General features: G+C 32.4%; 16 protein-coding genes and 2 long non-coding RNA genes across 24 annotated transcripts; 11 read left to right on the top strand and 7 right to left on the bottom strand.

Annotated features, from left to right (window-relative positions):
- Positions 1–10,859: 10,859 nt before the first annotated feature.
- On the bottom strand, positions 10,860–12,702 carry LOC141532978 (uncharacterized). The gene is made up of 2 exons (XM_074251610.1): positions 11,644–12,702; positions 10,860–11,467 (listed from the first exon to the last, which is right to left on the bottom strand). The coding sequence occupies exons 1-2, from the start codon at positions 11,825–11,827 to the stop codon at positions 10,860–10,862; spliced, it is 792 nt and encodes a 263-aa protein (XP_074107711.1). The 5' UTR covers positions 11,828–12,702.
- A 28,947-nt stretch (positions 12,703–41,649) lies between these two features.
- LOC141532976 (uncharacterized) lies at positions 41,650–42,800 on the top strand. The gene is made up of 2 exons (XM_074251609.1): positions 41,650–42,682; positions 42,796–42,800. The coding sequence occupies exons 1-2, from the start codon at positions 41,650–41,652 to the stop codon at positions 42,798–42,800; spliced, it is 1,038 nt and encodes a 345-aa protein (XP_074107710.1).
- A 1,361-nt stretch (positions 42,801–44,161) lies between these two features.
- LOC141532979 (uncharacterized) lies at positions 44,162–47,436 on the bottom strand. Its single transcript, XM_074251612.1, has 4 exons — positions 46,704–47,436; positions 45,943–46,527; positions 45,473–45,755; positions 44,162–45,401 (listed from the first exon to the last, which is right to left on the bottom strand). Exons 1-3 carry the CDS (start codon positions 46,885–46,887, stop codon positions 45,490–45,492), a joined length of 1,035 nt encoding a protein of 344 aa, XP_074107713.1. The 5' UTR covers positions 46,888–47,436; the 3' UTR covers positions 44,162–45,401; positions 45,473–45,489.
- A 14,089-nt stretch (positions 47,437–61,525) lies between these two features.
- Positions 61,526–190,415, top strand: LOC141532992 (uncharacterized). Of its 3 annotated transcripts, XM_074251633.1 has the most exons (4): positions 61,833–61,899; positions 61,986–63,092; positions 63,159–63,273; positions 63,335–63,669. In XM_074251633.1, the coding sequence occupies exon 2, from the start codon at positions 61,990–61,992 to the stop codon at positions 63,070–63,072; it is 1,083 nt and encodes a 360-aa protein (XP_074107734.1). In that variant the 5' UTR covers positions 61,833–61,899; positions 61,986–61,989; the 3' UTR covers positions 63,073–63,092; positions 63,159–63,273; positions 63,335–63,669. The 3 variants fall into 3 exon arrangements, with proteins under 3 accessions (XP_074107733.1, XP_074107732.1, XP_074107734.1); XM_074251632.1 differs by lacking the exon at positions 63,335–63,669 and adding an exon at positions 188,386–190,415 and having other exon boundaries at positions 61,526–63,092; XM_074251631.1 differs by having other exon boundaries at positions 61,526–63,092.
- Positions 93,671–94,087, bottom strand: LOC141532975 (ATP-dependent DNA helicase pif1-like). The gene has a single exon (XM_074251608.1). It carries the CDS (start codon positions 94,085–94,087, stop codon positions 93,671–93,673), a length of 417 nt encoding a protein of 138 aa, XP_074107709.1.
- LOC141532974 (uncharacterized) lies at positions 100,000–101,158 on the bottom strand. Its single transcript, XM_074251607.1, has 2 exons — positions 100,576–101,158; positions 100,000–100,150 (listed from the first exon to the last, which is right to left on the bottom strand). The coding sequence occupies exons 1-2, from the start codon at positions 101,156–101,158 to the stop codon at positions 100,140–100,142; spliced, it is 594 nt and encodes a 197-aa protein (XP_074107708.1). The 3' UTR covers positions 100,000–100,139.
- LOC141532973 (uncharacterized) lies at positions 114,391–115,002 on the top strand. The gene has a single exon (XM_074251606.1). It carries the CDS (start codon positions 114,391–114,393, stop codon positions 115,000–115,002), a length of 612 nt encoding a protein of 203 aa, XP_074107707.1.
- LOC141532972 (uncharacterized) lies at positions 115,978–118,299 on the top strand. Its single transcript, XM_074251605.1, has one exon. The coding sequence runs from the start codon at positions 115,978–115,980 to the stop codon at positions 118,297–118,299; it is 2,322 nt and encodes a 773-aa protein (XP_074107706.1).
- Positions 118,474–119,832, top strand: LOC141532971 (uncharacterized). The gene has a single exon (XM_074251604.1). It carries the CDS (start codon positions 118,474–118,476, stop codon positions 119,830–119,832), a length of 1,359 nt encoding a protein of 452 aa, XP_074107705.1.
- On the top strand, positions 124,388–124,843 carry LOC141532970 (uncharacterized). Its single transcript, XM_074251603.1, has one exon. It carries the CDS (start codon positions 124,388–124,390, stop codon positions 124,841–124,843), a length of 456 nt encoding a protein of 151 aa, XP_074107704.1.
- On the top strand, positions 159,263–160,576 carry LOC141532987 (uncharacterized). Its single transcript, XM_074251622.1, has 2 exons — positions 159,263–159,346; positions 159,429–160,576. Exons 1-2 carry the CDS (start codon positions 159,340–159,342, stop codon positions 160,520–160,522), a joined length of 1,101 nt encoding a protein of 366 aa, XP_074107723.1. The 5' UTR covers positions 159,263–159,339; the 3' UTR covers positions 160,523–160,576.
- Positions 166,612–168,465, bottom strand: LOC141532980 (uncharacterized). Its single transcript, XR_012480158.1, has 2 exons — positions 166,844–168,465; positions 166,612–166,796 (listed from the first exon to the last, which is right to left on the bottom strand). It is a non-coding gene; the product is annotated as an uncharacterized LOC141532980 (long non-coding RNA).
- Positions 178,321–179,495, bottom strand: LOC141532990 (uncharacterized). The gene is made up of 3 exons (XR_012480159.1): positions 179,425–179,495; positions 178,981–179,204; positions 178,321–178,659 (listed from the first exon to the last, which is right to left on the bottom strand). It is a non-coding gene; the product is annotated as an uncharacterized LOC141532990 (long non-coding RNA).
- Positions 190,416–203,272: 12,857 nt separating the features above from the next.
- On the top strand, positions 203,273–240,709 carry LOC141532996 (uncharacterized). Of its 4 annotated transcripts, XM_074251638.1 has the most exons (5): positions 203,273–203,410; positions 214,659–214,897; positions 215,033–215,227; positions 215,304–215,545; positions 239,762–240,709. In XM_074251638.1, exon 5 carries the CDS (start codon positions 239,770–239,772, stop codon positions 240,685–240,687), a length of 918 nt encoding a protein of 305 aa, XP_074107739.1. In that variant the 5' UTR covers positions 203,273–203,410; positions 214,659–214,897; positions 215,033–215,227; positions 215,304–215,545; positions 239,762–239,769; the 3' UTR covers positions 240,688–240,709. The 4 variants fall into 4 exon arrangements, with proteins under 4 accessions (XP_074107739.1, XP_074107740.1, XP_074107741.1 ...); XM_074251639.1 differs by lacking the exon at positions 214,659–214,897 and having other exon boundaries at positions 203,277–203,410; XM_074251640.1 differs by lacking the exons at positions 214,659–214,897; positions 215,033–215,227; positions 215,304–215,545 and having other exon boundaries at positions 203,280–203,410.
- On the top strand, positions 232,882–235,162 carry LOC141532957 (uncharacterized). Its single transcript, XM_074251591.1, has 2 exons — positions 232,882–233,798; positions 233,952–235,162. Exon 2 carries the CDS (start codon positions 234,464–234,466, stop codon positions 235,160–235,162), a length of 699 nt encoding a protein of 232 aa, XP_074107692.1. The 5' UTR covers positions 232,882–233,798; positions 233,952–234,463.
- A 3,562-nt stretch (positions 240,710–244,271) lies between the features above and the next one.
- LOC141532995 (uncharacterized) lies at positions 244,272–250,791 on the bottom strand. The gene is made up of 6 exons (XM_074251636.1): positions 250,400–250,791; positions 250,160–250,308; positions 249,261–249,329; positions 246,794–247,696; positions 245,210–245,408; positions 244,272–244,599 (listed from the first exon to the last, which is right to left on the bottom strand). Exons 2-6 carry the CDS (start codon positions 250,247–250,249, stop codon positions 244,373–244,375), a joined length of 1,488 nt encoding a protein of 495 aa, XP_074107737.1. The 5' UTR covers positions 250,250–250,308; positions 250,400–250,791; the 3' UTR covers positions 244,272–244,372.
- A 9,527-nt stretch (positions 250,792–260,318) lies between these two features.
- Positions 260,319–262,722, top strand: LOC141532969 (uncharacterized). Its single transcript, XM_074251602.1, has 7 exons — positions 260,319–260,410; positions 260,446–260,558; positions 260,755–261,594; positions 261,660–261,763; positions 262,001–262,036; positions 262,329–262,548; positions 262,619–262,722. Exons 1-7 carry the CDS (start codon positions 260,319–260,321, stop codon positions 262,720–262,722), a joined length of 1,509 nt encoding a protein of 502 aa, XP_074107703.1.
- A 3,611-nt stretch (positions 262,723–266,333) lies between these two features.
- Positions 266,334–273,915, top strand: LOC141532993 (uncharacterized). 2 transcript variants are annotated; one of them, XM_074251634.1, is made up of 5 exons: positions 266,334–266,609; positions 268,124–268,243; positions 268,880–269,119; positions 269,219–269,278; positions 271,092–273,915. In XM_074251634.1, the coding sequence occupies exons 2-5, from the start codon at positions 268,145–268,147 to the stop codon at positions 272,949–272,951; spliced, it is 2,259 nt and encodes a 752-aa protein (XP_074107735.1). In that variant the 5' UTR covers positions 266,334–266,609; positions 268,124–268,144; the 3' UTR covers positions 272,952–273,915. The 2 variants fall into 2 exon arrangements, with proteins under 2 accessions (XP_074107735.1, XP_074107736.1); XM_074251635.1 differs by lacking the exon at positions 266,334–266,609 and adding an exon at positions 268,001–268,044.
- The last annotated feature ends 203 nt before the right edge of the window (positions 273,916–274,118 follow it).

The following is a 274,118-nucleotide window of genomic DNA, read 5'->3' as shown; positions in this document are numbered from 1 at the left end:
CAATAATTCGATAAATTTTAATTTAAACTATGAGTTTCAGGAAAATTTACATAAATTTGAGTTTCGATCGATAAAGAAATGTTATAAACAATTTTTTTAATATTGTTTTCAGTCTTGAGCTTGTTTGATTGCATTAAAACAAGAAATTAGAGCATTTTTTTCGACATATAGCCAATGATTAGTTTAATTTGAAGTGAATGACATATTTCTTTGTCAAATTTAATATGAAAAGTATTGAATCAAGTGAGAAACAACCAGTATTTAACTTTTTTATAGATAAATTTTTTATTGAATTATCAATTGCAATATAATTGTCTATATTTTTAACATAACAGTACGCTATTACTATAAATAATTTCTTTTATTACAATTTGGGAATGTTTTTGATGTTCTTTGACAACTTGTAATAAGTACTGGAATTGTTCTGCATTTTTGTCAAGCATTGATTATATTCACTGACTAATGCAACAGCTCGCTCTGCTGAATCATTGACAACTTTTAGTTGTTGAAAGTATTCTTTATTTTCGAGATAACTCTCATTAGTAGGCCATAATTCAACATCGACATCAAGAAAGTCATACGGTAGATCGAAGATTTTGAAAAGATTTAATGACTTTTTAGACACAAAGTCACTCAGAGTTCTCTGCGCCAATGAATTCAAATCTTTTTTAGCAATTACAAATCTTTTAGCTTTAGAATCTGTACCTTCACGAGTATTAACAGCTTCAACAATACTTTTTTTTACTTCTAATGGAACGCCATCGTCAAACAGTGATAAAATGGCAAGTTCATCGCTCAAATACCATAAGTGCGAAATCATTTTTTCACACGTAGCTGAAGAAATCAAAGGATTGATATGTTTGTACTCCAATAAATTTTTCATAAACTGCAAGTCATGATAAGCAGCAGTTGTTGCAGAAGTTGATGAAAACCAAGCTTTTAAATACAATGTGACTATAAAAATACAGAAATGACGAAGACCATGCAATTCTTTCTGAGAGAGTTTGAATTCATCTCTGAATAGATACATTTTCAAACTATAAATGGCCTTAGCCATCCATCTAGCATGATGAACAGCACCAGGACGTTTGAAAGAAATCTTTTCTTGAGGCATTTCTCCAAGGAAAATCAATGATAATTCCAATAATTCTTTATCTAACTTATTATAACATTTCTTTATCGATCGAAACTCAAATTTATGTAAATTTTCCTGAAACTCATAGTTTAAATTAAAATTTATCGAATTATTGATCAAAAACTGGAAATATTGATATTCGTTAATGTTTGACGATGAATATCTCGTAACGGCTTCACTTAATCAAAAAATCATAAGAGACCATTTTTGTAGAGCAGTAAATTTCCTACAAAATCATGAGTTCCGCAATCCGAAATAATTTTTTTCATCGACTTATAAAATTCATAATAAAAACGAATATTTTCCTTAAAATAGCCAAACTTCAACTATGAATATCTTTTAATCGGTTGAGTTTTTGAAAAAGTCATAAGAGACCTTTTTGTAAAGCATTCAATTTCTCACAAAATCTATGCCACGGAATATTTTTCCAAGCAGTTGGAAGCGAGATATAAATTTTTTTATCTGATTATTCGAAAAAAATAGAAACCCGCAAAGCGGAGGACCTTCCCGTTATAATTAAGAGCTTATACTTGGAGAGAATTCTTTTTAGGTGTCTACGAACCTATTTTTCAGAGTATAAAATCAAAAATAAATTATTCGATTTTTTTGACCCACCCTAATACTGGCGGTGCTGAGATTGCAGAAGTCCATGCTAGTCAACCAGCAGTCGCTTAGCTTATATTTTATTGTGGCTTTCGCGCATGGAGAAGTCTTCCATCTGCGCGGGTGATTTAAATTTAAAAGAAAAATTTTGGGGTGGACATAACACCTAGGTGCGTAAAACTGCACTTATGATGTTTTTGAGATCTTCGAGCTCAAAAATACAACTTATGTGTTATTTTGAGCTCTTCGAGCTTAAAAGTCTGATAGAAGTATTGTAGAACAATATTCTTTAAATTTTCAAACCGCACTAACTTTTCAATAAATCAACCGATTTTCACGCGGTTGGCAGAATTTGACCCAATTTTTTTAGTTTCATGATGAATCTTCAAGTTTGAATTGATAAAACTAGGAAATTTGGAGTAATTCCGAAAAAAACACTTTTTTTGGTTTTTTTTTGTTCATGATATTTCTTGAACGAATTGACCAATTTTGACCGGCTTGACAGCGATCAACGTAATTTTTTCATGCTGATAGCTAATTAGTTTTTGAAATCGATCAGTGCAGCCATTTAAAAGTTATTCCAAAAAATGTCGGAGTTATGTTAAAAAAACACTTGTTTCCAAATATTTTATCGAGGATATCTCTCGAACCAATCAACCGATTTCCCTGTTTTTGGCGGCGACGCGATTTTTTAAGTTCTAAAACTATTCTACATCATTAAAAACGATCCGACAAGAAATGACGATGTTATGTCAAAAAAACACTTTTTTCGAATTTCTTTCGTTCACGATATCTCTCGAACGAATGAACCGATTTTGACCGGATTGGTGACGATCGGCGTGGTTTTTCAAGCTTAAAGGCGGAGTAGTTTTTGAAGTTGATCGATAGAACTGTGTAATAGATATTCCAAAAAAACCACTTTCAAAAATGATTTTTTTCTTATTTTGTTGGAGATTTTTCGAGATTTCTTAAAATCTATCGGTCCGAATCGATTCAAATTCTTAGGAAATCTAAGTTTGAGAGAAGTCTTTAGAACGCCGTTCAGTTCATTCCGATCGGTTCAGTCGTTCAAAAGTTATAAGCGAGTCACATATGCACACACACACACACACACACACACACACACACACACACGCGCGCGCGCGCGCGCGCGCGCGCGCGCAGTGACAACATCGTGGGAGTAGTCAGGGAAGCTTCCTAGGACCTCAAAACGTCGAGATCTGATGAAACCTCGATTTTTTCAAAACGGGGTAAAACCAATAACTTCCCGATTTTTGAAAATCGTCGATTTTCTTAGCGCGAAGTTAAAAATCACAATGACAGATAACATTCAAATATTCTTTATTTCCCGCTTTTTTTTAAGCATTGTAATATTTTAAAATTATAACATTTGAATATTTTAAAATTCCTAATTTTTCTTCAAACATTATCATTTCATGATAATTTTTTCATGTCTTTAAATTTTATGATAACTATTTCTTAAAATAAACAGTGAGAAAATAATCACGCGTACTTTATTGTTTTTTGGATATATTTTCTTTTGTAACTTTAAAAAATTGTACAGTTGAGATTTACGCCGATACTACTACAGAAAGTTTTTTTTTACATTTTTAAACTACGAATATGTTCCTTTGTAAACCGGACCGAAAAAAAATTATACGCCCTTTCACTATTAGATCACAAACATTTTGAATTCTCAAAGGTAAAACAATGATTATTTCGTATGTTGAGTTGGATCACCGACTATGGGACGAACATGTCCATGAACTCCGACATGCGTACAATACTGCCATTCACAGTTCAATACACGTTTCTCCAGCCATGCTGAACTATGGTTGGCAACCCAGACCACCGAAATATTACCGAAAACTGATCGAAGGTGACGTAAATATTCCCTGCCCCGACACTACCGCTTGGGAAACTCGGATGACCCGATTGACCCAACTTCACGACCTGGTAACCGACAATTTAGGGCGTAGTTTCGAACGCCAAGCCCGATATTATAATCGTCATCACCGAGACGAGCGTTTTGCCGTCGGGGATGTCGTTCGAGTCAGACAACACGTATTATCCCGAGGAGCCGACCGATTCTCGTCAAAACTCGCGCGTAAATATTCCGAAGAAACCTATATCGTCTCGAATGTCATTTCACCTGTCGTTTACGAACTTGTTGATCAAAAGGGGCGACCATTAGGTCGCCAACATGTTAAAGCACTGCGACTCGTACGCCCACAGTCTAATAATACCGATCTCGACGATTAGGGACAAAGCTCGAGCAAAAATCGTACTTTTAAAAATTATCTGTTTGGTTTAGGTATTATTGTTGCCTGTTATATGTGTGGAATTGTAATCTTTACAGGATGTCGAACTACGAAGCCGTGCAGTATGCCCAGCTCATGGGCTGGGCTGAGTACTTCCCACCAGAGTGGGTGGAGCCGCTGAAGGAAGCTGAGGAAGTCCACCGCCGAAGCCTGTGCATTGCGCAGCTTCATTCGTCACAAGCCCGGTTTTGGGCCCAGGTCCGGGCATGGTGGTATCGGGAACCACAACCGAACCACACAACGGCGATTCCGCTGATGTGGCGTTGCTCTCGCTGTAAAGCCACCATAGCGAGTCCAGGCCAGTGTGTAGTGAGAGCTAAGCAGGTTCTGGAAAGCCATTTAAGGCCTATACAGCAGGTGGAGTATGCTATGACGATTCTGCACGGAAACACACCACCGACGCTAGTGCCAAAGGTGTCACGCGACCTCGCAAGGCTGCGAGCGATGGCACTCGCCGAAAAGCTCCGACAGGGAGCCGAGTTTCCGCCGATCCGCCATGCCGGATGTTGGAATTGTGGCCTGGGCCACAACATGACCGACTGCCCATTTCCGCGGGGAACCTTCTGTGCTCACTGCGGGCAACAGGGATTCTACTTCGAGGAGTGCCCGCGATGTAAGCCGACCCTTTTTTGGTCTGCCGCCTCGAGACGCGGACCCCCGCCAAGGACGACATTAACCCTTGCCGAAAGGCGTGGGTCGCCGATACGTCGGCCAACGAGGTGGTTCGTCGTCTGCCGTGGTTTAACTTTTGTTTTATTAGAATTTTTTTTTGTTTTGTTGCTTGTTTGTATGTCTTGTATGCGCCGTTGCGCTTGTGGGTTCGCTAAGCGAAGCCTGATCTCTGCCGCCCAATAAGGGAAGCAAGTACTGGGTGATTAATCAAGGATATTTTTCTTTGTTTTGGTTAGTTTGGTAATTTTTGACATTTTCTTTTTTTTGTTCCTTCGATACGCCGTTGCGTATAAGTTTTATGTCACCGCCGCGTGACGTCATAAAGTGAACGTGCCGCCGAGCGGAGTAAAATTAATGTATTTTTTCTAATAAATGTTCGTTCTTGTACAATGGCTTGTTTGTGTTGCATCCTACCCCTAATTTCAGGTGAAGGGACCTATGGCACCGATTCTGCGACCCATGGGGCTCCCAGTCGACGTCTGGGGGGAGGTGTTGTGACGTGGGAATTTTCCCCATCGATATTTAATAATAGAGATTATTTTTTTTACGTATTAATTAGTCTATAAAGTTGGCTATGCTGATGGACTGCTGAGATTCTACGCGCCTGTGTCGCCCCAAGTGGTTTCCGGTCAGAATGAGAAGCTCGAGGTAATTAAAAATTAAGCCGAACCGCGCCAAATTATCAAAATGAGTATGGAGGGATGCGTTAGAAACGAATTTACTTGTAATTAAGAATGTGTGTGATAGAGAGAGCGAATGACAAAAGCGACCGGGCGAACCCGCAGTTCAGTTCGCAATCAACGACCGAGGAGACATCTGGAAGCGATCTGACAACGATCAACGAGGGAAACCCGAAACCGGAATCGAATCGGAATTGACGAATAATAGTATGAGGAAGCAACGGGAGCACACCAGAGCTCCATCTGAACGCCGACTGGCACACTGAATTGGGAATCGACCAACCATCGACTATGGAAACTTATCCCACAACGGCTGATTGGATGCACAGCTTTGTTGCTGCGCTAGCGAAACCACCACATGTTGCTGGAAAAAACGGAGAAGCCAGCAATTCTGATTCGGACCCCGAAAAAGCCACTGTCGAACCGCTGTCAATTTGTTATCACGATCCGAAATAATATTAAACGATTAAGTATTTTTTTTGTACAAAATTCAGCCGCTCCTTGGTGAATTGATTGAATTGACGATTTTGTTAATTGTGTGAGTTGATCGAGTCGAAGCTAGAAATTGTCTCGGGAATTATTGTAATTGTCAACCGACAAAAGTCGAGAATTCGACACACGTTTTGGTCATTTCAACAACGGAAATTCCGGGAGGCCATCGCCGAGAACCTCTGCCGCCGTCAGCAACGCCGTGACCTTCTGCCTGGATTCACACCTTCACCGAGAAGTCGATTGGACTGGGGAAAGTGCGGTCACAGTTATTATACACCTGGGTGACTTCACCGCGGTCCACGATTAAGTAGAGAGTTATGATTTGTAATTAATTAATTTTTTTTTTATTGTTATCGAAAAATCACATAATTACGAATTTTGTAATTAAGTCAAAAGGTAGAATTTTACCGAAATTCAGCAATTGCGTTGTTGAATTCCGGCTTCGGGGTGACGTCAGCCAGGTATTCGGTGCCAAAAATATTTAATCCGTTGTAAGGAATGTTGTGTACAGTGTCAATTTAATTGACCAAAGTTTGAGATTGCATGCCGAATAAAATTGGCGCGAACCCAGGGCTATCTACGAGCGTAACTAGGAACCATACCTCGAGCTTTGTCCCGCGTATTGCCCGGCGGGTAACAATAGATACCGACAGTTCACTTACCCGCCGCAAATGATAAATGATCGATCGATTGTGACATCAATAATCAATATCCGACAAATCGATGCTATTGATAAATTCAAAATTGGTTGTTAAGATAGAAATACACCAGTTATAATTTTTTTTGTTGAAATGGTATTATTGGTATTACGAAGAAAGCGAAACAGTTAATTTTATTTTTTTAAATTCATTATTATGTCACGAAAGAACGTAAAGGCAAGTAACTTATTTTGGTCGACATTCAAAATTTGGTGATTTACGAAAGAAAAGCTAAGACGATTATTCTTTTTTTTGCTATTTTATTTATTTATTACATTTGAGAAAATCAAAATTCGGTTGTTACGAAGAGCAGTGGCGATAATTCGATATTTTTTTTTAAAACTCGAAATTTGTTGCTAGGAAAGAAATACGAACCGTATAATTTTTTTTGTTGTTAAGTTTATTTAAAAATGTAAAAATTTGTTATTACAAAAGGAAGGCTACGACAGTTATATTTTGTTTTCTTGGAAATTCACATTTGTTTGTTCCGAAGAAAAGCGACGATAATTGATTGCTTATAGCTAAATTCGAGGTGTTGTTGTTACGAGACGATAAGCGAAACAATTGTTTTTTTTTTGTCTGTTATTTTTGTTTGAATTTATAATTTGTAGTGACGATAATAAAGGGAATGCAATTATTTTCCTTAATTCGAACTTTTGTTTGTTAAACGAATAAAGAAGAACTCATTATTTGTAATTTCGATCATATTCAGAATTTTTTTTTTAAATTGAACAGTCCCTGCGCATTACTTGTTTCTTTGAGCTGTCTATTTTTCTATTCTCTGGTGGCAAAAATATTCCGCATCGATTTCTACACTCGCTCTACAAAATTTAGGATCTCTTCGACGTTGACCTGCCGCCCGACGACGATCAATTGCTGAATTCGAACCGCGGAACGTAAAGTTCCTGGCGCCCAACAAGCTACGAACCAGGTAAGCTAACATTTAGGTGGAACGCCCCGGGCACTGTCGACGCCAGCACCGTGAAGAAAAACCCATCATAATATATATATATATATATATATATATATATATATATATATATATATATATATATATATATATATATATGTGTGTGTGTGTGTGTGTGTGTGTGTGTGTGTGTGTGTGTGTGTGTGTGTGTGTGTGTGTGTTTGATTTTCTAAACATGCGAAAAAATAATTTCTCAAAGATACCACTAGTATTGAACGATAATGGTCGGCAGTGTTAGATTCTTACCTACTAAAAATAACTCTTATCTCTTCTCTCGTGGATGGTACGGAGATGACTGAATTGGAACCACGTGAGCTTTAATTCAATCTAGTCCATGTTGCATCTCAAGACGCCTACGTCTGGTTACCCGTCCATTTATGCGGTTTTCTCTTTTAAAAGTCACTGCGTGTGGTCCACCACAGCCAACGAGTTATCTTTTTTTTTAAGCATGCAGGTTACCAAGCTCTCAAGAGAGAGTATGGTGCCAATAGTTTTTTCGGTGCTGCTTCTGTAGTTCTTTTACTTTACGCACTCGAAGAACATGTGCCTGGCGGCGTCTATTTGATCCGGGCAGTACTTACACGTTTTCGTTGGGTGCAGTCTCATCATGAAAAGGTAGTCGTTGAACTGGCCGTGTCCTGTTAATAATTTGGTTAGAAAGAAGTCTGTGTCCCGGTGTTTCATTTATTTATTCATTAAATAATCCCAAGGCTGTTGCCAAATGGCAAGGTACACAAAGTAATTTCTGCAATAGTGGATACATCAATATAAGAATTACGATAAAATGGAGATAACAATAAAGATACTTATTAGGGTGATTAAAAAAAAAAGAATATTTTTTTTTTCGTTTGGTACTCTGAAAAATAGGTTCCTAGACACCTCTAAGAAAGCCTCTCCAAGCATGAGTTCTTAATTGTAACGGGAAGGTCCTCCTTCTTACAGTTTTCTATTTTTTCTTATTATCAGATAGAAAAATTTATATCTCGCTTCCAACTACTTGAAAAAATATCTTGTTCCTGAGATTTTGTAGGAAATTGAATGCTCTACAAAAAAGGTCTCTTACGATTTTTTCGTAAACCCAACCGTTTAAAAGATATTAACGGTTAAAGTTTGATTATTTTTGGGAAAATTTTTTATTTCTTATGAATTTTATAACTCAATGAAAAAAATCATTATGAATGATGAAACTCATAGTTTTGTAGGAAATTTACTGCTCTATAAAAATGGTCTCTTATGATTTTTCGATCAAGTTGAGCGTTTACGAGATATTCATCGTCAAACATCAATGCATATCAATTTTTCTAGTTTTTGATCAATAATTCGAAAAATTTCAATTTATTCTGTGAGTTTCAAGGAAATTTAGACAAATTTGAGTTTTTATTATAAAAGCAACTCCTATAGATGTTTTCTGTTCAAAAATTCATTTGAAAGTTTTTATTCTAATAATATTTTTTTAATTTTATCTTTAATAATTTAAAATCTTAATCGCGTTGTCATTTATTATTATGAAATTTGTTCAGTGCGTATTTTTAAAATTGTTTTTCACAAAATATACATAAAATTTTCGTTCGAGGGGATTTTTGTTTTGAATTCCATTTCTTCTTCTGTTTGTCTTCTGAAACTAACGCCATCTATGTTTTTTACTCTCAACTATCTTCAGTATCTACCCATTTAATACCGTATTTTCAGTGTTCCTAAAACTGATCATCTTGAATACGTAATAAAATAATTCATTTTAAATAAGTCTTATAATCATCACATAAATTTATTTATCATCAATTAACCTACAATGAATAAAGAAATACGTTTTATCGGAATACCTCTACAAAGAATTTCGGAACGTAAGTTACCAAAAGTGAAAGAGGTTATGCGTGTGTTTTTCTACCAACTTAAAATTTTAAAGTATTCAATCAAACAAAGTGCTAAAAATTCAGTTGACCAAGTTATTGAACTGTGGAGAAAAATCAGATTCCAACTAGTGGAGCTCCTAATGCAGTCAAAAAATTTTCTTCGCTATCACAGTCAATGGTTAAAATTACAAAAAAATTTCGATAAAAAGAATTCAGCGCAAAACCAAAAGGAAATGAAATTTCAGACTGATCTTGAACAATTATTCGACATTGTGAGCGAAAAATCCTTAAAAGTGCTTGATGATAATATTAGAAAGTTGTATTTGGATCAAAAATTCGGTACCCATAAAGAGATTCTTTCTAATAATGTACCTGTATCAAACTTAACCACAACTATGATGGGAATAGATGAGAGTAGTAAGTATCTGAGATATTTAATTATTATAAAGTCAGGTAGTAGTGTAACTTTTCATAGATGACTAGATGACATTTGACTAGACAATTTTTGGAGTCCTTTCTTAATTATTTGTCATCAAAATGAATAAATTCTATACATTTTCTTCGTTTAATTTATAAAACAGATCTTATTCCAGACTTAGATCAACCGTCTACCAGTCATGCGATTGTTCCAAGTGAAAAATCAGAGTCGTTCTCTACGTATACATTAAGTGGAGTTACAAATTTTGGATCTGATTCAGAGTATGAACCTCCAATTCCGACAAAACGAGCAAAACTTGATGTCTTAACTCCTGAAGTCATTTTTGGACTCGACCGAGCTAATGTCAGCAGTAGAAATGCGATGTTTATTATTGCTCCGGTTTTACTAGCAGTAGGTATTAAAATTGAAGATACAACGCTCAGTTATAGTTCAATTCAACGAGCTCGTATGCTTCAAAGAGAAGACATTGCTAAAGGACTTAATGACAACTTTAAGACACACGATAAATACGTTGTGCATTGGGACGGAAAAATGCTGAATGACCTTGTTGGATCAAAATCTGTGGAACGGCTACCAGTTATTTTAACTGCATTTGGTACCGAACAATTACTTGGGGTTCCAAAAATGAATTCTGGGACGGCAGACAATCAAACATCAGCCATTTTATCGACATTGAGTGAATGGGGTATTACTAATTATGTTAAGGCGATGTGTTTTGACACGACGGCAGTTAATACAGGTAACTTATCAATGATAATTTAATCTAAAAAATATTTAATTATTAACGTTCTAGTTTAATTTTTATTGCTTACTGAATTTCACTTTTGAAATTATTGAGAATTATTTACTCATTTGGATTTTAAATATAATCTACAATTTGTTGAAAATATTAAATTTAACGATAGTTATCTATTTTCTTTATACAGGAATTCATAACGGTACATGTAAGGCAATTGAAAAGACTTTGGGAAGAGAGTTAATAATTAAATATTTTTTAGATTAAATTATCATTGATAAGTTACCTGTATTAACTGCCGTCGTGTCAAAACACATCGCCTTAACATAATTAGTAATACCCCATTCACTCAATGTCGATAAAATGGCTGATGTTTGATTGTCTGCCGTCCCAGAATTCATTTTTGGAACCCCAAGTAATTGTTCGGTACCAAATGCAGTTAAAATAACTGGTAGCCGTTCCACAGATTTTGATCCAACAAGGTCATTCAGCATTTTTCCGTCCCAATGCACAACGTATTTATCGTGTGTCTTAAAGTTGTCATTAAGTCCTTTAGCAATGTCTTCTCTTTGAAGCATACGAGCTCGTTGAATTGAACTATAACTGAGCGTTGTATCTTCAATTTTAATACCTACTGCTAGTAAAACCGGAGCAATAATAAACATCGCATTTCTACTGCTGACATTAGCTCGGTCGAGTCCAAAAATGACTTCAGGAGTTAAGACATCAAGTTTTGCTCGTTTTGTCGGAATTGGAGGTTCATACTCTGAATCAGATCCAAAATTTGTAACTCCACTTAATGTATACGTAGAGAACGACTCTGATTTTTCACTTGGAACAATCGCATGACTGGTAGACGGTTGATCTAAGTCTGGAATAAGATCTGTTTTATAAATTAAACGAAGAAAATGTATAGAATTTATTCATTTTGATGACAAATAATTAAGAAAGGACTCCAAAAATTGTCTAGTCAAATGTCATCTAGTCATCTATGAAAAGTTACACTACTACCTGACTTTATAATAATTAAATATCTCAGATACTTACTACTCTCATCTATTCCCATCATAGTTGTGGTTAAGTTTGATACAGGTACATTATTAGAAAGAATCTCTTTATGGGTACCGAATTTTTGATCCAAATACAACTTTCTAATATTATCATCAAGCACTTTTAAGGATTTTTCGCTCACAATGTCGAATAATTGTTCAAGATCAGTCTGAAATTTCATTTCCTTTTGGTTTTGCGCTGAATTCTTTTTATCGAAATTTTTTTGTAATTTTAACCATTGACTGTGATAGCGAAGAAATTTTTGACTGCATTAGGAGCTCCACTAGTTGGAATCTGATTTTTTCTCCACAGTTCAATAACTTGGTCAACTGAATTTTTAGCACTTTGTTTGATTGAATACTTTAAAATTTTAAGTTGGTAGAAAAACACACGCATAACCTCTTTCACTTTTGGTAACTTACGTTCCGAAATTCTTTGTAGAGGTATTCCGATAAAACGTATTTCTTTATTCATTGTAGGTTAATTGATGATAAATAAATTTATGTGATGATTATAAGACTTATTTAAAATGAATTATTTTATTACGTATTCAAGATGATCAGTTTTAGGAACACTGAAAATACGGTATTAAATGGGTAGATACTGAAGATAGTTGAGAGTAAAAAACATAGATGGCGTTAGTTTCAGAAGACAAACAGAAGAAGAAATGGAATTCAAAACAAAAATCCCCTCGAACGAAAATTTTATGTATATTTTGTGAAAAACAATTTAAAAATACGCACTGAACAAATTTCATAATAATAAATGACAACGCGATTAAGATTTTAAATTATTAAAGATAAAATTAAAAAAATATTATTAGAATAAAAACTTTCAAATGAATTTTTGAACAGAAAACATCTATAGGAGTTGCTTTTATAATAAAAACTCAAATTTGTCTAAATTTCCTTGAAACTCACAGAATAAATTGAAATTTTTCGAATTATTGATCAAAAACTAGAAAAATTGATATGCATTGATGTTTGACGATGAATATCTCGTAAACGCTCAACTTGATCGAAAAATCATAAGAGACCATTTTTATAGAGCAGTAAATTTCCTACAAAACTATGAGTTTCATCATTCATAATGATTTTTTTCATTGAGTTATAAAATTCATAAGAAATAAAAAAATTTTCCCAAAAATAATCAAACTTTAACCGTTAATATCTTTTAAACGGTTGGGTTTACGAAAAAATCGTAAGAGACCTTTTTGTAGAGCATTCAATTTCCTACAAAATCTAAGGAACAAGATATTTTTTCAAGTAGTTAGAAGCGAGATATAAATTTTTCTATATCTGATAATAAGAAAAAATAGAAAACTGTAAGAAGGAGGACCTTCCCGTTACAATTAAGAACTCATGCTTGGAGAGGCTTTCTTAGAGGTGTCTAGGAACCTATTTTTCAGAGTACCAAACGAAAAAAAAAATATTCTTTTTTTTTGAATCACCCTAATACTTATGATTAATTATAATATGATTCAAATTTACTTTTAATATGTTTCAACTAGGATAGATGATTAGATATGATAACTGTAGTTATACAGCCAAAAAGTATAACAATGTTATTTACAATAACACAGAAAGTGACAATAAGTAACTTAGTTGAAGTCTTGCTCTATTAAATAATTGAACACTTTGGTTTTAAAGACCTCTATACTGGAAGTACTAATAATATCAGGGGAAAGTGTTTGTTAGAGACGAATAACAGTAATGACAAATAAATTTTCATATTAATTTGATGCAAAATGCAGAATTTCCAAGTTATTATTATTCAATAATTAAGCTAATTTCTGTGACCGTCGAGAATCAATATCGATAAATTGTTTACTCAAATAAGTCGGCTTATCTATGGGTAATGATTTAAAGAAATATGTTGCTACAAAGTAAGTTCGTCTTGATTTTATGGAGCGCCATTTTAATAGTCGACGATAGGGAATTACGTGGTCATCACGTTGAAGACCAAAAATTTCTGGCGTGCAGTCTACAAGTATAGCACTACAGTAATCAATCAATGGGAGTATTGTAGTTGAAATTTATAATTTTCTTATTTTCTAAGTAAGAATATTTTTCCGTACTTTGATACTATAAAGCTCTGAGTTTATTTTTTTTTATGGTATAAGACACATGTAGCTTCCAAGAGAGATTGTTACTGGTGTGTAAGCCCAAGCATTTGGTAGAATTTACATATGACAATGCAATGCCATCAATAATAATAGGAGGTATTGAGTTTATATCTAAATTTCTAAATGCACTATTCCACCTAATAATCATTGCTACCGTTTTATTAAGATTTAATTTTAATCTATGTCATGCAGTCCAATCTGCAATAGCTTGAGCCTTTACTATAACATCTACTGTAACCTTTTGCATTGTTTGTAGTAAATAAAGTAGATGGATATGGTGATAGATGTATATATTGTCTGCGAACAACCCGTATTTACAATTAGTAATTCTTTTTGCAACTAGATTTATTACTAAAAGAAAAAGAATAGGCCCAAGAACAAAGCCTTGAGGTACTTCAGAAGTCATTGTTAAGAAGCTCACTGGGGAGTCATTTTTATCTATGATTGATTGTGATCGATCTGAAGTATAAGAGAAAAATCAACTCACAACTTTAATAGAAAACCATAATTCGACTATAGCTTTAAAAATTACTTTTTGATCTATATAATCAAACGCTTTACTTAGGTCAAACAATACTAGTACTGTTAATTTTCCTGCATCTAAAGCATGTCTCAAGTCATCGGTAAGTTTTAAAAGAGCAGTTAGAGTACTAGGATATTTTCTAAAACCAGATTGGTATTTGTCTAACAATTCATTTTGCTCTAAATAATCAAGAACCTAATTCGCAATGATTTTTCCAAAGACCTTACTTAAATGAAAGAGATTCGTTATTGGTCTAGTCTCAGATGATGACACTTGTGTGGAATAATTTTATTAAGCAGAATAATAAAGACCATCTTCCAAAGATCAAGAAAGATACCTATCACAAAAGTCTGATGAAATAACGATATAAGAAATAGTGATATTTATTAAATATGGTCTCCCTCATTAGAAAAAAAGATTTGTGTCGTCTTTTAGAGTTAAGTGTAACCGAAATAATATGGTTTAATCAATATTATCATAAGTGTAATAGTGTTCGAATCATCTAATGACTCATTCCATTTGTAATCTTAACAAATTTACCAATTTCTTTTTTTTGTATATTTTTACTTTCTGTCAAAACTCGAGCACCCAATCAGAACTTTCAAATACTCAGGAATGTTTCCATGATCACGACAAATGTGTACTCTGACATTCGCACTCAATGTCACAACAAAACAGCATCTACCCGCTGTGGGTGAGGTACCCGCTTCAGGCTACCTTCCCCTACGCATATTTACCGATGTTATCCATATGAAAGTAAATTTTGTTTACGTTGTTGAGTAGAGATAAAAATTTCAGTCCTCTTAGAAATTATGGTATAAGAAAATAAACGCATTTTTATCATTTAATACCAAATAATACCAAATTCTGAGAAATTTTTAGAAATCTCAAAAGATATAAGAAAAAAATCTTTTCAAATGTGGTTTTTTGGGAATAACTTTTAAACTGCTAAATCGATCAATTCCAAAAACTAATTTGCTCTTAAGCTTGAAAAACCACGTCGATTGTCACTAATCCGGTCGAAATCAGTTGATTCGTTCGTTAGATATCATGGACGAAAGAAAACTGACAAAAGTGGTTTTTTCACATAACTTCGACATTCCTTTTTGGATTGTTTTTGATGGAATGAAATAATTATTAGAACTGAAAAAACTGCGTTAAATGCCGCCTACCGCGTGCAAATCAGTCAATTCATTCAAAAGTTATTCTGGTTTGAAAATTCAAAAAATAATGTTCTATGGAACTTTTATCAGATTTTTGAGCTCGTATAGCTCAAAAGCATAAAAAAGCTATCTCTTGAGCTCAGAGAGCTCAAAAACATTATTAGTGAAGTTTTAAGCGCTTAGGTATGAAATTATTGGGAAGTTACAGGGATGGCCTTCAGGGTCAACCGTTTTCCTAATTTTTTTCATAAAAATTGCTGTCGTCTTATTCTATTCGAGACAGAGAAAAAAAGTATAATACCGTGTAACAGTTTTACCTGCTCAGATTAGCTCTTAATCAATTTTATAAATAAACAAATAATTTAACAACAAACGACAATGATTATTAGGGCGCCACCAGGATTTTTAATCACGGTTCCTGGAACCGGTCCAGAGCTGAGAATTCCTTATCTTAGGGTAGAGAGAGTGGAGGAAGGTGCTGTTGAATAATGAATAATTAATTAACAATCTGATCAGTTTTATTAACAATGAAAATTAACAAAAGAAGCGCTTATAAAAGATTAACTAAATTTCACACATACACTCACACTATAATTAATTAAAATTTATTAACTATAACCTAACTATCGGCTATCCAGAACCAACAACACTATTAACACTCTTTATCACACATGATCCATACAAATCTTTAGACACATATCCCACACTTGTAAAAATTGAATTATAAATTTTATTTTAAAAAATTGATTTTAATTAAATTGATTTAGAATTCCTTAATTAAATTATTCAATCATTATTATTGACCAGAACGCTAATTTTCAATTAACAATCAAATTCCAAATAACTTGAACTAACATTCAACTTCCAAATTCCGACTGATAATCTTAATTTTAGATTCAAATATTAAATAGATTAAATTTATAAGATCAGATTAAAATTCCTGAGTACTTTACTACAATGGTCTTACCATGACAACAATAATTGATTAAAAGAAATGGTCTTAATGTCTTAAAGTAATAACCGAGAATTAATTTAATAACTAATTTCTTGGACTTAATGTCCACACTATTAATTTTTTATTTTCAATAAAATTTAACTTATTTAATTCGCGGACTTAATCCCAAAATAAATTTCCACTTGATAAAATAATTTTACATTATAAAAATGATTTCAATAAATGTTTTTTAATGAAATATTCGATAATTTCAAAATAATTTTATAAATTATAAAAATCGACAAAAGTCGAAACCTTTCATTTTGTTAGCTAGAACATTCGCTAGTTTACTTGTCTTCGACCTTGTGTGTCTGGAATTTACTACGACACAAAAATATATCGACGCTCGATCAGAAAATTCCACGAGTAAAATTGCTTGTTGATTATTTTCAAGCACAAAATTAATCACTTTTTCTTGACTTAATTGTTATAAAATTATAACAATTAATTAATGAATTTTCTAGATGTTAATTCATTTAATTGATTAATTTTAGTTTCTTAAAAATTCTCCCGAGGAATTTAGAAAGAATTTATCCCTCAAGGTCGATTGAGTGACTCTCGAGTATGAGCCCCCAGGAAAATCACTCAATCCAACCTAGCGAATATCAAATTCTGATTAATTAAATAATCGTCGATTAAACGATCAAATTAATAAATAAAAAGGAGAAGTAACTTGGTATTGGGTAAACCGCGGTCCACTTCTTTCCCTCAGAGTAATAATTGATACCTTGATGAACAAAACGATGATCTAACTTTTTCTCAATTAAGCAAACTATTTTAGTTTATGTTCTATTGAAAGAAAAAAAAAATATTTCGGATGAAAGTTGTAGGAAATTTACTTTGACAGAAGAAATGATTTTAACGATTTTTCGATAACCCTAACGTGTAACCAGGGTGTTAAGCCCGGTCCAATTGGTCACCACTTTCTTTTTTGAAAAAGCCGTCATTGAGATTTCAGACACGGTGTCCCAGAAAGCAGGTAAGCATGAGAGGGGAAAGACAAAGTCGTGAGAAGTTCGAGAGGGATGTAAATAAGACTGAGAAATTTTATTAATAACAATAATATTATTTATTCAATTTCAATCATAAAATTAACAAATCTTCAAAAATTAACTTACAAATTAACTTAATCGTGGGAACCTCTCACCTACGCAGGCACTTGCCAGATAAACGTACAACTAAATATCATGTTACTTTTTATTTTCCTAAGCCTCGTCAATCAGATGGAATATCACATAACATCATAAATTTACCTCGTTAATCTGACGGACTACCATACAATATCTCAACTACAATTAAAACCTTATTTCCGACTGCGCCCCCAACTCGAGCGTCTACGCAGCGGTTTCCTAATTTACTTCGTTGTACCCCCGATTCAGGTGTCTATACAACGTTTCCTAAGTAACTGTACTCACACGCACTCACTAAATTCCAAATAAAAATCGTCCACCGAACGCTAACTTAATTTACAATTTTCTCTAATTATTAAATTTCCCCGAATTACTAATCAACTAAATTCCCGGATTTTTAAAATCTCTTAAGGGAAGTACGGGTTAGCTAGTGAGCGAATAGAAATATTTTTAGTTTAATAAAATTTATTTAAATAAATCTAACTAGAAATACACGCGTGTAACTTAAAAACGAGATGAAGCTAATGGGTTTTCGGGACTAACTGATTTTCTCTAAGTGTCCTTCTCGGCCTCTGACCTCTCAAGAAGTAGGGGGTACTCGATGAAAGTATAGAGGAAGTATATTAAAGGTAGGAGTACTTAGTTGTACGAAAGTATGGGTCTAGGTACAAGTAGGTATAAGTATAGATATAGATTCTTAAGGTATGGAAAATTACAGAAGTAGAAGTATAGTTGAGGAAGATCTGTAGAAGCATATGTAAAAGCAATCAGTGAACTCAAGGACCCGGTCGCTGGCCATGCGACACAAGTTTCTAATCCTTTAATTGCTCTTTAGAAAACGGAAGGTTATTGGGATTTTTATGGGAATATTTGGGAAAAACCCTTAAACTTCTCACAAATAAACTTATACATATTTTTAATCCTAATACAATATATTTTATTAAGGTCTCACCAGCTGCGAATGTGAATTTTATTACTTGCAATACAATTACAAGAAAACAAAATTTCCCAAAATGCTCTTGCAGTAGACGAGACTCTATAAGTTGCTTGGCATCACCAAGTAAATTATAAACTGGTATAATTTATGGTGATGCGATACAACTCACGCTTTTCCAACTTAATAGCGTTGTAGAAAAACTTCAACTTAAATAATAAAATAATAACTAACTATTGCTAATAAATAATGTTAATAATTAGAATTGTTCATAAACATAAATGATACTCATAATAATTAAATATTATAATAATCATAATTAAATAATTTAATAATTATGACTAACGATAATTAAATAATTATATATAATTAAATAATATTTTGTATTTGTATTTGTGATTTGTCCGGGCACTCAGCAGTGCAGCTATTGTACCCGAGCCCTTTGATGGGCTGTCACATTTTTTCCTTAAGGAGACAGTTGGATTAAGCCCGCTTCTCTAGCAAAGTAAAGCAGTCTTCCTATCCCCGTCTCCAGGAGTTCACTAATGCTATCTGTGTCCTCCTTCAGGACTTCTTTGCGAAGTCTCTCCAGCGTCTCACAGTCTGTCATCACGTGAAGAGGTGTTTCATCCTCCTTGCCACATCTGGGGCATTGGGTGTCTTGTGTCAGTCCCAATTTGCCCATATGCTTTGCTGTTATCCAGTGTCCCGTGATAAGCCCTACAACTAGTTTTAATCGTGATCTATTCAGGCTGATCAGGCTGGATCCTATGTTACTATTAGGTCCTTGTACGAAGGCCCTCGTGTGGTGCATGCCTTCGGCTTTCAGCCATAGATTGGTAAACCTATTACTGGTGTACTCCTCTAAATAACCGTTAATGTAGCTCGGAGGCTCCGGGGTTGGGCAAGTAGGGAGCCCACTGCTTGGGTTAGCACCCTGCTTGACCAGTTGATCTGTCATCTAGTTACCATGGATTCCACAGTGACTTGGGACCTGTACGAGCTTGACGTAGTTTGTTGCCGCCAGCTGTTCTAGAACCTCAATGCATTCGTAAATCAGCTTAGAGTTGACTATGATGGATGTCATCGAGTTTATTGCAGCTCGGCTGTCACTGCAGATATATATGTGTCTGTTCCTGTAATTATGTTGAATGATATGTTCAACACAGGATTTTATAGCATATATCTCTGCCTGTAGTATGGAGGCCGTGTGCCCTAGTCTCATTGAGAGTTCTGTTCTAGGTCCATTGCTCCATACGCCTATTTCTGTACCTGCTTTTGAGCTGGATCCGTCTGTATACCAGACTAATCCTTTAGGTACCAGTAGTTCTTCCGCATTATCTAGCTATTCCTGCCTTGTCGGCGATATTGCCTGATAGAGTTTCCTGAAGTGGTATCTGACCGGGCATCGGTCTCCTCCAAGAGTTAGAGTCTCCTTGAAGTCCTTCACCTCCAGGATCCCTGCATGCCCATATGAAAGGGGATGCTTTTCTCCATAGTCCTCTAAATTGCAGTCTGAGCGCCGTTTTGATCACCGCTGATTCTGCGTGTAGATTCGGGGGCCTTACATTTAGTAATGCTCCCATTGCTCCCTTGGATCTCGATCGTGGTTGACACCATCGCAAGGTCTCTAGTGCATAATTTGTTGATTCTGATTGCCTCGAGTCTTCTGTTTATGAAGATACAGGCTCTCGGATTCAACTTGGATTGACACTGGATAAGCTGTCCGTGCCTTGTGTCTATCCCCATGATCTGCCTCCTGTTGACCCAGGGTTCTTGTACTAGGAATACATCTATTTGCAGCAATGCTTGGTCTCTGCTTAGTAACGCAGAGGCCGCTTTGCAGTGCTGCAAGTTGATTTGCGCGAAGCAGGTTCGCATCTCAGTTATTTTCACTGAGCTGCTTCCTCCTGTTTCATGCGCGTATGCAGGGAGGGTCTGGATGGGATGGGATTGGGGATTGGGATTTGGGGTTAGGAAGCAGATCTTGACGGGATCAGGCCTCTGAGCCATAATCCGTCTCGACCCGGGTAGAGTCCTCTGCCTTTTGGGTTGAGGACTCCTTGGGTGGAGGGTTGACCCTGAATTGAGGAATGGTCGTTTGCAGCCCTTTCCTCTTCAGGTTCATCCCCTCCTTTTGGACCCTATCAAAGTCCGTTGGTCTCCCGGCCCTATCTCGGGGAGTATCTCCGAAGGAGGAGCTCCTCATGATATTGAGCCTGGGAGGCTTAATGATGGGGCTTTGCAATGGAGTGGGATGAGGAGCACTTATCGTTTCCTCAGTCTTCTCCTTGGAGAGTCCTTCGGTCTCGACTTTCGTCTCCACCTCATCGATCTCCATTGGTCTGTCTCCAGTCCCAACTTCTTTCTGTGGTGTCCTCTCTTTAGGGGAGGTCCCACCGTCTGGTGCCTTGTCCTGGGGTGTAGGAGAGGTTTTCGCTTTCGGTTGAGTGTCGTAGAAACGAACTCTACCCAGCCCGAAATGAGGCGCAAGCCCCATTTTGGTCAGGTCTTCCAGCGACCTCTCGCCCACCCCGAGAACACGAGGTTTTTGTCCACGACCCTTCTGTCCCAAATCCTCCACATCTCTGTGGAGAGTCCGGGGTTTTGGTGGGACAGTCGCCTCAAGATGATTTCGTTGCTCTCCCCTGCTGAGTTGGGGAAAACAGCCGTCATCTTTTTGAGCCTGGGCAGCTTGTCTCTCTCGGCAACGATGAGAGACGCGCCGTCCCAAGGCTTAAGAGTAGGAACCGTAGTCCCTACACTCCTAGGCCTTTTCTGACTTTTGGAGCAAGATTTCACACTCCTGCCGGGTGGTTTGTTCCCGTTCGAGGAGGTTCCAGGGTTAGGTTGCTTGTTGGTTAGCTCTCGGGGATTATCCTTTTGAGCTTTCCTCCTTGCCGCCTCACTCTTCCTCCTCGACCTCACGGTTGTGAAGGGTTCAGAGTCCCTGTCTTTCGACTGATTCTCTGTCCCCAACGTAGGATTCCCGATAGGAGTATCGGTGGTACTAGGTACCGTTTGGGACGGAGTCACGGTCCCTTTCGGTCCCGTTTCCTCCGCGTTTATGTTTTATAAGTTGGTCACATTCATTTTGTTCCCACGAGTTAGTAGGCAATGGGTTGGTCTGCCTCGCCAGATTCCTGCCTGACGAGGTAAGGCACTTATACAGTGGGATGTGCCAGGTGTCCCACTGGCATCGTTAGCGACACATCTCCCATGTGTCATGCAGCCACTCGGCACGATGGCTCACACCTTTGGCTTGAGGAGTTGGTCCACGGCAGGGCCTTGGTTCGCCTGGGCTAGGTTTTACTCCAGCCGGCTCCCTTATAGCTCCTGCAAACTGGTTTCCGAATCGGGTCGCTTGTTATCCCTCTTTAGACAGAGGTCGCTACCCTGTTCTTCCACCGGTCCCCCGCTATCCGCTACCCGCGAACGTGCCCGGTTGGTTCTCAACCACATCGCCCGCACTCGTCTATAGAGTTAGGCAATTCCGGGAATAAATAATAATAATTATAAATAATAATAACAATAATTACAAATAATAATAACTATTATTATTATAAATAATTATAACTAACTCACTAAGAAGTGGGTGGAAGATCCGACCCCTACACACCAATTTAATTCATTGCTAAATTTATCAACCAAAATTTCTTAACTAAATTCACTAATCACTTTCTTTACTAAATTCCTTGACCAAATTTATTCATTAAATTCATTAACCGAATTCATTAATTGAATTCCTTAAATAAACTCATTAATTAAATGTCTTAAATAAACTCTTCCAATTAAATTCAGCCCACCGGCCTAAATTTAATTTTAGAAAATTCTCAATTTCAACTACTGCATACGTTTCATTATATTTTCAAACTACAGAAATTTCCAGAAAGACTTTTGCATTCAATTTGGTAAATTGAGAGGCTAGAATAATTGTAATGAATTTTCGTAAGTTAATGATCGCTACTGTCTCAGGTATTACTTTTAGATTGGTTAGTACTTTTACATGTAAATCATTTGTCAAGGTTAGTTATTGTTAAGTTGCAGGTCTTTAGGCATAATTAAATTATTTTAATTAAAATTATCGGGTAGAACTCTATAGCCATGAAAGTGATGACAAACAACCGATAACATAGGTTCCGATGACTTGAATTCCTATAGCCCAGATTCCTATTACCAAGATTCCGATAGCCAAGATTTTCGATTGGATATAATTCCGATAGCCAAGATTTTCGATAGGGTATAATCCCATTAACCCAGGATCCCGATGGAGTAAAATTCCCAATGCATCTGCGAAAAAATTTTTATTCAGATAGGTGGCGCTATTTGATTGCAGCTCATATTTTCCATATTACTTTAAGACTGTTTACATCAAACGACAGCATATTATAAGGAGTAATTTAAAAAATTTTTAAAGTTTTAAAATTTTTATTCTAATTCCGTATAGAACTAATTATATTTGTAATTAATTAATTAATTAATTTTAAGTAATTAAATTGAAAGGTATAACACCAAATTAATAATTAATTTTTTTTCATTTTAAGATTTTTTAATTATTTTAATATAAAAACTAATCACTCAAAATTTATAAAATTTTATTTTTCAAATATACCATAGCTACTATTAACATTTTTAATTTTTTTAATTAGTTCATAAAATAACTAATAATAAAATATTATTTTTTTAATTTCGTCCAAAAGCACTTTGACCGATGACGGAAATGTAGATTTAACAAGTTGAGTCCGGCAGGCTGGAGATCGAGTTAGCTGATGAAGAAGACGAAGAGGAAGCTTCCGATTCCCCAGAGAATATTGATGAAGAATGGAAGAAGCTATTGTTTTTTTTATTGACATGACCGTGCTCGAAGAATTTGGCTCTGTCATGCGGGCTGAAAAATGCGTGCCTCAGGGAGAATTTAACATTCTTTGAGCTACTATTTTCAAAATAAGGAAACTAGAAAAAAATATTTATTATCGACATTTGAATTTATCTATATTTTTACAAATTGCACTGTAAATCCAAGAGGGGAGGCCCTCGACGAATCGTTGGTCGTAAATGGCCTGTTTAGAATAGTTTGTATTAATTATTTTTATTTTTATTATATTTTAATAATGAATTCTAGTGACCTCCAGTTTAATTATTAAGATAAAATTTTAGATTGATATTTTTTTATTATCAGGTGTTTTTGGATGAAATTAAAAAAATAATATTTTATTATTAGTTATTTTATGAACTAATCGAAAAAATTAAAATGTTAATAGTAGCTATAGTATATTTGAAAAATAAAATTTTATAAATTTTGAGTGATTAGTTTTTATATTAAAATAATTAAAAAATCTTAAAATGAAAAAAAATTCATTATTAATTTGGTGTTATACCATTCAATTTAATTATTTAAAATTAATTAATTAATTAATTACAAACATAATTAGTTCTACACGGAATTAGAATCAAAATTTTAAAACTTTAAAAATTTTTTTAATTATTCCTTATAATATGCTGTCGTTTGATGTAAACAGTCTTAAAGTATTATGGAAAATATGAGCTGCAATCAAATAGCGCCACCTATCTGAATAAAAATTTTTTCGCAGATGCATTGGGAATTTTACTCCATCGGGATCCTGGGTTAATGGGATTATACCCTATCGAAAATCTTGGCTATCGGAATCTTGGTAATCGGAATTTAGGCTAACGGTTTCTATTTCATCGGGATTCTTGGTTATCGGAATTATATCCAATCAAAAATCTTGGCTATCGGAATCTGGGCTATAGGAATTCAAGTCATCGGAACCTATGTTATCGGTTTTTTAAGTCATCACTTAAAAGTGAGAGAGTCCACTCTCTCAAAAGTGTTACTGACTCAAAAGCTTCGATCTCTTTACTGTTTTCTATTTTATAACTCCCGAGATCCAGGTTCTCGAACTTTCTTATTGTTATCCTCCGCTTTATTTTCCGGGGACAGTAGCGGGGACTTTCGACTTGCACGCCCGGTAACAAGTCGAAACTACTTGTCAAAATCGAAAAGTAAGGGAAAGTCTTTACTTACCGTGGCGTCAATTACGTGGTCAATAATGACCCTAGGAAGTTCGATTTTCCCTGTTACAAACTGTATCATACGAAATCTTGAATTAACTTCGGAATGAATTGTGTTATGTTCCCAAATTTTGGAGTAATTAATTTTAAATAATTTAAGTCCAGATTTTGACCTCATTAGGATGTCAATAGACTCCAGGTGGGTCGTGACACTGATTTATCCGCGAAGTACTTTTTAAAATTTTATTTATAAAATGATTTAATATTTCTTTTAATTTACCTGCCTTCAGGTAGGTGATGGATAAAGTGCCTGAACGCTGGCTAACACTCTTGGCGATTTCACCAGGGTGGAACAGCTAATAAACGCTCATACCCTGAGGGTAATAATTAGGATATTTAGAGGATAAGATACCTGAACGCTGGCTAGCGCTCTAGGTGATGGAACCAGGGTGAAACGCTGATAAGCACTCTCAACTCTGGGTTGAGGTTTTAATAAATATCCATTGTAATTGATCAACAATTAAAAAAAATTTATTAATAAGGAATTAGCAGGCTCAGCCTCGGACCAGTAGAGATTGCTCTTCTGCTAAGTCCTCGGACTCACTGTTTCAGATGAAGCCTGGAGACAGAAAGTATCTCAATAATTATTACAATGAGTTTTTTTTAATGCTTTTTAGCAGCGTTGCATTTGAGGTTACCCTATGTGAACATCAACGCAGTCCAAATCCTACAACGTAGACTGTTCAGTCTACTGGGCTGCGATGACTTTCCAGAAATCTCTTATCTCGAGATATTTCCGTTACGAAATACCTCGGATAATAATTAATTAACTAAAATAATTATATATTAAGGTTAAAATTTCCGAGAACGTAATAATTGATAAACCAACCTACAATTTTTCCTGTTCTAAACAACGGTATGTTTTATCCAATTACCGATAGAAGAAAGTGTTTCAATCAAAAATTGTTAATAATTGTCTATTCTAAATAAAATGATCTTTTCAATATTACCATATAATCGACAGTTCTAATAGAACACTCGAAATTAATTCAATATAAATTGATACTCGACCGTCTGCGAAAGCTCCATATGTCGTACGCTAATGTAAATTATGAAGTTTTTGCAGACATTCCAGCACGATTAAGGAGGGATACTCCGGTCTTTCTTAAAAATTTTCATTCTGTATTATTAATGTCATAATAGAGAATGGAAATTTTGTAGGCCCTCACGGTATCCTGGAACCATGAGGTAGCATAGAGAGAATTCAGACATAAACGGTGACATTAAATGACATAATTTTTGTAGAATATAAAGTTCTCCACAGTTTTCGTGCCAACCACTTTCTTCTATCGGTATTAGGAGAAAATTTACAGGAGTTTAGAAAAGGAAAAAATATGACTTGGTGGATCAATCAATTCCAAACTTAATTCAAGGTTTTCCTATGATATAGTTAAAGCTATTGGAAAATTGTAGAAGTGATTATATCTCGCGAAGTAAATTTCCTACAACTTCATTTGGAAATAGTTTCTTTTTCCTCCAATAGCATGCGAACTAGAATAGTTTGTATTGGGAAAAAAATTTTTCCGCTTTTCAATTTATCTGATAGAAATTTCTAGTTTTTCTATTAAACTGTTAGAGTACAGAAGAATGAATGAATAAGTAATTTGTAGAAAAGACAATTTTCTGCAATTTCATACTCATCAAGGTTGAATTCAAGAAAAATGGAAAGCATAAGATTCCGAAAAATTCATCAAAAAATGCATAACTTTGAAGGTCAAACTTATACCCCACGCGACAAGTATGGGTAATATATACTCCGCGCGCGCGTGTGTGTGTGTGTGTGTGTGTGTGTGTGTGTGTGTGTGTGTGTGAATCGCTCATAACTTTTGAATGATTGAACCGATTGGAATCTACCAGACAGCGTTCTAAAGAGTTCCTTCAAAAACTAATCCGCTCTTAAGCTTGAAAAACCACGTCAATCACTGCTAATCCGGTCAAAATCGGTTGAATCGTTCGATTGATAGCGTGAACGAAAGAAAACCGAAAAGTGTTTTTTTCTCATAGCTTCAATATTTCTTTTCGAATCGTTTTGGTGAAATGGAATAATTATTAGAGCTCAAAAAACTGCGTTAATCACCGCCAAGAACGTAAAAATCAATTAATTGGTTCGAGAGATATCCTCGACGAAATATTTGGATACAAAGATTTTTTCAACATAACTCCGGCATTTTTTGAAATAACTTTCAAACAACTCTACCAATCGATTCGAAAAACTAATCAACTTTTAACATCAAAACACCACGTCGATCGCCGTCGGTCCGGTCAAAATCGGTTCATTCGTTCGTGAGTTATTGTTGACGAAAGACAACCGAAAAAAGTGTTTTTCCAGAATTACTCGAAAATTCTTGGTTCGATCAAACTAAACTTACAAATTCATTATGTAGTCTAGTCAAAAAGTACTTTTTAGATCAAAATTTTTTCGAAGGCTCGGAAAAATATGAATGAGGTGTCATTCGATTTGTTATCACATCAAGAAAGTGGGGCTTAAAAAATTGCGCCGGATGCTGTCAACCGCGTAAAAATCAATTCAATTATTCAAAAGTTACTGCAGTTTGAAGATTTGAAAAATTGTGTTTTATCGAAGTTTTATCAGACTTTTGAGCTTGAAGAGCTCAAAAGCATAGAAAAGTTGTCCCTCTTAGCTCAGGGAGCTTGAAATAATACATAAATTCTATTTTTGAGCTCGGAGATCTCAAAAACATCATTAGTGCAGTTTTAAGCAGTTAATATGAAATTAGCGGAAAGTTTCACGGATGGCCTTCCGAGTTTACCGTTTTTCTAATTTTTTTTTTTCGGGGCTATTGTAAAATTTTGATACAAGAATCCAAAAAAAAATCTGGAAAACGGTTGACCCTAAAGGCCATCCCTGCAACTTCTCGTTAATTCCATACCTGAGAGCTCAAAATTGCACTTATTGCGCTTTCTTATCTTTGAGCTTAATAGTCTAATGAAAGTTTAACAATGCACTATTTTTTGAAATTGTAAATTACCATAACTTTTAAATAAATCAACCGATTTTTATGCGATTGACAGCAATCGATGCAGTTTTATAAGACCAATCAAAGAATAAACAAGAAAAATTTTTCAGATGACAAATTTCGGAGAAATTGAGAAAAAACACTTTTTTGATTTTCATTTGTTCCTGATATCTCCTAAACGAATCAACCGATTTTCACCGGATTAGTGGCGATCGACGTGGTTTCTTAATGTATAGAGCTGATTAGATTTTGGAATTGATCGGTATAGCCGTTTGAAAGTTATTGCAAAAAAACTAGTTTTGAAAACATTTTTTTTCTTAGTATTTTCGAACTCTACCAGTCCGAATCGGTTGAAATGGTTAGGAAATCTAAGTTTGATGAATCTCTTTGGAACCCCGTTTAGTTCATTCAAATCGGTTGAACCGTGAAAAAGTTATAAGAAGCTTACACACACACACACACACACGCGCGCGCGCGCGCACGCATAGTGACACCCTCGCGGGGGTAGTCAGGGAAGTTCCTGTGACCTCAGAATGTTGAGATCGGATGAGAATTCGATTTTTGCAAAACGGGTTAAATCAATAACTTCCCGATTTTTGAAAATCTTCGATTTTCTTATGGGGAAGTTAAAAAATAAGTTAATTATTGTTAAGTTATGTTGTGGCTCCATCTCACGTCAGAATAATACAGTACGATAAATTTAAATCGAAAAAAAAAGTAACGCAATTTCGAAGTAAAAAATTTGTAGCGTTTAAAGTAGGAAGAAAAATATTTATATTTTATAAATTCAATTGATTTTAATATTTAAACAAAAAATATTTAATTATCTTAGCAGGAAGTTAAAAAAAAACGATTATTTTGATACAGCTGGTCCCTACGATTGCAGCTTTGTATTTCTCTTCTAGACAAAGATGAATTTTGAAAAAAACGCTCTTATACGTAATAGATTTTTCAATTATCTATTTTATAGCAGATTGTTTTTTTCAAAATTCTCATTTGTTTAAAAGAAAAACATAAAACTGTAATAGCGTTATAATCATGAGTGCATCAAGGATAGTACCGATTCTTGCAGTCAGTGCGACGCGAGAAAAAGAGAGGATCGGCAGTTAAGTAAAAAGTGAGAGTTTAGTTCCTTAAAAATATAATTAATATGTAAGTTTAAGCTCTTCGAGCTCAAAGAAAGAGCTGTTCCAAGCTTTCAAGCTCTTCAAGCTCAAATAAGTTTAATAAAACAATATTTTTTGAATTTTCAATTCGTAATAACTTTTGAATGAATGAAACGATTTTCACGCGGTTAGCAGCATTCTACCCAGTTTTTAAAATTCTATAATATACTTTTAAACACAAACTGATCAAACCAAAAATCTTAGAGAAATTTGAAAACTTCACTTTTTCCTAATTTTTTCGACAACGATTACTCACGAACCAATCAACCAATTTTTACGTTCTTGGCAGCGATCGACGTAAACTTCATAAACTTCTAGTAGACTTTTGAACTCAGAGAGCTAAAAATGACACGCAAATTATATTTTTGAGCTTGAAGAGCTCAGCAACGTAATAAATGCAATTTTGAGCGCTCAAGTATTAAATTAGCGGGAAGTTGCAGGGATTGCCTTTAGCGCCAACCGTGTTCTTAACTTTTTTACATAACTTCAACATTTCTTTTTGGATTGTTTTTGATGCCAAGTACGTGGAAATCACTTAATTGATCGTTCGTGAGTTATCGATGTCGAAAACATTCGGAAAAAGTTAATGTTCTAAATCTGAGTCCAACAAATTTGATGCTATTATCGACTGTTTCTGAAATCCTAAACAGTAGTCAGTGCACAAATAGGAAGAGTAATTAATTTTGTTTTACAAACAAAAACAAGTTTTTGTCTTATATCCAAAGTCGCTTTTAAAATGAGATCAATCAGCTATTATATCAATTACAATATGTATTTGTATGAAAAACCAGATGAAGAGATGTCAACTCAAATTAGAATGTAGTCAATACAACAGGAACACAGCGTTGAAGGAAAAACGCTCAATGTCGGTGCGTCATCACTTAATTATGAACAGTTAGTAAAGATATTTCAACTTATTTTACTATGAGATTATTAAAAATTAAATATAAACATAATACGATTAAATGCAAAAATTCTCGAGTCAATTTTTCATGACACGATCTTGTGCAAAGCACATGCGTAGATGAAGATGCTAGCAATTAAAGCTTCTGCACAAATCCCTGATGTAGGAATCTTGTTCAAACATGCGTTCCTTGGGATAGAAACTAAGTATAAACGAGTACTGAAATCGACTATTACTTTTATTTTTTTTCATTATTCAATACAAGGGTTATTGCACTATTGATATACCCTTTGTAAACTCATCGTGGGAGACAACACCTGTTTTTAGAACAGCTACAGCATAGAAGTCCTTGTTTAATCTGGTCTTCAGTGTTTGTACAAAATATCAATGGCTTAGCTTAAAAGGATTTCAATTTTGTATTTCATTAAATAAATATATTACTATTGGCATTATTTTAATTTTCTTAATACTTTCTATATATTTACCGAAAAATGGAAAAATAATAAAAATTTATTTATTCACTTTCTGCATAGAAAATCAATCATTTTCAAAAATATTAACTTATTTATATTGGTCCGGTATAGTGTGGATGTGTGTGAGCGTGTGTGTGAATGCATTTAAGTAAATGAAAATTTGTCATACGATATATTTAGAACAAGTCAATTGACTGAGATAAGCGGTACATTTATTGAGACTTAAACTTGATTGAATTTGAAGGTCAGGAATTTTTAAATATCTGTTGTAACAAGAAAAATCGAATTTCCCACGAGATCATTATTGATCGTAATTGTCGCCGCGGTAGATAAGGACTTTCTCTTACGTTTCGATCTCTTTCTAAGTAGTTATTTGACTAGTCACCAGGTCGCATAGACTAAAAGTCGTCCACCGCCATTCCCCAGGAAATGAAACATAATGAATAGTAGGAAACTGGGTTCAAACAACGATAACTTTTAGATAAATGAACCGATTTTCAAGCGTTTAGTGGCACTCAACGCAGTTTTTTAAGCCCTATAAATAGTCTTTGAGTCAGACATCTGAAAAAATGGAAATTGTATTTTTTGTGTAAATGCTCACTGCATTATTTAATCTATATAGAATGTTCAACTTCTTAGCAATTTATTTAGCTGTCTCAACTAAGTGCTTATTGAATGTCAAATTACAATCAATATATATCCCTAAGTATTTTGTTTTGTTAACTTCAGCAATTCCTTCCTCTTTAATTTTTAATTTACAATCTCCTAAACAGTACTTTTTTCTTATATCATGCAATACCATATAGACCGTTTTCTTAGTATTAATTTTCAATTGATTTTCTTGTAACCAGTCAGCCAATATAACGAAACAATAGTTTATTTTATTACTCATTTGATATAAATTTTTACCAGCAATATAAAGTTTTTTTATCGTCTGCAAGTAATTTGCATGAAACTCCTTATTTTTTCATTAAATTAATAACATCATTAATGTATATTATAAATAATATTGGTCCTAGTTTGGAGCTTCGTGGAACTCCGTTTTCAACAAGGACTTCATCAGATATTAAACCATTAAATTTTACTACTTGTCTGCTGTTATTTAAATATGACTTAAACCACACCAATACAGTACCAGTAATTCCTAATTTATGCAATATATTTATCAATTTCTTCCTATTAATAGTTTCGAAAGTCCTAGCAAAATCTTTTCTCCTTTCATTATCAATCAAAAATTTGTGAGTCGTTGGGTCTACTTCCATTATAATCGTTCTTTTTCATGTTTTCATCAATTAGTTTCTTTTTTATTACTATTTTTGTCGATTCATTGATGTTGATTTGATTTTGTCTTTTGATCATCTTAATAATGTCATTTTCTTCATATTCAACCAGGTTATCAGTACCCACATTTATAATTTTGATTTTCGGCGATTTTTTATCATTTACTTCAATATTGTATGTAAAAATGTGGGGTGCATGGTGTCAATAGTCATAAATATTTTATTGTCAGATATGAATAGAATTATTATCGTTTTGACAATACCTTAAAAAGCACCCCACGCTTTTTTTAAAATGAAACTTTTTAACTTCCCGCTAAGAAAATCAATGATTTTCAAAAAATCGGTAAGTTCTTGTTTTTACCCCGCTTTTCAAAAATCAAAGTTTCGACAGATCTCGACGTTCGGAAGTCTTAAGAAGCTTTCCTGATTATTTTTACGATGATGTCTCTCTCTCTCTCTCTCTGCACGCGCACGCGCGCGCGCGCGCGCGCGTGTGTGTGTGTGTGTGTGTGTGTGTAAACCTCTCGTAACTTTTGAACGACTTGACTGATTTCATCGCGGTTGGTGGCATTCGAAAGGCTTCGCCAAACTTACATTTCCTGTGAGTTGGAACCAACTTAAACTTGCAGATTTCGAGAAAATGCAAAGAAAGTGAAAAAAAAAAGTTGTTTTATTTTTCATTTTTTTAAATATCTCCGAATTGGCTGAACCGATCGGTCTCAAAAACTAATCAACTCTTAACCTTGAAAACTCCCGTCAATCGCTACCAAAAACATCAGAATTGGTTGTTGCGTTCGTGAGATATCGTTGTCGAAAAAAATCGAAAAAAGTGTTTTTTTGTAATAACTTCAAAATTTTTCATCAGATCAATTTTTTTGTTCATAATTATTTATAAAGCTCAAAAAACTACATCGATCGCTACCAACTGCGAGAAAATCGGTTGATTTATTCAAAAGTTATAGCAGTTTGAAAATTAAAAAAATCGTGTTTTATTAAATTTTGATAAGACTTTTGAGTTCCGCTTTCAACAGGGGATGTGTTTGGGCATTTCCTGAGATATTTTGAGGTGAGACGATAAATTTGATTTTTATAGAATTTTTTAACAGGAGCTTAGTTTGGACACGTCACTGAAAATTCAAAATTTGGTCGGAAGTGTCCAATTGAATCTCCTGTTGAAAATTCTATGAAAATCAAATAAATCCTCGCACCCCGAAATATCTCAGAAAATGCCTAAACACAGCTGCTGTTAAAAGCGGAACTCAAAATTTTAATTTTAAAAGGTTTCACACGGAAGTTACATTTTGGTACACCTTAATATATATATATATATATATATATATATATATATATATATATATATATATATATATGTAGGAGACTTTCAATAGATATAGATAGTCACTCATCACGATATCTCTGGAACTATAAGACCTAGAGACTTGAAATTTGGCAGGAATATTCCTTATGCCAAGTAGAGGTCAGCTAAGAACGGATTTCACGAAATTCCACCCACAAGGGGGGTAGCGAGGGCGTTAACAATGAAAAATTTCCGTTTTAAAACTATAACTTCTATCGACTATAAATTTGGTAGGAATCTTCTGTAAGAGATGTAGAAAAAGTCTATGGGCAAATTTTACGATAGCTCATGTCACAGGGGTTTGCGTAGGTGGGTGTTAACATTAAAAATTTTTGATTTCCAAGTAATACCTCCTATAGACTCCAAATTCTCATTTCAAATTTTTTTCTTCGAGTAAATTATTATTCATTTTTGAAATAAGCCACGCAAACATTATAATGATTGCACATTGAAAGTTACAATGAATATTAGCTGGAATAATTACATGGATAAAAGGTATATGCTAATTCGAGGAAATTTAGAATTTGTGAAAGTCAAAACAATACTCTAATTAAATTTCAAGTTTAAATCTAAAAATACAATTTTATAAAATGCCCAGCGAAGCGGGCGGGTAACAGCTAGTGTATATATATATATATATATATATATATATATATATATATATATATATATATATATATATATATATATATATATATTAGGTGTGCCAAAAAAAGACGATATTTTTTTTTTCACTCTTAGCCCAAAATATGATAGGATATGTCTAAACAAAAATTCTGTCAAAAGGCCAGCTCTTAATTTCAATTTTAAGAGCTCCTTCATCGAACTTTAAGTTTTCCCATATAAATAACATGGAAAGTACGGGTTTAAACAGTATTTTACCCTGCAAGCTGTGAAGAAAATTTTTTTTGGTAAAATGAATGATTGGACCTTTTTAAGCATTAAATTTCTGAGAAAAAATTTCATTGAGTCAAAAATCAATCGTCATTATTTAAGTTTTTACGGATCTTTGAAATTTAAATTTTTTGAAAATTTTACGTTTTTTGCATTTAACAGTCAAACTATTGGATACAGAAAAAAAAATTAAATGGCAATTTTGTAGTTCGTTTGTTGCTCTATAACAAAGTTCTTAACCATTTTTTTGTATAATCAATAACAAAAAAGCTACACACATACAAAGTTTTGTTTTTATTATTTTTCACTTTTTTCAATTGAACTATCGATGATAGAACAAAAAATTTAGTATAAATTTTTTATTATATCGAATTTTCAACAAAATTGTATAGGTGAGATTTTTCGTATTATTGATGGTTAAAAGTTACAGGCTCAACAAATTCTATTTTGATGATTTTTCATCTATATCTGATTTTTCATCTATATTTCTTTGAATAGGTAGCAACAATTTTATTTTTGGTAACGTAAGGAAATTTTTTTCTGTGTTCTTCGACAACTTGCAATAAATATTGTTTTTGTTTTTCATTTCTCGTTAAGCAGTTGTAGTCCTGGATTAATGCAACACCTCTTTCAGCGAGATCGTTGACAACTTTTAAGTCGGACAACACAGATTTGCAATGTAGATAATCTTGATCAAATGCCCAGAGCTCTGGATCCTTGTCCATAAATTGATACGGTAATTGATACTGCTCAAACAAAAATAGAGATTGCTTGCTAGCAAAATCTTCGATGTTTTTCGATAATAATAAGCTTACGTCTTTGACGATAAATTTTTTTGAATTCGAAGCATTACTTTCTCGCGTTTTTATTGCAGTTACGGTTTGTCTCTTAGCATGTAAGGAAACTCTGTCATCAAACAAAGCTAACCCGACCAACTCTTCTGACAAGTACCATAAGTGTCTTGAAAATGTCACCGTTGCTGCTTCAGACATTTTTTTATGAACAGAACAGAATTCATAAAGATTTTTGATCAGATTCAAATCTTGATAAGATGACTTTATCGCAGAAGGTGCATTAAACCATGAAACCGTGTAGAAATTAACTAGAAATAAGCAGACATATCACAGTCCATTTACTTCAGTTGCATTGACTTTAAACTGTTTTTTAAAAATGAAGATTTTTAAAGCATATAGAGACTTAGCCATCCATCTTGCATGATGATTTGGTCCTGGAGCTCTAAATTTGATCCCGTTTTTCGGAGTACCATCTAAGAATATTAACACTAGGGTGGGTCAAAAAAAATCAACTATTTTTTTTTTTTACAATTAATACGGAAAAATGGGTTACTAGGCACCTTAAAAAAATTCTCACCAAATATGAACTCTTAATTTTAATAGGAAGATCCTCCGCGTCGCAGTTTTTCATTTTTTTCTTAGTCCAATAGAAAAAAATTCATTCCTCATCATTAATTGGTCGTACAGAAAAAATTTTTTTAGAAATTTTGTAGGAAATTTAATGCTCTACAAAAAGGTATCTTATGTTTTTTCCGTAAACCTCACCATTTCACTAATATTGAAGATTTAAGATTGATTATTTTAAGTCCAATGTCACTTTTGTTTATGAATTTTATAACTCGGCAAGAAATGGCTATTATTGAATGGGCAATAGAAATTTTTGTAGCAAATTAACTGCTCTATAAAAATGGTATCTTATGTTTTGGCGATTAAATTAATCGTTCAAAAGATATTCATCATCAAACTTTCATGTATATCGATTTTAAGAGTTTTTGATTAAATAATCGACAAATTTCAATTTAATCTATCAGTTTTGAGAAAATTTTATTTTTTGTCTTTAATGTAAGTATTATTTGAATTTTGTTTTCAAAATTTTTATTCAATAATTCCAAACTTTTTATTTTTCATCATTAGAAATCACGATCATGTTGTTTTTTTATAACGTCTTCAAAACGTCTTGAAAAATTTTTCCACTACAGCTGTATATTGTCCTTGGGAAAATTTCTTCTGTAGAGAATTTTTGTTTTGTATTCTATTTACTCTGTTTCCCTTGTGAACTAGCGCCACCTACATTTTTCTTTATAGTTATATTGTTTTTATTTGTTTACATTTTCTACAGCATTTCTAGTGTTTCCACAAGTTATGATCTTGTATATGTGATAAAACGAATTAAATATTTACAAATTTTGCGGTCACTACATAAATTTATATATTTATCGAAAATATGGATAAGGAAATTCATTTGATCGGAAAACCCATGCAAAAATTTTCAGAACGTAAGTTGCCAACAGTGAAAGAGGTTATGAGTGTTTTTTTATCAGCTCAAAGTGTTAAAATGTTCTATCAAACAAAGTGCTAAAAATGCAACTGATCAAGTTATTGAACTATGGAAAAACAACCAGATTCCGACTAGTGGATCAACTAATGTAATACAAAAAATTCTTCGCTATCATAACCGATGGTTGAAATTGCAAAAATCTTTTGTGCGAAAAAAATCATCAGCCCAAAACAAAAATGTAATAATATTTCAGAATGAAATCAAAGCATTATTTAATATTGTAGATCATAAATCAATAAAACTGCTTGATAATAATATTCGTGAACTATATTCAAATCAAAAAAGTGATACCCGGAAAGAAATTCTTTCAAATAACCCAAATAAATTAAACAGTACTATGAATACGATGGAAATAGATGAAAGTCGTGAGTATTTACAACATTTAATTATTATAAATGTCAATCAGAATTGAAAATAAATTAATTTGATTATAAATTATGAATAATATAGTATATTATTGTTTTTCTAATTAATTATATCATAAATGTCAATATGTTCGTAGATGATAAATAAAAAACTCTTTGTGTTCCTTATTTGATGTCAAAATGAATGAGTTCCATATTTTTGCTTCCATTAATTAAATAACAACGCTTATTTTAGATTTGAATCAACCCTCAACCAGCCATGAGATTGTTCGAAGTGAGGAATCAGAGTCATCTTCAACCCTTACATTAAGTCAAGCTACAAATTTCGGTTCAGATTTAGAGTATGTGCCTCAAATACCGACAGCACGAGCAAAAATAAATATTCTAACTCTAGAGCTTATCTCAGCACTCGACAGAGCTAATGTTAGTAGTAGAAATGCGATGTTCATTATTGCTCCAGTTCTATCAAGTGTTGGTGTTAATGTAGAAGATACAACTCGAAGTTTAAATCTGATGTTGAAGATAGTATTGTTGCTAACATTATTACGAATGAAAAAAATAATCTATCTTCATTTATTAAGCGATACTTACACGTATTATTTAAATACAATTTTAAGTGTAGAGGATAATTTTTGATTTTTTACGAATAATTGATTACTTTTGGTAGTTATCGCAACCCCGAGATGACTATAAAGAAATATTGGAATTGTCATTAATTTTTCTGGGAGAAATGCCACGAGAGCAAGTTTTCTTCAAGCGTCCTGGTGCAGTTCATCATGCAAGATGGATGGCAAAGGCAATTTATTGCCTAAAAATGTTTATTTTTAGAGATGAATTTGACCTTTCTAAGAAAGAATTGGATGGTCTTCGACAATTTTGTATTTTCATAGTTATGGTGTATGTAAAAGCTTGGTTTTCATCAACTTCTGCGACTTCTGCTGCTAATCACGACTTATGAAAAATTTAATTGAGTACAGTAAAATTAATTCTTTAATTTCCTTGGCTACATGTGAAAAAATGACTTCACATTTATGGTACTTAAGTGATGAATTTGCTATTTTATCACTTTTTGATGATACCGTTCCATTAAACATAAAGAAGAATATTGTCGAAGCTGTTAAGACTCGCGAAGGTACAGATTCTAAAGCAAGAAGATTTATTATTGATAGAAAAAATTTACATTTAATTCTGCAAAAAAATATAAGTGACTTTGTTTCTAAGAAGTCATTAAAACTTTTTGAGATCTTTGATCTGCCGTATGATTTTCTTGACAAAAATATTGATTTATGGTCTACTGATAAGAGTTATAATGAAAATAAAGAATTTTTCGCACAATTGAAAGTTGTTAATGATGTGGCAGAGCGAGGTGTCGCATTAGTAAGTGAATATAACCAATGCTTAACGAAAGACGAAGAGCAATTTCAATTTTTATTGCAAGTTGTGAAAGAGCATCGAAAAAACTACCCTACTTGCAACAAAAAATTGTTTGAAAATAAATAGCTCAGTTGAAAATTGAAATAAAAAACTTTCTTATAACTAATTGGACATTTTTTTCTCTAAAACTGAAATCATAATATATTTATAATGAAAACTTTGCTTTTTTTATTGATAAATGATTAACTAAGCGATAAATAATGTACAATTTATTTTTTTAAATGTAGATAAAAATACTTACACATAAAAAAAAGCTTGAAAAACATTTTGAAGTTTCTCAGTTGATGAAAAAAAATTTTTTTCGTGTAAATTTTCTCAAAACTGATAGATTAAATTGAAATTTTTCGATTATTTAATCAAAAACTCTTAAAATCGATATACATGAAAGTTTGATGATGAATATCTTTTGAACGATTAATTTAATCGCCAAAACATAAGATACCATTTTTATAGAGCAGTTAATTTGCTACAAAAATTTCTATTGCCCATTCAATAATAGCCATTTCTTGTCGAGTTATAAAATTCATAAACAAAAGTGACATTTGACTTAGAATAATCAATCTTAAATCTTCAATATTAGTGAAATGGTGAGGTTTACGGAAAAAACATAAGATACCTTTTTTGTAGAGCATTAAATTTCCTATAAAATTCTTAAAAAAATTTTTTCTGTATGACCAATTAATGATGAGGAATGAATTTTTTTCTATTGGACTGAGAAAAAAATGAAAAACTGCGACGCGGAGGATCTTCCTATTAAAATTAAGAGTTCATATTTGGTGAGAATTTTTTTAAGGTGCCTAGTAACCCATTTTTCCGTATTAATTGTAAAAAAAAAAATAGTTGATTTTTTTTACCCACCCTAATTAACACTAATTCCAAAAGCTCTTTATAATCATCTCTGTCATGCTTTTTCTGGAATATAAAAATTTTCATTAAGTTTTAGAAAATTATTTCAAAAATTACGATCAAATTATACATTACAACGAATAGTTATTTGTTATCTGAAAAAACCACTATGATCTAGTATTAAATCTTATGTCAGTTTTCAATATTAGTTAAATTCGACTACTAGTCAAAAGTCTAAACGAGCAAATGAATTTTAAAAATTTTTTAGTGATATCTGAAAGGCGGTACTTTCATCAATAACTGCTTAAACGAGAGACAAAAAATAGTATTTTAAAATGTTGAGTTTTTAAACGGAGATTCTAAAATTTTTTAGGAGGAAAAACGATCGGGAAATTCATTAATAATGGTCTGAGCTGCATTCTGACCGAAAAAATATCATTTTTTTTAGTTTTATTTCGATCCGCACGACGTTTGGTGGTCAAATCGTTGATAATTAAATTAAAATCAATACACTGCTAAGAAAATTGAATTGAATCGAGAATAAAATCTTGAACTATTAAAACTATTCTGAAGAAAATGATTTTTTTTGATTCAAGAGAAAAAGTTATTGACCAAAGAAAATTTCTTGGCTTAAGAATTTTTTCTCTAGACTCAAGAAAATCAGTTTTTTCAAAATAGTTTTCATGGTTCAAGATTTTTTCTATTGAGTGAAAAGTTCACTTTTTTATCAGTATAGTTTTGTATTCTATTACAAGTATCTTAACAATAAATTATTGAGAAACAAAAATTAAAAGTTAAAAATATCCGTATGAGGAACTGGAAACTTGAAAATACCTTATTGATTCTTATAGGTACAACTATTTTTTATTTAAATAAGGTAAAGGGCCCTATTATGAGACAGTGTCCATATTTATGATACAGGACTGAATTATGCGATAAATAAAAAAAAAAGATCGAGTTAAATTGAATATAAAAATTATAATAAATCGGTATTTAACTAAGTTTCTAAGATGATCCTTTAATTTTATGATTAATTTAATAGATATAATTAAAAAAATATTTGAAATTGCTTGGGTTAAAATTTGCGCTCTTACAGACCTTTAAAAGGAGTGAAACAGCTACGAGTATCCAATTTTGTAGCCTGGTAAAAAACATTGTTTTTGTGACTTTTATTCACGTGTTACCTATTAATTGAAAGCTAAAGAGTTGTAAATTGAGTGAGTATAAGTATTTTCAAGTTATTTTTAACAAAAGTATTTAATTTTTGGGTGTCTCATAATACGTACAGTTATTTGCTTGCATATGCGGTTTTATGAGACACTTTATTAGGTGTCTCGCGCAACATGGACTTATGATTTTGTTTATAGTTCCAGTTAGTGAGACAGTGAGTTTTAACAGTCATAATTATGAGTAGTAATTAATAATTTATAAAAAAAAACGGTGTGTATGTATAACTGAGAACCTAATTATTGTATAAAAACTCAATTTAATATTTCTTAGTAAGTATGTCACATTTATTAGTGAAAAATTATGAATCTAACCTAACACTCTGACAGCATGCCCTTGTGGAAATAATTCTCTGAAAAAACTCTTGACAAGTCTTTATAACTCTGAATAAGACTTTTCGAAATTCTTCACATCCCTAACTAAGTGAAGGAAAGACTTAATAAGTCTTCAAAACTCTGCAATACTCTTCAAAAGTCAAATTTTCCCTGCAATTTCGGAATTTCTCAAAGAGTTATTAAGACTTGATAAGACTTGTTCAGTTTTACAGGAAAAGAAGAAAATATTTCTTTTCAAAAAAATTACTTATCAGAATTAAATAAAACTATAAAAAAGAATTAATGCATGTTTTAAAAAAATTTTTTTTAAATAATATTTTCATCACGAAAATACTTTGATGGGCATCGAATCACTCATAGTTGAGCAAGTCAAAACGTCAACAGCAAATGAAGTGCACTTGCTGTTGGAAACAGATATTACTCAAAGAGTAAATCCAATCGGTATTTAATTTGGACTATCAAATATTAAAGTCAACTTTCTAGGTAGGAAAGAATTTTCTATCCACACGCTATCTGCTGGAATTAATTGATACCTAACATATTTTAGTTTACGAATTTACAGTTAGAATCTGTGAGTGTTCTTAGTTTCTAATAGGTGGCATGTGGTTAGAAAATTCTTTCCTACCTAGAAAGTTGACTTTAATATTTGATAGTCCAAATTAAATACCGATTGGATTTACTCTTTGAGTAGTATCTGTTTCCAACATCAAGTGCACTTCATTTGCTGTTGATGTTTTGACTTGCTCAACTATGAGTGATTCGATGCCCATCAAAGTATTTTCGTGATGAAAATATTATTTAAAAAAATTTTTTTAAAACATGCATTAATTCTTTTTATAGTTTTATTTAATTCTGATAAGTAATTTTTTTGAAAAGAAATATTTTCTTCTTTTCCTGTAAAACTGAACAAGTCTTATCAAGTCTTAATAACTCTTTGAGAAATTCCGAAATTGCAGGGAAAATTTGACTTTTGAAGAGTATTGCAGAGTTTTGAAGACTTATTAAGTCTTTCCTTTACTTAGTTAGGGATGTGAAGACTTTCGAAAAGTCTTATTCAGAGTTATAAAGACTTTTCAAGAGTTTTTTCAGAGAATTATTTCCACAAGGGTGCTAATGTACAAAATTCATTTTTTAATTATTTTAAGTACTTAAATTTTATAATTAACTTCTATAATATTCGAAACATTACTATAAATATTAATTTTTCTTATATTTCAGATTATATAACAACAAATACTTATAAAAAATTTTTTAAAAATATGGCTAAAAAATCAACACAATCGAAGTTGAAAAAGAAAACAAATCCTGCAAAAAATTATGTAGTAACGTCTGAGAATGTAATTAAAAATTCAAAAAAAAGAAAATGTCAACGATTGAATTACAGTACAGAAAATGTTGAAAAAGCTTTAAAAGCTATAAAAGATACCGGAATGTCTTTAAGAAAGGCTGCTGTTGCCTTTGGTGTACCGGTTGCAACTTTGGGGAGAAAGAAAAATTTAGATCCAGGAGAAACCAAAAGTAAAACTGGCCCAGGCACAGTTTTGAGTGATGATAAAGAAAAACAGATTGTTACATGGATATTACATCGAGCAGAGATTGGAGCGCCTGTTACCAAAAGTGAGTTATTGGACAATATCCAAAAGTATGTCAAAAAAACGCTATTCAAAGACGATCGTCCTAGTCGACACTGGTACGAAAACTTTAGAAGAACGCACCCCGAATTGTCAATTCGAAAACCCCAAAAATTGAGTATGACTCGAGCAGCAGTAACGCAAGAAGATCTTCAAGATTGGTTTGCAAACAATAAAATATATTTAGAGAGAAAAGATTTATTGAGTATTCTTCCGAGTCGAATATTTAATTGTGACGAAAGTAGCATTCAGTTGTGTCCTGATGCTGAGAGTGTGTTGGCAGCAAAGGGGACTCGTGCGGTTTACAAAATTGTTGACGGTGGTAAGAAAGCTTCAACAGTATTATTTATGTACAGAGCTGATGGTATTCGTGGTCCTCCGATGCTCTTGTACTCTTATAAGAGAGCTGTACCAAAAAAAATAATTGAGAATACTCCAAATGGTTGGGGGATTGGAATTTCGGACAACGGCTGGATGACAACCAAAACCTTTTATGAATATATAACAAACGTATTCTATCCTTGGCTAGTCAAAGAAAATACGGAGTTTCCAGTAATAGTTTACATGGATAACGATTCATCCCATCTTAACTTGCCATTAGTAAATTTTTGTCGAGAAAAAAAGATCGAATTGATTATGTTGCCGCCAAATTCCACCCATATTATGCAACCACTGGATATATCGTTTTTCCATCCATTTAAGGAATCGTGGAGAAAATGTGTACCTAAGTGGAAAAATGAGCAGAGTGAGACATCAGTAACCAAAGAAAATTTTCCTCTTGTTCTTCAGTATACTCTGGATAATATGCCTAATGCTGAGAACGTGGTTCAGAGTGGTTTTCGAGGATCAGGGCTCTATCCGTTTGACTCTAAAGCGGTAGATTACAATGTTTTAAATAAGGGGAAGAAATCAAAACAAAAATTTGAAAATAATGACATTTTTAAGGCTAATGAAGTTACAGAAGAGCAAAGATTTTTACAAGAGTTTGAAAAAAATTTACAAGAGGAACTACTTTTGGATTTTTATGCGGCAGCGAGTAGTGGATCATGGACGGGTGATGTGGAGAAGAAAGCTTTGTTTGATTATTGGTTACAAATTTACAAAAATTCAACGGGTATTTAAAACAAATAATTACATTAATTTATTTTACAATTATCAACTTTAAGTATAATTGAACTATTTTTTACTTCATTTACAATTAATATTTACAATTAATTTATTTTTACTATTGATTTTTTGAAATTTTATACGTACAACTTTTTTTAGAATTTTATATATTCGAAATCAATTTTTCAGCTAACATAAATTTAATCTATTTTAAGTTTGTATTAATATTAACACCTTTTTTTTGTAGAATATCTGTTTGAATAATTTGACATAAATTCTCTTTAGTATATACATATAATCATTTTAATAATAGGTGAAACTCCAATAAAGAAACCAATTATCTTGAGCAATGAGGTTTTACATGAACCCAAAATCCTTGATAGTCTTAAATATAGGTCGCGTTCTAGTCAAGAAAACAATGTTGAAGATGTTGATCCAGGAATCAATCCCTTAATAAATAATAGAGCAACTTATAATGAAGAATATGAAACAAATTTCAAAGCAGAGAGTTGCGATATAAGATGGCAATCTGTCATTATTTTCGATAATCATACGAGTATAAATAGCGACGAAAATGGTGTTGGGGCAATCAATGATACTTATGACATTGTATGCGATCTGTCAGTTCAGATAATTGATCAAGAATCATTAGTTAGCACTAATCCCATGCCAGACATATTTAACAAACATTCTCCTATCGCTGCAAATTCAGGAGTTGCTTCTGATAACAATTTACTATTACAAAATCAAAGTGATCCTATTAACGTACAATCACTCCTTATAGACAAATGTTTATATAACCAGGATTATCAGCAAGGTATATACTAGGGTGATTAAAAAAAAAAGAATATTTTTTTTTTCGTTTGGTACTCTGAAAAATAGGTTCCTAGACACCTCTAAGAAAGCCTCTCCAAGCATGAGTTCTTAATTGTAACGGGAAGGTCCTCCTTCTTACAGTTTTCTATTTTTTCTTATTATCAGATAGAAAAATTTATATCTCGCTTCCAACTACTTGAAAAAATATCTTGTTCCTTAGATTTTGTAGGAAATTGAATGCTCTACAAAAAAGGTCTCTTACGATTTTTTTCGTAAACCCAACCGTTTAAAAGATATTAACGGTTAAAGTTTGATTATTTTTGGGAAAATTTTTTATTTCTTATGAATTTTATAACTCAATGAAAAAAATCATTATGTATGATGAAACTCATAGTTTTGTAGGAAATTTACTGCTCTATAAAAATGGTCTCTTATGATTTTTCGATCAAGTTGAGCGTTTACGAGATATTCATCGTCAAACATCAATGCATATCAATTTTTCTAGTTTTTGATCAATAATTCGAAAAATTTCAATTTATTCTGTGAGTTTCAAGGAAATTTAGACAAATTTGAGTTTCTATGAATAGAAATATGTTATGAACTATTTTTTTAATTAGTTTTTTTAGTCTTGGACATGTTTGATTACATTAAAACAAAAAATTAGTGCATTTTTTTAAATATATAATTCAATTTAGTGTGTTTCACATGTGTTTCACTTTTTTATCGAAGAATTTATTTATTTAATTATCAACTGCCATATAATTTTCAATATTTTCAACATAACGGTACACTTTTACTGTAAATAATTTCCTCTATTGCAGTTTGGGTAGTTTTTTCGATGTTCTTTGATAATTTGCAATAAGTATTGGAATTGCTCTTCATTTTTGTCAAGCATTGATTATACTCACTAACTAATGCAACAGCTCGTTCTGCTGAATCATTAACAACTTTCAATTGGTTAAAGTATTCTTTATTTTCAATGTAACTGTCATTAGTAGGCCACGATTCAATATCTTTATCAAGGAAGTCATATGGTAAATCAAAGATTTTAAAGAGATTTAAAGACTTTTTAGAAACAAAGTCACTCAGACTTTTTTGCGTTAATGAATTCAAATCGTTTTTATCAATTATAAATTTTTAGCTTTAGAATCTGTACCGTTACGAGTATTAACAGCTCCAACAATATTTTTTTTTACTTCCAATGAAACGGTATCGTCAAATAATGATAAAATGGCAAGTTCATCACTTAAATACCATAAATGCAAAATCATTTTTTCACAAGTTGCTGAAGAAATCAATGAATTGATATTTTTGTACTCGAATAAATTTTTCAAAAACTGCAAGTCATGATTAGCAGCAGTTGTTGCAGAAGTTGATGAAAACCAAGCTTTTAAATACAGTGTAACTATAAATATACAAATTTGCCGAAGACCGTCCAATTCTTTATTAGAAAGTTTAAATTCATTTCTGAATAGAAACATTTTTAAACTGTAAATTGCCTTCGCCATCCACCTAGCATGATGAATTGCACCAGGACGTTTGAAAAAAATTTCTTCTTGAGGCATTTCTCCAAGGAAAATCAACGACAATTCCAACAATTCTTTATAGTCATCTCGGGGTTGTAGTAACTATCAAAAACAATTAAAAATTTGTCAGAAACAAGAAAATTTTTTTTCTTAAAATCGCAGTTAAATCATACCTGTAAGGATTGTGCAATTAAACTAGATATTTCATTTTTTTATCCAAAATGATATCAGCAACAACAGTATCTTCAATTCCAGATTTATAATTAGTTTTATTTATTTCATCCCATGATTTTTTAAATCTTCCGAACATTGGTACGTTTGGCCCAGATGACACAGGCCAATATACTTCAAATGCACTTCTCAATATGATCTCAAAAATGTGGTGACGACATGGTAACCAGATTAACTCTCTTCCCAAAGTCTTTTCAATTGCCTTACATGTACCGTTATGAATTCCTGTATAAAGAAAATAGATAACTATCGTTAAATTTAATATTTTCAACAAATTGTAGATTATATTTAAAATCCAAATGAGTAAATAATTCTCAATAATTTCAAAAGTGAAATTCAGTAAGCAATAAAAATTAAACTAGAACGTTAATAATTAAATATTTTTTAGATTAAATTATCATTGATAAGTTACCTGTATTAACTGCCGTCGTGTCAAAACACATCGCCTTAACATAATTAGTAATACCCCATTCACTCAATGTCGATAAAATGGCTGATGTTTGATTGTCTGCCGTCCCAGAATTCATTTTTGGAACCCCAAGTAATTGTTCGGTACGAAATGCAGTTAAAATAACTGATAGCCGTTCCACAGATTTTGATCCAACAAGGTCATTCAGCATTTTTCCGTCCCAATGCACAACGTATTTATCGTGTGTCTTAAAGTTGTCATTAAGTCCTTTAGCAATGTCTTCTCTTTGAAGCATACGAGCTCGTTGAATTGAACTATAACTGAGCGTTGTATCTTCAATTTTAATACCTACTGCTAGTAAAACCGGAGCAATAATAAACATCGCATTTCTACTGCTGACATTAGCTCGGTCGAGTCCAAAAATGACTTCAGGAGTTAAGACATCAAGTTTTGCTCGTTTTGTCGGAATTGGAGGTTCATACTCTGAATCAGATCCAAAATTTGTAACTCCACTTAATGTATACGTAGAGAACGACTCTGATTTTTCACTTGGAACAATCGCATGACTGGTAGACGGTTGATCTAAGTCTGGAATAAGATCTGTTTTATAAATTAAACGAAGAAAATGTATAGAATTTATTCATTTTGATGACAAATAATTAAGAAAGGACTCCAAAAATTGTCTAGTCAAATGTCATCTAGTCATCTATGAAAAGTTACACTACTACCTGACTTTATAATAATTAAATATCTCAGATACTTACTACTCTCATCTATTCCCATCATAGTTGTGGTTAAGTTTGATACAGGTACATTATTAGAAAGAATCTCTTTATGGGTACCGAATTTTTGATCCAAATACAACTTTCTAATATTATCATCAAGCACTTTTAAGGATTTTTCGCTCACAATGTCGAATAATTGTTCAAGATCAGTCTGAAATTTCATTTCCTTTTGGTTTTGCGCTGAATTCTTTTTATCGAAATTTTTTTGTAATTTTAACCATTGACTGTGATAGCGAAGAAATTTTTTGACTGCATTAGGAGCTCCACTAGTTGGAATCTAATTTTTCTCCACAGTTCAATAACTTGGTCAACTGAATTTTTAGCACTTTGTTTGATTGAATACTTTAAAATTTTAAGTTGGTAGAAAAACACACGCATAACCTCTTTCACTTTTGGTAACTTACGTTCCGAAATTCTTTGTAGAGGTATTCCGATAAAACGTATTTCTTTATTCATTGTAGGTTAATTGATGATAAATAAATTTATGTGATGATTATAAGACTTATTTAAAATGAATTATTTTATTACGTATTCAAGATGATCAGTTTTAGGAACACTGAAAATACGGTATTAAATGGGTAGATACTGAAGATAGTTGAGAGTAAAAAACATAGATGGCGTTAGTTTCAGAAGACAAACAGAAGAAGAAATGGAATTCAAAACAAAAATCCCCTCGAACGAAAATTTTATGTATATTTTGTGAAAAACAATTTAAAAATACGCACTGAACAAATTTCATAATACACTAGTCACAAAAATTAAGGGATATAAAAAAAATTCCAAATTTTTTGGTGATATTCAGCGAGCTGTAACTCCGAGGAAAATGATCGCACAGAAAAAAAAAAAAAAAAGCAAATTGTAGCTCCAAGTGTCTAGTTTTTAGATATGACCATGAAAATTTTTTGTCATCGTCAGGTCTGGAGAAATCGTAAGAAAACTACTGAAAAAAAATTTTTCGAAATTTTATTTCGTCTTAAAAAAGGTCTACGGGCTTCAAAAAAATTTTTTCGATTGTTTCGTTTAAAAGCACTTTTAGTAAATTTAATACCCTTTAATTTGACGTAATCAAAAAGCCTGTACGATAATTTGCCGCGCAGTTATCGTCAATCAAAGCAAAAAGTTTTTTTGACTTTGGAAATCAATAACTCTGGAAATAATGACCGTATAGGAAATCGAAGGAGGGTTTTGAAAACTACACAATATATTCTATAAGAAAACGTAAACCGCTTTTGAAGAAAAAATTTTTTTGAATTGAAAACTCGGACTGAAAAAAGACAAAAATTCGCATAATTAAGGATATTTGGATAACTTGGTATAACTTTGGATAAAATGGATGAACGAAGGATATCGTTGGTAATTTTTAACTTCAACGTGTCCCCTAAAATCCCTAAGAAATTCAAAGCGCTGCGATTTTTTGTTCATAGTGCCCAGAAGCTTCAAATTCTGTGTTTTCGCAAAAATCACCATTATGAGCAATTTTGTGATTTTTATTCATTTTTCCATTGAAAAAAATTTTTTTTCAAAATTCTTTATTTTTTCGATCAAAGAGATTGATTTTTCAAGAAATTTGAAAAAAAAAAAAAAATTTTCAATTTTTTCGAAAATTTTTTCGAAATTTTTTTATCAAAAATTTTTTTTTTTATCGTCTTCAGAATGCTTCACTATTGTCAAAAAAAATTAACTCAATTTTTTCTGTCCGCTACAACTGCCTTAGTTTTAAATCTCATTTTAAAAATTCAATAAAAACAAATTGATATACCCCCCGCGGAGTTCGGCTTTTCCTCACACAAAACTTGAATTTTACGTTTTCTTTTTAGCCTAAATTCCTTACGTGAATTTTATGTAAGCTTTTCTTTGATAAGCACCTTTTGATATGCCTCGTCGACATTTAGCTGCCACAGATGTGGCTCGCATTGTTACCCTCCTTCAAGAGGGCTACAGTCAGGTGGAAGTAGCAGCTTCTATGGGAGTGAGCCAGTCCGTTATCAGTCGGGCCTATGCCCGATTTAACGCGACTCAAAGTTACGATCGTCGTCCGGGTCAAGGTAGACTACGAATCACTACCGAGCGTGATGATCGAGCTATCATTCGAGAAGCTCGTCGAAACCCTACTGCGCATGCCCACACGATCGCTCATCAATTTCGCAATCGTCGACAACGTCCTCCCCAACAACACATATCGGCATCGACGGTTCGAAATCGCTTTCGAGAGCAAGGACTACGCGCTAGACGCGCAAATCGCGTGCCTATGCTCACTCCACGACATCGCCGAGCCCGATTGGCCTATGCTCATGATCATCACCATTGGGGTCGTAGACAGTGGACCAGTGTATTATGGACTGACGAATCTCGATTTTGTCTTCATGGCAGCGATAGACGATCTCTCGTTTGGCGCCGTCGTGGAGAACGAGATCGGGATGGTTTTACGAGACCAGTTACAGCTTTCAATGGTGGATCAGTCATGGTGTGGGCAGGCGTGTCCTTCAATACCAGAACCCCGTTGGTCATCGTTCGTGGGACGTTGACTGCCGATAGGTACGTCGACGAAATTCTGGAGCCACACGTCCTGCCTATGCGCACACGCATGGGGGCAAGACGGTTCATTTTGATGCAGGATAATGCTCGTCCTCACACTGCAGTTCGTACGCGAACTTTTCTCCGCGCCAACAACGTAACAACGCTTAATCATCCAGCGATGAGTCCTGATTTGAACCCAATTGAGCATGTTTGGGACATGCTTGGGCGTCGATTGCGGCGAGACTATCCGCAACTGCACAATCTTCATCAGTTGACTCAAGCGTTGTTACGTTGTTGGCAAGGAATTTCGCAACGTGATATTCGACGATGCATCAACATGCAAGAGCGTTTACGAGCTGTGATTCGGAACAGAGGTGGCAATACACGGTACTGAGCAGTTACTGCCGTGCGTACAGAGGTCATTCGGCAGCTGCAAACAGACAAACACGCAGACAAAGACACACACACACACACACACACGTGTGTGTGAGAAGCGTAAATCCGACCGAGCAACCTCCACGTGGTACGCTTTGGGTAACGCTAATGCCGGCGGTAAAACAACAGTCGAAAAAAATTGAGAAAATTTCGAAAAAAATTGAAATTTTTTTTTTTTCAAATTTCTTGAAAAATCAATCTCTTTGATCGAAAAATAAAGAATTTTGAAAAAAATTTTTTTTTCAATGGAAAAATGAATAAAAATCACAAAATTGCTCATAATGGTGATTTTTGCGAAAACACAGAATTTGAAGCTTCTGGGCACTATGAACAAAAAATCGCAGCGCTTTGAATTTCTTAGGGATTTTAGGGGACACTTTGAAGTTAGAAAATTACCAACGATATCCTTCGTTCATCCATTTTATCCAAAGTTATACCAAGTTATCCAAGTATCCTTAATTATGCGAATTTTTGTCTTTTTTTCAGTCCGAGTTTTCAATTCAAAAAAAATTTTTTCTTCAAAAGCGGTTTACGTTCTCTTATAGAGAATATTGTGTAGTTTTCAAAACCCTCCTTCGATTTCCTATACGGTCATTATTTCCAGAGTTATTGATTTCCAAAGTCAAAAAAAACTTTTTTGCCTTGATTGACGATAACTCCGCGGCAAATTATTGTACAGTCTTTTTGATTACGTCAAATTAAAGGGTATTAAATTTACTAAAAGTGCTTTTAAACGAAACAATCGAAAAAATTTTTTTGAAGCCCGTAGACCTTTTTTAAGACGAAAAAAAATTTCGAAAAATTTTTTTTCAGTAGTTTTCTTACGATTTCTCCAGACCTGACGATGACAAAAAATTTTTATGGTCATATCTAAAAACTAGACACTTGGAGCTACAATTTGCTTTTTTTTTTTTTTCTGTGCGATCATTTTCCTCGGAGTTACAGCTCGCTGAATATCACCAAAAAATTTGGAATTTTTTTTATATCCCTTAATTTTTGTGACTAGTGTATAACAAAAAATTAGGATGATGGTTGACCTGCAACTTTCCGCTCATTTTGTAAAGTGCTCAAAATTACACATTCCGGTTTCAGTTCCGAAGCTCTTCAAGCTAAAAATATGATTTTTGTGTCATTTTGAGCTCTTCGAGCTCAAAACTCTGATGGAAGTTTAATAAAACACATTTTTTCGAATTTTCAAACTGCAACAACTTTTCAACGAATGAATCGATTTTCATGCGGTTGGCAGCATTAAAGGTAGTTTTTGAAGCATCATAAAGTATTTTTGAGTATGAATTAATTGGACTAGGAATTTCAGAGTAATTTTGAAAAAACATTGTTTTCGATTTTCTTTCGACAACGATGACTCACGGAAAAATTAACCGATTTCGACCGGACTGGTAGCGATCGACGTGTTTTTTTTTCATGTTAAAAGTTATTTAGATCTTGGAATCAATCGGTCAAGCCTTTTAAAAGCTTTTCCAAAAGAACCTCATTTAAATAAATGTTTTTTGTAGTTTTCTAGAGATTTCTAAAAATCGACGGGTTCGAATCGGTCCCAATTGTATTCAAAATCTAAGTTTGGTCAAGCTCTTTCAAATGGCACCAACCGTGATTAAATCGGTCGAGTCGTTCAAAAGTTACGAGAGACTACACACACACACACACACACACACACACACACACACACACACACACACACACACACACACACACAGAGAGAGAGATATGCAGAAATACGGACATAATCGCGGAACATTCAAGAATGCTTTCTAGAATTTCAAAACGCCAACATCCGTTGAAAATTTGATTTTCGAAAAACGGGATGAAACCACTAACTTTTGAAAATTTACCTAGTAAAAATGAAAATTGATTTTAAATAAATCAAATTTTTATCCACTGTCGCAACACCGTTGCACCACAGCCATTTAGAAGACAAAATCGCCGCAACACGAAATCTTTATTTTCGACTCGCATAGCTGAAACATCGCCGCAACACAGCTGCACGCTGCTTGATTTTATTCAAATGGTCGCCGCAATAAAGCTGCACGCTGCTTAATTTTGATAGTGCTTATAGATATAAGCCTTGGTCGCTATACGCACATCGAGATATTATTAATGAACGATTGATGAAAATTCAACCACCTAGCTTGATTAAACGAATGCCTCGAGATTTTTATAGCACACAGTAACTATTGGAGAGCAAGTGAATGGAATAGTTTTTTTCTTTTTTATTCACTTTCACTCTTAGAAGATTTTATGGACAAAGTTTATTTGGAGCACTACATTGAGTAAGCCCTAGGAATTTACATTCTCAACCAACAATCAATATCGCTAGAGTCCCTTGCTTTGAGTGAAAATCTTTTAAATGCATTTGCTGCTAAGTTTTAGACATTATATGATATTCAATCTACAACATTTAATATTCACTGCTTACGGTATTTACCTCAGGTAGTCAAAGACTTAGGTCAATTGTGGATAACCTCATGTTTTTTTTTTGGAAGATTTGCTTGGCAAAATGGTAGGTTACATGCACGGTTCTCGTTATGTTGGATTGCAAATTTACACTAAAGTTTCTAATCACCTGAAAATATTGAATAAAATAAAAGATTTACCTGAAGAAAAACGAGTTACAATTACATTTCTTAAAAGAACTTTTTGTGAAGACTCATTTAAAACTACAGCATCTTTGAGCTTAATTGAAGCACCAAACGTATGACCCAGATATCGGAAAAAAGGTCTAGAGTAGGGGAGTGGGACTGAGTCGGAGAGAGAGGGCCGATGGCTAGTACAGGACAGCTGAGGAGTAGGGCGCGGAAGAAGGGACAAGGAGGGAAACGACGGCAGTTACCTACTCTTCGTTATTCATGTTCGCCTGATACTTCGACGGGCGTATTTTCTCGAGAAATTATTATTTAACGTTGTAAATAATCCGGTTTCTTTATTTAAGTTATTGTTTATGAGTGCAGTATTATTATTCTAATTATTAATAATGATAATTTACGATATTGAGAGTATTATTCACTAAAAACTTGTGAAAATATTATTTATCTAATTTAGATTTGATTATAAATATCTAAAACTATTTTTTTGTTTAGTTAATATCGTTTGTTTAAAACAATTAAGGTTTAATAGTTTAGTTACCAATGTTGAATATCTAGACGGGTTAATAATTCGTTAGTTATAAAAGTATTATTTTGTTTACGACGATTATTTATTGTGATTATATTTCTTTAGTTTATTGAAAGAAAAATAATGTAATTAATTTTGGAAACAAATTATTGTAAATTTCCAAATTATTCTAAGCCTCAAGCCGATTTAGTATGGGAAAGCGGCGAATGGATATAAAATGAAAGAAATAACGATTATTATTTAAAAGAAAAATATTTTATAAAAGGAATTTTCTAAGTCCCGAGCAAATTTTAGTATGGGAATGTATTCTGTTGATATTTGATTGTCGATGTGAAAAGTAAAACTCAGAATTTGACGAACCGAATGGTTATAGAATGAAGGAATGCCAATTAATTTGATAGTTTGTAAATAACGTGTAGAGGGCAAAAACGATTATTCTGGTTCGCTGTAAGTGACTTTTGGAAAAACTGATAAAAGCGAAAATTGGCGATCGGAAAAGCGAGTCTTGTGAAAGAGTGTTATTGAGGGAATACTCTTCTACCAATAACAGCTGGAGGGACATTACCTTGGTTCGTGTAGAACACTGGTAAGTACCTTTTGAACTCTCAACAAGATTTTGACTTCCCCGGATTTTTGACCCTCTGTCAAAAATCCGGTAGGTAATCACAAGCCGTGTAGGTTGGAGCGGAGAGGACACTCTCCATCCGCTCTCGGGGTAGAGATTTAGGCCCAGGGGTGACGGCTAGTCTCCTGGGAAGTGGGTAACCAGCTTTTGGAATATTAGTTCGCGATTTTGACGCTCACGAGAGTGAGAATGCGTGAGAGTTTGTTTGTACGGACCAGTTTTGATCGGGCCTTGATACGCGTGCGTTGACCGACGTCATGAAGTCATTTTTTTTGTATTATTGTCGTTAGATTTAGTCGTTGAGGTTTGATAACCAAAAATTGTACTACGAGAGTTTTGTATTTTTTTATTGTAACCTTTTTCGTTAACCTATTGAATTGATTTTGGTAATTAAATGATTATTTTGTTTCTATATCATAACCTGTTTGATATTTTGAGTTATTTATTTAGACGTAGTTATGTATTTGGGGTATTCCATGCTAAATCGACCACTTTTGACCCCGACCCTTTTCGATTTGGCCGAAAGTTTTCCATCCTTTTCTACCCTATAAAAAACGGTTCTCAGAATTTTTTTGAATTTTTTTACCTAACTCCAAAAAAGTTATGAATTTTTCAAAAAAATGGCTTTTTTATTTTCAAATAGCCATAACTTTTTCAAAACTAAACATTTAGGTACCTTTTTTTTTTTTAAATTTTTGTTTTTAGATGTACTTTCCGATAAAAATATTAAAAAATTTTTGTAAGTCAATACATATGGAATTTTTCAGTTTTTGACAAAAATCAATGATTTTTCGAAATTCGACATTTTTTTTTAATTTTTTTTTCTAAAATAAACTTTAATCAATTCCACAGTTATCCCTGTCGAACCCAGATTGGGCCGATTGCTCTTTCTATTTTTTTTATTCAATTGAAAAAATATTGTTAAATTTTCAAAAATGGAAAAAAAATTTTTTTTCATAAATTTTATTTATATAATGAGATAAATACAATTCAACGATTTTACGGCATTACATTCACAATTTAGAGGCTTCATCGATGACTGTAATTAGTAAGATCAATAATTGATGCAGCTAAAATTAATTACTTTTCTCTCTGTCGTTTAAATATTTTACAAATTCTGTGTTCATTCGAATTCGAAAAGTTTTTAACTAGTAAACAACCATTTTTGTCCGGAATTATACAATGTAGTTGTTGAGTTCCTGTAATCGGTTTCGTTTTCAAAAATCGATCATTTAAATCATTTACTGCTGTGTCATAATCTTCTTCTGGGGAAAACTTCACTATAATATTCGGCAAGTTATCCGGTGCAGAAGCCCATTCAAAAGTTCTTCTGGTGTCGTTATTTGTTTGTCTACCGCGAGTTGGAGACTTGCTCTCGCTGCAAGTCGTTTGAGAATACCACCGATTCCATCACACGGACCTTTCCCATGGGCAGTCGCAAAAAAATGCCATTCAGCAGGAATATCAAAATCATCTTCGTGGTAATATAAATTTACAAAGTTTTTAAAGTTTTTAAATTGTTGAGGAGCTCCATCAGAAAAATAATAAATCTTGTTACAACGTTCAGGAAGACTTTTCACGTAATCAGTTATTATTTCGATGAAAACATGAACAGCAACGGCATCATGTTTGTTAGAATCTGAGATAATTACTAAACTTTTGTGTTCAAGTTTGTTATTTACTGTATAATAAATAACGACTGGAAAAACTGTTGCCTGATTATTATTCCAGTGAAAACCAGCTGCCGCATTTTGTACTACGAAGGCATAATTTTCTGCAAAATCACAAATAATAACGTATTCGTTTGGTTTCAATGTTTCTTTCAATGTCTTCAAGAATTGGGCTTGCTCCTTAGCAATGAACGAATGAGGTAGAAGAATTTCTAACTCACTACAAAATTTTTCCACAAATTCTTCTGTAGGCTTAATAATAGTTTCTAAACTACTTCTCGGTTTTGATATCCAATATTTATATGTAATATTCTCGATTTCCCGGTCCTCAAAACATTTTAGTAAAATTTTACTCAACTCATCGACCCCAGGACAGTTTTTACATCCACCTAAATAACACTGAAAAGATGGATTTTCACATATAATCATGCTCAAGTAATCGCTGTAGTGTTTAATGGGCTTTTCTGTGTTCCTTGTCAAAGAATAAATATTTGCACCTAAAATAACAGTAATTTAGTAAACTTAAAATTCACGCATTTATAATTATTAATTAATTTGATAATTACCAAGCATCATTAACTTCACGTTTTGATGAATCGTACACACGCAGATGGTGTGTGTTCCACTTGCCCCTGCTAACACACAATGTTTTGGTCGCAAAGAAGCGAATTTTGAAAATCCAATTCTCTCAGTAGGATTTATTTCACAGAAACATTGGTATAATTCTTTTAAGTTAGACAGGATAAGTCTTTTTGGACGTGTATCTGATTACCATCATCACTTCGAATTGATACAAAGTCTTTCATACCGGGCATTTGAGCACTATACTCATCATCGTTGTAAAAATTTTCAACTTTAATTTTACCTGATCAGTAATTGTCCTCCTATACAAAAATGTTGAGTAATTTAGTTTTTAAGTGTATTTAAAACATCGATTTTACGCTACCCATACCTAATTTCGAGTCAGGTGTAGAAAGTAAACCCGTTTCTTCAACCAAATTTTTTGCTACTCTTGACAAATGTCTTGATGTATTCATAGTTTCACAAATACGTCTCTCACTCCATTTTACAGGTAATAATGTTAAAATTTGTATTTTCAAAGACTTATCAGTTTCTTTATCGTTGAATTTATCATACAACATTTTAATTAGAGAGCGAAAATTTTCACCATCGTCATCAATCGATTCTTCATCTGAAGAATCGGTAATTGAGTTGCAGCGCTAACTTGGGATCCTGAGCTTGATTGTGATGCTTTGGGTTCGCTATCAAATGACATGGAACCTTAAAAAATAATAGTGAAACATATAGCTACTAGAAATGTATTCAAGTAACGTATAAATAATTAAAAAAACTTACGGAATGATAAGGATAATGGGAGATCCATGGCAGTTGTATTACTATCATTATCAGCCTGATCATTGTTGTCATTATTGTCACTATAGTTGTCTTCACGGTCACTTACATCAGCACTAGGATCATTACGAGCATTTGTTTGTTGCTTCATTAACTCTGAAGCTTTTTTCGACATGAACTGCATAATAAATAATTATCATCTAATCCTAACGTTACTTTCATAATATCAGTCGCCGGACGTAAACCAATTTTTTAAAATGAGATTCCAACTCAAAAGGATTACAACACCGATCAAATACCTTTTTTGACGCCATAAAGACAAATTAAAAAAGCGCTTATAAACTAGAGAAATTATTTATTTATACAACAAATGTAATGACAATCTTTTATAAAACACTAGATTGCACAAAAGATTTATAGGTTATGTTTTAGATCTCAAAATGAAAAAGCCGCACTTTTAATCAAAACATACTAGCTTATAGCATCTAGTTTACTGGCTATAGGTAAGTCGATAATTGTTATCCCTAGTTTATCGATCTAATTGATATATTAAAATTTGAATCTTACTAAATACAGTCATCGATGAAGCCTCTAAATTGTGAATACAATGCCGTGAAATCGTTGAATTGTATTTATCTCATTATATAAATAAAATTTATGAAAAAAAATTTTTTTCCATTTTTGAAAATTTAACAATATTTTTTCAATTGAATAAAAAAAATAGAAAGAGCAATCGGCCCAATCTGGGTTCTACAGGGATAACTGTGGAATTGATTAAAGTTTATTTTAGAAAAAAAAATTTTTAAAAAATGTCGAACTTCGAAAAATCATTGATTTTTGTCAAAAACTGAAAAATTCCATATGTATTGACTTACAAAAATTTTTTAATATTTTTTATCGGAAAGTACATCTAAAAACAAAAATTTAAAAAAAAAAAAGGTACCTAAATGTTTAGTTTTGAAAAAGGTATGGCTATTTGAAAATAAAAAAGCCATTTTTTTGAAAAATTCATAACTTTTTTGGAGTTAGGTAAAAAAATTCAAAAAAATTCTGAGAACCGTTTTTTATAGGGTAGAAAAGGATGGAAAACTTTCGGCCAAATCGTAAAGGGTCGGGGTCAAAAGTGGTCGATTTGGCATGGAATACCCCATTTATAAGTAATTGAGTTCTGTTGGTTTTATTTTGGATTGTATTTTGTTGTTTAACCCCCCTTTTACCCTGGACTCCGGCGAGCTTCAGATTCGAGCAAGGGGGCGTTTTGTGTCGCAGTATCGTTTATATTCGTTCGGCGTTTATTCTTCAAAAGAATAAACACTCAAAAATTACCCGTTACAAACGAAACTCGAATTACCGTTCCTTATTTTATAACTTATTAATAGATTATGCAACTTGTTGAAATTCATGTTAATTGTAATAAAAATATTTTATAGTTAAAAGTGCTCGTTTGTAGGTCATTTCTATTGTAGTATTTTGATAGGTCAAATATTTTGGAAACATGGTTCTACTAGTTGTATAAAATGTTTTCATCTCTTCTACGATGCTATTATCATTTTTAAACTAATTATTCTACAAACTTCTGTACTAAATAATCTTAGAGTTGTTTATAACAAATATACTAGTTATTGCAAAAATTACCATAAAGTAATGAGTTATTGCCCAAGTGCATGCGACTGTAATACATGCGATTATAATGCAGTGGTCTACATGGTATATGATATAATAAATTACATTGAAATTTATGAAAAATATATGATTGATTTGTTGAGTGTTGCACATTTGTTGCAGCCGTGTTGCGGTGGTATTGCGGCAATTATAAATTTTTTATTTTATCACAGATTTCTTGCGGCTGTGGTGCGGCTCTGTTGCGAGCATTTAGAGTCAGTACGGAGTTGTTGCAGCGCTATTGCGGCTATTTTATGTTTTTACTCGGGTCTACATGACAAACAAAAGATCCTTACCGAATTTGTAGCTTTTTGTTAACACCCACCCCCGCAATCTTTATTAGAGGTGATTCGGTGTAAAATCCGTTCTTAGATAATTTTTGTATCTTTTACAGAAAATTCCTACGAAATTTGGAATCTGTAGGAGTTATAGCTTGAAAATTCAAAATTTTGATTGTTTATACCCACCTCCGCAACCCTCTGTGGGGTAAGATATCGTAAAATTTATTGATAGATTATTTCTACGTCTCTTACAGAAGATTCCTACCAAATTTGAAGTTGATAGTGAACCAGCTTACAAAAATTATATAACGACCTTTGATATTTATATTTCATGTCATAACTTCATAAAAATAATTCGAAGTAGATATTTAATAACTTACTCAATTACACAAGTTATGAGTAAATAACTAGAATTGTCTTCTCAAAGTAATACAATTATACCATGACAGATTATTTTGTAGATATTCCATGACTGTATAGAATTCAAAATGAATAAATAAATCATTGGAAACGAATAATTAAAAAAGATGTACGTATACCTATTTTTGTTTTTTACACAGAAAGAAAGGAAGCGTAAATTTTCTTATATCAAGAAAATCTTAAGGAAGATTTAAAATTTCTGGAATGAAGTTAAAATTTCTTGAACGAAATTAAACTTTTTTAAGCCAAGAAAATTTCTTCTTGTTCTAAAATAACTTCGGTCTTCCTTACAATTTTCTTGGTTCAAGAAATTTTTTTTTCAGTGTAATTGTTTTTTGTTTTATTTTTAAGTTACTATGTAATTTGTTATTTTAAATGCTTTTATTAGTATATTACAATCCTTGGGAAGGAAAATAAGAAAAGCCTCAGATCACATGTAACCTCAGACAAACATGTGATCTGAGGTTTTCTTTTTTTACTTTTCGAGGGCTGTATACTATTTTTCTCCTCGACGGAGGCGGAAAGCGCCATTTTTGTTTAGCACAACGGGGGAGGAAAATTGACGCTTTTCTGCCGGAGAAGAGAAGAATTAATAATGTCTACTAGATTTATTCTTTACGTAATTAAGAGTTATAATAAAATGTAATAATAATTGTTCGTCAGTTAAATTTAAAATTATCAGAAAATTGTATGAAGTCACCGAAAAACATTTTGTGAATAAGTTAAGACATTGAATTAAGTTATCTTCTCAGTTAAATAAAGAACACAAATTTGAAATAACAAATTAAAATTTAATTTAATTAATTTTAAGTTAATAATGTATATCGTTACTTGTACTGTATATTTTCATATACTATTAAATATGTAATTTTGTATTTGCCATCTGGTCATTGTCGCCGTGGCATAAATAATAAATATCTAATCTAGTCTAATCTATACTAATCTTTGATAAAAAAAAGAAAAAAAAAAAAAAAGAAACAACAACATAGCGCGTAACCGAAAATCGTGACGATTTTTTTTACATTGTTATAAAATTTCTCTCATACGTCGATAAAGAAATTTCACTTCAAAAATTACAGTATCAAATAGTAAAAATTACCGTTTCCATATATAGTCCATACTATGAGGGGAAAGGGGTTTCACTCTAGGAGAATTTAACATTTGAAACAGTAAAAATTCTTCTCTAAAAATATATATTTCACCAGTCCAAGTAAATCAATAATTATAGTTTTATTTTGAACGTTGTATTTAAAATTTACCATTTTACTTTGTAAGTATTGATGTTGCTTGTATTAGAAATTTAGTAACTGTATTTTATACTTTTTATGTATCATGCGATCATTTCTTAGGTACGAAATGATAAATATTAAAGTCAAAATTCTTAATTATTATACTTTAACATTTTAGATATTCACTTAGCGAATATTACTGTTTGAAATAGTATTTTTTTCATGTAAAAAATAAATTGTAACATTTCAATGATAAATATAACATAGTGATTATTAAAATCACGATTTTACTGTTTGAAATGGTAATTTTGAGCAATTGATCATTAATTATTACAAATCGACTGTTATTTATTGCAGCTTACTTTTTTCCGTGATCTGTTAATATACAGTTTTCCTAACCTCACTCTCTTCTAGATAGTAACGTATAAATGGTGACAGTAGCGATTTCGTGTAGTGCAGAGTAGAAAACTTTTTTTTCAGTGTCGTATAATCGTCGAACGATGCTTACCTCTCGTTAAAATTTCATAAAGTAGGTAAATAAAAATCATAAAACAGCTGAAGTAATATCTAGGGTACATGAACCGAGTAAACTCTTCCATATTATTGGCCAAGAAACTACTAATGATTGTACGTCATTACCATTATGAGCATATTACATCGATCTATGGTAAGGCAACCATATATCAAGAAGTAAAACAAGCGTCGATGCTCGCCAGAGCACTAGAAACCTAGCCTTGACCAGTAGTTGGTTTTTCACGAGCATCAACGATTTTACATGGATATAAATTTACTTTCTGTTGAAATGAAAATCATTCACACATTTGATGAAATTTAACGATTAATTTGATTTTTAACGATAAATTATTTATAAATCATAGCAACGCTGAAAAATTTTCTTTTATTTCAGATGTTGAACAGTTTTTTAAATCTTTAATCTTTATGTATATTTTGTTAGTATTATTTTTTGTAGTCCAGTCGGTGCGTATCAACCATTGTCGAAAAATCTTTTGTATTCAAATAGGGGAGGTTGTTCATCGTGACAACTGGCTTATAGTAGTGGGGAACCTTTGCAATGCCCGCCCCTTTGTAGCCGCCCCTCAGTGACGAAATCTAAATCAATTCGCTGAGTATCAGCTTTTGTACTGCTCATTCTTACAACTAACATGATCATATAAACTCAGATTTGTTTTTTCATCTGCTATTTCTGATTCACACGTAATTTATTTTTATATTTGGGCATCATTTCGTTTTGAAAATAACAAAGTGAAAGTGTATGAAAAATATTGTGAATATGTTAATAGTGTTATGAAAATATGTAAAAACAAAGGATTTTAAGAATTATCAGTTGTTTTTAAATTATGCATGATAACTATGTCTTATTTATGTTATCAATTGGACTTTTTATACTTGAAATCAAAGCTTTAACAATTCATTATAATGTGGTGATAACAAACGAGTAATAAATAATGTTATTGTTTAAAACAAATAAACATTCAGCATTGTTTGCAATATGAGGTCAGTGTTAGTAAATCTTTAAGAAATATATACATTGCACATAGATTTAGATCGTATTAACATTCTTTAAAATCCTTGACAACTGGCAAGATTCTTTAAATAAATAACAGTGCTATGAAGAAAAAAATCTAATCCAAATGAGGAAAAACGTGTTATCATTGAAAAACTAACTAATAACTGAATGATAAATCACTGAGATAGCATGTAGAGATAACTTAAATGATGTTTAAATTAAGTTTATTGTGGAGGATAATTTAGGTGTAACTGAATGATATCATGTGAAATAATAGCATGGTTTCGCGAATTTTTCTAAATATTTTAAGCTTTAATAAATAAAATGTATAACTTTTTTTTTTTTTAATATTCACAAATTTTATTTTAAGATAAGAAAGTGAGCATAGTATAACTATAAATATGGATTCTAGTGTGATGTCAAACACCTCTTGTGATGGCGGCATAGACAGTGATCGGAATTCTGATAGTAGTAGTATGATTGTAGATCCTGTAAGTCTTGATCAAAAAGATTTGTCATCTCGTCTAAGTAAAGGATTTGATGTATCATCTCATTTTGTAGAAATAGCTACAACTACTGTAAAATCTCGTAATAGAAATATTAAAAAAACCTTGACGATGATATCTGAAACACAAAAAACTGAACAATCTCCGACGTATACGGCAGAAAAAATGACTTCAACACAAATCAAGCCACCGTATTCATACATTGCTCTTATAACAATGGCAATTCTTCAATCACCTCAAAAAAAACTTACATTAAGTGGTATCTGTGAGTTTATAATGGCTAGGTTTCCGTATTATCATGAAAAATTTCCTGCTTGGCAAAACTCAATACGGCATAATTTATCTTTAAATGATTGTTTTATAAAAATACCGCGAGAGCCTGGAAATCCAGGTAAAGGAAATTACTGGACATTAGATCCTTTAGCTGAAGATATGTTTGATAACGGTAGCTTCTTGCGACGAAGAAAACGATATAAGAGACCACCACCACATTATGTCCTTCGAGATCGTGCTATAATGGCTACATTTGCAATATGTGGAGATCGTAATGGTTACCCTGTAGGTGATCATTCTGGAGGATTTGCTTATCCTGGTGTTTCTTCTAATGCTTATCTTACTCCTCCACATCGACTTCCAATCCTCGATTTTCCACCATCGACGCTAGAAGCTCTTAAACTAAGTGCTTTTATAGAAGCGCCACCACCACTGTATAAGCCTGTACCAATTATTGCACCTCATCAACATATTCGTCAATTAGCTAATAACACAACATCCACACTTCCAATGACAATGACGACAATGACGAGTATTCCTGGCAGACTTGCTATTTCTGTAACTTCTGGTGCTGTTGATAAAAAAACAAGTTTCAGCATAGAAGCCCTTATCGGCAAAACAACTCAGTCAGATCAAAACATTAATGATCTCCTTGATCTTAGTCCCTCTGAGCAACGAGAAATAGGAAGTCAAGCATCTGCTTTTTCACCACTTGTTTAATCATCATTGACTTTAGAATGGTAAGATGTTCCCCGTTCTTTTCTACTTTACTTTACACCAAAATTACTGAGGAATTTATCTTTTAGAAAGATGATTAGAAGACCATCAATTAGTGTGAGTGTTTATTGAATATAACTTCGTCAATTTAAAGACATTTCAAAGATTATATTCTACCGAAGATATAATATTAAAATAAACTAGGTAAGATGTATATTTAGAAAAAGATAGTTAGTTTAAGTATACTAAAAAAAGTTTATTGTAGGTGAATTTTTTACATCATTAATAATACATTCCTCACGTATGATACATGTAAACACATTATTATTATGAAAGACACTACTTTGATGCAAACAAGATATAATAATTTTTGTAAGTGTATGAAAACTTAACCAATTGAATCAATAATTTTTTCAAGCCATTTTTGAAATGGCATTAACTGGAAATTATTAAATAATAGTTAAAATCTGTATTTAAGTTTCAAATATGTTGTTGTTGTATTTCTTTATAAAATCGCGATCATATTTATATAATAAAGTTCATCCTTATGTTTCTGGAATAAATGTCAATAAACATTTTGTATGTTGAAATCGAGTTTTCTATTCGAATGTGTATTTTATTCTCATTCTTTTTCTCAGCTTGCTGATTGCTAAAGGTATGTATTTGAAAGGATATTGGTAGTCGTAATTTTTTGTTTTGATAGATTTATTCTATTAAATTTTCTATGTTATTTATATAGCTGTTTATATTAAACAAGTTTGATTTAATTGATTATTCTTTCTTCTGATGTATAAAAACTTATAATGCGAATGATTATTACACTTATGACAATGGTTTCGCCCAGTATACACCATGGATGCATATCATTGGTACGTCGTATATTTAGCCCCTTTATACACAGCATAAGCTTCAGTTATATTAACCGTGTATCAAGGATGTGTCTACTGTGTTTACACGAAGTACTTTTTTTCCCCATGAAATTTTTGTACAGTAAGATTGGAAATAACTTTTGTCTTCTTTTAAACATTTTGAAAAATTAAAAAAAATATTGTTCCTCTCCATTTCTGATAATCGCAGATACACCCTGATTATATTCTATTTTCACTACGAACATTTCGTGAATATACCGCGCATACATAGTGTGTACAAAGTGTCCAAATGACACTGATAAAAGGTGTGTACACGTTGTATACATAGTGTACACAGAAACAAATAAATTATAAAATATTCTCAGATTCTGGTTACCTTGTATTTTTTTAAGTAACCTGTTGGACGCCGGGGTGGTATTATAATTTTGTTCATTTTTTTGATATTTACATAGCAGTTATTGTTGTTTGAAAATGTATCTTTTGCTTTACAATTTTTGAATTGTCTACCCGAGTCAAAAAACAAATCCTAGTTTTAACCTCAGAAGCTTCAACTCCTTTGATGTTTTATTTGCCGCACAGAAATTAAGTCTACTTTAATACTCAAAATCTTCATTGAGGATTTTAAGGTCTTAATGTGAACCACTCGTTGATTCAGAATCCTCACTACAACCTCAAAAGTCTCATTCAGTGGAAAGTTATATTTTGGACTTAAAAAATTTTTGCTTCACCGAAAAAAATTTAAGTTATATTTACAAATTAACATATAACATGAAAAATATCTCACCACTTTACGTAAAAATAGTTATTAGAAAAAAATCAAAAAAAAAAAAAAATTGTTAAATGATCTATTAATATTTTTTCATCTGACAGTTTGTTTGCATATTACATCTGTAGGGTAGAAATTAATGAGACAAAACCCGGGATCTTGATTTTTAGACGAGAATAGAGCAATACCTACGCTCACGCTTAAGTCATGCAAATGTAACTGAGTCATATTACCAAGTACCTAATAGATAATGAATAATATCAATAAAAATCTAAATACATATTTGTTATTTTATTAAGTAACGAATAATCAATTCTCAGTGACCAATGGACAAAATATTCCTTCAAGTTCGAAAAATTGAATTAGGTCCGTAAACGTGCTGATATGATCGTAGATACTCAATAATTAAATGATTTTTTGAAGCAACTTAAATACCCACACAAAAAATAAAGATCGACCCAATACTGGGCCAAGACTGGCACCCGATCTTTAAGTATCGGCCGAGTATCGTGAAATATCGTTAGGCCAAGACTGGGTGAGCATCGGATGTTAACATCAAGCCGATATAGGCGACTGAGCGTCGGCCGAACAGAGTAATCAAGCATTGGCCGAGCATAGGCCAAGCATCGGCAAAGAATCCAATTTAAGCTAAAATAATCCAAAAAAGTTTATTTTTGTTGTTTATTTTTGAATTATTATCATTTTGAGGTAATGGGTTACTGGTTGATAGAAATTTATTCTGAAAAAACTCGAATGCGAAGGGATTTAAACCAGGTCCATCTGCGTGGAAGTCTCGAGCGGCGTCACGGGTGCTGCTAACTGATCTGAGTGTAACGTTCTTAGATTAACTATTAACTATTTCAATGTTCAACAATCAATTTTTCTCAGTATAATTGAGTTAACTTGATTGTTGTTATGAATTTTTCAAATTTATTTCATAATTGAACAATTTCTGAATTTTTATAATAAAAAATAACTTCTCAGTTTTTAAAACTTTTCATTTCTTAAGCAAAAAGTTACAAATTAATTAGAAACAAATGATTTATTAGTAAATAAATATATTTATTAAAAATCATTGGTTTTTTGCTGAAATATATATATTTTTTTTGAATACAAATGACTAAAAGAAACAGGTTTAACTCATTAGTTAATGTAAAAATTTATCCTAAAAGTCCGCCAAAAAAATATTTATTAACTTATTAAATCTATTTTAATGGAAACAATTGTTGATTTAATGTTACTAAGCTTATTAAATAATAAAAATATTGAAAAAAATTATCAATCTAATACTTATAAAAAGAAAATATTGTTATAATAATTTAAATTGTTGTTTTTTTCTAAAAAAATGTCTTAAGATATTTTTTAAAAATCGATTTACTAATTTTTAGTAAATATTAGTTTATAATTTGGTCCAACGTTAAATTTAAAAAAATTGAAAACAATGATACAAGATACTAATACTAGTACGTATTGATTGTTTTCAAGTGTATAAATAATTAGCCAAAGCATCGGCCAAGCAATGGCTGATAATCAAATCACATACCATTATATTATAATAAATATCGTGCGGTAACCGATAGTTTACCTAGACTCAGCCAGTACAAAACGCCAATGCTTGGCCGAACATTAAAGCCGATGGTTTACCGAAGCTAGGCCGATACAAAACGCCGATACGTGGCCGAGCATTAGCTGCCGTGCCTTGTCCAATACTTGGCCAATGAACAGAAATTGTTGAGCATCGGCAACTTTGTAGGGGTAGTTAATCAGCTATTATAATTAATTTTTTCAAATGCTGTAAAAAATTTGAAACGTTTATTGAAACCAAATCCATTGAATGATTTTTGATGAATCCATTTGATTCATCAATACAAATGCTTATTTACATTTTACATTTTTCAATCTGTTTTTTTTTCTCAATCACAATTAAGTTTTTCATAATTAGCGTTAATTTAAGAATTTTCGAATTCAGTCACACTTCAGTATTTTAAGAGTCCATCATGTCTTAAAGTCGACTAGATTTTTAAAAGTCTTATACTCTCAAAAGAAGATAGAAATGGAAACAATTAAATGATTTTAGATAAAAAGGTTAAAGGTGCAATCAGAACAAAAGTCGATTTTTTTTGCATTTCTTAAGAGTACATTTCCTCTAAATTAAAATACATAAAAGTCTTCAAGTTAGTCAAAGGTCGAAACTCGCAAAAATCGGGCCACGATTCTTTATTGGTTAAAGTTTAGGCGCGCGCGTAGCGCACTATTTAAATTTCTAGTAGTAATAATTTTGCATTGATTTGTAAAAACTGAGATTGCTGCATCGCTCAGTTTTGGAAATATTTAATTTTAACGTTAGAATTAGAAAAAAAAAGGTTATTAATTGCACTATAGAAGAAAAGAAAAATATTTTCATGTATACTTAATTGTAACTCAAAAACTTTTCGTAAGATTTCCATAAAAAACTAAACTAATATTAAACAAAAACTATTAATTTGTTTGAACAAAGGTTTCATTTATGGTGACCACATAAATTTTAAAATATTATTGAAAAATGAGTACAATATTCGAAAAAAGTCATGAGTAAAAGTATGTAAGGAGTAGCAATGTAATTAATATTTTCTTGATCTATCTTCTTGTCACAAAAATTTGTTAACTTAATAGACATAATTTTTAGTTAATTTGAGTGAAGCTATTTTTTGTTTACGGATAGTAAAAGCAGTAATAATTGACAATCCTCTCAAAAAATTTATTATTAACAATAGTGAAACAAATCATGTGAAAAGACTCCTCGAGATAAAAAATTCGTAATTGGGAAACAGCATGATTTATTTAGTAGGTTTCAAGTCCGAACGAAAACCTCAGAATTCTCATCGAGGAGTATGAGGATTAAATGAGAATTTTCATATATTTAAAGAATGTACAGTTGTCGTGAAAACAACTATATGCGTAGTATAAAGTAGTCAGTTAGGTTTAGGCTTAGAGAGTGTTACGCTCCGTGTTTAAGTCCGAGCGGAGGACAATTTTAGATTAATTTTTAGATTAATTACACAGAAAGAAAAAAAGTCTTGAGTCGAGCGTAAATTTTCTTAAATCAAAGAAAATCTGAAGGAAGATTGAAAATTTTTTGAATAAAGTTAAAATTTCTTGAACGAAAATAAATTTTTTTAACCCAAGAAAATTTCTTCCTGCTCCAAAATAACTTCGATCTTCCTTACAATTTTCTTGGTTTAAGAAATTTTTAACTTCCCGCTAAGAAAATCGAAGATTTTTAAAAATCGGGAAGTTATTGTTTCCATCCCGTTTTGCTAAAATCGAGTTTTCTGTATGTGTGTGTGTGTGTGGGGGGGGTGTAGATAAACCTCTCATAACTTTTAAGCGACTTCACCGATTCTATCGCGGTTGACGTCAATCGAAAGGGCTTGACTGAACTTAGATTTTCAATATGGTTTAGACCGATTCGGACCGGTCGATTTTCCGAAATCTCAAAAAAACTATGAAAAAAAATTTTTGTAAATGTGTTTTTTTTTAATAACTTTCAAACGGCTTGACCGATCAATTCCAAAAACTAATCAGCTCTTAACATCGAAAAACCACGTTGATTGCCACCAAGCCGGTCAAAATCGGTTGATTCGTTCGTGAGTTATCGTTGACGAAAAAAATTGACAAAAAGTGTTTTTTTCGGATTACACCGAAATTTCTGGTGTAATCAATTTTTGTTTCAAAGTATATCATAGAATTTAAAAAACTGCGTCAAATGCCGCTAACCGCGTAAAAATCGATTCATTCATTCAAAAGTTATTGCGGTTTGAAAATTTAAAAAATGGTGATTTATTAAACTCCTATCAAACTTTTAAGCTCGGAGAGCTCATAACTACACGAAAATTAGATTTTTAAGTTCGAAGAGCTCAAAAACATATTAAGTGCAATTTCGAGTGCTTAATTACGAAAGTAACGGGAAGTTGCAGGGATGGCCTTCAGGATCAACCGTTTTCCTAATTTTTTTATCTATGTACATGTGATCTGAGACATTTCTTACTTTACTTCCCTCGGTGTGTAATATGCTATTTTTGTAATTTTTGGATATTTTTTAGTATTCATCAAAAATCTCTTTCACGTAAATTGTGAAGTTTTTTTATCATTGGTTCAGTAGGTATTCCATTTTGAAAAAAAATCTAGAAAGCGGTTGAAGAGTAGGTAATTTCTGGAACTTCTCGCTTTTTTTGTAACTTTGAAGCACTCAAAAATCTTCTAATTTATCGATTTTGAGCTATGTGAGCTAAAAAATTCAAGAGTTACATAAAAAAAAAATTTGGAAAACGGTTGACCCTAAAGATCATCCCTGCAACTTCCCGCTAAGTTCAGTTATTCCAGAAGCATTTCGGTGGTGAATCCAGCGTGGATAGGCTAGCGTAGCCTGCGGGTCAATTTGAGGTCAAATGGCGGTAAAGAAGATAGTGACGGTAAAGTAGAAGATTTATAAATTGCTGAGTGAATATAAGTTTGATTTGTAATTATAAAAAAATTCCATACAATAATATATGAGACAAATAAAATTCAAATAAATAGTTAATAAAAAATAATTTGAAAAAAGATTCAGTCACTACAATTTTTGACATTATTAAAAAAAAAAAACTTTTTATAAATTTTTGTAAAATTTTAAGATTTTTTTTTTCATGAAATCTTAAATTTAACATGGACTCATGATTTTAAATTAAGATTTCTTTATAGTTAATAAAATTGAATGCATTCATGTTAGGTGACAAATTCAGAGAATGAGTTATTATTTAGAATTTGTGAAATAGAATTAATTATCAAAACAACATCAAATATCTACAAAATAGATGGTGATCCAAAGACATTTTTCAATCACGTCTAGGATAGTATAACACGAAAATCTCTTGACTTTCAATCAGATGATCCGAATTCAATTCCCGGTCAGGGCGATGTGATTTTACACTGATTTTTTTTCTACACCTATTTTGTTACATCGGATTCCTATAATGAGACGGTGAATCGACCGTAATGAGCTAGTTTTATGTTTGTTTCTTGTTAGTTCTATAAGGGTGAATTAATAGTCAATTGTCGGTAAAATTACTGTGAGTTCACCCGCAGAAAAAGGTATTTCTCGGATCTTGTCGATAAATCAACAGTCAAAATTATTCACAATGACACCTGATAAAGACCGTCAAATCACTTCATATAGACTAATGTTTCACTGATGTTTGACCGTGAATTGGCCTTATTATAACTGTGGCGGTGAAACCGCTAGGATTCTTCCTTAAACTTTTTTAAATGACGTTAAATAAATCAAACATTATAAAGGTTTTCTAAGAAAAATAAAAGAAAATCGTATTAAAAACAAATGACTGAAAAATGAGAGTCTTTTGTTTTTATTAGAGGAGAAAATTGTTTATAATACTAAATCGTAAGAAAAATGAGATAGGGTTGATAGCATCCAACAAATTAGTAACCTATAACCATCTACGAAAAATTTTGCGTCTAATAGTAGCAGTCATATCTCGATAGCTTCAGCCGTTCTTGAGTTATAAATCGTGTAACTAATCCAACTTTTATATATATATATATATATATATATATATATATATATATAAGCGAAATACCACTCACTCACTCATCACGAGATCTCCGAAACTATTCGCCCGATTGACTTGAAATTTAGCATACTTACTCCATTCGTGATGTAGACGCTCACTAAGAACGGATTTTACGCAATTCCTAGCTATAATGAATTTTTCGTCTACCATCACGTATGCTACTCCCTCCCCTCCCTCTCATTATTCCCCTCCCCTCCTTCTCATTATTCCCCTCCCCTCCCGTGACTTCTTCCCCCTTCCCTATATCTCTCTCTTTTTTTTTTAGAAAATGTCATTTTGATTCGCCAATCTAAGAAACCCATCAAGTGGCACCCATCAATTATAGAACTCACCCCCCCACACCCCAGCGCAACCACCCACGCTAATCAACCGTTGCCATGGTTACCATTGATATGGATACCGTTGCCATAGCGACCGTTTCCATGGTTACCGTTACCATGGATACCGTTGCCATGGTTACCGTTGCCACGGTTACCGTTGCCATGGTTACCGTTGCCATGGTCACAGTTGCAATGGTTACCATTGCTAAAACAACTGTTAAAATGAATAAATTGTAATAATAAATTCGGTTGTAAACTAAATTCAGAGGAATGATTAGAATAAAAGTAGAAAGTTACTAAATATTAATATTCTATACAATTATTATTCAACAGTATTATTCTATACAATGTTAGGCAAATACATCGATTTTTATCGATTGATTGTTGGGACAGTAGGAATTCATAATCATACTTTTTTAAAGAAAGAATAGCTAAATCATTAATAACTGAAATAGTTAATATGTATTGGAATGATCATGAAGGATGAACTCCATTATATCATAAAATAGATAAATATAACATAAATATTAATGTTGATATTGTTAAATGATTATACTGATTTAAATGATTAAAAATAAGATGGTAAATTCTGTGTGATATATATAGGAGCTGTTCTATAGATAGATTGACTCATCACGATATCTCGGGAACCATCGGACCTAGAAACTTGAAATTTAGTAGGAATTATACTTTTGCCCTGTAGAGGTCAGCTAAGAACAAATTTTAAAAAATTCCACCCCCAAAGGGGTTCGCGGGGGCGTTAACAATGAAAAACTCCAGTTTTTAAACTGTAGCTCCTATCAACTCCAATTTTGGTAGGAATCTTTTGTAAGAGATGTAGAAATAATCTATAAACAAATTTCACGATATCTCACCTCACAGAGGGTTGCAGGGGTGGGTATTAACAATCAAAATTTTTAATTTCCAAGCTATAGCTCCTATAGACTCCAAATTCTCATTTCAAATTTTTTTCTTCGTGTCAATTATTATTCATTTTTGAAAAAAAGGCCACGCAAACATTATAGTGATTGCACATTAAAAGTTACAATGAATATTAGCTGGAATAATTTCATAGATAAAAGGTATATGCTTATTCGATGAAATTTGGAATTTGTGAGAGTCAAAACAATACTCTAATCAAATTTTAAGTTTAGATCGAAAAATACAATTCTATAATTGCCCAGAGAAGTGGGCGGGTAACAGCTAGTATATATATATTTTTGTTACTGAAGATAGCACGTGACTCAAGCCGATTTAAGTTAATTTTTTGGTAATTTCCTGATTTTTAATGAAACTTCTTGTTAAGAGTAATGTAAAAATTATTTGAAGATTGGAAATGTTTTAACAATGAAACACTTTTAGTATTATTATTCCCAGTGATGAATTTCAAATTATAGTTTTACAAAAAGTTCTAAATTCTTCGTGATTTAAGTTTATTTTTTAATTTTTATTATATTTTTATCGTTTTTTCAACGTCTGTAAGCATTTATATATGAGTTATTTTTGAGAAAATGCTTCTAAAAATTGCGGATGCACACATGCTGGGTAACTTAGATAAAAGCGTCAAATCCTTCTCTGTCGATAAGTTACTAGCAGTGGCATATACGTCGGTAGTTTTTGTATAGTTTACATTGCAAAATTTGTATCCGATGCTTTATATAAATCATTAACTCAATATTGTTATAACTAAAACATCTTATCTTTTCCATGTAATATCGTTTATTACTTATTGAGTTTACTTAGGAACTGAATGGTACGTTTTGTTAGAAGTTACTGAGTTATTTATTATTACTTGTAAAAGTCTTGCATGTGGTGCGAATGTAAGGTTAAACATTGAACATTTTAAACGATACTATTTTTTTAATGGAAAACTAAGTAGAAAACATATTTTTAATCGGAGAGACACATCACGAAATTGCGGGTAATCAACTTCCATCTAATTTACAAGTATTAAAATTTTTGTTTTACAACACCCGAATATTGAAACATAGTTTGAAAGTCAGTGAAAGTTTAGTGTATGATGAATTAGTTACTTTTTGGCAAAAAGTAAAATTTCCAATACAACAAAAATCTCGGTGTATGAAAAAAATTGATGATTTATACAACGATTGGAAAAGTTTATAGAAAAACTCATCAAGACGAAATGATATTCAGGAAAACAATGAAACAGTATTTTCATCGCACTTAAATAATTTGTTTGATATAGCACACAGCGATTTTTTAACAGTGGTTGATGACAGTACAAAAAGATTTTTATTAAATCAACGTCAACCAAATCGTGTTGGATTTATTGACGACGTTGAAGATATATCTGGTAAGTGTTAATATAAGTCGGATATTTTTGATATCTATTCTTTAATTAAAAAAATTTTTTTTTCTATTAATATAGAAGAATCTGAACCAACTTCACAGTACGAATCAACCCCGTCATCATTCAGTCAAGAAAGTCTTCACAGAGATCCTAGTTTCGTTATGAACTAAGATGAAGAACCGCCACCACCGAAAAGATCTCGTGGAATAATAGACATTGTGACTCCAAAATTATATACCATGTTAGATAAGTGCAAAATTAGTGATCGCGATGCAACAGGCTTATTAATTGCATTTCTTGAAGCTGTGGAACTTGATGCAACCCACTACATCGTTAATCGACCATCGATAAAACAAAAACGTGAAAATTTCAGAAAAAAAGAGCGACTGAAATCCAAACAAGATTTGGAAATAAAGATCTTCGTAGATTGATTGTTCATTGGGACGGTAAACACTTACCTGATATAACTGGCAGAAATTTCGTAGGCCGTCTTCCAATAATAGTTTTATTTGAAAATGAAACCAAAATTCTATCGATACCACCGTTAGAAAATGCTACAGGCCGAGCAATGGCAAGTGCAGTTTTGATTGAGTATTTTTTAGAGAAAGATCTTCTTATTTTGCCAAGCAGACATCATATATTTGAGGTTGTATTGAGAGCTGTATTTGACAGTAAGTTAACTAATGTTTCTGGACCAAATATGCTGATATTTGCTCGATTCAAGAAAGAGTGGGATGAATTAGACCCAACTCAATTTAAAAGTGGAATAGCGGATCCCTTGATTGGTAAATTATTAGAAAATGATATTCAAGACATTCATGAATTCATTAAGCAACAACTTTTTTTGAACTATGTTAGAAAAGATTATTTAAAACTGCTAGAATTAAGCTTGCTATTTATTGGAATAATACCTGTTAACATCAGGTTTCATACTCCTGGAGCTATGCATCAGGCCAGATGGATGGCTAAGGCAATATATTCGTTGAAAATATTTCTGTTACGATTTACTTTTAAACTAAAGTCTACGGAAGAAAAAAGCCTGGGCATGATTTGCGTGTTTGTTGTGAAAATTTATTTACGAATATGCTTCGCCGCCACATCATCGATTAAGGCACCAAACTGTGATTTTCAGTTGATTAAATCTATTTACAACTTTCAACCTATTGATAAAAAAATGTACGAGAGTGCTTTAGGTAAAATTTTAAACCATTTATGGTATCTAAATCATGAAAATTGTTTATTGGCTTTATTCGATGATGATGTAGATACGGAAAGGAAACAGAAAATGGTTAAAAAAGTCATTGAATTCTCATAACATGCAGATGAACCTGATTTATTAGACAATAATGAACAAGTTCTTAGGAGAACTGTAGTATCTCGTGCGGATATCCCAAAATTATTTGACCAAGGATTAGAACAGGTTATTAATGCAACTTCTATTAATTTTTTCCATAAACTTGGACTAAATACGAGCTGGTTGACTGAAAATTGTGAAAATTGGTTAGAAGACTCTAATTATCGAGATTGTTCGACGGCTGTAACAAATTTATCAGTCGTTAACGATGTTGCAGAACGAGGTGTTAAACTAATGCAAGAGTACAACCATTTATTCACAAAAAATGAAAAACAAAAGCCATTCCTCATTCAAATTTGAGATGATTACAGAAGCAAAGGAATCAAGACAATGAAAGAAAGTTTACTTAAAGAATGGAATGATAAAAACTGTGGATTAAAATTAAATTTGTATCAATTTTGTCATAAAATAAAAATATAAATTAAAATATCATCAATTTTTTTGATAAACAGACCTTACAGTTCGGAATATTTATGGTAATTTTCATTAACTATCGTATTTTCATGAATTTGGGTTCTCTGTTTGTTCGTATTTTGTATGAAATTATATTTATTATTATAAATCCTCAAAAAACATTATTATACCCAAAAATTAGCTTAAATCGGCTTGAGGCACGTGTTGTCTTGGATTAAAAAAATTATAAAAAATTTTCTCACTCTTTTTTCATCGAAAGGAAGCTTTTTAGGGGGCGTCTCAAGAAATTTAATTTTTAACGACCACCCTAATATATATATATATATATATTAGGGTGAGCCAAAAAACTAACCTATCGATTTTATGGGTTCAAATGAACCTATATATCGAAAAAAAAATTCCCCTGCAAGGAGAGATTTTTAGCTTAATTTTGAAAGGTGTCGGTAAGCATTCAAAGTTTCCAATTGAAATAACACACAAAAAAATCTTTTTTCATTAAAAATAATGTAACTTTTGAACCACTGGAGATCAAAATTTTTTGATGGCAGATTCTTGAAGGGCATAAAATTTTTTACAAAATCATACGTGGTTTCATTTTTTAAAGTCAAAAATTCATATATTTACTGGTCATGAAAATTAAACAAAAAATCAAAATATGCAATTTTAGGCATTTATTGTCAGAAATCTTTACATTTAAGGAAAAAAATTAGTTTGAAATGAGATCAGGCATGTTAAAAACATTTATTTAGTTATTAATAAAATTTAACTTATTATAATTAGGATATTGCTGACGATATAATTGTACTATTTGCAGAATAAATTGTTTTTGCTCTTCGTTTTTCGTCAGAGTTCGATTATATTTTTGTATTAATGCGATATCTCGTTCAGCAATATCATTAACATACTTGATGCTCTTAATAGTATCAAAGCACAGTTTATAAGAATCATTTTCTATCCAGTGCTCGGGCTCAATGTCTAAACAGTCTGGCGATAACTGAAGTTAGTCGAAAAATTCTAAGGTTCTTTTTGTGATAAAATCACTGATGTTTTTGGAACAAATCGCGTTGAGTTGATTTGCAGAAAATATTATTCTTTTTTCATCAATTTTGTTCTCTTTTTTTTTGATCGCGTTTACCATTTTCTTTTTAACTTCTAAATTAATACTAGAATCGAAAAATGACATAGCAGCTAGTTCTTCTGTCAGATACCATAAATGTCGTGAAAATGTCCGTACAGTAGCATCTGAAATTTTTGTATTAATATTTTTATAATTAATTAATTTTTTCAAGAATTCTAACTCTTGAGCTGGAGCGCTTATCGAACAAGGAGCTTTAAACCACGCTTTTACATAAATGATACTTATGAAAATACAAACATCATCCAAGCCAAGTAATTCTTTTTTGCTACCAACATTGAATTGTTTTTGGAAAATATACATTTTGAGGCAATAGATGGCCTCCCTTGTGGAAATAATTCTCTGAAAAAACTCTTGAAAAGTCTTTATAACTCTGAATAAGACTTTTCGAAAGTCTTCACATCCCTAACTAAGTAAAAGAAAGACTTAATAAGTCTTCAAAACTCTGCAATACTCTTCAAAAGTCAAATTTTCCCTGCAATTTCGGAATTTCTCAAAGAGTTATTAAGACTTGATAAGACTTGTTCAGTTTTCCACCTATTAGAAACTAAGAACACTCAAAGATTCTAACTGTAAATTCGTAAACTAAAATATGTTAGGTATCAATTAATTCCAGCAGATGGCGTGTGGATAGAAAATTCTCTCCTATCTAGAAAGTTGACTTTAATATTTGATAGTCCAAATTAAATACCGATTGGATTTACTCTTTGAGTAATATCTGTTTCCAACAGCAAGTGCACTTCATTTGCTGTTGACGTTTTGACTTGCTCAACTATGAGTGATTCGATGCCCATCAAAGTATTTTCGTGATGAAAATATTATTTAAAAAAATTTTTTAAAACATGCATTAATTCTTTTTATAGTTTTATTTAATTCTGATAAGCAATTTTTTTGAAAAGAAATATTTTCTTCTTTTCCTGTAAAACTGAACAAGTCTTATAAAGTCTTAATAACTCTTTGAGAAATTCCGAAATTGCAGGGAAAATTTGACTTTTGAAGAGTATTGCAGAGTTTTGAAGACTTATTAAGTCTTTCCTTTACTTAGTTAGGGATGTGAAGACTTTCGAAAAGTCTTATTCAGAGTTATAAAGACTTTTCAAGAGTTTTTTCAGAGAATTATTTCCACAAGGGTGGTAACTCGTGATACCTGAACCTCCTGAAAATGTTTTTCAAATATGAGCATCTTAAAGTTTAAATGAGAATATCGATGATATATTGTCAAAAATATTATGTAGAATTAACACAATTTATGTTAAATACGGTCGACAGAAAATTTATATTGAAATTCAAGTAACACACTGTATGTTATTTTATCAAAAGTTTCTACAGACAGTATTCAACACTCATTCACAACATTTTTTAATTTGTAAAGAATGTCTATGGTCACAGGATTTCTCAAGCTTACAGGCTTGTTGCGAGAAGTATGGAAACAATATGAAAGAATACTGAGAAGAACAGAGATAATGTTTAGATGATAGTTTGCTTCATTTCGTTTAGTTACTAAAAATTTTATTCTTTATAATATTCATAATATTATTCATACATTCTTCAGAAGATAAGTTAGATGACAGTCGATCTATTTGCTAAGGATAGTTGTGAGAATTTCAATTAAAATTTTTTCGGCTTATTGCATCATCATATGTTTCTAAATGAAGAGCAATGGAAAAATTATATGTTTGGATATTAGGGTGTCATCGGTATATGACATGGCGTGTACATAAATGTTGAATTAAACAAAATGCTACCTTGTATAATACAAATAACTCTAGCTTAATCACCCTATAATCTCTTCGTTGAGAAGGGTACATAGAAAAATTTTCGGCAGCAAGCCGACATTATTACATTCCATGATCACGAAGAGATCCCAGCTGCTATCTTTACTGTCAATATCAATATTATTTCTTATCATTGTTTCTTGATCCTTATTGATATTCAATAGACACCAACACCCAAGTGTATAGATATGGGGTATTCCATACTAAATTGACCACTTTTGACCCCGACCCTTTTCGATTTAGTTGAAAGTCTTACATCTTTCTTACCTTATGAAAAACGGTTCTTAAAATTTATTCAAATTGCACGCCTCATAAGCGAAGCGTTGAGGTTGTGCTCTACTCTCGCCATTTCAAAAAAAGCAATTTTCTGGAAACTGAAATTGATTTTATGTTATTTATATTGCACTTACAGGTTAATTTGAGTGCACTAATATTAAGTCAAATAATTTGTCAGGCACATAAAATATATTTCAATAACAATTTTTTTGTTTAACATACCCTTGTGGAAATAATTCTCTGAAAAAACTCTTGAAAAGTCTTTATAACTCTGAATAAGACTTTTCGAAAGTCTTCACATCCCTAACTAAGTAAAGGAAAGACTTAATAAGTCTTCAAAACTCTGCGATACTCTTCAAAAATCAAATTTTCCCTGCAATTTCGGAATTTCTCAAAGAGTTATTAAGACTTGATAAGACTTGTTCAGTTTTCCACCTATTAGAAACTAAGAACACTCAAAGATTCTAACTGTAAATTCGTAAACTAAAATATGTTAGGTATCAATTAATTCCAGCAGATGGTGTGTGGATAGAAAATTCTCTCCTATCTAGAAAGTTGACTTTAATATTTGATAGTCCAAATTAAATACCGATTGGATTTACTCTTTGAGTAATATCTGTTTCCAACAGCAAGTGCACTTCATTTGCTGTTGACGTTTTGACTTGCTCAACTATGAGTGATTCGATGCCCATCAAAGTATTTTCGTGATGAAAATATTATTTAAAAAAAATTTTTTTAAAACATGCATTAATTCTTTTTTATAGTTTTATTTAATTCTGATAAGCAATTTTTTTGAAAAGAAATATTTTCTTCTTTTCCTGTAAAACTGAACAAGTCTTATAAAGTCTTAATAACTCTTTGAGAAATTCCGAAATTGCAGGGAAAATTTGACTTTTGAAGAGTATTGCAGAGTTTTGAAGACTTATTAAGTCTTTCCTTTACTTAGTTAGGGATGTGAAGACTTTCGAAAAGTCTTATTCAGAGTTATAAAGACTTTTCAAGAGTTTTTTCAGAGAATTATTTCCACAAGGGTAGTAAATAATAACATTAGACATAATTTTTTCTGGACGTCCGTGTATGGATGGGTGGATGTGGCATCAAAATTGGTCGAAAAAATTATCGTACTGGAATAATTTTTTTTTAATTATCTAAAGTAATACATGAAAGAATTTCTTAGTTAAAATGAGCGTTCAATTCACTGTTGTTAAATTGTTATTTATAAAAAACTAATATATGACTGTTGATTTTTTTATATATTTATCTATACATTTTTATTATAGTATTTTTTTTCCTCACCTGAGAGTTATGGCATTACTAAACCAAAGCAGTTTTCTGTTTTTTTTTTTTTTTTTTTTTATTATTTTATTTTAATTTGATTAATTATTTGATTGTTAGCAGTAATGAAGATAAAAAAAACCATAAAAAAAGTAGCTAAACTTCTTTAAAAGCATTTTGTTTGTTCATTGAATAAAAATTAAAAAAAAAAAAATTCAAATGTAAAATCTTAAATTTAACCTCGTGAATATAACTCCATCTGATATCTATAAATGGTACTTACTTACAAGTCACGGTAAAGTTATAATTGACTATTGAGGTGTTTTTCTACATTTTAATATTTCCAATAGTACGTTGTGAAGATATTTTTCATTTCATTTATATTGGTTTATGGTTTATTGGCTTATTATATGTTTTTATTTATTTATATAAACATGTTAACAAGGACGAGAAAAGGAAAGAAATGAGTTTATGAGGCGTTCACTTTTGGATTTTCCAAATTTTTTTTTTACTCAACCCAAAGAAAGTTATAAATTTTTCAAAATGATGTGGGATATCAAAAAATTGTATGTATCAGCTCTGACGCACGACTGAAGTTTACTCTTCACGAAAGATTATATCGTATATATTGATTAGTAAAAATGAAGCGGAACTTAATGTTTTTCAAAAATCATCTAGAAGCCAATGCGAATCGAATGACACATCAGTTATTAAATAATTTTCGGAGACTGTTGAAAAAAGTTTTTCTTGATCCCCGACCCGAAAGTATGGTCCTTCTGGCAGCCTTTCACGTCAGGAAAAACAACTTTTGTGGCATACACGAATTACAGCGCGCTCTGGTGGACTGTGAATTTTTTCTGGTTCGGTCGTGTGACTTTATTACAAACGTGCTTGTGTGAATATACTTACACACTGACCGTAGAGTGTATAGTATTCAGCGCCGGCGCTCTGACAGCTGTAAATAACCACGATTTCTTTTTATTTGCGTACCCGAGAAAAAATGATCAGACCTGACCATGCCTGTTCTTGTATGATCAGGCCTGAAATTAGACCTGATCAGGTCTGCTAATGTCTGCTCATGTCTGATTTTTTTTTAGTTCTATTTTTAAAATTAATTTGTTCTGTATGACGCATAAATTTCTATCCCCTTATTATTTTAAATGTACAACTTTCATTGAAAACATCGGCTTAAGCATGAAGTTTTTGATTTTCCATGCCAAAACAATGATTTTTAAATATGATTTTTGACGCAATGACACAAAATTTCTTACTGTGTTCCAAAGAATACGCGAAAAACAAGATTTTGAATAAAAGTTTGAGTTTGATTGCATGTAAATACCAAAAAAAGATTGGAAAATCCAAAAGTGCACGCCTCATAATCTCATTTTTCACAATAAAATTGATTAAAATAAAATATAAAAAGCAAAATAATAAGAAACAAAAAACTCTACTAGGCATGATTTAGCGGCGCCATAATTCCAAAGTAAGAAAAAAAATACTACAATAAAAAATATATAGTGGCGCCATAACTCTAAGGTGAGGAAAAAATATTGAAAAAAATAAATGTATACATAGATATACAAATACACAGTCGTATTTTAGTTTTTTACAAATTATGATTAAACGACAGTACTTAGAACGCTAATATTAACTAGGAATCAGCCCAAGGTATAACTTTATATAATAAGAAAAAAAGTATTCTGGTACGATACCTTTTTCGACCAATTTCTCTGCCACATATATGGATTCATAAACACAGACTGACGGACGTCCAAGAATGATTGATTTTAATGTTATTATTTACTATGTTAAACAAAATAATTGTTTATAAAGAATACCATATGTGCTTGATAGATTATTTAACCCGATTTTAGTGCACTCATATTATCCTGTAAGTGTTATATTAGTGAGAAAAAAAGTCATTCAAGTTTCGAAAGTTTGGGTTTTTTGACATGTCGAGACTAGAGCACTGCCTGCGCTCCGCTAAAGAGGCGTGCAATAGATCAGTTTATATCGATAGGTGATAAATCCTTTCAAGGTGTCTGTTATTATCTTAAGCTACGCCTTGGTTCATTGCTGTAGTATGAAAGATTGTTGAATTGTAGAACACACAGATAATTCGTAGTTACCTATACGTTTTGAATAAAAAAAAAAAAACTTTAAAATTATAAGAAAACAACAAAATCATAATTCTGGAATAAACCTTAAAGAAATTTTTTTTTATTACTATGCATCGAACCACATGTTAATGGAGCAAAAAAAATACATAGCCGTTTTAAACAAATAACTCTGATATATAATAAATTATTAATAATTAATAAACTAGGCATAGTTAACTTTCTTAACTGTAAAGATAAGTCATGTATGAAATTTAAATTACTTGAAGTAGTTTGAAAGATACCTCTAAAGTAAAGATAAGTTACATGGTCAAGAGGTAAAGTAACAGTCTGGAGAGCGCGGCGTCTACGATTCGAATCCTCACAGGTACAACTTTTTTTTTTTGGACCTGATCGAGTCAGACATGAACAGATCTGATCAGACCTGACCATGCCTGACCAGGTCTGGTCAGGCAGGGTCATTTTTCATGCCTAATCAGGCCTGAAGACTTATGCCTGTTCATGTCTGATCAGGTCAGATCATTTTTTCCCGACTAAACAACATATGCAATTAATTAATATTATTAATAATATAAAAATTAATCATATATATATATATATATATATATATATATATATATATATATATATATATATATATATTAATAAAATAAATATTAATAATATAATCATTTATTATTATAATTGAAAAAATTTCTCAATAAAGTTCAGTGTTAATAAAAGTGTAGTTAGCATGGACGATTCATCATCGAATGGTTCTCTAAATGAGGAGGAAGTATTTAAAAATTTTGATAATGAAGCACAAGTCATTGTACGTAATGGTACATTCGAAAAAAAATCTGCTAATCGGTATCTATTGGTTTATAACACATACCAGGCATGGAGAGAAGATAATAATAAATCATTATCAAAAAATGAAGAGAATAATTTGATTGTTTATTTCGAGGAATTAAAATCAAAACTCTCACCACCGACTTTGTAGAGTATATGGAGTATGTTGAAATAAACTCTCAGTGTTAATAATGACGTCGATATCACTAATTTTTTAAAATTGAAAAGTTTGATAAAAACGAATGCTAAAGGTTACAGATCTCGAAAAGCTTTCGTGCTCAAATGGGAACAAATTTTACAATTTATAAATACAGCTCCAGATTATGATTATTTAGAGAAGGTAATAATAACTGATACTTTACTTAACTAAGAGAAGATTTCTGTCAATGAAATATTAATTATGTTAACATATAAATAAATAAATGTGTGCGTGTGCGTGTGTGTATATGTGTATGTGTGTGTGACTTGCATAGTGAATTGTGATCAAACTTTTTTGGTTTGATTACTGGTCAAAATCGGTTTATTCTTTCGAGAGACATCGTGAACGAAAGAAAACCGAAAAAAGTGTTCTTTCGGACTTACTCCGAAATTTTTAGTTTGACCAATTGAAACTTAGAAATTCCTAATGAGACTTGAAGAAACTGCGTAGAATGCCGCCAACCACGTAGAAATCGGTTCATTTATTCAAAAGTTATTGCGGTTTAAAAATCTAAAAAATAGTGTTCTATGAAACTTCTATCAGACTTTTAAGCTCAAAGAGCGCAAAAGCACTGAAAAGGTATCTTTTTGAGCTCGAAGAGCTCAAAATAACATACAAATTGTAATTTTGAGCTCGAAGAGCTAAAAAAAACGGCCATGTATTAACGGAATTAGCGGGAAGTTGCAGAGATGGCCTTTAGGGTCTTAATTTTTTTTTTCTTTTTTTTTTTAGTACAAAAAGTTCTCGGTAATGGAGCATGTTCATTTTCTTCTCTGTCACAACTGGTGTATGGAAACAATTCGATGACTAATATAATGAGAAATATTATTGTTTCTCGCGTGACGATAAAATGGGATCGGTTTTAATGCTTCAGTTAAATGCAATTTGGCGCCCCATACGATAATGTAGGTTTATATTATTCTGAAATGTCTAGATTATACACATATGATTCTTTTTTTGAAATTATGGCGGCTGCTGAGTTTTTTCCATGTCAGTTTCAAGTGTATATGGTTGTCTATTAGTTTCCATTGGTGAAGCATTACCGGGAATGACGAGATTACGTTTTACGGGGGACTGTAATTGTGGTAACTTTGATGTTTATTTATACTCGAGTTAAATGAACCAAAAAGAAGAAAATATGCTATTGTTAATCCGTCGAACTCAAGAAAATATGTCACTGGAGGTTTCACAAACTCATATACTTTCTGATATTAGCTTGTCAGGAATAAATTTAAAAAGTAATGATAATGTTGACATAGGATGTCGTTTGCTCGTTGGTCACCCCTTTTATTTTTTAAGGGAGCCACTGGATTTTTGGACTCAGTATTCAGAACTGGACCAGATCACGGAGTTATAGGTCAGGGTCGTGAGAGATTGCTGAAAAGAATCAAAATTTAAACACAGAAAATTCGTTTTACAAAATTATATATTTATCCATTCCTACTTACAATTGATTTAAAGGCCAATATAACAATATATAAAATGTAACAGGGTAAAATTACCCTAAATCGATAAGTCGCCGGATATCGATAATTATTCGACATAGCACTGGCGCGTCTCGATCTTCGGGTCTAAAGGGAGAATAGGAGGGGGTAGCTTTGGGTTATTATAGGTGAGCTGTGCAGTGAAAAAGGGAGAAGTAGTGTGACCGCCAGACAGAGTGCCACGGAAATCAAGAAGGACCGATCCCCGGAGTCGTGACGAGACGAAGGAAGCCAACTACAACTAGGACTTCATCCTCAATGAGTGAGCTAGATCATCGTTTGGTTCGTCAAGGTATCAATAATTACTCTGTGGGAAAGAAGTGGACCGCGGTTTACCCATTACTTGGTTACTACTCCTTTTTATTTATTAATTTGATAGTTTAATCGACGATTATTTAATTAATCAGAATTTGATATTTGCTAGTTTGAATTGAGTGATTTTCCTGGGGGCTTATACCTGAGAGTCACTCAATCGACCTTGAGGGCTAAATTCTTTCTACATTCTTCAGGAGAATTCGTAACTAACAAAAATTAATCAATTAAATTAATTAACATCTGAAAAATTCGTTTATTCAATCGTTATAATTTTATAAACAATTAATTCAAGAACGGGTGATTAATTTTATGCTTAAAAAATAATCGACAAGCATTTTCTCGTGGAATTTTGGTCGAGCGTCGATATATTTTGCGTCGCAGTAATTCCAAATACGCAAGGTCAATAACTATGAAACTAGCGAATATTTTAGAATCAAAATTGAGTGTGTCGACTTTTGATGATTTTGTGAACGAAAATTTGTACATGAAATTTTATCGAAAATGGTATTAAGAATTATTAATTGATATTATTTTATATTGCGAAATATGTTATCACGTATAAATTCATTAATTTGGGTTTAAGTCTGTGGATTTTAGATTAATTAAAATTTACTGGAAATTAATAATTAACAGCGCGGGCATTAAGTCCAGGAATTGAGTTATTTTATGTTGAGAATTTTCACAGAAAAATTCGGTTATAATTAATTAATTCTCATCGTTAATTTTATATTAATAATTTTGAACTTGATTATTAAAATTATTTGGATTAATATAATTATCAAAATAATTCTCGATTAGAATATTTTTATGTCGGCAGATTATTAAGACCTCTGTCCACATATTTTAGTTGATTAATTCAAGACATCAAGACCTTTTGGTTTAACATTTATGGTTGTAACATTAAGACCACGGCATTAAAGTAGTCAGGAATTTTAATCTAATCTTATAATTTTAATCTATTTAATATTTTAATTCAAAAATAAAATAAGCAATCGGAATTTGGAAGTTGAAAAATATTAGTTCAAAGTTAGTTGGAATTTGATTGTTGATTTGAAATAGCGTTAATTAGAAACTAATGATTGAATAATTTAATTAAAAATTTTAATTCAATTTAATTAAAATCAATTTTTCAAATAAAACTTATAAATCAATTTTTAAAAACGTGGGAAATGTGTGTGAAGATTTGTATGGGTAATGTGTGATAGAGAGTGTTAATAGTGTTAAGTTGGACCTGGTTAGCCGTTAGTTAGGCTAGACGATCTCTGTCGCACTGCAGTCTTTGCGCAGAGTAATTCGTTGGTTCTGGTTAGCCATTAGTTAGGCTATAGATGATAAGTTTTAAATAATTATAGTGTGAGTGAGTGAGTGAAATTTAGTTAATTTTTTACAAGCGCTTAAATTGTTACATTTGTTGTTAGTGAATATCGATTTATTGTTAATTAATTATTTATTATTTAACAGCACCTTCCTCCACTCTCTCTACCTTTAGATAAGAATCCTCAGCTCTGGACCGGTTACAGGAACCGTGATTAAAAACCCTGGTGGCGCTCTAATAATTATTGTCGTTTATTATTAAATTGTTAGTTTATTTATAAATTGATTAGGGGCCAATCTGAGCAGGTAAAACTGTTACAGAAAATTCGCAGGATAAACTCATTAACACACAACTCTCATACAGTTATACTTCGCGCTGTCTAGCTGACCCTCACGTCGCTGTAGTGCCCGCTGTCGACTGAACCCTCACGCTACTCTCTTCTTCGCGTTGTCCACCGGACCCTCACGCTACTCTATTTTAGTTCATGCTATCTCACGGACCCTCACGTTACTCTAAGAGACCTACCTCGAAGCCAGAGGAGTATACCATGAAACCGAGGTAGACTCTGTACTCACACACAACCACACTATTTATAAATTCCAATAACAATAATACAATAAATTATTTTCCATTACTAAAATAATTCCATTCTCATTTCCTGATTGCCATATCTTATTTCCTAATTATAATTTTCCTAATTCCTAAATTAATGCTGTGTTCTTAATATTACAACAATAATTATTTAATACAAGAGTTCTTCGTATCTTGAATTAATCCTATTTTTTTCAAATCCGAGAATTTTATTAAATAAATTAGAATCCATCTATTTTCACTCCAAGTTAATTAATTCCGATATTTGAGTAACCTTAATTATCCTCTAAATTATTTTTATTTAATTCAAACTATTTTATTTAATCCATTTTATAACGTTAAAATTTTAATAAATTTTATTTCCCTTGTAAACGTGAAATTTTGACAAAAGTTATTTCGTTGTAAGCCGAGATTTTATTTTTGACCTTGAGAAGGTTTTATTTTAAGTTTTAGCGTGTGTTCAAATGGCCGAATCTTTCTCTCGGTCTTGCGTCTCTGTCGTACAACTTTTGACAATTTTCCCTATGAACAAAACTTTACCAATACTTTACTCCTCACTTCTAACTAATTAATTTGAGCAAACATTTTAACAATTATTATCCGATCCCAATTCCTATTTCTATTTTATTTTCACAATTCAAATTTATTCCAAATCAACCACCGAACTACTTCCTGATTTTAAGTAAATTTTAATTCTGATGATTTTACTGAAACTTTTTACTGAGAGATTTTAATGAATTAATTTTAGTGTTGATTAAATTTTGTCTTAAATAATTTTAATTTCGGTTAACTCAATTTCAATTGTTCCTGACTTAAGCCAAATCTTTAATTTTACGATTGCTAATTGTGACGTTTTAGCTAATTTTAGAATTATTAAAAATTAACAATTAAATTCAAAATCTAATGTTAACATTTCTTCTAATATTATTGCTGCGATGTAATTCATAGTCAGCAAAGTTCCAGGAATCTTTTGAAAAGAGAGTCGCCGGACTCGGGTCTAAACTTGTGAGATCGGAGCTCCGACGATTTCTCTGTCTAGGGTAACCCGAGATGCAACGTTCGCACTTTTAATTATTGTAATTTTATTGTACTGGATCAGAAGAATCAATTCAGCAGTCAGCCAACAACCATCATAGGCCCCGGACGTATGTCCGGAGACTGACTGACTCTTTTAAATTGAAATATTTTAATATACCACCTATGAATATAATTAACTTCTTGTTATTCAAACAAAACCTTATTCAAAATCCTTCTAAAATAAGAGAGAGTTCAGCAATAGGCCCACCTGAGGTCGATCGATCATCTAACAAAGCCAGCCTGGAGTTTTACAATTATTAAATTATATAAAAAATATTTAACTGGAAAAATCCCAATAATCTAGAACGTTACACTAATAATTATTATTTTACACACGACATGGAAATCTGAAATTAATAACCCGAAATGTGTTCCTAGTATTATTAACCCAGATAGGCCTATGTGTCAAATAATTAACCTAACTAGGACGAATCATTTTTCCTAAACAAATTAATTAATAACCCGAAATAGGTCCTGGTATTATTCATTAACAGTTTTATAAATTTTCTAATCTTAATTCTAAATTTGATTTTAATTCGTAATAACTCGCGATTGTGACCGAACGCGAAATGGCGATGACCATAAGCCGACATAAGGCCTGGCTGCCGCCACGAACCCGAGAAATTGATCAGATATGATTTTTGTACCTGGAGTTATTTTGCTTTTCCTTAATTTTTATTAGCAATCCCTCGTCGATGCACCTCCTCGTTGAAATTTCTGCGTACAAATCTCCTCGGTGAGGTTCTCCAATTAGCGGCATAGTTCCAGATCACCACGTCGCGTTTCGTTCTCCTCAGATATTACTTTTCTGTAACAGCAAGTTGGCATTAGAATTTGTTACGATATAAATCAAATCTAAGCGAGCTGACATGTTGGCCTAGCAAACATTAAATTTGTCAAGTTTTCATCGCCTCGTTCCACTTAGAGCGAGCGAATTAAAAATAATTACCTGATTCGAACTTTTCACGAGGTGTTGGTTTCGACAGTTCAGTCACAATGATTTTTCCAAATTTTGTTGGTTCGTTTCTTTCTTCACTCTGTCTTCCCCACTCTCTCTCTCTCTCTCTCGGCGCCGGCACTTCCACCTTAGGGACTTACTTACTAACTTATACCTACTGGCGCAAGTACTTCAGAGTACAGCGCTCTGGGGAAACGGTAGATAACTAACTAGCACGGATCAGAGAGCTTCTTCGGATACGGAAGGCCCCGTGTACTCCGTTACAATGTGCAACAAACAGAAGCAAATGGATCATTGTTAGTACATCAGATTCAAGAAAATATGTCAATGGAGGTTTTACAACCTCAATAAAACATTAATCTTGATTAATTGAGTACAGTTGAATCCGAATGTCACGATGTAATTTACCTTCAATCAAAAAGAGGAAAAAAAAAATTTGGAAAATCCAAAAGTGCACGACCCATGATGCTCACTTAATAGTAAAATAACATAATAATAAAAATAAATAGAAAATAATAACAGCTGTACTAGGAAGGTAATGCACATGCGCCCCCTGTTGAAGTAAAGGTACATAATATTTATGGATATATCACAATTCAAAAGACACTGAATTACTTAGCCATTCGCATTTGGTGAACTTCAGTTCTTTCAAAGACTTAAAAAAAAAAAGTTTAACTCAATTAATGGATTTTTTTCGCAAGCTACAGCAGTGCCCTGATTAAAAATATTGCTTAAAAAAAATTGAAAATATTAGCTACATTTGAATCGTATATCTATATATATCCAACTATTCATTGAAATGATTGAAAAAAATTCAAATCTCATAACTTTAATTGTTTTCAATGAATATTTTTCAACAGGGTGTTTCCAGAGTTTCTTACATGACGGACAGAAAAATTTTTCCACCTATATTGGTGTTTTTTTCCAATTTTGTTGCACTAAATCTATATTTCAAAAGTATTAAATTATTTTGTTAATAGTATGCGAAATATTTTGATTCCGAGAACTAACAGACTATAATAATAAAAATAATTGCTGAAATAAGACAAAAAAAATTTTCAATCGTAAACCTCTCTTTGATGCATAACATCATGAATCATACAATTAATATGATTCTTTTCCTAACCGATTACGTTTCAGGTTCTTTTCATTGTATTGAATCCGCTCATAAACCAAAAATTCCTCTGGTAGAAAAGTAAATGTTAGGTAGAACCCATATGTTTAAGTTTTTATGAAATCCTGTGACAGCTTTCATTTTAAAACTCTTTAATCTTACGCTCCTCCGACTTCAAAACCAACATTTTTACCATGTACGTCATAAGTTTATGGTAACATCGCACGCAACTGGAATAACGGCACATTCTTCCATAATCCGTTTTCAATACTTAATATAATGTTATCATCTTTAGCATGAGCAGCTAGAAAATGCACACGGTCCACATGGAATATCGTCAATGTTCTTGAAGAGGTTAGTTTCTCAGGTTTCGATTCGGAAATCATGGTTAATGAGGCGGTAAAACCAATAACAGAGAAAATAAGTAATCTTATTCCTAAAGCATTACTTATTGCAAGTATAGAACCTTCATTTCCCCAAAGTCCGTCAGTTGCTATCATTTTAAGAAAATCTGTACTTGTTGGATTCAATATTACATCTTCATCATTATTACTTGACCTAACTTCTATGATTCCTTCTCTACATAATATTGCATAATGATCACAATTTAAAAATACATAATTGATTATAAAAAGTTTAATAATAGGATATTTATCTTCGTCTTCAAGTAAGAGTTCAGCAATTACTCGAAAGAAACAATTACCATCATCATTAACATTGGTAATATTGAAGTTATCTAAAAGTTCTTCAGGGAATCGTTGTTTGATTACACGTTTTCTATCTGCTTTCTGTACTAAATGTTTTTTTATGAGAACACTTTTAGTGTTCAAATCATTTATGTTATTTTTGATACAAAAACATATACAAGAAATGATTTTATCATTTTCTTTTAATATTTTTTCTATTTCAATTAAGTCTGTACTGTCATGGATTTCATTTAAAATTTTTCTAATATCTAATATATTAATATCACAAAAGTTTTTTATCTCTTTAAGATTATTTCTAGTAGGAGCATTAACAAATTTTTCCAAAGGAATAACAACGTTTTTTCGAGATTCTCTGCGTACTTGATTGTCACGATTAAAAAGGAATTCTATTTTAGTTACAATTATAGGTATACCTTGCCAAGTATCACCATCAAATTTCGGAGAGTTTGAGTTTCTACGAGCCACAAAGAAATGATAATTAACTTCATTTATTACTGTGAACGGTAGCAACGATTGAGGATTACTTGGTACTAATTTGAAAATATGGTTTATCTCATGTGTTTCTGGGACTACACCTATGACAACAATAATTATTTTTAATGCATCACTTATTGCATATAACGAACCTTCATTTCCCCAAACATGATCCTGAGCTATCATACGCAAAAAATCCTCAATTTTCGGAGCAGGTATATTAAATCCATCTACGTCTTGGACAGAAATTGCCCCATGAGAAAGAAGCGTATTATATTTGGTTTTGTTACAGTATATATATTTTATGATAAATAACTTGATATTCATATATTCATTCTCGTTGAGACTTATAGATTTAGCTAATGCCCGAAATAAACAATTACCATCTCTATTGACATCACTAAAGATGAATGTTTCATTCAGTAATTTATTGATTTCAGCATTTTGATTTGACAATTCGCTTGTATTCAACTTGATTTCATAATGATGAGGATGATTTGAATGGTTGCTATGGAAATTATTGATACTACTGCTTGTAGCGTTGTATATTTCATGTACCACTTCAGATATGGTATTGCCATTATGATCCAAAATAAGTCCAATTTCATCTAAAGAATTACAGCGTAAAATTTTGAGTAATATTTCTGTAGCAGATAGAAAAGTTGATTTTTGAACTCCACCCGTCTTCTTTTTACACGGAACACTTGTAGTATTTTTACGTGGAATATTTTTAGAACCCCTACTAATATTAACTTTTTTAGGTTCGTCTTCTGTTTCAAAATTTGATTGAATTGGTTTCGAAATACAAGTTTTTGACGATATTAAATGGTCAACTAAAGTTTTGTCAACTACTTTATTCGCTTCACTACAAAAAAATATTGGTTTATGATCAGAAGTAATACTATCATAAGATCCTGACGTATATTCGGTTAAATTAGAGAATATCATATCAATTAGAGTATTATGATTAGTGGTTGAAATCGCTGGAGATAAGGACCTTTTTAAATTACGATTTTCATTCATGTATTTTTCTAACCATGATACTTCATGACTATAGCAATCTTCATTGAAGTCACCAATAATCACTATGCGACTATTTATATCACATGAGTTAATCATTTCATTCATGCACTTCTTGAATAAATCTCGAGTAGCATCAGGCGATTTATAACCGCCAATGACAAACAGATCATTTATTTTTAAAGTTACTAAATCAATATGTTCTACTTTGTTCTGTGATTGGGAATCTTGAGTCACATTATTGATAGTAGAAACAATACAGTTTTGTCTCTTATAGACCACTAGTCCTCGTAAAAATTTCCCATTGACATTTTTCTCATCAGATCTGAACTCAATATCGTATCCATTAATTGAAATATCATCATTGGGTAATGTGCGTGTTTCAGCGAATATCATAACATCAGCTCCATGAAACCATTTATCATTTTGAATGCAGCCTATATATTTATATAATGATAAAGCGTTATGAAAAATAATTTTAATCCCATGTAAATCATCTAACGGTTGTTCGAAAGTTATCAAACGTTTTTCTTTTTTTAACCTGTCTATTTCAACCTTAAGGTCACTAGTATTCTAACGGAGCTGGTGGTTTAAAGTCCCCATCGATATACAAATTTTTAACATCTGTAACTCGACTATATGCAACATACTGCATTGTACGTGTCATTCCTTTATTATGCACACAAACATATGGATACGTTTGGCCTTCCCTTGTGGAAATAATTCTCTGAAAAAACTCTTGACAAGTCTTTATAACTCTGAATAAGACTTTTCGAAATTCTTCACATCCCTAACTAAGTGAAGGAAAGACTTAATAAGTCTTCAAAACTCTGCAATACTCTTCAAAAGTCAAATTTTCCCTGCAATTTCGGAATTTCTCAAAGAGTTATTAAGACTAGATAAGACTTGTTCAGTTTTACAGGAAAAGAAGAAAATATTTCTTTTCAAAAAAATTACTTATCAGAATTAAATAAAACTATAAAAAAGAATTAATGCATGTTTTAAAAAAATTTTTTTTAAATAATATTTTCATCACGAAAATACTTTGATGGGCATCGAATCACTCATAGTTGAGCAAGTCAAAACATCAACAGCAAATGAAGTGCACTTGCTGTTGGAAACAGATACTACTCAAAGAGTAAATCCAATCGGTATTTAATTTGGACTATCAAATATTAAAGTCAACTTTCTAGGTAGGAAAGAATTTTCTAACCACATGCCACCTATTAGAAACTAAGAACACTCAAAGATTCTAACTGTAAATTCGTAAACTAAAATATGTTAGGTATCAATTAATTCCAGCAGATAGCGTATGGATAGAAAATTCTTTTTCAACCCACAAGGGTTGACTTTTGTGGGTTGTAATACTTTCGGCACAAATTAAAGGAAATTGTTTTCATGCAACCATTTTTTTACCGACTGCAATGTCTGTAACTACGATTGGAAAAATAGGAACAAAATTTATATTTTTTTGTTTAAATTTAAGATCATTCTTCATATGATGTAAATTATTGTTTCGAGTAGTTCGTCCAATGTTATTGTTATCAAACTCTAACCACAAAATCGTAATTTCGTCTGAATTTTCTTTTTGAGTGATATGTCTGAGAATGCCAGTAGCTCCATTCACTAATCCTTCCTTCGTGTTTATGTTACGAGTTATCATCAATTTAATACCAATTTTTATACATAGAGTTTTAGACAAACAGCCAGTTTTATTGGTTGGAAGTTTATGAAGAGCATTGAAAGTCTTTTCAATGATTTTTTCACTCATTTTTCTTTTACCTTGAATTTCATCTTTAGCCTCGTATACAAATAACTCACCTTTCATATTTGTAATTTTTTTTTTTCATTAAAAGCGTCAACTTCTTTATTTGTGTAAAAAAGATGAATTGCTTCATGAGGTACATTTTTTAAGTTACATCGTGATCTAAACAGTTGTATGTCAGTATCGGTCATTGTACCCATAGAAAGATTATTTAAAGCATTGACAAAATGAATGTTGTCTTGCCGCATTACTTTGGTCAGTTCATAATATTCGAAGTCAAGCCAATTATCTGTTGCAAATAAAGCACTATACGTGGGATCTGCAACATTCGGTTTGAAAGGTTTATTAGGATTCTGTTTATTCCACAGCAATTTTTTATCTCTTAAGTAATGGAATGCTGTATAATAAATAGGTTTATCCATAATAGGTCGAAGCTGTCTTAAGTCTCCAACAAAAATTATTGACAGTCCGCCAAAGGGAGAGTTGTTTCCTGTTATTTGTTGAAGACGAGTGTCAATTTGGTTCAATCGATTTCAACCTATCATTGAAACCTCATCTATTATGACAACTTTTACGTTTCGCATTTCAAATCTTAAAGATGTAACAACGCTAGAACTCAACGCTGAAATGTTTCTGTTCATATTGTCTCTAGGTAAACAAAAACAACTGTGTACAGTGACACCATGAATTACAAATGCAGCTTTTCCAGATGGAGCTGCTAGAATAACATGAGCTGATTCAATATCTGTACAACTAATTTTTTTCGTATAGTAATCCGATATCACTTGATATATTAGAATAATTAAAAATGACTTTCCAGTTCCTGCTTGACCGGAAATCATTAAACGAATTGGATTGCCAATTTTTTGAGAATGCAAACAGTGCATGGTTATTTGAAGCTGCTGTTCGTTAGCTTTCAATAGTAATTCTAAAATGTCGTCGTGTTTCATAACTTTTGGAACGCTAATTTTATAATCATTTTCCTTTGAACTCGAAGAGTTGACATTTTTATTTTCAGTGAAAATATCAACAAAGTCATCTGGCTGATTTTCTTTAGGGATAAAATCATTATTTTCATCGATCTCATCGTCGCCTTCCACTTCTTTTTCTTTGAAAATATCTGCGAGATAACTCTCTTCCATTTTGTATATTAATGATCGATTTGTTTCTATAAGATCTAAATTTTTTTCGTATATAATTTTTCTATTTCCATCGCAACTTTCAATTTCGGTTTTTTCATCACGAAACGGTAAAAAAAGTAGTAACTGTTCTCTATGATAATTAGATTCATCTTGATGTTTATTGTAGTGACGTGAACGTAAAATCTGCCGTTTTTTGCGTTTTTTTGCATCATCTTTTTGATTAACGCTAGCATTGTCTTCATCACAATCAGAACCATCATCCTAATTATAACCCCTTTTTTTTCAGTTTATTAGGATTGCTATATCCAGTAGCGAAATCAGCTAAGCACATAGACTCATATTTTGCATCACGTTTACAATATTTATCAATAATGTTATATTGGTAAATATCAGTCGAATCAGGTGCAAGATTCATCAAGTCTTTCATACGTTTAAGAACTCGGTGTCTTTCGTCTATTGGAAAAGTAGGAACAAAAACTCCTTTACGGCTTGCTTTAAACATTGGTATATGGAGAATGATTGCAGCAGCTTCCTGTGCTGATAAGACTCTTGAATTAATAAATGCATTTGCAATCTTTTTAACTTTTTCAAGGTTGGCAAAATCTTTATTAGAAAATTGCTCAATTAAAGTTCTAAATAACTTAGCCATATCTTTTTCAACTTTCACTATGTAATCAGTAAGATAGCTTACGCAAGCATAAGGGTCACAAATAAATTGGATATCCATATTTGATTTTAGAAGATTTAAGATATCAAGAATGTACGCATTCATGAATATCTCATTGCTTTGGCGTTTTAAAAACACTCGTGTTGTTTTTAGAGGATATCTTGCAGCTTTAATATATCCAGTTTCGGTCATTTCAAGCTCTTTTCAAACTTGAGCAAACGGTATTTCTCGGGGTAGCTTCCCCAATTCATTAAGATAATTTTTTACTTTTTCAACATGTAATTTAACTATTTCATTTCGTTCCTCAGGAGGTAATTTAGTTAATATTCTCGTTACTGGCATCGGCCACAAGGGGTAATGAAAACGACATGTTTTTATATTTTTCGTTCCTTTATAACAGGTAAATGTATGCTTATGCATCTGAGAATCTTTTACATACGGGTTATTTTCGTCTAATTTACATCTTATAAATTGATCTATAAAATCAACACATTCTTTTTCAGACTTATCATTTTCTGGATTATAACGAGGTGCATCTCGTAACCACGCTACCATATGACGATGTAAGACTCCTTTTTGTTGGACTTCATCTTTATGACACTAATCTTCCATATAATGAACATTAAACGGACCATTTTCTTTAGCCATACACTGGATAATAGATGTAAAATAACGATCTACAAAACGTGCACAATCCACTGGATTATTACAAATTAACAGTCTTTTCAGAATTAAGTCTTTTTCGTTACGATCTAGATTAAGTACATCATAACTACTTATCTCTTTGTCATATTGCTCTTTATAAAGTTGCTTAAGAATTGGAATATTATTATGTAAGTTACAAGAGAAAGTAAAAAACCCATTTGGAGTTCCAATTTGAGCCATTGCAGCTATCAAAAATTTTTTTTATCTTCCATATAAGCAGGAGATCCAACTATTGGAGTGAGAAATTTGTAAGCTTCATTTTTTTTAACCAGTTCATCTTTTAAATCACCTTTAATAACATCGTTGACCTTTAAAGATTCATTTTTGCAACCTCTTCGCGTCATGAAATTCATAGAATCTCTCGTTCGCTTCTGTACAGTCATTTGACCGAGTAAAAGGACAAAAGTTGGATTATGCCGACAACGGGGATCTTTATGAGTAATCCAAAGTTTATGTTTCTCATTGGTGGTTAAAACTTTTTCTTCATCGAACGGTTCACCCCCAAAAATGTGTGGGTGACATAAAATTTCATAATCTGGAATGCTATATATTGGTTTTGGAATTTTATTTTCACCCGGTGCAATGATTCTAGTGACTTCTGCCATTTCACGATTCTAATCGATGACTAAAACGTTATCACTATCAAAATTTCCATCACCTTCATTATTTTCATCATCATTTTCTTCATCGCCATTTTCATAAAATCGTTCAAATAATTTTTTGTTATTAGGATCACAAAGAAATTCTCTATCTTTTTCATCTACAATAAACGGAAATTTTTCCTGTGTTAATTGTGATATGAACTCTTCATCTTCTTTAATGTCATATCGCATATACAATGTAGATTTTTGGAGGAATTTCATCGAATCTTTGATATCTTTAACAACAATATTTTCAGCCATATAACTACTTTTGTACTCTTTTTTACGTTTAATTTGAATTTGAACTACTTGAGCTTCTTCGGGACGACGAGGCAAATATTTCATCATTTCATCTACGTCTACTTCAACATTTACTATATTTCCTTTAAGAGATAGTTGTGGATAAACTGTATATTGTTGAAGGGGTATGATTTGCAAAAACGGTAACCATGGTGAAACTAATCTAGCCCCAAGTGGACTAGACGTTTTAAGCAGTCTGGAATTTTCGTGAATGAGAGATTTTTTGTAGCAGCTTTTTTTGGTTTATTGCCTATTCTTAAACTGTTCCAGCATGAATCACATAGAAACTCCGATTGTTTAAAATTATATGCACAATCAACCATATTCTTTTCCAGTATTAGTAATCTTTTGTAATCAGTTATTTTATTGATAGAATTATAAAGTTTACGCAAACAACAGGTGCAAATCTCAGGGTTTTGAGATTGCTTTGCTAAAACAGTTTGATATAATTTTGCTGTTTTTTTTTCTTTTTTATTTTTAGCTTGATATGAAAGTTTAGCTGAAAAATTTTCATTGTATTTCAAAAATTAATTCATTCTTTCTTTTTGTTTTTTTTCTTTTTCAATTTGACGTAGCTTAGGTCCAGAAACTGGATCAAGTTGAGCTTTTTTGTGAAAAATATTCGATTCATCGTTATATAATTTACGTTTTCCTGAACTTTGAGATATTTCATTACAAGTCTCATCAGAACGCAGCTTAGCTATTCTGATTCGATTTTGTTCTCTCTCATTAATGACATAATCTTCATTGTTACGATGAATGTAATTATATTTTCTAGTTTTCTTGTTTTTTTTTGTTTTTTTCTAATCGACAACACTCATCTTTCTTGATTCGCTGAGTTGCCTTAAGATTTTTAGAAAGGCGGTATTTATTACTAGCTCGCAATGATTGGTATAAAGTCTTTTGTATTTGGCGCCGTTTTTGAAGAGATTGCTTTTTAAGTTTTGGCATCGTTATTTGTACAGTTTGAAGAAATATAAATAGTATACAGAATACAGAATATCTCGATTCCGTGCACTAATAAGACTATAATACTATAAGAGTATTATATTAGAAAGCTATAATACAAAATAAATAAAAATAAAATAATAGTTGCCGAAATGAGGCTAAAAAAAATCGTTATTGCAAGTCACCAAAGGTAGACTACAGTCGCAAAAGGCAGACTACAGTCGCAAAAGGCTGACTAAAAGTTGCTGAAAGAAAAAGAAAATTAATTAATTAATAAATACAAAGTAAAATCAGTTAAATTTTAGCGGACTCTATTTTTATTTTTTTTATTCACAATATTTATACAAGATTAATAAATTTCAGCGATTGAATCAACAACAAAAAAAATATTAGACAAATATTTTGTAACCAAGAAGTTATGAATGAATAAGTTAACTTTAATTAATTTCAGCAAAAACTAATTAGTGATTGACTCATATTAATAGCATAAAAATCTTTAATAATTATGATAATAAACTTAACACTCGAATTTAAGATCGATTTTATCATACTCAGACAACTGTAACCAACAAAACTAGAATATATTTCCGCTAGGTTACAATCACTTTGCAACCAGAAAGCAACAAAATAAGAACATAATAACCAAAAAGAAAAGTTCACTGAATAAAAATGAAACTAACTAACTATTAAGATAATTACTGAGAATTATCATGAATTAAATAATGTAAAATCATTAACAATAAAAAATTAGAAGCAGAGATCACCTTAATGAAGTGGATAGAAATTTCACTAATAAAAAAAAAAAAATAAGTAAACATGGCAAGAGACAGAATGTCGAAGAAAAGACCTATTACGCATGTCTCTGGGACCCAGTAATTCACTACGCATTGAACTTTCAGTGAACTGCGCACTTTTATGATTGGTCGCCCGTGCAAGGCTGGACTCAGCCAAATCGAACTTAAATTGAAAATAAAAAATTAAGTAAATAAAAAAAAACTAAAAATACGAAATGAGGAAGAATGAAATTTACAAATTTACTAAGGAGATCTATTTTTATTTTTTTATTTTTTATTAAAATTATGAAAACTGGACAGTTTTTATTTGAACAATCTTAAAAATTGGTAACTTTGTTTTAAATAATACACTTTTCATAGAATTTTTTTTAAATAAAAATAAATTGAATTAGGGTAGAAGTACCGTTTGTGGACACTGTATCATTTTTGGACTTTTGATGTCCAAATTATTAAATAAATAAATTATAAATGTAATATAATTATAGATTTTATTTGTGTGAATAATAAAATTTGAGAATTTTAAAAAAATATTAATTTAATATTGTAATTTTTTACACAATCATTGAAATTTAAATAGTCCAAAACTGGCTCTAAAGTGTCCAAAACCGATGCGCTTACCCTAGTTATTAATTATATAACTTAATATTTTTATTAAAATATTAAAATAAACTTTGGCAAGTTTAGAGACTTTTAGTAAATATTTATTTTAAAATAAACATACAGTTTTTCGAGAAATAATAATTATTATTATAATAACAATTATAATAATAATAATAATAATTATTATTATTATAATTATTATAATAATAAAAAAAATAAAATAATAATAATTGAAACAAATTTTTTTTAACCTATTCAGACATTTAAAAATTTTTTTTAAATCTTTTCAATAAAGTAATGACTTTCTTTTAAATAGAGAACTTAATATTAAATTATTTTTAGTTACAACTTAGATAACTTTAATTTTATATTACTCATGTTAAAATAATCTCTGTTAACACGTTCCAATATTTGTAATACATGTTTTCTTGAAATGAAAAAACTTTTTAGAACAATAACGAAAAAAAAAATTACTTTAACTAATTCTTACATGTCTAGTAATTTTATTACATGAAAAGCAAGATCGCTGCGGTTAAAAAAAAAAAGTATTATTCGATAGATAATCTAAAACTTATTTTGGCTCAACTTCTTATAGGTCAATACCGGAACATTTGCAAAGGAAACCTTATTATTATTAATATTTACCGAATTTTTTTAACTATAAATTGAATTAGTTATTTTAATTATATAACTTAATATTTATATTAAAATAAACTTTGGCAAGTTTAGAGACTTTTGGTAAATAGTTCTTTTAAACTTACAGTTTTTAGAGAAATAATAATAATAAAAACAAGAAAAAAAAATATTTTTAACCTATTCAGTCATTATTAAGTTTTTTTTTAATTTTCTCAATAAAATAGTAACTTCGTTAAAAAAAAAAAAAAAACACTTAATATTAAACTATTTTTAGTTATAACTTCTTTGATTAATACCACAACATTTATAAAGAAAACCCTATTGTTATTAATAACAATATTTTTTACTCCAAATAAAATAAGTTTTTTCACTTAACATGAATTAACTTTGCTTAAATCTCGGTACTTAGACACTATCAGTATTATTACCGACTAATTGTAATAATTAAAATATAAATTTCCACTACCACGTTTAAAATTAGTAGACTTATTCTTTTGCCAATTTCTACGCTGCTGTCCTCCATTCATACGCCTTTTGGACTTATATTTTTCCTTCTTGACACCATTTTGTTAACCAAAATCTTCTCAAAAAAATAATGAAAAAAGAAAGAAAAAAAATCATTAATATAGTTAACAATTAATTATAACACAAATGAGTGCAATACTGCCTCTCTAAAATATAACAGATTATTCCAACTAATCTCGTCAGCAATTTATGAATTTAATGAGACATAACTGAGATCTCTTAGAAAAAAAGTATTGTATGTGCAGGTATGCACAACAGGTAATAAAGAAAACACAAAGAAATATTAATCAATAATTAATCATAAATAAATAAGAATTATAATCGTCGAAAAACTAATAGAAATTAATAAAAAAATGAAAACTCGACCAATAATTATTTACGATGAGACAAAAAAAAATTATTATATGTACAAAAAAAGTTGTATTTGGTCAGTAATTACTCAAATCAGATAAAAAATGATATGTACAAATATGTTCTTACCATTATCTAGATTTTCTCGTTTACGAATAGTTGTTGATTCATGATCTGAACCTAACGTGAACGAATTAACATCAGAGACTGTACCTTCTTGAACATCCGATTGAGCTGGTCGTGTAATAAAAGAATCCTGCAGAGGTGGACGACCAGCAACTTCTGGTGGAGTAATAGCAACTGATTGTGATTCAGCGCTTTGAATAACTGGGTTCATTTGTGCATAACCTCCTACTTCTGGCAGAGCATTTGTGACTACTTGTGATCGAGCTTTCGGGGTAGCTGGGTTCAGTTGTGAACGACCAGCTACTTCTGACGTAGCAATTGCAACTACACATGATCCAGCGCCCTGGATAACTGGGTTCACCTGTGAACGTCCAATTATTTCTGGAGGAGCAATTTTAGCCACTTGTGATCCAAGTCTCTGAAGATGCGGGCTTATTTGTGAACGATTAGCTGCTTCTGGCAGAGTAGTTACAATCGCTTTTGATCCAGCTCCTTGGGTAGCTGGGTTCACTTGTGGACGATCAACTACTCCTGGTGGAACGATTGTAGCCACTTGTGATCCAGCACCCAGGATAACTGGGTTCATTTATAGACAATCAGTTACTCTTGGTGAAGCATTTGCGACTACTGGTGATCCAGCCCCCTGAGTAACAGGGTTCACTTGTGAACGACTAATTATTTCTGGCGGTGCAATTTTAACCGCTTGAGATCCAGCTCCTTGGGTAACTGGGTTCACTTGTGGACGATCAGCTGCATCTGGCAAAGTAGTTAGAACCGCTTGTAATCCAGCACCCTGGATAACTGGGTTCACTTGTGAACGACCAGTTATTGCTGGTGGTGTAATTTCAACTGCTTGTGATTCAGATCTCTGGATTATTGGGCTTTCTTGTGGACGATCAGTTACTCTTGACGAAGCACTTGCGACTACTTGTGGTCCAGCACTCTTGGTAACTGGGTTCACTTTGGAACGACCAGCTACTCCTGACAGCAAAGTCTCAACTGCTTGAGCTTCAGTATTATGTTTAAGCTGATTCACCGGTGACTGAGAAACAATATTTTGAGCCTGTGTATCACGCATCCTTTCCAACATGTTGTTGTACCGTGAAATGAGTTCATGTTCTCGTTGTGTCCAACTGTCCTCGCGACGAGCAAGCTCAGTTTCCAATCGAGCGACATAACGACGCAAATCTTCTACGTCTTTAGCACGACCTGCATTTTTTTGATCAAATAAAAAAAAAGAAATCAAAAAATTAAAATGAAAAATGAATAAAATAAAAATGAACAAAGTAAAACGAAAATTAATAAATAAAAAAAAAATATTTTTCGATTGTGAAGCACTCAGATGTTTCACATCATGCTTCATCCGAAAAAAATATCTCACCTTGATTAGCCATAATTCTTGCAAAATGATTATAAATAATAAAAATAAATTATAGTGATAAGTATCAAAATAAAATAATGACAAACCAAAAAAAAAAAAAAATAATAAAATCCGGGCAGAAATCCAACTAAAAAAAAAAAAAGATCATTGTTAAAATCAATAAGAAAAAAAAATTGATAATAATCATAAAAAAAAAAAAAAAAGAAATGGTAGAAAAATATTTATAAATAATTTATAAAAAAAAGAAAATGGTAGAAAATAGAAAATATTTATAAAAAAAAACAAAAAATAATAAAATAAAAAAAAAAAAAGAAAAAAAAAAGAAACGGTAGAAAGTATTTATATAAAAAAAAACAAAATAATAATAAAAAAAAAAATGAGTCGTGCAATAAAGATCACAGTTAATAAAAATTGAAGAAAAAATGATATAAAAAAAAAGTTAATAATAATATATAACCTTACTTTGATTTCACTATCACGTGCAGCCTCAATTTGTTTTATTATTATATTCTACAATATATACTAGGGTGTTTCAAAAAAAGACGAATTTTTTTTTTTCTTTTGGTGTCTAAAAATTGATAGTATCCCTGATTAAAAATATTGATTGAAAAGTATTGGGAATCAGTCACCCTATGTGAACTGTATATCTATATATACATGAAAAAGAATTGAAATTATTCAAAAGTATTCTAATTTCATCATTTTCAATCCTTTTCAATCAATATTTTTAACCAGGAATACCTAAAAACAAAAATTTTGGCGCCCAAGTGAGCTCTTAATATCAATAGTAAGATTTGCCTGTATCCATTTCTTTATTTTCCATTTAAATAACACGGGAAAAATTTTTTTTAATTTTTTAATGTTTATTACTTTGGAACGGTTCATCGTAACAACAATCTGAAAAATGATATTAGTAGGAAATTTTACGCTCTACAAAAAACGTCTGAAGACCAAAGTTTCTCAGATTAACGGCTTCAAAGATATCCGCGGTCAAAGATAACACTAATAAAAAATTTCAAATATTTTCCAATAAAATTACAAAAAAATATCACATGCTATATTTTTATTATTTTTATGTTAAATTACTTTAATTCCGTTAACCTGAGACTGTAAACTTTTTTTTTTTTTACTAATTAATTCAATACTTAACTCACGAAATGCACTAATATATAAATATAAACGTTAAAAATGTCATATAAATGATTTTTTGGTCTTTCTTATAACAAATTTATTTTATATTTTATAAAATTTATAAATTTTTGTAAGAGGAAAATGTAAAGTTCCTTATTACACAAACTCACCAAACACTCATCATTGCATATTATTCAAAATAATATGAAAATTCTGTAAATACGTTAAATCAATTAAATCTACTATAAAACTTGATCAAATGTTTTTTATTTGAAAAATATCAACAGAGCTTTATTTAGCTCTGTCGGTACAGAGTATTATACTCATTTACTTTGAGTGTTGTAGCTAATAAGCTCTGTGTTGGTAAGCCTGATTGTTCGGTACTAACTTCATTTAGTTGCTTTGCTCTCAACGCTTTACTATATCTTCTCGTCATTGTCTTTGTTCATTGATACTGACTGTTTTTTCAATCCGTTATATTATTAATTTAATTAGTAGAAATGTATTAGTTATAAATTTTGTGACCATAATGGTGAAAACAGTGTACTTGATTGGTGATGTGTTAAGTGAATTAGTTGGAAAAAAATTACCCTCTCTGAAAGAGGTTATGTCGCTTTTATTTTATTATCTTGATACGAAAAATTTTTCAGTTAAAGAAAGTATATCAATCACTATCAACAAAGTTTTTGAAATTTGGTGTGCGGCACAAATCCTGACAAGAGAGAAAAGATCTGCTTTTTTGAAACTAATCTCAAATCACAATCGATGGAAGAATTTACAAAAAAACCGTAAAATGAAAAAGTCAAAGTCTCAAAAAAAAAGGAATCCGTTTTTCAGGATGAATTAAATAAACTATTTGATGTAGCTCATGCGGATGTTTTAAATATACTGGACAAAGAAAAAAGATTATTTTATTTGGGACAAAAATCTTCCAGTCGACGTGGTTTTATTTCATATAATTCTCAACCAATTTTAGAAGATGTCGAAGACATGGATGTTGATATCAGCAATTATGATAATAATAACAATAATAGTGATAATATTAGTGAAGAGAACATTGATAGCAATGATAAAAACTATAATAATAATGGTAATGATAGTAATAATAATGTCGGAGAGTTTGATAACGACAATGTCAACTATTATTGTGCAGTTGAGACTGATGATGTTGCTAATCATAAAATATCAAGTCATCCATCTCAATTATCCCAGAAATCTTTGGAAAGTAATACTTCTCGTATAATCTCTGATTATGAAGATGAAATGCCAAAACAACAAGTTCCAAAAATTGATATAATGACACCAGAACTTGCTGCGGCTTTGGATAGAGCTAACGTGACTAGTAGAATGGCGACTTACATTATTGCTGCTTTATTATCTAGCTTGAACATTGATTGTGCAAGCGTAAACTTTAGTCATGTGACTATTCACCGAGCAAGGGAAAAATTCCGGAAAGAAGCGGCGTTAAATCTGAAGACTAATCTGGAAACTGACAATTATGTACTACATTTTGATGGAAAACTGTTATCAGATATTACAGGTACAGAACAAGTTGACCGGCTTCCGATTATTTTAGTTCCTAAACTAGAATCTGGGACTGGACAAAACCAAGCTTCGGCTATTATTAAAACAGTAAAACAATGGGATATTAATACTGACAACATCAAAGCATTGTGTTCTGATACAATGGCGTCAAATACGGGTAAATAATTTATTAATAAAAAAAATATAACATGGTTGATTACCGTAATGTTTAAATGCTAAATCAAATCAGATTTTTAGTATTAACCATTAATTTCCATGTTATGAGTTATTTTTTTTTTCAAATTGAAAAGATTTCTCCGTACTACTCTAAAAAATCGATACTTCACTAGCAATTCTTATTTTATTTTTTCAGGAATCAGAAATGGTGTGTGTGTATTAGTAGAAAAGGCTCTTAGTAGAAAACTGTTGTACTTGCCATGCTGACACCATATTTTTGAAATTGTTCTTCGAAGTGCATTTGAAGTATACTGGCCTGCTTCGTCTGGCCCAAACGTTCCAATTTATCAGAGATTTAAAAAGAAGTGGGATGAAATTGACCAATCAAACTTTACGGCTGGTATTTGTGACAAAAAAGTTTTGGAAGTAATAACACCAATCAAAGATGAGATTTTGAAATTCGTTAATAATCAAAGAAGTAAAATTTTTTAATCCAGCGCTGAAGAATTATTAACTGACGTTAAAGTGGAAAAGAAAAATGTATAAAGTTCAGTATAATTGAGGAGCTGATTTTCAAAAGGGTATCTTTTCATATTTTAAAATACCAGTTTTCTGAACTTTTAAATACTAATTACTTTGAGAATTATGAACATTTATAAATGAAAATCGAATTGCAGCTTCATAACCGATTGCACTTTATAGCTAAATTAAAAAAGTTCAATACAAATATTTATAATTGAAGATAACTAGTTTTTGTCTCGATTAATCAAAAATCAAAAGATACCCTTTTGAAAATAAGCTCCTCAATTATCAATTTTACTCTGATTAATTAACTTGCCGTCGTGATTAAAAATATTGAAAATCAGTTTCACATGACTGTTATACTTTCAATCATCTTTAACGATTAAAATTGCGTTTGTAAAATATTTTACAACTTTTACCTCACATCAGTTAATAATAATTAGTCTTCTCAACTTTGAAATTGCGATATAATCAATTTCATTTTGACTTATAACTTTTTTTGTAGATGGATCATTGTCGAGACGATTACCGTGAACTTTTGGAATTATCATTAATATTTTTGGGTACTACTACCACAAATATTACATTTAAGCATCCTGGACCGGTCCATCATGCAAGGTGGATGGCTAAAGCAATATATAGTTTAAAAATTTTTTTATCCAGAAATGAATTTCATCTTACTAAATCGGAAATAGATGGATTACGAGAACTTTGTTTATTTATCATAATATTCTATTTAAAAGCTTGGTTCACTGCGCCGTGTGCTATAACAGCACCTAATAATGATTTAACTTTGATTAAAGAATTAATTTCATTTGAAAGATTTAATAATAGTCTTTCACAGATATGCTGACAAAAATTAGCCGATCACTTGTGGTATTTAAACAACGAGCTGTCTGTTTTATCTCTCTTTGATAAAAATGTTTCAGTTGGAACAAAAAAAAGAATAGTTCATGCTCTTAAAAACTGTAAAGCCAATGAAACTACAACAAATCGCTTTATAATAGATAAGAAAAATTTAGAGTCATTATTAAATAAAGATCTTAGTCAATTTGTGTCTATGAGATCGATTAATATATTTGAATCGTTTGATTTGTCGTATGAGTTCATTGATGAGGATGTTACTTTGTGGCCTCAGAATCCGAATTTCTTAGAAAACTTGGAGTATTTCGGGAAACTTCAAGTTGTGAATGATGTAGCAGAACACGGCGTGGCATTGATAGAGCAGTATAATCGATGCTTAACGAAAGATGAAGAACAGCTTCAATATTTGTTGCAAGTAGTGACAGAACATAGAAAACAATATCCTAATTGCAATAAAAGTAATTTTATAAAACTGTAATATTTTCAAGTTGAAAAATTGTTGTAACAAGTTGTAAATATAGTTTTTGTTATAAAGAATTAATTGTTCAATTAAATTTCTTAATATTTAGTAAAAAAATAAATTTGTTATAAAAGAGACCAAAAAATCATTTATAAGATATTTTTAACGTTTATATTTATATATTAGTGCATTTCGTGAGTTAAGTATTGACTTCATTAGTAAAAAAAAAAAGTTTACAGTCTCAGGTTAACGGAATTGAAGTAATTTAACATAAAAAATAATAAAAATATAGCATATGATATTTTTTTTGTAGTTTTATTGGAAAATATTATAAATTTTTTATTAGTGTTATCTTTGACCGCGGATATCTTTGAAGCCGTTAATCTGAGGAACTTTGTTCTTCAGAAATTTGGTCTTCAGACTTTTTTTGTAGAGCGTAAAATTTCCTACTAATATCATTTTTCAGATTGTTGTTACGATGAACTGTTCCAAAGTAATAAAAATTAAAATATTAAAAAAAATTTTTCCCGTGTTATTTAAATGGAAAATAAAGAAATGGATACAGGCAAATCTTACTATTGATATTAAGAGCTCACATGGGCGCCCAAATTTTTGTTTTTAGGTATACTATCAATTTTTAGACACCAAAAGAAAAAAAAAATTCGTCTTGTTTTGAAACACCCTATTATATACAATATATATATATTCATATATATATATATATATATATATATATATATATATATATATATATATATATATATATATATATATATATATATATATATATATATATATATATATATATATTAGGGTGGGTCAAAAAAATCGAATAATTTATTTTTGATTTTATACTCTGAAAAATAGGTTCGTAGACACCTAAAAGAATTCTCTCCAAGTATAAGCTCTTAATTATAACGGAAGGTCCTCCGCTTTGCGGGTTTCTATTTTTTCGAATAATCAGATAAAAAAATTTATATCTCGCTTCCAACTGCTTGGAAAAATATTCCGTGGCATAGATTTTGTGAGAAATTGAATGCTTTACAAAAAGGTCTCTTATGACTTTTTCAAAAACTCAACCGATTAAAAGATATTCATAGTTGAAGTTTGGCTATTTTAAGGAAAATATTCGTTTTTATTATGAATTTTATAAGTCGATGAAAAAAATTATTTCGGATTGCGGAACTCATGATTTTGTAGGAAATTTACTGCTCTACAAAAATGGTCTCTTATGATTTTTTGATTAAGTGAAGCCGTTACGAGATATTCATCGTCAAACATTAACGAATATCAATATTTCCAGTTTTTGATCAATAATTCGATAAATTTTAATTTAAACTATGAGTTTCAGGAAAATTTACATAAATTTGAGTTTCGATCGATAAAGAAATGTTATAATAAGTTAGATAAAGAATTATTGGAATTATCATTGATTTTCCTTGGAGAAATACCTCAAGAAAAGATTTCTTTCAAACGTCCTGGTGCTGTTCATCATGCTAGATGGATGGCTAAGGCCATTTATAGTTTGAAAATGTATCTATTCAGAGATGAATTCAAACTCTCTCAGAAAGAATTGCATGGTCTTCGTCATTTCTGTATTTTATAGTCACATTGTATTTAAAAGCTTGGTTTTCATCAACTTCTGCAACAACTGCTGCTTATCATGACTTGCAGTTTATGAAAAATTTATTGGAGTACAAACATATCAATCCTTTGATTTCTTCAGCTACGTGTGAAAAAATGATTTCGCACTTATGGTATTTGAGCGATGAACTTGCCATTTTATCACTGTTTGACGATGGCGTTCCATTAGAAGTAAAAAAGTATTGTTGAAGCTGTTAATACTCGTGAAGGTACAGATTCTAAAGCTAAAAGATTTGTAATTGCTAAAAAGATTTGAATTCATTGGCGCAGAGAACTCTGAGTGACTTTGTGTCTAAAAAGTCATTAAATCTTTTCAAAATCTTCGATCTACCGTATGACTTTCTTGATGTCGATGTTGAATTATGGCCTACTAATGAGAGTTATCTCGAAAATAAAGAATACTTTCAACAACTAAAAGTTGTCAATGATTCAGCAGAGCGAGCTGTTGCATTAGTCAGTGAATATAATCAATGCTTGACAAAAAATGAAGAACAATTCCAGTACTTATTGCAAGTTGTCAAAGAACATCAAAAACATTCCCAAATTGTAATAAAAGAAATTATTTATAGTAATAGCGTACTGTTATGTTAAAAATATAGACAATTATATTGCAATTGATAATTCAATAAAAAATTTATCTATAAAAAAGTTAAATACTGGTTGTTTCTCACTTGATTCAATACTTTTCATATTAAATTTGACAAAGAAATATGTCATTCACTTCAAATTAAACTAATCATTGGCTATATGTCGAAAAAAATGCTCTAATTTCTTGTTTTAATGCAATCAAACAAGCTCAAGACTGAAAACAATATTAAAAAAATTGTTTATAACATTTCTTTATCGATCGAAACTCAAATTTATGTAAATTTTCCTGAAACTCATAGTTTAAATTAAAATTTATCGAATTATTGATCAAAAACTGGAAATATTGATATTCGTTAATGTTTGACGATGAATATCTCGTAACGGCTTCACTTAATCAAAAAATCATAAGAGACCATTTTTGTAGAGCAGTAAATTTCCTACAAAATCATGAGTTCCGCAATCCGAAATAATTTTTTTCATCGACTTATAAAATTCATAATAAAAACGAATATTTTCCTTAAAATAGCCAAACTTCAACTATGAATATCTTTTAATCGGTTGAGTTTTTGAAAAAGTCATAAGAGACCTTTTTGTAAAGCATTCAATTTCTCACAAAATCTATGCCACGGAATATTTTTCCAAGCAGTTGGAAGCGAGATATAAATTTTTTTATCTGATTATTCGAAAAAAATAGAAACCCGCAAAGCGGAGGACCTTCCCGTTATAATTAAGAGCTTATACTTGGAGAGAATTCTTTTTAGGTGTCTACGAACCTATTTTTCAGAGTATAAAATCAAAAATAAATTATTCGATTTTTTTGACCCACCTAATATATATATATATATATATATATATATATATATATATATATATATATATATATATATATATATATATATATATATATATATATATATATATAAATAACCAGAAAAAAAAAATAACCAGAATATAGAAAAAATTTGGAAGGTAGTGCGTTGGCATCCCTGATCGAATAACTGTCTATAATACATAATCATAATAAATAATAAAAATAAATAATAAAAAAATATATACACAACATGTATATAGAATGTAGATATAGTTATAGATAGATATAGATATAGATATAGATATATACAGTGTTCGGGTAACGGTGCTTTTGCATTAATTGTAATTAAACGACACTGAATTATCGGGTCATACGCAATAAGTGACCTAAAAATCTCACAGAATAAAAAAAAAAAATTAACTCAATTAATGGATTTTTTCTCAAGTTATTGTGTTTTCAGGGTTTCATACATGACGGACAGGAAAATGTTTAGGCCTAAATTGATGTTTTTTTCCGTTTCTGTTTCACTAAATTTATTTTTAAAAAGCATTAAATTAATCTCCATTAAATTATCTTGACAATGGTATGCAAAATACTTTTATTCCGGGAATTTAACAAGGCTACAGTATTAGACAACGGTTGCCGAAAAGAGGCAAAAAAATTTTTTGATCGTAAAGCACTCTGATGCTTCGCATCTTGAGTCGTGCAAAAAAAGAAGAAAACGATTTACCAATGTAATTAGAAATAAACAACTCAAAAGAGGCGCGCAGTAGCCTATCGGATCCGGCCCTTGCTTTCCAAAATGCATTGGACCGGGTTCGAGCCCGGCGTACACCAATGAATATTTTCAATATTTGAGTGTATTATGCTGCTAAGCCCAAAAAGATAAAACAAGTTCCAATCTCAAAAAAGTTTACCCCCTACCGTAGTCACTCATGACCCCAGTAGTTTATGCGACTTTAAAACAAACAAAAAAAAAACAACTCAAACAAGCGGCTTTAAATTATACCAAAACTCATCCTGATGTACATAGAAAGGCTGTGAAAAAATATAATCAAAGTCATTCTGATGTACATAGAGAAGCTGTAAAAAGATACGATTTTAACAACCCACATATTAATCAGACAGCTATAATTAAAAATAACGGAAAGAGATCACAAATTAAATTATCACCTTGGGCTACTAATACGTTGTCTGGTTTTCATTACCAAACCCACATCGACTATTCAAATGATAAAATCGTAAATGTCGAAAAACGCGTGCCCTGTTCGTGGTGTTATGCTTTAAAATAGAAGGATTAAGCTCCAAGAACGTGCTGCAGTGGTGGTCATGTTCAGATTTCGGCTATTAGACCTTAAGCGGAACCTTTGAATAGTCTTTCTGAACATTTTCTCTTATCAGTTCATAAGTATAATAGATGTTTTCAGATAACGTCATTCGAAATAAAAGAAGTAAAAGAAAGAACCTTTATGCCAACATTTAAAATTCAAGGACAAGTATACCATAGGATCGGTATCCTTATGACTTATCCTAATGAACAGCCTTCGTTTCTGCAGTCATATTTTCTTGGTGATGATAAGCGTAAACACGAGATCCGTTGTGGAATTTCCCCGGGCGTTAAGCCAGAATTTGTCAACCAATTACAACAGATGCTACATAAACACAACCGGGATATTATCGATTTCAAGGCCGTTGTAGATTCAGTTCCTAAAAACCAAAATGGGTTCAGAGTTGTTATCAATGCTGACAGAAAGCCCTCTGGAGAACACAAAGGTCGTTACAATGCTCCTCAAACTGAAGAAGTTGCTGTCCTTATTGTCGTTCAAGATTTCAAAAAAAGTGTCGATTCGAATCGTACGTATACGAAGGAGTATATACGCGCGCGCGCGCGTGTGTGTGTGTGTGTGTGTGTGTGTGTGTGTGTGTGTATGTGCTACACAATTACATCTATCTTTGTTGAGAGAGAGCGTGGGTGTACGAAATCAGATGACTATAACTACATATTAGCTCTAGTTTCGACTAAAAAATTCTCGAACAATTTTCTTACCGGAATTCGTTTAAATTCAAGAGTCATCGTAGTCGTTAAGTTGCGGCGTAGGCGCAGAACGGTATCGCGCAGATCGGGGCCTTATAGGAAAAACCGTTGGTATTGGCTAGTGCGATAGCCAGGACCACTAGTTGCTCTGAGGCCCTTGTGTCAGTAGTAATTTTCACGCAATCGCTCTTGCATATTACGCAGAATACAGTACAATTGATAAGTTCTCATAAATCATATCGTTTTATTTCATTTTACTTATTATCATTCTATTCATCTTCATAAATTCAGCTGAATCCAGTTATTCGCTAATCAACGCAATTTTGTAGAAAGTTGCGCGGCAATTCGGACAGACGCCATACATTCGAGCTCCCTCTCACTTTTTTGGATACGGACAGCCCGTGGTTGATCGCACCGCCTTGGCTTTGATCGTTCCTCTCTCACACACATACAAATTAACACGACTCTCAACGAGTCGTTGGTATTCGCCTATAATTAGCAATATGCACTGAACTATTCAACAAGAATAGTTCAATATTCTAATAGTTACGGTCCCGCCCTGACTAAATAACAATTACTCATTCATACACGATTTTTCTGTACTTATAATCGAGGAGATTTTTTTATCTGGCTTCACCAGATTTTTCCTCCTCTGGGACGATAAATTTCTTCCTGTTGTCCGAAACATCAAGTGTGATTTATTTAAAACTCCTATCTATCTAAAATATTAATCAAATTAAATTTTAAAAAACTGAAGAACGAATTGTCGGCGCCTTGACGAGGTTTCGACAAAACAAAAAGAGATATAATCATCTACAGTAGAGACAATAAATTGGTACGAAATAACCCATCGTGCTTACGACGCTCTTTAATACCCTTTGATGTTTTTCTGTAGAGAAGATGGTGATTGCATGAACATTCCAATATTCCAATACTAGGGCTCCTATGAATAGGACAGTCTCTGATTTAGAATTCTTTAGGTGTAGATTAATGGAACGTCGTGTAGAAAAAAATTATGTGGTGCTCTATTGTAGTCTTTTTAATCAATTTTTGGTCAATATGTATGCAAAAATTGAAACTGAGTGGGTTAGTTGGATTCGTAACAATCAAAAAAAAAAAAAAATTAGGAAAACGGTTGACCCTGCAGGCCATCCCTGTAACTTCCCACTAATTCTATACCTAAGCACTTAGAACTTCACTAATGATGTTTTTAAGCCCTCCGAGCTCAAAGAGAGCTTTTGTATGCTTTTAAGCTCTTCGAGCTCAAAAATCTGATAGAAGCTGATCTGAAGTTTCATAGAACATTATTTTTTGAATTTTCAAACCACAATTACTTTCGAATAAATCAATTGATTTGCACGCGGTAGGCAGCATTTGACGCATTTTTTTCAGTCATATAAAGAATCTAAGTTTAAATTGATTAAACTAGGAATTTCGGAGTAATAAAAAACACGCTTTTTTCGGCTTTCTTTTGTTCACAATATCTCTCGACAAAATCGACCGATTTTGACTAACTTGGGGGCAATGGACGTATTTTTATTATGTTAAAAGCTGACTAGGTTTTGGAATTGATCAGTACAGCCGTTTAAAAGTTATTGTCAAAAATGCCAGAGTTATGTTAACAAAACACTTCTTTCCAAATGTTTAGTCGACGATATCTCTCGAACCAATCGATCGATTTTCACGTTTTTGAACAGGGTTATATAGTACCACCGATCTGTTGAAAAAACCCTCAAGATCCTTATTCGGTACTAACAATCGCACGGACCATGACTAGAGAGCCAATCATAGTTAAGATCTTCATTAGGTACTAACAAACGCACGGACTATGACGAGAGAGCCAGTCATAGTGGGAAAGTATTCCAAGTTGTAATTGAGCCGCTACCTTCGCTACCCCCACTCAGTCCATCGGAGCTAGCGAGCCAATGCATTCATATAATTCAATCCCCTCTCAAATCACCAGACCGTTTAAAAGAGGTAGCGAGGAGAGCTACCGACACAGTCCACTTTTATCCATCGAACTACGAGGATCAAGAAAAGGAAGAATTTAAGCAGTCTACAGCAAGCGAGCAAGGCTTGCATCTAAGAAAAAGTAAATTCATCAAGGCCAAGCGAGCAAGGCTTACCTTGTAGTATAATGTTACAACAGTTCTAATCCGAGTTACCTCCAAAGAGCTCTTTTCAGAGCTCTTATCATCAAAGTCATGTGTGCAAGGTTAACTTGCATTGTTTCATCTCAATAGCTCTTTTCAGAGCTCACAACTCAAGAAAAGCAAGGTTAACTTGCATTGTTTCGTCTCAATAGCTCTTTTCAGAGCTCACAACTCAAGAAAACGGTCTTTTTCAAGGCCACTTCAAGGCTCTTTTTTTAAGAGCGTGTGACTAACAAGTCATCTCAAGAAATTAAGACTACTACGTAGTCTTAATAACAACGGTCTTTTTCAAGGCCACCAACTAATATCATTAGTAAGAAAGCTTACCCAAGTGTGAGGGAAAGTACCGGCATTAATACCAAACATTTTTATGGTCCCTTGAGCCGGATACTTCTTTCAGCTTGGGTAGTTACCACAAGACATCTCTTTAAGCCGGTGTGAGATTATTCCTTGAGATTGAATTTCAAGACTCTGCGCATTGCGGAGCTCCAAGTGCTGCGGGGAGTCTAGTCATTCAAAGCCTCAAAGATGTCGACACTTCAGGCAAGATTGGCTCTGCAGCAGTCCAAATATACGTTCATTATGTCTCTCAGCAAGGAAATCAACGAAGGAGCACACAACAACTTTAATATTCACGTGGCCAAGGCAAAGTTGCTAATACTCAAGACCAATTGGGAGAAATTTGAAGCTGAGCATGAGAAAATCATCTTATCAAAGGCTGAGATCCCACTAGGTGATCCCTACGTCAAGAATAAGGCCTACGAGACAGCAATGCAATGCGTTGTCAATATTCAAACTGCGCTTGACGAAAGAATAGCAGAACTTGGAGCAGCTACTCCTGCGAGTGGAGCATCTCTAGCCAACACTAGCGTGAGTGGGAATTCTGCCGTACGACCATCATCATTGCCGAAGATTCCAATCCCACCATTCTCCGGTAATTTCGGAGATTGGAGAGCCTTCTCAGATTTGTTCGCCACTCTAATTGGAGAAAACACAGCCATCTCAAATGCAGAAAAGTTTGTTCATCTCCGAAATAGTCTCTCTGAAAATGCTGCTAGTCTCATCTCCAACATCAAAATCTCAGCTGATTCCTTCCAAGTAGCCTGGGACATGCTTGTCAAGAGGTATGAAAACAAGTGACTTCTCATCGCAGCTCAACTAGATAAGCTGCTACGCTTGAAGACGCCAGGAGTTCGATCATCAGCTACTATCAACGCACTTCTCAATGTGGTTTCTGAGTCAACGAACTCACAGAAAGCCCTCGGACTTCCAGTTGACCAATGGGATTCAATCAGAGTCCATCTCATGACACACCATCTAGACCCCAAGACTCGTGAAGATTGGGAAATGCACCTTGGTTCAGCAACTGAGTATCCATCTCTAGAACAGTTAACTGGTTTTCTTACTGGTGCTGCCAGAGCTCTGGAAAGTATTGAAGAACAGTCAAAAACCACTTCAAAGCCATCTCAATCAGCAAGAGTACATCACGTCATCTCAGACCAACCTGGAACGTCATCTCAAACAGAGGCAAGGCCGTGGGTAAAGGATTTGAACAATACTTGCAAGTGTTGTGGTAAGAAACATTATCTAGCCTTATGCCCAGACTTCTCAAATAAGTCAGACGCTGAGAAGCTCCAACTAGTGAAAACAGAGCGGTTGTGTTACAATTGCTTAGGTAGGCACAACTTGTACAAGTGCAGTAACACTCAAACTTGTAAGCTGTGTAAAGAGCGCCATCATTCATTGTTACACGGCTTGTTTACAACACCTAAAGAAAAACCACCACCTCTTGGAGCCTTCTCTGAACGATTAACATCGCTGTCTCAAAATTCACAGACAGAAGACAAATCAGAGACGCTATGACGGTGGCAGTCTTTTCGTAGCCCACGTTGTCATCTCAAATCACGAAGTCATCTCAGATCAAGAGCATCTCAGACTGATGTCAACATCACCAAATATAAACAGTCATCTCAGAAGGTCACCATCGACAAGTCATCTCAAACCGAGCATTTGCCTGCTCAGGCAACACAGGCAAAAGCAACATCTCTATCTGCCTTTGACACAAGAACTTCAGTAATCCTGGCTACCTGTAAGGCAACAGTAATATCTTCTGATATGACAAAGCACATAATTCGTCTTCTCATCGATCCAGGATCAGAACTGACATTTGTCTCAACAAAATTAGTCAAAGCGATAAACCTCAGTCAAATAGCAGCCGAGATTCCAATTCTAGGCGTGGGCAATCACTCTTCAAGTAAAACTGTTGGCCAAACAAAATTGATAATCAAGTCCTGTAACTCAAACAAGCAAGTGAGTCTTAGAGCATACATCTTGCCGCAAATAACAAGCAGAATTCCATCAGTCTTCATTGCAGACCAACATTGGTCTCACCTCAGTACCTTAGAACGAGCAGACCCAGACTTCCTTAAGCCTGGACAAATTGATGTTCTCATAGGAGCTGATACGCTTAATCAAATATTAGAACCATCGCCCATAATTAAGGGGAAATCAGATGAACCTTTAGCCATTCATACCATCTTTGGATGGGCCTTCCTCGGACCTGCTTCATGTACATCAAATGGACAGCCTATCAAGTCTTTACATACAATCACGAATGACGAACTTCAAGAATCGCTCACTCGATTCTGGATTCAAGAAGAAGTTCCAGAGCCAACCAAGTCATCCCTCAACTCACTAGATGCTCAATGTGAAGAACACTACACAAGTACTCACTCTAGAAATCAAGAAGGTCGTTATGTAGTGCGCATACCATTATCCTCAGACACCTCAAGACTGGGAGACTCCAAAAAGACAGCATATCGATGTCTTCGAAGACTGCTAAAACGATTGGAGTCGGACGAGATCCTCAATCAACGATATCTCGAATTCTTAAAAGAGTACGAGATGTTGGGACATATGATTGCTGTTCCTAAAGATGCTCCTGAACCTAAACAAGTCTACTACTTACCTCATCATGGAGTTCTTCGAGAACAGAGTACTACTACAAAGCTCAGAGTCGTTTTCGACGAATCGTGTAAGATCACCTCACAAGTATCACTCAATGACATTCAGCATGCTGGTCCAAAAACTCAAAGAGACATATTTGACGTATTGCTGTTCATCAGACGTTTCAAATTCATCTTCATGACTGACATAGTGAAGATGTTTCGACAGATTCAAGTCTATCAAGATGATTGGGACTTACAAAGAATTCTCTGGATCAACCAACAGAACGAAGTCCAAGAATATCAACTAAAAACAGTTACGTATGGAACTCGATCAGCATCATACTTAGCTTGCAGAACTTTGATCCAACTAGTGGAAGACGAAAAGGAGAGTTACCCATTAGCAGTTGACCCAATCCTAAAAGGCAGTTATGTTGATGACATCTCAGGTGGAGCTGACACAATTGACCATCCCAACACAATAGCCCAACAGCTTAACAGCATGTGCGCTTCAGCATGTCTTCCACTCGATAAATGGAAAAGCAACACACAAGAGTTTATTATTCCCTCGACATCACAATCCAAGGGCAAGTCATCACTTCACACATTTGATGAATCGTTATCGAAGATACTGGGTCTCTCCTGGTCATCAATTCATGATCAGTTTACGTTTCAAGGTTCCATCTCAGAAAGAGCAGTAATAACCAAGAGATCAATTCTCTCAGAAGTCGCTCAACTCTTCGATCCTCTCGGTTTCATCTCTCCAGTGGTCATTCAAGCCAAAATTCTGCTCCAGCAACTTTGGCTTGAGAAGCTTGACTGGGATGATCAACTTTGCCCTGATACAGTAAATCAATGGGCCAAGTTTCGAGAAGACATCTCAAAGTTAACTGAACTTCGAATACCCAGATGGATTAATCTGCAATCTAATTTATACTCTATCCAACTCCATGGATTCTCCGATGCATCTCAGTTAGCAATGGCTGCTGTTTTCTATCTCAGAGTCACTGATCATACAGGAAATTCGAAAGTTACTCTAGTCTGCTCCAAAACTAGAGTCGCTCCGATCAAGCGGCTAACCATTCCACGATTAGAGCTTTCAGCTGCTGTTCTTCTTGCTCAACTTATAAGGCATACTCAATCTACGTTGGAACTTCAAAACAACCCTGTTTTCCTCTGGACCGACTCCTCAGTAACTCTAGCATGGGTCAAGATCAATCCCATGAAATGGAAGGAATATGTTGGGAACAGAGTCGAAGCCATTCATCAAGCAACTCCAAATGCAATTTGGAGACTCACTTCAGGAAAGCTCAATCCAGCAGATTGTGCGTCCAGAGGTCTGAATGCTTTCCAGTTGATTCAGAATCCTCTTTGGTGGACAGGACCTCCTTGGTTAACTCAATCTCCAGAGTACTGGCCCATATCAGTAGCTCCATCTCCAACTGAAGATCTCGAAGAACGACCTAGCATCTCATTAACAGTGGTACCATAACCAGATGTCTGGGATCTTATTAATCTTCCATGTGTAAAGACATTTCACAAGGACCTTAGAAAGCTATTAAGGATAACTGCACTATGTCAACGAGCCATATCATGCTTTAAACGGATTCCTAACTCGAAACTGTCAATTTCGCCAATTTGTCCTGCGGACTTAGAAAAGGCAAAGATGTTTTGGATAAAGGCTACTCAACAAGCGTACTTCTCATCTGAAATCAACACGATAAAATCAGGAAACCAACTGCACAAGTCTCATGCTCTCTCCAGACTGACTGCAAGATTAGATCATAAAGGTATCCTTCGAGTTGGAAGACGTCTTCAAAATTCTCAACTTGATCATGACAGCAAGCACCCACCCATTTTACCTCGACATTGTAAACTTTTTGAACTTCTCATCGCAGATGCTCATACCCGGACCTTCCACGGTAGAACTCAACTTACACTGACGTACCTACGACGTCAATGTTGGATATTAGGAGGAAGATCTCCAATTAAGTCTTTTATCCAACGCTGCTTGGTCTGCGCCCGAATCCGAGCAGTCCGAACACAACAGCTTATGGCTCCTCTTCCGTCATCTCGAGTAACTCCATCATTAGTTTTTGAAACAACTGGAGTTCATTACGCTGGACCAATCACATTGAAGACGTTTCAAGGAAGAGGCTCAAAGACATTTAAAGGATGGATTGCAGTTTTCGTCTGCTTCTCAACATTAGCGATTCATCTCGAGGTAGTCTCAGACTATTCATCAGAAGGGTTCTTAAAAGCCTTTCGACGATTTATCAGTCGTAGAGGAATCTGCAAAACGCTACATAGCGACTGTGGAACAAACTTCAAGGGCGCTGATAAAGAGTTACAACGTCTTTTTTCTCACGCTACCTCAGAGTACAAAGAATTACAACGTGTCCTTGCCAATTATGGTACAAATTGGAAATTCAATCCCCCTGGAGCACCGCATATGGGAGGAAAATGGGAAGCAGCAGTCAAATCAGTCAAACGTCATCTTCAAGCATCAATAGCAGAAACCAGTTTCACCTTCGAAGATTTCTCAACACTCTTAGCACAAGTCGAAGCAGTGCTTAATTCAAGATCTCTCAGCGCTTTATCAGATGATCCAGACGACCTTTCAGCTCTCACTCCAGGTCATTTCATTCGAGGAGCAGCGCTTAACTCAATACCTGAACCATCTCTAACCTCATTAAAAGAACCAAGGATGTCACATTTTCAGCGACTCCAGAAACGATTTCAACAATTCTGGAATCGATGGTCAGCAGAATGCGTGTCAGCACATCAGTCTATCTCAAAATGGCACAACCAACAAGAAAACATTAAGATTGGATCGTTAGTCTTAATTACGGATGAGAGATTCCCTTCATCTAAGTGGCCTCTCGTAAGAGTAATCCAACTACATCCAGGACGCGATGGACTTACTCGAATCGTCACTCTTAAAACAGCTACATCTACAATGACCAGACCAATTGTTAAGTTAGCGCTTCTTCCATTAGCTCCTCATCAAGATGCATCAGATTGAAATTCTGCATTCCGCAGAATTTGGGGGGGAGAATGTTGAAAAAACCCTCAAGATCCTTATTCGGTACTAACAATCGCACGGATTATGACTAGAGAGCTAGTCATGGTCAAGATCTTCATTAGGTACTAACAATCGTACTGATCATGCCTAGAGAGCCAATCATAGTTAAGATCTTCATTAGGTACTAACAAACGCACGGACCATGACGAGAGAGCCAGTCATAGTGGGAAAGTATTCCAAGTTGTAATTGAGCCGCTACCTTCGATACCCCTACTCAGTCCATCGGAGCTAGCGAGCCAATGCATTCATATAATTCAATCCCCTCTCAAATCACCAGACCGTTTAAAAGAGGTAGCGAGGAGAGCTACACAGTCCACTTTTATCCATCGAACTACGAGGATCAAGAAAAGGAAGAATTTAAGCAGTCTACAGCAAGCGAGCAAGGCTTGCATATAAGAAAAAGTAAATTCATCAAGGTCAAGCGAGCAAGGCTTACCTTGTAGTGTAATGTTACAACAGTTCTAATTCGAGTTACCTCCAAAGAGCTCTTTTCAGAGCTCTTATCATCAAAGTCAAGTGTGCAAGGTTAACTTGCATTGTTACATCTCAATAGCTCTATTCAGAGCTCACAACTCAAGAAAAGCAAGGTTAACTTGCATTGTTTCGTCTCAATAGCTCTTTTCAGAGCTCACAACTGAAGAAAACGGTCTTTTTCAAGGCCACTTCAAGGCTCTTTTTTTAAGAGCGTGGGACTAACAAGTCATCTCAAGAAATTAAGACTACTACGTAGTCTTAATAACAACGGTCTTTTTCAAGGCCACCAACTAATATCATTAGTAAGAAAGCTTACCCAAGTTTGAGGGAAAGTACCGGCATTAATACCAAACACTATCGATTATCAATATTGCTGCCGTTAAGTTTGATTGCTACTCCACCATCTTCTGGAGATCGCCTTCGATACAAAAGATATCTATCTTCATTAGTTGGAGTTTCTTTTCAGAAAGGTCTTGGATACCTTTGTTACGTTCTGGATTTTCCGAACTTCAAAGTTTATTTCCAAGCCGGCCACGTTAGCTGATCGATAGATCCCCGGTGGGCCGCACAGATAATGTCTCGTACCATGATTTTTATTTATAAGATTATTATTAATTTTTATTGATAGGAACAGGGTGGAACAGCTAATAAGCGCTCGCCCCTATAGAAATATTAGGAAATAGGGTGGAACGCTAAGAAGCGCTCGCCCTTATTAGAAGTAATTAGTCAAGATTAACATTGTAACATAAAAATTTAATGATAAGAAAAAGTTTCGATAGAAGCCGGTTGACAAGGTCCGAGCTTGAGGAGCTCTCCCGGTTGACTGACTTAGTTAATTATTTAATTATACAAATGATCAGTGACAGCCATTGTTGGGCTCGGGTTACATCTCAGGAACGTCGTCAAGGACCGGATCCCATGCTGACGTAGGTACATTTACGTTTCGTGGGCAGCGATGACTTCTTATCGTCTAAAATTTCCGTTGCCGCGTTGCTAATTCAGCAACGAATCAATGAATCTCCGTTGGAATATAATTCTGAGAAAATCATTTAACAATTTTACAATAAATTATCGATTTACAGTTCAAATTTTTGCCAGAACGTCACACCTTGTAACAGTTTTATCTGCTCAGGTTGGCCCCTAATCAATTTTTATAAATAAACAACAAAACTAACAAACAATATAATTATTAGGGCGCCACCAGGATTTTTAATCACGGTTCCTGGAACCGGTCCAGAGCTGAGAAATCTTTTCTTAGGGTAGAGAGAGTGGAGGAAGGTGCTGCTGAATAATAAATAATTAATTAACAAGATTGGCCAATATTTATTAACAAGAAAAAGAAAACTTAACAGTATCTTGACTAAAACCAAGTTAACAAAATTCAATCACTCACACACTATTCACACTTAACAATATTAAAACTTAAAAACTACAGCCTAACTGTCGGATGACCAGGAGTTCTTAAAAACTACAGCCTAACTGTCAGCTGACCAGGACTTCTTAAAGACTACAGCCTAACTGTCGGCTGACCAGAACCAACGAGTCTCTCTGTGCAAAGAATGCAGTGCGACAGAGACCGTCTAGCCTAACTATCGGCTAACCAGGACTGACAACACTATTAGCACTCTCTATCACGCATGACCCACACTAATCTTCACACACATAACCCACACTTGTATGATTTTATTTTATAAATTTTAATTTAACAAAATTGACTGTACTTAATTTTAGTTAAATATTTTGATTCAATTATTCAATCATTAGTAATTGGTAAAACGATAATTCCAAATTAACGATCAAATCCCAAAGACTTAACGAACATTCGATTTCAAATTCCGATTGCTAATTTTCTTTCTATTAAAATATTAGATAGATTAAAATTCTTGAGTAACCTATTGTCATGGTCTTAATAACAATAATTATTTAGAACAAGAGGCTTAATACCTTGAATTAACTTTTGCCAATTAAATTAATCACAATATAATTTTTACAATCAAGTTCCAAATAATTAACACAAGTTTAATTAATTAATTCTGACTAATTTTTCCTGTGACCTTTTTGACTCAAAATAACTGATTTCTTGGACTTAATGTCCACGCCAATAATTATTAATTTTCGGTAAATTTTAGTTTAATTACTTAATCCCAAAATTTACTAAATTTCCACATGATAAAATAATTTCATAATATAAAATATTTTCAGTAATAATTCCTAATAAAATATTATCAATCACTTTCTAGTAGTTTTATCAATTATAAAAATAATCGACACAAGTCGAAATATTCAAATTTTATTTGCTAGAACATTCGCTAGCTAAGTTTTATTTGACCTTAGGTATTGGAATTTACTGCGACACAAAAATGTATTGACGCTCGACCAAAATTCCACGAACAAAAATTTGTCGATTATTTTCAAGTAAGAAAATTTAATCAATTTTACTAAGTTAATTGTTATAAAAATTACAACAATAAAATTAACGAAATTTTCGGATGTTAATTAATTAATTGATAAATTTCTAGTTGTTAAAATTTTCCCGGAAGGTCGATTGAGTGACTCTCGGGTGTAAGCCCCCATGAAAATCACTAAATCCAAACTAGCAAATGTTCAACTCTTATTTATTGAAATCATCGTCGATTAAACGATCCAATTGATATTAATTAGGAGAAGTAACTGGGTATTAGGTAAACCGCGGTCCACTTCATTCCCATAGAGTAATAATTGATACCTTGACGAATAAGATGATGATCTAACTCTCTAATTGAAGATGAAGTCCTAGTTGTAGTTGGCTTCCTTCGTCTCGTCACTACTCCGGGGATCGGTCCTTCTTGATTTCCGTGGCACTCAGTCTGGCGGTCACACTACTTCTCTCTTTTCAACTGCACGGCTCACCTATTTTAACCCAAAACTACCCCCTCCTATTCTCCCCTTAGGCCCGGGACGCGCCTAAAGATCGAGACGCGCCAGTGCTATGTCGAATAATTATCGATATCCGGTGACTTATCGATTTAGGGTAATTTTAAGGGAAGGGATATGGTTGACGACTCCACACAGACCATGAATCATTGTTGATTTAATGATTTCACGAAGAACTGGATCCTGAACGGGGTCAAGCAATTCAGCTCTTATAACGTCATCAAGAGAGTCAGGTTTTAATTTTTCTTCCAACCAGAGAAGAATATGAACATGGGGAAGTTCGCACTTTTTCCATTCCACAATACAAATGTGACACTTAGTAATGCCAAAGATACAACTTTTCGTAAGAAGATTTATCATGTACTTAACTTTTAAGTTAAATACTCTCGCTATAATATCATGTTTATCATAAGATTTTTGACCTTCAATCAAGAGATCCTTGATTTCTGACCATTTGGTATTGTAAGTAAATGTTATAAATAAATCAAGACGCCCAAAGTGTCTTACGTATATCATGGTATCTTGTATTCATTCATGCATATATCGAAGGCCTCCAGTAAATGACGATGGCAACACAACCATTTTACCAAGTTCTGAACACTGTCCATCTGTTTGTGTCATAGCGTCTTTCAAATTGATATATTCCTCACGGCGAACTTTTAACTTCCCGCTAAGAAAATCAAAGATTTTCAAAAATAGGAGAAAAAAGGGAAAGGTTGTGGCAGGTTTACCAGAAATAGAAAAAAAATGATTTGTTAGGTAGAATTTATACTGTTCATCCTCGTAATGCTGAATACTACTATTTACGCCTTCTCTTACATGAGATTCGTGGTCCTACTTTATTCAATGATTTAAAAACTGTAGAAGGGGTAGAGCATCCGACTTCTCAAGCAACTTGCAGAGCACTTGGATTACTGGAAGACGATATTTACGGGCATCGTACTTTAGAGGAAGCTTCGATTTTTGATTCTCCTTATAAAATTAAAGAGTTATTCGCGATTATGTTATTTATCACGTAAGAGATCTGATAACATTATGGACAAAGTACCGGGAAAGTTTGGCATAAGATATCAAAAGACTAATATAAGGAGAGAGTAAAGATGTTGAAATGGTCGTTGATATCGTTTATAACCAGTGTCTTATCCTTCTTGGAGACATTGTTACATCAATGTCAGGTAAGTCATTGTTAGAATTTGGGTTTCCAGAACCATTAAAAGAGCAAAGCAACGTTATTAACAACCGTCAGTATATGAATGAATTGGTTTATGATGTTTCTCAATTTATCGAAGCAGTTTCTGTAAGGGTTTCAAAATTTCATGACGATCAGAAACAAGTTTATGATCAAGTCTTGAACAGTATTGATTCTAATTCAGGAAAGTTGTTTTTTCTTGATGCTTCTAGTGGCACTGGGAAAACTTACTTCATCACTTTTCTACTTGCTAAAATAAGGAGAGGAAAAAATATCGCTCTCGCTGTTGCTTCATTAGGGACTGCGGCAACATTGATTGATGGAAGCAAGACGGTGCACTCAGATTTTAAATTACCTCTTGATTTGTTATTATGAGAATTCTATTTATAATATCTCTAAACAAAGTAACATGGCGTATGTCCTAAGAGAAACAAAAATTATAGTATGGTGAGAGTATACTATATTAGAAAGGAGTTGAGGCTCTCAATCGAACACTACAAGAAATTAGAAAGAGTAAACAGCTGATGGGTGGTTTGACTGTTCTTTTCCCTGGGGACTTTAGACAAACGTTACCTGTTGTAACTCGGGGGACACGCGCAGATGAAATTAAAGGGTGTTGTAAATCATAATTTTTATGGCTTTATGTAAAAGTTTTATCCTTCAAAATTAACATGATGGTTTCTCTTCAGAATAACGTAAAAGCAGGAGAATTTTCAGAATGAATCGGGTGATAGGATTTATACCTTTCTACTAGAAAAACTAACAACTGAAGAGATAAAGTATAAGTCGGTAGATACGGTAATGGAGGTAGAAGATGCCGTTCACTATCCTGTCGAGTTTCTACACACACTCAACCCACCGGGAGTACATCTAAAAATTGGTGCTCCAATAATGTTGTTGCGTAATTTAAATCCCCTAAAATTGTGTAATGGCACCAGACTACGAGTAAAAACCATGCAAAGAAACATTATCGAAACAACAATTTTTACAAGAAAGTATGAGGGTGAAAGTGTATTCATTCCAAGAATCCCTCTGATTCTATCTGACTATCATTTTGAATTTAAGCGTTTCCAGATTCCAGTAAAATGTTGCTTTGCGATGACTATCAATAAAGCAGAAGATCAGAGTTTAAAATTACCCGGTGTAGACTTACAAAGTGACTGTTTTTCTTATGATCAATTTCATGTGACGTGTTCAAAAGTGAGTTCACCTGAGGATTTCATCGTTCTCTAACCAGATAAACGTACGAAGAATGTTGTTTACAGAGAAGTTTTGTAAATAGGGCATTCCACGCCAAATAGGACGGTTTTCAAAATTTTAATATTAGATTTTCTCAATTTTTTTATTTTTTAGTGCCCATGAAAAAACTCATCCTCCTAAATTTTGAGATTTTTTTGATCACCAGTTCAAAACATATCGAACTTTAAAAGAAAAAATCGCTTTTTTCATGGTTTTTTGATTACAACTTCTTAAAAAACGATTAAAATAAAAAAACTCAAAGAATAAAAAAAGTTTCGTTTTTCTGTCTACTTTTAGAAAAAAAAAAAAAAAACAATTTTTTGGAAAAATTTTTCCGTGTGATTTTCGAGTTTTAAAACTTTAAAGTCGTTTTCTGAAAATCATGCATATTTTGATTTTTCTGAAAATTTGGAATAACAAACAACTATTTATTCCACAACTTTTCAGGTGGGTCCGGTCGTGGGTCCTCCATGGCTACTTTCTTTTTTCTATTTTTGAAAATTTGAAAAATTTTTTTTTCCCTATTAAAAATGATTAATTGTCGTTTTTGTCATTATATATTAATTCTAACATCATTTTTTAGTATTTTTTGGTAGTTCTACGCAATTAAAGAATTTTTTAAATAATTAAATCTACCTGTTTATAAGTAATCAAAACAAAATATTAATTTACTTTACATTACGCAATTTTCAAAAAGCTTACATGTACGCTCTTTATTTGAGTTGGAATATTTTTCAGCTCTTATAGTCTCGTCAGCTGCTGGGATAATAAAGTGAAATTTCTGTGTGCTTGTAATTGATTTAGCTGTTTTGTATGGCAGATCCAACTTTTCTTCCGCAATAGTAGTCATTTGCAGGCAAAAATCTCACAGCATTGCTAGGTAAAAAATTCGGCTCAGATGCCCGACTCAAGAATTCATAAAATTCTTGAGGCGTTGTTATCTGATTATCGATTGGATGAAGAAATCCTTTAATTGCGTAGAACTGTAAAAGAATACTAAAAAATGATGTTAGAATTAATATATCATGACAAAAACGACAATTAATGATTTTCAAAAATCGAAAAAAAATAGTAGCCATGGAGGTCCCACGACCGGACCCACCTGCGAAGTTGTGGAATGAATAGTAATTTGTTGTCACAAATTTTCAGAAAAATCAAAATATACATGATTTTCAGAAAACGACTTTAAAGTTTTAAAACTCGAAAATCACACGGAAAAATTTTTCCAAAAAATTAGTTGTATTTTTAACTTCCCGCTAAGAAAATGAAAAATTTTTTAAAATCGAGAAGTTATTGGTTTTACCCCGTTTTGCAAAAATCGAGTTTTCAACAGATATTGACGTTTTAAGGTTCTAGGAAGTGTGTGTGCGTGTGTGTGACCCTCTTATAACTTTTGAACGGCTCGACCAATCGAAACGCGGTTAGTGGCATTCGATTAGGTTCTACCAAACTTAGATTTCCTGAAAATTTGAACCGATTCGAACAGGTAGATTCCAAGAAATCTAAAAAAAAAAATTGTTTTTAAGTGGTTTTTTTGGAATAACTTTTAAACGGCTCTACTGATCAATTTCAAAAACTAATCAGCTCTTATCCTTCAAAAACGACGTCGACCACCGCCAACCGCGTGAAAATCAGTTAATTTGTTCGAGAGATATCGTTGTTGAAAAATTCGCTTTTTTGGAATAAATCCGACATTTTTTGGAATAACTTTTAAACGGCTGCACTGATCGATTTCAAAAACTAATCAGCTATAAGCATGAAAAAATTACGTTGATCGCCGTCATGCCGGTCAAAATTGGTCAATTCGTTCAAGAAATATCATGAACAAGAAAAAACCAAATAAAGTGTTTTTTTGGAATTACTCTAAATTTCCTAGTCAAATTCTGCCAACTGCGTGAAAATTGGTTGATTTATTGAAAATTTAGTGCGGTTCGAAAATTTAAAGGATATTGTTCTATGATGCTTCTATCAGACTTTTAAGCTTGAAGAGCTCAAAATAACACATAAATTGTATTTTTGAGCTCGAAGAGCTCAAAAACATCATTAGTACATTTTTGTGCACCTAGGCATGGAATTAGCCAGAAGTTGCACGGATGGCCTTCAGGGTCTACCGGATTCCTAATTTTTTTTACATTACTTCGAGATTCATTTTTGATCCTTTTTAATGAAATAAAATAATTATTAGAGCCTAAAAAACCACTTCGGTCTCTGTCAAGAACGTGAAAATCGGTCGATTGGTTCGTGAGTTATCGTTGTCGAAAAAATTAGGGAAAAGTGAATTTTTCAAATTTTTTTTTAAGATTTTCAGTATGTCAGTTTGTGTTCAAAAGTTTATTATAGAATTTAAAAACTGGGTGGAATGCTGTTAACTGTGTGAAAATCGGTTTATTCATTTAGAAGTTATTACAGTTTGCAAATTCAAAAAATACTTTTTTATTAAACTACTATAAGACTTTTGAGCTCGAAGGGCTCAAAAGCTTAGAACAGCTAATTTTTTTAGCTCGGAGGGTTCGAATTAACATATAAATTCTATTTTCGAGCTCGAAGAGCTCAAAGACGTCATAAGTTCAATTTTAAGCGCTTAGATATGGAATGAACGGGAAGTTGCAGTGATGGCCTTTAGGGTCAACCTCTAACGTTTTCCAGATTTTATTTTCTAATAGTACATAGAAAAATGAAACTTTTTTATTCTTCGAGTTTTTTCATTTGAATCGTTTTTTAAGGAGTTATAAACAACAAGCCATGAAAAGAGCGGTTTTTTTTTTTTTTTCAAAATTCGATATCTTTTGAACCGGTGATAAAAAAAATCTAAAAATTTAGAAGAATCAGTTTTTTCATGGGCACTAAAAAATATAAAAAAGTTGAGAAAATCTAAAATTAAAATTTTGAAAATCGTCCGATTTGGCGTGGAATGCCCCAAATGTGAATAAAGTTTTTTACAGGTTTATATATCTTTATCTATTATCATGAATTCCACGCTTATGAAATGTTAATAAATGTTAAAATTAAAAGAAATAAATTAATGTGATGAAAAATGGAATTGTAGTTGTTATTTATAAAAATTTTCATACATAAAAAATAAAGGACGTAAAAATATAATTGATGTTACGTTATGGAATTTTTGGTTTTCCAGATAACTAATTTTAATAATTTTTAAATCCCAGGTTGTCCTCATGAGGGAGTCGATAAACCCCAGGTGAGCCAGTCGCTAGGCTCTTTCTTAAATTTTAAGATTATTGTTCGGATTCAATTAAATTAAAATACAAAATTTCATTTGATTAAATATAATTATAAAAATTCAAATAAACTAGGTGAAGTCAGTCGGTCTCCGGACGTACGTCCGGGGCCTCAGATGCTTGTCGGCTGACTGACTTCTCTGGGTCTGCATCCAGAGTACAAAGAATTATAAAAATTAATGAAATTGACAACGTTGCATCTCAGATTACCCTAGAGAAGTCGTCGGAGTCCAGCTCTCACGATGTTTAGGCTAGAGCCCGGCGACTCTCTTATCACAAGCGATTTCCGTTACTTCGCTGATGATGAATTCTATTCATCACCAACGAAGCAGTTAAAATTTTTGAATTAGAAATTTAATTAAATATTATAAATTTAACAGGAACGTAACATTGATTACAAAATTTAAATTAATAGATTTAATAAATGAATAAATATTTGAAAAAAAAAAAAATTTTAATTTGTCCTTAGTTATATGGTGGCTATTTTTTCGTGGTGTAGGCCTACTGGGGATCCAGCCACAATAGGTAATGGGAACGAATCCTAATACACTATATATAGACAATATATATATATATATATATATATATATATATATATATATATATATATATATATATATATATATATATATATATATATATATATATATATATATTGTGACATGGGAAATTTTTCCCACTAAATTTCATTATAGAGATTATTTTTTTTTTAAGCATTAATTAGTCTATAGTGTTGGCCAGGCTGACGGAATGCTGAGATTCGACGCGCCTGTGTCGCCCTAAGTGGGTTCCGGTCAGATTGCGAAGCTCGAGGTAAATAAAATAAGCCGAACCGCGCCAAATAATCAAATTTAGTATGGATTGATGCGTCCGAAAAATTTACTATGTAAACTAAGAATGTGTGTGAGAGAGAGAGCGAATGATAAAAGCGACCGGGCGAACCCGCAGTTCAGTTTACCATCAATGACCAGGGAGACATCTGGGAGTGACAACGAGCAACGAGGAAAACCCGGAATCGGAATCTACGAATCACCGTACCATGAAGCAACGGGAGCACACCAGGGCTCCACCTGAACGCCGAATGGAGTACTAAATTGCGAATCGACCAACCATCGACTATGGAAATTTATCCAACAACGGCTGATTGGACGCGCAGCTTTGTAGCTGCGCTAGCGAAAACACCACATGTTGCTGGAAAACGAAAAAGCCAGCAATTCTGAGCCGGACACCGAAAAAGCCACTGTTGAACCGCTGATAGTTTTGTTGTTACGCTACGAAATAAAGTTAAAACGAATGTTAATTATTATTACGAAAATTCAGTCGCTTACGTGGTGAATTTACTTATTTTGTTGAGTAATTGGTATTTTGAGTGTCGATCCAGTCGACGCTAGAGTTTCTCTCGTGAATTGCTGTAATTGCTGTAATTGTCAACTGCCAGGCAGTCAAGAATTCAAAAAAAAAAAAAAGAAAGGAAATTTGGTTATTCCGACAACGAAAAATTCCGTGACGCCATCGCCGAGAGCCTCTGCCGCCGTCAGCACCGCCGACAACTGCTATCAGGAATTTCTAACCACCCTGGAGAGTCGACTGAACGGGGTAAGGGCGGTCGCAATTTGTTAATATTCCTGGGTGACTTCACCGCGGTCCACGATTACGCAGAGAGTTATGATTTGCAATTAATTAATTATTTTTTTTTATTGTTATCGCAAAATCAGATAATTACGAATGTTGTAATTAAGTCAGAAAGTAAAATCGTACCGAAATTCAGCAATTGCGTTGTTGAATTTCGGCTTCGGGGTGACGTCAGCCAGGTATTCGGTGCCAAAAATATTTAATCCGTTGTAAGGAATGTTGTGTACAGTGTCAATTTAATTGACCAAAGTTTGAGATTGCATGCCGAATAAAATTTGCGCGAACCCAGGGCCATCTAAGGGCGTAACTGGGAACTATACCTCGAGCTTTGTCCCGCGTATTGCCCGGCGGGTAACAATAGTTACCGACAGTTCACTTACCCGCCGCAAATGATAAATGATCGATCGATTGTGACATCAATAATCAATACCCGATAAATCGATGCCATTGATAAATTCAAAATTGGTTGTTAAGAAAGAAATACGAAATCAGTTATAATTTTTTGGGTTGTTAATTTTTTTGTGGAAATGGTATTATTGGTATTACGAAGAAAGCGAAACAATTAATTTTATTTTTTTTTTTATTTCATTATTGTGTCACGAAAGAACGTAAAGGCAAGTAACTTATTTTCGTCGACATTCAAAATTTGGTGATTTACGAAAGAAAAGCTAAGACGATTATTCTTTTTTTTTGCTATTTTATTTATTTATTACATTTGAGAAAATCAAAATTCGGCTGTTACGAAGAGCAGTGGCGATAATTCGATATTTAAAAAAAAAAAAAAAACTCGAAATTTGTTGCTAGGAAGAAATACGAACAGTATAGATTTTTTTTGTTGTTAAGTTTATTTAAAAATGTAAAAATTTGTTATTACGAAAGGAAGGCTACGACAATTATATTTTGTTTTCGTGGAAATTCAAATTTGTTTGTTCCGAAGAAAAGCGACGATAATTAATTGCTTATTGCTAAATTCGAGGTGTTGTTGTTACGAGACGATAAACGAAACAATTGTTTTTTTGGTTTTTTTTTTGTCTGTTATTTTTGTTCGAATCGGTATCTTCGCAAGTGAAGACACAAAAGACTGTTTCATCCGTCCAAGGACGCCGACATCCAAAACGAAGAGCTTGACACGGTAACCTGGGTAGAGTTTACCAATTTCAAACAGGAGATCCTGATATATCTGGTGTTTGTGCTCTTCTTTGGCCGAGATATTGTATTCGGCTGGGACCGAAAACTCAATGACATAAATGTCACGAGTAGCCTTGTCGAAGAGCACAATATCAGGTTTGTTGTGGCCAATCCGCCGGGTAGTTGCGAATGGTATGTTCCAATAAATTTTGGAACTGTCATTCTCAACAACCTGCGGAATATCTCCTGGCAGATAAGGCAGCACTGGTGTCTCATCGATACCGTAGCTATATCTGAGATAATAATAGAGTACTCGCAGGGCAGCATTATGACGCTGTATGTAGGCACCTCTTGCCAGCACAGGACATGCCGACAAAAGGTGCATCAGCGTCTCTGGATGTTGTTTACACGTCCGACAGGACGTGTCCGGAAGCTGCGTCTGGAGCACCTTGCTACGGTATTCGAGGGTGTTGATAACACCATCCTGGCAGACAAATATAAACCCTTCGGTCTCGGACATCAGGCCAGCTGACGTCAAGAAGGAGAATGTCAGCTGGGTGGACAAGCCATGGTCACCGACGTGTTTGAAATACACACTGTGCATGGACTTGTCCATGTGTTCACCGAGGAGTTTTTTCTCCTCGGCTATCCTGACGACGCTCTTGAACTCCTTTTTCGGGAGTTCAATGAGAGCGTTTATTTCTCCGAGACCTAAGGTATTTGCCGCGTAGATTGCTGCCTTATACAAGAACGATCCCTTTCGCGCATTTTCATGACTATGAACAAATTGCATCAGGAAGTCGTCCTCGTCTGCTGTGAAATTGGCAACCTCGTATGTTAAACCCAGAACCAAACGATCGTGAAGCCGCTCCAAGCTCTGCAATCCACTCCCTCCGAAGTTCCGGGAGAGGTACATCCTGGCGACTGATGAGTTAGGGTGCATGCTCTGATTCATATTGATGACTTTACGGGTTTTGATGTCGAGATCTTTCAACTCATTTCGAGGCCATTTCAGGACCCCAAAAGAGTAAAGTAGGACCGGGACAGCGAGCATGTTAGTAGCTGAGACTTTGTTCTTGCCGGAAAGTTCTGATGACCAGATCTTCCGGAGTCTCCTAACATACTCGCTGCGAAGAGTTGTTCGGACTTCAGAGACGGCATGCATTCGCCGCTCTTCAATCCCTAGATATCTGTACAACTCTCCGGCGTCTAATTCTCGTAAGACGCTCCCATCCACTAATTCGACATCTCCATCCGTATCAGAGCACTTACCCTTCGCCAGGTGTACGACCGCATACTTGTCCAACCCAAAAGACATTCCGACATCTCGTGTGTACTCTGCTACGATGTTGAGGGCTGTTTGTAGATGATCTTTGTTGGCACTGTATATCTTTAGATCATCCATAAACAGTTGGTGAGTGATCGAGTATACTCGATCACTCGGTGGCCCCGCAGAGTACCCACGAGTTTGTCGGAGGGCAACAGATATCGGCAGCAGTGAGATGCAAAACAACAGAGGGCTCAGAGAATCTCCCTGAAAGACGCCTCTCTTGTACTGAACAGCTCCGGTTACGTGCAATGCATTTCCACTTCTTATGTGAAAACGCGTTCATCATCATCATCATCATCATCATCATCATCATCATCATCATCATCATCATCATCATCATCATCATCATCATCATCATCATCATCATCATCATCATCATCATCATCATCAATAATATCATTATTATTTCTTCATTATTTATATCGTTGTCGATGACAATATTTTCGTCAATTGCTTCATCGACAAATTGTTGTGAACTTACTATTTTTTGTCTCTTCGTTCTACGTGTCGATCGGCCAATTTGAGCTTTTCTTTTTTTCGCCATAATTTCACTATTTTTACACAATTTATAAATATTTAATATTCGATTTATAAATACACTTATTATCACAAATGATAAATTAATATATATCTTATTAAAAAATAAATAAATATTATAACTAAAAATATAATGAATATACGTATCTTCTTTATGAACTGATTATAAAGTTCTTCTTCATTCAACTAACCTTAAAATTATATTATGTTATTTTTATTTTTAAAAAAAGACGATCGCTTAAATAACAGACTACCATAACCAATGAAAACAAATGATAAAACAAAAGACTATCTATTAAATGACAGATTGATATAACCTATTTTAACAGTTTTACCTGCTCAGGTTAGCCCCTAATCAATTTTATAAATGACTAAACAAAACTAACAACAATAAAAATTATCAGGGCGCCACCAGGATTATTAATCACGGTTCCTGGAACCGGTCCACAGCTGAGAAAACTTATCTCAGGGTAGAGAGAGTGGAGGAAGGTGCTGTTAAATAATAAAAATTTAATTAACAATATACCGGTATTTATTAACAATAAAAATTTTACAAACTTAACAAATTTTAAGCGCCCACTCACACACTTATAATCTAACGAAGCAGAGAATAACTGCGAAATACACGATATTTACAAACGAACCTTCCAATGATGATACGATGTCTAGACGGGCTTTTTCGAACAAACGGTCTCCCACACCTGTCTTAAAACTAATTGGGCTTTTTCGAACAAACGGTCTCCCACACCTGTCTTAGAACTAAACTTAAAATTAAACGTCCACCGGACGACCAAAACTAACTAACTTACACACTTTTCTACTTAAAATTAAGTCCACAGGACTACCGAACTTAACACTATTAACACTCTCTATCACGCATAACCCATACAATTCTTCACACACATAACCCACACTTCGGTTAATTGATTTTTACTTTTTAAATTTTAATAAATCGAATGTAATTAAATTTTAGATAAAATATTTAAATTAAATTATTCAATCATTAGTAAATTAATAAAACGACAAACAATATTCAATTTACAACCAATTTCTAACTAACTATTACCATTCTCAAATTCGAATTGTTAATTTTAATTCCATTGAATTATTAGATAGATTAAAATTCCTCAGTAACTTATAGTCATGGTCTTAACAATATAACAATACTTATTTAGAATAAAAGGTCTTAATACCTTGGATTAACTTTTGGTAATTAAATAAATCACAATATAAATTTTTACAATCACGTTCAAAATTATTAACACAAGTTTAATTAACTAATTCTCACTAAATTTTTACTGTGACAATTTTTGACTCAATAACTGATTCCTTGGACTTAATGTCTCCGTCGATAATTATCAAATTCAGTAATTTTAATTTGACTTCTTCACGGACTTAATCCCCAAAATTACTAAATTTCCTCACGACATAAAATAATTTTACAATATAAATTAATTTCGATAATTTTCCACTATATATTATTCTCAACAATTAATTCTTATATAAAATTCTTAATAATTAATTCTTAATATAAAATATTATCAATAATTTTCTACTAGTTTTATCCATTATAAAAAATTCGACACAAGTCGAAATATTCAATTTTCAATTGCTAGAACATTCGCTAGCTGTTTTTGCTTGACCTTGGGTATTGGAATTTATGCGACACACAACTGACGCTTGACGAAAATTCCACGAATAAAATCTATCGATTTTTCTAAATGACAAAAATTAATCAATTTTACTAAGTTAATTGTTATAAAAATTACAACAATAAAATTAACGAAATTTTCGGATGTTAATTTATTAATTGATTATTTCTAGTTATTAAAATTTCCCCGCAAGGTCGATTGAGTGATCCTCGGGTATAAACTCCCATGAAAATCACTAAATCCAAAACTAGCAAATGTTTCACTATTAATCTATTAATAATCGTCGATTAAACGATCCATAATAATTAGGAGAAGTAACTGGGCATTGGATAAACCGCGGTCCACTTCCTTCCCACAGAGCGATAATTGACACCTTGACGAACAAAACGATGATCTAACTCACTCGTTGAGGATGAAGTCCTAGTTGTAGTTGGCTTCCTTCGTCTCGTCACTACTCTCGGGAACGGTCCTTTTTGATTTCCGTGGCACTCAGTCTGGCGGTCACACTACTTCTCCCTTTTCCACTGCACGGCTCACCTATTTTAACCCAAACTCACCCCCTCCTATTCTCCCTTTAGGCCCGAAGATCGAGACGCGCCAGTGCTATGTCGAATAATTATCGATATCCGGTGACTTATCGATTAAGGGTAATTTTACCGTTACACTATGAAAGATGAATAACCATGATAACGTCGTAAACTTAATCAGCGACTTATTTATTATTATTCATCCAAATGACGGTTACTTTTATAGAAGAAATAACAGGTATAAAAATAATTAAATAGATAACGATAGACACATTACGTAAATTTACATTTATCGATTCAGTTTTCGTGGTTATGTAGAAGAAATATATGGTTTTTAAACTTATGGAGAAAGAAATTACTACGTTTTTATTTTAACGGGAATGCGTTCATATAATTATCTGTTTGCAGTTGAAAATGCTCCACTTCGTCATTGTTTAAGAATAAACAAAAATCAAGTAATGTCTAAGCAAAGTTCTACCGTCATTTAAATTATTTTTTTCTTCTCAATTTAATCACATCCATTTTGAATTTATATAAAAAAAAATTGATCATTAATATAGATTGTGACGATCTCAAATGCTACGGATTTTGTTTATCACTTCCCAACTATCAATGATCAATTTCTATCCGACTCAAAATTTAGAATATTCTTCGATCAAATCACTTTCTCAAACGAATTCATAGTTGAAGAGTTACCAATTCTTGCAATCCATAAGATGATTATTGAAGATGAAGATGAAGATTAAATATTATGTCTTAATATATTTATAAACTTTTTTTTTATAAATTAATTACGGTATTAATTATTTATCAATAACAACCAAAATTTATTTAATTATTTGTATGTATATATATTTTGCGGCTGTGGACCGACATGTGCTTTATTGTACCGTATCTACCCTGTGTCCCATTACACGGCGGAACACAGTGCCATGAGGAAACCACAGAGAAAACTCACGCCAGTACAATCGGTGATAGGCAAATTTTCATTAATCACCAAAATTCTGCATTGTAGTGATCAATGAGCCTTTAACTTATACCTAACAACAATGATGTTCATGCAGGCCAATCGTATTCTTAAGAAGATCACCCATCAAAGTACTGACCACTCTAAAAGCTGCATAGATTGGGTGATCAACTGAATCATACGCCAGCTGCATAGCTATCACTGCTGCACTTATATTAAATAATCTTATTACAATTACAATAATAAACATTAATATTTTTTTAAAAATAGAGAAGGTAGCTTGAAAATGAACCGAAATTTAGAGCTAAATGTACGTCAATGTAGATCAATAATATTATTTTCTGGCCATTTTCTAACTTCCTTCTTTTTTTTTTTTAATCGTTTTTCTTCCTTTATTTTTTCAATCTTCACCTTTTTTCCCTTGTTCCTCCGTCCTTCTCCTTATCCACTTCTTCATCTACTCTTCCTTCTATGACTTCTTCGTCTTCTATCTCAGTTGATTCCATCGCGATGTTTTTTTCATCTGATGGGGTTGTATTAAAATTAAATTTATTTATTATGTTTTATATAAATACCTCAATTAACAAATAGAAAATTACTTTTTAATTTCCACTCCTGCTGTTGTTTAGCCTGTTTAACCAAATGCATCATTCGTTCTTGTTCTTTTCTCTCAAAGTAAGTTCGTATTTCTTGAAAGTATAATAAAGCGTTGTAAATTCCGTCAATTAACGATTTCTAGATAAATTCAAATAATTTTTATTACATTTATAATTAACTCTTGAACTTTATCATCACTTTATTTTATTTTTTATGCACATTTACCTCTCTAATCTCTGCAAAGAAAAATTCACTTATATTATCGTATTCTTCAAAGCAACCAATCCCTTCATGGAATCTTCTGTCACTTAAAGTGATTCGGACTGTTGTGAAACATCAAATATAAGACTTTCTTGATTCTTTTGATAGTTAATGTCGAATTATTAATAAAAATTTGTAATTTACAATTTAATTATATATCAATATATTTTACAAATCATTACTTACCTAAAGTTTGAGCTTTTATCTCATGAGACCAGTTTTTAGAACCAAACACATAGTCAGCACACAAACATAAACTTTCAATACTTTCTCTGTCGGACATTTTTATTTCACTTCTCAACCTCTTATGAACTGACGTTTTATCATAAGATTAATTAGGTTATATAAAAACAAATGAAATTAATTAAATAAAAAAAAACAATTAACTTTAACCTTTTCTATTTAAACAGTAAAAAATAATCATTTGGAGTCTGTAGAAGTTACAGTTTGGAAATAGAAATTTCACATTTTAACACCCACCACCGGAAACTTTTTCAGCGGTGAATTGTTGTAAAATCTGCTCTTAGATTATTTTTGCATCACATATAGATGACTCTAGCTAAATTTGGAGTCTGTAGGAGTTATGGCTTAAAAAATAAAAATTTTCATTGTTAAACCACCCCCGCAATCCCCTGTGGGGGATGAATTTCTTAAAATCTGTTTTTAGTTGACCTCTACATAACGAAAGTAATATTCCTACCAAGTTTCACATTTCTAAGTCTTATAGTTCTCGAGATTTCGTGATGAGTAACTATGGAAATTGGAATACTTCGATTATCATCGAAATTATTAACGTTTTAGCAGACTTTTTTAAAATTTTCTTACCTATAAACATGCTCCTGACAATTCTGAAGACAACAAAAAAAAAATTAACCCAATCAGTCCAGCCGTTCTCAAGTGATACTCGATCATACATACGGCATTTTATTTTTATCAAAAAATGAGAGTGGGTGTGCAGGGGTGCGTGGGAGTTGGTGGGTGGATGCGTGAAAGTTTGTAAGTAGATTCTTAGCTGAATGTAAAAGAACATTATCCGTTTAGTAAACTCCGTTGAAATCCATGAAAACAAAAGAATCAAGAGAAAACGCTTGTCTTTTGTTTTTATTAGCGGGATAAATGTTCATAAAAGTAAAACAGCAATAAAAAAATGAAGGAACGTTAGAATTCTAAAAATAAATAGCCATAAACCATCTAGGAAAAATTTCGCATCGAATGGTGGTAGTTTCATGTCGATACGATCAGTGGTTTAGGCGTGATTGAGCCTCAAACGAAGACCATTTTCATTATATATATATATATATATATATATAGAAGATATATATATATATATTTATATATATTAGGGTGTGCCAAAATGTAACTTCCTTGATGGACCTTATAAAATTGGAATTTTCAGTTCCGCTTTTGAAATTAGCTGTATTTAGGCCTTTCCTAAGATATTTTGGGGTAAGACGATAAATTTGATTTTCATAGAATTTTTTAACTGGAGCTTAGTTAGGGCACTTCCGCTGAAAATTCAAATTTTCGCCGGAAGTGCCCAATTAAACCTCCTGCATCATTAATATTTTTGAAGTTATAACTAAAAAATGGAGACTACCTTTTCTTTTCTTCTTTTTTTGTTTATAACAAATAAAGTTTTTAATGGCGGGAAAATTAAAAAATACTTCTTTCTAAGAATTAAATTCTGAATCCAATGCACCAATCGCCATATTTTTGAGAGGCTCGGATCGATTATTCGCAGGAAACTCACTTCTCGACTAGACTATTTTAATTATTCAGTAAATTATGACAATATACATTGTCCGTAAATTTCACATTTTTTTTAAATTATACCTCAGTGAAACAAATATTTTACTAAAAAATTGTTATCAATAAAATATTCTCAATTTGACACAATTAAATAAAAATTTTTATAATTTCATACTGTAAATAAAACCTCTGCAAACATGACCTTCAATTTATCAGTATAACAAGTATGTTAAGTTTAAAAAATGATCTGTATTTATTACGGCTATCGTTGTTTCCGATCAGAGTAATTTTTACATTTTTACATTTTTAATGAAATTTACTTCCATTTTGACTGCCAAATGGTTCTTTTTTTGGTTGTAGAGTATTTTATTTTCCAAAAAAAAAAAAAAAAAAAAAAAAAAACTGAAAGTTGAACCAAATATAAAAATTAGCTGATATTTTTATCAAATTTAAAAATGTGATAAATGAAAGAGAATAAAAAACGTCATGAGTATACTGGTCGAGAATAATAACGGCACATGTTAACCTGTTAAGAACTATAAAAGTAGGATATGTACACTGCGGGGGGTGATAAAACAAGAGTGGTTTGTGTGGAGATTAAATAAAGTGAACGATATTGAGAAGCGTTTTTGAAACCTGGGGTACGAATAAAACAATTATGAGTTGGGCAAGTGACACACTTGAATAAGCACCCTTCACTTCCTTCGAACACGCATGATAGAATATAAAGGAATAAGAGCATTTGATAGTGCTTCAGTACATATCATTTCACCGTATCAATCATAATCAACGATTTTAAAACTTGATGATATTATGAAATGTGTTGAATTAGATTTGATTTTGAATGTTAACTAATATAAATGATATCATTTCCAACTTATTGTGAATTTTCACAGCCGTTTCTTATAATATGTAAAAGTATTGCTTACTACAAATAGAAGTGCAAAAAAAATCCAATTTCTGCCTCGCTTAAGATAAGATGTAGGACGTAAGAGCATAGTCAGAAAATAAATTGTATCATTAAGTTATCAATGATAACTTTTCATCATTCTATTAGAATCTGTAAAATTTTTGTGAACAAAAATATTGTCATAAACTTATCCAGAAAATACACTTGTCACTAAAATTGAGGGAGCAAGAAAAAAAAATTTTTGGAGCTTTTATAACCGATTGCAACTTGAAAAAAATTAGAAAAACCGTTGACCCTGAAGGCCATCCCTGTAACTTCCTGATAATTCTATATCTAGGCGCTTAGAATTGTATTTATGCCATTTTAGAGCTCTTTAAGCTCAAAAATACAATTTAAATGTTGTTTTGAGATCTCCGAGCTCAAAAAGTCAGCTGTCTTATCGAAGTTTAATAAAACACTACTTTTAAATTTTCAAACTGCCATTACATTAATGTGAATAAACCAATTTTCACACGGTTTGCAACAATCGACGCAGTTTTTGAATTCTATTATATACCACCGAACACGATTTGATAAGACCGAAAACCCGGGTAAAAAAGATTACTTATAATTCTATATACTTATACATAATAATATATGAAAAATGGCCCTATATAATTATATACGATTATATCGAATTAGTTATAATTATAAAAAATTATTTTCATGGAAAAAAAAAACATCACGCGCGGGAACCAAACCTGGAACCTGACGCTTGAAAAACTAATTCTTCACCTGCTAACTTATGAGACTTACTTGAAAAGTGGAGTTTGTAACAACTACAAGTAATGCAAATCGTATAGATGATCGATGCATAATGAACAACATTTTTTATTAAATTTGTAAATTATTAATTATCAATATACACTTATAGAAAGATTGATTGACTATTAATAAATTGATTTATCCGAAGACAATTATTTAACTTTTTACATTTCAATAAACATGTTTTACTACCCAATAAATATTTATTAGGGAGGAAATTATATTTATTAATAACTTATTAGTATTTATTAATAGTTAAAAAATAGTTATTACCAGTCAATACATATTTCGGTAATTGAACTTGTTTTGCTTGCAATGTTATACGATATGAAGATTACTTATAAACAAAAAGTTTGTAATCCAAATGAGCATGCCTTGAGCGCTCATAATATACATAAATATATCAAAAACTACATTCATAATTCTTTTTCATATTTATATTTAAATTTTGAAGACTTGAAATTCGTTTAAATTTTATAACATGTACTCAATGCGATTCGAGCGCCCTACCGCTTCCGATGGGTGAATTAAAAAAAAATATCACTGAAAAAATCACGAGAAATAAAACACAATTCTAAACTCTTACCAACCACAACTACATTTACTGTATTTACGATAGATTATAGTCTATCGCATATTCTATACACTCACATTAAGAAGTTCCTCTCCTTAATCCTTTCTCAAACCTTTCCCACCAAAATATCCTGTTACGTGAATGTTGGAACGCTTCACGTAATAATTATCCGTAACTCCTATTCTTTCCCGCTTCACAGCATTATTTTCGAATTTGAATTTAATATATATATTTATTTAATATATATATATATATATATATATATATATATATATATATATATATATATATATATATATATATATATATATATATATATATATATACACTAGTCACAAAAATTAAGGGATATAAAAAAATTCCAAATTTTTGGTGATTTTCAGCGAGCTGTAACTCCGAGGAAAATGATCGCACAGAAAAAAAAAAAAGCAAATTGTAGCTCCAAGTGTCTAGTTTTTAGATATGACCATGAAAATTTTTGTCATCGTCAGGTCCGGAGAAATCCTAAGAAAACTACTGAAAAAAATTTTTCGAAATTTTTTTCGTCTTAAAAAGGTCTACGGGCTTCAAAAAATTTTTCGATTGTTTCGTTTAAAAGCTCTTTTAGTAAATTTAATACCCTTTAATTTGACGTAATCAAAAAGCCTGTACGATAATTTGCCGCGGAGTTATCGTCAATCAAAGCAAAAAGTTTTTTTGACTTTGGAAATCAATAACTCTGGAAATAATGACCGTATAGGAAATCGAAGGAGGGTTTTGAAAACTACACAATATTCTCTATAAGAAAACGTAAACCGCTTTTGAAGAAAAAATTTTTATGAATTGAAAACTCGGACTGAAAAAAGACAAAAATTCGCATAATTAAGGATATTTGGATAACTTGGTATAACTTTGGATAAAATGGATGAACGAAGGATATCGTTGGTAATTTTTTAACTTCAAAGTGTCCCCTAAAATCCCTAAGAAATTCAAAGCGCTGCGATTTTTTGTTCATAGTGCCCAGAAGCTTCAAATTCTGTGTTTTCGCAAAAATCACCATTATGAGCAATTTTGTGATTTTTATTCATTTTTCCATTGAAAAAAATTTTTTTTTCAAAATTTTTTATTTTTTCGATCAAAGAGATTGATTTTTCAAGAAATTTGAAAAAAAAAAAAAAATTTTCAATTTTTTTCGAAAATTTTTTCGAAATTTTTTTATCAAAAATTTTTTTTTAATTTTTTTTTTTATCGTCTTCAGAATGCTTCACTATTGTCAAAAAAAATTAACCTAATTTTTTCTGTCCGCTACAACTGCCTTAGTTTTAAATCTCATTTTAAAAATTCAATAAAAACAAATTGATATACCCCCCGCGGAGTTCGGCTTTTCCTCACACAAAACTTGAATTTTACGTTTTCTTTTTAGCCTAAATTCCTTACGTGAATTTTATGTAAGCTTTTCTTTGATAAGCACCTTTCGATATGCCTCGTCGACATTTAGCTGCCACAGATGTGGCTCGCATTGTTACCCTCCTTCAAGAGGGCTACAGTCAGGTGGAAGTAGCAGCTTCTATGGGAGTGAGCCAGTCCGTTATCAGTCGGGCCTATGCCCGATTTAACGCGACTCAAAGTTACGATCGTCGTCCGGGTCAAGGTAGGATTCGTCCGGACTACGAATCACTACCGAGCGTGATGATCGAGCTATCATTCGAGAAGCTCGTCGAAACCCTACTGCGCATGCCCACACGATCGCTCATCAATTTCGCAATCGTCGACAACGTCCTCCCCAACAACACATATCGGCATCGACGGTTCGAAATCGCTTTCGAGAGCAAGGACTACGCGCTAGACGCGCAAATCGCGTGCCTATGCTCACTCCACGACATCGCCGAGCCCGATTGGCCTATGCTCATGATCATCACCATTGGGGTCGTAGACAGTGAACCAGTGTATTATGGACTGACGAATCTCGATTTTGTCTTCATGGCAGCGATAGACGATCTCTCGTTTGGCGCCGTCGTGGAGAACGAGATCGGGATGGTTTTACGAGACCAGTTACAGCTTTCAATGGTGGATCAGTCATGGTGTGGGCAGGCGTGTCCTTCAATACCAGAACCCCGTTGGTCATCGTTCGTGGGACGTTGACTGCCGATAGGTACGTCGACGAAATTCTGGAGCCACACGTCCTGCCTATGCGCACACGCATGGGGGCAAGACGGTTCATTTTGATGCAGGATAATGCTCGTCCTCACACTGCAGTTCGTACGCGAACTTTTCTCCGCGCCAACAACGTAACAACGCTTAATCATCCAGCGATGAGTCCTGATTTGAACCCAATTGAGCATGTTTGGGACATGCTTGGGCGTCGATTGCGGCGAGACTATCCGCAACTGCACAATCTTCATCAGTTGACTCAAGCGTTGTTACGTTGTTGGCAAGGAATTTCGCAACGTGATATTCGACGATGCATCAACATGCAAGAGCGTTTACGAGCTGTGATTCGGAACAGAGGTGGCAATACACGGTACTGAGCAGTTACTGCCGTGCGTACAGAGGTCATTCGGCAGCTGCAAACAGACAAACACGCAGACAAAGACACACACACACACACACACACACACACACACACACACACACACACACACACACACACACACACACACGTGTGTGTGTGAGAAGCGTAAATCCGACCGAGCAACCTCCACGTGGTACGCTTTGGGTAACGCTAATGCCGGCGGTAAAACAACAGTCGAAAAAAATTGAGAAAATTTCGAAAAAAATTTTCGAAAAAAATTGAAATTTTTTTTTTTCAAATTTCTTGAAAAATCAATCTCTTTGATCGAAAAAATAAAGAATTTAAAAAAAAAAAAATTTTTCAATGGAAAAATGAATAAAAATCACAAAATTGCTCATAATGGTGATTTTTGCGAAAACACAGAATTTGAAGCTTCTGGGCACTATGAACAAAAAATCGCAGCGCTTTGAATTTCTTAGGGATTTTAGGGGACACTTTGAAGTTAAAAAATTACCAACGATATCCTTCGTTCATCCATTTTATCCAAAGTTATACCAAGTTATCCAAATATCCTTAATTATGCGAATTTTTGTCTTTTTTTCAGTCCGAGTTTTCAATTCAAAAAAATTTTTTCTTCTTCAAAAGCGGTTTACGTTTTCTTATAGAGAATATTGTGTAGTTTTCAAAACCCTCCTTCGATTTCCTATACGGTCATTATTTCCAGAGTTATTGATTTCCAAAGTCAAAAAAACTTTTTGCTTTGATTGACGATAACTCCGCGGCAAATTATCGTACAGGCTTTTGATTACGTCAAATTAAAGGGTATTAAATTTACTAAAAGAGCTTTTAAACGAAACAATCGAAAAAATTTTTTTGAAGCCCGTAGACCTTTTTTAAGACGAAAAAAATTTCGAAAAATTTTTTTTCAGTAGTTTTCTTAGGATTTCTCCAGACCTGACGATGACAAAAAATTTTCATGGTCATATCTAAAAACTAGACACTTGGAGCTACAATTTGCTTTTTTTTTTTTTCTGTGCGATCATTTTCCTCGGAGTTACAGCTCGCTGAAAATCACCAAAAAATTTGGAATTTTTTTTATATCCCTTATTTTTTGTGACTAGTGTATATATATTTATTTATTTATTTATTTATTCATTTATTTATTTATTTATTTATTTATAGATAATTATTTTTATTGTAGCGATCTACTCTTTTCGAGAGTTGTCAGGGAAGCTTCCTAAAACCTCAAAACCTCGGGATCTGATAACAACTCGATTTTCGAAAAACGGGGTAAAATCAGTGACATTTTCAATTTTCTTAACGGAGAGTTATAAAAAGCAAACCGTTGCTTCAAGAGTCGAGTTTATGGATGTAAGGTTCAAAAATTTTTTCTAAGTATTCTTAGAAAAACCACTAAGATGGAAATTTTCGGAACTTTTTTGGTTTTTTTTTCTAGTTTACGAATTCGGAAAAAAATTCTTCGACTTCTTTTAATGAACCAGATACCTTGTTCATTTAAAAAAAAAAAATCATTTTTCCTTCAATTTTACCAAGTCACTGATGCAAAATTGAAAGAAAAATAAAAAATAAATTCATTTTTATGTTAATAAAAATTGTGACCTTCTTAAAGCAAAATCCTTGCTCTTTAAATTTTATGAAAAATTCAATTGAGTGGGACAAAAAAACGGTTAGCTAGATCAAACTGAAACTTCGAACGGTTTTTGTAGGCATATTGAACTGTAAAAGGCATTTTTATTATCAGTGGTTTCCGCAACATTTTTGATTAGGAGTTTGGTTTTCCAAAAAATTATGAATTTTAATGATTGAAAAAAAATTTTTGAAATGAAACTTCTTTACGGAGGGTGAAATTGAACAATTTGAGGCGAAAAAGGGGAAGCAGCGCTAGAGGAGAAGCATTGAATGAAAGTTTAGAGTAAGCGAATGGGGGAATCGCTTGAATAGCAAGCCGAGCAAGCCTTATATATTTTAAAGAGTGGGGAGAGTTAAGGAGAGCCCGGGTAAAAAAAATTATATATAATTCTATAGAACCTTAGATAATCTATATATGATTTCATATAATTTATATACAGGGTGATTCAGAATGACCTTCACAGCGGAAAACTGTAGATAGAGGAGACGATTCTAAAAATAAAGTTCCTTAGTCGCTTTTCGATATTATCAATAGTTTTTGAGTTATTCAAAATGTAAATTGACCAATCACAGACAAGCTTTAGGAATTAAAAAAAATAAAAAAGAATAACAAATAAGTTTAGCGACCCTGCCACAGCATACTTCAAGTTAAACGATATTTATTTAGTTTGAAAAGTTCGATTTCTCACAGAAAAGAAAGAAAACACGCAATTACGACCTAAAACGTATTTGTATATTTTTTTTTATCTTTTCCTTTTCACAGAAAACATTATCGATTCAAGATGATGCAATTATTAAAAATATAACTTCCGGAGAATTGACAAAAATAAATTACGTACTTTTAAATACATAAACTTCAACCAAGATTAAATAAAAAAATCTTAACTAATAAAATTGTCGTACTGAAATAAAAGCAATTTCAAACAGACAAAAATATAGATATAGACAATACATAAAATAATTATTGAAAAATCTCTGATTTTGCTTGCTTGGTCTCGCTCAGGACTTCGCTAAGCGCTTGATATACGTCATAGCATATTTGCGAGATACTCAGCAAGACGGTCAGCAAGACGGTTAGCGAGATGTTCAGCGAGATGTCCCGCGAGACAGCCAGCGAGATGTCAGGCGAGACTTCCAGCGAGGCGTCCTGCGAGACGGCCAGCGGGACGTCCTGCGAAACAGCTAGCGAGATGTCCGGCGAGATGTTCAGCGAGACTTCCTGCGAGACACTTAGCGAGACGGCCAGCGAGACGTCCTGCAAAAAGTCTTGAGCGATACCGATCAAGCAAAATCAGAGATTTTCTGAGAATCTTGCTAAAGAACTTTCTGGTGGTCGTGTTAAGGAACGTACAAATGGCCGTGATAAAGATCTTGCGAAAGGACTTGCTGGTAATCTTCCTGGTGGAGCTGCTTAACATCTCGCTGGGTGTCTCGCCTGACATCTCGCTGGCTATCCCGCTGGCCGTCTCGCTGAACATCTCGCTAACCGTCTCGCTGACCGTCTCACTGAGTGTCTCGCAAATATGCTATGACGTACATCAAGCGCTTAGCGAAGTCCTGAGCGAGACCGAGCAAGCAAAATCAGATTTTTCAATAATTATTTTATGTATTGTCTATATCTATATTTTTGTCTGTTTGAAATTGCTTTTATTTCAGTACGACAATTTTATTGGTTAAAATTTTTTTTTTTTAATCTTGGTTGAAGTTTATGTATTTAAAAGTACGTAATTTATTTTTGTCAATTCTCCGGAAGTTATATTTTTAATAATTGCATCATCTTGAATCGATAATGTTTTCTGTGAAAAGGAAAAGATAAAAAAAAATATACAAATACGTTTTAGGTCGTAATTGCGTGTTTTCTTTCTTTTCTGTGAGAAATCGAACTTTTCAAACTAAATAAATATCGTTTAACTTGAAATATGCTGTGGCAGTGTCGCTAAACTTATTCATTATTCTTTTTTATTTTTTTTAATTCCTAAAGTTTGTCTGTGATTGGTCAATTTACATTTTGAATAACTCAAAAACTATTGATAATATCGAAAAGTGACTAAGGAACTTTATTTTTAGAATCGTCTCCTCTATCTACCGTTTTCCGCTGTAAAGATCATTCTGAATCACCCTGTATAACTATATAAAAATACATATAATTATGAGGGTGGGCTAAAAAAAAATTTTAATTTTTTTTTCTTTAGCTTCCGCGAAAATATTGTCCAAGATGACGAAAAAAAAAATTCTGGTAGAGTTTGAGCTCTTAATATTTATATCTAGAGGTGTTACATGGTACTTTTTGATTTCCCATTTAAATAGCACGGGAATTTTTTTTTTTTTAATTTTGATGTATCTGAACAAGTTATTGTGGGGTAAAAATAAATAGATTTTTCTCGGAAATTGAGCGGCCTACAAAAAGGTCTGATATAATTTTTCGCTAAGTCAACTCGGTTAAAAGTTATTCGCAATTAAAGTTCAACTGAAAATAATATATGATGACTTTCACAATCTTTTATAGTTTTTTTACAAAAAAATGTTTTAAACACATAAAACTACATATTGTTCGTGATTTTTATCATTTTTACTTCCTAAATTTATTGAAAGAAACTTATGTTATGTAGCAAGACTCGAATAAAAACGTTGAAAACTCATTTCAATGTCGTCGGAAGTACTGTACATATTTATGATGTGATTATGTTTATTATTTTTTAATTTGTTATCAGAAATCAAGTTTTACCGCTAAAATCACTGTAGATGGTGATTCAAGAACCACTTTTTCTGCATTATTTACATGTAAATACTGCTTTAAGTGCCGTTCATTATCAACTTTGTTTACCGTGCAAAATCTTGTGTAGTTTGTTTCCTTTTTAATTTTCTTCTTCGAGTACGGAGAAGTTGATTGTTTTAGTTTTTCAATTTCAACTCTTCAATTGTTGCAAATTTACGCTATTATTTAAAAATGAGCGTCAAACCTATTTATTTAATCGGTAATATTAACCCGAACGTTTTTGGTCGTAAATTACCTACCGTTAAAGAGGTTATGGCAGTGTTTTTCCATCATCATATTTTATTGAAAGAGACAATTAATCGAAGTGCTATGAACACCATGATCAAAGGTGAAAAATAATGGCTTTCTGCGGGAATATCTACTTGTGGAAGACAAAACGGTGTCAAAAAATTGCGAAGTTTGTATTCTAAGTGAAAAAGTCTACAAAAAAATTCGAAATAGAAAAAATTCACCTGCTCAAATGAAAAATCGTTCCCTTTTCCAAAAAAACTTGAGTGAATTCTTTGACATCAGAAGAGCCTCCCATACAACGAATAAGAATCGGTCGATCATTGGACGATGATAGTCATCCGATCCTTGATGATCGGCCGAGAATCGGATTTTTCATTGGGCCAAGGCTGGTTGGGTATCGGATGTTAACATCGTCCCAAGACTGGCGACTAAGCATAGGCCGAGCATAGTAACCGAACATCGGCTGAGCATATTCAAACGGAAAAATAATTTTTAAATCAGGCTGAAGTATCGCAAAATTATTGATTTATTTCAGTCGTATTGTTATGTAGATTTTTAATTTCGTCCTCGGGGTGCACAGGAGCAGCGAGCCTATCGAAGTTCCTTGAAAAAAATTTTAAGATTAAAATGCGATGGGAATCGAACCTGGTCCGTCTGCCTGGAAGTCTCGAACATTACCAACCGCGCTGCATGCCGTAGTTAACAGAAAGAATTTAGTTTAGCTATTTAAATGATCAACAAGTATTTTATTCCAATGCATACCAATAATTCGCTTTATAGGTACTTTAATTTCTCAATTTTTATGAGTAATTAATGAATAACTAATTGAAAAATTTTCTCTAATAAAAACGGTAAATTTATCACCTAACTTATTCGTTTGAGAATGTTTGTTATCTCCCATAAATATTCAATAATGCCAGTAAATAAAATTTAAGAAACAGCTGATGTGATATTTAGAGGAGATGCATAGCAGAAAATTTATCATATCGGCCAGGCAACGTCTGATGATCGTTTGTCGTTGCTATGAGCTTAGTAGAGTGGTCGATGATGAGCCATTCATGGGCTGATCATAAGGCGTTGATCCTTGTCCAAGCATTAATAGCCTAGCTTCGAACGATACTCCGTACACAGTAAAAAATTTACGTCATTGCGTCAAAAAATTTAATGTTAAAAATTTTTGTGTTAAATGATTAACACTTTTATGTGTAAATTGAACATTTTTATGTGTAAATTTAACAATTATAATGTTAAATCAACACAAAAAAGTGTTAAATATTGGACATAAAAATTTTTTGACGCAATGACGCAAAATTTTTTACTGTGCATGGGTATGAGTTTTTAACTTGAAAAGTAATTCAGTCAATATATTTGTTAATAAAAATAAAATTTTTGTAATTTACATACAATTTTTGCATTTATTTTTCATAAGTTCTGCTGAATGTATTTGTTATAAGTTCTGCAAGAAGTAAATTCATCACATCATCGGCCAAAGATAAGCTGATGATCGTAGGTCGTTAGTAAGGGCATCGATCGGTGGCCAATGGTGTACCAGCCATAGGGCGATGATAGAGTACCGATGCTCGGCCTAGCATAAGTAGCCTAGTCTTGGCCGATCATCGGTTTTTTCCGAGCATCGGTGACTTCGTATGGGCTTGGATCCACGTTACTTTATGGAGCTTTTACTGTATATTTAGACGAATACTTATATTTTTTTTCTTCTAATTTTTAATGTTTAATTTTATTTTCACTTAGAGTGGTAAATTTTTATTTTAAACCTCAAATAATTTTCGTTTGCTCATGAAAGTATTCAAGTTCGTAATTATAGATCAGCCAGTCGAAAATGAGTAGACCCCGATGCCTAGTTAAGAATCTTACATAATGCCATCTCAGTCATCAGTAAGTTTAACCTCAAAATCAATTTCGGATTTTTAGAATGAATTAGCACCACTTACGACTTCAAAAATTAATTTAATGACACCAGAATTAGCTTCTGCGTTAGATCGAGCGAACGTTTTTAGTAGAAATGCCACATACATCCTTGCAGCGACTTTAAAAAGTGTTGGATTTGATTTGAATAATGTAAATATTAGTTATAAAACAATTCAACGTAGTCGTATAGCTTTACGTAACGAAATCGCAGAAGGCTTGAAAGATGTGTTGAGATTTGAGGGACATTATATTGTGCACTGGGATGGAAAATTATTGACAGATATCACTGGAACCAAGTCTGTAGACAGACTTGCAATCATTCTGACATCACGTGGTGTTGAACAATTGTTAGGTGTGCCGAAGCTAAAGTCGGGAAGTGCCAATGATCAAACAGTTGCTATCCTAGAAACTTTGAATCAGTGGGGCGTTAGCTCATACGTCATCGGGATGTGTTTTGACACAGCAGCTGTTAATACAGCTTGGTTATGAATATAATTTAAGCTTCTTATCTGGATCATTTATGATTTTTGTTTATTCAATTCATTTTCTAGGAATTCATAATGGTGCTTGTGCTGAAATAGAGAAGGCTTTGAATAGAGATTTGATACATTTACCTTGTCAACATCACATTTTTGAACTCGTTTTAAAAGGTGTGTTTGAGGTATATTGGCCGACCTCATCAGGCCCAAACGTATAGTTCTTCTCGAGATTCAAAAATAAATGGAATGAGCTTGATAAATCAAAATTCAAGTCTGGAATAAACGATAGCCTTGTTAATAGAGTTTTGTCGGATAGTAAACAAGTGTTATTTACTTTGATTGAAGAAAATTTACAGGTACACAATCATAAATTTGGCTTCATAAAAATTATACACGCAATATGACATTAGTGAAGTTTGCTGATACTTCTCGTCTTTATTAAATAATATAAATTAAACTTTTTATGGATTCTTTTTAGGTTTGTCAACCGAGAGACGATTCTAAGGAGCTATTAGAACTGTCATTGATTTTTTTGGGGGAAACGCCAAACCATAACTTTTCATTTAAATATCCGGGTCCAGTTCATCATGCTCGTTGGATGGCAGAAGCCATTTATTCCCTAAAAATATTTTTTTTTATTAACAGTGCTGTATCGAAAGCAGCTTGTTTGAAAATGGTAAATCATCTCTGGTATTTAAGTGAACATTTAGCAATCATTTCTCTTTTTGATGAAAATGTGCCACTAATCGTCAAACAAAAAATGATTCAAGCTTTGAAAAAGAATGAACGCACCGATTCAAAGAAGAAATTTGAAATTGAGCCAACAAATTTAGATACTTTACTATCAGAAGATATAAGTAATTTTATTTCGAAAAAGTTATTGATTATATTTCAAATATTTGATTTACCCGTTGACTTGATTGATAAAGACGTACAATTTTGGACTCAAGATGAAAGTTATCAAGACAATCTGGCATTCTTTAAGCACCTCAGTGTTGTCAATGATGTAGCAGAAAGAGGAGTTGCATTGATAGAAGAGTATAACAAATGCCTCACAAAAGACGAAGAACAGCTGCAATACTTACTGCAAGTGGTTAAAAATCACCATCAAGAATATCCTCATTGTAACAAAAAAAAATTTGATTTGATTCTAAGATAATGCAAAAAAAACAAGTTATAAAAATAAAAAATTTTCTTTTGATTGAATAATTGTTTGAAGACAACTTTTATTATTTTACATTACCTAATAATCAACTTTAAATAAGAATTGGGAATTTGATTATCGCTTCGCGCGTGCCTTAATTTTAAGCAATAATGAATTGTGAATCGTTTTTTGAGAGTAACAAATTTGGAAAGTAAAAATGATAAAAATCACGAACAATATGTTGTTTTATGGGTTGAAGGCATATTTGTAAAAAAACTATAAAAGATTGTGACAGTCATCATGTATTATTTTCGGTTGAATTTTAACTGCGAATAACTTTTAACCGAGTTGACTCAGCGAAAAATTATATCAGACCTTTTTTGTAGGCGGTTCAATTTCCTACAAAAATATTTATTTATTTCAACCACAATTCGTTGATATACATCAAAATTCAAAAAAAAAAAATTCCGGTGTTATTTAAATGGGAAATCAAAAATCACCACGTGACGCCTCTAGATATTAATATTAAGAGCTCAAATTCTACCAGAATTTTTTTTCGTCATCTTGGACGATATTTTCGGAGTAGCTGAAGAAAAAAAAATTAAAAGTTTTTTTCGGCCCACCCTAATAATTATATAAAACTGTATATAATTGTATATAATTTATATATCATTTTATATAATTTATATATAAGTATATGTCTTTACATAAGTTTGTTTTAAAGATTATATATAATTATATGAAGCTATAAATAATTTCTCATAATTTATATATAACTATACGTCATTACATACGTTCCTTTTGAAGAATATATATAATTTATATATAACTTGACATGAATTATTTATATTGAATAGTTACTTACTTATAATTCTTGAATTTATTAACTACGTACTTAACTTCATCGGATTTTTATAGAGTACTATAATCACAATGTTATAAATAAGTATTCACGTAATAAGGTAGAGCCTAATTTATTATACATACAGAATTATGAAATTTTAATTTAATTTTATTGTGCCATTCTACACACAGTACAATAATTTTGTTTCTTAGTAGAATTTAATTTTAAAACAATATTACCAAATTCTTTCGATTTATTTGGTCTTTTACATATATAGTTACCTACTCTTACTAGCTGGAAAATACTTTTTACATCTCTTAGTTTAATAAACAATGATTCACCTAATTCTATTATAGGTAAAATATGTTTACCGTCACTTGCATTTTTGAATGAATCATAATTTTATTTTTTACTTTTAACCGTCCAATTATAAAATATAATCCATTTCCTTTAAAAAAAAATGTTATCATTCCATATATACAAGAATTATCAAAATTTCTTATTTCAATTGTATAACTATTTATTTTAATAGTTTTGTATGGTGTTGATGTGTATACCCGGGTAAAAAAAGTTATATATAATTAGATATAATAATATATAATACCATTTATAATTAAATATGAAAAATGCACCTACATAATTATATAAAACTATATAATTATTTATACCTATATATAATTATTTATAACTATATATAATTCTATAGAATTATTTCCGTAGAAAAAAAAATCTGTCACGCACGGGAACCGAACCTGGGACCTGACGCTTGAAAGACTAATTCTTTACCTGTTTACCGAGCAGAAATATTCAAGTTCTCATCAAGAAAACCTTCGGATATAATAAAAAAGCGATCATTTTCGTAGGCTTCATAATTAATTGGATTTCCCAACAACAAATAAATTTGTAACTCTCGAGCTCGTTCAACATAATTAGTTTCTTCTATCTTACATTTAAGCATTTGTACACCTTGAATAATTTTTAAGTTATTAACTTTGTAACAGTTTTACCTGCTCAGGTTGGCTCCTAATCAATTTTATAAATAAACAAACAAAACTAACAAACAATATAATAATTAGAGCGCCACCAGGTTTTTTAATCACGGTTCCTGGAACCGGTCCAGAGCTGAGAAATCTTATTCTTAGGGTCGAGAGAGTGGAGGAAGGTGCTGTTGAATAATAAATAATTGATTAACAAGCTTGGCCACACACTATCCACACTTAACAATATTCTTATTCTCGACGAGCCGGATGTTAATTAATTAATTGATAATTTCTTAGTTGTTAAATTTTTCCCGCAAGGTCGATTGAGTGACTCTCGGGTATAAGCCCACAGGAAAATCACTCGATCCAAACTAGCAAATGTTCAACTATTATTTATTGAAATAATCGTCGATTAAACGATCCAATTGATAATTAAATGGGAGAAGTAACTGGGTATTGGGTAAACCGCGGTCCACTTCTTTCCCACAGAGTAATAATTGATACCTTGACGAATAAAGTGATGATCTAACTCTCTTATTGATGATGAAGTCCTAGTTGTGGTTGGCTTCCTGCGTCTCGTCACTACTCCGGGGATCGGTCCTTCTCGATTTCCGTGGCACTCAGTCTGGCGGTCACACTACTTCTGCCTTTTCCACTGCACGGCTCACCTATTTTAACCCAAAACTACCCCCTCCTATTCTCCCCTTAGGCCCGAAGATCGAGAGCGCCAGTGCTATGTCGAATAATTATTGATATCCGGTTACTTATCGATTTAGGGTAATTTTACCCTGTTACAACTTCAAGACTTTCATGTACTTTAATTGGGAGGATTTTTTAAATTTAACCAATTAAATGATTGTCTTCGAATAAATTGATTTATTAATAGTCAATAAATCTTTCTATCAGTGTATATTGAAAATTAATCATTTAAAAACAAAATAAAAAATTGTGTTCATTACGCATCGATCATGTATACGATTTGCATTACTTGTAGTTGTTAAAAACCCTGTAATTCAAGTATGTCTCATAGGTAAACAGGTAATAAATTAGTCTTTCAAGCGTCAGATCCCAGGTTCACTTCCCGCGCGTGACGGTTTTTTTCTATGGAAATAATTCTATATAATTATTAGGGTGTCCGTTATTTACCAATTTGGTTTCTGAGTCTGCAGCGCCCCTAAAATTTTTAGTAAATGACCTAAAAAAAAATATTAAACCCATATAAGCCCTTAATATTAGTAATAAACCATGCCACAAAGACGATTCGTTTCCCATTTAAATAACATGGAACTTTGGTACTTTTTGCAATTAATTTTTTTATTTCAATCCCAGTGCATAGATTGCTGTGGCAATAAATTATTTTTGTAGGAAATTGAACGCTCTACAAAAATTCTCTCTTAGCGTTTTTCGATAAATTCACTGGCTTTAAAGTTATTTAAGGTCAAAGTTGAACTAAAAGTAACTTCTCATTTTTTTTTCATTTTTACCAAAAAATTATCATTATTTATATTAATATTTAGTGTTTATTGCTAAAAATATCTTATTTTGGCTATTTTGTTAAATTTGTCGAAATTATTGTACAGAGCAAAGCCAAAATTATTAAACAAAATTCTGATAAATTAAAAATTTCGCATTAACAATTACTTCCATGAAAAATTTAAATTTGTAGTTGCGCATGCGCATCGAAAAGAAATTCAGTACCTTGACTAACCGGTTCTGTATGTCGACTATGTTTAGTTATCATCCAAAACTTTCTATTTTCCAACATTGTCGGTGTTGCTGTCATTATTACATTAAATGCGATTTATATTATGATTTGGAATCAGTGGTGTATAGCCTTATCATTAGTGAAATTTTTTTATTATAAATTATAAACGTATAAATAAAACCTATCCGAGTATCGAGTAATATAATTACAATTTTATAAACAGTCATAACCTAGACTTTTAATCTAATTGTTGTTTACGATGAGTGATAATCAAACTATGGACTTAAGGAAAAATATTTTTTTAATTGATAAAACAATAGATACCATAAGTGATAAAAAATTAGCTACGAATAAAGAAGCCTTGCAGCTTTTATTTCATTACACAAGAAATCTAAAACAATCAATCGGAGACAGCTGTCCAATCGTTATATCAGAAATTAAAAAAATTTGGGATAAAGCGGAGATTCCAACTCAAGATAATTCACGATGTGTCGCAAAATTGAATAAGCTCTATACAGACTACAGAGACGTGCAAAAAACTGCTAATAGAAATAATAAAACAAAAGAGCAAGAGCTATGCAATATTCTTGACAAATTATTCGATATCGCTCATAGTAATATTTTTGAAATGATAGATGATGAGACAAAACAGTTTTTGATTGATCAGCGTGTAACAGTTTTACCTGTTCAGGTTGGCCCCTAATCAATTTTTAAATTAACTAACAAAACTAACAACAATAAAAATTACCAGGGCGCCACCAGGATTATTAATCACGGTTCCTGGAACCGGTCCAGAGCTGAGAAAACTTATCTTAGGGTAGAGAGAGTGGAGGAAGGTGCTGTTAAATAATAAAAATTTAATTAACAATCTGATCAGTTTTATTAACAATAAAAATTTAACAAACTTAACAATTTTAAGCGCTCACACACACACTTATAATCTAACGAAGCGGAGAATAACTGCGAAATAAACGATATTTACAAACAAACCTCCAATTGACGATACGATGACTAGACGGGCTTTTTCGAACAAACGGTCTCCCACACCTGTCTTAGAACTAATTGGGCTTTTTCGAACAAACGGTCTCCCACACCTGTCTTAGAACTAATTGGGCTTTTTCGAACAAACGGTCTCCCACACCTGTCTTAAAACTAATTGGGCTTTTTCGAACAAACGGTCTCCCACACCTGTCTTAGAACTAAACTTAAAACTATAAGTCCACCGGACTAACAACAAACTAACTCCACACTTAACAATATCCTTATTCTCGACGAGCCCCTTTCGGCGTCTACCCGTCGATTTCTAACTTATTCTCGACGAGCCCCTTTCGGCGTCTACCCGTCGATTTCTAACTTATTCTCGACGAGCCCCTTTCGGCGTCTACCCGTCGATTTCTAACTTATTCTCGACGAGCCCCTTTCGGCGTCTACCCATCGATTTCTAACACGTGCCCCTTTCGGCGTCTACACGTGACGGGCCCCTTTCGGCGTCTACCCGATTTCTAACCCTACAATCACCCGCACAGAGACGAATCATATACCGGGCTCGTTGACTCGGCTCACAGGAGTAACAGCCCAGTGACGAAACATAGACCTAGATACTCCTGCAGCTTATACACACTTTACTACAGAACAACAGCTCAGCGACGAAACATAGACCTAGATGTTCTGCAGCACACTCTCATAACCCACACCAGCTACAGCAGTAACAGCCCAGCGACGAAACATAGACCTAGATACTCTGCAACTCACACATAACCCACACTTGTCTCACACTCACACTACTAACCTGACTCTACTTTATAAATTTTACTTTAATAAAAATTGACTGTAACTAATTTCAATTATATATTTTAGATGAATTATTCAATCATTAGTAAATTAATAAAACGACAACCAATATTCAATTTACAACCAATTCTCAATTCCAATTGTTAATTTTAATTCCGTTAAAATTTTAAATGGATTAAAATTCTTCAGTAACTTATTGTCATGGTCTTAAGAATATAACAATACTTATTTAGAACAAAAGGTCTTAATGCCTTGAATGAACTTAATCACAATATAAATCTTTCAATCACTTCAAAATTATTAACATAAGTTTAATTAACTAATTCTGATTAAACTTTTACTATGACAATCCTACTCACTTAACTGATTTCTTGGACTTAACATCCACGCCGACAGTTATCAAGTGTCATTAATTTTAATCTAATTCCTTCACGGACCTAATCCCCAAAATTTACTTAATTCACACGTGTCAAAAAAATAATTTTATAATATAATAATTTCGATAAAAATTCCTAATATAACCTTCTTAATAAATTTTTCGATGGGTATTGTTTTTCAATAATAAATTCTTACTATAACATTCTTAATAATTTTCTACTCTATAATACTCTCAATTAATAATTTTCTTAATATAAAACATTCTTAGTAATTAATTCTTAATATAAAATATTATCAACAATTTTCTGATTGTTTTATCAATTATAAAAATTCGACACAGGTCGAAATAGTCAAATTCATTTGCTAGAACATTCGCTAATCAAGTCTTGCTTGACCTTGGGTATTGGAATTTATACGACACAAAACTGACGCTTGACGAAAATTTCACGAACAAAAAATTTTATCTATTTTTCTCAAGACAAAAGTTAATCAATTTTACTCAGTTAATTATTGAAAAATTAATTAAATAAATTTTCTTAGATGTTAGTTAATTGATTGAAAACTTTTAGATATTAAAAATTTCCCCCGCAAGGTCGATCAAGTGATCCTCGGGTATAAACCCCCATGAAAATCACTAATCCAAAAACTAGCAAATGTTCTACGATTTAATTATTGAATAAGATTTTCGCCGATCAACGATCCAATTGATAAACAATTAGGAGAAGTAACTGGGCATTGGATAAACCGCGGTCCACTTCCTTCCCACAGAGTAATAATTGACACCTTGACGAGCAAAACGATGATCTAACTCACTCGTTGAGGATGAAGTCCTAGTTGTAGTTGGCTTCCTTCGTCTCGTCACTACTCTCGGGAACGGTCCTTTTTGATTTCCGTGGCACTCAGTCTGGCGGTCACACTACTTCTCTCTGTTCCGCTGCACGGCTCACCTATTTTAACCCAAACTCACCCCCTCCTATTCTCCCTTTAGGCCCGAAGATCGAGACGCGCCAGTGCTATGTCGAATAATTATCGATATTCGGTGACTTATCGATTAAGGGTAATTTTACCCTGTTACAAGCGAACTCAACGAATTTTACATTTAAATTACGTCGCTATACATATTGAACTATCACCAAAATCTGGTAATAAAAAAATAATAAATAACTACAATTTAATATTTTATTCCAATTGATAAATACTAAATAATTTAATTACAGAAATACTCATTTCATCTCCTGAGAATCAGCTGAAAAACGACGAGTCCCTCACAAATACAACTTCAACTCAATCACTTACAACAATAGATCACGTTGTGAGGAGTCCAGAAAAAATGTCTGGTAATATTGAGTGCTTTAATGTTATAAAATTTTTAAAGTTTTTGTAATATTATTTGTTTTTAATAATTCTCTTGTTCAACAGATATTGATACGCCAAGCACGTCACAAACCATCAGTGAAATAAAATCTAGTGGAGAAACTATTAGTAACTCGCAATCAACTCCAGTATCTGAATTTGAGGCAACTGGACGATATTATGAATCGAAACATCTTCGAGGAACTATTAACATCCTCACAGAAGATGTGATTGCGGTGTTTGACAGCTGTAATATTTCTTACAGAGAATCAGTTCGTCTTACCTCAGCTTTGGCTCCAGCTATGGGAGTTGATCCACGTGATCTCGTGTTAAATAAGTCTTCTTTTCATGAGATGCGGTCTAATTTACGGAAAAAAATGGCTGAAAAAATTAAACTACTGTTCAACGAAACTGAAATTGATGTCGCAGTTATACACTGGGACGGTAAACTAATTCCTGATAGTATGACTTGTGAACGTATTGAAAGACTTTCTGTTTTGATAACGTGTAATGGACAAGAAAAAATCATTGGAGTACCTGCATTACCTGATGGATGTAGGTCTACTCAAGCAGAAGAAATTTTTAATATTATTTGTGAGTGGAGTTTAAACCATTCTGTAAAGGCCCTATGTTGTGATACGACTGCTTCTAACCTTGGTTGGAGAAACGGAGCTGCAGTGATTTTAGAACGTAAACTTGGGAGAGATTTGTTATATCTTCCCTGTAGACACCACATATATAAATTAGTGTTATCCTGCGTACACTCAACGAAAATGCCAGGCACAACCGGACCAAATGTACCGTTATTTAAAAAATTTCAAAGTGAATGGAGTTCCATTGATACAACAAAATATAAGTCCGTACAGAAAAATAAACTAAAAAAAATATTACGAGATCAAATACCAGAAGTGACTGCAAAAATTGATGGGTTTTTAAACATTCTTTTACCACGGGATGACTATCAGGAACTTTTGGAATTGAGTAAAATCTTCCTAGGCACAATGGACTCTGAAAATATAAAATTTTATAAACCTGGAGCATTCCACCACGCTAGATGGATGTCCAAAGCAATTTATTGTTTAAAAATTTATATTTTTCGACCCAGTCAGCATCCAAATCAGAAAGACTTCTGGAAGAAGTCTTTTCAAAGACGTCCATAAGAAGTCTAAATATGATGTCTTAACGAATTCATCAATCAGAACTCTTAATCAAGAAGTCGACAGGAAATCTTTTGACAAACTTTGTAAAACTTCTAAAATATGAGCTCTTCAAGTAGTTTACTTACTGATCTCATAAGACATCAATAATCTGAGCTTTTTAAGAGGTCTTTTGTCTGACTTCGTAAGATGTCATGAATATGAACTCTTTCAGAGGTCTTTTTGCTGAGGTAGGATTGAATTGTATTGGCGCATGCGCACAACGATAGAAATTTTATTTTTATTTTTTATCTCTGTTTTAATATAACCTATAAGTGTATGGTACGTTTTCTGTTTACATTCAGCGTCGAATTGCAAAACTTTAATTTAGTGAAATCAATTAATTATTTATAACCAGTGATTTCGTAATTTGTAAATTAAAAGTTCTAAAAATAATGTAAGTGCATATTCTTAGCTAATTAATATTTGACTATGTATGATATTTCATGTTTTTATCAGTGATAAATTTGAGAAATCATTCGATTTTAAAGGTAACGTATACATTTATCCAAAAAATAAATATAAATTATGATTTTTTTTTAATTTAAAATATTTTTTTCTCAAGATGTCTGAAAGAAAAAGATTCAGTGAACTGTCTAAGAGTCAGAAAAATCGAAGATTGAAAAAACGCTGTGAGCAGGCAATTTTGGAGACTGCACGTGCAAAAGCATCGGTTGATACTTCGTTTGATAATGATCCAGTTATTAATAACAGTGTAATGAACAACGACAATAATTATGACAGTGATGATTTCAGTTTACAGTCGATTCATTTAGATAATACCGTAACCGATATCTCTTTAAAGACTTACACAGATAATAATGATAATTCTCATTGTACAACAACAAAAACAACATCAACAGTAACAGCAACAACTACTACAACTTCTATCACTTATAATAATAATAATAATTGTGATATCGAAGTACCAATTCCTTTAACCAAACAATTAGCTCAATGGAAATGCGAATTTAACATTACTCAAGCTGGATCAAGTACTTTACTAAAAATTATTAGAAATGTGGAGTCAATAGAAGAGTTAAAAAGTCTTCCAAATGACAGTCGTACCTTAATTGATACTCCTACAGATACTACTATTCGTGAGGTTGCACCAAGAGAATATCTCCACTATGGACTGAAAAAAGGATTAATTGATCAATTAAAAATTGTCGATATAAAACAGATTACAGATATTATCCAGGTTAGTATACACATTGATGGTTTGCCAATATCGAAGAGTTCAAAACGACAACTGTATCCTATACTGGGAGAAATTTTTCCAAAAGTCTCTGTACCATTCGTTATTGGTATATACCATGGACTGAACAAACCAAATGACTAATGAATTTTTTAAAGATTTCATTAATGAGTACAAAAATCTGAGAGAGGAAGGTTTCGAGTATGATAGTCATAAATTTAAAGTAATTATAAGGGCTGTCATTTGTGATTCACCAGCGAGAGCTTTTGTAACCTACACAAAAGGTCATGGTGGTTTTTATGGTTGCGGTAAGTGCATTCAAGAAGGAGAATAGTGACCATCGAATGTTATTTCTTGATATGGATGCACCATTACGCACTGACTCGAATTTTATAAATCGTTTAAATGAAGATCATCATTTAGGAAAATCAGATTTTGAAGATATTGGTGTTGGTATGGTGTCTCAATTTCCAGTGGATTACATGCATCTTGTTTGTCAAGGAGTATCAAAAAAATACTGACTTCGTGGACGAAAGGATGGCGACTAAATGATAAAAATTACTTAAATTAAGTCACAAAATGACTGAAAATCAATATTATTATTATAATTATTATGAGTATTACATAACAACAATAATAATTTAACAATTAATATTAATAAATTTATAGCATGAATAAATAATATTTATTAATTTATAATAATAATAGTCTGCAAATTTTCTGTATGAAATCAGAAAGAGCTCTCAATTCTGACTACTATAAGTACTCTTTTATTTGAAGTCGTAAAGAGCTGTTAATTCGGATTTCTGCAAGACATCTTATTTTTGAACTCAAAAAGACTTCCTAATTCTAACTTCTGTAAGCACTCTTTTTTTTTAACTCAGAAAAAAGATCTCTTTGACAATATTTGTGGAAGTCTTATATTACTCTTAAAGTGGCGCATTCGACGTCCTCAAGACGTCTTAGAGACACCATTCCGTTAAAAATTACGACGTCCAAATCTTAAATAGGAGTTCATCACGAACCTTTAAAGACATCATATTGTTTACTGGGGAAATTGTTTTAATTTAAGCAAGGAAGATGAAAAGAGTTTACAAGAAATTTCTTTATTTATTGTGTTTGTATACGTTCCATTTTGGTATACGGCACCGTTAGCTGCAACTGCTCCAAATCAAGATCTTGAATTTCTCAAGGTAGTCTATAATTATCGAACAATTGATAAAAAATTATCCGAAGTAGTTTTAGCAAAATTTAGAAATCATTTATGGTATTTAAGTCCAGAGGCAGCAGCTTTATCATTTTTCGACAAAAATATTTCTTCTGACGCAAGGCGAAAAATGGTGGCGGCTTTGACATCAAGCGAAGAAGATCAGTTTGATTTTCCTAAACGTTTTATTTTCAATTCAGGAGATTTTGATTGGTTTCTGAACAAAAATGTTGATTATTTTATTAATTCTACTTCCGTCAAATTTTTCGAAAGATTTAGTATCGATACAAACTTTATCTTATTAGATGACAGTACAACGGCAGAGCATCCAGATTATTTAAAAGGTTTGGAAATTGTTAAGCATCTAAAAGTGGTCAATGATTCTGCAGAACGAGCTGTTAAACTAATGGAAGAATATATTAATACTCTAGCTAAGCACGAAGATCAAAAACAGTATGTAATTCAAATTGTAAGTGAATACAAAAAAAAATTTCCAAATGCTACCAAAGAATGTTTAATAAAATGAATTGTGTTTATGTATGTGTTGAAAAATTTATTAAATTAGTCACATTTTCAATAATAATTGAAATTTTTTAAATTAAACTTACATCATAAATTACATTTTGTAATTTTCGGAATATTTGCTACTAATATTAGTTATAAAATAGTTGATAAAAGATATTTTTAGCAATAAACAATAAATAATCATAATTTTTTGGTCAAAATGAAAAAAAAAATGAGAAGTTACTTTTAGTTCAACTTTGACCTTAAATAACTTTAAAGCCAGTGAATTTATCGAAAAACGCTAAGAGAGAGTTTTTGTAGAGCGTTCAATTTCCTACAAAAATAATTTGTTGCCACAGCAATCTATGCACTGGGATCGAAATAAAAAAATTAATTGCAAAAAGTACCAAAGTTCCATGTTATTTAAATGGGAAACGAATCGTCTTTGTGGCATGGTTTATTACTAATATTAAGGGCTTATATGGGTTTAATATTTTTTTTTAGGTCATTTACTAAAAATTTTAGGGGCACTGCAGACTCAGAAACCAAATTGGTAAATAACGGATACCCTAATAATTATATAGGGCAATTTTTCAAATCTATACTAATATATAAATCTGTAGAGTTTTTTGCGCTTGTTCCGTTAAAACTATTAAACTATATATCCGATTGAAATGAAATTTTGCATCCATGTAGAGGATCCATTGACTTAATGGATAGGCTAACTTTTTCATGAGTATTAAATCTCCGAAGTGTATAGCGGGGGCGTTAAAAATTATATATATACAACAGTTTTCCACGTATATAGTCACTAATCACGATATCTCTGGAACTATCAAAGCTAAAGATTTGAAATTTGGTAGGAATATTCTTTTCACCGAGTAGAGGTCAGCTAAGAACGGATTTTACGAAATTTCACCTCTAAGAGGGGTCGCGGGGGCGTTAATTAAAAAAAATTCACATTTTAAAACTACAGATCTTATAGGTATGAAACTTCGTCAGGACATTATTTTTGACATGTTTGAATTTACTCAAAAATAATTCTATGATATTCCACCCCCAGAGGGCTGTATGGGGGCGTTGAAAATTGAAAAAAATTTTTGTCTTCCAATCTATAGCTTTTATAACTTGTAACGGGCCGCTTTTAGCGCCATCTGTTCCTGAGTACATTTAAATTTGTTTTGTGTCTTGCGACACGTGAAATTTTGTTTTAAATTTGATTTAGTTAATTTCATTTTGGTTGTACTCCTGGTTGAATTCGCCGCGACCGAGTCGCCCTCGCGCAAAAGAAAAAAAAAAGAGAAACAGGCGTGCAGAATCATCGATGGCGGTCGAGAGCACACATGCAGGATCCAATACATCAATTGGCCTGTCGATAGTCACAAATGGGATGCATGGCGCCATCTCTGAAGACCGGCGCGGACGAAGGAGTCAGCAGAGAGAGGAAAGGAGGGAGTGCAACAACAAAAAGATTTCTCTTCCTTCCACGTGTTCCCACGATCGTGTACGGACGCAGTTGACTTGTAGCTGACAAAAATTTAATTTTTTTTTGGCATTAAATTTGCCGTGCATTAATTGAGACGATTGGTCATTTTTAAGTATTTTGTTGTTTCTTTTCTTGGGTATTGTCATATTGGAACAAACTCAAAACCTACGATAATTAACTGTTGTCCATTATCCAGCGATGTGGGTAATTCGATACGACTGTGTGTGTGTGGTAGTAGCCCGGTGTGCCAAACAAGGACCAGAGAGAGACTCGCCAAGAATTACGTTTCCGTGGACCACCGACGGGGTGCCAAGTTCCCTACATAACGTGGACATACGACGTGGAAGCCGAGAACGATCTGGCCGAGTGAACCAACCAGGACGACGGTTAGAATATTCACGTATCGGAGACATCCACCAGGGTAAGTGGATTCGTCTTGTTTAAAATAGCTCGTGGGATAAATTAATAATCCTTCGTTGTTCCAAAATAAGCTCCACAGGTGATAAAATAAAAAAAAAAAAAAACAAATAATAATTTTATAACTTGACGCCGACGACGAGCGTGAGCTATTAGTTATAAGAATTTCAAGGTTGCTGTATAACACTGTGTTGAGATAATCCCACGAGGTATTTCGGTACCGCCGTTGTTCTTGTAGTTAAAGGTTATTATTATTAGCATTATTATTATTGTGCCTGGGATAAGTTACCCTAGCTTCGGTATTGATTTATCGACCGATATAACTCTCGGGGTAATCGATGAATTCGATTACCCATTGATCGAGCTTCGGAATCGTGCGAAACTCGACTTACTGACACCGAGTAAACGGCGGGAGAAAGTTTGAATTCGAAAGTTGCCGCGCTGGGACTTAGAATTTTGTTTAAGTAACTCACCGACGACGGATGAAGGGATGCGTGCGTATTTAATTGTGACGTTGCGAGCGTTAATTACCGATTATTATGTGTCATTATTATTGACGGTACAATTAATTTTTTTTTAATTTAGATAATTATCATTTAATTAATTTCAATAATTACTTTATTTCGTTGGTTAATTAATTACACTGCGACATTTTTCTTAAATTTGGTTTCTTTTATTTAATTGAGTAGTCATAATTAACTAGGACAAGTCGAGCAATTTTGTTTTTTTTTTTTTTTTGTTAAAATTGGATTAATTGTCAACAATTAAAATCACACGACGAGTTTATTCTGTTTGGTTTGGAATGTAACTGATTATTGAAAATTGAATCTTGGGTTTGGTTTTGCGTTATTGTGACGCGGATTATTATTTGTTCTCGACGATTTATAAATTATTATTAAATAAATGAGTATTTGTAAATTATCTTATCATTAAATATTTATTTTTGCTGGATCGGGATGTTGGAAAGAAGAAAAATGCTCACGCTAATTCGTGTTTTGTCGTTTATTCTATAAAATATCACAGTTTAATGTATTGAACACATGAACTTGTAACAGTTTTACTTGCTCAGGTTGGCCCCTAATCAATTTTATAATTAACTAAACAAAACTAACAACAATAAAAATTATCAGGGCGCCACCAGGATTATTAATCACGGTTCCTGGAACCGGTCCAGAGCTGAGAAAACTTATCTTAGGGTAGAGAGAGTGGAGGAAGGTGCTGTTGAATAATAAAATCTTAACTAACAATATATCGATATTTATTAACAATAAAAATTTAACAAACTTAACAAATTTAAGCGCTCACTCACACACTTATAATCTAACGAAGCGGAGAACAACTGCGAAATAAACGATATTTACAAACGAACCTTCCAATGACGATACGATGACTAGACGGGCTTTTTCGAACAAACGGTCTCCCACACCTGTCTTAAAACTAGACGGGCTTTTTCGAACAAACGGTCTCCCACACCTGTCTTAGAACTAATTGGGCTTTTTCGAACAAACGGTCTCCCACACCTGTCTTAGAACTAAACTTAAAATGTAACGTCCACCGGACGACCAAAACTAACTAACTTTACACACTTTACAACTTAAAATTAAGTCCACAGGACTACCGAACTTAACACTATTAACACTCTCTATCACGCATAACCCGTTCAATTCTTCACATACATAACCCACACTTCGCTTAATTGATTTTACAATTTTAATAGAATGAATGAATTAAAGTTAATTACAATATTCAATCATTCAATCATTGGTAATTTTTTTTTTTTTTTTTTAACGACAATTTTCAATTTACAATCAATCTCTAAATAGCTTTGAACTAATCTCTATAGAACCAGAGGCTTAATGCCTTGAATTAACTTAATCACAACATAGACCTTTACAATCACTTCAAAATTATTAACATAAGTTTAATTAACTAATTCTGATTAAACTTTTACTATGACAATTCTAACTCAATTAACTAATTCCTAGGACTTAATGTCCACGCCGATAATTATCAAGTTCAGTAATTTCAATTTGACTACTTCACGGACTTAATCCCAAAATTATTAAATTCACACTTGACGGAATAATTTTATAATATAATATTCTCAATAATTTTCCACTCTATATTATCCTCGATAATTAATTCTCAATATAGAATTCTTAATAATTAATTCTTGATATAAAACATTATCACTAGCGTTCTACTCGTCTTATAACTTATAAAAATTTGACACGAGTCGAAATAGTCAAATTTGTTTGCTAGAACATTCGCTAGTCAAGTCTTGCTTGACCTTGGGTATTGGAATTTATGCGACACAAAACTGACGCTTGATGAAAATTTCATGAACAAAAAATTTTATCTATTTTTCTCAATGACAAAAGTTAATCAATTTTACTCAGTTAATTATTGAAAAATTAATTTAATGAATTTTCTTAGATGTTAGTTAATTGATTGAAAACTTTTAGATATTAAAAACTTCCCCCGCAAGGTCGATCGAGCGATCCCCGGGTATAAACTTCCATGAAAATCACTCAATCCAAAACTAGCAAATGTTCTACGATTTATTTATTGAATTAAATTTTCGTCGATTAACGATCCAATTGATAAATAATTAGGAGAAGTAACTGGGCATTGGATAAACCGCGGTCCACTTCCTTCCGACAGAGCAATAATTGACACCTTGACGAACAAAACGATGATCTAACTCACTCGTTGAGGATGAAGTCCTAGTTGTAGTTGGCTTCCTTCGTCTCGTCACTACTCTCGGGAACGGTCCTTTTTGATTTCCGTGGCACTCAGTCTGGCGGTCACACTACTTCTCCCTGTTCCGCTGCACGGCTCACCTATTTTAACCCAAACTCACCCCCTCCTATTCTCCCTTTAGGCCCGAAGATCGAGACGCGCCAGTGCTATGTCGAATAATTATCGATATTCGGTGACTTATCGATTAAGGGTAATTTTACCCTGTTACAAACTCTTAAAACTATTAATAACACTTTATTTAATTAACTGATTATTTTGAATCGAGTATTACTATTATTTGATTAACATCATTGAACTAGAATTATGATTAATGGTTATTAATATACGTGACATCAAACACCGACATTAATATTGAGATTGTTCACAGCGATGATAATCATTTAAGTTAACGAATATTTAAATTAACATTGAAATTATAAAAGGTTGATTGCATGAATTAATTAAGTTAATTATAACATTAATCACTATTAATGACGCGACAATATTATTACGAGCGATGATGCGAGTGATGAGCACTGATCGAAGTCTTTATGCGAACTTGAGACACAAATCTACAGTCACCAGAGAGAACCAGGGTATCGAAGCATTAAGTGAGTGCCTGGTGTTTGGTGACATCACCTCAGCCAGGTATAATAATGATTTTGGTTGATTACTGAATTATTGTATGATGAATCATATCTTATTAACATATTAAAGAAGGATAAGAGTAATCCCTGGTGACTGGAGATTAATACTTAAGTACAAGACAACAGTGAAGTGCCAAAAATTCCAATGGTTTACCGGCATATGAGGTTACAATGGCAGCATTTTTCAATAATAATTATTTAATGAGTTTAAGATAAAAATTATTATGATATACAAATAAGAATAATACCTGAGTTGCCAATGGTGTTGAACTTCTTAGTAAAAACACTTTGGTAATTGAGTTGAGCACAAATAGAATATAAATTTGGAACGTAAAGTTGATGATACACAATGCACGTGATGTTAACTGCAGCGTGTAGGTTTGGTGTGTTATGCCGGTTGGCGCGCCGGCAGATGTTGACTTCGGGAAATGAAATGCAGAGTGCGCGTGAGTCGTTGCAACCTCTGGTGAGGTTGATTGCGGACTTACCACACGTTCTGGTGCGAACATGTGGTATTTACGCAACAGTATTTTTTGTTAATCACGACGAATAACTAATCTACGCCGAACCCCGATTTATTTATTTCCTCGTTCCTTCTTTACATCGTTCGCAACCTTTTACCCGCCATTCTGACGAAGAGTCCCGGACCGAAGTCGTCGGAAACGAAGTGATTGGAGCACAGCTCCTGGCGCCCAACAAAAGGTAAGGCAGGTAGGCCAAAATTATTTATTTCGGACTTCGACTTCACTAACGCACGGGGTCGAAATACCCATTATAAACTCTAAAACTTGACCAAAACATTTTTTTTAGCATCTTTGAGTTTATTAAGAACTAATGTTATGATGTTTCACCCCCAAAAGGCTGTGCGGGGGCGTTAAAAATAAAAAAAAATTGTTTTTTTCAATCTATATTTTTTGAAACTCTGAAACTTGGCCACAATATTTCTTTTCGCATGCTTGAATTTACTAAGAACTAATTTTATGATATTCAACCCTAAGAGGGTTGTGGAGGGGAGGGGGGTGTTAAAAATATTAAAAATGTATATCATCCAATCTATAGCTTTTGTAACTGTGAATCTTGACCAAAACATTTTTTTTTGGCATGTCTGAGTTCACTGAGAACTAACTTTATGATATTTTACCCTCAGAGGGCGGTGCGAGGGCGTTAAAAATTGAAAAAAAAATTTGTCTCTATACATATATAGTAGACTTTCTAGAGAAAATAGTCACTCATCACAGAATCTCTGGAACTAGAGATCTAAAGACTCAAAATTTGGCGGAAATATTCCTTTCGCCGAGTAGAGGTCAGCTAAGAACGGATTTTATGAAATTCTACCCACAAAGGGTATAGCTCCTATCGACTCCAAATCGGGTAGGAATTTTCTGTAAGAAATGTAGAAATGATATACAAACGAATTTTACGATATCTCACCCCACAGAGGGCCGCGGAGGTAAGTATTAGCTATGAAAATTTTCCAAGCTATAGCTCCTATAGACTCTAAATTTGATAAGAGTCGTCTACATGTGATACACAAATAATCTAAGAACGGATTTTACACCGAATCACCTCCAGTAGAGATTGCGAGGGTGGGTGTTAACAATACAAAATCTTAATTTTCAAAATATAGTTTTAAAAAGCTGCAAATTTGGTAAGGATCTTTTATGTGTCATATAGAGATCATCTCAATACGGATTTTAATAAATTCTACTTCCGATAGCGATTGCGGGAGTGGGTGTTAGATTTTCAAATTTCAATTTCCAAACATATAATTTCCAACAATTTCCAATATATCTACATATATAATTTTTTAACTGGAGCTTAGTTAGGGCACTTCTGCTGAAAATTCAAATTTCAAAGTGCCCAATTAATCCTCCTGCTAAAAAATTCTATGAAAATAAAATCTATCGTCTTACCCCAAAATATCTTAGGAAAGGCCTAAACACAGCTGATTTCAAAAGCGGAACTGAAAATTCCAATTTTAAAAGGTCCATCAAGGAAGTTACATTTTGGCACACCCTAATATATATATATATATATATATATATATATATATATATATATATATATATATATAACTAGGGTTTTTTTTTAAATATAAAGTTTTATTGGGGCAATCATATCATTATTATAATCGTTGTTTTCTTCAACTTAACTAGTTGATAATAACAATAATAATAGTTAAAATAACTGCATGATTATCTAGCAGTGTAGTGAAAAGTGCTGATACCTACGGCATATTATACGAGTTGTGCATATCGATTATCCATCGATCAATATATCTGAGATCAAATAGTGTCCTCAGTGGACGGAAGTATACTATTCAATCTTCGCCAATACCGACTGGTTAGTTTACAAACAATGAGTAACATGTCACGCATCTGCCGTGGTTGCTCTGACAACATAGCAACTGACAGTGTTAACTGTCCCTCTTGTGCTGCAACTTACCACCCTAGTTGTGCAAAATCGACTAACGTCTTGCCAAATGGTGCTTTTCAAATATGCTGTGGTGTCAAAAAATCCTTTTCTTACGAAGACCTCCGTAAACTAATATGCGAAGAAAACAAATCCGTCAACCATGAAATTGTATCGGGAATTAAGAGTACAAAATAGTGTCGATGCATCACTTGAATCTGTCAATGACAGAATAAATATAGTCGGAGAAGGACACCGTAATCTTAATAATAAGATCGTAACGCTTGAAGATAAACTTAGGGTAAGCTCGCACAAGATTAAAGTTCTGAAGAAGTAGTCGCCAAGCGGTGAATCCATCCTTGAAGAAGTTGAGGAGAGATTGTCTAGGCGTAACAATATCCTTATTTTCGATATTCCTGAACCTCCTCATACTGACTTGGAGGCTCCACCGAAAACAGAGTTGGTCTTTGTCATCAAACTCTTTAACGCACTTAGAGTCGGCTCAGCCTCCTCATCGCAGACATCGCAGTTCCGAGTTGGTAATTGTTCATTGGCTCTCGGAAAACCGAGACCATTGAAAATTACATTTTCTAACCCGAATTATCCCAATCATTTGATCCAGATCTTTTATAAAGAACAAGAAAGCCAACAAGCTTCCTCCAGATCTGAACCTAAACGACATTGTAATAACTAATTATCGCACTCAACAGCAACGATCGCAACACAAGAGCACTTGGGAGGAGTTCCAACGTCGAGTCGCGGACGGGGAAACCAATCCACGTCTAGTAACAAAACATGGCAGGTTAACTGTCATTAGCAAACCCTCACCTCGTCAGAACCAAGCATAGAGGGTTGCTCTATACTTAATTCTTCATATAAACTGAATTACATTTATTATCGGAGTGTTAGAGGACCTGAATCTAAATTGGGTAATGTGTTATATATCACTTCTATTATTGATTGTGATGTTTTATTTTTTACTGAGACCGGGCTTAATAGCAGCCTCTTCTATTCTAAGTCATCTGATTCTAATTTCTTCCTTGAAGAACGTTAATGAGTATTAATATCGACTAGTAATTCATAATATGTAATTCAGTATTATCTACCCTATCAATGGTATATTTTTTGTTCAGGTTTTCATCCGGTAGGTATCTGGGTGTAATTTTTGATTATTGCTAATCGTTTAAATTAGTTATTTGGGCACCAACTGGTGATCATTCTAGGTTGTTCATTTTTGCGCAACTTGAAGTTTGGGTCTAATAGCAGTATAAACTTGAATTTAACACTTTATATAGCTTAAAAATGTATAGACTCTTGTTTTTTCTGTTTATTTTACAGCTCTTTTCTTTTTAATTATTAATTCGCTTTATAAGTTTAAGATATTTTAAGTACATGGAATTTGATTTATATAGAATCATCATATACTCATATCTTCATACTCTGTCTCTGTCTATAACCATGTATTGAGTAACCTTGTCAATGGCCCTACGGGCTGTTGGGTTTATATGAAGAAAAATAAATAAATATATAAGTCGCCTGTAGTTATATGTTAGTCGAGTGTTGTCTATCAAAATTTAATATTTTCTTTAGCAAATTGAAACGTTACTTTCTTCATTTTTGAGTTCAATGTAATTTCATTTATAAAAGCAAAGTGACTCTGAAGAAAATTATTGAGTTTTCCCTATGTTATGTTCCCAAATTTTGGGTGTAATTATAATTTTTTAATTAAATAATTTATTTAAGTCCAGATTTTGATCTCGTTAGGATGTCAATAGACTCCAGGTGGTTCATGTCACTGATTCCTCCGCGAAGTACTTTTTATATAATTTAATTCTCTTATTTTTAATTTATTTATATATATTTTAATATTCTACTTTTTAATTTACCTGCCTACAGGTAAATAATGGATAGAGTGCCTGAACGCTAATAAGCGCTCTCAACCCTTGGTGAAGGTTTTAATAAGTACCCATTTTAATTGATTGATATTAAAATATCAATATTAAAATAAAGGAGAGATTGCTCCTCTGCTAAGTCCTCGGACTGACTGTTCCAGAGGAAGTCTGGAGACAGAATGTGTGTTACAATAATAATTACAATGAGGTTTATAATTATTTTTAGCAACGTTGCATCTCAGGTTACCCTATGTGAACATCAACGCAGTCCAAATCTCACAACGTAGACTGTTTAGTCTACTAGGCTGCGTTGACGTTCCAGAAATCTCTTATATTGAGGTATTTCCATTTCGAAATACCTCGGATAATAATTAACTAATTAAAATATTAATCAATTGATTTTAAATTAAATTTCAAATTTGCGAGAACGTAACACCCTACTAAAAAATAATGATTGAAAATAATTAAAAATGATTAAATTCGAATTCTTTTCAATAATTTTAATTCTTTTGTTTGTATATATAGATATACAGTTTGCATGGAGTGACCACTTCTCAATTCTATTCAATCAGTAATTTTAACCAGAGTTGAAGACTCAGACTGGAAATTGATCCTAGACCCTCATGATTATGCGTTAGATCTTCTATTTCTTAAGCTACCTAAGCTCTCCGCCTCATTTTTTCTTTCAGTACACTCATGACATTTTCAATTATGGTTGCTTCTATTGTTGATAGCAATTTCTACTATCGAATTAAGTACTACTGATGATAATGTAGTTTTTGTGATATATAACCTAATATTTGATTTTGTGTTACTTGAATTCAACGTATTTGGTACTATCAGTGCTGCTCAATTGTGGGAATATACTGTAGTTAAAACACGCATCTTCCACGTGAAGGAACTAGCAGATACGATTAACATACTCTTAGTGTTACTTTAACATAGTTTTTGTGTTAATTCGAAAGTAAGATTTAAGTAGTGTTACTTGAGTATCTATTGACATTTTTGTGTGTTAAAAAACGGATCGATCTCAAAACAGAAATGGTTTAATATTCAATATTGAATACCCACACTGAAAAAAAAAGTTTTTTTCCACCGAAAATAGAAAACATTTTTATCCAAGTTTATTTTATATCTAATATACTTTTCTTTATGTAAAACAATTAGTTTTTTTTTTCGCCTAGGAATAACTCAGTATTTTTAAAGCTAAAACGTTATCCTGCGTAACGAAAACTACCGCAGCGGTAGCGCCACCAACTCTCTGATTTTCCCCCAATTTCATAGCCCTGGCGTGTTTGTTTACACCATAGAAAAGTTGTACTAATTTATAATTTATTGAACAATTTCCTAGCTGAATTACAATTTATATTAAAATTTCAATGGATCCTTCAGTACGAAAAAAGTTGCTGGAATGGGATTTACCATCTCTTCAAAAAATTTTTGAAAGCAATGGTATTTTTGAATTAATCTTTTTAAGAGTTATTGACTATATCAATTTAAGTCAATAAAATAAAAATAGAAGTCAAGCCGTTGAAAGTAATTAGAAATTCAATTTTCCAATAATTTTTCTGATTCAGAAAGATGATTTGAAATTATTACCGTTATGTTAATTGTAAATCTGTACATAATTCAAGTTGGATGCTTTTGAATTATTTCAAATCATTTTAAATCATTACAAATGAGATTTCTTAATGAGGGTTAATTAATAATTATTTAATTTTTAATTTCCCGCTAAGAAAATCAAAGATTTACAAAAATCGGAAAGTTATTGTTTTGACTCAGTTTTGTAAAAATCGAGTTTTCATCAGATCTCGACGTTTCAAGCTCCTATAAAACTTCCCTGACTATCCCCGCGATGGTGCCTGCGTGTGTGTGTGTATGTGTGTGTGTGTGTGTGTGTGTGTGTGTGTGTGTGCCAGCCTTTATTATTTTTGAACGGTTGGCCCGATTTCATCGCAGTTTGCGCCATTCGAAAGGGCTGGGCCGAAATTAGATTTTGAATACAATTTGGACCGATTCCGACGGGTGAATTTTGAGAAATATCAAAAAAACTACAAAAAAATTTTTGTTTCAATTTTGTTTTTTTTTTGGAATAACTTCCGAACGACTAAACCGATCGATAGTAAAAAATCATCAGCTCTTAACATCAAATCACTACGTCAATTGCCGCCAGCCCGGTCGAAATCGGGTGATTTGTTTGTGAGTTATCGTTGATGGAAGAAAACCAAAAAAACGTGTTTTTCCAGAATTACTCCGAAATTCCTAGTCCGATCAAATAAAACTTAAAAATTCTTAATAATCCATAAAAATTGCGTTGTATGCCGCTAACCGCGTAGAAATCAGTTCATTCATTTAAAAGTTATTGCGGTTTGACAATTTGAAAAATAGTGTTTTATCAAATGCCTATCAGACTCGGAAAGTTCAAAAACGTCATAAATGCAATTTTAACCATTTAGGTATAGAATTGACGGGAAGTTGCAGGGATGGCCTTCAGGGTCAACCGTTTTCCTAATTTTTTTCTTCGTGTCAATGATTATTTTTTTTTGGAAGAAAGCCACGGGAATGTAATATTGATTGCACATTGAAAGTAACAATGAGTATTAGGTAGAATAATCACATGAATAGAAGGTACGTGCCAAATCGATAAGATTTGGAGTATGTGCAAGTCAAAATAATACTCCAAATCAATTTCAAGTTTAGATCTAAATATAATTCTATAAAATGCCGAGCGAAGCGGGCAGGTAACAACTAGTAATTGATTAAATGAATTTAACTATCATAATCAATTTAATTTTGAGAAATTCAATTATAATTTATTGAATTTTTTCAATTTAATTATAATTGATGAATTAATAATTATTAATTCATTAATTATAATAAAGAAGGTCCAGCGGATCATAAATATTTGCTATGCATCTGTATCAAATGATGTTAAGTCCACCATATTTTTATTTGAAATTTTGCTGCGGAGGAAATCGAGTTCTTTAAAAATCACTTTACTTTCTGGTCTACGAAAAACACTTGGGTATTCTCCATACGGCTATACCATTTTTAACTTCCCGCTGAAAATCTCAGATTTTCAAAAATCGGGAAGTTATTGTTTTCCAAATATCGAGTTTTCATCAGATCTCGTCGTTTGAAGGTCCCAGGAAGCTTCCCTGACTACCCCCGCGATGTTGTCACTGTGTGTGTGTGTGTGTGTGTGTGTGTGTGTGTGTGTGTGTGTGTGTGTGTGTGTGTGTGTGTGTGTGTGTGTGTGTGTGTGTGTGTGTGTGTGTGTGTGTGTGTGTGTGTGTGTGTGTGTGTGTGTGTGTGTGTGTGTGTGTGTGTGACTATGTGACTCGCTTATAACTTTTGAACGACTGAACCGATCGGAACGAACTGAACGGCGTTCTAAAGAGTTTCCTCAAACTTAGATTTCCTGTGAATTTGAACCGATTCGGACCGATAGATTTTAAGAAATCTTGAAAAATCTAAAAAAAAATAAGAAAAAAATCACTTTTAAAAGTGGTTTTTTTGGAATATCTTTTAAACGGCTTTATCGATCAACTTTAAAAACTAATCCGCCCTTAAGCTTGAAAAACCACGCCGATCGTCGCCAATCCGGTCAAAATCAGTTCATTCGTTCGAGAGATATCGTGAACGAAAGAATATCGAAAAAAGTGTTTTTTTGACATAACTTCATCATTTCTTCTCGGATCATTTTTGATAATGCAGAATAATTTCAGAGCTTAAAAAACGCGTTGATTGCTGCCAAAAACGTCGAAATCGGTTGATTGGTTCGAGAGATATCCTCGATAAAATATTTGGAAACAAGTGTTTTTTTAACATAACTCCGACATTTTTTGGAATAACTTTTAAACGGCTGCACTGATCGATTTCAAAAACTAATCAGCTATTAGCATGAAAAAATTACGTCGATCGCCGTCAAGCCGGTCAAAATTGGTCAATTCGTTCAAGAAATATCATGAACAAATAAAAACCAAAAAAAAGGGTTTTTGTGGAATTACTCCAAATTTCTTAGTTTTATCAATTCAAACTTGAAGATTCATCATGAAACTAAAAAAATTGCGTCAAATACTGCCAACCGCGTGAAAATCGGTTGATTTATTTAAAAGTTAGTGCGGTTTGAAAATTTAAATAATATTGTTCTTCGATACTTCTATCAGACTTTTAAGCTCGAAAAGCTCAAAATAACACATAAATTGTATTTTTGAGCTCGAAGAGCTCAAAAACATCATTAGTGCAGTTTTATGCACCTAGGTATGGAATTAGCGGGAAGTTGCACGGATAGCCTCCAGGGTCTACCGTATTCCTAATTTTTGTACAATATTCAAAAGTCGTATTAAAGTCAATTGGTGGTTTCGTCGATACAGTAAGTTTGTGAACAGTCAAGTCTTCATTTTTTTCGACAATAGTTTTAAAAAACGTCTTCCTATATTTGACTGTCAATGATTTTCCCCACTCCAGTTTTTTATTGGACCAGAGTAATCTCGCGATACCTTTTCTTGCAGTTGACATGTTCTTTTCTTCAAAGGGACAGTACGAATTTGTTACAATGCAGTGCCCCCACGTTATAGCATGTACACCACAATTGTCCCATGTCTGTCCGGAATTTACATTTTGCATCGGTATATCATCTGGGCTGACTACTTGCCATTCTCTCTCTTCTGTCTGAATTGCCTCATTCTAGTACTCGTTCACTAACTTTATATTACCTTCGATCAAGTTGTTTGGCATTAGTTTCGTATTTTCTAATGAGTCTAAATACAAAAATATTTTATGATCTCTAACAGTAACTAATAGGGTCCAATGATTGTCGGAGTAAATGAGAGAAATCCAAACATCGTAAGAACCTGTCATTACGCTATTTGCCCAGTTTCGAAAGCCGCTTCGCAATTTTCCATAATCGATGAATTCAGATGAAAAGAAAGTTTCTAATATCAGTACTCTAAATCCTCTCAATCGTCCCATGTCTTCAAACAATTTAAATGTCCCGTTGATAATATTGTCGTCAAGTCTTTCGTTTCATGGTAAAATTTCAAAATTGTCAGTTGTTAAATGAATACTGTACATTATTTTGTTATTAACAGGAAATTTTTTAGGATATTCTAAGTTTTCAGCGAAAAGATCTCTGAAGGTTTCTGTTTTCTGTTGGTCAGGATAGGCTTTATTGAGTTGAACTTTGTCATTTTTCATTTTCTTTATATCTTTGTTTGTATCTACAATATTTTTTTCCATTTTCAATTCAGTAACTTCTTTTTTCTATTTTTTCTTTCGTTCTGTTTTGCAAGACAACCGCTTAAATTTTTTTTGCGTGAAGTAGGCCCCTCCTTTGCTGCGGTCCCACCCTTCACTAGCAAAATGCCAATCATCATCGTAGTCATTAAAATAATCTTCGTCTAAAACCCTTTTCGTTTTCTTTTCTGTTTTCTCGTTGTCTTTCTGTTAGTAATGAATACTGTCTTTCAATTAATTTCGCTTCCGTTACTTCTCCATTTTTCTCAATGAATCTTGGTAACAATATTTTTTTTCCTTATTGAAGATGTTATTTTTGACATCATTAAAAAAAGTCTCGGCTGTAGCGTTACTGTCCCTAGTAAAATTGATATTTTTATGTGTCAGTAAGCTTAAAATTATTCCCGACCAAAGAGAAAAAAATGGCAAAAAGTAAGGGATAAAATTTTTTTTTTATTTTTATCTTCATTAACAGTAAAATAAAAAAAAAATATGAAAAGAAAAAAAAAACAAAGATTAAAAAGAAATTTTTGCGATCGTAACTTTTTTTGTTACAAAGAACCATTTTTTCCAAAATTCATGAACATGGACAAGGAAGATTAAAACACGTTACTACAAAATTGTGAGGATCGATTAATTTAATTGGCCGCAATTAATATATTAAACATGAATTTTTTACCTGCAGTAGAATTTAAAATTAACTGTGTGATAACTTCTCTATTGTTACGGATCAGGACCAGAATTTATTCATATGTGCTTGGACTGTTTGATCGCTTGAGGAAGTAGGTACAATTTTTTTACAAGCCATAAATAATGGTGAAGATTTGAACCACCGAGACGATGAAAGTAGTTCGTCAATCTTAAGGCTAATATTACAACCAAAATAAATTTCACTGATTGCTTCTGCAATAATTTGATTTGTAAAAATCGTCGCCGATATAATAATAGTATTGCGTAATTAATAAATAAATGTAAATGATTTAACTTAAACCCACATAAATATATTATAAATTTGTAAAAAAAAAAAAAGTTAATGACAGTTATGATTGATGGAATTTAAGGTCACTTTATCAGCAAAATTTACGTTTTATTGATACTGATGAAAAAAGTATAATATATTTACTTATGACACCATAGGAACCAAACAAGCGAAAATCGTAAAATTTAATCAAAATTATATCATCGTGATCGAATAACAAATTAAAAAAATAATGTAACAAAACAAAAGACTACTCTATAACAATAAGTTGTAAGATTACATTTTATTTATCTATGTCGATAAGATATGTACATATCTTAGTTAACTTATTAACTAAAATCAATTTATTATTAAACTCCTTTCAAGTTGTAATGGTAAAAAATGTTTTTTCAAGATAAAAATTTTTTTCTGGATATTATAAGTCATAATATATTGAGAGAATACGTTTATAGATCTAAAAAGTCAAACGTTAAATTGGAAGTAAAAAAAAAAAAAAAAACTTACAATATTTATTTTTATGCCAAAAATTAGTTATTAAGAATTATAAGTACTTCGATCATTGTTTTAAATTTCCATAATTTCTAAACGATTTGAGAGTAGCTTTAAGATATTTATACAGAACTTAGTATTATTATTATTTGATTTCCTATTAAAGAAAGAAACTAGAAATAATTTTTTATTACTCATGCAGGGAAAGTACTATCTTTGCGTTTGCTTTTGGGGTCGAAAAGACGCTAATTGCCCACTTCACAAATATCAAACGATTTTTGAGTAAATTTAATGTCGATTTGTGTGCGACAAGTAAACTTCTCGCACTTAAGTTTTTATTGGCACACTCAAATTCGCAAATTGACGAAAAAAACTTATGAAAAATCAAATAAATAAGAAAAAAAAAATTTGGAAAACGATTGACCCTAAAGACCATCCCTGCAACTTCCCGCTAAGTTCAGTTATTACGCGCTTGCCGCTTTTGTGATGTTTTTGAGCTCTTCGAGTTCGAAAATTCATTGTATATTTTGAGCTTTCCAAGCTAAAAAATGAGCTGTTTGATACTTTAGAGCTCTTCAAGCCCAGAAGTCTAATAAAAGTTTGATGAAAAACGATTTTTTTCATTTTCAAACTGCTATAACTTTTAATTTAGTAAACCGATTTTCACGCGATTTGCAGCAATCGATGCAGTTTTGTAAGAACTATGAACAATATGTCAACATAATTTGATCAGATGTAAAATTTTAGAGTTTTTTGTTAAAAAATTCAATTTTTTCGATTTTTTTGATTTCTTTCGTTCACGATATCTCACGAACGAATGAATCGATTTCGACGTGATTGTCGGTGATCGACGTCGTTTTTGAAGGTTGAGAGCTGTTTAGTTTTTGGAATCCAGCGGTGAAGCCGTTTAAAAGTTATTAAAAAAAAAAAAACCACTTGAAAAAAAATTTTTTTGCAGTTTTTTTAAGATTTCTTTGAATCTACCTGTCCGAATCGGTTCAAATTTTCAGGAACTCTAAGTTTGGTAAAACCTAATCGAAGATAGCTTTTCTATGCTTTTGAGTTCGTTAAATGCACCTATTTTTTTCTTCCGTGTACGGTTCTTGGATCATAATTCCAGCGTATTGCCAAAAAAATAGTTGAATCATTGGCAATGATAAAATTTTTGGGTATCATCAAGTGAATTGTTCTCTCTGCGTGACTTCATGACAGATCTCACACAAGCGTATTAAAAGCTTACTTGAACCAATCAAAATTTTTGCAGCCTCCCGACGTATACTTCTATTGACTCAAAAATGAGCTAGTTACAGCTCGAGATTAAGTGATTGTTTAATAGAGAAAGTTCATGATTTAAATTCAAAGAAAAAATTTGTCAATTTATTTGATTATTTTAGTGAACAAATATAAAATTTTTCAATTTGTCTTCACATTTCAAGATGTTCCGTAGTATTCAACGCCGTGCATTGAGCATGTAAAAATCTAGGTTAAACATCTTAATTCAATCGTTTGAATAATATAAAGAATCTAAGAAATTTGAATGTTTTTATTATATTTTATTTTTTTCGATTCTGTAAAACAAGTCAACAAATTAATCTATAAATCTGTTAAGGACTAAGTAAACCAGTACAAACACAGTGTAATTGGTGACGATGGATTACATAACTCTTATCGTATTTTACGGAGTTATTTTATAAATTCATACAGCCAGGAATCCGGCCCAAAATAGTCAGAAAAATTGCTAAAATCTCACAGTGTGGAGATCAGTGGACATTTTAAGGATTGAAAAAATAAGTATCAGCTACTTTAAAATAATGTTACTTACCCGAATTTATGAGCCCAGCATAGTCGCTATGAGCGTTAACAATGGAAAGAATTATTTCCTATGATGTTGTCAAGACTTGCAAGGTTAATTTCAGACAAAAAAAAAATAACGAAAGTAAATACCCAGAATTTCTGACATTTCATGCCAAGGACTTAACAAATAATTTGTTTCCTAAGCATCTTAGTGTTGTTGATGATAAAAATTTTTTTTTGGACCAAGAAAGCTCCAAAATTTGATGTCAGTTAGGAAAAAAGTCCCAAAATCACCTGCCCAAAATTTCGATTAAATTATTTTTGAGGCCCTCAGTTTTCATGTCAGCCACATAAAACTTCAAAAATAGTACGTACGGAATATTAATTTTCATTTCTGGAGAGAGCACTATTTTGAAAATTTATCCTAATTCCCCGTGACTCTGACAATTAACTTAATAATTTTCAACAGGTTCAAAAGAGTTCCAAAATTATTGTAAGCCACATAAAAATTCAAAAATTTGATGCACGGAATTTTAATTCCAATTCTTATTTAGAACTTATTTTAAAATTTTCCTTCTGATTTTGTGGGTCGCTGGCAGATAACGAATTATTTTTTTTTGAGTCCAGAAAACTTTCAAAATTGATGTCAAATTTCAAAAAAGTTTTATAGTTTATATAGGATTGATTCATGTTAAAAACGAAAAAAATTGTTTCTTGAAAACTACTTTTTTTTCAAACATACTCGTAGATTCTTTGAAATATAATTTTTAGTGTAATTAAACTTAGAAGTTTTGGTACAGTCCTAATTTTTCGTCAATTTAGCGTATTCGGAACGTTCACCCTTATTTTTTTTTTATTTTCTAACTAGGGGTTCTGGTCAACGTCAAGTCAGCCCTGATCTCTATATCCGCCGAAAATCCTAGCAGCCAGTTTCCGTTGCATGGCAGGATGAACCCTTCATCCTTCAGTCTTGGACATCAGGCCAGCTAACTTTAAGAAGGAAAACGTCAGCTGGGTGGACAAGTCATGATCACGCACGTGTTTAAAGAACACGCTGTGCATGGACTTGTCCATCAGTTCGCCAAGGAGTAATTCTTCCTCGGCGTTCCTGATGACGCTCTTAAATTCTTCCTTTCGGAGTTCCATAAGAGCGTTTATTTCTCTAAGACCAAGGGTTCTTACCGCATATATTGCTGCCTTATACAAGAACGACCCCTTATGCGCATTTTCATGTTTATGTACAATTTGCATAAGAAAGTCATTCTCGTCTGCAGTGAAATTGACAACTTCGTGTGTTAAACCCAGGACCAAACGGTCGTAAAGCCGCTCCAAACTCTGCAAACCTCTCCCACTGATAGACCGGGAGAGGTATAATCTGGCGACTGATGGATTGGGGTGCATGCTCCGATTCATATTGATGATCTTACGCGTTTTGATGTCAAGATCTCGTAAATCCTTTCGGGCCTACTTCAGGACACCGAAAGAGTATAATAAGACTGGGACAGCGAGCATATTAGTAGCTGAGACTTTATTATCAGAGCACTTACCTCTCGCCAGATGTACGACCGCACACTTGTCCAACCCAAAAGACATTCCGACATCTCGTGTGTACTCTGCTACGATGTTAAGGGCTGCTTGTAGATGATCTTCATCAGCACTATATAGCTTCAGATCATCCATGTAAAGTAGATGGGTGATCGAATATTTTCGATCACTTTGAGCCTAAAAACCCAGCCTTAAAAACGCTTAAAAAACACCAGCCTAAAAAAAGTTTACGAGGTTGCACCCAGTACAAATCCAGGGAAAAACAAGACACTATCAGCACGCACAAAGGCGTTAATTAAAAGAAGACAAAAATTACAAAAGACAAAACCAAAATCGAGAGCCATGAAAAATGAACTAAAAGCACTGTAAAAACTCATTAGTAAATGTATCTACTTAGACTACAAGGCGCACCGCACAAGATTCTTCGAAAAATACCTTAATACCACAAACAATGTCAAGAAGGCATGCAAGGAACTGAGAACACATAACCTATGGATTGAAGAGTTAAAAGACAAAACAAAAAATACCCAAAATAGATCAGAAATACTGAAAATAGCAACAAAATTCTATAAGAAACTATACAGCACACCGAGCCAATGTGGATACGAATTACCGGACACAAATAGAGGAGAGACGAGAGCAAGCATAGAAGATTCTGAAGTGATTAAAGGGATTAAAACACTAAAAACAGAGAAAAGCCCAGGCCCCGACGGTATCGCCAATGAAATCTTACCAGTTGGATGTGATTTCCTAGCAAAACCACTAACTCTACTGTTTAACCAGATACTGAACAGCTCATGTACACCTCGTCAATGGTCAGAGTCAAACATTATATTGCTTTACAAAAAAGGAGACCCTAATAGCATAAATAACTACAGACCGATAAGCCTACTACCTCATTATTTAGCCTATTACTTCATTATATATAATCGAGAAAAAGATAAAAGAAAGCACAGAAAAATACCAACCTATAGAACTGGCCGGCTTTAGATGAAATTTTTCAACAGTAGATCACATACACTCGCTAGAAATGCTGATAGAAAAATACCAAAAATTCAAGAGACCACTCTATATTGCCTTTATCGACTACCAAAAATCATTTGACTCTCTGTTTCATTCATCAATTTGGGATACGCTACTCTCCCAAGAAGTACAGCTCGACTACATAAAAACCATAAAAAATATCTATGATAACAGTACTAGTAGAGTGAAGCTAGAGACTACAGGACCACCTATATAAATAGGCAGAGGTGTACGGCAGGGGGATCCACTCTCGCCAACTATCTTCATAGCGGTGCTACAGGCCATCATTGGCAAACTAAATTGGGAAAAAGTTGGCATAAATATAAAAGGACGTTACTCGAGTCATTTGAGATTTGCTGACGACATAGTCCTGCTCTCAGAAAATACAAACCAACTACAAGGAATGATAAACGCTCTATACGAAGAAAGTCGTGAAACTGGCTTGGAAATTAACCTAACAAAATCTAATGTCATGACGAATCGTACTGAAAGAACAATATACCTGGAAAAATCACCCCTAACATATGTAAACACCTACATTTACCTGGGAAAACAAATTTCATATAACCAAGAAAATAACGAACAAGAAGTAGAGAGAAGAGTCAACATCACATGGAAAAAGTTCTGGAGCTTCAAAGAAATACTCAAAAATAAAATGTCCATACGAATGAAAACGAAAGTCCTGAACACTTACCTACTGCCCTCATTAACATACGCCTGCCAAACTTGGAGATTCACCAAAAAAGTAAAAAACAAAATTATATCCAGCCAAAGGAGTATGGAGAGGAGCATTATGAAAATAAGGAAAATCCAAAAGATCCGCCACACTCATATAATACAGAAAACTCAAGCCATTGACGCTCTCAATCACTCACAAAAGCTCAAATGGCGATGGGCTGGTCATGTAGCGAAGCTAAGCGATAATAGATGGACAAGAGAGACAACACAATGGGCAGGCCCACTAGAACAGAGAAAGAGAGGTAGACCAAATGCACGCTGGGTAGACGATATCATAAAAGTAGCAGCTACTCATTGGTTACGAGCGGCAGAGAATAGAGAGTACTGGTCTTCTCTGAAGGAGGCCTTTACCTTTCATGGAAAGGGCTCTTGCTAAAAAAACATTAAATTAATTATTATTAAGATGTTATGTCAATTATAACACTAACTTCAAATTAAATCAACAACTAATCAATTTACTTAAACATTTTTAAAAGAAACTACATGAACGAAATGGATTTGAATATATTATTATTACATTCTAAATATTTGCTAATTATAATCACATTAATTTTAATATACTTATTTCTAATCTATTCTACTTGCACACTGTAAATGAAATTGTACTATGGAATGCATGAAATAAAAGGCTTTTTATTTTTTTATTTCATTGTATTTATTTATTTATGATAAATTGGTGATTAGAAATAGTAACTTTGAAAAATTTTATAATAATAATAACGCAAATAATAGTATTGTAAATACGCCTTCTCAGAAAATTCAACAATGTCAACAACCCGTGGATAAGTCAAAGGAATGTATTGTGATCATGCCGAAAAATAAACAGTGTAGTGAGGAAACTATGAAAAATATTAAAAGAAATATCAATGTTGGGGATCTTGGTATTGGAATAAATAAAGTTAGAACTGGGTTGAATGGAAAAGTGATTGTTGAGTTGGATAAAGAAATAGACAAGTCAGTCTTGGCTAATGAAATAACTGAGAAGATGGGAAATTCGGTAAATGTAACTACAATTACTAAAAAATTACCAAAATTGAAAGTAATTGCTATAAATAAGCTTGTAATTGAAATAGACGATAAAGTCCTTACTGATAATATTGTTAAGCAAAACAAGTGGAAATGAAATTAACATTATTAAAAAATATTTGAAAAACCAAGACTCTGGTACGATGATATTGGAGTTGCATCCTGATATTTATAAATTGTTAATAATGGTGGAATAAAAATAGGTTGGATGAGTTACAAGATTTACAACTTTATCGATATCAATCGTTGCTTTAATTGGTGGGGCTATAATCATAAGGCAAATAAATGTAAGAACCCTGTGGTTTACCGTAAATGTGCAGGACAACATAAAGAGGTAGATTGTAAAAATAATGAAAAAAAAATGTGCGAACTGTGTAAATTGGACAAATAAATTTAACGTAGCAGATTGTGATATAAGTCATGAAGCCACGGATCTTGACTGTAAATTATAGTTAAAAGTGTTAAATAATGAGTCAAAAAGAATAATCAATTGTGAAAATTAACAGTTAAAAATAGTTTCGCTTAATATGAATGGACTAATAAATAAAAAGAATATTTTACTTAAGTGGATTGGAAACATAAACAAGATATTATTCGTTTAAATGAAACTCATGTTAAGGACGATGTACAAGACCATGAAGTTTCAAGTGAAAATTATAACATAATTAGAACTAACACATGCAATAATCGAACCGGAGGTGTTATAAGTTACATTAAAAAATCTATGGAATTCGATGTTATAGTGAATAATGAACAGATTAGTGAAAGTACTTGGTTACATGTTTTTCAAATAAAAATAAAGGAGAAAATTACAATTTGTAATATATATCGTTCTCCAAACAGTAGAGTTAATAAATTTTGTGTAAATATTGTAAATTTTCTAAATAACATATTAGATAAAAATTATAATAAGTTAATGATTGTCGGATCCCTTGCGACTTTAAAATCACTCTGAAATTATTCAGGATACAGCACGTACCCTGATTAAAAATACTGATTGAAAAGAATTGAGAAGCGGTCACTCTATGCAAACTGTATATCTATATATACAAACAAAAGAATTGAAATAATTAAAAAGAATTCAAATTTCATACTTTTGAATTTTTTTCAATCAGTATTTTTAATCAGGGTAATCATACTGTTTCCAGAGTATTTTCAGAGTGGTTTTTTACCCTTTTTCCAGAGTGTTGCCAGAGTGAAACCTTAATAAGTACAAAGTAGATTCAAAGTGAATTAAGAGTGAAATCATAATGAATACCGAAGAGATAAAATCCCGGGTAAAAAAAGTTATATATAATTAGATATAATTGTATATAATACCATATATAATAATATATGAAAAATGGCCCTATATAATTATATATAACTATATATAATTATTTTCATAGAAAAAAAAACTGTCACGCGCGGAAATCGAACTTGGGATCTAACGCTTGAAAGACTAATTCGTTACCTGTTTAACTATGAGACTTTCTTGAATATCAGAGTTTTTAACAACTACAAGTAATGCAAGTCGTATACATGATCAATGCGTAATGAACAAAATTTTTTATTTTGTTTGTAAATTATTAATTATCAATATACACTGATAGAAAGATTTATTGACTATTAATAAATTAATAAAATAATTTATTCGAAGACAATTATTTAATTGGTTAAATTTTAATAAATCCTATAAATTAAAATACATGAAAGTCTTGAAGTTAATAACTTAATAATTATTCAAGGTATACAAATGCATAAATATAAGATAGAAGAAACTAATCATAATGAACAAGCTCGAGAGTTTCAAATTTATTTGTTGTTAGGAAATCCAATTAATTATGAAGCCCACGAAAATGATCGCTTTTTGATTATATCCGAAAGTTCTCTTGATGAGGACTTGAATATTTATGCTCGATCAAATATTAAAAACGAATACATGCAATGACATATAGTTATATATAAATTAGCTTCATATAATTATATATAATCTTAAAAACAAACATGTAAAGACATATAGTTACAAATAAATTATATGTAATTATATATAGTTTTACATAATTATATATAATCTTAAAAACAAACATATGTAATGACATAGTTATATATAAATTATATGAAATCCTATATAAATTATAAATAGTTCGATAGAATTAAATATAATTTATTTTTACCGGGGATCAAACTGATCCCTATCTGAATTCCTAGTATTTTCAAAATAAAATCTTTTTAAGTCATACAAAAATTCATAACATTTAAAAATTTTTAAATAGAGAGAGAGAGAGAGAGAGAGAGAACGAACCAACAAATTTTGGTAGATTTCATTGTGATTGAACGATCGAAATAACAGCATCGCGAAAGGTTTTAGTCAGATAATTATTTTTTATTCGCTCGCTCTAGTGGAGCGAAGCGATGAATCTTGATAAATTTAATGCGTGCTAGGCCGAATGTCAGCTCGCCAAGTTTATTTAATTTAATATATATTCTAATGCCAATTTGCTGTTCTAGAAAAAAAGGATGATGTGAGGAGAACTCGACGACGTGGTGATCAAGAACTTTGCCGCTCAAACAACACCTCATCAAGGAGAAAATTGAAGAGACGAGAAATCTAGGAGTTACAGCGTCGAGGGATTTTAGACAAAAACCCCAAGGAAACTGCAGGTACAATAAATACGTCTCAATAATTTCTTGGTGAAGCGGCATCAGCCAGGCCTTATGTCAGCTGAAGGTCATCGCCATTTCGCGTTCGGTCACAATCATTAATTTAAGCAAAAATTTAAGTAATTAAATTTAACAAGATTTAAGCACTCGTAGTTTAATCAAAATTTAAGTAATTAAAATTAAGCTAAAAATTTAATTAATTAATTTTACCAAAATTTAAGAATTGGTCTAAACAAAATTTAAGTACTCGTTAGTTTAACTAAAATTGAAGTAATTAATTAAACAAAATTTCGGAAACTAAAAATTTTCCGAATAATTAAGAATTAATTCAGCAAAATAATTAACAACAAATTAACAAAATGTGTCAGGAAAAATTTCGTAAAATATTGAGAAAAGTCCGAATAAAATTAAGAATAAATTTAAGAACTAGTCAGAAATAAATAACTGAATATTTAATTAATGATACCAGGAATTATTTCGGGTTATTAATTATACACGTAGGCAGAGTTTGGATTAATTTTACTAGGAATTATTTCAGTTTGTTAATTCATGATTTTGGTGTCACGTGAAAAATTTACTTTTGGTAATGGAGTTTAAGTAAAATCAGTTAATTTTATGTCAATTAAAATCATGGAAATAATTTCAGTAAAATATTTTAGTAAAATCATTAGAAGTAAAATTAGAATCAGAAAATAATTGTTAAAATAATTGTTAAAAGTAAAAAAAAAAAAAATACATCACTTGAAAATTTCACTTGAAGAAAAATTCGACAAAAGTTTGGGAGAGGGTCCGCCATCTTGTCTCGAGCTAAAACGCTGAGTAAAGGACACACAAGGTCGAGACTAAAAATCTCAAGGCGTTATAAAGTGAATTTAATCTCCAAAATTAAAATAAACTCAATTATTCAGAGACAAATAAAATAATTTAGTCAAAATAAAATAAAATAAAATCAATCGACACTTTCTTAATCAACAAACAATTATTAACTAAATTAATTAAATAAATTAATGCGTTGACTCTGACTAAATAATTTGGACAAGATTAAAACAATTAATGTAAATAAAATGAATTACAAAATTCGGCAAAATTAAATTTGGATGAAACAATTAATAAAATGAAACTAAATCAATTTTAATTAAAATAATTAAGTAAAATCATATTATCAAATTTGGCAAAAAAAATCGACAAAGAAAAATTAAATTTGTAAAATACTCGGACGTAGCGAATACTTTGTCGGAAGATTATTAAGACCTCTGTCGTCAGATTTTAATATATTAATACAAGATACGAATTCCTCTTAGTATTAAATATTTATTGTTGTATCATTAAGACCACGGCAGTAAATTAGTTAAGAATTTTAATTAGGAAATTAACTTAAAAGGAATTTGGATTAGGAATGAATGGAAAATTTATTCAAGAGAAAATTTGTTAATTGAAATTTAACTTGGATTTAGAAAATTTATTAATCAGATTTAATTTGAAAAAATAAAAGTAAATAATAATCTTAGAAAAATAATTCATAAAGTATGGAAATATTAATTAGTGTGTTTGAATGATAATAATTATATTGTGGGTGCGTGTGGAAAATTATGAAACTATGAAACTATGGAAAATTATGGAAAATTGGAAAATGGAGGAAAATAATTAGAAACCGCGGTATGGTCACTCCATAAGAGGGTATCGTCGGCAATAAGAAACTATGATAGAAACTGCGCTATGGTCGCTCCATAAGAGGGTATCATCGGGATTAGGAACTATGATAGGAAACTGTCGTCTAAACGGGAATAGGACTTAGTATTAAGTGTTAATAATAATTAATTGTAAGGGGATTATTATTGTAAATGGAGTTGGTTAAATAAAATTTCTTGTAAAATGAATTTCTTTGATAATTTTTGTTTCCTTCCTAGCAATCTCTCACGACCCTGCAGAATTTACTCCATGCTCTGGTTCAGTTTCTGGATACTGTCTCTAAAAATCCAGTGGCACCCTGAATAAATTAAGGGTTGACCAAAGAGAACGAGTAGACTTGTCAACAGAGTCCCTTCCGATTCAGAGTAAAATTGTGGATTATAATTTTGATACTTATGTTAGCAATATAAACTTAGCTATTTACGACTCAATAGAGATAACTGCACCTAAAATTGAAAAAAACAATAAAGCTTAATTGAAATAGTAGACCGTGGATAAGTAATGATATAATTAAAAAATAAAAAATCGAGATTAAGCTTATTATCAAGCTAAAAATTCAAAGCGTATGGATGACTTAGAAATTTACAGAAAATTAAGAAATGAAATAGTTAACAGAATAAGAATAAACAAAAAGGAATTTTATGAAAATAAAATTGATAAAAATAAACATCAATCACGTTTAAGGTGGTCTGAAATTAAAAAATTCAAAATTTAATGAATTTGACACTGTTTCCTATGCGGAAATGAAATTAATAATTAGAAATCTAGATAATAATAAAGGCTCCAAATTAGATATCAATGCTAAATTTGTTAAATTAATATAAGAATCTGATATTAATATTATTCTAGACATATTGAATCAATCTTTAAGACTGGGCATTACACCGGATATCTGGAAACTATCAATAATCACACCATTACAAAAATTAAAAATAGTAAAAATATCGAAGATTTTAGACCGATCAATACATTGCCAATTATGGAACAGTTACTGAAAAAAGTAGTCAAGTCTAGGCTTTAAAGGTATCTAGAATCTCATGATTTGATAGATAAAGAACAATATGGTTTTAGAAAATATTACTCTTGTGAAACAATTATCCAGAGCTCTCTTATTGATTGGCGAAATTTTCTTGAAATAGGTATGATTGTTGGGGCATTATTTATTGATTTCGCGAGAGCGTTCGAAACTATTAGTAGGAAAACATTGATTGAAAAGATAAAGAAAATTGGAATTAGCGGAACAGTGTTGAAATGGTTCGAATCTTACCTAAGTAATAGGAGACAAAGAGTTAAATTAGATAATATATTTTCTGACGAAATCAGAAATGAAACCGGTGTGCCACAGGGTTCTAAACTCAGCCCCATTCTCTTTCTGATATATGTAAATGACATGATTCTTTTGATTAGAAATTTAGGGGTCACATGTCGTCTTTTTGTAGACGATACTAAAATTTACTTTGCCAGTAAAAATTTGGAGGAAATTGAAACCAAACTAAATTTAAGTTTATTCGTATGATATGATTAGCGGTAATTAGCGGTAATCCCGGGTAAAAAACTTTATATATAACTATAAATAATTATATATGATTTATAATTATATTTATATATAATTATATATAATGCCTTTCGGGGTTTCGTATAATTATATATAATGACTTTCGGGGTTTCGCATAATTATATATAATGACTGTCGGGGTTTCGTATAATTATATATAATTATTGTTACGTGTGAGCCTACTCCTGGTTATTTACTTGTCACGTAAACAGACCTCCGTACTAGCTCAGCGTCTCAGTAAAATATATTTAGGTGTTGATAAGAGGGTGGGTCGCTCAGTGAATAAAGAATACCGGTGAATTAACGTACTAATTGTTTATTAGGCGTCCCCAAAGCATGGGAGTTACCCGAAATGGCCCTGAGAGTCTCTTTTACAAACTAATTCTTTCTATTAAAGCGATTCTGAACTAATACAATTATTCGTTTGGTGCAATACTACGGATTCTATAACCGACGGAGAGAGATGGGACAGCAACGAGAATGAGAGTCTTAGGAGACAATTAATTACGATATAAGACCGCTCGGACTTGACGTAGATTCGGACAGACCTTACGACTGACTGATTACAAGTGGCCCGTTCCTCCTGGAGGTCCCAGGTTTATATCATCTCGGTCGCAGGTCCCGCCAGATACCTGTATTACAGCGCGGAACTCATATTATTCCGCGGCCGAACTAAGATTATTCCGCCTTTGGGAACTGAGTAGTCATTGTCGCGTCCCTTAATCAGCAGAAAATGGTATTAAGCCGCCGAAAGTGGTTCCCCATATTAGTATACCTGGTTGCCCGGTTCCCACAAGAAACGTCTCATCAGCACCACGTGCAAGGAGCGATTCTCGGTAACCAGAGTCAGGCCAGGAATACAACGGAAATTCGGTGTCAATTTAATGTGGACAAGTTGGCCCATCGATTTATAGAAATATATATATATGATTTATCATAATGTTGAATGGAGGGTAGGCCCACCCGTCATATGCTCCCCTGGCTAAAAAAAGAAAGCCATTCTCCCGAATGGTATTAAGAATCTATTTCATTTAAATCCCAATTTATTCAACGTGTTATTACTTTCATCTCAATTGCTGTACCTTCCACTGCTCAGACTAAATATTTGGGACCCTAAGAGACTTCTCTACATTCTAGAATAATAATGACTAATATGTATGTTGATTACAATCATTGTGACCCTACAATATAACGAATTTACGAAGATCTCTGGTGGTGCTTCCTTCCGAACTGATCCTTGCGTCCTTGGATAATGCCAATCCAATCCTCCTAGAATTGGTCATGGAATCCATGAATTGGTCATGGATGGTTCTTGTAACAGAAAAAGGGGTAGGGATTTTTTTGGGGGAGGGGGATGCGTTGAAAGGATCAATTAGATCGTAGATCTCCAATTAAACGCGCCTTGCTCTGGGGTCCCAGCTGTCGACGATCGTTGTCGACTGCTTACTCCTCGTGTAGATCCTCTTGGGTTGATCGGTCATCTTAATGACCTCTGGTTCACCGACACTGTTCCCTGGTCGAGAATTTTCATTGCTGACGTCCATTATGACCCCTACTGGTTGACTGGACTCCGGGATTACATCCTTCACCTCACTATATGGGTTGCATCTTCCGTCATCCTCACTGGTGTCGTTTTTCCTTAGATTACGCCTCTGCATTACGCACCGTACTGTCACAAAGTATAGTCGCGCCTAAAAGTGCTATAGCAGCGCAGATGTATACTAATGGGAATCTTGTTCCGTAAGACGTTGAATGTACGGTTTGATTGAAACCTTTTATCTCGATTGCACTCCAGATTCCGTAAAATTTTAGTTCCACACATTTGAATTCTACTGATTTCTTCGCTTGACACTTAACATTTGCTATGTCCCTTTTCTGAGCTGCAATTAACAATAAACATAAGCAACTTACACCCTTTCCCCGTTTTTTTTATTACGACTAAGCATATGTATGTGTGTGTGTATACATCTTGTAACTTAATACTTGGACAAATGTTTTTCTTAAAATTGTGAGTCTTCTTTCTCGGTTCCCTGCTGATAAAGTTAATCCTGGACCCTCGTATAGTTTGAGATGATTGGCCATACAAGAATAATCCTTGATAACTTTTCAAAACGCGTAGTTCCTTGGTTGGTTGATACACTTCTCCTTCCGCCCAGTCACATCTTGATCCGCTTCGGATGCCTTCACGATGACTCCATTCCAGGTGCCAAATGGATCGCCGTGTGAAACTCCTGTGCATTTCCCATCCTTTTTGTTTTTCCTGCTAAAATTATGGTCCGAAAATCCATACTATTCTTTGTTACTCCTTCTATAAATCCTGAATCGCTTATCCTTGAACTCCCGTCTTCATGTAAAAAAAATTTATCTATAATCAAGTTCATAAATATGTTTTTGACTTCCGTTTGTTACTGCGAAAGTGTGATACCGATATCCACAATATCTTATCACTTGATTTACTTCTACTCTAATCTCCCGCATTTCAGTATTTCCGAATTCCGCTAGCTGCAGCAATTGTAAAGTTACGCTTCCTCTCTTGGGTTCTTGAGGGAGATGTTGCATTCTCCTATTGTAGTTGCTGACATCATTGTCACATTCATTGAAATCCCTCCGCAATCATATCCTATTAATGCCTATGTTGTTTGGACGATCAACAGCATCACTAATAATAATCTTTTTATCGTTATTGTAATCTAAATGTATTTATTCTTAAATCTTAATTATCATCATTTTTTTTCAACGACTGAGTACATGTCCCTTCGTACATTTATTCCTATGAAATATGAGAATATAACGAGAGAATTATTTTCTTAGCGTCTATATTACTCCTCCAGACGTGCTGACAATGTTTTTTAAATACTTTATCTATGCTGGACCCCGTGGTTTTGCTTGCATCTACTTGATTAGAATACTTATTTCATTTGTAGTGATCACATCTTTGTGAAGTGACAATTTAATAAGTGAGTGAAGGAAGAAAAGAAGTGAGAAGAAAAATTCATTTTTCGTATATTTCTAAAGAAATATTATTTAATATGTCAAATTATATTTCTACTTCTCACTTTCTCCGCTGTTTATACAGTGAGAGCGTGCCTAATGGGGTAAGTTATTATATAAAAGTGGTACTTCTTAATTTAACCACTTAATCTTAACTAATTTTGAGTTTTTCTATTTTTTTTTTTTTTTCAGAAAATTTTGCGAATGTGTACCATTTTAAAGTCCCTGATTGCCGATGACCCGAACCCTGAAAAAGGGGTCGCGCTCTTGGTGGAGTTTCACCACCTTTCGGGACTTCTCATGCCCATCGTCCTCAGAGGTATGGTTAATGAGTATAATTCTGCTCGTTTTCGGCGGGTCAGCAGGTACCTTCCGATGGGGGCACCTGCGGGTTGTATTAATGTGTCTTTCCGCTATTCGCACGACGTTTCCCTAATAGTCGAGTTGGGTTATAGCCTCTTGGATATGGTGGAACCTAGTGAAGAGTGATTTGAAATCTTTTTATAATTATGCAGACTGTGTATTATTATATTTTTTTTTTTTTTTTGAAGACTGTTTTGTAAATTATAGTTATTCAGAATATATGCAATTTAGTGAATTTAATATTCTCGTGAACATAATTATTTCTCAATTTGTGAAATTCAGAGAAAACATCTAGAATTTTCCTACAAAATTTTTCTCCCTTTACCTTCTTAAAAGAATTTATTTCGAATTTAGGAAATTTGAAAAGAACGAGAAGAGAAAACCTTATAACAACAAAAAAAAAATTTTCCAATTCCCCCCTTTTTTTTTTTTCCAAAACGATTCTTGAAAAGAAGTTTCCTAGTTTTAGCACCTTAAGGTAGTACCCTCGCGACTTTAGTCATCAAAAGTTTATGCTAGAGTATACGATACAGATACCGGATAGTCATTATGGACAAGCCTAAAACTTTTTGCTGTTTATGTACTTATTTCAGCCAATCACGAACGAGAAACTGATCATTTGAAAAGTCTGGCAACACTACATGAGCGTGAATATATTTTAAAGTGGTTATACTGTAGTGTTTTGGATCAGCTGTAGACTAACCTCTGTTCAGATTCATGCGTTTATTTATTTATGTACTTAAATTTATTGGGAAATATAATAAAGATGGGCAAGTGCAATATGTACTAAAAACGACGGCGAGCAATATTTATCAACAGTTAAAGAAAAACTTAACCTTTCTCCCGGTAAAAATACTGAACTTTATGCAGCCAATCGAGACTCACAGAGAAAACGACGAGCTGAAGCTTCACAAATGCATTCAGCGAAGTGTCGACGTAATCTATTGAAACAAGATCGTGAAAATCTTCGTAAAAAAACAGAAAATTCAGAAGGTGTGTAATATTCTCCTAACTGTGGCTTCGATACTGATATTAATAACAATGAAGATATTAAATTGGATGAGCTTATGGAAGTTGACGAAGAAAACCTTGATTCTTTTAATATTGTATTTTTTGATATTGAAACTAGTGGTTTCGCAAACTCTGCTGACATATTGCAACTCGCGGCTAAAGTTAAAGGAAGAAAGTTCTCAGTATATATTCAACCTACTCAACCTGTAGTTGCTGCTGCTTCTGCTGTAACCGGATTAACCGTTGTTGATGACGAGTTGTAAATAAAATGATTTACTGATATATTAGTATTATTCAAAAAACAATTCCCTGACAGAAAAGGAAAAGGATTATTTAAATTATCGCAGCTTGCCAAAGATTTATTACCCCATAGAAAAACTGATAATTTCCATGAGGCAATGTTTGATGTTGAAACATTAGAAGAGCTGGTATCTTCTAATATCGTCACTAAGGATTTAATAATGAATGCCAAAGGACTAAAAGAAGTCAATTATATAGTAGGAGCACGTGAAGTCGCCAAAATCACAGGAACGCTGGACGTTTTAAAAAATTATGTTTCTGATATTATGAAAAAAATGGCTTTAGCTAAAATAACCTATGATGATTTGGAAAAAATTTTCACTGAAAATAGTGAAGCTGGATTAAGTCTTTTTTTGTCTGAAAAAGTCAACAATAAGCCTAGATTAACTAATAGAAAAAAAATAATTGACAATATTGTTTTGTTTTTTCAGAAAACCAAGTAATATAATTTTTGTGTTAATGTATTAACTGATTTTAAATTTAAGTATTTTATTATTTCATCTATTATTTTTATAACTTATGAAAGATTAATATATATTATTATATTAAAATTGTTAACATTTTGAATTTTTAATAAATATAAAAAAAATACTTCTTGTCATAAAATAATCATTGTTTTTTTTTTAAATAAATAAAATTAATAACTATAATGTTGCACTGTACGTAAATTAAACTTTTAAAATTTGTCCGCGCATGCGCGTCTCATACTTCTTTCGCGGCTCGCAAAACTTGCGCTGTTGCCACAGCTTTATTAACGTATCCCCTCCACGGCTAAACTCTGCTAAATTTTTCATTACTTATTAATAAATATCTCTGAAACTGTGTGGTAATTTAATTAATTACCAACAAATTTTTTTTTTTTATTATTTAATTGTTAGTTAACGTTACTTTAGTTTTTTAAAAAGATCCTAAGAAAAGTTTCTGAGAAATAAAAATGTTTGTAGGTAAACTTTTCAATATCCCGTATACCGCAATATATAAGAGCGTTCAAGACTCAAACTTTGAAATTGAATATCTCTGAAACTAGATGGTCAAAAATTCTCGAATTGCGTCAATCGATGCAGAATTATATAAATATTAAACTGTCAAAGTTTAAAAAAAATCCTAAGAAAACGCCTCTGGCGAGGATACTACCTTAAAAAATTTTATATAGTACGTATGCGTATACCTATATGTGTTTAATTCGAACGAACGCGCAGCCGGTATCGCGCATTTTAACTTTTTTAAATTTTAATAGAGATATTTTATTCGTATGCTAAAATTACTTTAGAAATCAAGGAAAAATAGTATTTGTGACATTAGAATAGAAAATATTTTCTATTTATCATTATTATTATAATATTATTCGTTTTTATTATTTCTCCTTATATACTGTTGGGAGTTCTGGCTATAACCGATGCCGTGTCTATGCTTTGTCAAGTGGCTAGTGCGCATGCCCCATTTATTTAAATGAGTCCTTTATTTCTTTTAAACGATTAGATTTTATTAAGGGCATCAAAAGGTGACACGAGGTTTATTTGTGACGAGTGTTGTTTAAAAGATAACAAAAGGTAATTTGTTAATTCAATAATTCATAAAAGGTAATCAGTTCATTCACATTGACCTAAGTTTACTTGTGTTGTGATAATTGTGTTTCGAATTACTTTAACATAATGGGTGAGTTTAATAGATTGAAAGTTTCCCGAAAGTTTTGTGTACTTCTATTATTTTTATTTTTTTTTCCTTTTTGAATTATCTTTGAAGCAAACACTCCCTTTTTTTTTCTAACCTCACCCCGTTTAGCTGCTGATTTTGAAGATGATGACGGGTTAGCTATAATTCATTTTATTCCTACGATGCGATTTATTACATATTCGCGTTGTCTGGCTCTTCCCGTAAGTTTTTCCGGTGATAAGCAAAAATTACATTTCATTGTTTAATTTGAAATTTTTAATACTAGAAAACCCGCGAGATATTATTATTAGTGCCTATCTTATGCCCCCCCCCCTTTTTTTTTTGTTAAAAAGGAAGGAAGAGATGAGGAAAGAGAAAAAAAATTGTATTATATTTTCTTTTTTTTTTTTTTTTCAGCATACGAGAACTCCAAAATTCTCTTCGCGACTGATGGCGATACTTGTCTTAATAAGTAAAATTGGTATTTCGATATTTTTGTCTTAAAAGAATTTTTTTTTCTTTTTTTTTTTAAGGAGAAAAGTAAAAAAAAATTTTTCTTGAAAGAGGAAAAAAAATTAAAAATTTCTTTTTATAATTAGGGGAGAATAATTCCTATGCCTTTATTTTTTCAATTCTTTTAGTTGATTTCTCCGTGTTCTTTTAGCCTCTTAATTCTGCAGTGTAACAGTCTTCACGTGCTTATCTCCCGCTCCGGAATGTAAACACGATCCTCTTTGTTACAATGTATGTGTATTACGAATCTCATTATAGTCAGTTTTCATATGACTGCGAGTCTCCTTGCACTACTGAGTTTTTTTTTCTTGGGAAAAACATCCAAAAAGTGATTATCTCTCGATTATGAGTTCTTTTTTTTTTCTTTAAAAGGAAAATTGTAGTGATTTCACAATAGTAGTTTTTTTTTCTTCTATGAAGTAAATTATCAAGACTTTTCAAGATTTCACTTTGAGTGATAAAAATATATTTGGTATTAAAACATTCTATATTGAACTTGCGCAAAAAAATTTTTTTTTTTTACTTTTTGGGTGTAATTTGGTGCTTGTTGCTACGTTTCCCCGTTTGGATTCCCCGTAAGGTAAGAGAAAAAGATGTTTTAACTCATCACGCTTTTTATTTACCTCTTTTTTTTTTTTGTAATTGCAAGGTGAAAGGTTTTCGATATTCTAAAATTCCTTAAAAAAAAAAAAATCTTGAATTTTTAAAGTTTATTATTATTTATTCAAAAAAAAAAGGAATCGATTTTCGCACGTGACTTTTACTCAGTAAATATTTAACACAAAAAGGTGTTATGGTCAATATTTACGAGCGGGATCAACCATTTTAGTTTCTTATTAATTTAATTTTCTCTTTTTATATTTTTTTTTTTGATGTATTTCTGAAAAGGAGTAGCTACCAGTTTTTATTAGAAATATCGCGAAAGATCAGGTTCATTAAATACAAATAAAACTTAAAATAGACATTTCGATAGGTATAAAATAATTAAATTTACTATATAAAAAAGTAAATTTACTCGTCGAAAATGCCAAGAACGATCGTGACTACAACATTTTCACGAGAATATATGATAATTATTTTTAGTTAGTTAAATCTGTTATACAGAGAAAGTTCATTAATAAATATATTTTTCATCATTCAATAATAATTAATTGATTAAACTAAATGATAATAATAATAAGGATAATATTTATTTTCTCAAAATGGCTGAGCTAAATTAATTGTAAAAAGGAAATTGATTCAATTACATATTTAACTATCTCAACTCTCATACGTTTAATATATAATTATAATAATATAAGAGTTTTATTCGCGTATTATTCATATAATATTACCATTCATTACTATTCAAGTGAAACCCCGGTTATTTATTGAAAATTAGTAATTGTGAATAATGTAGTGGTAATTAATATGAAAATTTTGTGCGGCAAAATTTTATTGTCATAAAATCGTGTTTCCCGTTGATTTCTGTATGTATGCATATGTGTATCGAATGGTTTTTTTTTTTGCGTTGACTAATAATGCGCGGCCTGCAGTGCGTATCCGCTCTTGAATGATTTTTGCTGCAGATAAAATTTTTATTTATATCTTTCGATCCGCTCGCCCGAACTAAATGGTTTTGGTGTCAATAGTTTCGTAATTAAAAATCGAGTATTTTAGGTATTAGTAAAAATTTTCATCCGATAGGATTTCCTCGAGTTATTAAAGAAAATGACTCCCCCTTTTCCATATCTTTAAAACGTCCGTTTAATTATGATCTCGCACTTCCAGATCGTCATGTTTCCTGATGGCGAATGCTACGACGGTTTCACGACCTTTTTCCAATGGTTCGTAATCGAGCGTAGCCGAGAGCGTTACCATTAACACCAAAAACGGGTTGTTTTGTTCCATAATTACAAAAATTTCTTAAAAAGGAAATTTGACTGTCAGGAAATGGTAAATGTTGATAAATAAAAAAAATTTTAATGAATATCTCACTTGAGTATGGTGCAGCAATTGTAAGTGCGATGACTATACCAAACGAAAAAAACAATAACTTATATTTCATTTTGTTTTTTTTTTATAAGTTATTAAAATATAAAAGGTTTAAAATATAATTATATGTTTTAGTATATAAGATTTGTTTGTCGTTATAAAGCAATATTAATTGATCAAATCATAAGTATAAATAATATATTTTTAAGTTGACAATGATGTAGTTGGTAATAAAGAAATTGTTGAAAACAACAATGTTAACTGGTTATAAAAAAGATATGCTATAAAATATATTATAAAAAGAGGTTAAGGTAAAGTACCCAGTACTTGAACACTTCTAAAAATGGGACCACCCAGACAACATCCAAGTCAGAAGGATTTCTTAAAGATGTCTTTTCAAAAACTTCCTTGAGAACTCCAAATGTGACGTCTTAAAGACCTCATTTTTCGGAACTCTTAATTAAGAAGTCTTTAAGAAGGTTTTTTTTAAGTTCTATAAGACATCACAGATATGAGCTCTTTGAGAAGTCTTTTTTCCGACTTCGTAAGCAGTCAAAAAAATGAGCTGTTTAAGAAGTCTTTTTTTTCGACTTTCCAAGACATTAAAAATATGAGCTCGTTAAGAGTTCTTTTTTTCTGACTTCGTAAGACATCAAGAATAGGAGCTCTTGAATAGGTTTTTTTTCTGATTATGTACGTCGTCAAAATAAGGAACAGAAAAATTTTTTTCACGTTATTGAAGAATTTTTAAAATGATAGAAAAATAAAAATAATCGCATTCGAGTGAACTCATTTCGCTGTGTATTTATTTTTGTATTATAAAAATATTATCATAAATAACAAAACGTTCAGTAATTCTACTTATTAAAAATTAAATCATTATCGATAATTAAATCGAAAGGTAATTTTTTTTATTTTTGGGTAGAAAAGTTGATATCAAGTTTTTTATCGTTGCTATAAGTCGTTTATAATCTTATGTGAACATAAGAGCTTATGTAGAAAAAAAAAATTTACTATCTCATTAGGAGCAGCTATAGCCAAGGCAGACCAGAGGACACCACATCACTGAAGTTAAGCAGCATTAGTCATGGTAAATACTTGGATGGGTGACCGCTAGTAAATTCATATTCTAAGCTGCGAGCGATAGCATTTTTTTTTTTTTACTTCGAAGAAAATATATTTTAATATACTTGATTATTCTCAATTTAAGCTCTTTTTTATTATTAATTAGAATTAAAACCTGAAAATCACCCTCTATGAACTATTTTTTTCTGGAGTCAGAAAGGGCTCTTAATTCTGACTTCTTTAAGAACTCTTTTTTTGAAGTCAGAAAAAGAGCTCTTTAAGAACTCTCTCTATGAAGTCCTGATTCACTCTTTAGGTGGCGCATTGGACGTCCTCGAAACGTCTTGGAGACCTCATTTTGATCAAAATTCTGACGTCTAAATCTTAAATAAGAGTTCTTTAAGAACTGTAAAAGACGTCATATTGCTATCTGGGCAGTAGTTGAACAGACTTTTAGAATTGTTGTTATAGAAAATCCAAGTATATATTATGAGTAATATTCACATGTTATAATTATTCAATGATACAGTAATTGATTTCTATAAGTTTTTTTTTTCAATTACAATTTAAAAAAATTATATTTTTTTTTATTGAGTTTTTTTTTTATAATTGAAAATTTGCTTTGTTATTCATGAAAAATGTCATTAAAAAAATTAAATACAAATATTTCTCATTTTAAAATCAATATTTTAAATATTCTCAGCGTTATTTTTCATATTAATCAATAATATGTTATAATTCTTTTGATATTTCAATGAAACGTTGAAAATTTATGGTGTGCCCATTGCCATATATTTTACTTGTTCAACTACTGCTCCCGGAGTGTTCAACTACTGCGGCTTGTCAGAATTGATCGTTCAACTACTACTCCTTCAATAGTCTATCTTAAAAACGTTGTAAAAATATAATTATTCAATTATTTGCGTTATTTTGCGCTTTAATCAAGTCAAAATCGTTTATATTTTCGTAAAAAACACTAATTTGAACTAATAATTACATCTTTCTATATTAAAAGTAGGATCAATTACGTATTACTTTGAAACTCGTTCAACCACTGGGTACCTTACCTTATGAAAGAACTTAATATCTTTTTAACGGAAATTTTTTTTTTTTTCTCAAAAATACTTTGGTCGTTTTAAAATGTTAAAAAAAGAGAATTTATAATAAAAAAAATCCATAAAAAAAACACCTTTTATCTTTCTTCCTATTGGCACAGTTAGTAAAAAATTATTTAAATAAATATAATGAGCATTATTAAAATTCCTGCTGTTGGTGGCGTTTGGCTGAACGATGTTTTGATATTAACTTGTTTAATGTTGCTGTTTTAAATTTTTTTTTCGTGATCAATGGTGAGTTTCTTTCCTACCCCCCTCTATACTTTATTTATTATATTGTTTAACGTTTTGCAGGTGAATTATTATATCGAATGGCTGTCTTCCGTCCTGCTTGGCGATGTTCTTGTTGTTAGCGGCTTCGTTACTGGCTTGATGATGAAATCATTAGACGGTTCGTTTGTTTCTTTCGTCATTTACATGTATTCATTTGTTTCATTAATTGAATATTTTCCAGATTTATTTCCTGACTTCTCTGGATGGCATTTTCTTTCACTGCTGCTGCTGCTACTGTTGCCGCTGTTGCTGCTGTCGCTGCTGCTGCCGTCGGTGATCGGCCGTTTCCACTGTTCGGGCGCAATGGTGGTGCCCTGACATACGAGCATTTTCTTTTGCTCACATTGCTGTGTGCTAACTTCCACTCACCGTAAGTGTATCCTTTTAATTTTTTTATTCTTAATAGTATTGATATTATTGTTATTATTATAACTATAGTTTTCTTCTTTTCCTCTTTTATAGTATTGTTACCGATAGGGTCTTAGTTTATATTAATTATACTCTCTTTTTCGGAAGGGTCAGTCGGAATTCTCGCTCTTAAATTAATAATTTTCAACATATTATTATTTTAAAGTCAGGTTCCATTGCTGGCCCTTATATATGTGTGGGTAGAACAAATTTTTACCCTCTAAGTTAAAATGTATGACAGTCCTAGGGCTAGTCAAAGATCAGAGCTCCCAAAATCGGGTCACGATTCATTATTGGAGGAAAATTTGCGCGTTATTCGATTTCTAATTCTCTTAATTGTTTAGAGTATTAGATTCCCATTTTAGTGCAAAATCCCTTTTATTCCCCTATGTACTCAGTCGTTATTTTTACCTCTCATATGTGTATATATGTGACTTATTATTATTATTATTACTTTTTTCTCTGCTCTGGAAGGAATTGCTCTGCGTTAGTTAACGTAGTCTTATTTTAGTATAAGCTCAAAGAGTTATTGTTATTTTTAGGAGAAAAAAATTACCGGCCGGATTTTTAGAGTGAGAAATGAAAAATAGTAGATACGAAGAGTAGTATTTCTAGTTAGCATGCTTTATTATTATAGTTTTGGTTAAGTGATTACCTTCCAATCAAACAAAAAAAAAAACATTTATGTAATACCATATTTTTTTTATATCTAGCTTCTATGATCCCATATTAAGATTTATAATATTAAGATTTAATAATATAGTTTCTGATTACATCACCTATATATAGCTGTTTCATGTATCGTTTCATGCTCTGGTACTTTTTGTCTTCTATTGGTGTTGAGATGTTTTTCGACTCCTTATTTCTAGATAGTTCATCACTCTATCTAGGTCTTGGTTCTACGGGTGACGGAGAAACTTGACTTCCCCCAATTCTTCTTTCCGATGTTGAGCATTTTCGTTCTTCTTAATACTCGTTTCCAATTTCTTCACTTTCTCATTCAATTCTTCTCGGAAGGTGTTTGTCTCTCCTAGTTCCTCATACCCCCACTGCATATTCTAACGCATCTGTCGTGACGATGAAAAGTTTTCTGAAATCGGGATATTGTAACGTAAATTCTTCGCGTAATTCTTCCTTCAATGTTTTGGGTGCATTTTCCTGAGCTTCTTCCCATACAAAAGGGGTGTCCTTTTTGACTAAGTGTGTTAATGGTCCTGCTGATGCTGTCCCTGTTGCGGTTGTTGCTGCCACTGTTTCTGACGTAGTCGTTGTTCTTGTTGCTGTTTAATATTGACTGTCGATGTTGTTGCTGCTGATTTCGGGGTGATCGTTGATGCTGTTGTCATGGTTGCTGTTGATGTTGTGGGCCCATTGGTCCATCTCTTCGGCTATCTGCAGGTTGTTGCTGTCCCTGACGTCTTCTGTCCTGGTAATTATTGCCTCTTCCTTGTCCCCTGTAGTTACATTGATATCGTCGACCGGCTCGATCATTATTGACGTAGTAATTATTACCATATGATCTTCTATTGTCGATATTACTGGCGTGATTGCGGCTGTTGTTTCTATACAGCTGTTCGGTTCCTCGAGGGTTGTATGATTCTCGCCGTAGCTGCTGTCGTCTTTCGTTTTGAACTGAGCAATTACGTACGAAATGCCCTACCTCTCCGCATCTATAACATTTTGGGCCACCTTGATCAATATTGGCTGCATCATTCGTAACGGTGAATACTAGTGGTTCTTCCCCGATTGTCTCCTTGTTGGGCTTCTTTATTAACTCTTCAACCTATAACTCTTCCCCGTATGTTGCCAACTTGATTCTAGCGTGCTCTCTTCCTCTGCGGTGAACTATGTCTTCTCTTGATCTACACTTGTCAATTTTGTTGGCTGCTTGGCTTCTTATACTTCCTAATAGTGCCCCAAATTTTGCCGTGCTCTCATTCTCTTCCTGCAGTAATTTTGTTTGCCGATTTAATATTGCGAAGAGGTCTTTGGTATGCCCAGAATTTTGTCACAACTTTTCTATGACCGCCTTAATTGTCCGAGCTGTCTTCATGGCCGTCCTCATGCTGCCTACTGCGACGCCTAAAAATCTGGATGCTAATTGACTGCTCTCCGGTGCCCTTTCCGAATGATTGGTCGGCCTTCCTTCTTCCTTGGAGTTCTTTTAATGACGCTTCTTTTGCTGCTGGCCGTCGACTTATTCTGTGTGGCTGTATTCCTCCTCTATAACTGCTGCTTCTTCCTCTTTATTTCCTGGTTTCCCGGGGACACCTATATGACCTCTCTCTTTTTCCCAAATTAATTTTCCTTTTTCACTGTATTCCTTATTTTCTCGGGGCACTTGTTTAAATCACTCTCTTACTTTAATCACTTTTCTTATTCCAATTACCTTATTTTCTTAATTGCACTTTATTCTAATTCTTTTCTTGTTTCAATCGATTTTCCTATTTCAATAATCATTTTCTTGGATTACTTTTTCTATTTCAATTATTTCCTCTTTTGAACCGCTTTTCCTATTTCATTTATTTCCCTTAATTCAATTCATTTTTTTTTTTTCATATTTCAACTATTTCCTTTATTCCAGTTCACTTTTTTTCCTTTTTTTTTTCGATTCACTTTTTCTACAGCAATTACCTTCTTTATTCAAATTCACTTTTTCTATTTCAATTATCTTCTTTATTGCAATTCACTTTTCTACTTCATTCATCTTCCTTATTTCAATTCACTTTTTCTATTTTAATCATCTTCTTTATTTCAATTCACTTTTTTATTTCAATCATCTTCTTTATTTCAATTATCTTCTTTATTTCAATTCACTTTTTCTATTTCATTTATCTTCTTTATTTCAATTCACTTTTTACTTTCACTTTTAATTTTCTTCTTTTTTTTTCAATTCACTATTTGCTTTCACTTTGAATTTTCTTCAATCATTCTTACTTTTATATCCGGGTATTTATTAGAGTTCTCAGACTTTCCGATTTCTGGGTACTCACCACTAAATTTTCCGCACAATTCACTTCACTCAATTTACTTAGCTGGGCGACAACCACGTTGGGCGCCAATTTTCTGTTACGTGTGAGCCTACTCCTGGTTATTTACCTGTCACGTAAACAGACCTCCGTACTAGCTCAGCGTCTCAGTAAAATATATTTAGGTGTTGATAAGAGGGTGGGTCGCTCAGTGAATAAAGAATACCGGTGAATTAACGTACTAATTGTTTATTAGGCGTCCCCAAAGCATGGGAGTTACCCGAAATGGCCCTGAGAGTCTCTTTTACAAACTAATTCTTTCTATTAAAGCGATTCTGAACTAATACAATTATTCGTTTGGTGCAATACTACGGATTCTATAACCGACGGAGAGAGATGGGACAGCAACGAGAATGAGAGTCTTAGGAGACAATTAATTACGATATAAGACCGCTCGGACTTGACGTAGATTCGGACAGACCTTACGACTGACTGATTACAAGTGGCCCGTTCCTCCTGGAGGTCCCAGGTTTATATCATCTCGGTCGCAGGTCCCGCCAGATACCTGTATTACAGCGCGGAACTCATATTATTCCGCGGCCGAACTAAGATTATTCCGCCTTTGGGAACTGAGTAGTCATTGTCGCGTCCCTTAATCAGCAGAAAATGGTATTAAGCCGCCGAAAGTGGTTCCCCATATTAGTATACCTGGTTGCCCGGTTCCCACAAGAAACGTCTCATCAGCACCACGTGCAAGGAGCGATTCTCGGTAACCAGAGTCAGGCCAGGAATACAACGGAAATTCGGTGTCAATTTAACGTGGGCAAGTTGGCCCATCGATTTATAGAAATATATATATATATATATGATTTATCATAATGTTGAATGGAGGGTAGGCCCACCCGTCACAATTATATATAATGACTTTTGTGATTTCGTAGAGTTATATATAATTTTGAAAAGTTTTATTTTACATAATTTTACATAAAAATGTACAGCAATTTTATTTTAAATTAAAATAATTACATAATTACCAAACTCTGTGTGATTTATCTGGCCTTTTAGATATGTAGTCTCCTACTCTTACAAGCTGATAAATACTTTTCAAATCTTTTAGTTTTATTAACAAGCGGATCAAAAAACGCTTTGAGGCATCTGAAAGGACTTTCATGAATTTAGTTTCTCTGAAAATTAGAGCAGATTCGAGTGACTCATTCAAAAGTTATGAGAAGTTTAAAAACGGCTAATTTTACATTTCACAAAGTTTAGAATCGGCTAATTTTACAAGTTTCTGCAGTAAGAATTGGCTAAATTCACGTACCTACAGATTTTTGTTTTTCGCTATTTTTTAAATGACTAAATTTATAATTGGTGAAATTTAAATTTCGCTAATTTCATTAATATCATTTTTTATTTGCAACAAATTTTACAATTGACATTATCAACTGATTTCCAAATTTAGAGTTAATAAACATTCTATTTTACAAACGGCTATTTTCCAGTAATATTAAACACATACTTAAATTAATGACCTCGATCGTATGTTCGTTTGTACGGTTATATATGATTAAATTATAGAAGACTATATATAATTTATATATAACTATATGTCATTACATGTGTTCAATTTTAATATTTGCTCGAGCATAAATATTCAAGTTCTCATCAAGAAAACCTTCGGTTATAATCAAAAAGCGATCATTTTCGTGGGCTTCATAATTAATTGGATTTCCCAACCACAAATAAATTTGTAACTCTCGAGCTTGTTCATTTTGATTAGTTTCTCCTATTTTACATTTAAGCATTCGTACACCTTGAATAATTTTTAATACGCACACATGCAGACATACAGACATCATCGCGAAAACATTCAGGGAAGCTTCCTAGGACCTCAAAACGTCGAGATCCGATAAAAACTTGATTTTTGAAAATCGAAGTGAAACTCATCACCCCTATTTTTTGGAAATTTTTAATTTTCTTAGCGAGAAGTTAAGAATTATTTTTCAAAAGTACAAATCAGAATGTAATTTTTGTCATTTACAGACTTATTTTATCTCTACTTCTATACTAATATTATAAAGAGCAAAGATTTGTTTCTAATTGGCTATATTATATTATAATCAATTTTGAAATTTTTGTTGATTACCCGTGTAAAACCGAGTCAGATTGCTAGTTATATGTTCATCTATAAGTCAGAATGTTTTTTTGAAACAATGGATACAGTATCTAATTAGCCTACAATATTTTAAATTCACTATCTCAAATGCTACATTCAATTTTCAATTCAATAAGAATTATCTATGTATATTCTATTCACGCAGTAAAACATAATTTATATTACTAAAATAATTTCTGTATTAAATACGGTTAACACAAAATGTGTGTTGAAATTTAACACACATTATGTTATTTTAATCCAATGAATTTTCAACACAGACCGTGTTTAACACAAATACTCAATATTTTTTTCTTCACACTCATACAAAGTCATGAAGCATTAAAATAAGTATTTTAAAATTTTTTTTTTTTTTTTTAATCTAACGAGTTCTATTGCTTGATGAATCAGTTATCCTCCGTCATATATTAATAGCAACTTTCTTTATTCAATCAACTACACTTATATAAAAGTGATTGAAAATTTAATTAAAGGTAATATGAATTTATAAATTGAAATTATCCTTCTTATTGTTAAATAAAAAACATGAAAGAGTAAAGGAAGGGTTATTAAAACGAAGAGATAAGAAGCAATAAGAGTGTGAGAAAATGGGGGTTGCTATCTTAGTAGCCACAAAGCAGTGATAACATTTTCCCTCCCAAACTGGAATCAGCCGACCCTCTGCTTGGTCGTAATCGATATCTAAATAACATAGTATAGTTGTCATGACAACGGAATACACTTGCCACGCCTCCACATAAACATGGCTGACAAATGGATGAATCGAAGCTAATTCAAAATAAAAGAGGGGAAATTGTGTACTTACAATTTCGACAGCTAACTTGAAAAAAATAATTTTAAGATAACTGTTCTATTAAGGCAAATGATTTTCATATTCAAAAGAGTAGAGTTTCTCAATAAATGGTTTAACTCTAAAATTTTGCATCACTAAAAAACTAGTATAAATACATATTAATAAATTCGATCTATCTAATTTTCAGATAGCTACTACAGTAGTTTATATAAGTAAAAACAAAGAGGCGGTGTCACTTGTTATATGAATCGCGATCAAATAAGCAATCAAATTTTCTATTTTGAAAATAATTCTATTCGTCATTATTTTTATAAGGTACTTTCAATGATATTTACTAAAGACTATGCAAAATAACCAAATCTGTACAACTACTTCACTTTCAACTTTCTTGCCAGCGATAAAATATTAAACATTAACAGTGCAAAAAGTCATTTCGGGTAAATCGAATACAAGTATAAGAGTTCATATAGTGGATTTTGAAAAATTTCAAAAATATTGAGGAATAATTTTTTTTAATTGAGGTTTTTTCAGAATTACTTTTGAATGACTCTATTGATCAACTTGTAAGACTGATCAGCTCTTAACATTAAAAAAACCACGTCGACTGCTGCTAGGACGGTCATAATCGGTTGATTTGTTCGAGAGATGCCGTGAACGAATGCAAACCGAAAAAATGTTTTTTTTGGAATTACTCCAAAATTCCCAGTTCGATCAATTCAAATTTAAAAATTCTCTATTAGGCTAAAAAAAACTGCGTCGAATACGGACAACTGCGTAAAAATCGGTTGATTCATTCAAAAGTTATTGCGGTTTGAAAATTCAAAAAGGAGTGTTCTATGAAACTTCTGTCAGACTTCTGAGCTCGAAGGGCTCAAAAGCATCACAAGTGCAATTTTAAGCGCCTAGGTATGGAACTATCGGGGAGTTTCAGAGATGGTCTTCAGGGTCCACCGTTTTCCTAATTTTGTCTTTCAATTATTGCTGTTGTTATCTTCTGTCGCCAGAAAATCAGCCAAGCTCAAGAAAATTTTTTTTGTAGTCATTCACATGATTTTAAGTTTTTTGAATTTCTGAAACAAGCATTAATAAGGATTAGAACAAGAATTAGAAAAACATTTTACTGTTCGCAACGCCATTCTCCCCAAACAGTAACAGAGAAAAATGGGAGAAATAACAATAATGTGAGGCAAATAATAATAATAGAAAGCGGCAGCTCAGACACCCGGAGTAATTTGTTTTTTATCTTTTTTGTAATTTTCTATTTGTTGAGTTCTCGCTAAAAAAATTGTAAATTTCCCACTTAAAGGAAATTAAAGTTATGTGGGGCAGATGTGCGCAGCAAGTCAGACTGCTCAATTCCCCGTATTTGAAATTCAAATGAATGAGCTTGCGCACTCTTACCCACTGCGCAAACTTGCTTCACATGACCTTATTGATTTTAGTCCGATTTTCGAAAGTCGAGTTTTCATCAGATCTCCACGTTTTGAGGTCCTAGGAAGCTGTTCTGACTATTCCCGCAGTAGTGTCAGGCTGTGTGTGTGTGTGTGTGTGTGTGTGTGTGTGTGCGTGCGTGTGCGTGTGTGTGTGTGTGTGTGTGTGTGTGTGTGTGTGTGTGTGTGTGTGTGTGTGTGTGTGTGTGTGTGTGTGTGTGTGTGTGAATAAATGTTTGTCGTAAGGTTTTATAAAAACAAATCAACCAATCTAATCAAATCTAAGTTTTGATAAACCCTTTCAAACGACATATCTAAGGATTTAGAGTTTATTCATCGAGCTATTCGAAAGAAATTAAATAGAAAAAAACAAAAATAAACTTTGAATTTCTGAGATTTATTGAAATAACTTTAAAGCGTGTGGAAAAATCAATAAAACTATGCATCCTTTTTTTTTAATTTAGAAAAACTGCGTCGAATGCATTTTAGAAAATGAAAATCAAACGACGCAACCAAAAATTATAGTTGTTTAAAATTCACTAAATTTCGTTTATAGCTATATTTAGTAGATTTCATAGAAATCTAACTATTGCATTGGTCTTCATGACGGAACTTTTTAAAAATTTTGCTATTTTTCGACTTCGAGCTGATTCAGAAAATATATATAGTTCAAACGGTTATATTTGTACATATATATTTGTAAATATTTCAATTTTTGAGAATAGCAACGATTTCATTTGTCAAAAAAGAAAATGAAACAATCAATGGATTGATGTATTGCACTAAGTCAATAAGTATACAAAGAAATGGATTGCTTCACTTAAAATGATCCAAAAAAAAATCTCACTCTCTCTCTCTCTCTCTCTCTCTCTATATATATATATATATATATATATATATATATATATATATATATATATATATATATATATATATATATATATCAAAAGAAGTATTATATACGTTGAATGAATTTACACGTGTCGCATCGGCACACATCCTTTATAGATGTTTGTCAAGTGTATAAGCACATGGAATGTAATATGTCTTGTTGACCACGCGACAGACACGTGCTTTAAGTGTTTGTTTCGGTTTATTGTGATAGGATAGTGAGAGCTACAGCTTTTGAGCTAAAAAAAATAAATTTGTATAAATATAACATATCTTCAATACCTTAATGATGATTAACTGTCCTTAAATAGTTATATAATACTTTTAAAATCGTAAGATTATAAAAGAAGTTGTTGTGTTATTTTTACCCACATTATTTTTTTTTAATTAAAGTTCTGACGTAAGAAAAGAGTTCTTCATATGACCTGAATTAGCAGTTAGTTTGGGAGTACTTACATTATTGTGAAGATATTATGTATTTTAATTCTTTCAATTGCTTATTTTTCGTTTTAGTTCAGAAATAATGTTTTTTAATGATTCAAAATAAATATTAAGTTTCCTGTTTCTCTGTGACTACTAAAAATCGGCATCCAATCAGTGAACAGGTTCAAAAATTATGACATGACTATACCCATGCTCGAACAATCTCGAGTAGAGTCATAATAACTTTATATGACCGTAAAATGTTGAGATCTCACAAGAACTTTATTTTTGAATATTGGAATGACATTAAGCGATTCTAAATTTTTGAATGTTTGTAGTATGTATGTATGTATGTATATTTATTGCATATAAAGATAAATTACAATCTTTGTTTACAAAGGAGAGTGTGGTTTTATCACCAGTAAGGTAGCAAAAGGGAAAACAATCGGTGTTTTGGGGTAATATATCAGTTTTGTGAGTTTATGTATTTTTAGATTCAAGACTTCAGAATAATCAAAGATATTAAACTATAATTCAGTTATTTAACATTTAATTTGGAATTGTATTAGCTGGAATCTTGTGATCGGATCTTGAGCGCTGCGCTGGTGAAATTGTAAATTGCCCTGACTTGACTCGGATTACATGGAGCTGCGATGGCCTAATGGCCATTAGAGGCATATCACCGGTTATTTTAAAAACTGTCAGGTATTTTCTTGCTTCAATGTATCTCGGACAAGTATAGAAAAAGTGCTCTATCGTGTCGGGACATGCCAGACTACAGCTCAGACATATTTTTGACGGGTCTATTCTGCAAGACAAATTGTTGCTGTGTATGACTGCTCCGTAAACGCTGGCGCATCTTATTTGCGCGATGAGTTTTTTCATGTTCAAGGGGATACCACATTTGAGGTAGTAATTGTTTTGCTCACGTTCATAGATTTGTAATTGGAGATATTGGCAGTTGGCAGTTTTTAAGTGTATGGAGTCACACAGTTGATTTTTATACTGATTGATGAGACAGTCGCCCGCCTTTTCCCAGGTTTTGCTGTCAAGGTTATGAAACATCATCAAATAATCCGGGTTGATTTGGTTTATGAAGGCTGCAATTTGCGAAATCCAGTTATATTGAGTGTTGTTGTTTCCTTTTAAATATAGATCCACCGATTTGTTTAAACATATGCGGGGGAGTCTATCGGGTTTCATCTTGAGGACCTTTACCAGCCATCCCCAAGTGTCTTTCCATATTCTGACAGCTAAAGGAACTCTATTGAATTCCGTTTGTACAAGGATATTTGCAGTGGATTTGCTTCGGTAAAAAAGCTTCTTGTAGAAATCTACTTGAATGCGCTCAAGTTCATTTATATGTTTCAAAGCCCATATCGGTGCTGCGTAAAGAAGCACCGATGACATCATACTATCAAACAAAATATCTATGCTTGCTTTGCAGCTCATTTTTGATTTGTACACCAGAGAGGTTACAGGTCCTTGAGCAGTCCTCGGGTATAAACCCCCTTGAGGTACTCTCAACGAAAACTAGTGAATCAAAAATTGCAATCAGTTAATTATTGAACTATTAATATTGATATTGAGAAAAGTTAATTAATTAAATACGTAATTTAATAAAATTGAGAAGTAGTTAGATGAGCCGAGTATATGATCCCGCGGCTTCCAGGGATCCAGTGGGCTTCCTTCTTTGGACTTTCTGCTGGCACTTGTCTTGATTACTCAAGACATCGGATTTGGCTCATTTTATGCCTTACACACAAATGTTCAGAATATTTTCCTGAGTATTTAAAAAAAAAAATCCAAAATTTACCATTATTTAATTGGATTTGAAACAACTCAAATAAATATTAATAAGTTAGCATCCTATGGTGACGTGTTAAGTTTATTCACATATAAGCATAAATTTTTGACGATAAATATCCAAAGCAGTGCTTTTAGTATTATCGATGATACTAACGCTATTCGGAAAAATTTTTCGATACCGACAATCCGTCCTCAGCATCGTATTCAACAGTTAGAAAAATTTTACTCTGAATATTTATCAATTAAAAAACATCGTAAGAGAGAGAAAAAGTCAAAAAAACAACAAACAAATGTTGAAAAGTTTCGTCAAAGATTTGATAAACAGTTTGATGTGTCGAATTCCACAGCGGTTAAAAATTTACCAAAAGAACTTCAACAATTATTATCCAAATGTCAAAATGGAAAAGTTAATATCCACTCGCCAGTTACTTTACTGCCAGAACAGTATGTAACTTCTTAAGATAAGGAGGACGATGACGATAATCATATTTCTAAGAAATGAAAAATTTATTTAACTGTCAATAATTCTTCACGTGTAAAGAAAGAGTTCGCTTATAATATTTCTTCCAAATCCCAACTTTTTGCAAAAATAATGTCCAGGTTATCAAAAAATTACTCTCTACTACATTTTTATTGTACCATACATGCGGAAATAAAAAGAAAATTACATTTAAATTAGTTGCATTTATAAATTTAACCTTAATAAAACTTTATTTCAGGCTTAAAACTACATCAACACTCATTGACATCAAATCTTTACAGTCAAACACCACATTTGAGCTGGTTAAAACGAACTTGTTCGGATTTTGAGGACGAACCCCCTAAAATAAAAAAAATTAACATTTTAACTCCAGAGCTAGTATCAGCGTTTGATCGTACTCAAATAAGAGATAGAAACGCAATTTTCTTTATTTCAGCTGTCATCTCGAGTTTAGGACTAGATATTGATAGATATAATGTAAGTTATTATTCTTTCCTTCAAAACGCCTGCATTTCCAAACGAGATGAAATTGTTAATTCAATTAAAAAAAAAAAAAAAAAGAAATAATAGAACCTCGTGTAGTTCACTGAGATGGGAACACCCTTTCCACAGGTCAAGGAGTGTTAAATGTAGAACAGCTTCCGATACTCATCTCAGGTGCAACCACTGAAAGAATGTTGGAAGTCCCGTTTCTTTCTGATGGTACATGTATGAGTCAAGCTTCAACAGTTTTCGAAACTCTGACGAAATGGAATATTTGGGACAGTATTAAAGCAATGTATTTTGATACCACGGCTTCAAATACTGGTAAGTCATTAAACTGTTGAAATAAATTTTTAAGTCGACATTTATTACTCTTTTATCAAAACATGAATTTTTTAAGGTGATTACAACAGTGCATGTACATTACTAGAGCAAAATAATTGGTCGTGATTTATTGTATCTTTCTTGTCGTCATCAAACGTCTGAATTAATCTTACGGAACGTCGCAGAACTTACGTCGCACTTGATAATTGGGATAAAATTAATACTTTCGTTCACAAAATCGGTATAAACGATGAAAAAATTACTAATATCTTGAATAAGGAAGAGGATATTCTTGAATTTCTTGAGGATCAATTAAAGGTATAAATGATTTCAATTCTATAGGAAGAATTTTACACTTCAACAACTTATTATTTACCTATAATCAATGATAAACTAGCTGTTATCACTTGTATTTTTTACCAAAAATGTATAACTAAGATTGGGAGTTCGGAGTTGTAAGCTCCAGGTTACATTAATTGATAAAGTTAGTAGACCAAATTAACGTTCTACTAATAATTTATTTGTATGAATTTATACAAGAATATAGTTAAAATTTACTTATAAAAATATTAAATGCGAGGCAAATTAACAAAGTTATAAAGTAATTTAAACGGTAATAAGACGGTACGTCTTGAACAAAAATGCTAGATGCTATTACGGTGCTCTGTTAAGAGGAACTGATTTTCTGATCAGAAGTTGAACTTGATGACAAGTTCCAAATTTTTCGTACTGCTAAGATCTTCTAGGGGTAAGGGGTGGAGTAAAAGATATACAAGACCCTTGATTGGTAATTTAGGAAAAGTGAGTGTACAGGTAAGGACTCAAGCAAAAAGGAAAATATCGAAAGTGAGTTAGAGAGAGAGAAAGGACTTAGATAACTAGATGCCAATATGATATACAGATGTACAAATGACTAATACTCCAAACCGAGGAAAAAACCAAAGCAATAAAACAATTAAAAATAGATGCGTTTTGGGAAAAAATATTTTACAATAGAAGGATTAGAAGACCTTGGAGTAGAGGATCAAGTTGTAAAATAAAACGAACCCGAATCTCATTACCGCTTGAATTTACAATCGTACAACACTAAGTTTAGAAGGTAATACAGCAAGATACATAAGTTATGGTAAACTAAAAAATGATGAACTAAACAAAAAGTATGCTAGACATGAGGGTATCATAAATCTTATAATATTGGAGATGAAAAATTTATACTAATACAAAAATTGTTATAAAAAATGAAAATAACGAAAATGGATTGTAACGAGTTATATTTTGATCGCGCCGTGCGCGAGTTAGGATTTTCCCTGGGAGTACGAGTTTTGATCTCTACCAATTTACGGTCCCCTTTTTGCTCAGATCTATCACTCGCCGGAGTCCAGGAGAAACAAAAAAAGTAAACAGAAAAAGGTAGCCAAAATTTATAATCATCAAAAAAAAAACGAATCTTTATTAACAATTTATAAGTCAAGGAAATAGAAAAAAAAACAATAACACAAATAGTCCTCTACTACTACCTTTACAATTACTCAAAAAAAACGGACTAAACTCGAAGCTCTGATTGCCCCGGTTGCTAATGGGGATGTCTGGTCGACAATCCCCACGCCCTACTCGGTCCCTTTCCTCCCAGAGGGTGAGCGGATGGTCTCCGTCTCGCCCCCACCTACTCGTCTAAGTTCACCTGCCGCACCTCCGCAGAAGGCCTCGGTGCGGGGAATCCCAAACGTCTCCCGTGAATTTGAACTCACTTACCTTGGTCCTGGTCAGACTCCAGGTAGAGTGTTTCCTTCTCGTTGTCCAAAGAATGGTCTTCTCTTGGAGAACTTCACTAGGAGACTGGTTGCCAATCGCCATCAATTTTCCGGCTTTATTATTTTCCCGACCAGTCACTTCCCACGAAATCAAATGATCGTTTTTGCCATCTATTTTGTATTTACAAACTAGCATTTTATTCGGCTTCCTTTCATTCTCTATCCATCCGTTTCGCCAAATTCTAAGTTTTATTTCCGATTTCAATTTTATTTTACATTTTGATCGGCAGTTCGCTCATTCTCTATCCATTCGTCAACTTCCCATACTAAATTTGGTTCGGGACTTAGCCAAAATTTCTTTTACAAAGTAATTTTCTCTTAATAATAATCGTCATTTCTCTCATTCCATATCTATCCGCCGAGTTCTCATACAAATTTTCTCGGGACTTAGAATAATTCGCAAGGATAATTAAATTAATTTTAACTGCAGAAGTATGATCACGAGCTAGGAATGGAGAATCCTTCTAGTAATTATTTTGGCTATTTATTATGCTTGTCCAAAATAATTATTTCGATGAATGTTTAGGCAATTTTTCGCACTAACAACAAAAAACAATAATAGTTAAGTCCGATAATTGACAAAAAAAATAATATATCCGTGGATAACAAAATATAAATGTTATACCAAAATACTAAATAAACCAAAAATAATAATATATCCGTGGATAACGAAATAAATGTTATACCAAATAACTCAGTACATGTCTTGATAATAATAATAATACTTCGTTAACTAATAAATACACTCAAATTGATAAAAGAAAATAATCTCTTTCCGCCGGTTCCGGCCGGCTTAGTATCCGGCGAACATGACGAGTGAAGAGTAGGTATTCCAACTGTCGCTTCGCTGACTCCCACGCTCCTTCGTGGTCGCCGTCTACGCGCTCACTCTCACCGTCTCACTCGCTCCTATTCGCTCGTATGTCACAGGATTAACATTATAAAACCACTATTTTGCGTCGATTGAGAACATATACGGAGTAATAACTTTTTAACTCCCACTTTTCATTCAATTTACCGATTTAAACATTTCAGATCTATTTTTGCTGAAATATTTTGTAAATTTTATCCTTTTTAACATTGTCGAAAAATTTATAAACCAATAATCATTTTCTTCGTGTATCTGGATTACTACTCAAAAAATTACATTGATTGCCGAAAGTAATAACAATTTTCTCACATTTTTATTTCTTTCTCTGTTTTCCAATTAGAAAAATCGTCCAAGGGACGAATATAAAGAATTGTTAGTGCTGAGCAGCATTTTTTCGGGTGGTGTTAACAATCAGGATGTTCAAGCAGTTCAAAGTTTCAGCAGCAGTACTGGACATTCTACGTAAAGTCTATGTATTTATTGTATTATTTTACGTTGAAATATGGTTCGGTGCTCCAAATGAGGTAAAAGCACCGAATTCTGATTTAAAACTGATAAAAGATCTTATCGAATACCGAAAAATACGCATAAACATTGCCAACCCGAGAAAAAATGTTTCTATATAATCATAAATAATTGTATATAATCATATATGATTATATATGGAATCACATATATAATTGTATATAATTATTATATATAATCATATATAATTATATATAATCATACATAATTATATAGTTCCATATACAGCCAATCAAGATTATATAGTTCCATGTATAATTATATATGACTATATATGGAGCACTATACAGCCATGCAAGATTATATATAGTCCCATATATAATTATATATGTGCTTATATATAATTAGCATCTACAAAAATTTTTTCGTTGAAAAAAAAATTTTTTTTTTTTTACTCACAAAAAGTGTAAAATGATGTTTATAATTACGTTTAAATAATTCTGAAATACAAAATTTGTTACATTTCCTATGAGATGTTTTGGTCTGCTCTGCTACTACGTCAATAGTAAAATCATAATTTATTTTATGATTTAAATAAGTGTTATATTATAATGAGATTCGGTAAAATAAATAAATTATGAATTATGACTATCCAAATATATCATAAAATCAATTTTTATATTACATTTATAATAAACTCATATGATACATTATGTAGATCATAGAATCATTATAATCTTAGACAGCAGCACAGCAGACACAAACTTCAAGACGTACGGAGATCATCAAAGTTAAGTAGCATTGAGCATGGTCAATAGTTGGATGGGTGACCGCTGGTGTTATAGCCGTAAAATTATATCTAGATATTTTTTTTGCATTTTTATTGGTTACAGAGAATTGCGTAGGACCATATTAAATACTCTATCCATAAAATTAACCGAATAATTAATTAGATGTAATAAATATCTAATTAAATATTGTTATATATAATTATATTTAGTTATATATAACTATACATAGTTATATATGATCAGATATGATTATATTTGGCCATTTTTCATTTATAATCATATATAACCAATTTATATGTTAATATGTATCATTATATATAAATATTTTTTCTCCGGAATGCAGCTCTTAAAAAACTATCTAGACCTTTATGACATTTGCACGAACAACTAGCTTGCTTGTCTTTGTTCGATGATACGGTGTTGCCAAAAGAAAAAAAAAATTGGTTGAAAAAATAAACAGTAATAGAGTTTTTAAGAAATCGAATAAGCATTTTTCAGTGCCTTACAACATAATTTCTTCACTTGCTGACAACAACATCACTGATTTTATGACTCCAATCTCAACGTTCATTTTCAAACAGTTTGATCCTTTATATGCATTTTCAAATACTGAACAACACACATGGGAAAAATGTTTTGACACATTTAGAAACTTGAAAGTAGTAAATGATGTCGCTGAAAGAGGAGTCGCCCTTACTCAAAAATTCAATGAAGCTCTAACTCATAATGAAGATGAAGGGCAGAAGATTATTCAAACAGTACAAAATCATCGTTTGCAATATCCACTGTATACAAAATTAACATACTCAAAAAAAGTAATCTTATAAAATGCTTCAATTGTTTCTACAGATGAGACATTTACTATCATTAAATTAGTTGTAATTTCTCACATTGTTGTAATTTATTGAAACCATCATTAAATGAATCGTTTTTTTTTTTCGATGAAAATTGTACTTGGAAATAGTCATTTTTATTAACGACTATTTATTTTGATAAATAAGTTACAATTTATAATAGAAAACTGATAATTTAACAATTGAGGTAATTTCAGCATAAAACCACTTTTCAACAGTGGTAAGTTATTCGGGAAGTTATTGTTTTCACCCCGTTTTGCAAAAATCGAGTTTTCATCAGATCTTGACGTTTAAAGGTCACATAGAGCTTCCCTGACTATCCCCGCGAGGTTGCACGGTGTCTGTATGTGTGTGTGTGTTGTTTTTTTTTTTTTTTTTTTAATAAAGAAGTGAAAAAAAATCTTCCAAAGACCCCGCTATTATTGAAAGATGATGGTCGGTAGTGCGGAATTCTTACCTACTAAAAAAAAACTCCTCTCTCTACATCCGTGGATGGTACGGAGATGACTGAATCGAAACCAAGTGAGCATTACTTCAATCCCGTCCATGTTGCGTCTCGCGACGCCTACTCCTGGTTACTGGTCCCTTTCTGCGGTTTTTTTCTTATAGAAAGTGCTGCGCGTAGGCTGCAACAGCTGACCAGTTCTCTTCTTTTCTGAGCATGCAGGCTATGAAGCTCTCGGCAGAAAGCGTAGAGCTAATAGTTTCGTCGAAGCTTCTCTTGTTGTTCTTTCACCAATCACATGCGAAAAACGGGTGTTCAGCGTCGTTCATTTTGTCTGGGCAGTATTTGTACGTTGACGTGCTATGCAAACTCATCTTGAAAAGATAAGCGTTAAACTGTCCATGTCTCGTTAATAGCTGGGTCAAAAAGAAGTCCATTTCTCCATGCGTCCGAGAAAGCCAGACGTTTATGTCTGGGATCCAGCGTGCCGTCCATCTGCCTGTTTCTCCAGATGTCCATCGGTCCTGCCGCTCATGTAGTGTTTCCGTCTTTATCTTGACTCTTGCCTCTTTAGAATTGTCACCATTTGTTTTGGCGTTGTAGATTTTCGCCCTCTCAAATACTAATAAATCAATTGGCGCAGCACCTGCTATGACCAATATGGCTGCTTCTAAGACCGTGTGGTAGGCATAGCTGACTCTGAGCGCTTCTTGTCGTTGCACTGCCGCTATCTTTCATTGATACGTCTTCTGTTTGAGGATATCCGCCCATATCTGCGCTTTGTAGAGTAATAGAGTGAATGACTTCTAGGAGCACCCTCCTTTATCTGGTTCGTGGCCCCACTGTGTTGGCCATGGTTCTCGACAGGTTGGATACTGTCTTGTTAGCTTTCGTGCAAGCGTTTTCGAGGTGTTCTCGGAAAGACAGCTTCTCGTCGATCAACACTCTTAAATAACGCAGTGCCCTTGTAGATGTCAATGTTGTCCCACCCATATCAACGACGAAAGGTTTTGGAAACCACTTTTGTTGAGTCAAGATGACGATCTCGGTTTTCTGCTTGGCGAGTTTCAGGTGGTGTTTCTCAAGCCAATTTTCGACGGCGTCAACGGTTTCTCGAACAAGTAGTTCTGCCTCTTTGGCACTGTTTACTGCTATCGTAGCTGCGACGTCGTCCGCGAAGTCCGTGAGTTCTACTTGTTTTGGCAACGGGATTTCTAGGAGTTTGTCATAGTTCGTGTTCCATAGGTCAGACCCCATGATTGAACCTAGCGGCACGCCAGACGTTATGTCATATTCTTGTAGGCCTTCTGTCGTTTCTGCTGTCAGTGTTCTATTGCTTAGATAGTCATCGGCTATTGCCAAATTTTCCGGCTTCGCTTCAAATTTGTGCTCCAAGGCATCTACAGTATCACCCCAGTTTGCGCTGTTGAAGGCGTTTTTAATGTCTAGTGTGAGAATAAGACACACTTTGCGGGGTTTGAGGCTACCAGACCATGCTTTTCTCACTGTCTCTACGACTTTCTGAATCGGGTCGACTGTCGATCGTCCTTTTCGGAAGCCATGTTGGTTTGTGGCAAAACCTCCAGCATGTTCGATATCGTTGCGTATTCTTCCCTGTATTAGCTTCTCAAGCAGGTTCCTAGCGATGTCCAACATGCAGAGTGATCTGAACGACGAGGGTGTTACAGGGCTACCTTTGCCCTTGTCTAACAGAACTAATCAAAACTCTCTGCCGCTTCCAGGCCGTTGGAAACGTGCCGGTTGCCAGGCATGCGTTGTAAGCGTTCAAAAGTATATCTGGGTATTCCAGGGCTACGATCTTGATCATCGATGCCGAGACACCATCAGGGCCAGGTGCCTTTTCTGTCTTGAGAGTCTTCGCCGCATCTTGTAGCTCCTTTGTTGTGAAAGGTGTTTCGCTGTTTTTCATATATTTTCTTCTTCCCCGCGATAGGTGTTTGGGAAACAGCTCAGCTACGATGCTGCTCATTAAGGCAGGTGGTTTCGGCGTTTCTGGTGAAGCCGTTCCAAGTCATTTGGCGACAATTTGGTAGGCTTTACCCCAAATGTCTTTATCAAGGTTGTTACAAATCTCTTGCCACAATTTCGCTTTGCTTGCTTTGATAGCTTGATTCAGGTTATTTTTGACTTGCTTGTACTCATCTCGAATGTAGATCTTGATTTGGAGAGTGTTTTGCAGCTCTCGTTGCTAGCCGACGTAGCTCGTGGCATTTTTTTCCGAAGTTCCGCTATGTCTTGAGACCACCAGTATCCCGGCCTATGGAAGCCTCGCTTTTTCATCCGTGATATAGAAGCATCGCATAAAGTGACGATCGATTCCATCGCTTTTGAAACTAATGTTTCTGTCTCATAACGAGTATTCGGAATCGGGTTGTTCTGAAAACGAGACGAGCTTCGTGTCAGAGAAGTTCGTAGTGCTTATAAATCAAGCTTCTCGACATTTCATTTTCGTGGTCGATAATCACGATGCGGTACCGGAACGGGTGCTAGTCGAATCCTGAATATCACATGTTGGTGATCGCTGCCACTGTATTCTTTTGATACTGTCCAATACTCGATCATGTTTGAGATTCTTGGAGTCGCCAACGTGATATCGAGGATAGATTCCCGGTATCCTGGTCTTCTAAAAGTCGTAGTATATCGGGTGTTCAGCACTATGAGGTCGAGTCTTGCGGTAACGTCTGCTACTTCGTTGCCTCTAGTGTCGGAGAAGTCAGCACTCTATTCAGCCGATTTCTGGTTGAAATCACCAACCACGATGACTTCCTCGTTGAATTTGCCGATGACGTCCTCTATGTCTGCCATTTTTCGTCGGAACATTCGAATTTCTTCATTTGATGAAAGGTAGACGCTTATAAAGTAGGTCGTGGCGGTTTTGATCCAGACGAATCCTGATCCGCTTCCGCTGTTGTCGACGGTGATGTTCTTAGTGGTGTAGGTTTTGTCAAGTTCACACGATTTATCTCCAGGCTGTCAGTAAAGTCACATTTGAGTGCTTCACGGACGTCATTCTCGGTAGAGATTCCATCCAAATCAAGGATCTCGATCGTTGTTCTTAGTGTGACCGTTCTGACTGTACCGATGTTAGCGGTTGCTGTTTTTATCGCAGCCGTGAAAGCAGCAGTGTCTTCAGTCTTGCGACCCATTTCTAGGAGATCGCCCTCGCGTTTCGTTTGTTTGATAGATTTAATGTCTACTCCATTCTCTGTCGGGTTAACCTTGGCCTTTATGTCCTTGAGAAGATCTGTGTACGTTCGCCCTTCAGCTGGTTGGACAACAACAGCCTTTGTTCTTGTCTTCTTCCTCCTCGGTTTCTGTGAGCCACTCTTACTTGGCTGGTTTTGGGCTTCAGTAGATTGTGCCACTGGATCCTGTTCTGTTACCTTCTTTTTCGGTTGCCGAGTCACTTTGATCCATGTGTCTTCTCGGGCAGTCTTCTTCTGCGCTGGATTTTCTCTTGCTGAGGAAGGGCTGGGCGTGGAAAGCTGCCTCTTCTTGCTGTTGGCAGTTTACTTTCTTTGTAGTGGCAGTTTCTCAGGAGTGACCAAAAGTGGCTGTGGTTTTGTGGTCATCCACGGAGATGTCTGAGTCGTTGTCGCTGACGTCGTTGGTGATTTACTGGCCAGCCGATATGCCGTACCAGTAGACGTAACCAGTTTTCTAATCTCATGGTGGAGATTTCTCTTGTCTTTTATGAATTCGGTTGATTCTTCAATTTTGCTACCGAGCCTCTTCATTGGCGACTGTTGGCCGGTGGCGGTCAATGGAGAGTTAATCCTTTCTCGGTGGGTTTAAATATTGACGTGAGCAAAAAGTCCTACACTTTTTGGAGGAACTTTCATTGGCTATCCATCTTCTTCTATCTGAGCTGTTTTCATGCTCCCTGTAGCATTCTTAGATAGCGGAGCCATGGGGTCCACTCCGCTGTCCGAATAACGGTCGCTTGATAACAATGAGTTTAGGCCCGTTTGCAAGCGTTCCCTCGCCGGCACTGAGGTATCCAAGGGTTGGCCCTTGTACTGTAAACAATGTTTGAAAGTTCTGTGACATTTCCATATTGCTGTTTGCTAGGTTTTGGTCCACCCCGAGTATTTTATTTCCTCGATACCTGAGGTATCTGGAGCGCCGACATATGTGTGTGTGTGTGTGTGTGTGTAAATTTTTCAATCTTGATTGTTTTAAAATTGATAGATAATTTTAGTAGATAATCTAGGAAATATGACGCCCGAAAATTTCACATCCTGCCATACCGACCGAGTTGCACGATGTATTCTATCTACTGCTATAGCGACTGATGTCATTTTCTGTGTATTATTTTGTTAATCTGTTTTACCTACTGATTAACGAACTGTAATCTATTTATCCGCAAGGTTTAGAGGCCTAGACAAATAAACTTTTAGAATAAATTAAAATTTAGTGTTTCAATATATATATTTTATATTTTATATATATTGATATATATATATTTATTGAATAGTGGTATTGAACAGCAACCCTCTGATCGACCTGATCTCATAGCACGCGTATTTAATATAAAAAAAGATGCTTTAATTGATATTATTGTTAAACAAAATTTTTTTGGTGAAGTTGAAGCTTGTAACGGAATACACGAGACCTTCTTTATCCGGTGAAGGTCTTCGATCCGAGCTAAAATTATTGACCAATTCCCCAGGGCGCTGTGCTCCGAAGTACTCGCGCCAATAGTCTTATGCTAGTAATTAAGTCCCCGAGAGGGTAGCGCCGGCGCTAAGAGAGAGAGGGAGTGGGGAAGACAGAGCCAAGAAGAAACGAACCCACAAATTTTGGTAAGTTTTATTAATGTTGCCATATTAATGTTGAAGTAGTTTCCAGTTAAATATTTATATAAATATATTTATAAAGGACTTGATGCTGCGACAATTACACTTGAACAAAATAATGAAGAAAATAATATTATTCACGATGAAATAAAAAATTTTATTGACGGACGTTATCTCGGTCCTGTGGAAGCTTGCTGGCGTATTTTAGGTAAAAAATTATTTGAAAAGAGTCACCACATTGTTCGACTACCGATTCATCTTCCCAATCAACAAAATTTAATAATAAATGTAGATGAAGAAAATGATGACCTTTTAAATGTTATTGAACGAAAAAATATGTTGTTGGATTATTTTTCTTTAAATTCAAGAGATGAGAATGCAAGACAGTATTTTTACACAGAGATACCATCATATTATAGTTTTAAAAAATTAAAAATAAATGAAAAATACGTTTTACAGTGGGAACCAAGTAAAGCTTGTCACAATACTATTGGACGTATGTATTCCATTAATCCATCTCAGGGAGAACTATATCATTTACGTTTATTGCTTTTATCAATAAAAGGAGCTAAAAGTTATGAGATGTTAAGAACAGTTAATGGGAAAATATATCAATCTTACACAGAAGCTTGCATAGCTCTTGGTCTTATTGAAGATGACCATGAATGGAGTAGATCATTGAATGAGGGAACTCAATGGATGGTGCCATATCAGCTTCGACAACTTTTCTGCCGTATCCTAATTTATTGTCAACCTTTGTATCCAGAAAAATTATGGGAAAAATTCAAGTATAGTATGATTGAAGATTATTACAATCACAATCAATGCATGATAAAATCTGAAAAATATGGTTTACTTCATATTAATCAAATACTTAACTCCGAAAATAAAAGTCTCGCAGATTTTAGAACGATGCCTCAAATTGATTATTACAAAGAATATGAAAATAATGAAATATTAATTGATGTTGCGAAAGAAAAAGGAAATTTACAGTATAAACAATTAAATGAACAACAGAAAAAAATTGTTGTTCAAGTTTTAAATAGTGTTAATAATAGTAGTAATGATAAAAGTAGTAATCTTTTTTATATCGATGGACCTGGAGGATCTGGCAAAACTTTTATATATAATACGTTATGGGTCTTATAATATATATAACATATTATTGGGTCTTCAAAAAAAAAGTTAGTACTATGGCATTCACAGGAATAGCAGCTACATTATTACCCTACGGTAAAACCATTCATAGAACTTTTGGACTTCCTATTCCTTTATTTAATGATTCTGTTTCCAATATAAAGTTGAGATCTAAAAAAGCAAAAGTCTTAGAAGAAACTGACTTATTCATTTGGGATGAAGCTCCAATGTCTCCGCGTTATACTTTAGATATAATTAATCGGTTATTGCGTGATATTATGAATAATGACTTACCGTTTGGAGGAAAAATTTTCATTTTAGGTGGCGACTTCAGACAACGATTACCCGTTTTAATTCATGGTACTCGAGATGAAACAATAAGTTTATCAATAAAATATAGTTCTTTATGAGAATTTTTTATTATATTTACATTAACAGAAAATATGAGAGTTTTGAATGATGAAATTGATTTTATGAAATTTTTATTGGATATGGGGAATGGAAGTTTAAATGACAATAATGATGATGTAAAGTTGCCAGATTGTATTATTGCAGACACCAATGAAGACATCGTTCATAGTACTTATGGTGAGTTAATAAAGAAGAATGAGTATAAAGAAATTTCTAACTGTGCGATATTATCAGCTAGAAATATTGATGTTAATAAAATTAATAATGCTGTGGTTAATTTATTTGATCGAAGTACCGAACGAATATATACAAGTTTAGATAGCACTGAAAATTGTAAATCATAATGATGATATTAATACGGCATTGACACCAGAATACTTGAATAGTTTGGCTCCAGCATCGTTACCTTCAAGTCAATTAATAATTCGAAAATTTATAATTGTTATGCTAATGAGAAATCTAAATATTAAAGAAGGTCTTTGCAATGGTACTAGGTTAATGATTTTGGAATTGAGTAATCATTTACTTAAATGTGAAATATTAACTGGTGACAAAGCTGGACAAATAATATTTTTAAATAGAATAACGCTATATAGTGAAAATGAATACCCATTCGTATTTAAACGGAGACTATTTCCTATCAAATTAGCTTTTTCTATTACTATTAATAAAGCTCAAGGTCAAACTTTTAATAGAGTAAGTCTAGATTTGAGAAAAGATGTATTTAATTATGGACAGTTATATGTAGCTCTTTCTAGAGCTAGAGCATTTAAATTTGTAAAAGTTTTTCTAGGAAATCAGCGTTCTGATAACACCCCTTGCAACCTTGAGCTTACGGTGAATTCACCGTTTATATACCGTTTACGTTAATATACCGTGAATCCACCGTTTATGTACCGTGTATATACGGTCTATTTGTGACATTCGTAAACGGTATTTAAACGGTGAATATACTATGTTTACACAGTAAATTCACGATGAATATACAGTAGATTTATAGTGAATAAACCGTGTTAAAACGGGAAGGGAATACTGTAAGTATATAGTATATAGTATATGTATGGTGAATATATGATTAATGTACTGTATATAATATATACATATAATATATAATATATACTATATATACAGTGAAAATTTTGTGTTTTCACGGTGAGTTCACGATGTATATATGGTATATTCTTAGTGTATTGACAGTGTTAAATCGGTGAAGATTATAATGTAGATGTTAGGTCAATAAGTACACTCGAAAAAAAAATTTGTTTCTAGGAAGTTCCTAAGATCTTCCGCACCAGAATCTTTCCGCTTCTAAGACTGATCACAACTTTAAGTGGATATTTTGCAAAATACCTCAAAATAGTGAAAAACAGATAAATTATACAGAGCTCAATTCTCTAGACGAAAAATTTTGCCTTTAATTATTAGTAGATTTCATAGAAATCTAACTATTGCAGCAGTTCTCATGTCGGAATTTACAAAAAATTTTCATGAATCCTTACTCAGCTCGCCGAGCTGAGTCAGAAAACACTATTGGTTCAAAAGTTTATATATGTATGTATTTATATATATATATATATATATATATATATATATATATATATATATATATATATATTAGGTGGGTCAAAAAAATCGAATAATTTATTTTTGACTTTATACTCTGAAAAATAGGTTCGTAGACACCTAAAAAGAATTCTCTCCAAGTATAAGCTCTTAATTATAACGGGAAGGTCCTCCGCTTTGCGGGTTTCAATTTTTCCGAATAATCAGATAAAAATTTATATCTCGCTTCCAACTGCTTGGAAAAATATTCCGTGGCATAGATTTTGTGAGAAATTGAATGCTTTACAAAAAGGTCTCTTATGACTTTTTCAAAAACTCAACCGATTAAAAGATATTCATAGTTGAAGTTTGGCTATTTTAAGGAAAATATTCGTTTTTATTATGAATTTTATAAGTCGATGAAAAAAATTATTTCGGATTGCGGAACTCATGATTTTGTAGGAAATTTACTGCTCTACAAAAATGGTCTCTTATGATTTTTGATTAAGTGAAGCCGTTACGAGATATTCATCGTCAAACATTAACGAATATCAATATTTCCAGTTTTTGATCAATAATTCGATAAATTTTAATTTAAACTATGAGTTTCAGGAAAATTTACATAAATTTGAGTTTCGATCGATAAAGAAATGTTATAATAAGTTAGATAAAGAATTATTGGAATTATCATTGATTTTCCTTGGAGAAATGCCTCAAGAAAAGATTTCTTTCAAACGTCCTGGTGCTGTTCATCATGCTAGATGGATGGCTAAGGCCATTTATAGTTTGAAAATGTATCTATTCAGAGATGAATTCAAACTCTCTCAGAAAGAATTGCATGGTCTTCGTCATTTCTGTATTTTTATAGTCACATTGTATTTAAAAGCTTGGTTTTCATCAACTTCTGCAACAACTGCTGCTTATCATGACTTGCAGTTTATGAAAAATTTATTGGAGTACAAACATATCAATGCTTTGATTTCTTCAGCTACGTGTGAAAAAATGATTTCGCACTTATGGTATTTGAGCGATGAACTTGCCATTTTATCACTGTTTGACGATGGCGTTCCATTAGAAGTAAAAAAAGTATTGTTGAAGCTGTTAATACTCGTGAAGGTACAGATTCTAAAGCTAAAAGATTTGTAATTGCTAAAAAGATTTGAATTCATTGGCGCAGAGAACTCTGAGTGACTTTGTGTCTAAAAGTCATTAAATCTTTTCAAAATCTTCGATCTACCGTATGACTTTCTTGATGTCGATGTTGAATTATGGCCTACTAATGAGAGTTATCTCGAAAATAAAGAATACTTTCAACAACTAAAAGTTGTCAATGATTCAGCAGAGCGAGCTGTTGCATTAGTCAGTGAATATAATCAATGCTTGACAAAAATGAAGAACAATTCCAGTACTTATTGCAAGTTGTCAAAGAACATCAAAAAACATTCCCAAATTGTAATAAAAGAAATTATTTATAGTAATAGCGTACTGTTATGTTAAAAATATAGACAATTATATTGCAATTGATAATTCAATAAAAATTTATCTATAAAAAAGTTAAATACTGGTTGTTTCTCACTTGATTCAATACTTTTCATATTAAATTTGACAAAGAAATATGTCATTCACTTCAAATTAAACTAATCATTGGCTATATGTCGAATAAAATGCTCTAATTTCTTGTTTTAATGCAATCAAACAAGCTCAAGACTGAAAACAATATTAAAAAAATTGTTTATAACATTTCTTTATCGATCGAAACTCAAATTTATGTAAATTTTCCTGAAACTCATAGTTTAAATTAAAATTTATCGAATTATTGATCAAAAACTGGAAATATTGATATTCGTTAATGTTTGACGATGAATATCTCGTAACGGCTTCACTTAATCAAAAAATCATAAGAGACCATTTTTGTAGAGCAGTAAATTTCCTACAAAATCATGAGTTCCGCAATCCGAAATAATTTTTTTTCATCGACTTATAAAATTCATAATAAAAATGAATATTTTCCTTAAAATAGCCAAACTTCAACTATGAATATCTTTTAATCGGTTGAGTTTTTGAAAAAGTCATAAGAGACCTTTTTTGTAAAGCATTCAATTTCTCACAAAATCTATGCCACGGAATATTTTTCCAAGCAGTTGGAAGCGAGATATAAATTTTTTTATCTGATTATTCGAAAAAAATAGAAACCCGCAAAGCGGAGGACCTTCCCGTTATAATTAAGAGCTTATACTTCGAGAGAATTCTTTTTAGGTGTCTACGAACCTATTTTTCAGAGTATAAAATCAAAAATAAATTATTCGATTTTTTTGACCCACCTAATATATATATATATATATATATATATATATATATATATATATATATATATATATATATATATATATGGAATTTGAAGCTTTTTTGATAAGCTATACGATGCAATTCACAAAATTTGAAAATTGTAATGCATTCAAAAGTTATTGAAGAGAGAACCAAAAAATATCGAATTTTTAGGAATTTTTTGAAATTTTCAATCGGCTCCTATTTCTAGACTAACCTACCGATTTGGCTCATCTAAGAACTTAAGTTTAGTAATTGTCGATAGAATATTTATACTGAGTTTTATAAGGATCGGTTGAGAATTGTTAGAGTGAGCGTGCCCACAAGGCCAATATTGTATAGATATATATATATATATATATATATATATATATATATATATATATATATATATATATATATATATATATATTGAAACACTCGAATTTTTACTTCTCTGAAAAATCTTAGTTTCCAGGCCACTAAACCTCGCGGATAAGAAATAGTCGCCTGGATATCGTTTATAATTTTGGTCCACTGCCCTGGGATATTCCGCTCCCGTATTTATGATTGTCTTTTGTTTTAAGAAAGCTTGATTAGATAGATTATAGGATAGAAGTTACCACGTGTGCCAGTTAAATTTATTTTACTTACTTACAAATGTTACTGTGCATATGGTCCTTCTTCCGTGGTTGGTGTTATAATTAATTAGATGGAATTACGCAGTGTGAATAGTGTAGTGGATAAATTAACTTGATTGATGACAAAATTGCAACAAACTTAATTTTATTTCACTAACTAAACACTTGAATTATGTTTATTATATTCGGTGACGAAATACAATAGATTTGTAGTATGATTATTTTACCAATATTCTAGGTTGTCGATGGTTAATTATTTATAATAACGCAATGATATTTTAACACAGAACAATAGTAGTAATGATGATATAAACTTATTAATTAAATAATAGATTTGATAGTTGTTAATGATTTTGTAGTTTTGGTGAGTAATCACCTAATAGTGGTAATAGTGGTATAGTAGTAAAAAATGACTTTAGAATCTAGCGAGGTGGTTGATACCGGGGGATAGATCGAAGTGTCGATCACCGCTCAAGTATCGGGGTTTGTGACCGTTTTCCCCTCCTCGTGCCGTCTTGTGACGTCACGGGACTACCTATTATTTTAGCTAGTGTCGGTAACGAAAATTTCGGGTGGTAGTTCGCCAGGCTGATAAAGTCGGGACATTTTGTAGTGTCTCAATATATTAGGCTGTGCCAAAAAAAGACGATATTTTTTTTTCACTCTTAGCCCAAAATATGATAGGATATGTCTAAACAAAAATTCTGTCAAAAGGCCAGCTCTTAATTTAAATTTTAAGAGCTCCTTCATCGAACTTTCCCATATAAATAACATGGAAAGTACGGGTTTAAACAGTATTTTACCCTGCAAGCTGTGAAGAAAATTTTTTTTGGTAAAATGAATGATTGGACCTTTTTAAGCATTAAATTTCTGAGAAAAAATTTCATTGAGTCAAAAATCAATCGTCATTATTTAAGTTTTTACGGATCTTTGAAATTTAAATTTTTTGAAAATTTTACGTTTTTTGCATTTAACAGTCAAACTGTTGGATATAGAAAAAAAAAAAATTAAATGGCAATTTTGTAGTTCGTTTGTTGCTCTATAACAAAGTTCTTAACCATTTTTTTGTATAATCAATAACAAAAAAGCTACAGACCCACAAAGTTTTGTTTTTATTATTTTTCACTTTTTTCAATTGAACTATCGATGATAGAACAAAAAATTTAGTATACATTTTTTAGTATGTCGAATTTTCAACAAAATTGTATAGGTGAGATTTTTCGTATTATTGATGGTTAAAAGTTACAGGCTCAACAAATTCTATTTTGATGATTTTTCATCTATATCATGTAGTATATCAATAATATATATAAAAAATTAATAATAAATATAAAGTACATTCAATTTTTTACAAATTTATGCTTGGTAAACTTTATATACTGTCTGCAGTTCCTAGGGTAAAAATTGTTCACTAAAATCCAGTAAGAATCAGAAGAACTACAATAAGAATTTGTGAAATAGAACCCTCCTTCAAGTTGTTTACTATGACTAGATTATTATAATTATAGTTTGTGATGAAATATACACGATTAGATTAAATAATGATGATAATAAATTGTGATGGTAAAAGGCGAGTGCAAGCAAGACGGCGGAGCGCATTATTATTACTATTATTTATCATATTATTACTATTGTTCTTTTCACTATTATTACTATTATTCTGGTCATTGTTATCACTATTTTTATTATCATTATTGTTATTATTGTTATCATTATTATCACTAATACCGGAGTGTATTTTATGTTTCTTGTTTCTTTTGTATTTTTGTTAAAAAAAAAAAAAAAATAAAAATCATCCGAAGATACGCGCAAGTTCTTGAGTTCGTCATCACGGCGAGAGGTGGCGAAGAATTCCGCCGCTCGTTCGCTTGCAGTAAAAACCGGCAAGCTCATATAAGCGAAACCGCGTGACGATAATTTTTGTTCTTTTAAAGAACAAAAATTTAATTTACCTGAAAGAAAGAATTAATTAAAATTCTCAAACAGATTCAAAAGATCTGAATAATTATGTAATTAATTACTTTCTTGTAATTTTGTATAGAAAATTATTTTTGTGAAGATTATTATTTAGCAAATGTTATTTTTTTCTAAGTCCCGAGTGATTTTTGTATGGAATTGATCTTTGTATGAAATTGATTGTAATCCGTTAAAATTAATAAGTGAAATCGATTTTAATCAAACTTAAATATGGCAAAATCTGAAGTTCGCCAACGAGCGATAGGTGGCGATAAATTTTCAAAACCTTTCACTCGTAGAGAAAGGTTTAGGAATTAATAAAATCGATTTTGATTGACGGAAAGTCAACCAAGTTTTCCCAGTGGTTCTTATTTTTTGGTAGAAGACCCTTCACCAAGGAATAACCAAGGAACTCTTACCTTGTCTCCTACCAGGAACCAGGTAAGTGCTGACTTATCCATTGGGGGAAATTTGGCCAGCGGAAAGGGTTGCTTTCCAAGCACCCAGAGGGAACTAGGGGTAAGTAGGGCCGGAAAGGGTTGCTTTCCAAGCACCCAGAGGGAACTAGGGGTAAGTAGGGCCGGAAAGGGTTGCTTTCCAAGCACCCAGACTGGACTAGGGGTAAGTAGGGCCGGAAAGGGTTACTTTTCAAGTATCCAGATGGGAGTAGGGGCAGGTAGGGCCGTGACGTAAAACGCAACCGTCGGTAAAGAAGAATACTACTGTGTAAAGGTAGTAGGCAGAGTTTGGCCACCAGATGGCTCTAAAGAGAGCCGGAAAGTAAATGTTGTGTGCGGGTTATGTGCGATATTGTAAAGTTTGACATAACGCTTGTAAATTTTATAAACTTGAGTTTCAATTTTGTTGTTTGTTGTTTGTTAAATAAATAGAGTATTAAGTATAATTAGGCTCCAAATTTATTTATAAGTAAAATAAGTTATCCCTTAAAAGATCCTGGACTCCGGCGAGATTTTATTCGAGCTAGGGGATATAGATGTATAGGTAAAGCCTTGACTAAATTACTACGGCAATTAAATTTATTTGAAAAAAACCGGAAAAATACCCGTTACAAAATATGGCGCTCGAACAGGGACCGTGATTTTTGTTTTCGTGTAACGGGAATTTTGGAATACCAATCAACTGTGGAAAAGTTAGTTTTCTTTTGTTTCTTTTTATCTACTTACTACAATGGCGAGTAAAAAGCCAGGGACACACACGTGGCTTTGGTCGCTGAGAAAGGACGCGGTCATTAGCGAACTAGAGAAGTATCGGGTGACCATCGAGCCGAAGGCGACACTAGCGGAGCTGCGGTTCTTATTAAAAACTGAATTAAATAAGACACGAGCGGCGAATGCGGGTCGCGCTGGTCGATATGACCAACTTCTAATCGACCTCGATCAATCAGAAGCCGAGTTAGACAACCTCGAAACCCTTGGCGATGTAGTTGAGGAGGATGAATCTGACCACGATGACGTACAACTCTCAGACGAGGAACCGACTGATGACAATCAGGCAATCGGGACGTCGGAGACGAGCCAACGCGAAAGAAAATTGCGGGCCGAAATCGAAGCAGAAGAACGGGAGCGACTCGAGGCGGAAGAACGGGAGGAACGCGAACGCCGAATCCGAGAAGCTAGGGATCAGGCGGAAAGGGACCAAGAAGAGAGGTTAGCCCGCGAAACTGCCGAACGGGCCGAACAGGAGCTACGCGGACGTCTGCGACAGGAAATACGGGCGCGACTTTTGCAGGAAAGAGAGGAACAGCGAGCGTACAGACTCCAGCTCGACGCGAGAGAAGTCCAAATAAGGCACCAAGTAGAGCAACGAAGAAAGGAGGAGCGAGATGACCACACACACCCCGTGGCAACAATCAAAGATCTTGGCTGAGCAAGGATATCGGGCAATCGAGCCCGAACGAGGACAATGGGCAGTCAAAACAAGGGAATGGTATCCAACGATCAGGACGAGAGGATGGGACACGGCGATCAGGACGAGCGACCGACCCTGTGAACTTACCCAGGGCAGTCGGCTCAAACCCAGGGACACCCAGGTTGGACCATCATCAAGCTAGGTCTATGGATAACTCCATCGAACTCCACAGGAGGGACATGGTGAGAAAATGGGGCGTCGTGTTCAAAGGGGAACGCGATATCCTAGATTTTCTGGAACGACTCGAAGAATTGGCTGAAAGTTACGGGTACGAGATGGACGACTTGCTTCCTTGCATACCGATATTACTCCGCGAAAAGGCTCTCCTCTGGTACCGTAACAACAAGAGAGCTTGGGTCTCATGGGAAGACTTCGTACAAGACCTGAAAGCGTTCTATCTACCCCCAGGTCTCGAACTTGAGTTGGAGGAACAGATCCGGAATCGGGTCCAGGGCCCAATAGAGAGTGCCGCTGAATATGCCACCCGGATCCAGACTCTCATGAGGAGGCATGGGCAAATGTCACCCTCAGCTCGCCTCACACGACTCTACCAGAATCTAAGACCTGAATACCGTCGATACATGAAGCGGACTGAGTTTTCCAGCGTCCCAGAGTTACTACGACTCGCAGGCGAACTCGAACAACTCTCCATGCAGGAAAAAGCATCTTCGCGCCGCGAAAATAAAACTACCTACGCAAAAACTCCGGCCTCCACGAAACCAAGCACATCCTTGGAACTTTTTGAATACAATTGGAGGGAAAATTGCTGGCGATGCCGTCAAAAGGGCACCGGAAACCTGAATGCACAAACCGATGGGTCAAATTCTGCATGCGATGCGGGAAAATGGATACATTATCCCGAGATTGTCCATGCCCACGACAGGGAAACGAAGCGAGGACCGGTTCAAGCTCCCAGAATCGAGCCAGAGACCACCAGGGAGCTCCCAATCCTGCACCATACAGCCAACCGACCAACCAATCGACACCGCAACCGAGCAGTTCATACCAAAAGAAATAAAACCAGGGGAAAAGCGTCCATTCGCGAAAATAGGGGTTGGCCAGGTGACAATTAACGCATTAATGGACACCGGGGCCACAGCATCTGTAATATCACAAAAAGTATGGGACTTCATCCGCCAAAACAACTTGTATGAAAGATACAATTCGGTACCAGTGAGGGGATCAACACTTGGCCAGCATGTAGTGTGCACTACGGGCACTGCGTGGGTTAAAATCCGTGAAGACAACCGGATTTTCGCCCTGCCGTTTCACATTATTCCCACGTACGGGAATGACATGCTGTTAGGAGTGGATAATCTCACTACATTAGGGTACCAACTTCTTAAATGCCGCCCATCTTTTACTTGCTACGAACTTAACACTAACTACGACGAAACAACTGCACAAAAGGAGATCGACGAACTTCTCCAACGTGACCAAGACATTCACGGACCGGTTAAATGCGCGGAACACCGGATTAAGATCAAACCCGGAACAGAACCGATCAAAACTCGTTACTTTCCGAAGAACCCAAAAATGCAAGAAATCATGAATGCCGAAGTCGACAAAATGTTAGAGGATGGGATCATAGAACCCTCTAACAGCCCCTGGAATTCTCCTGTCGTACTAGTTCGGAAAAAAGATAGAAAATACCGGTTCTGTGTTGATTTTCGAAAAGTAAACGACGTATCTGAAAAAGATGCGTTTCCGATTCCCCATGTAAACGCGTCGCTGAACAAACTGCGAAAAGCAAAAGTAATTAGTACAATTGACTTGAAAAGCGGTTACTGGCAAATACCACTGGAAGCGAACAGCAAAGCAATCACTGCGTTTACTATCCCTGGTCGTGGACTTTTCCAGTTCCGCGTCATGCCTTTTGGGTTACATTCTGCTCCAGCAACGTTCCAACGCGTGATGTATGAAGTAATCGGCGCTGACCTCGAACCATACGTGGTCGTTTATCTCGATGATATCATTATCATTAGCGAGACGCTGGAACAGCACATGAAAATACTGAGAGAGGTTATGAAACGCCTCCACGCCGCGAACCTGAAAATAAACCGAGAAAAAAGCCACTTCTTAAAAAGTAGCACCGTGTATTTGGGCCATGTCATCGATGGACAAGGCATCAAGACAGACCCAGAAAAGGTTAAGGCAATCACCGAGATTGCACCACCGCGAAACCTGAAAGAATTGCGCCAGTTCCTCGGAATGATCTCCTGGTATAGGAGATTCATTCCAAACTGTGCTGACCGGACCAAACCACTCACCTCTCTGCTCCAGAAAAGAAAGAAATGGAAATGGGAAGTGACAGAGCAAACCGCGTTCGAAGAACTAAAAAAATGCTTGAAAACCGCGCCGATATTAGCCGCCCCGGACTTCTCAAAAAGCTTCTCCGTGCAAACCGACGCTAGTGACGTAGGAATAGGTGCCGTCTTGACACAGGAACAGGACGGTGACGAAAAAGTAATTGCCTACGCGAGCCGATCATTGAACAAAGCCGAGAAAAACTACACCGTGACCGAGAAAGAATGCCTCGCAGTGGTCTGGGCGATCCAAAAAATGAGACCATACCTCGAAGGGTATGCGTTCACGGTCATTACGGATCACCAATCACTGAAGTGGCTTAGAACTATGGAAAGTCCGAGTGGACGTGTAGCAAGATGGAGTCTATTCTTACAACAATACGACTTCGACGTGGTATACCGGAAAGGAAAGTGGAATAAAGTGGCAGACGCGCTATCACGCAGCCACCCGAGTAACGATGACGAAACGGATGATTCCAGGAGTCAACTCGTGATAGAATCGTTAGAGTTAGGCGACACATGGTACGAACGCATAAAAAAGGGTGTAGAAAATGATCCGCAGAGATACCCAGAATATTGCCTAAAAGACGGGCTATTATATCGACACGCGTATCACAGCTTGGACTATACCGACCGAGGAGACACATGGAAGCTATGTATCCCTGCGGCAGGCGTTGATAGAATCATGAGAGAGAACCATGACACTCCTTCAGCAGGGCATGGCGGCACCGCGAAAACCATTGCTAGAATATCCCGAAGTTACTACTGGCCGCGAATGAGAGCAGAAATAACCGGGTTTGTGCGACGATGCATCAAATGTCAAGCGTATAAACCCTCGCAACAACCCCCATCTGCGCCGATGGGTACAATTCCAGCCACTCGTCCATGGGCCGTCGTTTCAGCAGATATAATCGGACCAAAACCCCGATCGTCGAATGGAATGTCTTACCTCGTTGTTTTCCAAGACAAGTTCACCAAATGGATTGAAGTTCACCCACTCCGGCAACAAAAAGCGTCGGCGATCGCTCGGGTCTTTAAAGAACATGTAGTATTACGTTTTGGAAGGGTAGAAACAGTCATCACTGACAATGGAACCCCATTTATTAGTAAGGAATTTACGTCGCTACTGGAAAATTTCCACATTAAACACGTACGAACCCCCATATTCTCCACAATGTAACCCAGTCGAACGAACAAATCGTGTCATCGGGACAATGATCGCTCAATTCGTGGGTGCCAATCAGAGACATTGGGACAAACTCATACCCGAATTAATGTTTGCTTACAATACCGCGAAACATGACTCCACCGAGTTCTCTCCAGCATATTTGAACTACGGTCGCGAAATCCAACCACCTGTATCGGTAAAAGCACAGCAAGAACCGGAAAACCGCGAACACTACGACGTACCACGCGCAGTACAGACTTTGAACGAAACAATCGAACTAGTGAACGTCAACCTAGCCAAAGCATATAGCCAGCAAGCCAAACACTACGATAAAAAGCGAGGTGCTTGGCAACCGGCCATTGGGGATCTTGTATGTAAGCGAGAACACTATTTATCGTCGGCGGTCGACAGTTTTGCAGCCAAATTAGCGGAAAAATTTAGCACAGGGTACACAATCACTAAAATCATAGGGCCCTCGGTTTATGAAGTCTCCAAGGAAGGAAAAACGTTTGTCGCGCACCTGAAAGACCTAAAACCTTACCACGAAAACTTCGATCCTGAGAACCTAACATCCAAAAACTTAGACACTGAGAACCTAGAACCGGACGAACCTCCTGAACCGCGCTACCTAACCCGGGCCCAAACCAAAAGAAACCCACGATGATGACCAAATAATCCTGTCTTAAAGCATATGCTGTAAGCCAAAGGAATATTCTGAGTGGTCTTTATTATTTAAGAGTAGGGTCTCGGGCAGGGGCACGGAAACGGAGAAAAGCCGGAAAAATTACCTGAAAATAAACCAGTTGAACCTAAAAATTTAAAAAAAAAAAAAAAAAAAAAAAAAAAAAAAAAGTCGTCAAAATGAACCGGGTTATATGAAAATTTTAATACAAAGAACTTGAATCTGGGCAGTAACCCGCCGCCACATGATTAAAGATTTTTCTTTTTCTCTTTCCTGAACTCTGCCTGCTATCTAGCTAAAAATATATATATACAAACGAAAGCAGGGCTACGACAAGGAAAACTCGATGCTATACGCGAAGTTTGCGAGACTGTATGTGTGTGTGATTTTGCCTGTTTCAGCGAATACAATGATGACACCCAGACGAACCATGGAAGAGGAGATATGGCTGATGGAGGAGATGCTGAGACGACCACCACAACTACTCCTCACACCGACGAAGACCACTACGACCTCTACCATCACACCCACCACGCCGAAAAAAACCAACATCCGGGTAATAGAAAATCGGCCAGTGAGGACCCGGATACACTGGCTCAGACGACCGTTCATTCGAACGAAGCCAGGTCTCTCACGACCGTTCAAACGGCCCCTGATTCACCCAGCCAGCGCCGAGATGATCGTGGGGATGAGGAAAGCCACCAGACCGGGCCCACCTGTCACCAGTGGTCCCCGTCGGACAACTAAGGCCCAGGGGAACCAACAGACTAACAACAGAGGGCCTAGCGACACCGAAGCATCCCACACGCTGACCAATGAACCAGCCTTCCCCACCGAAGCAGCAGCAAGTTTCATCAAAAGAAAAAGAAGGATTGGAAGATGGAGAGGAGCCTCAATAATCTCCAACCCGGGCCCACTCGCAAAGAGCGGTCCCCAGCCGGAAGTCCAACCCAAGAAAATCTCCACGGACAGTCCCCAACTGATGGATGTACCAGCCAACAACGACGCAGCGTGGTTAACGTACGACGACGCACCGTTACTCGAAGCGTATCCAACCGAGTTCCAACCACAAACCGGAGAACTCTTTACGGCACCAACCAAGGTCCTGACACCCCTAGAGAAGGTCCTAGCCACCCTTACCCGGCTAGAGGAGGTGCAAGACGAACAGGTGACCAAGCGCCGGCAATTCACTGCATACGACCAGGACCTGAGACTCTATCGAGTCACACGTACGGCAAAGACCCCAACACCATGGGTCAAGCCGTTGGGGAAGACGGTCCACCAGTTGCTAGAGGAGAAGGAACGAGACGAAAAGTGGCAAACGTAGTTCACCACTTTTCTTTCCGAGGAAGGAGGGTGTGATGGTAAAAGGCGAGTGCAAGCAAGACGGCGGAGCGCATTATTATTACTATTATTTATCATATTATTACTATTGTTCTTTTCACTATTATTACTATTATTCTGGTCATTGTTATCACTATTTTTATTTATCATTATTGTTATTATTGTTATCATTATTATCACTAATACCGGAGTGTATTTTATGTTTCTTGTTTCTTTTGTATTTTTGTTAAAAAAAAATAAAAATCATCCGAAGATACGCGCAAGTTCTTGAGTTCGTCATCACGGCGAGAGGTGGCGAAGAATTCCGCCGCTCGTTCGCTTGCAGTAAAAACCGGCAAGCTCATATAAGCGAAACCGCGTGACGATAATTTTGTTCTTTTAAAGAACAAAAATTTAATTTACCTGAAAGAAAGAATTAATTAAAATTCTCAAACAGATTCAAAAGATCTGAATAATTATGTAATTAATTACTTTCTTGTAATTTTGTATAGAAAATTATTTTTGTGAAGATTATTATTTAGCAAATGTTATTTTTTTCTAAGTCCCGAGTGATTTTTGTATGGAATTGATCTTTGTATGAAATTGATTGTAATCCGTTAAAATTAATAAGTGAAATCGATTTTAATCAAACTTAAATATGGCAAAATCTGAAGTTCGCCAACGAGCGATAGGTGGCGATAAATTTTCAAAACCTTTCACTCGTAGAGAAAGGTTTAGGAATTAATAAAATCGATTTTGATTGACGGAAAGTCAACCAAGTTTTCCCAGTGGTTCTTATTTTTTGGTAGAAGACCCTTCACCAAGGAATAACCAAGGAACTCTTACCTTGTCTCCGACCAGGAACCAGGTAAGTGCTGACTTATCCATTGGGGGAAATTTGGCCAGCGGAAAGGGTTGCTTTCCAAGCACCCGGAGGGAACTAGGGGTAAGTAGGGCCGGAAAGGGTTGCTTTCCAAGCACCCAGAGGGAACTAGGGGTAAGTAGGGCTGGAAAGGGTTGCTTTCCAAGCACCCAGACTGGACTAGGGGTAAGTAGGGCCGGAAAGGGTTACTTTTCAAGTATCCAGATGGGAGTAGGGGCAGGTAGGGCCGTGACGTAAAACGCAACCGTCGGTAAAGAAGAATACTACTGTGTAAAGGTAGTAGGCAGAGTTTGGCCACCAGATGGCTCTAAAGAGAGCCGGAAAGTAAATGTTGTGTGCGGGTTATGTGCGATATTGTAAAGTTTGACATAACGCTTGTAAATTTTATAAACTTGAGTTTCAATTTTGTTGTTTGTTGTTTGTTAAATAAATAGAGTATTAAGTATAATTAGGCTCCAAATTTATTTATAAGTAAAATAAGTTATCCCTTAAAAGATCCTGGACTCCGGCGAGATTTTATTCGAGCTAGGGGATATAGATGTATAGGTAAAGCCTTGACTAAATTACTACGGCAATTAAATTTATTTGAAAAATACCCGTTACAAAATTTATAATTACTTTGCAAATAAAACAGATAAAAAAGTTTTTTATAGTTTTGATTATATATTTAGACTCTAAAGAAATATGTTTCCTTTTCAATATCAATTAATTGCAATTTAACCCAGAAAAATTATTATACAAAAATAAATTCTCAATATTTTATGTTTATGCTTCTATAAATATTAATATTTGCATTGAACTATGTGTTTTCTATAAAAATTAAGTTGTTATTGTTGCCAATATTCAAATTTAAATTCAAATTATTCTAAGGAATTCGCATTTAACGCCCTCTAAGCATTTATTGTCTTACCGCTTAATTGATAAATTTTCCGCGGGAGAACGCCAATTATTGAACTCTATTGTCTTTCGTTTTAATTAGTCTTCAATTAAGGTTGGTTTTTTAAGAGTTATTTATGTAATAACAACAATTATACTTTTTGAAAAAAAAAAAAAAACAATGTCTAGTAAAACTAATCAAAGAAAATACATCAACTTAGTTAGCTTCGAATCGAAAAATTTAAATAATTTAAAATTACCGATGAATCGTGACGTTTTATGTTTATTTTTCTACAAACATAGAACAGAAAAACGAATTATCCGCGAAAGTGCTAAACTTGTTCTTTTTGAGGTTAGTAAGGTGTGGAATAAGTTTTCATTGCCTGCAAACAACTCACATAATACAATCGTAAAAATTGAAAAATTGTGCAAAGATTGGCAAAAAACTCAAGTGAATAAAGCTCGAAAAAGATCTCCAGCTCAACTATTAGTTGAAAAAAATTTCAGCGATTCTCTTGATCGGTTATTTGATATTGCACCGCAGAATGCTTTACAGATTCTGAATTCTCTTCAAAAAAGAATTCTGATTGATAGTCGGCACATCTGTAAAATTAGCCAGTTGTTAAAAAACGCTACCGATGTTCAAGAAGTGCTGAGTACAGCAACTATTTGCCTAGATAATAACTTGAATGTTGTTCAAGTGGAAAGTACAGAAACAAACTCAGACATTCCCTAGCGGATCGGTTTATGCTCAGTATACACCAAGTATACATAGTGTATACGTTTCGAATTCACCCAAAGTATACGCCACGTATACACCGAAAATTTTTTTAAAGTCCCCGAGTTTGAAATTTTTCTAAGTGTCGAATTGGAAATTTTTTTTAATATATCAATAACAATGGGCTACAAACTGCCAGAAACTTATAAATTGATTGAAATTAAGGCACCATGTTCTAGTGTATGACGTATGCCGAGTTTACACCATCAAAAAATTTCAGTCCTAGAGTTTGAAATTCTTCTAAGTGTGGAATTAAAAAATTTTTTTAAGAGGTAGGTTGAAGAATTTTTTCCAATTCACAATTATATGCATAGGACGGCTGTGAATTGTTTCATATATAATGACAATTGTTGGATAATAATGACCACTTCAGGAGGCTATACATTAGAATTGTGAGAGGCCCAATTAACGTAGTGGGGTCACGCAATTCATATCGCGTTACAGATGCCAGAAGGGCATATAACAAGAATTCGACTATTTTTTTCAAGTCCAAACAAAATTGTTAGTTTAAAGAAAAAAATTTTTTTTGTATTTCTGCACGTTTCATACAAAAATGCGTTGATTTCCGAAAAAAAATTCTTCTTATACGCCCTTATGGCTTTTCACCGGGACCTTTTGCCGGTATATGCCCTTATGACATCTGGAACGCGATGTGTTATTAAAATTATCAACATTTTTGACCGAAAGATAAATCAATAGTAGGTTACCACCAACATTTCAGATTGAGTCACCGCACGGTTTGTAATTAATTAATTATTGGAATTCTTTCTTCTACGCGTCGACGTATGGAGAACCTATAAAGTTAGTATAAAGTCTAGTTGCATCACTCGTAAAGTACGAAAGATTTCATACTATTTTTATCGGCTCTCTATACTTTGACGTATAACAGAAGCAATTTAAAAAATGAATCACTCAGAAACGATGCAGTTAATCAATCTGAAATTTTGGTGGTGAGCTATTGATGTATTTATCTTTCGGTAAAAAAATTTTCATAATTTTTGTATCATGAATTGCATGACCCAAATACCTTAATAAAAACATGCTTAAAATTGAGACTTTTGTTGTAGTGAATATTTTTTATAATTATTTATTTTTTTTTGTAAGAGCATCTTTATTATATAGTTGTTGATTTTTATTTTGTTAATTGTAATTTCAATTTTCCTTGTTAGTTTCTCTCTCCAAGCGGCGTCTCTTTTCTTCCCTCAATTTGTTCCGGTATTGCGCTGATCTTTCTCTTTGCTTTTGTTTAAATTGCTCGTTCTTATCTCTTTTTGCATTCTTCAAAAAGTCTCCGGCCCATTTTCGCATTTTTTTATCTGGATTCTGGCTACCTGTGCATTTCCTTATTTTATGATTTTTTTGAAGTTCCCAGCAAATACCTGTAATATTCAATTATTTAATTTTTGCAACTATTATTGATGAAAAACAATTTTTTGTTACTGTAACTATTTCATTTATGCATCGAAGATTTTGTTATACTTTTGATTTCTAACATGAATTGGTCACTTACAATTACAAATAAAATTTAATCTTCGATATATCTTCCATGGTTAATCAACTACAACTAAGATCTAATTTTAAATTAAAAATTCTTTGTCTCGATTATTTATATTGCTCAATACTCAATGTCAAATTGGTTTAATAAATCCCATGCTAAATTCAGATCTTTACCTTTAGAAACTATTATCTTGGAAGCAAAATAAATTTATTATATTTTGTTAACCAGAATTTTCTTCGAAAAATATTTCTTATTTGAAGAACTAAATTATTTACGTAATTTTATCAATTGACGGATTCGTACAAAAAATGGAATCTTTAAAATTATTTTGTCCATAACAATGTTTAATTAAAAATTTTCATTATAAGCGCTTTTTTTATAATTGTCATTTCTATTTCAGAAAAAAACTTTTTAAAATTAACTATCAACCGTTCTTAAGTAAAGAATGATGTTATTATGTTGACTATTTCAAAATAACTTATTCTACTTACTTCGAATCCTATTATAGTCTCTGTCACGAATTTCAATAGCATTAGCTGGAGATTTGCTATTTTTTTTCAGGACCAGTCGTTTCACCATGCCTGGTGACCAATAACCACGCATGATATGGCCTGCCCGTATACTAATTTTATCAGCGTCTGTGGCTAACAAAAGATCTCCAGCTCTGATAGACTGTCCACATATTTTTATCTGGAATTTTTAAGTTGTTGTTAGGATTTATTTTTCTTATTAACAAATGCTTATTTAAAGAATGTTAATACTCAGGGTGTTCGAGAAGAAATAATTTTTTCCTCATTAAATAATGATTTTATTTTGATGATTGTTCTATTTAAAAAGAATTTAACTCCAAATTATTGTTTAATACCAGTTTAACAGTTTAACATACAAGTATCAACGGTCTCTCAAACTTTTCTCTTAATATTATACGTGATTGAGAAAATTTTTTTCTTTTTTGTTAAATAAATGTAAACATCAGTTCAATTGTCAATTTACTATGAGTTAATGTTTTTATCTGATAACTGTACAATTTATTATAAACAATTAATGGTAAATTTGAAGAGAAAAATCACGGTTTATATTTGATAATTTGCAACAACGAAGAATTTATTTTATGATAGTTTTAATTTTTGAAGGACAATAAAAGAATTCAATCGTTTCATCAATGTACGTAAATAAGTGATCAAAGATATTCCGAAAAGTTGTAACAGATAATAGTTATATCTATGATAAATTAATACTGAGTGAGACGAAAATTTTAATTCTAAATTTAATCAACAGATCAGTTCGAAAAAAATGTATTTTGTATTAAATTAATTTTTATGTAGACTTGAGAAATTTGTTAAATTTTTTTGATATCAAATGAGTAATTCATCAAATTTGTTCATTTGTAAAACTTCAAAGTATACGATTTTTCCTTTTTTAAACTTTTCGAATCAACGGAATCAATATTTTATCCAAACTGTTTAATAATTCCCATATAACAAGCTGTATTGAAAAACATTTAAACAATTAATTTTCTTTCTTATGGATAATCGAAAAGCTGTTAATCTTTTGGATGATTATTATTTATAATTTTTCTTTATTTAAAATTTCAGTGTCTACTTCCTCATATTTTGGAGTCTATATTTGATTTTTTAACAAAAAATTAATCTTTATATTGATTTATCATAGATGATCTAATAAAATCATTGAACGGTTGCAGAACAAAAATTTAGTTTAAACATCTTCGTAAAATGAATGACTGCAGAAAAACTTCTAGAAATAAAATGCTCCATAAATGTGTGATTTTCTTAATTTTATAAATTTTTTTTTTGCCAATACTAAATTTATAACATTTGGAGAAGAAATTTGTGATGGTGTAAACAAACGACTTCCTGGTAAATTAAAAAAGGTTGTCGTTAAAATTAGTTAATACAACTTGGAATTTTTCTAAAATACAGATTATTATAGGAAGTGGCTACAGACAAGACATTCGAGGAGCTATACACGGTCGAAAGTGAATATGATTTATATCATTGTATAGTTTACATGTGCTCTGTTAGAATATAAAGAAAATAGTATAGATAATTACTTACATAGTCATTGCTTCCATTTAAAACATTGCCATTTCCGTGGTTCGTTGTAGTATTGTTATTTTGGTTATGAGTATTATCGTTGATCGCTTTTAATATAGAATTAAGTACATACTTGCTGCTCACTATTAAGTCAGACCGAAGTTCAGATCTAGTCGAAGGTCGATGATTTTCATTTAACACTTGTTGGTCGTCATTTGAGAATAATTCTTGGTTTGGAGATGTTGAATGAGATCGATGTCTAGATCCTGAACGAGATTGACGCCTAGATCCAGAGCGAGTTTCACGTCTAGATCCTGAATGAGATCGACGTCTAGATCTAGATCGAGTTTCACGTCTAGATCCTGAGCGAGATCGACGCCGAGATCCTGAACGAGATTGACGCCTAGATCCAGAGCGAGTTTCACGTCTAGATCCTGAACGAGATTGACGCCTAGATCCAGAGCGAGTTTCACGTCTAGATCCTGAATGAGATCGACGTCTAGATCTAGATCGAGTTTTACGTCTAGATCCTGAGCGCGATCGACGCCGAGATCCTGAACGAGATTGACGCCTAGATTCAGAGCGAGTTTCACGTCTAGATCCTGAACGAGATTGACGCCTAGATCCAGAGCGAGTTTTACGTCTAGATCCTGAACGAGATTGACGCCTAGATCCAGAGCGAGTTTTACGTCTAGATCCTGAACGAGATTGACGCCTAGATCCAGAGCGAGTTTTACGTCTAGATCCTGAACGAGATTGACGCCTAGATTCAGAGCGAATTTGACGTCTAGACCCTGAGCGAGATTGACGCCTAGATCCAGAGCGAGTCTCACGTCTAGATCCTGAGCGAGATTGACCTTCAGATTGGATTGGAGTTGAAGTTCTAGATCTTGTCCGAGATTTAGATAACTTTTTCAAATGTGCCTACAACATAATTTTCGATCATTAACATGAAAACATTTGTGAGCTAATTGTTATTATTGTTGCAATGATTTTATAATAAAATGTTCGTAGTTAGTGTAAATTATTTGAATGATTAATAACTAGTCCATGATCTTGTTATTTTCAAGCATTATAAAAAGTTAATGAATACAATATTAAAACAGAATAATTCTTTTTTTTTAACTTCCCGCTAAAAATCTCAGATTTTCAAAAATCGGGAAGTTATTGTTTTCATCCCGTTTTGCAAAAATCGAGTTTTCATCAGATCTCGACGTTTTGAGGTCCTAGGAAGCTTCCCTGACTATTCCCGCGAGGGTGTCCGTATGCCTGTATGTGTATATATATATATATATATATATATATATATATATATATATATATATATATATATATATATATATATATATATATATATATATATATATATATATATATATATATATATATATATATATATATATATATATATATATATATATGTGTGTGTGTGTGTGTGTGTGTGTGTGTGTGTGTGTGTGTGTGTGTGTGTGTGTGTGTGTGTGTGTGTGTGTGTGGATGTAAACCTCTTATAACTTTTCAACGGCTTAACCGATTTGATCGCGGTGCCATTCGAAAGGGTTCGCCCAAACTTAGATTTCCTGAAAATTTGAACCGATTCGTATCGATAGATTTTGAGAAATCGTAAAAAAACTACAAAAAAAAATTTTTTCAAAAGTGGTTTTTTCGAAATAACTTTTAAACGGCTCTACCGATCAATTTCAGAAACTAATCAGCTCTTAACTTCAAAAAACCACGTCGATCGCCGCCAGTCCGGTCAAAATCGGTTAATTCGTTCGTGAGTTATCGTTGACGAAAGAAAACCGAAAAAAGCGTTTTTTCGGAATTACTCCGAATTTTTCCACTCTGTCGATATAAAATCAAAGATTTTTTATGAAGCTTAAAAAACTGCGTCGAATGCCGTCAACCGCGTGAAAATCGGTTCATTCATTCAAAAGTTATTGCGATTTGAAAATAAAAAAAATAGTGTTTTATCAAACTCCTGTCAAACTTTTCAGCTCGAAAAGCTCAAAAGCATACAAAAGCTATTTTTTTGAGCTCGGAGAGCTAAAAATAATGAACAAATTGTATTTATGAGCTCGGAGAGCTCTAAAACTTCATAAATGCAATTTCAAGCGTTTAGGTATAGAATTGGCGGGAAGTTGCAGGGATGGCCTTCAGAGTCAACCGTTTTCCTAATTTTTTTTTTTTTTTTGAAAACTCTAATATAAAATCATAAGTTATGACAGAACAATTTATAAATTATCGTCAAAAATTCTATTCATCTTCACTCGTATTACGTTTAAAATAAATTTTACATGCAAATATACGAAAAAAAATATTGGATACTATGCTAATCCCAGTTCATAACTTATCTGATGAAAGCTGCGTTTGATTAACTTTGGCAGTGAGTTAAAGTTTATGAAGGTAAATCTTCAACAATTTCATAGCTTTTTATATTAATTTCTATTACAATCTAACAAATAAGAAGTTTGACTTAAAAACTTACGTTCAGTTCGTCTTCATATTGTGCATCACTACTATGGACAGCGCTTTGAACAGAGTTAGTGGTATTTTTCTATAAAAAAAAAAAAAAAAAAAAAATTAATTGTTAAATTCTGTGAAATAATTATATTATGTCTTGAAAATTCTTATTTTATTGATGACATTATATATATTTTGAGTTCTACCTTATTATTACGATCTTACGTTAAGTATGTGGCTACTTTTTATATAAAATCGTCACTTTGTTTAGAGTGACGTGACTTCTTATTGTTGATAAATTTCAGTTTAAATTTAAATTGTTTCTTGATTTGAATTTATAAAATTTTTGTACAAAAATATTTTACTTAAAAATTATATCTCATTAGATTTATCATGTAAGTTATTAAATCATTGTAAGAAATTTTTTTATAATTTTTAAGATCGTTTCAAGAGGACAATTTAATGTAAATTCTATGAGATAAATTAATTTTTTCAAATGTTTAAATTTAGTGATATTATTTTTTTTTGTTTTTAAACTTAAATTCGATAAACTTTTTTTAATTTGTTGTACCAAAAATTTTTGAATTTTAGATATTATTTATTTAATAATACTTCTGTTCATAATTGATTATAAATTTTCTTTAATTCTTGATAAAATATATAAGTGTATATAAATATAATGTAATATTATTTGATGACGTATTATAAAATGCCGTTAGTACATTTTAATAAGTTTTCATGTTATTCACTACAGGTCCTATTAATTTATTAACGATATAAAGAGAACAGTTTCTCAAATGATTTTTCGCTTGATTAAAATCTAAGTTGATGTCATGTGTTAAATCGTTGAAGGGGGAAAATAATACTGATACATTTTTTTATAAATATTTATTTTACATCAGTAAGAAAAATTGCAAGACATACCTTTCTAGAAATTACTGTTTGCTGTTCATCTCTTAGTGCCTCTTTAATTTTAGCTCTTTTTGTTTTATTTTCTATAGGACTAAATGTCATCCTTTTTTTACGAATTATCCTCTTTCTTCTCTGACAAGTCGATAGTTCTTCAGCTGTATCTAAAGTCAAAACATGAAATTAGTAAATAGTATAAAATTTTATGAACTATAAAACATAATATAAAAATAAACAATATAGTTGTTCAGATACCAGCAAATGTCGTGATTTTAACTTGGACAAACTTCCCATTGTCTTCGACGTAGAGAGATGTAAATGGACCAGATCCATCGCTAATCGGGTAATATTTTCCATCTTTCAGAAAATAAATTTTTTTCGTATGATAAATAAAATTACTTTCTAAAGCGTCTAACCGAGACACCAAAGCAAACTTTTTTAACGATACAACCTATTTAAGAGAATTTTAATAAATTAATATTTATCTACAAGATTATCTTAAATTATTGTGTAAATATAACCTATATTATTGTTTAATGTTAATAGTATGTAGAAACTGAACACTATAATCGCACTATTGAGAAAAAAACATTGCAACTTGGCAATATCTATTGTACTTACGTTAATTGCCATTGTTTAAAACATTTTCAATATCACTTTTTTAATTATTAATATAAACGATAATTCTATCTTTCTTCCTATAGCAGTCAAATTACAGTCACTTATTATCATGGAGACATGGATGAACGTTATGTGTAGTCAAAATAAATATAGATGGCGCCAATTCAAAGATTACCGCGGAATTAGAAATTTCGAATTGAAATGTCAGAAATATTATAAAATTTAATGTTCATTGAAAAATATGGTATTAATCAGCAGTGGAATTCTTAATATTTTTTAAAAAATTAAATTACAATAATATTAAAAAATTATTTTATTACTAGTAAATTGAGAATGTAGTTCTTTGAGTTAAATTAAAAATTCAATTCTTACCATTGAACATTAATGTTCCTGATAAGTAATATTTATTGAATCCATTATTTTATTAGATTTACGGCCAGTTTTTTAATCCGAGATATAATTTTATCCAAGATAAAAGTACTGCCAATAAAATAATAAAAATAAATAATTCATCACAGTGATAATATTGCGTACGAGTAGTTCTCCCTGAATTCAGTCACTTATTTTTAATTAAAATAAATAAACATGAACCGCATGCCACAGAAATATTAATCTCCAACCGTGACAACTTGCTGATTGTAAATAAATAAAATAAAAAATTAAGAAAACGGATGACCCTGAAGGCCATCCCTGCAACTTCCCGCTAATTCCATATTTAAGCGCTTGAAATTGCACTTGTAACGTTAACGAGCTCCGAATTACAATTTATGTCTTATTTTATGAGCTATCCGAGCTCAAAGCGGTCACTGTTCTATGCTTTTGAGCTCATATCTAGCGTTTGACATTTATATATTATCTATCTATAACTGTATTAATTAATTAATTTAAAATAATTTAAATGACACAATAATAGGTTATTATTATTTTTATGATATATTTATTTTTTATTTAATAAATGACCAAAAAAATGGAGAACTAACTGAAAGCAATATCACGTCGCTAAATTATTCATTTTTTTTTTTTTTATTATATTGACAGTACTTTTATCTCGGATAAAATTTTATGCCGGATTGAAAAACTGGCCCTTAATTTATAAATTTTTAAGGGATATTTTTTATTACATAAAATTTTAATAAATTTAAAAGTTTTACCCTTGTGGAAATAATTCTCTGAAAAAACTCTTGAAAAGTCTTTATATCTCTGAATAAGACTTTTCGAAAGTCTTCACATCCCTAACTAAGTAAAGGAAAAACTTAATAAGTCTTCAAAACTCTGCAATACTCTTCAAAAGTCAAATTTTCCCTGCAATTTCGGAATTTCTCAAAGAGTTATTAAGACTTGATAAGACTTGTTCAGTTTTACAGGAAAAAGAAGAAAATATTTCTTTTCAAAAAAATTACTTATCAGAATTAAATAAAACTATAAAAAAGAATTAATGCATGTTTTAAAAATTTTTTTAAATAATATTTTCATCACGAAAATACTTTGATGGGCATCGAATCACTCATAGTTGAGCAAGTCAAAACATCAACAGCAAATGAAGTGCACTTGATGTTGGAAACAGATACTACTCAAAGAGTAAATCCAATCGGTATTTAATTTGGACTATCAAATATTAAAGTCAACTTTCTAGGTAGGAAAGAATTTTCTATCCACACGCTATCTGCTGGAATTAATTGATACCTAACATATTTTAGTTTACGAATTTACAGTTAGAATCTTTGAGTGTTCTTAGTTTCTAATAGGTGGCATGTGGTTAGAAAATTCTTTCCTACCTAGAAAGTTGACTTTAATATTTGATAGTCCAAATTAAATACCGATTGGATTTACTCTTTGAGTAATATCTGTTTCCAACAGCAAGTGCACTTCATTTGCTGTTGATGTTTTGACTTGCTCAACTATGAGTGATTCGATGCCCATCAAAGTATTTTCGTGATGAAAATATTATTTAAAAAAATTTTTTTAAAACATGCATTAATTCTTTTTTATAGTTTTATTTAATTCTGATAAGTAATTTTTTTGAAAAGAAATATTTTCTTCTTTTCCTGTAAAACTGAGCAAGCCTTATCAAGTCTTAATAACTCTTTGAGAAATTCCGAAATTGCAGGGAAAATTTGACTTTTGATGAGTATTGCAGAGTTTTGAAGACTTATTAAGTCTTTCCTTCACTTAGTTAGGGATGTGAAGAATTTCGAAAAGTCTTATTCAGAGTTATAAAGACTTGTCAAGAGTTTTTTCAGAGAATTATTTCCACAAGGGTAGTGCGTTGCATAACTAAAAATTAAATATTAATGTGTATAATTAACACATATGCTTATGTATAGTTACATTACTAACGTGAACAAACTATATACTTATTGCTATACGTCATTTTCGTCCAAAACTGCTTGTATGTTTCTGTCTGGAGTTGGGAGTCGGAAATATATTTTCTGTTATAACCCAAAAGAAAAGGTTATACACACGGAAAGAATCTTTAATGGCAAACTGTTTTCTTTTAATTGGCACATGCTCGATCGAAACTTCCCGAAATCTATAGATAGTTTTATAAGGTCTGGTAATTTCATCACGGACTTTTTTTCATCGCTTGGAGTTCTAAGTGTGCAGTTCGTTTGACAATAAAAATAGAAGGTTTTCTTCATTGACAAGTAAGCGAAAGTCTTGATTTGTGAAAAACTGAAATTCATAATAGTAACTTCAGAAATCGGAATCAGGTAAGAAAATTTTCTAACTATCACAAGTAGTTATTGATAATTGAAATTGGAATTTTGTCAAACTCTGTGCGGTATCAAATTGATTACACTGTAAAAAAAAAACCGGTGTAAGTCCGGTGTTAAATTTAACACCGAAATCGTATGTAACACCGTTTGCGGTGTAAATATTTTTTTCGGTGTTAAAACGGTGTTATAAATTTTCCGGCAGCATAAATTTGTTTTAATTAACACAATATTTATAATCGAACCGTACATCTTTAATAATTGGAAATAAATAATAAAAAAATAATAAAAGAGGAAAATATTGATATTTAAAATTTTTTTAACGTAAAAAGCAATTTGAAGCTAAGCATAATTACTTCAAAAACTTAATTTCTCTATACAAAAATTATATCAATGTTCCAAAAATATTAGCTACTCAGCACCAAAAATTCGTTTACTACAAATGGAATGAATTGAACAAAAATGACAATATTTTAGAACTCGGAAAAGGAGCTTATATCTTAAAAAATATCAGTAGTTGACAAAATACAAGGTCATTTCTTAATTATTGACATTTTTAAAGATATAAGCTCATACCGACGTTTCACGCATCAAGAGCTTTCATTTAAGTACCCACATGCATTTTGATATATTTTTCATATATTCATATATATATGATATATATAAATATATGAAAAAATGATGTGGGCACTTAAATGAAAGGTCTTGATGAGTGTAACAACGGGATGAGCTTATATATTTAAAAATGTCAATAGTTCACAAGATACAAGGTCATTTCTTAATTATGTATTTAGAAATAGAGCATTTTCGAATGCAGCCTAAATACTTATCATCATAAATTGACTATTAGTGAGAATGATATGAAACCATGAAAAAACACAACTCCAGGTCAAAACTTTTCCAACGATACCAAATTTAACCATAAAACTTTTACTTTACTCCGTAAAATAGCATAATATCAAAAAAATATATTTTAAAATATTTATTTCTACGTGTTTATATTTAAAATCTAATATCGTACAAGCCTGAAACTAAACAATCAAATTATATTAATTAATGAGAAATTTCAGGAAATACATTTACACGTTTAATGGTGTAAAATTTAGAATTCACACCGTTCAAATTTAACATTACACTTATTGTGTTTTTCACACCATCGGTGTTAAAAATTTTTGCACCGAATCATTTACACCACACCGAGCCCAAAAAATTTTTTACAGTGTAACTACTATATAGTTTCTAAACATTTATTACTGTAAATATTTCATAACTTGCTGTATTTATTATATTAAGTTAATTTATGTTTTATTTCATTTTAGTCTAATTGTAAAATAAACATTAATTTGTTCAATTTTAATCAATATCTAATATTTTTTAGTGTTTCATAAATTCTTTACTGATAATACACCGATACGGAGTTACTGTACACCGCTGTAACACCGATTTAACACCGGTAACACCGATTTAACACCGCCGAGAACCATTTTAACACCGGTGTTAATTGACCGGTGTTGCACAGCGGTGTTAAAATGAATCCATTTTAACACCGCTTTTTTTACAGTGTATGTGTATGATTATTGTAATATTATCTAATGATTTCTATATCGTTTTTTAAACTTTGTAGAGTCCCATTAAGAAGTTGTAATTATGATATTAACTTTAATTTGATAGTATTTTCGTTTTGTGTTTATTTACAGAATGAGTCAAGAATTCTTTTAAATTATAACTTATCAAAATCCCTTCGAATTACTCAAACGTCTACATTATTATCATAAGAGCAGAAATTCAGCTTAATATTTCAACATAACCTTACCTAAATCTACAGTTAAATCAATCCTTCAAAATTTACATTTTCCGAAAAGCTTAAATTATCTTTTAATGTTCTCTGAAATTATTTTAACTTGTAGATATAATACGAACGAAAAATTTTTATTATGTAAAGTCAATTATGCTTTATAAAGGGTATAATTTGCGTTTTCTCGATCAATGTCAATAGTAAACCACTTTATATAGTCTACATCACATAAAAAAATTTGTATATCATGACTTTTTTCGATGTAAATTTTGTTTATTTAATCTACATTTATTTTCAATGCAAGAAATTATACATTTCTATGATGGGTGATAATAATGAACGGAAAAGACATTCAGATGTAGTTCATAAACGTAATATTAAGAAAATGAAACGATACCGTCAATTGTGCTCAAATGATGAAGAATTTCTCTCTTTCAGAAGTGAATTTTTAGAAAAGGTAAAAATTGATTTCTCTAGAAACTTAAGTTATAAAATTAAAAAATGTAACTATTTGAAAAAATTTTTTTTTACTAGGAAAAGTTATGATCACCTTGTTTACTACTGTTTAATTATCAGCTAAATTCATAAGTTATAATTTTTTAACCAATTTACTCAAATTGAATATTTTCTAAAATATTCTTTTGCGTTCAAAATAAATGTAAAGTTAAAAACATCTTTATTTTCTCCTATGAGTTTTGGATGCCTGCATGCGGGTCGCTAGACTCAAGTACCTACTTTTATGACTCTCTGGCCGTTGAGGTCGTATAAATGCAACCTCTTGTTCTCTTCGTAACCCGAACGCTCATCTGGTTCCCGAGTCGAAATTTTAAAACCCTATCTGAGCCTTGTAGAGCCTGAATCCTTTGATGTGAGTACTTGCCGCCTCGATTTTAAAACCCTTTTCAACCTAACTCGCCTGAAATAAGGGTAAGGAGGAGTGAACTAGAGTTTAGTTCGACGTTTAAAACTCTTTTTCATCCTAGTACGCCTTAAATAAGTACGAAAAAGGATGAACCAGGGTTTAGTTTGAAATTTAAGACTCTGTTTTAACCTATATACTAGTCGAACCTGTAAATTTTTGTTCAGGATGAAAAAGGGATTAAGACTTAGAAATTATTTTTCTTATAATATTGATAAGAAAGTAAAATTTAAAAAAAATACAAAAAATTAACAAATAAAAGATAATTTAATAAATGAATAATGAGTTTAATGATTGAGTTACAGATACTCGAAATTACATAAAAAATTTCATTTTTCAAATCAAAAATGTTGATTGGCTTGATGTTATAATAAAATATATGTAAAAATATTGAAAGTAACAAGTATGATGAAGATTTTACTCAAATTCCTTTGAATTAATTGGTTGAGATAAATAAATTTGATCATCAATTGAAATAAAAAAGCATACGTGTTTTAAAGAAGACACAGGAATGGTTATATAATTATTTGTTTCTTCACATCTGTGAAGATAAGGAAGCGCACAACTTATATCAGTATCATTATTTACCCTAAATTGATCGACAGATAAAATTTCTTGGGCAATCGCATAATGTACATAATTGCAGTTGCAAGCATAAACATGGTCACACTCATTATTCAAAACACGAACAAAACAAAAGATAGATGCAAAACATAACTGACCGTCATAATTTTGATATGCAACATATGAGGACTCAGTTTGTAAGCTTCTTGAATATTCTTTCGAGACATAAATTTTACTATCCTTCAAAAGTCTTAAATATTTTTGAATACGACGAGCTGGTAATAAAAATCTTATCGCTTCAAGTACAAAATCGGGTAAATCTTCAAGAATAATTGTTTCATAAGTTCCAAGTGTATGACAGTTATTAAATATACGTTCGTTGATTTTAGCTTTCCTTTTTTACCAAAACAAAAGTCCCGAATATCACCATCAGCAAGTCGATCTTTGTATTTTTGCATTTTGAGTAGCTGGTAATGAGAAGAAACGATTTGTGAATCTATGTGTGTTTTTCCATTAATAAGTGCCAAAATTTGGCCATTCAAATCTTCATATCCGTAACATTGATATCCCCACAAAGGTCCTAAGTTAATAACACATTCATGAAGGTGCTGTATCAGATGCAAATTTATGGAGCAGAACTGAAGTCCGTATAATTCCTGAAATTCTCTGACAAATTTATTAAGAAAATTTGCAGCTAATTGTAACATATTCTGATCGATTGAATCAGCACTTAAGAATGCTACTCCATAAATTAACAATAATAAATGATTAAAAAAATCATTTCTCATTATTCCATGTAATACTGGGACTGAATAATAGAAAAACCATGCTTTCAACTCAGATGCTTTCCAGTGGGTAAGGTCTTCAATTGCACGAGGCATGCGGTGGATAAACTTAGGTGGTTTGATAGCTAAAAGTCGTTGGTTCACTACATCTTTAACATGATATAAAGAAAAAGGTAAGGCACTGTAAGAACTATCAAACCAAAGTGTCAGCAGCTTTTTAACAACTCCACCGTCTATGCAGTGCATTCTGTCAATTGCTGTCCCAATAATGAAATTTGGCATGAACTTTGACAAGGCACAAGGTCCTTTAACACCCATCACCGTAACACCTGATTCGAAAGCAATAGTCCCATAATCTACCGTTTCTTGAGACGTTCGCAGGGGTAAATCCATATTGTACGGATATACATGCGTTGTTCCACCAGACGGTAATTGAAACGATTCACCTGGTACTTTACAAATGTGACAACCAAACTCCCCATTAAATTGGACCATGTTCAACATCTGGCATTTGGCAACCATGTCACAAGTCCCCATCAATAAAATTGCTTTTACATTGATGATTTGATTATCTGGCAGCATAAATTGATGACCGTCGATGAGCTGTTGAAATTGAGACTGTAGTTTATGCACAAAATAGTTCATGCTCGGTTTTATTTTCCCAAATGCTAATCCAGCGAGTAACATATTCTCTCGATTCATGCGCTCTTTGTAAGGTAACTCATTAATAGTTAAGTAAATTGGACATATACTAACACCAGAGGATTTAAACACTGGCACACCATCAGTATACCACGTGAAAGACAAATTATTTGCATTTGCCAAAAGTCTTCAGTGTTCCAGTCTTCATATAACTTTCCATCATATATGTCACTTATTGTATTTGGTTCCAAATTATTCCTCTGAAATCGTGATTGCAGTTTATCATAAAAATGTGGTCGCCTAAATAATTCTGCCAATTGCTCAATAAACGAAAGCTCAATAAAATATAATGCTTTATATCCTTTTTTTCCTTGGCAATCAAGACATACATCTTGAACCGAATTTAAACCATTCAAACATAGAGAACAATAATAATGTTTTATTATCGTTTGAGCTTGATTATTTGTTAGCCTAAAAACTTTTTAAATTTGTATAAACTATTACGGTGTAAATTCTCTCCGATACAATGCATATTAAGTACTGCAATCATGTCCGACAAACATGACTGAGAAATATTATGATTCAGGAAAATAGTTAATATTAGCAGCATACTTTGACTTAATGTCAGCGGAGAGTTGGTATATAATGGCGGATCGTAGTCACCTTCTATATGATGGCGATTATTATCGTTATCATCATCATCGTCGTCATCATCATCATCATCATCGTCGTCATCATTGTTATCATTGGCACCGTCCAATACTCTTTCTTCTTCTACTGGTTCATTTTCTTCAACAAGTTCTTCTTCTTCTACGCGTTCCTCTTCTGCTGCCTGTTCCTGCTCTTCTATTGGTTCTTCTTCTTCTACTCGTTCCTCTTCTTCATCTCCTCTGATTATTTGGTCCTCCATCTGTTCTATTCTTTCCTCAGCTTCATAATCAGATTCTTCATCGTCCATTCTTTCAGGTGAAGCATTGTTGTGTGGTAAATAATGTTCAATCTGAAATCATACAAAATTGATAATTAAATAATCACACTAGAAATTATCTTACTTCATTTTTTAGACTAAAAGAAAATCTTAACATAGAAGGAGACGGTAGCTTTTCGCGTCAAACACGCGTTTGAATAAATTAAAAGTGAATCAATATAATAGAGTAATTACCACGAAATAATAAAAGAATATTTCTGAATAAAAATCTAATGAACGCCACAAAAAAAACCATAATGATAGTAAAAAAAAAAATAAAAATAATAACTATAATTTAACAATAAATATTAATTTACAATTATCTTTGCAAAAAAAATAATTTTTCAAGAAACAATCCCATTAAAAAAACAATGGTAGATTCATATCTTGTATTTATTTCAAATATAACATATTTTCCCTCAGTAAGTGAAAAATAAAACAAGTAAAAAACAGTAATTGATATATCGTGTTGAAATTAAAAGAAATCATTTTTCGATAAAGTTAAAAAAAAAATTTTAATAATTGTCATATTTTACATTGATAATTTTCTAACAGCATCTATCAGTCAGCATTTGGAGTAAGTATATAAGTAGAATTAAAGTTTCTAATTATTATATTTATTAAATAGTAGGTTATTGTATAGAAGTAATTATTTATTATAATTTATTATTTACTTAACATACAAATTAATATAAATATTTTTACCTGTATTGGCATTTCTTCACGGGCTTCAGTTCGATCTAGCCTCAAATCATTTGGTTGGTTACTATTCATAAACCTTAAATTTTCTCGTTTCTGTTTCACTGAAAGTTCGCAGAATGACTTTCGTGGAATCGGTGGTCGATCACTCATGTTTCCAAAATAAAATAAATTGTTTATAAGTTTTAGTTTTTATCACTCAAAATTACTTGCTGGTTGTATGTAAACATAAACATTAAAGCGGCGGCCATTACAATAAAACGTTTAGTTACGTGCGCGGTGGCAGCACTGCATTATTTCTTTAACTGTCGATAGTCGATAAAGGTGCACATTGTACATATAATTACATGACTAACCAAAGTTCTCGAAAAGTTAGTTGTTATTTTTCATGGCGGCATGTATTGTTTTATTTATAATTTATAAAAAATTTTTATAGTTGTTGATTTTTGATTATCCAAAATAATTAAGATGCCTCCAAAAAACGCTTCTAAAAAAACTCCAAAGAAGACAAAAGCAAGTGGTGAAAATAAATTCACCAAAAACTCTTTGGCTTTAATATGGTGGATTAACGAAGGTTCGAAAGATATTATATCAGTGTCTCGAATATCAAAAACCATCGAACCGTGGGTTCAATAGTAAAGTTACTTTGGAAAAATGCAGAAACTAAAGAAACCAGATTGTACGAGGCTAAAATTATTGCATTTGACAGTAAGTTATTGAGTTCTTATTTTAAATTTTATCTTTGACGGAATATGTTGATTTCTAACCTCCAATATATTATGATCATTATGTCACAATCAATATTAGTAACAAATATTAATAAAAGTAGAGTCCGATTATAATTTAAAATTTTTATTTTTGCAAGGCAATGATAGTTTTGTTTTTTTTTTTTTTTTTTTTTCAGCAAATTATGATAAGTTAAATAATATACTTCTGGATGACAAGGGTGAAGTTCACGACTTTAATGATAAATTGTTTACCGAAAAGGTATTACAACAAAAAAGAAAAGCTACTGGTGACAATAAAACTATCAAAAAATCAAAAATAGACCAAAAAAATCAGCTTGAAGATCAGTTACTCCGTACACCGTCTTTATTTTCATCTTGTAAACCTACCGAATCAATTTTGAAGCAAAAAAATTCACAAAGTGTTCCCACAGCAACATGCGTCTCAAACTGTACTCAACCACCGACTTATACTTTGCCTTCAAGTAGCATTTCTTCAAATGTTGAATCATATGATCATTCAAGTGAAATTCATAACAACTACGTGAAAATTAATCATAGTGCTGTGGGACATGATGTCTCTAATCTTAAAATTTTTAATTCTCCGAAGGTTTTATCTCCATTATCATACCAATGTCATAATTTAGATACCCACGTACAAACGCTTCAAAGTCATAACTATGGTAAAGCAAGAGTTGAAGATAATTATGAAGATTCTGGTCCTCTAGACTTCTCGAAAAATAGCAATGCCGTATCAATCACTTCAATAGCCAGCAATACTAAATCTTTTTTAACAACGTCACTTATTAATAATGAAACTTCCGATGAAACAGATTTAGCTCACAGTGAAATTTCCGCCAACATTGAACCATCTGCACTTACAAATGACGATTCAAGGGAATCAAGTGATTCTGCAGCTATGATTATTAACAATGAACCAGAGAAAATCGACAACATTGAAGAAATACAGACCTCTGAACCTGATGTTGGAGCCTTACATACATTTTTCCCTAAAGAAGGTGGTAAATTTTTTAATAATGATAATCTAGTTACAAAGGTGAAAAATTAATTAAATATTTTTTAGTTACGGAAGAAACTATTCAATTTTTCGAAAGCGTTCATGCTGGTATAAAACAAGCGCATGAGCAACAAACGAAGAAAAATTCTCACTTAAGCAATGATACAAAGGTTAAAATTTATTATTTACAATAGAAAATAATGATAAATAAGTAATAATAATAAATCTGTGGCTTAAATTATATAAAGCAATTTTACAACTTTAATAATCACTAAGAAACATCAAATATTTAGGTGCAAATACTTAAATACTAGAAACAGAAAAATTATTTAAGTTTATAAAAAAACGCTTTCATTTTTTTGCATGCTAACATTTTAAAAATATCATTAATATTACTTTTTTTACAGATACCGCAAGAGTTTTATATACCTGGAGAGAATAAAGTAATTTATACTATTTTGCTAGTAATAATAAATGAAAACAATGCAACCATAATTTTACGTATGAATTTTTTTTTTATCCGAGAAATCTGTATTTCATGAAATAATGTTTATTTAAAAAATGATAGTAAAAATATAGTAGGAATTGAAATATTAGCTGAACTTTAAATGTGTCTTACGAGTTTCTAAAAGTTCTAGATATTGATACATTTTAAATAATTTTGCATTGGTTTCTATTTCACAATTACTGTTATAATTAAAAACATTTATGAATGAAAGAATCACTTCCTTACAGATTGAAATTTGGGTTGGTTCAGGACTTTATTTACCAACAGAGAGAATGATTTTCATTGTTAATAATTCTGCTGACAAGAAACAGAAACCAAGCTGGAAAAAATTTGTGGGATTAGTTATGCTAGAAGTATATGGAGAGAGTATTGGGAATTTTTCGGCAAAGGGTTTACGAGGAAGTCAACATTTAGGCATTGATTCAAAATTGTTTGCTGCTACATTCGGTAAGTTGGACAAAATATAATCAATCAAACAATATTATCGGTGATTTACTATTCTTTTTTTTTTTTTTAGATTTGGTTAAATCAAAATTTACTGATGATAAAATCACCAAAAAAGCTACATATCTGTCATTAATTCTCTGGCATGGAAAAAAAGAACCAAAGAAACGCCTGTAGCTCCAGATGAAAGTAAGTTTCTTATTTTACAGTCAAAAATTCTAAATTTAGTAATTATTTATGTTGTTTAATAGTTTCCGAAAAAAATCTTACATTTTTTCAAAAAATAATAGTTGCTTTGAAAAAAAATCTTGTATGGCAAAGTAGTGGACAATCTATAACTAAGGTAAAAATTTATGGATCTCATTCGTTTAATTGGTAGTTTGTAATTGTTCTTTTTTATTTTAGTCAGAAAAAAATCTTTTGGATCCTGGTTTGCGTAAGGTAAGGCTTTACACGTCATGAAAATTGTAAGGTTACGACTAAACAATTTTCCAATTTTATAGTTAGTATGTACATTTCAAATTACATAAAATTTCATATTTTGCAGACTAAAATTAGTGATAAATATAGCATCTACTTTCCGACAGATGTTGTTTCGTACATTGAAAGAAAGTCTACTATTGAGTCTGGTCACTCAGATTGGAAAATATTAGTGAAAATGGCTCTTCTGGAAGTTTATGAATCAGATATAGTCAATTATTCAGCAAAAGGTACCAGGTGCAATAAAAAAACGGGTATTGATCCGTCAGTGTATAATGCAATTTTAGGTGAATATCTAATAATAAGCAAAATATGAAATAAGTTAATTAAACTTATAAGACAGACTCATATAATAAGAGTTCACAATTAATAATAAAATTTCTTATAGATTGGGCGCGATCTAGGACTTCAGAAGAGATCCAAGAGAAAGACTTCGTTTCTTACGTAAATAAATTTATTTATAATAAGAGACAATATTCTGGAGGCTCTCTTTCAAAAAATGAGCCGACACCAGAAAATAAAGGAAACATCCAGTTAGACAATCAACCGAAATCATCAATCGGCAATACTCTTCACAATCCTCCTGAAAATATAGATGAAGTGCCATTGGATAATATGCCACCGTGTAATTTAAATTCCTCAGACCAGGTTCACCATAACGTGAATAAGGGCTTAGATTTTGTACCTCAAGGTCGTAAGTATCCATTAAGTGTTGAAAATTATGAAAATTCGATGGATGTACCACCAAGCTACGTGCCAACTTATAATCCACATTCTGTAAACCAATTTCAAAATTATTCGAATTGGAGCTCAAATTATGTATCTCCATATGGTGAGTATCCACCAAATGTAACAAGTAATCATATCCAACAATCGATGGATATACTCCAATATAATTATAATTATGAACAAGACCGAACATACTACAACTTTTGAAGTTGTAATTTAAATGTTTTTACTTCTGAGACGAATGATAATTATTATTTTTTCTTTATTGCTGACTATTTAGACTCAAGATTTTTAACTTAATTTTTGTCTTTACTATTTTTTAAAATGTTAGTGTTTTCAAAATCTTAAAATATCTTTTACTGTACTTTTGTGTGTTTTTGTACTATTAAACTTAGTAATAAAATAATCAACCAATGGGAATATATTGATTATTTAGTTGTAATTTTCAAAAAAGTAGACATTTAAGAAAAAATATGTTATTTATATTTATATATTTGGAAATAATGAATATATATATATATATTGAAACTTTCAGGAACTTATTTTTTTTTGGTCTATAAAATTATGATGTAACGAGAAAAAAAATTTAAAAAAAAAAAAAATTTCGATTTTTGACGATTTTTGAAATTTAAAAAATTTGGAGTGACCTCTTAAAATTTTTTTTTTTGAGCTGTTCTTTGGAGAGGGCTCTTAAAACATCAAAAATTGACATTTTTTCACTCGAGACTCAAAAAAAAAAAAATAGTCGGTTTTTTTGCGCCACCCTAATATATATATATATATATGTTTACGAATATCTTAACCCATTTTTTCTGAAAAATTAATGAATAATGTGAAAAATTATAAATATAATTATGATTTTTAAATAAAAACAAACTCAATTGAATAATATCGTAATATTTTGATTTTTTTAAATACGGATTTAAAAAATAATATAAGATAGTTAGAAATTTAAATATTATGTTAGAAAAATTTATATTTACATTATAATATATATTTTTTTAAGGTAATTTATAATAATTTATGATAAAGGTATATCTGAAATAAATTGAAAGCACAAAGATAATGCAAAATACTGCGATATTATTCAATTAATTTTGTTTTCATTTGAAAGTAAAATTTTATTTATAATTTTTTATATTATTTAAAATTTAGTGGAAAAAATGTAGGTCATGATATTCGTAAATATAGGTCATCGGACGAACTAGGGTCTAACGGAGTTTTAATTAAAACCCTTTCTCAACCTAACTCGCCTGGAAATGAACATGAGCAGGGTCAAAAGGAGTTTAAATTTAAAACCTTTTTCAACCTAACTCGCCTGAAAACGAACGTATGTAGGCGCTACTGGAGTGAAACGGGGTTTAATTTTAATCGAGTCCTCTATCTTCTAAAACCCATTTCAACCTGGCGTTTAGACTAAAAACTATGCTAGGTTGAAACGGAGTTTAAATTAAATAAAATTTCGACTCGGGAAGTATCAAACTTCTTTACATATAAATGCACTGAAGTTAGCTGACACTTGGCAATTTTCGTATTTTTGTACCAGGCAAATATTATTAAAATTGCACTTAAAAATTTTTAAATTAACAAGATGTGTATTATTTTAAAAAAGTTTCTTTTCCAATTTAATTCATTACAAAAATTCAAAAAATTATCAAATGTCACCTAATGTGTGTTTCATAAATTTTTACAGAATAATGAATAATTTTTAAAATAATTTTTTTATCATATAAAACTAAAAATAGTTCATTTTCTTCTGATTTTAGCAGCTTCAATAAATAAAATTCCTTTTGAAATACTGTAGATGTTAGTAAATAATAAAAAAACATAACCTGTACGGTACTTATAAATTTAAAAATATTATCACCTTCCAATTATTATAGAACATCGAGGTTTTTTTTTTTTTTTTTAATTGTAACCGTACAATGTAATATTAAAATTTTTAATCATTTATGTGTCAAACCCAATGAAAGAAAAAGAAGCGTTTCACTTTTCTGTTCTTCGGAATCATATGAATTTAAATTCTATTATTATTAAATGTCTTCCTTTCATCGGGAAAAATTATTATTTCCAATAGTACAAAATATATTTTTTTTTAACAAAATAGTTTAACGTTTTAAAATTAAAGCTATGAAAAAACAAGAAAACAATTGAATATTTTTATAGAATTAATTATTTTGTAATATATAAGACATTAACTAATTATTTATTACTTACCGCCAGTTTTTAATATCAAGCACTTCAACACTTTTCCTCTTTCTTCATATAAATATACCTTGCTCTTCGATAGTGAATTATATTTATCGAAATATTTTATTTTATTTGTCTCAACGACACATCTCTTGTTCAATGATGGAATTTCAATTAACGCAAATTCCATGACGAATTATAATTGTTCTTATTCAGTCAAAGAAATGAATACTGTGGTCACCGTAACACTAAAGACTGCTAATTAAAAGTGTTCTTTTCTGTTGACGAGTATTTACACAAACTATAAATCTCACAGTTTCCCTATCCCCACATCGATCACGTGTATATCATTTTCATTTGTCTGGTAGTGTTTTAATATTATATGCTTCTCAAACATCTTTGAATTATTCAATTTTAAATAAACTTTTCATATTTGGGATATTAAATGCATATAATATAATAGTACATGAGTATAAAGTGGACTTCTGCGTAAAGGACAACGGTCTTTGTAAATATATATTTATATACAAAATTTGTATGCTGAACCTCAAATGTGTATGCTTATATATTCAGTAATATTCATAAAAACAAAATATAACTATATAAACGTTAAAAGTGTACGTGTGATTTACATACCTAAATTTCAGTACGTAATAATTTTACTGGTGAGTATATTTATTTTTTTATTAATACTACTAAAAATATTACGTTATCAATGCGTTAGAAGTAATTATTTATCTTCACAATTATTGCTCTTCAATAATAATAAATAAACTACTCTTCAAAAATAAAATGTAATAAAGGCGGTATCTAACTTCAAATGATAAATTATAGTACTTTTTATAGTTAAAAGTGAAAAAATTAAAATTTTTTTTAAATTTCTGACAGTAATTTCTTGATAAAAAATAATTTCTTGGCATAATTATAAGTAAACATATAAACTTTCAACGGATTTTCTCGTCAATAATTTAATTAAGAATATGTATATATTTCTACGAATTTCTTTTCGTGATTTTTTTGTTTCATTTTATGTATACCTTTCTTTATCAAAAAATATTAACTACACATTGTAAATATGAATAGGATTTTAAGTATTTATTTTCATGTATAAATGGATAAAATTCGTATTTAGGAATATAAAATATGAAAATGAAGATAGCTGACATTTAAATTTTTTTGAATGTTTTTATATTGAAAAAAAATTTATCATAAAAAAATTAAAAAAAAAAATTTCATGTCTAAAAAACTTGAGGAACTATAAATGACATTTTTTTGAAAATAAGTTATCAGTTTTGATTTAATTACTAAAGATAATTGAAAATTTTTAGACAACTGCTAGCTTCTGTATCATTAAAATATTCATTTTTATAAACTATATTCTTTAATATGGAAATAAGAAAAAAAATTCATCGATTATTTGGTAAGTCTACAGTTACAGAAATTATATAATATATTTCTAAAAAAATACGAAATATTAAATTTTACTCAGCATGTGTATATTATATTTTCATGTGTATGGTTTATTTTATATACAGAGGGTACTGCTTCTTCTTAAATAATACCCAATACATACACGCCGGGTTGAGAATTTTTTATTTTTCATTTGTTCAAGAGCATTTCAAGGACAGATCTGAGCATAAACAATATATATATATATTTCTTATTATCGGCTTATTTAGAAAAAATATAATAACGTGTATGAAGTCTCTTCGAAAGACAAGAGAGCAGACTCAAATACTACGATCAACATATACTTCCCGTTGACACTATACGTAACTATATACAGTGTGAGAGCGTCACTCAATACAACAAATACGTGCTTATGCACTGATAGAAGGATTTCTTAGTATTTAAGAAGGCTTCTTTGTATTTAAGAAATCATTTCTTAAACATCATTTCTTAGTATTTAAAAAATATTTCTCAGTATTAAAGAAATATTTCTTAGTATTTAAGAAATATTTCTTAGTTTTTAAATACTGAGAAATGATGTTTAAGAAATGATGTAAATACCAGATTTTTTACTATATATTTTTAAGTTTTATTAATTACATATGTTAATTTTTCAAATGTCTGCTCTATGTATATCATTAAATTTAATAAGTAAGATATTTTTTGAAAACCATGACCATTATTTATAGCTTTGATTTTTTGAAAAATTAAAATTTTTTTTTCTGTACAGATCTAACTATTACTGCATAAAATGCCGCGAGGCTCGTATAAGAGGTATTTACATCGCTACGGCGATGGTGTGATTCCTCGTTCGACTCATTACAAACATTTACAACAGCTTCGCAAGACTGTAAGTAAAATTTATCTATAAAAAATTATAATATATAATAAAGACGAAAGAAATTTCCAAAGACTAGGAAAATATAATTTTGATGTATTTAAAAATTTATGAGAAATAATATAATATAGAGTGAGAGAATTCGCCTGATTCCGTGCCGCCCATACCCATGATAATATACTATATTTGTACTATACCCGTGTCGGTGATCGAGGGCAGGGGTATGATGTATGCATAGTATTATCATAAGCGCGGAATTAGACGAATTCCCACACTGTATAATATATTAAAATTTTAAATTTCTTTGATTTTTATTAGTAATATTATAGTACTTATCATTATTAATATTAGCAAAAACTATTAATTTTAATTAACGATGGTGAAGATCATAACTCAAACTTTAATACATTTAAATCGAAAAATATTGTTCGAATTTTTTACCAAAAAGTTTAGTATAGAATATAATAATCTGTACATGTTTTTGTATACCAGAAAATAGGAAGAATGTTGGAAAATCAACCTGTATTTTGATATAAACTCACTGATTAAAACTAGATTACGATTAATAATTATTAATAATTTATATTTTTAATAATAGTAAAAGCAATGCAAAGTTTCATTCATATATTTTTCATTAAATTTTTTTAGTTGGAAAATGAAAGAAGTGGAATTTCTGTTGAGCCTGCAGATAATATTTTACAGACCACTACAATAAATGTAGATGAATCATCTTCAGTATGTGTTGATCAGAATACAACATCAACATCATCAAGCTCATATAATCCTAATACGAATTGGAGTAAAGATCTACATGAGAAAGTAAATGATAATTTGTGGCTGTATGATGATTATAACGAACAAACTCGAGAAGATGAAATTTGGTTTGATGTAAGTTTTCTAAAATTTGGTTTATGGACTTAAATGATTAATATGGACTTCTTTGAATTTTACGAAAATTGATAATTTATACCATTTCTATATTTTTAGGTGGAGGAGTTACCATCAGTTGAAAATTCTCACGGGCTTTTAAATAATGAACCTGCTGAGGTATGTATGTTGCGTAATAATAAATATTATGTGTATATATATGTATATATATATACATCAATGTATACATATATAATATATATATTAATAGGGAAGATGGGAAGTTCAGAGGAGGGCTTTTACGTTAATGGCATCTTTAATAAATTTCATCTTATGGGTTTCGATTAATGTTCAAAAGAAATAAAGGAGAATTTTTATATGTAATTTAAACAAAAATTTTAATTTCTTGCAAGGAAAATGCCTGTACTATGGAACGAAAATTCTTATAAAAATAGATAAGTTTGATTCCATAAAAATTTTACTGGCAATTAATACGAATAAACACTAAAGTCATATTAATAATTGGATGCCAAAAAAATTTTTACTCTAATTGATTGCATCATTAAATAAAAATATATTTAAACAGTTATAAATGTAAATGTAGGTAGTTTTTAATATCAATTTTCAAAATTAAAATTTGCTGCCAATATTCTATATTTCGAAAAATTAACACTAATAATATTTTTTTTTGTAACCTAGTAAAATGTTAAAAAGTTGATCTAGAACTTTCCATTTTTTATACATATACACTCGAAAATCTTCCATTACGTTGATTTTTAAGCTTTCTGAGCAGATAAACCTGTGAATAATTTAACTTCAACTATTATTTTAGATTTGAGAACTATAATATCTTTTGAACAATAACAAAAAATGTTTGGAAAACGATGGAGAAATTTTCAAAATAAAGCAGTACAATGTTAACAACCCTGATTAAAATAAAGTATTGAGACAAAGGAAAAAGTATTGAAAAGAATGAGATTGATGACAAACAACTAATCCTTTTTAATACTTTTTCCTTTGTTTCAATACTTTTTTTTATCAGGAAAAGGTGATTACGGATTGTTTAAAAAATATTAAAAAAGTATAATTTTGTTATATTTTTCTAAATACTAAATTGTTTAATTTTTTTGCTCAGTTAGCAAAAAACAGCGTTGAAATTTATTTTTAAACATTTAAGAAGTTTTTTGGGAACAAAAATTAGCATAAGACGAGCTTTAAAGTACACCATTTTACCTGCTTTACTTAATTTTGCCCTTTTCTTCTTTTCTATTCAAAAAATTTATAAAAAATTTCTTTATAGATCAATATATTTCAATTATTTAACAAGATATGTATTGAATATTTAAAATATAAACTATCAACTTCAGATGGAACTTTATATAAATTAAGCTAAATAAGTTTTTTAAAAGAAAGTAACTTTGACTTTACGAATTTTTTAAATAATTGCGTTCATAACAGAATTATAAGAGTTATATATTCAATAGCAATAATTTGATATGACAATAAATATAAAGATATGTTATCCCTAACTTAAAAAAAATTTTTTAGTGTTTGATGTATTCATATTTAAATTTTTTATTTTATATTCCTAAATACTTTTAGTATTTTTTAACATCTTTTCTTACAGAAATATTATATTAATTACTTTGTTTAAATCAGAGATACTGTTTTGTTTCATAGATATAAATATTTTTCGACTTATAAAAATTATAATTGAGTAATTGCGATTATTTATTCGTTTTTAACAAATATAAACCATTATTAGAATTAATTTTCTGCAAGTGCATATATATTGTTGTGAGAGCGATAAGAAAAGTTCCTTTTTAATTAAAACCTAAATTATGCATACAGTAATTAATGTAGTTTTCAAGGATGAATATAATCTGATTTAAAGAATTTCAATCTATCTATAAGCAGAACTAACTAAATATTGTTTACAAAAATAATAATAATTTTAAAAACTCGTTAAATTTAATTAATTCATTTTTTCTAGATGCCATGCGATCATAGCTCAAATACTAGTAATGATGAGGATTCATACAATCAACCTCTTTGCAATTGCACATCAATAACAAGAGGAGAAGCACTGTTAATGACACTTCTATTGGGAGTAGAAGAATCTTTAACATGGAAATCGATTACTGCGATTTTATCATTAATAAATACTCTATTTGGGAGAAAAGTCGTCTTGGATTCAAAATTTACATTGTTTAAAGCTTTACAACTGAATGAGAAGATGATATCCTTTCATATGTATTGTAACAACTGCATGTATTATCTTGGTGTACAAAATAATGCAGACACAAAAGGATTAATATGTGAAAATTGTGGAAACCCCGACGAACCTTCGGATATAGCATATTTTATAACTCTGAATATGATGACGCAATTGAAAATAACGCTACAAGACCCTGAAGTACAACAAGCATTATTTGAGCATTTTGAAAAAACTGAAAATATCGAAGATAACGGTGCTATTAAAAATATTACCGACGGCCAAATATATAAAAAATTATGTAAGCCAAATAATCCATTATGTAAAAGTAATAACTTGACATATACATTTAATACTGATGGCTGTCAAAAATCTAAGTCCAGTAAAATTTCAACTTGGCCAATATTTGCAGTTATCAATGAGTTACCTATCAAACTTCAGAAAAAACACATGATTATGTCTGGAATATGGGTTAATAATAAGGATCCAGACATGTTGTTATTTTTGAAACCATTTGTAGACGAAGCAAATGAGTTGTCAGATAAAGGTATCAAATGGACGTTGAGAAATAAAGTGATAAAAAGTAAATTTATTCCAATATGCTCGGTTGTTGATTCAGTAGCTCGATGCAAACTATTAAATATGAAACAATTTAATGGTTTTTACGGTTGCACTTTCTGTGAGCATCCGACTAATTCAGTGGATGGATCTAGAAGATTTTGTATATCAACAGTTATTCCGAAAGATCGTACTGATGCATCAATAAAAAAAAATATGGAACTTGCAGCTGAGAGTGAATATGGGACCAACGTTATGGGTATTTGGGGGCCATCAGCGTTAATGAATTTAAAGTATTTTGATATAGCTGATGGAATGTCTCCAGACTACATGCATGCATTTCTTATTGGCGCAGTAAAGCAACACACAAATATTTTATTAACTTCGTTTGGTAAAGATTATTATGTCGGTAACCCTAATCAGTTAAATGCTATAGATGAACGATTATTGAATTTTAAACATCCCACATGCATAACGCGGTCATCAAGAACTATAAAAGACAGAGAAATGTGGAAAGCAAATGAATGGCGGTCATGGCTGCTTTTCTATTGTTTAATTTGTATGAAAGATATTCTTCCTAGCAAATATTTCAATCATCTTGCTTTACTAGTTGAAGCGCTAAGTATAATGTTATCTGGAAAAATAAAGGTAGAAGAATTGCGTACGGCTGGTGATTTATTAACAAGATATGTAGTACTGTACCAAGACTATTTTGGTAAAGCAGCGATGACTTACAACATTCATTTGCTTTTACATGTGGAAAAAAGTGTATTAAATCTCGGACCACTATGGTATCATAGTACATTTATTTTTGAAAATGAAAATCACTTCATTTTGAAAATGCAAAAAAGTCCAACTCATTTAGCTCTTCAAATAGCTCGGAGATTTATATTTGAGAAATCTGTACCAGCATTAAACAGAAAATTAATTAAAAGTAATGATTTTAATATTTTTTGCGAAAGAAATTTAACGGGAAGGTTAAAAAAAATATTCCAAATCGATGGCTGTACCCTGATTGGTAAAGGACAAGATTATCAATTAACAATAACTGAACAGAAACTTTTCAAAGCAGCCAAGTAATGTCGATCATTTAATAAATTTATCTGTAACGGTAACCGGTATACATCGAGTAATTACCGATTATGTCAAAGGATTAATGACTCTTTAATAGAACTCAAGAATGGAGAAACAGGTATAATAAAAAATATTGTATACTTCGATACAGAAGTAAACAAAGAAATTTATATTTGTTATGAAAAAATTATTAACGAAAACAAATATTTTCATAAAACTAGTCAGGTAACAGTACATAACATTGTAAAATGTCAATTGACTAATAATATGCGCTTGTGTAAACCAGAAAACATTAAACAACCATGTATATTAACTAAAATACTAAACCAATATTACATAATTAAAATACCAGAAGGATGTTCTCAAAATGAATGAAGAACTTAATAGTTTTATTACTTCATTAAGAAACTGTTTTTGTACGATGCTACTATTGTTAGTGTGATAAAAAAAGTGTAAAAATAGATATTCAATTAAAATGATTAAGGACTTGCATAACGTAATAATTATCATGTTATAAATATGTAAAAATTATTGTAAAAAGAACTCTGATTGTGTACTTGGAAATGCATGCTTTATTATTTTGGTCGTTTTAGAAATTTCTTTATCTGAAATTGTAATTTCGTAAACAATTTAAAATTTAAAATTTAAAATTAGCTTTGAAAATATTGAAAATGATAATGTAAAATAAAAAAATTTATAAAAAAAAACACCTTTCATTTTTCTCCCTATTGGCACAGACAGTAAAACAATCCTTTAATAATTATAATGAGCATTATTAAAAAATTCGTGATCATCATTTTAAAATCTTTCTAAAGATTATAGAAATATTTTTCAGAAAATTACATAAATTTCAGAGATTTTTCTTAAAATTTCTGGAAAACACTTTAGAATACTTTTCAAGAGACTTAATATAGTTCCGGGGAATTATTTATTATCTTTGAAAAAGTCTGAAAAAGTTATATTCTGTATTGTACCGATTCTCTGAAATATTATTTAAAAAATCAAACGAACTCTTTTAGCAGAGTCTCAATTCTTAAACAAATATTTTCTTCAAATCTCTTTTAAAAGTTTTTTTCCATTTTTTCAGACTTTATTCGACATAGTCAGAAAAAATAACACTTTAAGAAGTCTTATTCGGACTTTTAATTGACTTATTTTTACTTTTAAAAGAAA

Source organism: Cotesia typhae, unplaced genomic scaffold (assembly GCF_013202065.1).
Source record: "Cotesia typhae breed Kobodo isofemale line unplaced genomic scaffold, CoteBio_Ctyphae contig_77, whole genome shotgun sequence".
NCBI lineage: Eukaryota > Metazoa > Arthropoda > Insecta > Hymenoptera > Braconidae > Cotesia > Cotesia typhae.
The sequence above is the reverse complement of the archived record's forward strand: the minus strand, read 5'-3'. Positions and strand labels throughout refer to the sequence as shown.

Coding starts and splice junctions, on each gene's coding strand:
- LOC141532974 (XM_074251607.1), bottom strand. CDS start 101,158: ATGAACCCAGTTATCCTGGGTGCTGGATCACAAGTGGCTACAATCGTT.
- LOC141532975 (XM_074251608.1), bottom strand. CDS start 94,087: ATGAAACACGACGACATTTTAGAATTACTATTGAAAGCTAACGAACAG.
- LOC141532957 (XM_074251591.1), top strand. CDS start 234,464: ATGGCGAGTAAAAAGCCAGGGACACACACGTGGCTTTGGTCGCTGAGA.
- LOC141532970 (XM_074251603.1), top strand. CDS start 124,388: ATGGTCGTTGATATCGTTTATAACCAGTGTCTTATCCTTCTTGGAGAC.
- LOC141532973 (XM_074251606.1), top strand. CDS start 114,391: ATGTCGACACTTCAGGCAAGATTGGCTCTGCAGCAGTCCAAATATACG.
- LOC141532979 (XM_074251612.1), bottom strand. CDS start 46,887: ATGAAATTTCAGACTGATCTTGAACAATTATTCGACATTGTGAGCGAA. Junction 46,528..46,703: donor GATGGGAATAGATGAGAGTA/GTAAGTATCTGA, acceptor ATCTTATTCCAG/ACTTAGATCAACCGTCTACC. Junction 45,756..45,942: donor CACGACGGCAGTTAATACAG/GTAACTTATCAA, acceptor TTCTTTATACAG/GAATTCATAACGGTACATGT.
- LOC141532976 (XM_074251609.1), top strand. CDS start 41,650: ATGTCTTTAAGAAAGGCTGCTGTTGCCTTTGGTGTACCGGTTGCAACT.
- LOC141532995 (XM_074251636.1), bottom strand. CDS start 250,249: ATGACATTTAGTCCTATAGAAAATAAAACAAAAAGAGCTAAAATTAAA. Junction 245,409..246,793: donor TAAATGGAAGCAATGACTAT/GTAAGTAATTAT, acceptor TAAAAATTCCAG/ATAAAAATATGTGGACAGTC. Junction 244,600..245,209: donor AGACTATAATAGGATTCGAA/GTAAGTAGAATA, acceptor TGAATATTACAG/GTATTTGCTGGGAACTTCAA.
- LOC141532992 (XM_074251632.1), top strand. CDS start 61,975: ATGGATTCTAGTGTGATGTCAAACACCTCTTGTGATGGCGGCATAGAC.
- LOC141532993 (XM_074251634.1), top strand. CDS start 268,145: ATGCCGCGAGGCTCGTATAAGAGGTATTTACATCGCTACGGCGATGGT. Junction 269,120..269,218: donor AAGATGAAATTTGGTTTGAT/GTAAGTTTTCTA, acceptor CTATATTTTTAG/GTGGAGGAGTTACCATCAGT. Junction 269,279..271,091: donor TAAATAATGAACCTGCTGAG/GTATGTATGTTG, acceptor CATTTTTTCTAG/ATGCCATGCGATCATAGCTC.
- LOC141532971 (XM_074251604.1), top strand. CDS start 118,474: ATGTTTTGGATAAAGGCTACTCAACAAGCGTACTTCTCATCTGAAATC.
- LOC141532969 (XM_074251602.1), top strand. CDS start 260,319: ATGCCTCCAAAAAACGCTTCTAAAAAAACTCCAAAGAAGACAAAAGCA. Junction 260,411..260,445: donor AACTCTTTGGCTTTAATATG/GTGGATTAACGA, acceptor ATATTATATCAG/TGTCTCGAATATCAAAAACC. Junction 262,549..262,618: donor ATTGTTTGCTGCTACATTCG/GTAAGTTGGACA, acceptor TTTTTTTTTTAG/ATTTGGTTAAATCAAAATTT.
- LOC141532996 (XM_074251637.1), top strand. CDS start 226,865: ATGAGAGTTTTGAATGATGAAATTGATTTTATGAAATTTTTATTGGAT. Junction 227,010..239,761: donor CATCGTTCATAGTACTTATG/GTGAGTTAATAA, acceptor TGCCTGTTTCAG/CGAATACAATGATGACACCC.
- LOC141532972 (XM_074251605.1), top strand. CDS start 115,978: ATGACAAAGCACATAATTCGTCTTCTCATCGATCCAGGATCAGAACTG.
- LOC141532978 (XM_074251610.1), bottom strand. CDS start 11,827: ATGAAATTTCAGACTGATCTTGAACAATTATTCGACATTGTGAGCGAA. Junction 11,468..11,643: donor GATGGGAATAGATGAGAGTA/GTAAGTATCTGA, acceptor ATCTTATTCCAG/ACTTAGATCAACCGTCTACC.